Source organism: Bufo gargarizans, chromosome 3 (genome assembly GCF_014858855.1).
Source record: "Bufo gargarizans isolate SCDJY-AF-19 chromosome 3, ASM1485885v1, whole genome shotgun sequence".
NCBI classification, from domain to species: domain Eukaryota; kingdom Metazoa; phylum Chordata; class Amphibia; order Anura; family Bufonidae; genus Bufo; species Bufo gargarizans.
Genome location: NC_058082.1, coordinates 432360775 through 432649132, shown reverse-complemented (window position 1 = coordinate 432649132; position 288358 = coordinate 432360775). Strand labels below are relative to the sequence as shown.

Below are 288358 nucleotides of genomic sequence, written 5' to 3'. Positions count from 1 at the left end.
ATCAAAAACCACCCACAGGATGATTGATATGCACCTCCCCCATCATGTCTATAAGTGTAAAACTAACTCGCGCACATACAAAAAAGGAGATGTAGACAGAACACCAGAATTCACAAATATGGAATCCAGTGGAATAAGTACATACCCCAATGAAGTGACATGTGCAAGTTTATATCCAAGATATACAAAATAAATAAATACATTAAAAAAATGCCCTTAATAGGTGCAAAAGATCCTTGGGGGGATGTAGTCAAACCACCGAAACCCACCGAGTGGAATCCGGTGGGATAAGTACATCCCCCACTACCGTTGATAGTGGTTGCACAAAAAAATGAACACACCATAGAAAATCATTCCTTAATACATGCTGGTGTCCTTAATAACCGTTTTTTCCTTTTTTTCCTTCTTCTTTGATCCTAATCTCCCTCTCACATATTCTGCTGACTCTAAAAAAAATGAAATACCAAAAACAATAAATACTATGATAAGATAACATAACACACACCCCACAGTTAAAATTCACGTTACAATTTAAAAAAAGGATTTGAAGCCATTGTGTTCATTCAGACCTTTCGGGGTCATAGTATCTAGCAGTACTATCCATTTGGTTTCTTTACTTAACAAGGCTCGTGTCATGGATGAGATTTGCAGTAAGCTGGAACCTATAAATAAATGAGCGACTGGCTTGATCCCAAACTAAGGAGCTTATAGGTGAGCCCTATAAAACCCTAAGAGCTCTCCCTGACTGCTATGCACATACAAGGCTCTCAATGGTAGACGATTGCATGCCCACTTACCTAAGCCTGTATGACACCTGAAAACCCTATAATAGTGAGGGGACACGACCACTGGCTCCCTGCACTTAATACGGAGGGAGTCAGGGTCACCCAGCAAGCAAACACAATAAAGTAAAAGGACTCATCTGAGCAAACAGCAGACGCAGCCTCCAGCAGTGAACACTTCATCCAGGAAGTAGTATAAACCGCAAAGTGAGGAGGTATGGGAGGGAATATAAAGGAAGACGATTATGTCTAAATAAGTGACGCCTGGCAGAAGGAAAGGAGATGAGAAAGTGAAACCAAAACAAAGAACATCATACAAGAGGTAGAGAAGAACGTTTGCCAGAGCTTCTCGCAGAACTGGCGGTGACAGTACCCCTCCCTCTACGGGTGGACTCCAGACACTCAGAGCCCACCTTCTCAGCATGAGACCTATGGAAAGCCCTTATGAGACAAGTGGCCTTAATGTCCGCCACTGGGACCCACATCCATTCCTCAGAACCATAACCCTCCCAGTGAACGAGGTACTGAAGAGAACCACGGATAATGCGAGAATCCACAATCCTAGAGACCTGAAATTCAAGATTACCATCAACAATAATCGAAGGAGGAGGCAAAGAGGAGGGTACAGTGGGTTGGACATAAGGTTTTAAAAACATTATGGATCTTCCAAGTCTGAGGAAGATCAAGACAGAAGGCAACGGAATTCATGACGGTCAAGATCTTGTAAGGCCCAATAAACTTAGGACCCAACTTCCAGGAGGGAACCTTCAGTTTGATATTCTTTGTTGACAACCACACCAGATCACCCACATTCAGGTCCGGACCAGGCACATGTCTCTTATCCGCCACACGCTTATATCTCTCACTCATCCTCTTCAGATTACCCTGAATTTTTTGCCAAATAAATGACAAATACGAGGAAAATCTCTCCTCATCAGGTAAACCAGAAGACCCCTCTCCAGAGAATGTCCCAAAATGCTGATGAAAGCCATATGCACCAAAAAATGGTGACTTATCAGAGGACTCCTGGCAACGGTTATTTAAAGCAAACTCAGCAAGGGACAAAAAAGAATACCAATCCTCCTGATTCCCCACCACAAAACAGCGCAGATATGTCTCCAGATTCTGATTGACATGTTCGGTCTGACCATTTGAGACTGCAGGTGAAAACCAGAAGAGAACGACAACCGAACCCCCAAGTGAGAACAGAAGGCCTTCCAGAATCTGGAAACAAATTGCATGCCCCTATCAGAAACGATGTCTGAAGGGATGCCATGCAATTTAACAATATGATCAACAAACGCTTGCACCAGCGTCTCAGCATTGGGTAACCAAGGAAAGGGAATGAAATGTGCCATTTTGCTAAAACGGTCCACTACCACCAGAATCACAGTCTTACTCGAGGAACGAGGCAGGTCCGTAATGAAGTCCATGGACAGATACGTCCAAGGACGGGAAGGAATGGGTAACGGGAGGAGAGAACCCGATGGCCGTGAATGAGGGACCTTGGCACGAGCGCAGGTCTCGCAGGCTGCCACAAAACCCTCAACCGTCTTACGAAGTGCTGGCCACCAGAATCTCCGAGCAATGAGATCCACTGTGGCTCTACTCCCCCGGTGCCCAGCAAGGACAGTATCGTTGTGCTCCTTAAAAACCTTGTGTCGTAAAGCATGAGGCACAAACAACCTCCCAGGAAAACAAAGATCAGAAGCTTCTGCCTGGTCTGCCTGCACCTCTGCCTCCAAATCAGGATAAAGAGCAGAGACTACCACCTCTTCAGCCAAAATGGGACCCGGGTCTTCAAAGTTCCCCCCTCCCGGAAAACAACGTGACAAGGCATCCGCCTTCACATTTTTAACCCCAGGGCGGAACGTAACCACACAATTAAACCTAGAAAAGAACAAAGACCATCTGGCCTGTCTCGAGTTCAGACGCTTGGCCGATTCCAAGTAGGCCAGATTCTTATGGTCGGTAAACACGGTAATAGGGTGTCTGACTCCCTCTAACCAATGGCGCCATTCTTCAAAAGCTAATTTGATGGCCAACAACTCCCTATCTCCCACATCATAATTTCTCTCTGCAGATGATAGTTTCCTTGAGAAAAAGGCACACGGTCGCCATTTGGCAGGAGAGGGACCCTGAGACAAGACCGCACCCACATCCACCTCAACAATAAAAGGTAGAGAGAAATCAGGTTGTACTAAAATGGTAGCGAAAGAAAAACTCTCTTTATTACTAGAAAAGGCTTTAAGCGCATCTACCGACCACGAGAAAAAATCCACCCCATTTTTAGTCATATCAGTGAGTGGCTTAACAACAGAGGAATAATTCAAAATGAACTTTCTGTAATAATTGGCAAAACCCAAAAACCGCATCAGCGCCTTCTGATTCTCAGGAAGCTCCCAATCAAGCACAGTGGAGACCTTCTCAGGGTCCATCCGAAAACCAGAAGTGGAGAGAAGAAAAACAAGAAATTGAATCTCCAGAACAGCAAACACGTGACATAGGTGGTCCCGATGAGTCTTGAAATCAGGAGAAAAAATCTAAATGTCATCTAGATACACCAGTACAAATTTCCCCATTAAATGATAAAAAATGCTGTTCACAAAATGTTGGAAGACGGCCGGAGCATTCATCAAACTAAAGGGCATAACCAAATTTTTTAAATGACCCTCAGGGGTATTGAAGGCCATCTTCCATTCGTCCCCTTGCCTGACCCTGACTAGGTTGTATGCCCCTCTTAAATCCAACTTAGAAAAAACTTTAGCCCCAACAATCTGGTTAAACAGGTCCGGGATCAAAGGCAGCGGATATGGGTCACAAATCGTGATACGGTTCAGCTCCCTGAAATCCAGACAAGGTCTTAAAAAACCATCTTTTTTCTTAACAAAAAAAACAACCAGCGGCAACAGGTGACTTCGATGGTCGGGTGTGTCCCTTTCTCAGGCTCTCAGAGATATAAGTATAGACGTGATTTTGGCAGCTTGGCGCCTGGGATGAGATTAATAGGGCAGTTGTACTCCCGGTGAGGGGGCAACTCCTGGACACCACTCTCGGAAAACACATCCGAAAATTCAAAGAGAAAAGATGGCACAGTCTAGGTAGAAACCTCTGAAAGAGATGCAGTGAGGCAATTCTCTCTGCAAAACTCACTGCAATCATTTATTTGCCTTGCTTGCCAAACAATGGTGGAATTATGTTTAGTGACCCAGGGTAGCCCCAACACTAGAGGAGTAGGTAATCCGTTTAAGATGAAACATGACATATCCTCAACATGAGCGTATATTGTGAAGGGCATAGTTCACACCTTCTTGCAGACCCTGAGAAGGTCTGCAAGAAGGTGTGAACTATGCCCATTAACGATATTTGAGAAAGTGGAGCGAAATCGATAGCAAAAACAGGTATATCCTTTTCCAAAGTGCATACCTTGAAACCATGCGTTGTTGCAAATTGATTATCAACGAGATTGACAGCGGCTCCACTATCTACAAAAATCTCACAATGTTCTTGCTGTCTAGCGCCACCCTGGCAGCTAGTTTTACATCTCTTCCCTGGATTCTAATCTAACCCTGTCTATTCCCCTTACTTTTAGGCGTCTTGCGTTACAGGCATAATGTATACAAAAGTGATGGGGAAAGGAAGGTAGGCTCTCCACTTCATCTACAGCGACCTCCGATGCAGCTTGGCTCTTATTCGCATGTTCCAAAGTTTGTTTTTTTAGGGCCCTTGTGGTCATACCAATATATATCAATTTGCAGGGACACGTAATCATATATATCACTGCATCTGTGTTACAGGTGATGTTATGTACAATCTTCTATTCTTTCACCCCATAGGAGTCCCAAAAGGTGGTGGAGCGAATCATAAATTTGCACGCCATACATGTGCTACACAAAGTCGATCCCCATTTTGGGCCTTTACTTCCAAAAATTCCTTTTCGTACATTTGCTACATAATGACTATTTGTTAAAGTGTCACATAAATTTACGAGAGCGCTTCCATTTGATCTGTGGAAGTGTTGGCAAGAGCATAGCTAAATCCTTATCAGTCTGGAGCACTGCCCAGTTTCTCCTTAGGATACTCTGGAATGTGTGCCAATCATTATTGAATGGAGTTATAAATCTTACCACAGAGACCTCTGTTTTTCTCTTGTTTTTATTTGCCAACAACATCTCCGGAGATTACTTTTTAGCTCTGACTCCACCACGCCTCAGGGATGCCATATCGTCTCGGGGATTGATGGACTCTGTATGAACGTTGGGAAGTTCATTAATTATTCTCTAAAGAAATGTGTAGGAACACTCTTCTCATTCATAAAAGATACTACAGATATGTTGAGGCGTTTAGATGGGATTCATCTGGAAGAGGAGTTTTCTTTATTTTCATGACTATGAAAATTGTACAGGGTGGGCCATTTATATGGATACACCTTAATAAAATGGGAATGGTTGGTGATATTAACTTCCTGTTTGTGGCACATTAGTATATGTGAGGGCTGAAACTTTTCAAGATGGGTGGTGACCATGGCGGCCATTTTGAAGTTGGCCATTTTGAATCCAACTTTTGTTTCTTCAATAGGAAGAGGCTCATGTGAAACATCAAACTTATTGGGAATTTCACAAGAAAAACAATGGTGTGCTTCGTTTTAACGTAACTTTATTCTTTCATGAGTTATTTACAAGTTTCTGACCACTTATAAAATGTGTTCAATGTGCTGCCCATTGTGTTGGATTGTCAATGCAACCCTCTTTTCCCACTCCTCACACACTGATAGCAACACCGCAGGAGAACACATTTTATAAGTGGTCAGAAACTTGTAAATAACTCATGAAAGAATAAAGTACTTTTCTGTAGTACTATTCTCATCAGTTTAATCCCTGCTACGTCCCATATCAGGGATTGCCTTTTGTGAAAAATAATTTAGGCCGTGTACCTTCGACTGCCTTCACAGTGACAGACCAAACTCTGATACACCAAACTGAATTGATTTTAGGAACCGGGAGATGGAAAAAGCAGCTTGATCAGTCCTCTTACTCCCAAGTTGGGGCACTGCGCATGCACGGAGCAATGTGCTGTGTCACCCTATATGAGTGGTGTCTTAACTAGTACTATTCCTATCAGTTTAATCCCTGTTACGTCCCCTATCCGGGGACGTGTGTCGAATTGATTAATCATTTTTCGAATTAACGACATCCTGAAATAATTTTGTTCTGAGCTCTGTACTTTATTATGATTTTTTTAATTTTATGTATTAAAAATCCATACAACTTAATAAAATATAAAAATATAAAAAAATTATGTTTTTTCTATGAAAAATTATCCAGCCGATCACTTTTAGTCTGATCATAATGAAGCAACGGCCTTATCTGGGGTGTGGCAAGATTGGCAACACACTCATAACACCCACGATCACGAAGGGGAATTGACACATGTAGGTGCCTTTTTTTTTTTGCAGCCACAGTGCAGCACCAGAGGCCAGAAAAATTAGGCATGTACACATGCCTGATAAATTAGGTATTGTTGCAGCCGCTGCGGCCAGAAAAATTTATGTTTTCCAGGCAGAAAGGTGACTAAAACATTGCAGCTTGAACCCTAGTTGGTGGTGGAGAATTCACGAAAGTCATCCGGTATGCAGACATTAAATACAGCAGCGTGGGGACCATTTTGAGGCCAAGGCATGTCATCAGGCTCTTTGTTAGTCAAAAGTATCCCCCACTGTCAGTCTCTTTGGGATCCATGCCTCATTCATCTTAATGAAGGTGAGCTAATCAACGCTTTTTTGACCGAGGCAACTTCTTTTGTCAGTGACAATGCCTCCTGCTGCACTGAAGGTCCTTTCTGACAGGACACTTGAAGCAGGGCAGGCCAGAAGTTCTATCGCAAACTGGGATAGTTCAGGCCACAGGTCAAGCCTGCACACCCAGTAGTCAAGGGGTTCATCGCTCATCAGAGTGTCGATATCTGCAGTTAAGGCGAGGTAGTCTGCTACCTGTCGGTTGATTCGTTCTCTAAGGCTGGATCCCGAAGGGCTGTGGCGATGTGTAAGACTGAAAAAGCTCTGCATGTCCTCCATCAACAACACATCTGTAAAGCGTCCTGTCCGTGGTCGTGGTAGGAGGAGGATTACTTTCACCTCTTCCCCTGTTAGATTCCTGTTGTGCTGTGACATCCCCCTTATAAGCTGTGTAAAGCATATTTTTTAGTTTGGTTTTGAACTGCTGCATCCTTTCTGACTTTTGGTAATTTTGTAACATTTCCGTCACTTTCTGCTTATACCGGGGGTCTAGTAGCGTGGCCACCCAGTACAGGTCGTTCTCCTTCATCCTTTTTATTCGAGGGTCCCTCAACAGACATGACAGCATTAAAGACCCCATTTGCACAAGGTTGGATGCCGAGCTACTCATTTCCCGTTCCTCGTCCTCACTGATGTCATTGATGGTCTGTTCTTACCCCCAGCCACGTACAACACCACGGGTCCCAGATAGGTGACAACAACGAGCACCCTGGGATGCCTGCTGTGGTTGGTCTTCCTCCTTCTCAAAGCCACATTCCTCCTCTGACTCCTCTTCCTCATACTCCTCTTCCAGCGTTGCCGCAGGTCCGGCAAGCGATGATGACAAGGCTGTTTCTGGTGGTGATGGTGACTACAACTCTTCCTCTTCACGCTCATCTACAGCCTGATCCAGAACTCTTTGCAGGGCACGCTCCAGGAAGAAAACAAATGGGATGAGGTCGCTGATGGTGCCTTCGGTGCGACTGACTAGGTTTGTCACCTCCTCAAAAGGATGCATGAGCCTACAGGCATTGCGCATGAGCGTCCAGTAACGTGGCAAAAAAATTCCCAGCTCCGCAGAGGCTGTCCTAGCACCCCAGTCATACAAATACTCGTTGGCGCTTTTTCTTGTTGGAGCAGGCGGTCGAACATTAGGAGTGTTGAATTCCAACGTGTCAGGCTGTCGCAAATCAAGCGCCTCACTGGCATGTTGTTTCGGCACTGAATGTCTGAAAAGTGCGCCATGGCCGTGTAGGAATGCCTGAAATGGTCACACACCTTCCTGGCCTGCTTGAGGACGTCCTGTAAGCCTGGGTACTTAGACACAAAGTGTTGTACGATGAGATTCAACACATGTGCCATGCACGGCACATGTGACAACTTGCCCAAATTCAATGCCGCCAACAAATTGCTTCCATTGTCGCACACCACTTTGCCGATCTCCAGTTGGTGCGGGGTCAGCCACTGATCCACCTGTGCGTTCAGGGCGGACAGAAGTGCTGGTCCGGTGTGGCTCTCTGCTTTCAGGCAAGTCAACCCCAAGACAGCGTGACACTGTCGTATCCGGGATGTGGAATAGCCCCTGGGGAGCTGGGGGGATTCAGTGTATGTGCAGCCAGACGCCGCAGCAGAAGAGGACTCAGCCGAGGAGGTTATGGAAGAGGATGGAGTAGGAGGAGTAGAGGAGGTGGCAGTAGGCCTGCCTGCAAGTCGTGGCGGTGTCACCAACTCCGCTGCAGAGCCACGCATTCCATGCTTGGCAGCCGTCAGCAGGTTGACCCAATGCGCAGTGTAGGTGATATACCTGCCCTGACCGTGCTTTGCAGACCAGGTATCAGTGGTCGGATGGACCCTTGCCCCAACACTGTATGCCAGACAGAGATGCCATGACTTCCTTTATAATCACTGAGTAGAGGTTTGGGATTGCCTTTTTTGAAAAAAAATTTGTCCGGGTACCTTCCACTGTGGTGTCCCAATAGCGACAAATTTTTTGAAGGCCTCAGACTCCACCAGCTGGTATGGTAAAAGCTGGCGGGCTAAGAGTTCCGTCAAGCCAGCTGTCAGATGCCGGGCAAGGGGGTGACTCTGTGACATTGGCTTCTTACGCTCAAACATTTCCTTTACAGACACCTGACTGCGGGCAGGTGAGCTGGAACTGCTGAAGGTGAGAGGCGGAGTGGCGGGTGGTTGAGAGGGAGCAAAGAGGACAGCAGTAGTTGACGTGGCTGAAGATGCTGGACCAGGAGGAGGATGGTGGCTTTGAGTTTGTGTGCTGCTTGTACTCATGTGTTGATCCCATAGGCGTTTGTGATGTGAGATCATGTGCCTTCGCAAAGCAGTTGTACCGAGGTGGGTGTTGGACTTCCCACGACTCAGTTTCTTTTGGCACAGGTTGCAAATGGCATCGCTGTTATCAGAGGCAGACACCCAAAAAAAATGCCACACTGCTGAGCTTTGCAATGACGGCATTCTGGTGGTGGCAACAGCATGCGTTGATTGGCGTGCTGTCTGGCTGACCCGGGTGCCGATACATGCTGTCTGACTGTGCCACTAGCTCCTTGCGACGACCTCCCCCTGCTTCCAACTCGTCTCCTCCTTCTCTCTGTCTCCCCTACTGAACTTTCCCCCTCTTCTTCTTTTCTTCGAGCAGGCACCCACGTGGCATCCACAGACACATCGTCATCATCAACCACTTCACTTGTATCTGAGACCTCAGCAAAGGAAGCAGCAGTGGGTACAACATCATCATCATCATCACACTGTACGTCCATGTGTGTAATGCTGCCTGACTGAGACATATCCCTGTTATCTACATCCTCTGGCAATAATGGTTGCGCATCACTAATTTCATCCAACTGATGTGTAAATAACTCCTCTTAGGGATCAAGTGAAGTGGCTGTGGCGGCTGTGGTGCTAGTGGTGGCGGCGGGCGGGAGAGTGGTAACTTGAGAGCAGGTGACCAAAGCTGAGCTGGAGGAGGATGGTGCGTCAAGGTTCTTAGCGGAAGCTGTTGAAGATTGGGTGTCCTGTGTAAGCCAGTCAACTATTTACGAATTTTTTGGGTTCAGGGTACGTGGCCTCTGAACACTGGGCATTATTCCAGGGCCAGTGGAAATCACAGCACCACGACCAAGACGGCCCCTGCGGGGTGGCTTGCCTCTGTCTGTCATTTTTTTTTTTAGATAAGTGGTACTATGTGTGCAAGGTACAGTGCCACCCTATATAAGTGGTGGGCAGTGGGCACAGTACAGTCTGTGTGGGCCTGACACACACGGGCTTGCAACTGTGAATGTATTACAGAAAAATATTAAATATAATTTTTTTTATTTGCAAGGTATTTGAGTGAGTGACACCCTGTAATGGTATGAGTAGAGGCCTAGCCACTAGCCAGTGGCCACAATACAGTCTGTGTGGGCCTGACACACACGGGCTTGCAAATGTGATTATATCACAGAAAAATATTAAATAGAATTTTTTTTATCTGCAAGGTATTTGAGTGAGTGACACCCTGTAATGGTATGAGTGGAGGCCTAGCCACTAGCTAGTGGCCACAATACAGTCTGTGTGGGCCTGACACACACAGGCTTGCAAATGTGATTATATCACAGAAAAATATTAAATAGATTTTTTTTTATCTGCAAGGTATTTTCTGTCACACCCTGTATGAATGGTGTGCACACAGTGCTGTCTGTGACTGAGCCTGCAGCCTCTCACACACGGGCAGCCAGGCAACTGCAATATAAATATATATATATATATATAAAAATAAAAAAGCAGACTGATGTACCAGCCCTGAAAAGGGCTTTTTGGGGTGCTGTCAGGACACTGTCCTTACAGCAGATGAGTCTGTGGACACAGAACACTTCCCTAGCTAACACTTTCCCTATTGAATCAGCATCAGCACTGTCCCTCCTCTCACTGAGAATGCAGCTTCCGGATGAATCTAAAATGGATGCTGTCCAGGAGGTGGGAGGGTCTGCTGCTGATTGGCTGGAATGTGTCTGCTGACTGTGAGGTACAGGGTCAAAGTTTACTCAATGATGATGTATAGGGGACATATGTTCGACCGCCGCGGCGAACGCGAACAAGCTATGTTCGCCGAGAACTGTTCGCCGGCGAATAGTTCAGGACATCACCACTGTTAAGAGGAGACTGTGTGAATCAGGCCTTCATGGTAGAATATCTGCTAGGAAACCACTGCTAAGGACAGGCAACACGCAAAAGAGACTTGTTTGGGCTAAAGAACACAAGGAATGGACATTAGACCAGTGGAAATCTGTGCTTTGGTCTAATGAGTCCAAATTTGAGATCTTTGGTTCCAACCACCGTGTCTTTGTGCGACGAAGAAAAGGTGAATGGATGGACTCTACATGCCTGGTTCTCACTGTGAAGCATGGAGGAGGAGGTGTGATGGTGTGGGGGTGCTTTGCTGGTGAGACTGTTGGGGATTTATTCAAAATTGAAGGCATACTGAACCAGCATGGCTACCACAGCATCTTGCAGCGGCATGCTATTCCATTTGGTTTGCGTTTAGTTGGACCATCATTTATTTTTCAACAGGACAATGACCCCAGACACACCTCCAGGCTGTGTAAGGGCTATTTGACCATGAAGGAGAGTGATGGGGTGCTGCGCCAGATGCCTGGCCTCCACAGTCACCGGACCTGAACCCAATCGAGATGTTTGGGGTGAGCTGGACCGCAGAGTGAAGGCAAAAGGGCCAACAAGTGCTAAGCATCTCTGGGAACTCCTTCAAGACTGTTGGAAGACCATTTCAGGTGACTACCTCTTGAAGCTCATAAAGAGAATGCCAAGAGTGTGCAAAGCAGTAATCAAAGCAAAAGGTGGCTACTTTGAAGAACCTAGACTATTACATATTTTCAGTTGTTTCACACTTTTTTGTTATGTATATAATTCCACATGTGTTAATTCATAGTTTTAATGCCTTCAGTGTGAATCTACAATTTTCATAGTCATGAAAATAAAGAAAACTGTTTGAATGAGAAGGTGTGTCCAAACTTTTGGTCTGTACTGTACCTGGTTGCCTGTGAAGTAGAATCACTTTACACGTCCATCCGTCATGACCAGGGAGTACGGGCATCAAGATATTTTCTATCAATGACAGATATTGATAATGCCTTGATGGAATTCATTTTAACCACTTCACATCTGGCCATTTGCCCCCTTTCTGACTAGGCCTAATTTTGAAAATCTGACATATCTCACTTCATGTGGTAATAACTTTGGAACACTTTTACTTATCCAGGCCATTCACAGATTGTTTTCTCGTGACACATTGTACTTCATGACAGTCATAAATTTGAGTCAATATATTTCACCAATAGTTCTGAAAAAATCCCAAATTTACCAAAAATTTTGAAAAAATCAAAATTTTCATAATTTCAATTTCTCTGCTTTTTTTTTTTTATTTTTTATTTTAAATATGTTTTATTTTCCAATAAAGAAATAGGTATCAACAATCTTCCATTTCAATATCACCCAACAACAAAATAAAAATACAATAATGAAATCATCTTATTTTATACTTAAGTTTCCCCCCCCCCCCTATCCCTCCCACCACCCCCCGTTTCTTTCCGCGGAGTCACTGTATCTACCCCAGCTGTCATTGTTTCCAGTTGCCCCAGATCCGCAGCCAAGCTGCCTTTTTTCCCGCAGTTTGAGCTAAAATATATTCATACTGCCTAACCCTATTCATCCGTTCCATCCACTCCTGAAAATTGGGGTGTTTTATGGCGCCCCAGTATTTAACGATTATTATTTTGGCCAGTGCAGTGCCCCGAAGCCAAAGTGTCTGCTCAGTTTTATTTATAACTGTCTCTGGGAATGTGCCCAGGATGGCATAATCAATGCAGGCTTGGTACTTCATAGGGGAGCTGTCCTGCAATTTCCGAAATATTCGGATCCAATATTCATTTATCCCTGGGCATTTCCACAGCAGGTGTTTATAATCTCCTCTATCTTTATTACATTTGTAGCAGTTCTGATTCCTGTCTTTATAAATGGTGTGCAGTAGTGCAGGTGTATAATAGAGACGGTGTATGATTTTCAGAAGGATCCATGCATGGGCGGGTGACACAGTCGATTTTTTTATATTTCTGTACACTATGTTCCACGGGATGGGTTCCCCCTTTTGTAAATCTCTTTCCCATTTAGCCTCTCCCCCAAATGTGATCCTGTTTGTGTATTCATATTTTAACTTAGCATAAATGTGCGATATAGAGGTATTAACAGTCATATCTTGACAGAAATCTAAAAAAGTGTTCTTTACAATACTCAAATAATTCTTATTCTCCGTGTAGTGTATAGCGTGACGAAGTTGTTCATATCGAAATTTATCGATAAATCCTAATTCAATGTCTGGTAAAATTTCATTTAAGGGCTTAATCTGTCCCTTGTAAAAAAACTTGTGCAATTAAATATATCCCATATTTTTCCCAGTATTCAACATCACCCAGTTGCATAACTTGTGGTAAGTTTACATTCCCCCACAGTGGGGTATAGTGGACTGCTTCAGAAACACCCACCATATCTCTAACTTGTTGCCAAATATATCCAAGCATTCTACTGAACGGGTTTATTATTGTTTTCTTCTTAAAAATACCAGTTTCGAGAATGTGGAATAGATCCTCCCGGGGTCTGCCTTGCTCCCCATATAGAGACCGAATGCATTTATTCCTTCGATTCCTCGCACACCATCTCAATTGGGCAGCCAGATAATACCTTTTTAGAAAAGGGATGGATATTCCACCCTCCTCTTTATACAAATATTGTATCTTAATTCTAACTCGTTTGCGGCCCCATATCAATTCATTGAAGAGGGTCTCTAATTTATTGAAGAATTTATCTTCTATCGTAATTGGGCTAGCATTAAATACATATAGTAGCATTGGTAGCAGTGTCATTTTTATGAGTGCCATACGGTTAATTTGTGATAGAGGAAGTTTTAGCCATATTCTAATTTTTTCCTTAACTCTGTCTATTATTGGAAGTATATTCAATTTCGTGTAATGTTCCAGTTTGGTCCCCATCTGAATGCCCAGATAAAGTAGGGAGTCTGCTGGGGTCAATATGCTAACCCGAAAATTATGGCCCAGTGGGACCGGACGTCTTAATGGAAGGAATTTTGATTTCTCCCAGTTTATCTCGTATCCAGATAGGTATCCAAACTCGTCCAGATTTTCCATGACCCTTGGCAAGTTCTTGTACCCCCTCCCCAGAAAAAGCAGCATATCATCTGCGTATAGACTTATTTTGTCGGCTTCTCCCTCACACCCAAAGCCCGATATTTCCCCGTCTGCTCTAATTTTGCATGCAATTGGCTCCAGAAACAACGAGAAGAGCAAGGGGGAGAGGGGACAACCCTGGCGTGTTCCACGGGTCAAGGGGAAGGGGACAGAGTATTCACCATTGATTCGGACCCTGGATACCGGATTTTGATACAGAATGCGGACCCATTTGGAGAAATATTCCTCTAATTTCACCCGCGACATCACCCTCCAGAGGAAGGGCCACTCCACCCTGTCGAAAGCCTTAGCGGCGTCCAAACACAGGATGGAGCAGTCCCCCCCATCCCCCATCTGGATATTCAAAAAAGCCCTCCTTACGTTATCCTGTATATTTCTTTTGGGGATGAACCCAGTTTGATCTGCATGAACGACTTTGTGGATAACTGTTTTTAATCTATTGGCTAACAATTTGGCTAGGATTTTATAGTCTGTATTCAGCAGAGAGATGGGGCGATAGGATGTAACTGACAGCGGGTCTTTTCCTCTTTTGGGGATTAATGTGATGGTTGCTTCCATCCATGATGGTGGTAGGGACCCCATTATCCAGGATTGATTTAATACCTCCAACATTTGGGGAAGGATAGTTCCCTCATGTTTCCGGTATAGTTCAAATGGGAAACCGTCCACCCCTGGAGATGTATTACCCTTGATTGATTGCAGCGTGGTCTGTAGCTCAGTCAGTTGAATCGGCCTGTTCAGCCAATCAATGTCTGGTTGGTCGAATTCGGGGATCTTAATATTATCTAAATATTGGTCCATTTTCTCTCCTTGGTTTTTGGGCCCGGCTTGATATAGCGTCGAGAAGTATCAGGTGAATTCCTTTAAAATATCATCTGGGTCTCGTAGGATATTTCCTGCCTCTGTCCTGATTCTAATGATGTTATTACTCCCTCTTTGGTTTTGTACTATCATGGATAACAGTCTACTAGGTTTGCCGGACTCGCTGAAGCTTCTCAGCCCTGAAAAGAACATTTTATTCTGTGCTTTATTATATAAATATTGTTTATATTCATCTTGTACTTTTTTAAGTTGAAGTTGTTTCTCTGGAGTGTTTACGTTAATACTCTCGTTCATTATCTGATTGAGCTTCCCTTCTATTTATTTTTGAGTTTGGGCAAAGGCATTTTTCTGTTTCCTGATTTCATGTGAATATATACCCCGAAGGTATGCCTTAAGCGAGTCCCAGACCATATGGATGTTTGTTGATTGAACATTATTGCTCCAAAAGAGCTTTATTTCTTCATTAATCTTGTCCAGATCCCTTATTAATGTCATCCAGTGGGGGTTAAGTTTAAAAATTCTATTTAGATTTGGTTTATTAGGACTATCCAGTGTTACCGTAACCGGGCTATGGTCAGAGACCCCGTGACACTCATAATTCATTTTTTTAATCTTATTAATAAGCCCGGGGCTGGCGAGGGCCAGATCAACTCGAGACATGGACCTATATGTGTTGCTGAAGCATGAGAAAACTTGCTTATCTCCATAGAGAGATCGCCATATGTCAACCCATGCCATCTCTTTACATATTCTGGATAGTACAGTGCTTGGACCCAAATCAAATTCATAATTAGTTATAGTAGAGATCCTATCTTTTTTTATGTCCATGACCGAGTTGAAGTCGCCCATCACCAGCACCGGGCACTCCTCTCGTGCTGCGATATATTCCATCAATTTACGTAATACAATTGTTGTAAAAGGGGGTGGAATGTATATAAAAGCAATAATTCTCCTCTGCCCCTGCCAATTACAGTGCAGAAAAATATACCGGCCCTCTTGATCAATTAACTGTTCTATTGGATCATAGTCTACCTGTCTATGAATATAGACACTGATTCCCCTAGAGTATGTGGAGTAACAGGAATGATATTCGTGAGATGCCCATCTCCTTCCACCCAGTGCCGCCACTTTTTCACTTGTAAGGTGGGTTTCTAACAGAGCCACCACTGCTGGTAGATGTCTAGAGACAAGATCAAACACTACACATCTCTTAGTTTTATCCGTGAAACTGCGGATATTCCAAGTCAATATTCTAGACATTTTTTAGTAGTGGGACAACACTGGGTGGAGGAGCAAAGGCCCCCCCAACTATGTACACTCAAGACCTTTTCTTTGCTCTGCTTTTAATACAGAAAGTGATACCTCATAAAATATTTATTACTTAACATTCCCCATATGTCTACTTTATGTTGGCATCATTTTGGAAATGTCATTTTATTTTTTTAGGACGTTAGAAGGCTTAGAATTTTAGAAGCAATTCTTAAAATGCTTAAGAAAATTGCCAAAACCCACTTTTTAAGGACCAGTTCAGGTCTGAGGTCACTTTGTAGGGCTTACATTGTGGATACCCCCATAAATGACCCAATTGTAGAAACTACACCCCTCAAGTTACTTAAAACTGATTTTACAAACTTTTTTTTAACCTTTTAGGCGTTCCACAAGAATTAAAGGAAAATGGAGATCAGATTTTCCATTTTAATCCATTTTTTTCTTTAATACATCGAGGGTTAACAGCCAAACAAAATTCTATATTTATTACCCTGATTCTGCAGTTTACAGAAACACCCCACATGTGGTCATAAACTGCTGTATGGGCAGGGCGCAGAAGAAAAGGAGCGCCACATGGTTTTTGGAAGGCAGATTTTGCCGAACTGGTTTTTAGATACCATGTCCCATTTGAGGCCACCCTGATGCACCCTTACAGTAGAAACTCCCCAAAAATGACCCAATTTTGGAAACTAGGGGATAAGGTGCCAGTTTTATTGGTACTATTTTTGAATACATATCATTTTTTGATCATTCATTAAAACATTTTATGGGGCAAGGTGACCCCAAAAATAGTTGTTTTAGCATAGTTTTTTTTTTTTTTTTTACAGCTTTTATCTGAGGGGTTAGGTCATGTGACATTTTTATAGAGCAGATTTTTATGGACGTGGCGATACCTAATATGTATACTTTTTCTTATTTATTAAAGTTTTACACAATAATAGCATTTTTGAAACAAAAAAAATGATGTTTTAATGTGTCCATGTTCTGAGAGCTATAGTTTTTTTTATTTTGTGAGCGATTTTCTTATGATGGGGAAAATTTTTGGCGGAATGAGGTGACTGTTTTATTGGTACCATTTTGTGGGACATACGCCTTATTTCAGTACAACAAAAAAATATATATATGCACTGCTGCAGTCATTTCTGGTGAAAGCTTATAGGGGAGTATTTCAATACAAGAAAAATTCTAAATGCACTGCACTGTTGCAGTTATTTCTGGTTAAAGCGTATAGGGGCCTATTTCAGTAAAGAAAAAAGAAAAATATATACGTACTGAACTGTTGCAGTTATTTCTGGTGAAAGCGTATAGGGGCGTATTTCAGTACAACGAGAAAAATAAATTCTCAGTTCACTTCTGCAGTTATTTCTGTTTTCAAGAGTATAAGGGCGTATTTCAGTAAAAAAAGAAAAATATATACTCACAACACTGTTGCAGTTATTTCTGTTTAAAGCATATAGGGGCGTAGTACAGTCAAAAAAGAAAAATATATACTCACTGAACTGTTGCAGTAATTTAAGGTGAAAGAGTATAGGGGCATAGTTTAGTACAACAAAAAAAAATATTCTCAGTTCACTTCTGCAGTTATTTCCGTTGAAAGTATATAGGGGAGTATTTCAGTACAACAAGAAAAATATATATGCACTGCGCTGTTGCAGTTATTTCTGGTGAAAGTGTATAGGAACGTATAAAAAAAAAAAAAGAGAAATATATATACGCACTGCACTGTAGCAGTTATTACTGGTGAAAGCGTATAGGGGAATAGTTCAGTACAACAAGAAAAATATATATCTGCAGTGCACTGTTACAGTTATTTCTATTGAAAGCGTATAGGAGAGTATTTCAGTACAACAACAAAAAATATATACACACTGCTGCAGTTGTTTCTGGTGAAAGCGTATAGGGGCGTTTTTCAGTACAACAAGAAAAATATATACACACTGCACTGTTGCAGTTATTTCTGGTAAAAGCGTATAGGGGTGTAGTTCAATACAACACAAAAAATATAGACGCACTGCACTGTTGCAGTTATTTCTGGTGAAAGTGTATAGGGGCGTAGTTCAGTACAACAACAAAAATAAATTCTCAGTTCACTTCTGCAGTTATTTCCATTGAAAGCATATAGGAGAGTATTTCAGTACAACAAGAAAAATAAATATGCACTGCACTGCTTCAGTTATGTCTGGTGAAAGCAAATAGGAATGCATTTCAGTACAACAAGAAAAATATAAACGTACTGCAGTTATTTCTGTTTATAGCATATAGGGGCGTATATCAGAACTACGAGATAGTTTACTACAACAAAAAATATATTCTCAGTTTACTTCTGCACTTATTTTCGTTGAAAGAATATAGGAAAGTATTTCAGTACAAGAAAAAGATATATGCACTGCGCTGTTTCAGTTATTTCTGGTGAGAGCGTATAGGAACGTATTTCAATAAAACAAGAAAAATATATACACACTGCACTGTAGCAGTTATTTTTGGTGAAAGTGTATAGGGGCATATTTAAGTACAACAAGAAAAATTAATTCTCAGTTCACTTCTGCAGTTATTTATGTTAAAAAAATATAGGGGTGTATTTCATTACAACAAGAAAAATATATACGCACTGCTGCAGTTATTTCTGGTGAAAGCGTATAGGGGCGTAGTTCAGTACAACAAGAAAAATAAATTCTCAGTTCACTTCTGCAGTTATTTCTGTTGAAAGCGTATAGGGGCATAGTTCAGTACAACAAAAAATATATTCTCAGTTCACTTCTGCAGTTATTTCTGTTGATAGCGAATAGGGGCGTATTTAAGTACAAGAAAATATATACGAAACTGCACTGCTGCAGTTATTTCTGGTGAAAGAATTTAGGGGCATAGGTTAGTACAACAAAAAAAAATATTCTCAGTTCACTTGTGCAGTTATTTCTGTTGAACACATATAGGGCGTATTTCAGTACAACAAGAAAAATATATACGCACTGCTACAGTTATTTCTGGTGAAAGCGTATAGGAGCATAGTTCAGTACAACAAGAAAAATACCTACGCAGTGCACTGTTGCAGTTATTTATGGTAAAACTGTATAGGGGCGTAGTTCAATACAAGAAAAAAATATACGCACTGCACTGTTGCAGTTATTTCTGAATAAAGTGTATAGGGCCGTAGTTCAGTACAACAAAAAAATTTATTCTCAGATCACTTCTGCAGTTATTTCCATTGAAAGCATATAGAGGAATATTTCAGTACAACAAAAAAATTATATACGCACTGCTGAAGTTATTTCTGGTGAAAGCGAATAGTGGCATATTTCAGTACAACAAGAAAAATACAAACGCACTGCACTGTTGCAGTTACTTCTGTTTATAGCCTATAGGGGCATATTTCAGAACTACAAGAATAATATATTCAAAACTGCACTGTTGCAGTTATTTCTGGTGAAAGCATTTTGGGGCATAGGTTAGTACAACAACAAAAAATATTCTCAGTTCACTTGTCCAGTTATTTATGTTGAACACATATAGGGGCGTATTTCAGTACAACAAGAAAAATATATACGCACTGCTACAGTTATTTCTGGTGAAAGTGTATAGGGGCATAGTTCGGTACAACAAGAAAAATACCTACGCAGTGCACTGTTGCAGTTATTTATGGTAAAAGCTTATAGGGGCGTAGTTCAATACAAGAAAAAAACATACGCACTGCACTGTTGCAGTTATTTCTGAATAAAGTGTATAGGGGCGTGGTTCAGTACAACAAAAAAATTAATTCTCAGATCACTTCTGCAGTTATTTCCATTGAAAGCATATAGAGGAATATTTCAGTACAACAAGAAAAATATATACGCACTGCTGAAGTTATTTCTGGTGAAAGCGAATAGTGGCATATTTCAGTACAACAAGAAAAATACATACGCACTGCACTGTTGCAGTTACTTCTGTTTATAGCCTATAGGGGCATATTTCAGAACTACAAGAAAAATATATACGCACTGCACTGTTGCCGTTATTTCTGGTGAAAGCGTATAGGAGAATTTTTCAGTATAACAAGAAAAATTAATTCTCAGTAAACTTCTGCAGTTATTTCTGTTGATAGCATATAGGGTCATGTTTCAGTACACAGTACACAAAGAAAAATACATACGCACTGCACTGTTGCAGTTACTTCTGTTTATAGCGTATAGGGGCGTATTTCAGAACTACAAGAAAAATATATATGCACTGTTGTAGTTATTTCTGGTAAAAAAGTGTATAGGAGAGTATTTTAATACAAGAAAAATAAATTCTCAGTTCACTTCTGCAGTTATTTCTGCTGATAGCATATAGGGGAGTATTTCAGTACAACAAGAAATATATATATGCACCGTTCCAGTTATTTGTGGTGAAAGCGTATAGGAATGTATTTCAATAAAACAAGAAAAATATATATGCCCTGCACTGTAGCAGTTATTTCTGGTGAAAGCGTGTAGTTTAGTACAAGAAGAAAAATGTATTCTCAGTTCACTTCTGCAGTTATTTCTGTTAAAAGCATATAGGGGCATATTTCAGTACAATAAGAAAAATATATACACACTGCACTGTTGCAGTCATTTCTGGTAAAAGCTTATAGGGGCGTATTTCAGTACAACAAGAAAAATATATACGTACTGTACTGTTGCAGTTATTTTTTTTAAAGCATATAGGGGCGTATTACAAAAAACAATATCGTGTGGAGGGGCACTCAAATATAGGGAGCCCCAGACAACAAAGTGAATGTAAAATTGTCGACAAAATAGTCATTTAATGAACAACAATAAAACCTAACTAGAGCACATATACATAAAAAGAAAAAGAAAATATATAGATAAAAACATATTGGCTAAAAGCATGCGCATTGGTGCACCATACATAAAGTTCTGTTCGTTAGCCAGAAATAGTAACTGAGGGGCTAGTAGGTCCCTATAGACCAGCAAAGGTGACGCAACCCCTACTATGGGGACACAATGCACAGGAATCCCTTATGTGGATGGATCCACTACTGAGGAAGGGGAGGCACCCAGAAGCGCGTATAGTTTGGTCGGAGTAGCAAGCAATTTACCGTCATGGACTGTACCGCATTTGGTTCATAACAAGGTCTCTCATTGTGCATTCATCGATGACCCAGAAACAACAAACACACTCTTGCACATTTATCCACCTTGTAATGCGGAATTAAGTTTCCAATTCCTCCCAGCTATGCTCTTCTGAATACGGGAGCGTAATCACGTGAGCGCATACAGTCATGTGAACCACCAGTAAGTCACGTGGGACGCCAGGATAGCGAGACCACATGGGATGCCATAGTGGGTCCGGACGATAGAGAGAGAGGAGACACCCGGCAATTATCCTCCTACCTGGCGGTAACGTATAACATTCCAGTGTCAGCCAGGCACTTGCCCATTGACAAATCACCAAGTGGTAATGTATAACATCTTTACCATATAACTTTGCTAAGAGATGGTCGCACCCAATTGACCTGGACACATCCACTTTACAAGAGAGACTGGTTGGATGACACGACCACAAGTGGCATGGTTTTATTCTACCAATTTCAATATGCACATTGTATAAGTCATTCACCAGGTCTTATCTTAGGTGCTACGGATTAAAGTGACATTTCTGGATCCATCCACATATGGAATTCCTGTGCATTGTGTCCCCATAGTAGGGGTTACGTCACCTATCCTGGTCTATAGGGACCTACTAGCCACTCAGTTACTATTTCTGGCTAACGAACAGAACTTTATGTATGGTGCACCAATGCGCATGCTTTTAGCCAATATGTTTTTATCTCTATATTTTCTTTTTATGTACATGTGCTCTATTTAGGTTTTATTGTTTCTAAACTGGTCCATGGATTGCAGGATAAAACTTACCAGGAAAGGTTAAAAGACCTTAATATGTATAGCTTGGAAGAAAGAAGAGACCGAGGGGATATGATAGAAACTTTTAAATACATAAAGGGAATCAACTCGGTAAAGGAGGAGAGCATATTTAAAAGAAGAAAAACTACCACAAGAGGACACAGTTTTAAATTAGAGGGGCAAAGGTTTAAAAGTAATATAAGGAAGTATTACTTTACTGAGAGGGTAGTGGATGCATGGAATAGCCTTCCTGCAGAAGTGGTAGCTGCAAATACAGTGAAGGAGTTTAAGCATGCATGGGATAGGCATAAGGCCATCCTTCATATAAGATAGGGCCGGGGCTATTCATAGGATTCAGATATATTGGGCAGACTAGATGGGCCAAATGGTTCTTATCTGCCGACATATTCTATGTTTCTATGTTTCTATGTTTCATTAAATGACTATTTTGTCGACAATTTCACATTCACTTTGTTGTCTGGGGCCCCCCGATATTTGAGTGCCTCTCCACACGATATTTTTTTTATATACCTCCTAGACCTGGGTGATCTTTGAGGAGTGCACCGATCCATACTGGTCTGCTAGGTGAGCTGCCATTTTCAAGTCTCTATAGGAGCGTATTACAGTAAAAAAAAAAAAAAATTATATATATATATATATATACGCACTGCACTGTTGTAGTTATTTCTGCTGAAAGCATATAGAGGCGTATTTCAGTACAACAAGAAAAATACATTCTCAGTTCACTTCTGCGGTTATTTCTGTTGAAAGCATATAGGGGAGTATTTCAGTACAACAAGAAAAATATATACTCGATGCACTGTTGCAGTTATTATTGGTGAAAGCATATAGGGGCATAGTTCAGTACAACAAGAAAAATAAATTCTCAGTTCACTTCTGCAATTATTTCAGTTGAAAGCATATAGGGGAGTATTTCAGTACAACAAGAAAAATATATACGCACTGTACTGTTGCAGTTATTTCTGGTGAAAGTGTATAGGGGAATATTTCAGTACAGCAAGAAAAATATATATGCACTGTTGCAGTTATTTATAATGAAAGCGTATACGGAGGTAGTTCAATACCACAAAAAAAAAATTCTCAGTTCACTTATGCAGTTATTTCTGTTGAAAGCGTATAGGGGCATATTTCAGTACAAGAAAAATATATACGCGCTGCACTGTTGAAGTTATTTCTGGTGAAAGCGTATAAGCGTATTACAGTAAAAAAATGAAAAATATATACGCACTGCACTGTTGGAGTTATTTCTGGTGAAAGCGTTTAGGGGTGTAGTTCAGTACAACAAGAGTAATACAGTCTCAGATCACTTTTGCAATTATTTCCGTTGAAAGCATATAGGGGCGTATTTCAGTACAACAAGAAAAATATATACACACTGCACTGTAGCAGTTATTTCTTGTGAAAGTGTATAGGGGCATATTTCAGCAAAACAAGAAAAATATATACGCACTGTACTGTTGCAGTTATTTCTGTTTAACGCATATAGGGGCGTATTACAGTAAAATAAAAAATATATAAAAATATATTCGCACTGGACTGTTGCAATTATTATTGTTTAAAGCGTATATAGGGATGTATTTCAGTACAGCAAGAAAAATACATATGCAATGCAGTGTTGCAGTTATTTCTGGTGAAAACGTATAGGGGCATATTACAGTAAAAAAAAAAAAATATATATATGCACTGCACTGTTGCAGTTATTTCTGTTGGAAGCGTATAGGGGAATATTTCAGTACAAGAAAAATATATATGCACTGCTGCAGTTATTTCTAGTGAAAGTGTATAGGGGCGTATTTCAGTAAAAAATAAAAATATATACACACTGCACTGTTGCAGTTATTTCTATTTAAAGCGTATAGGGGAGTATTACAGTAAAAAAAAGAAAAATATATACGCACTGCACTGTTGCAGTTTTTTCTGTTTATAGCGTATAGGGGCGTATTTCAGAACTACAAGAAAAATATATATTCACTTCACTCTGATTATTTTCTGGTCAAAGCGTATAGTGACCTATTTCAGTCCAACAAGAAAAATATATACGCACTCCACTGTTGCAGTTATTTCTGGTAAAAGGGTATAGGGGTGTATTACAGTAAAAAAAAAAAAAAAGAAAATATATACTCACTTCACTGTTGCAGTTAATTCTGGTGAAAGCGAATAGAGGCATATTTTAGTACAACAAGAAATATATATTCTCAGTGCATTTCTGCAGTTAATTGTGGTCAAAGCGTTTAGTGGACTATTTTAGTACAAAAAGAAAAATATATTCGTAGTTTTTAGGGGTGTTTTAATTTCCGTTTAATTTGTGTAGTTCAACTACAAGTATGTCAGGCAGAGATTTGCCAGGCCATGCACAGAGGAGTGGCAGAGGCCTGAATGTATTAGGTGCACACAGAGGTCGCAGCAGAGTAAGGGGGCATGGCAGCAGGAGTCACAGCGAGAGGCCTGAGCTCCCGGTGTCATCTAATGGTTGTGTCTTGACCAGCAACCCATCGGTTCTTGATTGGTTAACTCGGTCATCCATGTCATCCTAAGTGACATCAAACACCCTCAGGCAACAGTCGGTGGTTTGTCAGACACAACTGTTAGTTGGCATGGCCTGGAGCAGGCTCTGTGCCCGCACCTGTCCTTTGCTGTTCCCTCAGCCACAGAAGTATTGTATGCTGTGGGCTCAGCTCCACTATACATCAAAGACGAGCTGCTAGAGGACAGTCAGCAGCTACTGCCCAGCCAAGATCTGGAGGAGACACCTGCTACTTCCTCCGCTAGGTGGGCAAGTAGTGATGAGAAGAGTGGCACAGGAGCCTGTGTTGCGAGCGGTCAGGCTCCTGACCCAGAGACCGTTGAGGAGGACATCAGTAATGTGCAGACACTACTTGATGATGATGAAGCAGATCGCACTTGTGAGCCAAGTGCAGAAGGGGCTTCATCATCACCAGGAGAAGAGAGTGGCAGCTTGCCTGTGAGGCAGTGGCTGAGGCAGCTACATGGTAGCATGGCTGGGAGTCAGCAGGGTGGTTGCACTTGCAGTTGAGAGCTCAGGGTAGACCACCTGCTTCGCAGCAGTTTACCTGCCTGGGGAGTAGTGGTGCAGGGGTTCACGAAGGCAGCAACGGTAGCAGTCAGTCAGTTCGGACTGTTGGGGAGAAAATCACCTACTCAGCGGTGTGGTAGTTTTTTTATTAAGCTGCCAGAGGAGGTTAACGTGGCCAAATGTAGAATATGTGGGCACAAGGTAAAGTGTGGCCAGGGTGCCAATGTTGGCACTACGGCCCTGCGTCAACATATGCAGCGTCGCCATGGGAGAACCGTGGCTCCGATGTGGTTGTCCAGCCTGCCGTAGCTACCGCTGCATCACCCAGTGGCACGCACCCAGTTTCAGCCAGTCAAGGCTCCACCACCTCAGCCGAAGGGAGCTGTCTGTCATTCCTATCTTTTGTTGGCCCAGATGCTCCTGCTCCTACTCCTCATCAGTCATTCCATCAGCAATTGATCACCGAAGCAATTGCCAAGAGACAGCAGTATGCGTCCACACATCCAACGGCATAGAAGCAGAATGTGCTCCTGTCGAAGTTGCTGGTGCTGCAGTCCCTCCCTTTCCAAATGGTGGAATCTGCACCTTTCAGAGAACTGATGGCTTGTGCCGAACCGAGGTGGAGAGTCCCAAGCTGTAATTTCTTCGTGTAAAAGGCAGTAACAGCCCTGTCAAACAGAAGGTGGGCAAGGTCTTGAGCCTGTCGGTGTCTGGAGCTGTAACTACGGACAGGGACAGTTTATGTCTTTTACGGCCCACTGGGTGAATGTGGTTCCTGCACAGATACACCAGAAACTTGGCCAGGTCACGCCGCTTCCGCCTCCACGTTGTCACGCCCTTGGTTCTGCGACAATGTCCGCTCTGCCTCCTCATCCTCCAGCTTGTCCTCAGCCTCCACTGCAGGGACAAGTCACAGTGCCCCTCCAGTATACCACATGCAGGGCTCGGCGGCGTCACGCTGTTCTGCACTTGGTTTGCCTTGACGAATTGAGTCACACAGGGGAGTAACTCCTCCATGTGATGCATCAGGAAATCTAATCCTAGCTTTCTCTGCATCAACTGAAAATCAGAACCATGCTGACTGACAACGGGAAGAACATGGTGTCGGCGCTGCGTCAAGGAAGGCTGAGCCATGCACCCTGCATGGCACACGTGTTCAATCTGGTTGTCAAACGGTTCCTGAAGTCTTCTGCCCATCTGCAAGACATCCTAAAAATGGGCAGGAGACTTTGCATGCACTTCAGCCACTCGTACACCGCAAAGCACACCTTCTTTGAGCTGCAGCGGCAGAACGGCATCCCCCAACATAGGCTGATATGCAACGTTTCCACCTTCCATATATTGAACCGACTATACGAACAGAGAAAGGCCATTAACGATTTATTGCAAGCAGATAGGAGTACTCCACTGTATAACTTCGATGTGAGCCAGGGGCAGCTTATGCGTGACACAAGCCGTTTGCTCAGGCCCTTTGAGGAGGCCACGTTATTTGTAAGTCGCCAGGACTACAGAATGAACAACGTCATTCCAATGCTTAATGTCCTGGAACAGATGCTGGTAACTATGGCTGGTCAGGGGACAGGAGACAAGGCACCTCGATCTCAAGGCCACATGATCCCTGTGGTAGCTGAACTGGAGGAGGAGGAGGGAGTTGGAGGACATTGGAGCACAGGCAACGTGTAGCCAAATGGGTGGTTTTTCTACTCAGCTGACAGGAGAGGAGAGCAGGAGCGGCCAGAGGAGCTACAGGGCGATGAAGAAGACGAAATAGAAGACCTGGACACACCGTGGCAGTATGCAGTGGAGATGAAGGCAGGGAGTCTCTCCGAGTCACTTGCACAAATTGCACGATGCATGCTCGCTTGCGTAGTGACAACCGAATTGTCACCATTCGGCAGAGGGATGACTTCTGGCTCTCCACCATGTTGGACCCTTGCTACCGGTCCAGAATGGGGGCCTTTTTTACACCCACTAGAGGGAGGACAAATTGCTATGTAGTCAGTTGGCTGCTGCCTATCTGCGCCATCATCCATTCTCTCGCAGGTTTGACTGGGGGGTTCTCCATCAGCAGCAACCTGAGTCTTCAGTCGCTGATGAGTAGCTTTCTTCACCTGCATAGTTAAGAAACTACTCACCAGCAGCAGCAGGTAGACTTAGAGCAGCACCCTGCCACCCAACATTGAGGATCCGCTGAACTACTGGGTATCCAAACTGGATTTGTGGTCGCAATTAGCAGAGTTTGCCCTGGAAAAGCTGTCCTGCGTGGCCAGTAGTAACAGCAGCTACTGCCAACTCCACATTATGTCACCTTGCCACTCTGTGGTCTCCTCATGCTGCTGCATCTCCAAACTATGTCACCTTACCGCTCTGTGGTATCCTGCTGCTGCCAACTCCACATTATGTCACCTTGCCACTCTGTGGTATCCTCCTGATGCTGCTGCTGCTACTGCCATATACACATTATGTCATCTTACCACTCTGTGGCCTCCTCATGCTGCTGCCATCTCCACACTATGTCACCTTGCCACCCTGTGGTCTCCTCATGCTGCTGCCATATCAACACTATATCACCTTGCCACTCTGTGGTATTGTGATGCTGCTGCTGTTACTGCCATCTCCACACTATGTCACCTTGCCACTCTGTGGTCTCTTGATACTGCTGCTACTGCCATATCCACACTATGTCACCTTGCCACTCTGTGGAATCCTGATTCTTTTTCTGCTACTGCCAACTCCACACTATGTCACCTTGACATTCTGTGGTATCCTGCTGCTGCAACTGCCATATCCACACTATGTCACCTTGCCATTCTGTGGTCTCCTCATGCTGCTGCCATCTCCACACTATCTCACCTTGCCGCTGTGGTATCCTGATTCTTCTGCTTCTACTGCCATCTCCACACTATGTCACCTTGCCACTCTGTGATCTTCTCATGCTGCTGCCATATCCACACTATGTCACCTTGCTGCTCTGTGGTATCCTGCTGCTGCTACTGCCATCTATGTCACCTTGCCACTCTGTGTTCTCCTGATGCTGCTGCTACTGCCATCTCCACACTATGTCAACTTGCCACTCTGTGATCTCCTTATGCTGCTGCCATATCCATGATGCTGCTGCTGCTGCTGCTACTGACATTTACACAGTATATCATCTTGCCACTCTGTGGTATCCTACTGCTGCCATCTCCACATTATGTCACTTTGCCACTCTGTGGTCTCCTCATGCTGCTGCCATCTCCACACTATGTCATCTTGCCACTATGTGGCCTCCTAATGCTGCCGCCACCTCCACACTACAGTCAGGTCCATAAATATTGGGACATAGACACAATTCTAACATTTTGGCTCTATACACCACCACAATGGATTTGAAATGAAACGAACAAGATGTGTTTTAACTGCAGACTGTCAGCTTTAATTTGAAGGTATTTACATCCAAATCAGGTGAACGGTGTAGGAATTACAACAGTTTGCTTATGTGCCTCCCACTTGTTGAGGGACCAAAAGTAATGGGACAATTGGCTTCTCAGCTGTTTAATGGCCAGGTGTGCATTATTCCCTCATTATCCCAATTACAATGAGCAGATAAAAGATCCAGAGTTAATTTCAAGTGTGCTATTTGCATTTGGAATCTGTTGCTGTCAACTCTCTAGATGAGATCCAAAGAGCTGTCACCATCAGTGAAGCAAGCCATCATTAGGCTGAAAAAACAAAACAAACCAATCAGAGAGATAGCAAAAACATTAGGCTTGGACAAAACAACTGTTTAGAACATTCTTAAAAAGAAGACCACGGAAAACAACTGTGGTGGATGACCGAATAATTCTTTCCCTGGTGAAGAAAACACCATTCACAACAGTTGGCCAGATCAAGAACACTCTCCAGGAGGTAGGTGTATGTGTGTCAAAGTCAACAATCAAGAGAAGACTTCACCAGAGTGAATACACAGGGTTCACCACAAGATGCGAACCATTGGTGAGCCTCAAAAACAGGAAGGCCAGATTAGTTTGCCAAACGACATTTAAAAAAGCCTTCACAGTTCTGGAACTACATTCTATGGACAGATGAGACCAAGATCAACTTGTACCAGAGTGATGAGAAGAGAAGAGTATGGAGAAGCAAAGGAACTGCTCATGATCCTAAGCATACCACCTCATTAGTGAAGCATGGTGGTGGTGGTGGTAGCGTCATGGCGTGGGCATGTATGGCTGCCAATGGAACTAGTTCTCTTGTATTTATTGATGATGTGACTGCTGACAAAAGCAGCAGGATGAATTCTGAAGTGTTTCGGGAAATATTATCTGCTCATATTCAGCCAAATGCTTCAGAACTCATTGGACGGCGCTTCACATGCAGATGGACAATGACCCAAAGCACACTGCAAAAGCAACGAGAGAGTTTTTTAAGGGAAAGAAGTGGAATGTTATGCAATGGCCAAGTGAATCACCTGACCTGAATACGATTGAGCATGCATTTCATTTGCTGAAGACAAAACTGAAGGGAAAATGCCCCAAGAACAAGCAGGAACTGAAGACAGTTGCAGTAGAGGCCTGGCAGAGCATCAGCAGGGATGAAACCCAGCATCTGGTGATGTCTATGCGTTCCAGACTTCAGGCTGTAATTGACTGCAAAGGATTTGCAACCAAGTATTAAAAAGTGTAAGTTTGATTTATGATTATTATTCTGTCCCATTACTTTTGGTCTCTTAACAAGTGGGAGGCACATATGCAAACTGTTGTAATTCCTACACAGTTAACCTGATTTGGATGTAAATACCCTCAAACTAAAGCTGGTAGTTTGCAGTTAAAGCACATCTTGTTTGTTTCATTTCAAATTCATTGTGGTGGTATATAGAGCCAAAAATGTTAGAATTGTGTCGATGTCCCAATATTTATCGACCTAACTATATGTCACCTTGCCACTCTGTGGTATCCTCCTGATGCTTCTGGTGCTACTGCCATCTACACATTATGTGATCTTACCACTCTGCGGCCTCCACATGCTGCTGCCATCTCCACACTGTCACCTTGCCACTCTGTGGTATCCTGATGCTGCTGCCACCTCCAAACTATGTCACCTTGCCATTCTGTGTCTCCTCATGCTTCTGCTGCTACTACCATCTCCACACTATGTCACCTTGCCACTCTGTGGTCTCCTGATGCTGCCGCCACCTCCAAACTATGTCACCTTGCCATTCTGTGGTCTCCTCATGCTTCTGCTGCCATCTCTACACTATGTCACCTTGCCACTCTGTGGTCTCTTCATGCTGCTGCCATATCCACACTATGTCACCTTGCCGCTCTTTGGTACCCTGCTGCTGCTGCCATCTCCATATTATGTCACCTTCCCACTCTGTGGTCTCCTCATGCTGCTGCCAACTCCACACTACCTCACCTTGCCATTCTGTGGTATCATCCTAATGCTGCTGCTATCTCCCCATTATGTCATCTTGCCACTATGTGGCTCCTGATGCGGCTTCTGCCATCTCCACACTATGTCACCTTGCCACTCTGTGGTCTCCTCAGGCTGCTGCCATATCCACACTATGACACCTTGCCACTCTGTGGTATCCTGCTGCCTCCATCTCCACATTATGTCATAGGGCCACTCTGTGGACTTCTCACGCTGCTTCCACCTGACCAGTATGTCATAGGGCAACTCTGTGGACTTCTCATGCTGCTTCCACCTTACCAGTATGTCATAAGTCAACTCTGTGGACTTCTCATGCTGTTCCCACCCTCCCCACTTCATGACAGGGCCACTATTTTGCCTTTCGGCCTGGCTGGCAAAATTATTTATTTGACCTTTCTTCTGATCTGTCAGAAGGAAGGAAAAATGAGACGCGCAACGGAACCTGCTTGTGTAGCAGCTGTAAGGCCTGTATGGTCCTATCAGAATTGGCTTATGATTTGGTAGTCAAAAGCAGGAGTGGGTACAAAACACAGAAGAAATGCAAACATTCCATTCACATGTCATCTCTGTTTTACATCCATTCCTGTTTTTTTTGTGGCATTAGCAATACTGATGAATTATTGAGCAAATGCTGACCGAGTGAAGGCATATGCTCCACAGGATCCATTTTTTGTGGGTTATTGTTCTGATGGATCAGAGGAACGGCTAATCAATTAGTGACATCAACACGATTCGCCACGAACCGGCAGAATCACATTTTTCAAAAATTCACTCATCTCTAATATATATGTATATATACACACCCACCCCCCCAATCCCAATCACCACACCGGGTAACAACATGGAGGGACTGCTTTAGGAGGAGGGCAGGTGATAGCAACAGACGCCCACAAGAATAGGTCTGAAGCATGGTGTGGAGGAGCAGGCAATGTGGTAGAAACCACAGATTCGCAACCCTGTGCAAATACATCATGTAAAGAAGGAAACAACAGGGGTGCCATGTCAGCTCTAAGGGTAAATGCAAGCACTGCATCCGAGAAGGGGACCCTACAGCCATAGAATCTACAGCTAACAAAAATACTCCACCTGTGAAGATGGCCACAGCATCCAGTGCTCGTGCAACACTCCACCTGAAAGGGAGACATACAGTAAAAAAACAAACAAAACACAGCCCCTAGTGTACGTGCAATACTCCACTCGAAAAGGAGGCCATACAGTAGTAGCCAGTGGCTGGGGCCAGCACAATACTTGACCTGCGAAGGAGGCCATATCGTAGACACCATATGTAGTGCTAGTGTAAACCCTCCATGAGGAGGCGCCACAGGAAACTTCATGGAAATGTAGTGCAATACAGTAGTAGCCATGGTATGTAATGTTAGCGATAATACTCCACCTGAGGAGGAGGAGAGCTGGCAGTGGATACAGTATGCAGAAACTGTGAAAAACTCAACCGGCTGAAGGTGGAAGAAACCACCATATTCTGTTCCAGGGCGGATGCTCCATTTATTGGCGGTGACAATGACTCACATGGTAGAGTGGATTTCAACCGGGACTAAAAAAAAAAAAAAAAAAAAAAAAAAAAAAAAAAAAAAAAAAAAAACACGACGTGGTGTTGTAAGGCGACACCCTGGGCAGGCAGTAGCCATCATGTAGGCACTCAACACCAAAATCTATCTGATAAAGGGGATAATGTGGTGTCAGGAGCGCATTATCCAGTGGTAGCACCCATATTCCAACTACTGCAGAGGATAAGGCAACAGTAGGAACCACCTCTTGTAACTATTTCACCTTTGGAAGGGGAGGAAGATCACTGGACATACCAAAACTTGAGGTAGGACCAATACCCCACGGTGGCATAGCAGTCACAGCATCGAATGTTGGTGAAGTCATTCTACTTGACACTGACTACTCTACCTGTAGTAGGTAATGGGAGAGGCTATACTGTATGCAGAGGTAGTGTCATCTGTCCACCTGTGGAAGGGGAGGAATATGATAAGATGTACCCAAACCAGAATCCCCTATGGAAAAGTAGTCACAGTATGCCATGGTGGTGCAAATACTTCACCTGTAGGAGGAGGTACTATACTGTATCCAGTAGAAGTAATTATTCTGCAACAAAACCTACCATGTCCAATGATAGAGATTATGTCACCTGTGGAGGGAGTTAATGTGAGTGGCTGTACATCCAATGGTAGAGCAAGTACTCCACCTAAGGAGGAGAGTAATGCGACAGGGTGTACAGTATCGAATCATAGTGCAATTACTTCGCCTACGAAAGGAGGATAATGCTACAAGACGTACCATATTCAGTGTTAGTTAAGGAGGGAAATGTGACCACATGTACCGGACTCAGCAGTAGTGTAATTACTCTGCCTATGGAAGGAGGGCAATAGGACCAGATATACGGTATCCAAAGGTAGGCAATTACTCTGCAATGCTACAGCATGTACAGTCTCCAGTCGCAAGGAAGTTATGCTGTGGAAGGGGATAAAGCACCAGTATGTCCAATATCCAGTGCCTTGCAAAAGTATTTCTCCCCCCCCCACCCCTTGACTTTTTGCAGTTTGCGACATTACAGCCTTAAATTCAATGTTTGGTTAATCAGAATTTTATGTGAAGAAAGCCATTACTGTCAGCTAAAAACAAAAAGGCACATTGTGAGTTTGCAAAAAGGCATGTGGGAGACTCCCAAAATGTATGGAGGACATTCACATGTCCTCCAGTGTATTGCAAATCCACAATACACCGGGCCAGCACCCCTATAGAAATGCCTATTCTTGTCCACTATTGCAGACAAGAATAGGATATGTTCTATTTTTTTTTTTCAGGAGCCACGGACCGGAAATGCGGATGCAGACAGTACAATGTTTGCTGTCCGCATCCTTTCCGTCCCCATTGAGAATGAATGGGTCTGCACCCGTTCCGCGGAATTGCAGACGTCTGAACGGACTCTTGAATTGAACTTTTTGGCAAAGAAAATGCTATGTCTGGAGCAAACCCAACACATCACCAAAAGAACACCATCCCCACAGTGAAACATGGTGGTGGCAGCGTCATGCTGTGGGGATGTTTTTCAGCAGCAGGGACTGGGAAACTTGTCCGTGTTAAGGGAAAGATGGATGGAGCTAAATACAGGGATATTCTTGAGCAAAACCTGTACCACTCTGTGCTTGATTTGAGGCTAGGACGGAGGTTCACCTTCCAGCAGGACAATGACCCCAAACACACTTCTAAAGCAATACTTAAGTGGTTTAAAGGGTTTCTGTCACCTGAAAAATGAGTATTAAGCTGGCTGACATTAGCACATCAATAATGTCAGCTGGACATAACTATTAGTGCCATCCCACTGCCTGAAGCCTTTATTGAGAAAAACAAACATTTATAATATGCTAATTAGCCTTTAGGAGTGTGGGGGGCATTGCACCTGCTCCTAGAGGCTCCGTTTGCCCACATCTTTTCACGCCCTTCTTATCCTGATTGACAGGGCCAGGGCAGCACTGCTCTCCTCCCGCCAGCCGTGTCTAAGAAAATCTTGCGCCCGCGCCATCCCGTTCAGTATTCGGCGCAGTGAGGGAAGGATGTTCTCCGGCAGCCTCATTGATGTATTCAGCGCAGGTTCAGTGAGGAAGACAGCAGCCGCCGAGCGTCCTTCCCTAACTGCGCCGAATACTGAACGGGGCGGCACAGGGACATCTTAGTAGACACGGCCGACGGGAGGAGAGTAGTGCTGCCCTGGCCCTGTCAATCAGGATAAGAAAGGTGTAAAAAGAGGCGGGCAAACGGAGCAGGTCCTAGAGACTAATTAGCATATTATAAAAAAAAGTTAGTTTTTCTCAATAAAGGCTTCAGACAGTGAGATGGCACTAATAGTTATGCTCAGCTGACATTAGCACATCGCTTAAGGTGACAGAAACCCTTTAAAGGAGAAACATGTAAATGTGTTGGAATGGCTAGTCAAAGCCCAGATCTTCATCCAATAGAAAATCTGTGGTCAGACTTAAAGATTGCTGTTCACAAGCGCAAACCATCTAACTTGAAGGAGCTGGAGCAGTTTTGTAAGAAGGAATGGGCAAAAATCCCAGTGGTAAGATGTGGCAAGCTCCTAGAGACTTATCCAAAGCGACTTGGAGCTGTGATTACTGCAAAAAGTGGCCCGACAGAGTATTGACTTTAGTTATGCACATTGACTTTTTCAGTTATTTTGTCCTATTTGTTGTTTGCTTCACAAAAAAATAAACCTCTTCAAAAGTTGTGGGCATGTTCTGTAAATTAAATGATGCAAATCCTCAAACAATCCATGTTAATTCCAGGTTGTGAGACACCAATATACGAAAAAAAGTCAAGGGGGCATGAATACTTTTGCAAGGCACTGTATGGAAGTGAATCAAGACCATGCCAGTGGACTTGGTAAGGGGGAAGTGAGGAAAAACTACGCCTCTGCTGGTGCATATGGGAGCATCGCCACAGTCAAACCACTATGCCACAAAGCTATAGCAATATAGCAAGCATAACACTGGGGGCGGAGCTTCAGAAGGACATCAAGGCGCATGGAAAGTGCGGCCTAGTAGGTCGCAAAGCCAGGGATACACGATGCCCAGAGGCTAGATGCATGGCCGCCAATGGAGGGGATGCCAGCGCTGTGGAAACAGCAGCGCCGGGCCACAGAGGGAAGGAGTGGGCAGCAAGGCGAGGTCGGTTAAATTAAAAGATTAATCCAGACTAAAGACTGAGGATGGATGGGGAGGAAGGGGGGGGGGGGGAGGGGGGATTATACTTACCCTGTGATTACCATACTCCCCTCATCTTGATCCTCTTCACACACGTGAAAACGCAAGTACAATAGCAATAGAAGTTCCCTGCGTCAAACTTACTGCACTCCTCCAAGGGTACCTACAAAAATCATGAGCTCGGACAAGCGGAGAATTTACAATAATCCATTTAATTCTAAATTAAAATAAAGCTCATTTAAGAACCATATGCTCAAAATCTATTTGGCTTTATCTTTTATACAATCATAAAATCAATTTTTGCTACTGCCACGGTGATAACTATTTTTAAAAAAAAGTTTTTTTTTTTGTTTGTTTTTTAAATCATACAACAGAAAGTGGCTCACTTGACCTGCATTGTATTGCAACACATTACTGAAGTGTATGCTTATAACCCTGAAGGCTAACATCAGAATTCGTTTATTCAAACTTTAGATTTGTCATACTGTATATAAAGTTCCTACACAGCTGGTTATATTTCAAGAGACAAAAACAGCGCCACCCACTTGATTTTTTTTTTTTATACATAGTTATTAAAAAATACATACAAGGCTCTTATAGAAATGCCAACAGGGTGCATGAGGCATTTTAGTGGTTCACAATTGTGGAGCTGGTGCGGAAATATCTGTATAAGAACAGCAATGTGGAGTTTGCTACCTTCGATCTCCACCAGTACTGGACTCAGAGTTCATTGTTCCAAGTGTGCTACTGATTGCCAGAGACCCATGGAAGGTGCGTTTTAACAAAATCAGGAGCCAGGTAACAAGCCATAAATAAGATATTACTTAACATGGAAGAACAAGATGCTCAAACAATTCAACTAGAAGCCATCATCGGTGAGAAAAAAAAAAAAAGGACACCGGTACCTGGAGACTTTGAAACTGTAAACTGCATCCAATCCTACATACAGTAGTACAATAATGGCACCACAATGCCATTCCAGGCAATGTCTTTACACAGTTAACCTCCTAGTAATCCAGGATTGGTGTGAACATTGCTTACAGCATGATTATTCTTAGTAAGTCACTGCATTAAAAAGCTTAGCATTAAAGTCCAGAAACCCTTTTATTCTGCTAAAGTCTCTAATACCAATGAAATAACCAAACTTTACAACAGTATAGTGTAAAAAATAAGAATATTGCAGCCAATATTAGAACACTAGTTGCTTTAATGGACCAATCCACTAACCCTTTTAACAAGTAGCTAGGCTAAGAAAATCGGGACCCATAGACCCCACCGCTATTTAAAATTCTATTCCATTCGTTTTGTTTAAATGGAATTTTAAAATATGAAAATACCAAATGGTAAGTGCTGGAATCTGACGAGTATGTCCTCGATCAAAAAAAAAAAAAAAATTATAAAAAGTCAGAAAGCATATAATAAAAATAAATAAATATAGAAATAAAGAAAACCCAAATTAAAAGAGGAGAATAAATATAGAAAATAAAATCCTTCTGAGATCATTTTTGTAAAAATAAAAATCTGAAATATTAAAAAATAAAGAAGTCAGACCAGTTGTTATATTAACTGGTATATGACCGAATTATCCAGCTAATATTTAGCCTGGTCATAATTTTAGGAAACAAAAAAAGTAAAAAAACTACAAATGCGGTTTATTTCATAATGTCAACCAACCACATTAACAAACATTACTAAAAGTGCTCATTTATCCCAAGCTTTAAAAAAAAAAAAAAAAAAAAAAAAAAATAAAAGTTTGTGAGACTCCTATCCCTGCCACACAAAAGGTATATTGAAACGACATCAAAATGTAGAAAGTTCTTTTTGTACGCATAAACACACTTTTTTGCCAGCAGTGTTCCTTAAGTGACATATTCTGTTGTCCCGGGCTGGCCATGTCAGCGAATAGAAACCTAGATAAAAGGTTTATGAAACCAGTATTGGAGTTATTTGGAAATTACAGGAATAAAGTCAGTCTGTTATAAAACTATACCTTCACATCAAAAGTTTTAAAAAATAGGTTTAAGAAACACAATAAAAGAAAAAGAAAAAAAAAGAATAAATCTTCAGAATAATTTATCTACAAATCTGAGCGATATGCATTAGGAGTTTGTGTTGGTGACGGCTGGATGTCCAGCCTCTGTGATGGAAGGAGTGGTGCTACAAAAGGTCCTTGTGTTGGTGCAGAGAGAGGAGTTTCCTCCGCTTCCCTTTTGACAGCGGTCAGAATATCCTCTGGAGGTTTAACTTCAGAGCTGTCGTCCGTTCCTACAGGTCCTGTTTTTTCTTTGTTGGAGCTGTATTGCTTCAAGCGTATGTGCCAGGCCAGGCTGCACACTGCTGACACAGTCTTAAATTGGTGAATGACATTGCGGGGGATGAAATAAATGTCATTATCACACAACTGGATCCGAGCATAACGGATGCCTTCTCGACGCATCTGATTGAGCTTCGCTTCATCGACCCACTGAACACACTGTAGGTAAAAAAAAAAAATTATAATTAAAAAGACATTCAGAATCTAGACTGAAAAGGCAGGGCCATTCACATGTTTTACTGCTGACAGCTGTCCCGGCATTTTGCCAAAATACCGCTGCAGCGTTTCTGCATCCTGTTCCTTATAAATTATAGGCAGCGCTGAGGATCACAGAGTGGTAGCTTAAAGCCGCGGCAAGAATGGTTATGTCGCCACTCGGCACAGCCATGGATTTAAGCCGTTGCTACATGATCCTCAGAGCTGGCTCCCATTTAAAGAAATGAGGCAAAAACCACATGGCTACCAGCGAAATTTCAGCGCCATAGTTCCATGGCAAAAAAAGCAATGTGAACATACCAAGAGGGTAAAAACTAGGGATCGACAATTATCAGAAATACTGATATATCGGCCGATATTCAGGATTTTGTACATTATTGGTATGGGCATCTAACCTTGCCGATATACCGATAAAGTGAATACTAGGGAGTGCTTCCATTATGGAAGCTCGCACTAGTATGCATTGGGTGGCGGGAGCAGGGAAGAAGCGCAGCAGGCCCTTCCGATACTCACTCTCCCTGGTCTTCTTTTATGGGGCCCACGCTGCACTGTCCTGACCCCGTACAGCGTCAGGACGTAGTGCACATATTCATCTGAGGTCTGATAGGGGTTAATAAAGTCAGTGAGGAGGGGGGCGGGGAATAGGGGTGATGGTGTGGAAATTGGCATTCGTATATTAAAAATGTAAATGATAAATTGACCACCAACTAAGGGCTTTATTAATTTATCATTTACATTTATAATGTACTAGTGCTAAATGCAAATTTTCCCTACCTCAGGGACTACAAACTAAACTAAAATATAATATAATATATATATATATATATATATATATATATATATATATATATTCCCTAGTAAAAACTAAAACATTAAAAGGATTAATTAAACAGGTCATCGATAGACTCCACACATGCCCATGCTGTATACTGTAATACAGCTGTGCTTTGTACTGCAGCTCAATTCCATTCACTTGAACTGGACTGAGCTACACAAAGGTCTTGTTTTCATCATGTCCATCAAACAGCTGATCGGTGGGGTTCGATCAAATATTCATGACATCTTGAGGTTAAGCCATCAATTTTTAAGTTGTGGAAAGCCCTTTTTAGGAAGTTGGACCCATGGTGAACAGCTGGTCACAGGCCAGATTCTACTTAAAAATATGAAAATCTCAGTAAAACACCTTTATATGTTTTTCAGCTGTTTGAGAAAGCAGTGGCACTCCTTTGAGCGCCACCGCCTTCTCTCTGCTTTTCCTTGGCCGAGTGATGACACATTCATGTGTCACGTGGCCTAGGAGCAGCTCAGCCCCATTCAAGTGAATGGAGATGAGCAGAATACCAAGCACAGCCACTATACCATGTACGGCGATGTGCTTGGTAAGCTGCGAGAAGGCTGCAGCATTCACAGGAGCGCCGCTGCCTTCTCAAAACAGCTGATCGACTGCAGTGGTGATGTGCCTGGAATAGGCAAGTGACTGCTGCAGATGTTCACTGTTGTCAGCAGGTCAGTGTCTGACATGCACAGTGACTGGCCTGGATTTGACACGTCACTGCTGCAGCCAATTACTGTCCTCAGCTTTAGACTGCACCACTGCTGAGGACAGTGATTAGCTGCAGCAAGTTACATGCTGTATCCAAGCACGTCACCACTGCGGTTTGTAAGCCGACAGTCCAGATCAGTGCTGCACAGAATGGTGCTGGACAAACGGGGAGTAGATCATGTTTTTTTATTCCAAGACTTTGTAGGGGGATTTAGGAGATTTTTAAAATACAGGGTGTCTTTGTGAGAAGAATACATGTCTGGGCTTCCATACCAGAACAGCCAAGGAAACGTAAAATGGTATAAAAGAATTACCTGGGAGACAGGAGGCTCATGGAGATCTAGCTGTAACCTCTGCACAACGTGGGAGAAGTCCTCTGCGTGGAAGCAGACCACATCTTTGGTTATGCGAGGCTGATCACTCCTAAGGATGGGACAATGATACATTAAGAACTGCTTTCCACTGTAGAGTAACTTTATAGCCATTTACAATATTTTATACTGAAACTTGTACTATTCTTGGCTTTTTCAAATACTTTTCCCCAAAAAAACACTGTCCCTATTTTATGAAACATAAGTAGCATGGTATTCCTGTATAACAATGTGAGCCTACCATTCTCCAAACTGCACGGCCTTCAGAACCCCTACTGCAGCCGTACTTTCCCAGTCGAAACCTTGACCAACATGATCGGCATGAGCTCTTGTTCGGTCCTCGAAAAGAACTTCCCTGGGCTCACTAGTGCGTGGCAAGTACGATAGATTCTTTATCTCATTCATAGTCCTGCAATTATACAAAGTGAGAAAAATATTAACCCCTTAAATAGTAAGTGACCACATACCGTACATATTTATTTATTTTTTGGCTGAAAAATATTCCCAAAAGCAAATTTAAAAGAATTCACCTTAATTGCACAGAAATAAATGACTATTATAGGAATGTCTTTTGAGGGAATGTAAAGATAAGGTTGCAAAGGAGAGCAGACAAAAAAAAAAATTATGTACAGGGGGGGTGACAAACAGACCTCCAATGAAAATAACCAGAAAATGAGATTGGCATTTATTACTCAATTTAGCAATAGGTTTGATTAAAAAAAATGCAGTTGGAAAAAACTGGGCTGTTTTGAAGAGTTATCCGGTTCTTGGAGGATTAATCCCAGATAAGCCAATTGTAGTGTATAAAAAGGCACCAAGCAGTAAGGACGAATTGGTCCATAGTTGTTTGCCTATACATCAACAGAAAAGCAAAAAACATTGATTTACATGGTGCGGCATGCAAGATGCGCACAAGAGAAAATAGACAACTGCGGACTGGGGAGGCGACTTCAAACAGCAAGGTGAATTAACCTGTGAATGCATGGGGGTCATTTACATGCTGGAGTGCCCATGTGGCCTCCAGTATGTTGGACGGACATTTAAGAAATAAAAAACCTGTTTACAAGAACACATAACAAATATATAAAAAAAAAAAAAAAAAAAAAAAAAAAAAAAATCGATACACAGTGTGTCTCGACTTATTTCAAGTAAGCACACCATAAAAACCCACAGGGTCTAAAGTTCGTGGCTTTAGAGAAGGTACAGATGAAATGGAGAGGGGAGGATCCGACTATAAAAATTAAACAGAAAAGAAGTAGAATAGATTTATAGTTTGGGTAAATTGCAACCTGATGGGTTAAATATAGAATTTGATATTAAGACCTGTCTGAAGGGGGTGATAGGAAATTTCTAAAAAAGTTATGTATTAATATGGTTGGGAAGAATGTGCGTTTCTGTATGTGAATACCGCTAGATAAGAGGAATGCGGTTTTTCATTTGTATTGCCTATATGAAAGCTGTGATAGGGGAAACATGTTTTACCTGTGAAATGTCATCTTATTGGAATATATGCTGACTGGGGATTTTATGTATGGATGCTATGTTTTTGTTGCCGATTTTTTAATAGAGCGTTTTGGAGTTTCACTTTCAGGAGTGTATAAATGGCCTAATTAATTAACGCCCACCTGAGTATATAAGGGTGGGCAAGACAACTGAATTCTGAACACATTTGTCTATTGAAGAGTTGCGGTACCTCACTATGTTCAGTTCTCTGCTATAACACTCAGGAGATGAAAAATCTGAACGTGAAGGGAACATAAAACTTTAAATCCAGTGATCGATTGCACCTTAAAGACACTATCAACGTACCCTAATTACCAACATCCCTATGGAAGAAGTTTGAGCTGCAGTCTTTTTTTGGATAGTGAATTTTTTTCCGTTTATGTTAGCATTTTTTTTTTTTACTTAACTAGCCATTTAACGGAGGAGTTAATCTTTTAATGGCTCCATTTTGGGTGCACATATGCTGTTTGCATAGCTCCCATTCCCAGGTATGGGAGTTATGGAAATGGCGGAGTGATGGATGCTCGGAAGCTTCTGAACGTCTGGCCGCCACTTATTAAAACACATTGTGCCTTGGATATCCATGGGGTATTTTCAACCTTTCAACGACACAATTTGCTGGTCCGATCTACATTGGGTTGTGTTCCACATTCTCCTATCCCTGGAACTGACTGTTATCAGGCAATTTGCCAAGTATTAAGAACCTTGTCTAGTGCAGTCAATCTAAAGGCAGGGGGCGTGAACTACTTCGGAGGGGCGTCATTATGGAGCACCAGAGGCGTCGCTGGAGCGGTGCTCAAACCGCATGAGCCCACTTCCTAGAGCTCGAATACTTCTTGCGCATATTTTAAAAAGTTCATTTTTCTCCACCACCAGGCCATTGACAGAAGAAAGAAGGCATTGTTCTTGTCAGTGTCATCACAACGTAATTTTGATCCGTGTGACAAAGCGTTTGTACATTTTTAGTACATTAAAGCATATCTTAATGGTTTTGCCTTGTGCCCGGAACAAGCACAGTAACCTCCATCTTTAAGTGTATAAGTGCAGTTTACGTTACCGTGTATTTGCCATTAGTGTGGCTTGCGAGTTAGGCACTGTGGGGTTTTCTTTGAACCCCTAATTAATTGGCCTTTTAAATACAGATGGTAGTAGCGTGATGGGGTGAGATCTATGTTCAATCTAGGGGCACGCGAGACCGAATGCATGAAATAGATCAGGCATGCTTAACCTGCAGCCCTCCAGCTGTTGCAAAACTACAACTCCCAGCATGCCCTAACAGCCTACAGCTATCAGCAGGGCATTGTGGGAGTTGTAGTTTTACAAAAGCTGGAGGGACGCAGGTTGAGCAGGTCTGAAATAGATCAATCATCTGAAGTGCAACCCGTGTCATGGGACAGAGCGGTCCACATCTGTGACACTCATGACAGGGGAAGCCCCCTCCATCTGTCTCAGAGCTCTGTGTGCTTCTATTGTGTTAAAAAAAAAAAAAAAAAAAGATTTTATACATATGCAATTTAACCTGAGATGAGTCCATCTTGCAACCAATGTCCTCAGCTCTATACCCAAAATCCCGGAGACAGGTTCCCTATAAGGGCTGCATTACACCAACAGATCACTGGACCAATTTCGGTCCAATCAGTTCAATAGTTGTGTATAACAAAAGATCTGTGTGTGTAAACGGCCATCTGACCAATGATTGAATCTGTCAGTGTAATAAATAGCCCTTAGCCACATTCGTATCAATAAGATAGGAATTGAGCTATAATGTGTATAAGGTCAGAGCTCCCTGAAGGAACAGAGTGAAAATTAAGATCCTGTATTAGAGAGACGCAAGACCAGGGGACGAGTGGAGGGGGAACGCGTGGGAACGGCGTTCCTGCACTTTTTTCATGGCAGGAACGCCGTTCCCTTTCAGCCTCAAGCCAGGAAGCCAGGAGAACGCGGCTTCAGAATCAGATTCACAGGGGGAGACGGAGCGCACTGTGCAGGGCAGGCTAAGGGAGGAGGAGCGGCTTCAGTTGAGAGGAAGCTGCCTGTGCGGTGCTGCTGCCTGCGACTGCCTCACCGTGACTCCTCTCATGGCGCCCCGCCCCCTACTGACATCATCTCCTTCACTTCTTCTGTCGGCCAGATACGCTGCGAGTATGTTCAGTCACTTCGGGCAGAGCGTTCGCAGCTGACACATAGCTACGAGATCATTTAGAATGTCTTTCAGAAAAGTTTGTCCTGGGATTCGAACTCACGACCTCTACACATCAGAGGAAGGCATTTACCCTCACAGCCATGAAAGCTGTCTAGGTAGTTGCTTAAAAAAAAAATAAAAATATAAGACTTCTACTTATACCTAGTGTACTGATACCTAGTGTACAACCATACACATGACAGCTGTCCACTGTGTATGGATGTAGCAGAGCTGGGTGTGTTGGGGCAGCTGTTATGTGTATGGTTGCACACTAGGTATCAGCACACTAGGTATAAGTAGAACTCTTTTTTTTTAAGCAACTAGCTAGACAGCTTTTATGTCTGTGAGGGTAAATGCCTTGCCTCTGATGTGTAGAGGTCATGAGTTCGAATCCCAGGACAAACTTTTCTAAAAGTGTTTTTTTTTTTTTTTGTCCGCAGCGACACAAATTACAGCATGCTAGATTTTCTGTGCTTTTTTTATTTTTTGGAGAGGGGGGGGGGGGGGGTTTGCAGTGGATCTTGGGTGAGTTCCCACACTTTTTTTCCCAGGCCTTGACCCCTGCGCAAGACTGCAGAGACATGGATTCAAAAGGGGGTCATTTATTAACCTGAAATATGTCTATATTAGGCGTACTTCAGGTGCAGATTGCAGCGCAACAGGCGCTGAAATCTGCGGCTCTTCCACACACGCGCTAGGTCTTAAAAAAAAAAAAAAAAAAAAAAAAAAAAAGAGGGTGTGGTGGACAGGCCCATCTTATTCATTTTCTACACCTGTTTTAGGAGTAGAAAATGGTCCAAATGTAAGACGGCAAAGAAGCAGTCTTACATTTAGACCGACGGTGGAGTTATGAAGGGGCCGGCTCCTGTACATAATTTTGGCCACCCTCCGCCAGCACAGAGGCCTTATTAAGACAGGCGTTTAAAACACCTCTCTTCATAAATGGCCCCCAAAATTTAAAATATTATTACAATGCAATAAAAATAAATTGCCCCCAAAGGTGTACAAGGTTTAAAGGGGTTAAAATAGTAAGCTACTGAACAAAAACAAAACCAAAATTATTAATGGAACAATTCCACAATATCTCTATACCCCAGACTTGTACCTTCTCCTTTTGAAAGGGGACTTTGGCATGTCTGCTGTAGGGATCATTTGCTCTCCTGGTCTCACCCACATGATTGGGCCATCATCACTTTGCGATCTGCACTGGAGCTTAAGTGTAGACATTGTCCCCCAGGGCAAAGTCATCTGCAAAAACATTGGGAATAAATGATACTCCATCATCTTCAGGATGTTCATATTCAACAGATTGTTAACAACCTGAGAAATACCAATACAATAATGAATCAAAACCAATATAAAAAAAAAAAAAAAAAAAAAAAAAAAACCACATAGAAGCATTATACATTTAGAGTTTTTATTTATTTAACAAACCTTTAGAAAAGGAGATTCCTCCAACATGTCCAAGAACTCTGGAAAAAAGTCTCCAACCTCTTCATCAACTGCTCCCACCAAGCTGATCTGCCTCATTGGACCAGCTCTATAAGTGCCACAACAATACGTCCTGCTGACCTGCAACAAATGATGGGGACCAAGTAAAGAAACAGCAAGCAATCTAAGAGTACTTTCACACTTGCATTGTACGATTCCGGCAGGCAGATCCATTGCCTGAACTGACAAGGCAAACTGTATGCAAACGCATGTCATTTTTCTGACTGATCAGGATCCTAATCAGTCAGAAAAATGCATTGCAATACCGGATCCGTTTTTCCGGTGTCAGGCAAAACGTATCCGGGATTTATTTTTTTCTCATTTTTAAAGGTCTGCACATGCGCAGATTGGAAGGACGGATCCTGCATTTTGAATGCCGGATCCAGCACTAATACATTCCTATGGAAAAAAATGCCGGATCCGGCATTCAGGCAAGTCTTTAGTTTTTTTCGCCGGAGATAAAACCGTAGCATGCTGTGGTTTTCTCTTTTGCCTGATCAGTCAAAATGACTGAACTGAAGACATCCTGAACGGATTGCTCTCCATTCAGAATGCATGGGGATAAAACTGATCAGTTCTTTTCTGGTGTAGAGCCCCTGTGATGGAACTATATGCCGGAAAAGAAAAACGCAAGTGTGAAAGTACCCTAAAGCATAAAAAGGCACTTAGAGAATGAATGGAATGACACATGCTCGACCTGTAGCTCCATTCTGATGGAGGAATGTGATCCTCTGCATTGGTGGGAGTCCCAGCAGCCCAACAATTAGTTTGTTATCCCCCAATTCTGTGGCTAGGGCTTTAGCAACTAGTTGCATTTCCCATATAGTAACAATTCAGGGGCATTTAGTCTGAAGACTCTGTATTGTACCATTCTTCTATCATTCCTACTAGAAGTTTATAGGCGAATTGCCAGCAGACTGCAATAAAGGACCACTTGGGTGTTACCAGTTGGGGATGTGTTCCTGCACAATTTGACACTATCCAATCTGTGCTGCCAGTTCCATATTGTGCAGGGACATCCCACTCCCCAACTGGTAAAACCCCCCAGCCTGTAAACTTCAGAGGGGGTCATGGGCACCGCTACAGGCATGCACTGGCCTCAGCAGTAATGTGCTCTAAAGCAGCAAATGACTCAGCAGTGACATGCTGCTTGAGGACACTTCATTGCTGAGGCCAGTGAATGGCTGCAGCGGCGCACCTCACCCCATCAAGACGACTAAAGCCAAGAAGTGGTGCACATCAGGGCCTCGGCGCCAAAAAGTAGCAGGGTGGAGCAGGCGAGTACATTCTATTTTTTTTGATCCAGCACAATCCTGGCCAAATTTTAAAAGGGGTATAAAGCTGAAAAAACCCTGCAAGTGTCTTTCCTCTTACGTGGCTCTGTTTTTTTATTAAACCAGGTTAAGATAAGATTTGTCAGACATTTCTTATGGAATTCTAAACCCAATAACCACAAGGCTTGCGGACTATTTTCATCACATGCACAAATCCAAAAAGTAGAAATGTGAACTCAAATGGAATTTCTTTGACATCCTCTAAAATGTGGAAATTTATTTAAAGGGCAGCTGTCAGCAGATTTGTACCTATGAAACTGGTTGACCTGTTACATGTGCGCTTGGCAGCCGATGGCATCTGTGTTGGTCCCATGTTCATATGTGCCCGCATTGCTGGGAAAAATGAGGTTTTAATCTACGCAAATGAGCCTCTAGGAGCAATGGGGGCGTTACTGTTACGCCTAGAGGCTCCACGCTCTCTGCAACTGACGCACCCTCTGCATTTGGAGAGACGGGACCAGGCAGGCATGATGAGGTTTTCACTGCCTGGTCCTGTCAATCAAGGTGCAGAGGGTGCGTCAGTTGCAGAGAGCGCGGAGCCTCTAGGTGTAACAGCAACGCCCCCGTTGCTCCTAGAGGCTCATTTGCATTTATTAAAACCACATTTTTCTCAGCAATGTGGGCACATATGAACATGGGACACAACACAGATGCCTTCAGCTGCCAAGTGCACATGTAGGATCAGCCAGTTTCATAGCTACAAATCTGCTGACAGAAGGCCTTTAAGAAAGAGACAAGATAGCTAACCTGCGCGTGGAAGTTTGCAATCGTAGTCGTCGCAATATCCTTCTTGCCAAGGATTTCCATTTTCACGGGGGTGTTCGGGAAGTTGAAAGCAAAGTAGTCCAGAAAATCTGGCAAGTACGCAGCTGCACCATGTACTATGGCCAGGGCATAGTAGGCTGCATTCTTATCATTTTCCGAAAATGTCCGGTCCAGGAATTCCTCTGCAAATTTCTCCATCTCCACAGGAGACAAGAAGGAAAGTTCATCCATGTAGGCATGCAAAACTGGGGCTCCACCATTCGACTGGTTCTCCTCGTGCATCAACCTGCTGAACTTGGAACCTGCGTTTAACGTACTGGTGCGAATGCAGTGCTCCTGGTGAGATGCAAAGGGCATCTGAACCTCCTGGGGGACTCTGTATTCCTCGGTGCCCAAGTCAGAGCGACACAGCTGCTCATCCTTCAGATATCTACTGGACTCTTTGTTCACCTCCACTTCGGACTGATCCACGACTTCTTGGCTGATGCGTGTGAGTCCGGCACAAAGGGTCTGTACCTCTTTGTTGTACATTTTCAACCTCCTGCCTCTTAAGTCATCCCTATGTTTCTTCTTCTTCTTGAGCTTTTTAAGGAGGAGAGCATCATCTTCCTCATCCTTTATCAATCTCTGAAATTTACCATTTTCATCTGTAATTTCTGTGAAACAACAAGTTAGATATAAATAACTTAGCAAATAGCACTATATGTAAGTGTGTGACAAAACAGCCTTAAACACCAAAAGATGGAGCTTGTTTGCAATGGTTTCTTCACCACCACCACCCCAGCCTACTGTAAAGGGGCTGCATGGGGTAAAATAATCTGTTGCCTGAAGTCAGTAACTGACTTCTCCCCTAAGTCAGTTACTGGTTGCGGTGGTGCCATATGGTAGCCAGAGACCAGAGGAGACTGGGCAAGTGTTGGGAAGGGCAGCAGTGAGGAAAACATGGTGCTACTAAGCTGCCAATTACTGCTTCCTTGGTCATCGAGCAGTGGATCAAAACTGCCCATAACTAACTAATTTTTAGAATGATCTAGCCAGTAATCTCCAGAAACATAATATAATGTAGATTTCAGGGTTATTTGGACATTTTTTTTTTTTTTTTTTCGGTTGTGGAAAAAATGTCCAACACACCACTAAGGCAAGATCCCCGTTACAGTTGTTGAAGGGAATTACCTACATGGATCCCAGGATTTGCTCAGCTGAGATAATGTCCTAAAATATGTGACCCTTTGAATCAGTAGGAACAGCCATCATACTCTTTAAACCAGATTAGCATACAGACCACTGAAACACTGATTATACTGGTCCCTTTATTTTTATAGGTCACCAAGCATCTAAATCTGCACCATTAGACCCCATTCACATTTTGCAGCAGTTAGGTGCCCCCCCTTCCCATCCCATCTTCTCTGTATAAGGGTGCATTCACACAACTGTATTTATTCATCTGCTCCGCAATTTTTCGGAACAGATGCGAACCCTCTCAGTTCAATGGGGCTGCAAGAGATGCGGACAGCACACGGTGTACTGTCCACATCCGTATTTCTGTTCAGCGGCCCCACAAAACAAATAGGACATACTCTATTTCTATCATAGGGTTGGCCATATGCGCTCTGCAAAATGCGGAACGCACACAGCCAGTATCTGTGTTCTGCGGTCCGCAAGTTGCAGATCTGCAAAACACATACGGCCGTGTGAATGTATCCTAAGGGACAATTTATAACAGAGCCATGAACGATGTCACAAATCCAAACAGATCCTGATGATCCCTTCTGAGCTCTGCATTTTACTATTCTGTCAACAATACCAGCTTGACTGAAACTACGACACCAGCAATGAAGTGTGAACAGGTCTGTAAACCCTTACCCAAGAGCAGGAAATAGGGTATAAAACAAAGCACCATTACCCATGAAACCAACATGACTGCTGCAGCCAATAACTGGTCTCAGCCATAACACTAACTTATGGCCACATGACCACTGGGAGACAGTGATGTAATTGCTGCACAAATGACAGGGCCCAGCAGGAGGAGTTTAAAGTTAAATTTATTATTATTTTTATTTTATTTATTTTTTACACAACATTTCCTGTTCTTAAGACATTTTCTTAAAGGGGTTAACCCATAATTAATGCAAATAACTGAAAATCTGATATACAGAACACGGAAGTCTTTCTAACAAACTGAATTCACTGCTCCAATTGTTCTGCAAAAAGGATTTTAAGCTGGCAGTTTGAGGGGGGGGTCCTTTCTGCTGCAGTTGAAGGGTGGAATCGAGCATGTGCTTCCATCTCCGTGAGCTGGACAGAGAATTTAGAAAAAGAGCAAACAGCAGGTGGCGCTATACAGAGATATCAGTGAATAACTCAGCTACTATAATTCATTTTGAATTGCATGCCATCACAAAGTGTTCAGATTCAGGCGCTGGTTTGAAGATGGATTACAATATAGACCAGCTTACCTCAAGTCACATACTATTCTCAGTACTAGAGGATACCAGGTAATCATGATTTTTACCCAGAACTTCATTACCGGCAGGCATATATGAACAATCTCCATGTGATTACCAGGGATTTGTCTGACTACAGTAGGTGAGTGCACCATTACGACATCGTCCTTGGCTTGCACGTCTCCATGTTGCCATGGTTCTGACCTACATATAATATTCCATTCGTTCCTATGATGCCGTTACCGGTGTAGCCACAGATAAACTGCTCAGGAATAGAGAAGCTGAACACCAACCGCATCACAGCGCAGGTATCTGACAGCGCAAGCAACCGGTTGAATGGGGAGTCAACAAAACTAAGATCACAGAGGAGAAGACTGAGAACGCAGGAGCAGGGAACATGGCTAAAATATGCCACCGATCCAGAGGCGGAAAACAGGGGCACCGGTTTTCAGTCCGTGCCTCCGCACTGTAGAAAAGTAGTGCATGCACTACTTTTTTGTGGTGTGAACTAGGGATCGACCGATATTGATTTTTTAGGGCCGATACCGATAATTTGTGAACTTTCAGGCCGATAGCCGATAATTTATACCTATATTCTGGGAATTTTCATTTTTGAAAAAATTCCCACAAATCTGCTGAAAATTAATGTTTATTGTTAATGTGTATTTTTTTTGTAAATCTTTCTTTTTCATTTATATTTAATATTTTGGCGTTTTTTTTTTTTTAACTAACTTTTAGCCCCCTTAGGGACTAGAACCCTTGTCCTATTCACCCTGATAGAGATCTATCAGGGTGAATAGGAGCTCACACTGTCCCTGCTGCTGTGTGCTTTGTGCACACAGCAGCATGGAGCTTATCATGGCAGCCAGGGCTTCAATAGCGTCCTGGCTGCCATGGTAACCGATCGGAGCCCCAGCATTACACTGCTGGGGCTCCGATCGGAGGAGCAAGGGAGAGGGGATCCTGTGGGGGGGGGGGGGCGCACTGCGACTGGGGTGGGGGGGCGCACTGCGCCACCAATGTCTGATACTGGGGGGCACACTGCGCCACCAATGAAGCTTAATCCCACATTTATTCATATACAGGAGGCGGGAGCTGGCTGCAGGATCACATAGCCGGCTCCCGACCTCTATGAGCAGTAGCTGCGATCCGCGGCACCTGAGGAGTTAACTACCGCAGATCGCAGCTACAGCTCATTGAGGCCGGGAGCCGGCAATGTGATTCTGCAGCTCCCGCCTCCTGTATATGAATGAATGATAGATTAATCTTCATTGGTGGAGCAGTGGCCATAGCTCCTCCCCTCCTCCTGTCCCCTGTCCTTACATTGGCGGCAGCAGCAGCAGCACAGAGGGGGAGGAGACACTGCTCCTTCTCCCCTGTGCTGCTAAGGGGAACACGGAGAGCGCTGTCAGCAGCGCGATCTGTGTTCCCCATACACTATCGGAATATCGGCAAAATAGATGCCGATAGTGTTCAAAATCCTGAATATCGGCCGATAATATCGGTAAATCCGATAATCGGTCAGTCCCTAGTCCGAACCGTTTGATGCGGATCACAGACCCGATTGAAGTGAATGGGTCTGCATCTGAAGATGGCGGACACACTGTCAGTGCCTGTGCTTTGCAGTCCGCAGTGCGGGCATGGCCGGCACACACAGTTGTGTGCATAAGGCCTAAGGCCAGTTTCACACCTGCAGCTGCCTCTCCAGCGGGCTGTTCTGGCATAGAACAGCCTGCTGGATACTGCCCTCCGCCTGCCAGACCACGTTCACTATAATGGGGTCCAGCAGAGATCCGGCCGCTACCCAGCAAATAGATCGGAATTCAGTCGAGCAAAATCCACTGCCTGGAACGTTTTTTTTTGGTCTGGCCGATGTCCAGCATTTTCTGCTGGAATAGCCTGAAGCAGGTGTGAAAACTAGCCTAAAATGGTAGAGGTTTTTTCCAGTAGCCAATTTAAAAAACGCTTGAGAAGTGATGTTATTTCTTTGAAGAAGATTTGATTGTGGATTCCTTAAAAGTCAAAGCAAGCAAGCAAGCAAGCAAGAAACCCTCAACCAAATGCCCTTTCAAAAACGCCACCTCCACCAAATGACAAATTTGCCAAAAACAACCAGTTTTCAGCTACTGCTTTTTCTGCCGTGGATTTTAGCATGATGAACATACCCTCGAAGAGGACCTGTCCCTTCCCCTGGCATGTCTGATTTATTAACTACTTGCATTCTCAATAAAACAGCAATTCTGAAGTATCTTCCATACAACTATGATGTGTCATTCCTATGAATAAATTGCCAGCAGGCAGCAAAAAAACATGGGTGTTACCAGTGGAGGGCGTGTCCCTGCACAGTGGCAATATTCAGTCGGTGCTGCCGCAGGCTGCCTGTGCTGGGGCACATCACCAGTTAGTAACACCCTTTTGGACCTTTATTATTGACTGCTGGCAAATCATTCATTAACTTATAGAAGGAATAATAGAGGAATGGCACAAGACAGGGATGTAAGAATAGATGCACTAGAATTATTGTATAGGGAGTGCAAGCAGTTACTCAGACATATCAGGAGAGGTGACACGCATTATTTAAAGGGGTTTCCTGGGCTCCTATCCTTAGATCATCAGTACCTGACTGGTGGGCAGCACATCTCTGAAGTTTTTCCACCATAATTCTGTGCACATTACTTAAAATCCACACTGCAGGTCAGTTTCCACAGCACAGATGAGATTTTGGAAAATCTCATCTACTTTGATGGTACTGTAATATGCTGTGGACATTCTGCAGCGCATGTGCCACATGTCAGCGCGCCATAATACAGTGGTCCCCAACGTTACAATATTCATTGGTTCCGGGACAATCATTGGAACTTGAGACCATAGCTTAATGGAAAACTACTCAGGCCTGGTTCACATCAGCGCTGTGAACTGCAGCACTCTGTACCAGCAGAGGAACACGCTGCTGGAGTCCACTATATCCGGTGTATATACAGGCTTTCTCCCAGACAAAAAGGTACTACATGCAGCATATATCACCCGGCTGAAAGCTGGCATAGATGCTGGAAAGTGGCTGGATCCCATGGGGATCTGGTGGTGCGCCGTGTTATCCAGGTCCTCCAGACTGTAGGAGTTCACACCGCAGATGTGAACGCAGCCTAACTCACTCCAAAGTCACAAAAGGTCATTCCAAGATAAGAGAAAATAAAAAATTACTCTTACCGGTAATTAGATTTTCCTGAACCCACAACAGAGGGGATTCTCCCCCTCTTTTTTTGCTACAACACCTGTGATTAATCACCCCATCACCAAAGAAAAGGGAAGGGAAATATGGGAGCTGTTGTGGGTAAGAGTAATTTTCATTTTTCCCCCCTCACTCACGACATCACCACGAGAGTGAAAACCAAGAAACTCCTAGGGTGGGATAATAGCTGAAAACACCTTAGAACCAAAAGATAAGATCAGAAGGTGAATTGCACTGCACACGATAGTGATTGAAAAAAGGTAGAAGGTGAAGACCAGACCGCTGCTTTACAGATATCCTCGATAGAGACAGCAGCTTTTTCTGCCTAAGAGGTAGAGATTGCCCTAGTAGAATGAGAGTGAAGGCCTTTTGGAGGTTCATTTCCAGAAGATGAATAGGCCAGGGATACTGCAGAAAAGTAATCCATCTTACCAAGGTTTTTTTTTTTAGATGCTTGCTGACCCTTATTCTATCCCTGAAAAAGAATAAACAGAGGAGGACTTCCTCCAATCTTTAATCTTAGATAAGTAATGATTTAAACATCTCCTAACATCTAGACCATGGAAAGCCTTATCCTCCGAGGTTGGATTCTCAAAGAAAGATGGAAGGTGTCTACAACAAAGGATAATCTCCTATGAAACCCAGTGGCCACTTTTGGAACAAATGCAGGGTCAGGTCTGATAACTATCATATAAAATGGTAGTGTAAGGTGCATTAATAGAGATCGCCTGAAGCTCACTAGTTCTACGAGCTGAGGTAAGAGCAACTAAGACAATTTAAAGGGAACCTGTCACCGGGATTGTGTGTATAGAGCAGAGGACATGGGTTGCTAGATGGCCACTAGCACATCCGCAATACCCATTCCTCATAGCTGTGTGTGCTTTTATTGTGAAAAAAATAAAATAAAAATGATTTGATACATATGCATATTAAAGGGAACCTGTCACCCAAAAATCGCCTATTAAGCTGTTTACAGTACCTTATAGTGCTGTATAGTCGTTTCCTGATGCACTTTTTGTTAGTTTTGCAGCATGTATGCTCAGTCAGAAATCGATGTTATATTCAGCTGCTGCCCCGTGCTTCAAGTCAGGCTTGAAGTCACGGGGGCAGCGGCCTCGGCGTCTTACATGGCCCTCTCCCCGCCCCCTGCCTCTGTGACTGACAGCCGAAATCCGATTCCGGGACCGCGCTCAACGGCCGCATGCGCAGTAAAGGGCGGCAGGAGCGCGGTCCCGGCTGCCGCGCGTACTACGCGCCGTCTTACTTTCGCCGCACTGCGCATGCGCCCGACATCCTGTATCAAACGCGCCCGCGCCCAGATGCCGGGCGCGTTTGATACAGGATGTCGGGCGCATGCGCAGTGCGGCGAAAGTAAGACGGCGCGTAGTACGCGCGGCAGCCGGGACCGCGCTCCTGCCGCCCTTTACTGCGCATGCGGCCGTTGAGCGCGGTCCCGGAATCGGATTTCGGCTGTCAGTCACAGAGGCAGGGGGCGGGGAGAGGGCCATGTAAGACGCCGAGGCCGCTGCCCCCGTGACTTCAAGCCTGACTTGAAGCACGGGGCAGCAGCTGAATATAACATCGATTTCTGACTGAGCATACATGCTGCAAAACTAACAAAAAGTGCATCAGGAAACGACTATACAGCACTATAAGGTACTGTAAACAGCTTAATAGGCGATTTTTGGGTGACAGGTTCCCTTTAACATGAGATGAGTCAGGGGCAGGACTCATCTTAAGTTAATTTGCATATGTATTAAATTGGGTTTTTTAAACAATAAAAGCATACAGAGCTATGGGGACTGGGCATTGCGGATGTGCTAGCAGCCATCTAGCAACCCATGTCCTCTGCTCTATACACACAATCCTGGTGACAGGTTCCCTTTAAGAGACAATATCTTAATTGGAATTTGCTCAATCGGTTCAAAAGGTGGTTTAGCAAGAGCATTCAGAACAAGATTCAAAGTCCCAATTAGATACTTTTGGTGACAATTTAAAAAGAATAAAAAATAAATCGTACAACCCATGCATTTTCTGCAATCTGTTCATTTAAAAGGGCCGATAATGCTGAAACCAATTTTAAAGGTGTTGGGGAACAACCCTAACTGTAGCCCTTTCTGAAGAAACTCTAAGATCTTAGTAACTGGAGCCAGACATGGGAGGTCTGTAAAGTGTAACCCTGCAAATGACAAAAAAAAAATCCAGACTCTAGCATAGATTGAAACGGTGACTTTCTTCATACTTTTAAAGAGAGTACTGTATTTATTAATGCATCAGAAAAACCTCTTCTAGCTAAAAGCAGCCTTTCAGGTTTTAGGCCATCAGATGGAGACTGTCTACCTGAGAGTGAAACACTGGCCCGGGAGAAAGAAGCTTGTGGGTTGCTGGGAGAACCCATGGATCCGTCACTGACACCTTCCTTAACCAAGTGAACCATGGTCTCTTGGGCCAAAATGGAGCTATTAGAATGACCCTCACTTATTTTTTTTAAAACCCTGGGAATCAAGGAGAAGGGAGGGAAGGCATAAGCTAGTGGAAAATTCCACCTGTGGAGAAAAGCATCTAGACCAGGTCCCCAGTCCTGGGGAGAGGAAAAATAAAAATATAATTATTCACTTTTTTTGTTCTGAATCATAGCAAAAAGGCCTACACACTGAAGACCCCAACTGTCTGCTATCTTTCTGAATATTTTCAGATTCAGGCTCCATTCTCCTTGAGAAATTAAATGAGCTTAAAAAAAAAAAAAAAAAAAAAGTCTGCCTGTACATTCTCCATCCCTTTTATGTGGACTGCCGAGATAGCAGAACAAAACTGCATGTCTATCTGAAGAATGTCGCTGAGCATTGACATCAGACTTCAGCATCTGGTACCTCCACTGTTCTGTTGTCTGACATTATTCTCAAGTTTCTGCCTGAAATTAACGGAAGAACCTCCAGAATTGCAAACTTCACTGCCATCAACTCCTTCATATTTAAGGAGGCTGATTTCAGATGCCCCTTCCATGATCCCTGTAAGGATAGATTTTGAATATGGGTGCCCCAGCCCAAGCGCTTGCATCAGTCGTCAAGCATAGTAAATCGTTCATTATTCATGATGTTCCCTGACTCAAATTGTTTGCATTCAACCATTCTAGGTTGACTAACTTCTGGCCTAACGTCCATTTTTAATTCTATGGGTTGTTTTCCCCCCTGCCAAGCTGTCAATATCTTCCATTGAAGGTCCCTTGAATAAAATTGGGCCCACGTGACCGCAGGAATACATGAAGTTAGGCTTTCTAGAATCAACATACCCTTCTTCAATTACATTTTCAGACATCCGATCAAGGTCTCCATCTTCATTCTTAGGGTTAAGATATTTTTTTTTTAAACCACAAGAAAAAAAGGGGGGGGGGGGGGGGGAGCGTTCAGACATTCACTGCGCCTGCGCCGAATACAGACGCGCACTGCGCAGGAGCGAGAATTTGTCCGCTGGCTCAGAAGGAGGGATCGCATTTCAGAGGAGATGGGTGGGCTGGACGGACGAGATGGGCGGCATAGAGTGTGAGTAGACCAAGCCACTAGGTGCTGAAAAGACACCCCCATAGCACCTAGAGGCTCATTCGCATATCAATAAAATTCGTTTTTTAGGGAAACGGATCTGAGAATAGCATTGTTAGGTAGATCAGACACTAGCAGATTGCTAGTGTCTGAGAGCTAATTAGGTCAAAATGAGGTGATAGAAACCCTTTAAACCTCTCATCCCCTCTGGGATCTAGGTTTAAAGTCCTTGTCTCTTCTCTATGGGTTTGAAAGGAACGAAAAGACAGACATTTTGTACAGGAAATTTCTTCTTTTTTTGTCTGCTGCTTTCTCTAACAACTCATCCAATGACGAACCAAAAAGATATTCTCCTTCACACTGCACAAAGCCTCTTTTTTGACTGCAGAGACCCACTCCAGTTTTTCAGCCATAAGGCCCTGCATGCAGAATTGGTCAGAGCAGAGGAACGAGCCGCTAACTAAGGCTACTTTCACACTAGCGTTCGGGCGGATCCGTTTTGAACGGATCCGCTCATATTAATACAGACGGAGGCTCCGTTCAGTACGGATCCGTCTGCATTAATAACTTTAAAAAAATTCGCAAGTGCGCAAGTAGCCTGAGCGGATCCGTTCAGACTTTCAATGTAAAGTCAATGGGGGACGGATCCGCTTGAAGATTGAGTCAATTGGTGACATCTTCAAGCGGATCCGTTCCCATTGACTTACATTGTAAGTCTGAACGGATCCGCACGCCTCCGCACGGCCAGGCGGACACCCGAACGCTGCAAGCAGCGTTCAGCTGTCCGCCTGTCCGTGCGGAGGCGAGCGGAGGCTGAACGCCGCCAGACTGATGCAGTCTGAGCGGATCCGCTCCATTCAGACTGCATCAGGGCTGGACGGCTGCGTTCGGGTCCGCTCGTGAGCTCCTTCAAACGGAGCTCACGAGCGGACCAACGAACGCTAGTGTGAAAGTAGCCTTAGTTGCATCTGCTGCTTTTTTCGATAGTTGGATGTCCTGCTAAAATTTCCTCCCTAGGACATTTATTTTTTTATTGATCTAGATCAAACAACCAGATTAAGGAACGAGAAGTACAGGTTGAGGCAACAGAAGGTCTGAATAAAGAAGTAGACGCTTCCCAGGCCCCCCCCCCCCAAAAAAAAAAAAAAAAAAAAAAAAAATAAGTCAGCTTTTTTTATCCAAGGGATCTTTTAATGATCCAGGTCTTCAAAGGGTAAGGATGTCTTTTTAGCAATTTTGGAAATAGCTACATCTATTTTTTGGTGCTTTATTCCAGGGAGCTGCAACCTCTTCAGAAAAAGGATAATTTTCCCTTTATATTTTTTGAAATATAAACCCTCATTAGGTCTTTTCCATTCCCCTTTAATCAATGCAGACACATTTTTACGAACCGGGAAAGATCTTAGACGTTTTGTTTCAAGGCTGCCGAACATTACATCCTGCACTAATTTTAGTTAATTTAACCGCTTTTAACCACCTCCGGACCGCCTAACGCACATGTGCGTTCCGGAGGTGGCAGTGCCGCGCAGTCACGCATATACGCGTCATCTCGCAAGACGCGAGATGACACGACTATGCGCGCGCATGCGCAGTTCGCGCCGGCATTTCGCACAGAAGTATTTCGTCAGCAACCTGCCAGCCAATGATCGTGGCTGGCAGGTTGCTGATTTTAAAAAAATCCAATCAAAGTGCCAGATAGCAGATCATATTTGTAAATATGATCTGTTATATGGCTGCCTGCTCCTCTGCTGGTTCTTTTCGTCGGTTGGATCCAGCAGAGGAGCAGGCTTCACAGTGAGTACACCAAACACTACACTATAGCCCCTGATCACCCCCCTGAACCCCAATTAACCCTTTGATCACCCCTTTGATCACCCCTGTCAATCACAAGTGAAAAGAAAAAAGTGATCAGTGCAAACTGTCACTTTTTTTTTTCACTGTTATTGACCGTTAGGTTTTAGGTATAGTTTAGGTCCCTTGGTTAGGTAGTTAGCGATCAGTTAGCGCCCAGCCCACCGCAGTCCGTTATTCGCTGATTAGCGTATCGCTAATCAGCATTTGTACTTTCATAGTATCTGGAAGTGATCAAAACTGATCACGGTCAGATCTATAATTGTATTAGTGTCACTTTAGTTCGCCCTCCACCCAAAACGCAGTGTTTGCCCGATCAGGCCTACAGGCTTCTGACCCAGTCGGATGAGGAGTGGGAACCCTCATCTGATGAATCCAGCGGGTCAGAATACGAACCTGTAGAAAGCAGTGGCTCTCTGACCCAAAGTTCGGACGAGGACGCTGAGGTCCCTGATACCACCAGGCGTACCCGGCCCCGTGTCGCTAGACCGCAGGTTGCGCAGGATCCGCTTCAAGAGCAGCAGAGTGGGGCTGGTGCTGTCGGATTACGTGGCGAGGCATACACCAGCAGCCCAGCCCTCCCTGGACCTAGTACCAGCACTGCCGTACAACCTGGTGAAGTAGCGAGCACCAGAAGGGCAGTTGAAGCTGGTACGGTGGCACGTGCAGTAGTGACCCCGTCGCAGCCACCGCAAAGACGTGCCCGTAGAGCCCCTAGAATCCCAGAGGTGCTGGCAAACCCTGATTGGCAGTCCCCAACTTCAGCCGCACCTGTAGTTTTCCCTTTCACTGCCCAGTCTGGAGTTCGGGTTGAGACGGCTCAGATCGGTTCGGCCCTGGGATTTTTTGAGCTGTTCTTGACTGCGGAGCTTTTAGACATAGTTGTGGCCGAAACAAACAGGTATGCCACACAATTTATCACCGCTAACCCGGGAAGCTTTTATGCCCAGCCTTTCCGGTGGAAACCAGTCCAAGTTTCCGAAATTAAAACTTTTCTGGGCCTCCTCCTCAACATGGGCCTGACAAAAAAGCATGAATTGCGGTCATATTGGTCCACGAACCCGATGCATCACATGCCCATGTTCTCTGCTGCCATGTCCAGGGCACGTTTTGAGGCCATCCTGCGGTTCCGGCACTTTAGTGACAACACCGCCTCCCGTCCCAGGGGCCACCCTGCTTTTGACCGGCTCCACAAAATTCGGCCCCTCAGACCATTTCAACCAGAAATTTGCAGATATTTATACCCCAGAGCAAAACATCTGCATAGACGAGTCCCTGATACATTTTACCGGGCGCCTTGGCTTCAAACAATACATCCCAAGCAAGCGCGCCCGGTATGGGGTCAAATTGTATAAGCTCTGTGAAAGGGCCACAGGCTATACCCACAAATTTCGGGTCTATGAGGGAAAAGATCAGACCCTGGAGCCGGTCGGTTGCCCTGACTACCTGGGGAGCAGTGGGAAGACAGTTTGGGACTTGGTGTCACCCTTATTCGGCAAGGGGTACCATCTTTATGTGGACAATTTTTACACAAGTGTGGCCCTCTTTAGGCATTTGTTTCTAGAACGGATTGGCGCCTGTGGTACCGCGCGAACTAGTCGCGCGGGCTTCCCCCAACGGCTCGTTACCACCCGTCTTGCAAGGGGGGCAGAGGGCCGCACTGTGTAACAAAGAACTGCTCGCGGTGAAATGGAGAGACAAGCGTGACGTTTACATGCTCTCCTCCATTCACGCAGACACGACAATACAAATTGAGCGAGCAACCCGTGTCATTGAAAAGCCCCTCTCAGTCCACGACTATAACCTCCACATGGGAGGGGTCGACTTCAATGACCAGATGTTGTCTCCGTATTTAGTTTCCCGACGCACCAGACGCTGGTATAAGAAGGTGTCTGTATATTTAATTTAATTGGCTCTGTACAATAGTTTTTTTCTCTACAGTAAGGCTGGGAGAACTGGATCCTTCCTCAAATTTCAGGAAGAGATCATCGAGAACCTCCTGTATCCAGGAGGTTCCGTGGCCCCAACCACCAGTGTAGTTAGCCGTCTACACGAGCGACATTTCCCCAATGTCGTTCCTGGTACCTCAACCCAACAGTCACCCCGAAAAAGATGTCGTGTCTGTAGCAGGAGTGGAATAAGGCGTGACACCCGCTATTTCTGTCCTGACTGTCCGGACCACCCTGCCCTATGCTTTGGAGAGTGTTTCCGGAAGTACCACTCACAGGTACACTATTAGCATAGGGATCATCTCACCAGGACAGGCACACAGGGCTATTAGGGCCCATTCACTCACTGCTGCTGCAAACGTCTCCTTTCACATGGGACAAAGTGCATAACGCACTTCGCCACATCTTTGGGCGATTTGCACATTGACCCATGGGGAAGGAGAGGTTTGTTCTATAAAGGTAAAAAAACAAAAAAACAAAAAAAAACAAACACACACCAGTAAGCAAACACGTTAATGTTCAGTTAAAAAAGTTAAAGTTTATATGTTCTGTTGCAAAGTTAATAAAATTATTGCGTTGCGGCCTGGTTTTTTCTTTTTTTACCTTCCAGGTGGACCAACCGATTGACTAGCTGCAGCACCGATGTGCATTCTGACAGAAGCATTGCGCTGCTGTCAGATTACACGCAAGTCGGTGTATGCCGCGCTGCAAGACGGGATTTTCTCCTCTGCAGTGACAGATACGTTTGCTGAGGCATACGAGCTGAGGAGGAGGCGGCGTTCCTATGCTTTGGCAAGCACTTTGTATATACAGACGTGGACAAAATTGTTGGTACCCTTTGGTCAATGAAAGAAAAAGTCACAATGGTCACAGAAATAACTTTAATCTGACAAAAGTAATAATAAATTAAAATTCTATAAATGTTAACCAATGAAAGTCAGACATTGTTTTTCAACCATGCTTCAACAGAATTATGTAAAAAAATAAACTCATGAAACAGGCATGGACAAAAATGATGGTACCCCTAGAAAACACAGAACATAATGTGACCAAAGGGACATGTTAATTCAAGGTGTGTCCACTAATTAGCATCACAGGTGTCTACAACCTTGTAATCAGCCATTGGGCCTATATATATGGCTCCAGGTAATCACTGTGTTGTTTGGTGATATGGTGTGTACCACACTCGACATGGACCAGAGGAAGCAAAGGAAAGAGCTGTCTCAAGAGATCAGAAAGAAAATTATAGACAAGCATGTTAAAGGTAAAGGCTATAAGACCATCTCCAAGCAACTAGATGTTCCTGTGAGTACAGTTGCACATATTATTCATAAGTTTAAGATCCATGGGACTGTAGCCAACCTCCCTGGACGTGGCCGCAGGAGGAAAATTGATGACAAATCTAAGAGACGGATAATCCGAATGGTAACAAAAGAGCCTAGAAAGACTTCTAAAGAGATTCAAGGTGAACTTCATGCTCAAGGAACATCAGTGTCAGATCGCACCATCCGTCGTTGTTTGAGCCAAAGTGGACTACATGGGAGACGACCAAGGAGGACACCATTGTTGAAAACGAATCATAAAAAAGCAAGACTGGAATATGCCAAACTACATGTTGACAAGCCACAAAGCTTCTGGGAGAATGTCCTGTGGACAGATGAGACAAAAATCGAAGTTTTTGCCAAGGCACATCAGCTGTATGTTCACAGACGAAAAAATGAAGCATATCAAGAAAAGAACACTGTCCCTACTGTGAAACATGGAGGAGGCTCTGTTATGTTCTGGGGCTGCTTTGCTGCGTCTGGCACAGGGTGTCTTGAATCTGTGCAGGGTACAATGAAATCTCAAGACTATCAAGGAATTCTAGAGAGAAATGTACTAGCCAGTGTCAGAAAGCTTGGTCTCAGTCGCAGGTCATGGGTCTTGCAACAGGACAATGACCCAAAACACACCGCTAAAAACACCCAAGAATGGCTAAGAGGAAAAAATTGGACTATTCTAAAGTGGCCTTCTATGAGCCCTGACCTCAATCCTATTGAGCATCTTTGGAAGGAGCTGAAACATGCAGTCTGGAAAAGGCACCCTTCAAACCGGACACAACTGGAGCAGTTTGCTCATGAGGAGTGGGCCAAAATACCTGCTGAGAGGTGCAGATGTCTCATTGACAGTTACAGGAAGCGTTTGATTGCAGTGATTGCCTCAAAAGGTTGCGCAACAAAATATTAAGTTAGGGGTACCATCATTTTTGTCCATGCCTGTTTCATGAGTTTATTTTTTTACATAATTCTGTTGAAGCATGGTTGAAAAACAATGTCTGACTTTCATTGGTTAACATTTATAGAATTTTAATTTATTATTACTTTTGTCAGATTAAAGTTATTTCTGTGACCATTGTGACTTTTTCTTTCATTGACCAAAGGGTACCAACAATTTTGTCCACGTCTGTGTATATATATATATATATATATATATATATATATATATATATATATATATATATATATATATATATATATATATATATATAAAAAAAATCCCGGCAATGATTTATTCATCCACATTGATCGATGCGAATGAAATCTGTGCCGTTCATTTTTTTCTTTCAGCCCAGAGGCTGAACGGAAAAAAAAAATCTCATTACCTGTATGCTCAATATAAGGAGAATAGCAGAAACTCCTAATGCTGGCCATACATGTAATGATTGCGGAGACCCTCAAATGCCAGGGCAGTACAAACACCCCACAACTGACCCCATTTTGGAAAGAAGACACCCCAAGGTATTTGCTGAGGGGCATATTGAGTCCATGAAAGATTTAAATTTTTGTCCTAAGTTAGCGGAAAGTGAGACTTTGTGAGAAAAAAAAAAAATTAATCAATTTCCGCTAACTTATGCAAAAAAATAAAATAATTCTATGAACTTGCCAGGCCCCTCATTGGATACCTTGGGGTGTCTTCTTTCCAAAGTGGGGTCACATGTGGGGTATTTATACTGCCCTGGCTATTTAGGGGCCCTAAAGCGTGAGAAGAAGTCTGGGATCCAAATGTCTAAAAATGCCCTCCTAAAAGGAATTTGGGCCCCTTTGCGCATCTAGGCTGCAAAAAAGTGTCACACATCTGGTATCGCTGTACTCAGGAGAAGTTGGGGAATGTGTTTTGGGGTGTCATTTTACATATACCCATGCTGGGTGAGAAAAATATCTTGGTCAAATGCCAACTTTGTATAAAAAAAAAAAAAAATGGGAAAAGTTGTCTTTTGCCAAGATATTTCTCTCACCCAGCATGGGTATATGTAAAATGACACCCCAAAACACATTCCCCAACTTCTCCTGAGTACGGCGATACCAGATGTGTCACACTTTTTTGCTGCCAAGGTGGGCAAAGGGGCACATATTCCAAAGTGCACCTTTCGGATTTCACCGGTCATTTTTAACAGATTTTGATTGCAAAGTACTTCTCACACATATGGGCCCCTAAATTGCCAGGGCAGTATAACTACGCCACAAGTGACCCCATTTTGGAAAGAAGACACCTCAAGGTATTCCGTGAGGGGCATGGCGAGTTCCTAGAATTTGTTATTTTTTGTCGCAAGTTAGTGGAATATGAGACTTTGTAAGAAAAAATAAAAAAAATAAAATCATCATCATTTTCCGCTAACTTGTGACAAAAAATAAAAAGTTCTATGAACTCACTATGCCCATCAGCGAATACCTTAGGGTGTCTACTTTCCGAAATGGGGTCATTTGTGGGGGTTTTCTACTGTCTGGGCATTGTAGAACCTCAGGAATCATGACAGGTGCTCAGAAAGTCAGAGCTGTTTCAAAAAGCGGAAATTCACATTTTTGTACCATAGTTTGTAAATGCTATAACTTTTACCCAAACCATTTATTTTTTTTGCCCAAACATTTTTTTTTTATCAAAGACATGTAGAACAATAAATTTGGCGAAAAATTTATATATGGATGTCGTTTTTTTTGCAAAATTTTACAGCTGAAAGTGAAAAGTCATTTTTTTGCAAAAAAATCGTTACATTTTGATTAATAACAAAAAAAGTAAAAATGTCAGCAGCAATGAAATACCACCAAATGAAAGCTCTATTAGTGAGAAGAAAAGGAGGTAAAATTCATTTGTATGGTAAGTTGCATGACCGAGCGATAAACGGTGAAAGTAGTGTAGTGCCGAAGTGTAAAAAGTGCTCTGGTCATGAAGGGGGTTTCACCTAGCGGGGCTGAAGTGGTTAATAAACGATCTACATCCTCAATTGGAAAGACAAAGGGCCTTCCTATCATTCCCAGAAGAGTAAGAGGAGTTGTCCGAATAAAGATTCTTCAAGGATTGGAAATTTTCCCCCTCTTCTGAATCTGAGGAAACATTACTCAAAGCCTGCGTTTTCCTAGGCCCAGGGACGAGTCAATTTTGGATTTGACCAGCAACTGAAGACATTTATAAAATGACGGCGACTCCTCCGCCACTGTTTTATCAATGCAGGTCTAGCATAGCATAGAGTATACATAGCCATGGGCCTCTCACCCGCCCTATAGGTACCAACGCTTGAGTGGACATTAGATCTTCAGCTATGTCCTTCCTTTCTTCAAAACGGACACGCTCTGTCAGGAACGCTGCTGCAACACTTAATTCAGTGAAATGTACCGCTGGCAGCTCACTTCCAGGTTCCATGCTCTAATCTGCACCTCCCCAGACGTCACGTGATGCGTCACAATGCATACGTGCGCTCCAGGCCTCATTCTGGATTAGACCTTCCTCCAATATAGAGCGGAGCAGGCGCTCCTCCTCCCAGGCCAAGTGATCTTCACTCTTAACTTAATTTTCCATATGCGCCCGCGATGCTTACTAGTGTCTTTTAATAGCACGGAAGCATCATGTCTGTCAGCGCTCAGGAGCCTCCAGCCATCGCGCCTCTGCTGGCCCTACAGTGCACCACTGTGCCGTGTGTCAAGTTCGGGGACCGCAGGTAACTAAGGGCAACTACGGTGAGAGAAGAATGTACTACAGGCTTCCCCTCCAAAGACAGGAAACCATACAGAAGTTTGAGGGGATTCTCCGCCTTTTTGTACTTCAGGTTTCCTCGCTTTGGGGGTGGATCCCCCCCTCTCTCGTGGATGAGGGGAAAAATGAAGATTTAAAAAATAATAAAGCAGATATCGAAGACAAAACAAGTCCTTCCATAAAACAATCAGGAAAGGATGCTGGAAGCTGAAGTCACTTTCTGTGAGGAGGACCGTGCACCAGAAATACACCATGGAGCCACCCTCACCTGACCTCCAGAAGAGCAGCTCATCCTAGTACAGACAGAGGGCAGTACAGGACATGTAATACCGCACTGTAAAGAGGACATACCAGACACCAGTACGGGTGTTTTACCAGAGAAATGGCCATGGTGATTGGTTAGGTCTGAAGGTGGATTAACACAGGCAGATGAGCAGCAGGTTGTCAGGAAGAAAGCGTACCTTCCTGACAGTCAGCTGCTCGTTCAGCTATCTATTCCTCCTGACGAAGCCGCTGAGGTGAAACGCGCGTCGAGGTCTCGCGCTTAGGGTCCGACATCCTTCCAGTCACCATGTCTTCAGGTACGTCCTGTGTTTAGCCTAGCTCGGCATCCCCCCGGCACTTCCATTACATCCATAGTGGGTCCTAGATTCCTCAGGCCTACCACTGTGATTATTATTTTTTAGGATAGTGATGAGATTCTGGGATTTTCCTTTTATCATTATTAGTCGTGCCGCATATGTTTTGTGGGATGTGAGAGATGGCCCATGGTATGATATTTTGCATTTGACAGCATACAACCCTATTGTGGTGGATATTTTTATGCTATGCAGTATCAGTTGTCCCTGTGCTTATATCCCTCGTTCCTTGAGTGCTACACTGTCCTGTGTCTGATTGATACATGGGTTGATAGGGTGTCTCTGACCCTTTGCTTTTCTGTATACTGTATACCATCCTGTCTTTTCCCCCATACTATACAGGGAGTGCAGAATTATTAGGCAAGTTGTATTTTTGAGGATTAATTTTATTATTGAACAACCATGTTCTCAATGAACCCAAAAAACTCATTAATATCAAAGCTGAATATTTTTGGAAGTAGTTTTTAGTTTTAGCTATTTTAGGGGGATATCCGTGTGTGCAGGTGACTATTACTGTGCATAATTATTAGGCAACTTAACAAAAAACAAATATATACCCATTTCAATTATTTATTTTTACCAGTGAAACCAATATAACATCTCAACATTCACAAATATACATTTCTGACATTCAAAAACAAATCAGTGACCAACATAGCCACCTTTCTTTGCAAGGACACTCAAAAGCCTGCCATCCATGGATTCTGTCAGTGTTTTGATCTGTTCACCATCAACATTGCGTGCAGCAGCAACCACAGCCTCCCAGACACTGTTCAGAGAGGTGTACTGTTTTCCCTCCTTATAAATCTCACATTTGATGATGGACCACAGGTTCTCAATGGGGTTCTGATCAGGTGAACAAGGAGGCCATGTCATTAGATTTTCTTCTTTTATACCCTTTCTTGCCAGCCACGCTGTGGAGTACTTGGACGCGTGTGATGGAGCATTGTCCTGCATGAAAATCATGTTTTTTTTGAAGGATGCAGACTTCTTCCTGTACCACTGCTTGAAGAAGGTGTCTTCCAGAAACTGTCAGTAGGACTGGGAGTTGAGCTTGACTCCATCCTCAACCCGAAAAGGCCCCACAAGCTCATCTTTGATGATACCAGCCCAAACCAGTACTCCACCTCCACCTTGCTGGCGTCTGAGTCGGACTGGAGCTCTCTGCCCTATACCAATCCAGCCACGGGCCCATCCATCTGGCCCATCAAGACTCTCATTTCATCAGTCCATAAAACCTTAGAAAAATCAGTCTTGAGATATTTCTTGGCCCAGTCTTGACGTTTCAGCTTGTGTGTCTTGTTCAGTGGTGGTCGTCTTTCAGCCTTTCTTACCTTGGCCATGTCTCTGAGTATTGCACACCTTGTGCTTTTGGGCACACCAGTGATGTTGCCAAACTGGTGGCAAGTGGCATCTTGGCAGCTGCACGCTTGACTTTTCTCAGTTCATGGGCAGTTATTTTGCGCCTTGGTTTTTCCACACGCTTTTTGCGACCCTGTTGACTATTTTGAATGAAACGCTTGATTGTTCGATGATCACGCTTCAGAAGCTTTGCAATTTTAAGAGTGCTGCATCCCTCTGTAAGATATCTCACTATTTTTGACTTTTCTGAGCCTGTCAAGTCCTTCTTTTGACCCATTTTGCCAAAGGAAAGGAAGTTGCCTAATAATTATGCACACCTGATATAGGGTGTTGATGTCATTAGACCACACCCCTTCTCATTACAGAGATGCACATCACCTAATATGCTTAATTGGTAGTAGGCTTTCGAGCCTATACAGCTTGGAGTAAGACAACATGCATAAAGAGGATGATGTGGTCAAAATACTCATTTGCCTAATAATTCTGCACTCCCTGTATATTTTATAATAAATTGATATTTTGATACATTATTTCCACTTGTTTGTTTTAATCTATTCCACAGTGCAAGGACGAGCAGTCGCTATTGTGATCGCTCGTCCACAAACAGCAGCAGTATTTCTGGGCCGCAGATCGCTGTTTAGACCGCACGATCTGCTGCCCAGGAACGATAATTTACTTGCCTGCACGAACAGGATCACCCCGATGTACAGGAGTTTTGCTGGTTCATCCGGTATCTGCTGCACCTTCACACAGGCAGATTGTATGGCGTAAGTATCTCAAGGGAACACTGTACAACTTGCTATGTAGCAGGCCTTCCCCCAGTTGTTACATTGCACCAATCTATATTTCACCAATCTCTGGTTTAGTAATATAATCGACTCCTTTGTACCCATTTCAATATTGGCAGACAGCTTGTGGACTATAGACGTCTGGGCGGTCCACACTTATCTCTGCAAGGACTTCCGTGAACTCAGCTAGCTGCTGCTTTTCACTGCCCCTGCTGTATACACACTGCTCAATGAACGCCGTTTCCTTCTCCGGTCCTAACAATCAGGTGATCACCAGGGATCGGGAAATTCCACAAACTGCTGGGTCTTAGCAGGATCAGCTCTGTGACTTTACAGCCTTCTACAACTTCTGTATGACCTTAGGTGGGGCACAAAGTATAAAAAATAAAATGGCAGAAAATGTATTTACAAATCTAAAAAGTTATGAGTTCAAATAGAGCTAAAAAGGCGGCACTCACCCATGCAGTATTGTAAAACAAATCCTTTATTTATCCGGGATGCGAGTACAAGCTTCAGCAGAGATAGCGGGGGCGTGTGTGTACTCCATGCCAAGAGACGACGGCCGTACGTATACCATACGGCACAGGTAGATTTAGTTAGGACCTGAGCTACTTGAGAAACCTTGGCGCGGTGCTCGGGCTCAGACATGTCCTCCACAGTACGATATGTTGGCTAATCTCTCAATTTTACATCAATATGGAGGGTTTAGTAAGACCATAAAGTGCACCTGTCTTTGTAAAATATATTATTTTGGTATAAATCTAGCAGAGCAATTCTGGACCCAAATCTGGACCCATGTGAGGTACACAGCTGGTTCTGTTAGAAAGACTAATGTGCCATGTAATTTCAGGTTTTCATTTTTACATTATTCATGTTTTTCTATGTAGTGTCTCAGTTTTCCCGGAGAGATTGTACAGAGGTTATACATTTCTACAATAGCTCCTGTGGTACGGCATGTAATATGACCTGTCATCGTATATGTGAAGCTTTCATCAGATCCCCGCTTTTCAGGATGCAGAAGGCCATGCATTTCCTGCAGGGGAAGAACCCATCGGCTGAGAAGAGATCCCCGCTCCAGGTCTATTGTCTTGCTATACCGTAGATGCAATTAAATTCCCCACAAATCTCAAGGTGAAATAACAGAGGAACGGCACAAGAGTTCTAACAAAGGCCATGGGGAATTATTGAGGAAAACGATAGGCCTGGAGCGATGACAGATCCTCCTCATCCAGCTCACAAGCAGGGTCATTTCAGTCCTCAGGACCAGGGATGGTCTAGCAGTTTCAGCATGCGTCAGTCTAAGGGCTCATTCAGACAGCCGTATGTTTTGTTCCGCATTTTTGCGGAACGGGTGCCGACCCATTTATTTCACTGTGTGCTGTCCGCATCTGTTGTTGTGTTCTGCGGCCCCGCAAAAAATAGAGCATGCAATTGTGAACAAGAATAGGCATTTCCTATGAGAGTGATGGACCGCAAAACACGATCGATATAGATATATATATATATATATATATATATATATATATATATATATATATATATATATATTTATTTATTTTTTGGGGGGGGGGGGGGGGGAGATTTTAAGCTTTCTTTTCACATGTTATACTAAGAAATTTTAGTCTTTTAAATTGAAAGAAAGTGTCAATCCAGATTCCAGGCGAGTAAGCTTTCCTTTACATGTCTGGCCAGGGATGGGGGCTGTTAGGCTTTGCCCAAACCCCCTCCATTCTTGCACAACCCCTTTAAGGAGGACCCAGGACAACCCTCTGGGTGTGCCTGACAGACCATTACCTGGTAGATCCTGCACCACCACTCCAGCTTTCCTGGCCAGGCTCTGCGTGAACCGGCTGCAGAGGTGATGTCACAGCAACAACATGTGACCAATGCAACCAATCACTCAGCAGTGCACTGCTTGAGGCCAATGATTGGCTGCTGCAGCAGTCACATGTTGTTCATGTGAGATCACCTCGGCAGCCAGGTGAACAGAGCCTAGCTGGGAGAACCATAGCAACAGACCTGCTAGGTAAGTAAGGGCCTATTCTTTATTGCAGGTAGACCCCGAGAGCTGTGAGGCTCTCTAATGAAAATCGGACAACCCCTTTAATGTTGGCATGAAGAACCACCTCGTTCTAGTAAAAAATATATTATATTATATATAATAGATTGAGACTCTTTGGTTTAGACCAGGGATGAGCAAGCTTTGGCACTCCAGCTGCTGTGAAACTACAACTCTCAGCATGCACACTTACTCAGCTGTTCTTGTTACACCCATAGAAGTAAATGGAGACCTCTGGGAGTTGTAGTTTCAGAACAGCTGGCGTGCCGGAGGTTACAGATCCCTGGTATAGACTATACATGGCAGTTGGGAGATGTGCCGTATAGTGTATAGATCTCCCCTTTACCTCACATCCAAGAAGAATACAGTCGCTGAACTAGATATAGAAAGCATATTAATATTTCATACTAGAGCGCAGATATTCACAGCAGCACAACATGTCTGACGGCAACCAGAACAGGGACTCTTCAGTAAAGCTTATGTATAGCACTGAAGTCCGCCATTATTATCAGACTTCCTAACATAGAATTCCCACAAATGTGCTTGCGGGAAGAGTGTGTTTTGGTGACAACCAGGCAATAAATACCAGCAGCAGGTGTCAGCAGTTCCCTCCACCACTACACATGTATTTTACAGGTAAAGGACAACTACTCGTGTATGTGCAGTACAAGGTCATTTTTTTTACCAGAGACCAGTCATATAAAAATAGGGGAAAGGTTGTGTCAGTGCGGATATCAGCTACCACCACAGCTTTCTTAATTCCTATATATTTTATAAAACGGTCATTGCGGCCTGACTGGTTACTACCATCACCCCCTCTTCTTCATGTCACTGAGTGGTTAGACACCCGTGACAGGAACATAAGGATGTGAGGCGCATTCCACAAACCACAGTGAACGGCGGCGATAGTACGATCCAGGGGAATGTCTCGCACACCAGGGAAACATAGCTTCATTCACAACCCACAGCCGCTTCAGCCATGTTCACATCCAGGAATAGCTGCTGCACTGTCTTGTAATGGACTCTAATCAGAAGTCACAGATCTGACCAGTCAAGTAAATTAGTGGTGTCACAGCAGAAAAAAAAAAAAATTACCTCATAAAACGTAAGCTTTCATAGTATTCATAAAAATGAAAAATTAACCCCAGTAAAAAAAAATAAAAAAATAAAAAAAAATCTTGCCCTGCCTGTGAGCGGAACAGCCGCCCTGATAAGGGCTATCTTCTTAGCTTTCCCTCTAATACCTTGACACCACTGGGGTCTCTAGATACAGGTTTGAAAAATTGGCACGAATGTCCCACCAGTCGTGTCGCAACAGTGATATATACGTACTGTATTTTAGACATTTAGTCACTAGTACGTTGGCACATAATATTAATAGGGCATTGTAAAGAAAAGGTTTATGCATAGTCTAGCACCCGGTGTGCTGTCTGAATCGTTTGCGGCCCTATTGAAATAAACGGGTCCACACCCGTTCCACAAAATTGTGGAATGGATGCAGACCCATCTAAATGAGCCCTTAATCAATATTTGTAGTTCTAGCGCCGGTATGTAGTGTTAAATAGCCGCCAGGGTGCATCATTTTGATATTACACTCACTTCAGCAAATAACATTTATCACGTAGAAAAAAATAATACAAGGCCCTTACTAATGTATTGTTATTGTCCATATTGCTTCCTTTGCTGGCTTGATTCATTTTTCCATCACATTATACGCTTCTCGTTTCCATGGTTAAGACCACCCTGTAATCCATCAGCGGTGGTCGTGCTTGCACACTGTAGGAAAAAGCGCCAGTCTATGCGCACTCCCAAAGTCCCGGCCACCAGACAGGTTGATGCCATTTCCTATAGTGTGCAAACCTGGCCACTGCTGATGGATTACCATGGAAATGAAGTGTATAATGTGATGGAAAAAATTAATCCCGCCAGCAAGGAGGCAATATGGATAACACCACATTAGTAAGTGCCTGGTATTAACTTTCTCTACATGATAAATGCCACTTGTTGAAGTGAGACCACTCCTTTAAGGATTATATGATATTAGCCAGTGGTGAAGATGTCACATCCTAGGTGACTATATACTATAACCCAGCAGGATAGTCAGGACAAATTACTAGATACACAGATCGGGAAACCCCTCCGGTAATGAGATAACAGTGTAGCTGCCGCTAGCGAGTGGCCTCCATGATTAAACATCACTGGACTCTAGGCTTCCAGACCTAGACAGAACAGGCGGTCCGTGGGGTTAGGCACTTATCTTGGCCTTGTCAGGGCAGCAGTTCCGCTCTCCGACAGGAGTAGGGACCTTGTAGGGTTTTGTTTACTGGGATTAACCCTTTAAGGACCCATGACGTAGGTGTACGTCATGGGCTCGCACGTGCAGCGGGCGCCTTAGCTGCAGGGTTTCTGCCATTTTAAATAGCAGAGACCCGCGGTACATGTATGTGATCAGCCATTAGGCTGATCGCATACATCTTACCCTTCAGATGCCGTGGTCAAATGTGACCACAGAATCTGCACAGACCGGAACCGGAACTCGCACACTTCCGGTCTGGTAACAGCTTTTCCCAGCTGAGATCGGGGGAATCTGTTCCCTTGTGCTAATTGACCGAAGCCTCAAGCAGGCTTCAGAGTCAATTAGATGTATATATCAATACAGGCCACTAGGTGGCAGCCTTGTATTGATATAGTGTAAATGAAGTCTTCAATGATAGCTATTTAGCCATCACGGTATACTATGGGCAATTCGATTGCCAGTTATTGTCACCCAAGGTGACAAAGTAAAATTAAAATAAAAGTTCAAATCACCCCCCTTTCCTTAAAAAAAATACCAATAAAATAAACAAACATCATGGGCATAACTGCATGCAAAAATGCCCATACTATTAAAATATAACAATATTAACGGCAAATGGCGTAGCGGGAAAGAAATAAAAACAGTCAATTTGCCATTTTTTGTCACTTCAACTACCCAATCATTATTTTATAAAAAGTGATCAAGAAGTCTCACACACTTAAAAACTTGTTATCACTGAAAAGAACAGATCCTCCGGCAAAAAATGAGTTCTCACACAGCCTCCTACACATAACTAGGAGGGTCAGAATATGGTTTTCAGGAAAAATTATAGATTTTTTATTTATTTTTTTAATACTGAAAACAAAAATTAAGACCTTTTTGAGGAAAAATTATTGATTTTTTTTTCACAATGGTCTTAATTTTTGTTTTCAGTATAAAAAAAAAAAAAAAATTTTTTATACAAGTGTGGTATCGTTGGAACCGTACTGACCTGGAGAATGAAGATAAGGCCTTATGCACACGGCCGTTGTTTTGGTCCGCATCCGTTGTGGACCCATTCACTTCAATGGGGCCGCAAAAGATTCGGACAGCACTCCATGTGCTGTCCGCATCCGTTGCCCCGCAAAAAATAAATAGTGTCCCATTCTTGTCCGCGCTTTGTGGACAAGAATAGGCAGTTATATAAAAGGCTGTCCGTGCCGTTCTGCAAATTGTTTATGTAGCCCAACAGGGCAATTTTACCGCATAGAGTTTTTTCCCGCTCCCTACTACATGGTATGCAACCGTAAATGGTGCCATTAGAAAGTACAACTTGTCCCGCAAAAAAAAAAAAAAAGCCCTCTTGGTGCACGCCAAGAATCTGTCACTAAATACCCCTCAATAAAACCTAATATGGGAGATGTTAGCCCTTGTCAGCAGAATCTAATGGCGTTAGTCCCTTCTCGCTTTGTGGCCTCTTTGCAGAGAAAACAGAATATCTATAATATGCAAACCAGTCCCTGGGTGCAACAAGAGAATTGCCATTGCACTTAAAGGCTCAGCTCACTCTTCTACAGGCCCACGCACCACCACTTTGAATGCCAGGGGCAGGCAGTGAAAACGTAATCACGCTGGGCCCAAAGTCTCTCACCGGCGCCTTCACTTCAGTGTTTGAAGTGCCCCGACCGATGGATTCTGTAATGCGCCAAATATCGGTCAGAGTAGACTTGTCACCTCAGAAAATACTTTCAAGCTATAATGGTCAGTGAAAAACAGGCCAAACAGATGTTATCCATGTTGTGTCAGTGGTTTTTTCACGGACCCATAGACTGTTGATGGTTCACATCAGAGACGCAAGTAGCGCATTTCCCATGGTCAGTAAAAAAATACTGATGTGTGAACAAACATTAAAATCAATGGGTGCAGAAAATGTGGACAGCACACACCAGTAAAGAACAGAAATGAGAACCAGGCCTTAGGACGGACACAAATGAGCGTGTTCAACGCGAGAAACTAACAGCACGTGTCAGTGTGATTTGTGCGCTGTCCGCCTCAGTATGTCCATTCCATAGCCCCGTAAAAAATAAAACACGTCCTATTCTTGTCTGTTTTAGGCATTGTTACAATGGATCCGCAAAAAAAAAAAAAAAAAAAAAAAAAAAAAAAAAACCACACACACACCACAAGGATGGCATGCGTATGTCTTTTTTTGGGCGGATCACAAAACACAGACACCGGCAATGTGCGTTCCGCATTTTGCAGCCCGCACATTGCCGGCACTCTTATAGAAAATGCCTTTTCTTGTCCTATTCTTGTCTGCAATTGTGGACATGTTTTTTTTTTGCGGAACGGAAGTGCGGATCCGGAAGTGAAAATGAATGGGTCTGCACCTGGTCCGCAAAATTGCAGAACGGATGCGGACCCATTTTGCAGAAGTGTGAATGAACTCATAGGCCTCTTTAGTATTTTGTGGTCCGCAAAAAAATACAGATGACGTCCATGTGTGTTCCGTTTTTTGTGGAACGGAACAGCTGGCCCCAATTTAGAACAGTACTATCCTTGTCAGTTATGCGGACAATAATAGGACATGTAATATCTTTGAACGGAAAAACTGAAACGGAAGGCATACGGATTACCTTCCGGTTCTTTTTGCGGATCTATTGAAATCAATGGTTCTGCATACGGAACGCAAAAAACAGAACAAAAAAAACACACACACGGATGCCATACGGAACGTCATCTTCCCCCTCGTGTGTCTCGCCTCAAGGAACTCATTTTTACATTTTCGACTGAGGTCCCTAATCAAACAGCGAGGAGACTGGAGCATCGCCTTGGAGGACATTACATGTACAGCCGGCTGAGTTCCCTCACAGTTCACAGATGATGGGTGCAGAGGGATACAGTGAGGTCAGTGTATTGTCTGGAAAAAGAATCTGTGATCAACTGATCATGGGGATCCCAGCTAATGACCCCCTTTCCCAACGATACCAGTTGATCACCAGGAAAGCCACTAGTGAATAGACACATGGGTAATACCTGGTCACAACAAGTCACCAGAGCTATGAAGATATCCATTTCTATGTATTACCCAGGTCAGTGAGGAAAACGGATTGTACAGAAACACTGCAACGACCCTTCTGCTCTTGCCATACACAACAGGCATCACTGATCCCAAATGACAGGGAACCCAATGAATAGCTCAAGGTGTTCCTTAGAGGACCTGTGACCTATCCTGACCTAACTGCATCCAACAATAAATGGAGAATCTATTCTATGTAGTGCTATCCCTCTATTATTCCTACTAGAAGCTTATAAATGAATTGACAACTGGGTGTTACCAGTAGGCATGTCGCTGAGCAGTCTGATACCGCAGGGACACCCTCCTACCTGTAATGGTCAGTTATCAATTCATTCATAAGCTTTTAGTAGGAATATTTAAGGAATGGCACATCATACAGTGAAAAGAAGAGATACTCAAGGGGGCGCTAGAGACACGTCAGGAGAGGCGATAGGGGAAACCACGTCTCCTGGAAGAAGGATCACACAGGACAACCACGTCCATATCACTAATGGACCCGGGACCTTGTATGCCACCCTGCCACTTTACCATGTATATCGGGATGATCATGTCACCAGCCATCTATAAAGATCAGGACATCCTTCGGAGGCCACCATACATGTTCTGTAAGCCCCATCAGGTGACACCAGCCCACCAGCCATACTGGTAGATCCATTCTCTCCAGAACACATGTGGTGCCCACTACAGGTGCCATGCTCCGAGCACTACCCTACATAGGGACAGTGCAGTCCTCACCACACCCCCCTGCACCCACCTTTCTTGACAGATTTCAGGGGGCTGTCTCCCTCCCCATTCTCCTTCTTGATGCGGTGCTTCTTCTTCCCCTTGTCCCTAGGCCGCTCCAGCTGAGACAGGGTGAATAGGGCCTGGTTGATGGGGGCCACAGGGGGGGCAGCGCTGGGCAGGGGCGGCGGAGGAGGCCGCAGGAGCAGCTCCTCTTTGGCATGGTGGTTGTGATGATGGTGCTTGTGGTGGTGATGATGGTGGTGATGGTGACAGCTGTGATGGGTGTCATTGCCCAGCTTCCTCCTCTTCGCTTCCTTTTCGGTCAGATCTCCTTTGGTGACCCCCTCTTCTTTCTTTTTCCTCTTCTTCTCCGACGAAGGTGAACTGTCCCTCCGCTTCTTTTTACGCCCTACCTTGGCTTTGTCTTTCTCCTCAGAGAACGTACCTAGCTGCGCGGCCATTTCCCCTAACGACGACTTTTAAATGGCCCAATGTACAGTAGAGCGCATGAGCACGCCGCAATGGCATGTGGGATGTGTAGTCTTTTCATCCGCCTATCAAAACAAAGAGGGAGTCTCGAGTGCGCAGGCGCTTCGCCTACTTCCTCACGGTCGTTGTAGTTTTGCACAGTGAAGAGCTGTAGTCCGCTGGAGGGGTTCGTGCCTGGGCGCACGGAGTCCCTGACGTCACTACTGGTCCCTGTTAACCCTTCCGTGGCTAGTTGTTGACATTCTTCCAAAGGTGGAGGCAGTGTGGTTGTACCTGCCTTCGCTCTCACGCTCCAGGAATGGCGTCCTAGTTGCGGGTCACAAATAATGGCTTGCTGGCTTCTAAGAACCTCATTCAGACGAGCACATGCAGCAATGATGACTTTTCAGATTATTGGTTACCCTCTTAAAGGGGTCGTCTGAACTGTTACTGGCCCCCTGCCCGTTCTGTTCTGACACTTCCCAGGCCCCCAACAGCCTGTACATCCTGGTCCCTCTTGACTCATAGGAAAATGACCACTCAGCCAATCACTGGCTCAGGTTGGTCACCACCGTGGCCAGGGTAGTGTCTAAAGTCCATGAGCCATAAGGACCTTGTGACGTCACGGCATCGTGTGACATTGTACCAAAGTGACCATGCTCCTGGCTGTTAACACCCTCATTAGGGTTAATTATTATTAATAGTATCTTATGTTGCTAATCCTTATTACCAGAGCACATGGGATATAGGTATCACCCTGCTGGTACATCCCGCATCTGCTCCAAGCCAACGTAGATTTAGCTTGTCATGTCATGTAGAAATGCCTAATCTTGTCTGCAAAACGGACAAGCATAGGACATGTTCTATTTTTTTTGCGGGGTCACGGAACGGAGCAACGGATGTGGACAGCACACGGAGTGCTGTCCGAATCTTTTGCCGCCTCATTGAGGTGAATAAGTCCGGACCTGAGCCGCAAAAACTGCAGCTCGGATGCGGACCCGAACAACGGCTGTGTGCATGAGGCCTTACAAATATGCAGTGTGCAACTTGCCCTAGTTTCAGATTTGGTTCATGTGGACACAGGGGCGGACTGGGAACTTAAAGTGGCCGTAGTAAAAATAAATAAAAGTGGCCCCGTTTTGTAGTTAGGTCCAAATTGATGGAAGGCAGGGCTAACAATACCATATTGTGGCACATTATACTACCCCAACAGAGCCAAATACCACAGTCCATCACAAAATACTGCCAGCAGCACATAATACATCCCCAAAAACTTCCACTGGCCGGCCTTGAGGAGCGCCCAGACGGCCCCCTGGGCATTGGCCCACTGGGAAATAAGCCTATAAGGGTCTATGGCCAATCTGCCCCTGTGTGGACATATTACATGCTCGATGTGAGATCAGTGCATCCAAGATGATGCTTCCATCACTAGCTCTCCTGGATCAGCACAACTGATGGCTGTTCAGCTAACCAGTGGGTGCAATGTTGTTTGCTGTGCGCCTGTAATCTTGTGCACAGCTAGTGACGCTCTCCACCATCATGTGGGGACTGTGTACAACGCTATGCTGGGGCGCTGCCTCCGTATGCAATGTCACTGGCTGTGCGTGGAGGCTGCGCCTGGTGCTACCTGCACCACAGTATCTTAAAGGGACACTAAACTAAAATACAAACTGATAAAAAGAAAAACAGAGAAATTGTAACATCATCTCGTTATTCTTCTTGCTCCTCTTCTGTCCTATATCACAATTGCAGACCATAAAAAAAATATAATATAAAATCAGTGTATTCTTCTCTGTGGCTGCCATCGTGTCTTCTCCCCCGTGATGCTAGTGCACGTGAGCCAGGGAGTTTAGGAGGAGGAGCCGGGTTAGGGCTCCATACTTGGCCATTTTGTTGGAAGGAATCTTTTAGTTACTAACAGTATGAAATAAATACCATCGTGCACACATATAGCATGAGGACAGCAGGGTTCACACTGCCAGATGCAGCCTCCATTACAGTTCTGCATGTGGAGGTGTGTGGACACCAAACTGGGCATGAGGCATACTCATTGATACCCTGGCACTATACATATACTAAGTATTGGAGCATGGTGTACATACTACTAGTTATACCAAGTGGGACCTCTCTCACCGTTGTTACCCTGCTTTCCCAGACTGCTGGATTCCAAATGAGCTTAGTTATTTAGTGCTAAAATCACTGTACAAACCGACCATTGTTTGGGGGTGATGGGAAAGCTGGGAAACAACACTCAGGAGCTGCATTGCTGACCACAAGCTCCGTGCATCATCCTGATACTATGTACGATAGATTGCAGCATTGTCTGTATTTTATATAACCATAATGCCCTCCATCACAGCCCAGAATGGCAGACTATTATACATTGGTAAAGCCCTAATTATCATATAGTAGCAGTGGCGTGCCCGTGGAAGGGGGGGGGGGGGGGGGGCACCCCGGGTGCCGGCTCTCAGGTGGGTGCCAGAACAGAAGCAATGAGCGCTTCCATCAATACAGTGCATCTTATAAAGGGAATACTAGTGAGCGCTCACTAGTCTGCAGGTGGAGGAGGAGAAAAGTGCTGTGAGCGCTGTACAGTACTTACCCCTCCTCCTGCTCGCTCTTCTCAGGGTCCGCGAGCAGCGTTAGGACGTACAGAGCGCACTCTGACCTGAGGCTGCAGGAGGTCAGGTGACTGCAGGGCAGCGCAGGCCCTGAGAAGACAGCCAGGACAGGGAGAGTGGTGACAGGAGAGGTAAGTTACTTTATTGTTTTACAGTCTGATATGGAGGTCTAATGGGGGGTCTAGAGGTCTGACTGGGGGGCGTCAGGACGTCTCACTGCAGGGATCTGGAGGTCTGACTGGGGGTGTGAAGTGGTCTAATGGGGGTCTGGAGGTCTAATGAGGGTCTGATTGGAGGTCTGAAGGGGGTCTGGAGGTCTGACTGGGCGGTTTGGGAGTCTGGAGGTCTGACTGGCAGTCAGATATGGAGGTCTAATGGTTGTCTGGAGGTCTAATGGGGTTCTTGAGGTCTAGTGGGAGTCTGGAGGTCTAATGGGGGTCTGGAGGTCTAATGGGGGTCTGGAGGTCTGATATGGGGGTCTGGTCTGAGGTCTGATATGTGGGTATGGAGGTCTGATATGGGGTATGGAGGTCTAATGGGGGTCTGGAGGTCTGATATGGGGGTCTGGTCTGAGGTCTGATATGTGGGTATGGAGGTCTGATATGGGGTATGGAGGTCTAATGGGGTCTTTTCTGAGGTCTGATATTGGGTCGGGGTCTGACATAGAGGTCTATAGGGGGTTTGGTCTGAGATGGGGGGGATCTCATTTAGGGTTTTATATGGGGGTCACATCTGAAAGGAAGGAGGATTTTTTTTTTGTATATCGCAAATTAGAATATTGCCCCTTCCGCTCATCATTAATTACTACTATTAAGGGGGCACAATGGGTATTATTACTATGAAGGGGGCACAGTGGGCATTATTACTATGAAGGGGACACAGTGGGCATTATTACTATGAAGGGGACACAATGGGGATTATTACTGTTAAGGGGGCACAATGGAGATTATTCCTGTGAAGGGGGCACAAAGAGGGCATTACAACTGTGAAAGGGGCACAGAGAGGGCATAACTACTGTGAGAGGGCACAATGTGGCATAACTACAGTGAGGGGGCACACATCTGTACAAAACTACTGCAAAGGATGTACAATGAGGGCAATACTACTGTGAGGGGGTACAATTTTTTAAACGTTTCGGGGCAGTGCCAGAGAAAGGACCCGCCTGGGGTACCAAACACCGTAGGCACACCACTGTATAGTAGGCCTGTGTTAGCTAACTTACGGCACTCCAGCTGTGGTAAAACTACAACTCCCAAGGTGCACACTTGCTTGGCTGTTCTCAGAACTCCACAGAAATGAATGGAGCATACTGAGAGTCGTAGTTTCACTACAGCTGAAGGGCCGGAGGTTAGCCATCACTGTAGTATGCTAACTAGCCTGAGGCTACTTAGGCTACTATTACATTAGCGTTGTGCCGTCTGGTTTTGAGATCCGGCACACGCTTCAGTTTGGTCCCTATTCATTGTCAATGGAGACAAAACTGAACAAACCGGTACGGAGTGCACCAGAAAGCATTATGTTCCAGTTTGTTACAATTCTATGCCGGACACAAATTTGCTGTAAGCAGCGTTTCTGTGTCTGGCATGGGAAACTGAAAAACCATATAAATGGTGCCAGATCCGTTTTTTTCGTACATGAAAAAAACTGATTCCTCGTCCATTGATTTACAATGGTTTTAGTGCCAGATCTGGTTTCTTCATTTTCGATATAATACAACTGGATCCATTCTGAACAGATGCGACCTGTTGTATTATTAGAATGGAAACGTTTTGCTGTGGCTTTGAGATCCCTTGCCGGAATAAAACTACAGCATGCTGCGGTGTTTGACCGGCTGCCTCTTGGCATGATTGCTGCAGAGTTTGACCGGCTGCCTCTCGGCATGATTGCTGCAGAGTTTGACCGGCTGCCTCTCGGCATGATTGCTGCAGAGTTTGACCGGCTGCCTCTCGGCATGATTGCTGCAGTGTTTGACTGGCTGCCTCTCGGCATGATTGCTGCGGTGTTTGACCGGCTGCCCCTCGGCATGATTGCTGCAGTGTTTGACCGGCTGCCTCTCGGCATGATTGCTGCGGTGTTTGACCGGCTGCCCCTCGGCATGATTGCTGCAGAGTTTGACCGGCTGCCTCTCGGCATGATTGCTGCAGAGTTTGACCGGCTGCCTCTCGGCATGATTGCTGCAGAGTTTGACCGGCTGCCTCTCGGCATGATTGCTGCAGTGTTTGACTGGCTGCCTCTCGGCATGATTGCTGCAGAGTTTGACCGGCTGCCTCTCGGCATGATTGCTGCAGAGTTTGACCGGCTGCCTCTCGGCATGATTGCTGCAGAGTTTGACCGGCTGCCTCTCGGCATGATTGCTGCAGTGTTTGACCGGCTGCCTCTCGGCATGATTGCTGCAGTGTTTGACTGGCTGCCTCTCGGTATGATTGCTGCGGTGTTTGACCGGCTGCCCCTCGGCATGATTGCTGCAGAGTTTGACCGGCTGCCTCTCGGCATGATTGCTGCAGTGTTTGACCGGCTGCCTCTCGGCATGATTGCAGTGCTGCGGCCGGACCTCCAGCCCGCCCCCATTATAGTGAATGGGGCCGGAGCGGACTTCCGCCAGCACGGTGGACTTGCAGTAGCACTGATCCGGCAGGCTGTTCCTCCGCCTGAACAGCCTGACAGAAAAGGCTACCGTCAGTGTGAAAGTAGCCTAAGTACTTGAAAAAACCGAGTATAAATCTCTTTGGAACTACAGTGGATTAATGCAATGACCATTCCTCAATATTGTAGCATAGCTAGGCAGAATTTCCTTTCAGAGTCCCGGGTAAGCTGGGTGACCTAGCATGTAGAGCTGTAACAGAGACTGCTGAATACTAAATCTACCTATATAAATCTCAAATTGTGCCATTATTTGTTATATTTGCCTTTCAGGGTCCTGGGAAAGCAGGATAATGTTACGGATCAATGAGTATGGACCCAGTGTGCCAACTAACTGGTTTAACTTGGCCTAAACCCTGAGTTTGTTATTCTGTCATTTTCCTGGTTTTCTCCCTTTCACCGCGTTACAGGAATCTAGACTTTGCTGTAGGGTAGCAACCAGACTGCTACCTCTTTGGATAGTCCCAAATGTACCTAACTAAATCTCCATTGTTGCTCTCAAATTATGCAATGTTTGCCTTTCAGGAACCTAGGTAAGCTGGGTAACAAAGCATATGGAGCTGTAAAGGGACTGCTGAATACTACATGTACCTAAATGAATCCCCCTTCTAGCTGTCAAAATGTGCCATAGCTCGTCATATTCTCAGGAAAGCTGTGGAGTTTGCACAAAGTAAAAGTAATACTAAGGCCCCTTTCACACGGGCGAGTTTTCCGCGCGGGTACAATGCGTGACATGAACGCATAGCACCAGCACTGAATCCTGACCTATTCATTTCAATAGGTCTGTGTAATGAGTGTAAACGTTTTTTTAATGCATCACTTGTGCATTGTGTGAAAAATGCAGCATGTTCTATATTCTGCGTTTTTCATGCAGCCCTGGACTGGGGCTTCAGTGAAAAATGCATTGCCTCTGGAAGCAAGTGTGGATGAGATGCGTTTTTCACTGGTGGTTGCTAGGAGAGGTTGTTTGTAAACCTTCCGTTTTTTATCTTATGCGGGAAAAACGCATCAAAATGCATTGCACCCGTGCAGAAAAAACTGAACGCAATCGCAGACAAAACTGACTGAACTTGCAAAATGGTGCGAGTTTCCCTGAACGCACACTGAACGCATCCGGACCTAATCCGTATAGTTTGTGTAAAAGAGGCCTATGGCTCCATTCACACGTCCGCAATTCTGTTCCGCATTTTTAGGAATGGAATTGCGGACCCATTCATTTCTATGGGGGCACACTATGTGCTGCCCAGATCCGGAAATGCGGGTCCACAATTCCGTTCCCGAAAAAATCGAGCATGTCCTATTCTTGTCCGCAAATGCAAACAAGATTAGGCATTTTCTATTATAGTACCGGGGATGTGCAGCCCGCAAAATGCAGAACACACATTGCCGTTGGATCCGCAAAACACATATGGATGTGTAAATGGACCCCTAAGAGTGGTGTTTTCTCAGAAACTTCACTGCAGATTTTTTAAAATTATTTTCCTTAAATTTTTACACTAAATTGCTAAAAGATGTGACAACAAAGTAAATGCAAAAGACATCAATGTTCACCTATGTCTGTTGTCATTGTTGCCACTGGTTTCCATTCTGCAGATCCTTTAGGTTATGGACTGGATTATAGGCCATGTGGACTAAGCCCCACCCCTTTCCCTGGACTCCCGATTTTGTCATCTCTGCTTGTGTACCCAATCCGTCTCCAGCTAAAGATGGTGGAGACGGAGAAAAGATTTCAGCAAAACTGCTTGCTGTTGCAGCTTACTGACAGTCTTGTAGGCATATCTAAGGCCTCATGCACACGACCGTTCAGTTTTTTGCGGTCCGCAAACCGCGGATCCGCAAAAAACGGAAGCCGCCCGTGTGCCTTCCACAATTTGCGGAACGGAACGAGCGGCCCATTGTAGAAATGCCTATTCTTGTCCGCAAAATGGACAAGAATAGGACATGCTATATTTTTTTGGCGGAGCCACGGAATGGAGCTAAGGATATGGACAGCACACAGAGTGCTGTCCGCATCTTTTGAGGCCCCATTGAAGTAAATGGGTCCGCGGACCCGAAAAACGGTCGTGTGCATGAGGCCTAAGAGGGGCATTTTTATACAGGCATTTAATAAAGTTAATATGTTGAGAGGTTAAGGCCCCTTTCACACAAGCAAGTTTTCCATGCGGGGGCAATGCATGTTTTTACTAACTCCTATCAACCATCAGTGAAAAACACATTGCATCCAAAATGCATCTAGGTTACATCTGGATGCAATGCGTTCTTCACTGAAGCCCCAGTCACTTCTATGGGGCCAGGGCTGCGTGGAAAACGCAGAATATAGAACATGCTGCGGTTCTCACACAACCCAGAAATGATGTACAATGATAGACCCACGGAAATGAATGGGTCAGGATTCAGTCCGGATGCATCTCAACTGCGCTGAAAACTTGCTTGTGTGAAAGGGGCCTTAGTGTCCCCTTAAAGGGGTATTCCCATCACATACAATGGGGGCATACCCTAGCGATATGCCCCCATTGTCTGCTCGGTGCATGTCCCAGACCCGCACCTACAAGGAGGACGGAGCGGGGAGAGCTGTGACTGGGGGACCCGGGGTCCGTCCACCAAGTGCTGCTCCCCGCTGCTCCCATACAAGTGAATGGCAGCGCACCGCACATGCGCAGCCCCTGCTCTCATTTATTTCTATAGGGCAGATGGAAATAGCCGAGCAAGGGCTTGGCTATTTTTGGTGGCCCCATTGAAATGAATAGAGGGCGGCTGCACATGCGTAGTGCGCTGCCATCTACTTTCCCACTCCGTTCTTGTTGTAGGTGCGGGTCCCAGAGGTGAGACCCACACGTATTAGACAATGGGGGCATATCCTAGCAATATCCCCCATTGCATGTGATGGTAAAACCCCTTTAAGTGATAGACATCCGTTAGGCAGGATTTCTGGACCTACTGTTTATGTATCTGAGTTCCTCTTGCTCTTATAATTGTTTTTCACCTACTACCTGAGGGAAAGATTTTTACATGGAATTTTTTCTATATTTTTTCCCATAGATAAGTCTATGCAGCTTTGAAAATGGATGGCCTATGCTACAAGAGCCTATTATCTTATGAATGTCTCAGTCTTAATTTACCTTCTTGATTTGGACATCACTGTGTCAGTGGACTCTATCTGGACTGTTATGTTGATGTCATTAATCCTTTCATAACCAGGCCTGAAAAGACCTTAAAGGGATTGTCCCATGAATAATATTCTAGAATTTTCAAACCATCACCTGGATCTCAATACTTTTGTAATTTAAAATTTATTATAGCTACTGAGTTATTCCAGGGAATCTATGTGTATAGCGCCACCTGCTGTTTGCTCTTTTAATTTCTCTGTCCAGCACACTGCGAAGGAAGCACATGCTCAGTTCCATCCTTCAACTGTCACTTGCTGCAGCAGACAGGACGCATCCTCTGAGAAAGGACCCCCCCCCCCAAACTGCCAACTTAAAGAGGACCTTTCATGGGTCCAGACTTTATAAACGAAGTATCAGGATATGTAGGGCATACAGCGTGGATATAATAGCGCTTACAATTTTTTATGGGGCGCCGCTCCGTTAGCCCACTGTGGCCCCCGTTAAATTCTCCCACCCTGTATGCTAATTTTCGCATCGGTGCAATGAGGAGGAGACGCAGTCTTTCTCTGTGGGCGTCTTCTTCTCCCTGGCTGTAGCGCTGTCCAATCGCAGCAGCGTTTTTTTTCTCCCTGGCTGTGACGCTCTACGATGCGATTGGACAGCGCTACAGCCAGGGAGAAGAAGACGCCCACAGAGAAATACTGCGTCTCCTCCTCATTGCACCGATGCGAAAATTAGCATACAGGGCGGGAGAATTTAACGGGTGCCACAGCATGTGCGGACTGCAAAAAACTGAACGGTCGTGTACACGAAGCCTTACAGGGCTGGTTCTAGCTTTGTTAGAAAGAGGTTGTCATGTACTAGATTATGTATGATTTTGTTTTACATTAATCATGGGACAACTTTAACCCTTTCACCCCTGGAGGTTTTTTTTTTTTTTAAAGAGCGCTTCAGCATCATGCACAGATCTGAGAAAAATTAATACCTTCCATGTGCACTCTATTTAGGGCTCATTCACACGGCCGTATGAACGGATCCACACCTGTTCCGTGTGCTGTCCGCATCCGTTATTCCATACTGTGGCTCCCCAGAAAAGATGGAACATGTCCGCGGACAAGAATAGGCATTTTCTATTATGGTTGCGGCCATGTGCGGTCCTTAAATTGCAGAACGCACATGGCCGGTATCCGTGTTTTGCCGATCCGCAAATTGCGGATCCGCAAAGCACTACGGCCATCTGAATGGGCCCTAATTTTCACTCCCATCATCCCATTAAAAGAAAGGGCAATTCCCATTTGCAAATATGGACAGGAATAGGACCTGCACTGAGAATTGTGAATCGGATGTGTGCATGAACCCACAGAAATGAAGGGGGTCAGTGTGCTATCCATGAAAAATAACACAGCACACTGAAGAAAAATGTACATTTGTACAAGAGCCCTTATACCCATTGAAATGACATAAAATACACACAAATACAACCAATATAAATATTTATTAACTCGACCTTCCAAATATTCATACAATAAAAAAATGTAAAAAAGGGAAACCTCTTTTTCAAATAACCTTGTATAATTAGGCATCTCCAATTACATGCCCATCACCATTTAAAATAAAATGTAAAACATTAAACTGAAAGAAAATGCTTCTAGAATCCCTGTTTTTATACTTAGGAATGTAATATATTTCATTTCAATGAAAGGGGTTGTCAGGATTTAAAAACACTATTGCCGTATTAAGGAATTTATACAAAGCATCCTCCTTCAGGATCATTTCAGATTTTTTTTCAAAATGCATGGATTTTAAGACTACGGCTTTACGGTGACTTCTGTTTGCACATTCGTCATGGTAGAATCATGGGTTACTCCAGGGGCATACACAAACCTTACAAGGCCCCCAGATTTCGGAAGAAATCAGAAAAATATTTACATGAAAAAATTCCTCCTCCGCCTTACCCACTTTATCCGATGTCTATGTTGAATAAAATGAAACAAGTGCTTTATAAATATGTTGTTCACCTTGAACTACATTGATACATTTCCTTGCACATATCTACGTATGTCTGTAGCTTTATATTATAAAGCTGTCTGCCTGAAGCCACCACTAGGGGGCGCCCAGTGTGAAGGAATGTATACATTTACAATACATTGCCATGGAAGCCATGAAAATATATTTGCACTGTGCACCACTTAGTGCCGTCTTCATGATTTTATGTGTCTTTTCCCCCATAGGATAATGTACTATGGTCATAGTAACCTGCAATCTTTAGGCTGTGGAGCCCTAAATTTGTGTGGTATTGTGTGTGCATTTCTAGTCTGTGCCATGTGTATGCTTTCGGCTCAATAATATCTATTATACACTATTTATGACAGATGAGCATAGCTGACACAATAACATTTGGAATGTACTAAGATTTCTTTCTGACTGCAGTTCTCGCTGTGTAGTTGCATGAAACTTTTTCTTATGAACAGATGCATGTTACCGTCCTGTACTGTTCCTATAATGTATATGCTTAAAGGGATTCTGTCATCAGTTGCCTTGATATAAATTTATTTGTCATAGAAGATGTGGGCTGCTAACCAACGGGCATTGCACCCCATTGCACCCAGAGGCTCCGCTCACTTGTCTTGATGTCCACGCCTCCACCACTTTGACTGACAAAGCCAGGAGGTGAAGACATATTCACGTCTGGCCCTGAAGTCTCAAGGCATTACATTCGACACATGAGCAGTACAGGGTTGGCGAATGTGCCTTGAATATGCTACCACAAAACTTCCGGCCCCTGTCAGTCAAAGTGGTGAGGGTGTGAACATCAAGGTAAGTGAGCATAGTCTCTGGGTGCAACGAGGAGCAATGACCATGCCTTCGTTGTACCCAGGGGCTAATCTGCATAAAAATCAAAGACTGATTTCTCCACATTGGGGGCACATTTGGAGATTGTACTGTAGTTAGCAGCGCACATCTCCCACAGAAGATGGATTTATAGTCAATGTATCTGATGACAGATTCCCGTTAACATGGTTTATTGTATTATTCATTCAACAATTTTTTTTCATCTTCTTTATTTTTGATTTTCATTTTTTACATTAATGGCAACTTCTTTAAAGCGACTGTCACCCAGAGGCATATAGCCTGGTAGGGTTGATGACGCAGATTAAAATGGTTCCTGTCTTAGGTCTGTTGGTGGTGTAGTTGCTGAGAAAAATGAATTAAAAATCATGCAAATAAACTATTTGAGCACCGGGAGGTGGACTTTTGCGGTTCGAGCACCACTCCAGTGACGCCCCTGGTGCTCCATAATGATGCCCCTTTGACTTTAGACTAGACCGTGGTCATGTCTAAAACGGCGCATGCGCACAACATCTTCAGCTTCATCCTGACGAGTAAAGATACTGTGCGCATATTCTGGACATGAGTGCAGTCTAGCGCCGTCAATCTAAAGGAAGGGGGGCATGATGAAAAGCAGATGCGCGTCATTATGGAGCACCAAGGGCGTCTCTGGAGCAGTGCTCAAACCATATAAGCCTGTCTCCTGGTGCTCGAATAGTTTGGATAATTTTGAATGTAAATGTTTCTCTGCAACGATACCACCGACAGATATAAGACAGGTATCGTTTTAATGAGCGTCATCAACTCTACTAGGTTATATGCCTCTGGGTGACAGAGCTGCTTTAAGTTAAAACAACTTACAATCCGGTGTCCACATTTGGCAATACAGTTCATGGGTAAAAAGTACTTGAAGGTTTCATCCTCAATACCAAGTAGCATAAAGTTGTGAACATTTTTGTCACGTTTAATGTGTAACATAACATGTCTCCGTTGGACAAAATGTATGACATGGCACACAACAGTTCTAAGGGATGAAGGTGAGATGTCAGGAATAATGTCACAGGATCATAATAAATAGGGTCAACAATATCTTTTTAAACTATTATTATACTGTAAATGTGCAGATGGTTTTATATGTTCCAAGTTGCTGGCGGTTTCCTAGGCCCCTTTGGCTTTGCAAATCGTTTCCCAAAACCTGAAATTAGTCAAAAATATAATTATAAGGACCGGGATTTAATTTACAGCTAATAAGTCCAGTTTCCTGCATCACAGCGGTTCTGAGAGCTGAGATACAGGGAGTTATGTGCAAGGTCCTCACATTAAAAGGGTTGTCCAATTAGGGCAACTTATCACCCTATCCCAAGGATGGGCAAACTCGGCCTTCCAGCTGTTTTAAAACTACAAATCCCATCATATGGCTCTATGAAAATTGCATCTACCCCATCAAGTGAACGGTGTAAAAAAATAAATAAATAGAAAAATGACACCAAACAGCTTTTTTGTGACTTCACCTCCCAAAAATGAGATAAAAAGCAACCAGGAAGCCAAATGTACCCCAAAAAGATGAAAAAACAAAACAATAAAAACTACAGCTTGTTTCGCACAAAATAAGCCCTCATGTAGCTCATTCAACAAAAAATAAAAAAAGTTATTGCTCTTAAAAACCATGACAGAAAATGTCCTTGTTAAAAAAAAAACTGATGCTGCTCCCTCCCTTCTGACGTATCCACAAATTACAGTTTATGACCACAATTGGAGTGTTACTGTATTCAGGAGAAAGTGGGTAGCAAATTGGGGGGCTATTCTCCTTTTATCTTTTGTGAAAAAGAAAGTTTGGGCCTAAAGCGGCATTTTCTTGTGAAAAAAGTGTAATTTTTCATTTTCACACAATTCTATGAAACAGCTGTTGAGTGAAGTGCTCGCTACACCCCTTAAAAATTTCTTGGGTGGTGTAGTTTACTAAATGTGGTCACTTTTTGGGGGTTTTCACTGTGGGGTTACCTCAGGGCCTCTTCAATGGCCCAAAGACCATTCCAGCAAAATCTGCCCTCTAAAAACCATATGGCGCTCCTTGCCTTCTGTGCCCTGTTGTGTGCCCAAACAGCAGTATACAACCACATATGGGGTGTTTCTGCAAACTGTAGAATCAAGGTAATAAGTATTGATGTTTGTTTTGTTGTTAACCCTTGTGTTCCAGGAAAAAAATGATTAAAATGGAAAATCTGCAAAAAAGTGACATTAAAAATTTTCACCTCTATTTTGCTTTAATTCCCGTGGAATACCTAAAGGGTTAACAACATTTCTAAAACCAGTTTTGAATAGTTTGAGGGGTGTCATTTCTAAAATGGGGTCATTTAGGGGTTAGTTCTATTATGTAAGCCCCACAAAGTGACTTCAGGACTGAACTGGTCTGAAGTTGACTTTGGAAATTCTAAACCTTCTAATGTCCTAAAAAAAAAAATTACATTACTAAAATGATGCCAACACAAAGTAGACATATGGTGAATGTTAATTAATGAGTATTTTATGAGGTATCACTAATCTGTCTTAGAAGCAGAGAGATAAAAAATGTATAAAACATTGAATTTTTTCAAATTTTTGTTAACGTTTTGATTTTTTTAAAATAAATAAAAGGTAAAACATATTGACTCAAATTTACCATTAACATGCAGTACAACGTGTCGCGAGAAAACAGTCTCAGAATGGCTTGGATAAATAAAAGCGTTCCAAAGTTATTACCACATAAAGTGACACATGTCAGATTTGCAAAATTAGGCCTGGTCAGAAAGGGCATAAATGGCCCGGTCTGGAAGTGGTTAATAAATGCTATTTTGTAGCACTATGCAATAGAAATTGAGAAGCACATTAGCATGTCCAATAGAAGGAGAATAAAACTGAATGCAATGTGTATTTGTTTTGTTGTTAAGCTGTGAATATGATTTGTTTTTGCACCCAATTTACGATGTAGAGAGTTTTTACATAGCTATAAATATGACAAAGTGGTTACCAATGTTGGCTTGCACTACTGGGACCCTAGGTTCAAATCTGACCAAGGGCACCATCTGCATGGCGTTACAAAATTTACTTTGTTTCTGTGCGTTTCCTCCCAAATTCCGAGAACATACTGATAGATTAGTTGCTGTTCTATGAAACTGTTCCCAGTGTGTGTCTGAAAGTAGATTATAGACCAGGCATCTCAAACTGCGGCCCTCCAGCTGTTGTAAAACTACAACTCCCACAATGCCCTGCTGTAGGCTGATACCTGTAGGCTGCCCGGGCATGCTGGGAGTTGTAGTTTTGCAACAGCTGGATGGCCGCAGTTTGAGATGCCTGTTATAGACAATATCTGTACAGAACATGTTGGTGCTATATACATGAAAATAAATAGTAAGATGATTTAAAAAAAATTACCAAAGTGTAAAAATGAAAGAGGACTACTTGATCCAGAAGATGCAGATTCAGTTTTAGCCACACTGCAAACATCTGTTAAAAGAAAAAAATATTTTAATTTTATTTCCAACCTAGAGAGACGTGAAGGCTGGTTTCATAGACTGATGTTTCACACCACTTTACACCAGTTTATTATATCCCCTGAGCTGCCGGAGGACTACCTTAATTGCACTTTTTTATTTTTCTGTCGACTGTATAAGGGCTTATTTTATGCAGAGCAAGTTTCATTTTTTAACATAATCATTTTTGATGAAATGTATAACCTTTTTGGAAAAAAACAACACAATTCCCCCATTGTTTTTAAGATTTTGCTTTTATGGTGTTCACTGCTCGTTAATATTGACATTTTAAAGGGGTTATCCAAGAGTAAGATAGACCTCCAGGAGTGGCCGACCCATGGTGGAGATCATACTTATCTGGTTCCTGCCGCTGGTTTTGGTGTCTGAGGCTTCCGTGCTGGCTCTTTCCCTCCCTGCTGCGATAAGATGATAAACATCTGTTGATGGGGGGAGAGGTGACCACTGCAGCAAATCACGGGCCACACAGCAGCAACATGCATCATGTGACCAATCGTCATGATGCTAGGGGAGCTTGCAACTTTTAAAAGATTAAATAACACTTTAAAAAAAAAGATTGCTTGTGTCACCATATTCTTACACCCATAACTTTTTTTTCTGTGAACAGAGCTGTGTAAGGGTTCATTTTTTGTGTAGGGAGCTATATCTTGTATTACCATTTTGGGATACATGGGACCTTTAGATCATTTTTTTATTTCATTTTTTGGGTGAGACGAGGTTATCAAAAAACCACAATTCTGATATTGGGGATTTCTGATGGAGGTCAACATGTGAGTTAAATAATGGATACCAATTATGTTTTTTATGTATATATTGTAGGGATCTGTGTATTTGTGATGGGGTTGGCAATGACAGACATCGGGGGTTAAAAGTCCAAATGATGCTTTATTTTTCATCCATCCTAACACTATACTGGGCTTTTAAGTGACTTGGGGTGAAGCCAATCACATAATGCATAACACAAAACATGAAATAAACACCTGCACATCTGGGCACCACCTATACAAAGAACATTTCTCTCCTTTATGCTTTCAGTAGTTTTTTTTACATTTTTATAAACTTAGTTCAACTTTTTTTCCGATTAGATTTCATAGTGATTCTGACAGGAGGCAAAAGGCATAATGTCATAGTGAACAGGACATGGCAGGGCTGGCGCCCTTAACCCCTTGAGGACCTCCACTGTACATTTACAGCGGAAGTCTGGTGTTTAAACTTGGCGCCCGCTCGCACGTGCAGAGGGTACCATAGCCGCCTGGTTTCTGCTATTTTAAATATCAGAGACCCGCGGCACATGTATGCGATCAGCCATTTTCCCTTTCAGATGCCGTGGTCAAATATGACCACGGCATCTGATCAGTCTGGAAGCCGCTCACTTCCATTCCGGTAACAGCGTTCCCCGGCTGAGATCGGGGAGCCTGTTATATTGATTTAATAGACCGAAGCCTCAAGCAGGCTTCAGAGTCTATTAGATTAATATACTACTATAGGCCACTGTATTATTATATTGAAAATTAAGTGTTCTATGTTGGCTATATAGCCATCAATGAACACAATGGGCAATTTAATGCTTGCTAGTTATAGTCACCCAGGGTGACTTAAAAAAAGTAAAAAAAGTTTTTACAAATATAAAAAAATATATAAAATTTCAACTTAACCAATAAAAAAAAATAAAAAAAAAACATCATGGGCATCTCCAAATGCGAACATGCCTATACAATTGAAATGTAACAATATAAATGGCATACGGAAAATGGCGTAATGGGAAAAAAATTAAAACAGCCAATTTGCCATTTTTTGGCACTTCAACTCCCCAATAATTTTTTTATAAAGAGTGATCAAAAAGTTGCACACACTTCAAATTGGTATCACTAAAAATTACAGATCACCCAGCAAAAAATGAGTCCACAGACTCCACACAGCCCCGTACACATAACTACAAAAAAGTTGTAGGTGTCAGAATATGGTGATAACATTTTTTTTTTCCCCCAAAGGTTTTAATTATTTTTTCTCTATTAAAACGCAATAAAAATTATACAAGTTTTGTATTGTTGTAACCGTACTGACCTGGATAATGAACAAAACAGGTCAATTTTACAACATAGTGTATGGTGTAAAAAAGAAATAATTAAATAAAAAGCTTTGTCACAATTGCGTTTTTTTTCCAATTCTACCCCATTTGGAATTTTTTTACTGCTTCCCACTACATGGTATGCAACCGTAAATGGCGCCATTAGAAATTACAGCTTGTCCTGCAAAAAATAAGCCCTCATAAGGCTATGTGAATGGAAAAATAAAAAAGTTAGGACTATGGGAAGGCGTTGAGTGAAAAACGCAAAAATTGATAATCTCAAGGTCCTCTAAGGGTTAAGGTAGGTAATAAATATTAAATTGGTGGGGCTCCAACCACTGAGCTACGATCTCTCCCTCTACATCAGTATATTTGTAGAGTAGCAGAACTGTATGGAGATATATAGATATAGAAACTAAGGGAGATATAGAAATAGCCAAAAAGTCTAAACTAGGGATGTATGTTAAAGGATAGAAAAACCCTTAGGCCCCTTTCACACGAGCGAGTATTCCGCGCGGGTGCGATGCGTGAGTTGAATGCATTGCACCCGCACTGAATCCTGACCCATTCATTTCTATGGGGCTGTTCACATGAGCGGTGATTTTCACGCATCACTTATGCGTTGCGTGAAAATCGCAGCATGCTCTATTTTGTGCGTTTTTCACGCAACGCAGGCCCCATAGAAGTGAATGGGGCTGCGTGAAATTCGCAAGCATCCGCAAGCAAGTGCGGATGCGGTGCGATTTTCACGCATGGGTTCTAGGTGACAGTCTATTCACTGTATTATTTTCCCTTATATCATGGTTATAAGGGAAAATAATAGCATTCTGACTACAGAATACATAGTATAATAGTGCTGGAAGGGTTAAAAAAATAAAAAACTTAACTCACCTTATCCTCTTGTTCGCGTAGTTCGTTCCCGGTCTGTTCTTTGCTAGCTGTGGGCTTGGGCTAAAGGACCTTTGATGATGTCAGATCACATGCTCCATCACCATGGTGATGGACCATGTGATTGGAGCATGTGATCTGACGTCACCACAGGTCATTCAGCCCAAGCCCACAGCTAGCAAAGAACAGACTGGGAACGAACTACGCGAACAAGAGGATAAGGTGAGTTAACTTTTTTATTTTTTTTAACCCTTCCAGCACTATTATACTATGTATTCTGTAGTCAGAATGCTATTATTTTCCTTTATAACCATGTTATAAGGGAAAATAATACAATCTTCAGAACATCAATCCCAAGCCCGAACTTCTGTGAAGAAGTTCGGGTTTGGGTACCAAACATGCGCGATTTTTCTCACGCGAGTGCAAATCGCATGACAATGTTTTGCACTCGCACGGGAAAACTGCGCATTTTCCCGCAAACGCACCCGGCTCTTATCCGGGCAAAAAACATGACGCCCGTGTGAAAGAGGCCTTAGGCCCCTTTCACACGAGCGTGATTTCCGCGCGGGTGCAATGCGTGACGTGAACGCATAGCACCCGCACTGAATCCTGACCAATTAATTTTCATGGGTCTGTGTACATGAGCGTTGTTTTTCACGCATCACTTCTGCGTTGCGTGAAAATCGCAGCATGTTCTATTTTCTGTGTTTTTCAAGCAGCCCTGGCCCCATAGAAGTGAATGGGGCTGCGTGAAAAACGCATTGCATCCGCAAGCAAGTGCGGGTGCGATGCGTTTTTCACTGATGGCTGCTAAGAGATGTTGTTTGTAAACCTTCCGTTTTTTATCACGCGCGTGAAAAACGGATCAAAACGCATTGCACCCGCGCGGATAAAAACTGAACAACTAAACGCAATCGCAGGCAAAACTGACTGAACTTGCTTGCAAAATAGTGCGAGTTTCACTGAACGCACTCTGAACGCATCCGGCCCCAATCTGCAACGCCCGTGTGAAACCAGGGGCATATCGCCTAAACGGATTTTAACCCCTTGTCTGCTGAAACGGGTCCGTTACACCAGCCTTAATATTTATTGGTAGTAATGTGACTAAATCATGAGAATCCTTGTAAAGCCGTCTTCCGAATAGGCTGAAATATTATTATTTATCTTTACAGTCTACACATAGGCCCAGATTTGTTAAACCTATAGATGGCATAAACTTAGACAGTCTAGATTTGTCACAGGGGCTCAGGCTACATGATAAATTTGGTGCTTGGCTATACACATTTGTCAAACTCTATAACAATTATTGTTTGAAACAAATTTTTTTGCCAGAATTGTGACACATTTTTGGTGCAAAATGGTGCATCTTAGGCCACACCCTCTCCTATTTTTTACAATATAGAAAGCACATTCCCCCCCCCCCCCCCAAAGTGGGGGAAAAATGTTGGTGCGTCTTATGAGGAATACTTATTAGTGCTTCCATTATGAAAGCGCTTATTAGTACTGGAGGAGTGGGGAGAGGTTAATGCAGCGCGCCCTGTGTGGGCTTTGTACTCATTACTTCCTGGGCCGCACGCTGTGCTGTGACCTGTGAACAGCATGAGGATATCAGCACACTCTGTGACCACTCTTTGTGTGACGTCTAGTCACAGGACAGTGCAGCAGAAAGAGCAGGAGCTGGATCTCAGGAGCGGCTGTGGTGATGTCCGGAGTAGGAAAGGTAAGTTGATTTCTGATTAAAATGGGGGTCTGATCTGAGGTCTGATTGGGGATCTTAGAAAACATTGGAGATCTGATCTGAGGTCTGATTGGTGGTCTTATAAACATAGGGGGTCTGTTCTGAGGTCTGATAAACATTGGGGGTCTGATTGGGGCTCTGAGTTGAGGTCTGATGAAAAATAATCTATTTCTTATTTTCCTCCTCTAAAACATAGTAGCGTCTTATCGGCAGGTGCATCTTATAGGGTGAAAAATATGGGGTATATATATATATATATATATATATGCACATCAAAAGGATAAGGCAGCACTCCAGGTAAAGTGAAAAAAGGTGGATCTTTATTCCCTCTGCAACGTTTCAACCGTCTCGATGCGGTCTTTCTCAAGCATATCACACAGTGTCATACAAGGGTATATATACCCACAATCCATAGCAGGAAATTTAGAGTGGCAATTAATCAATATAAAACATGATTAATTCATAAAAAGTATACAAAACATAATAAAGTGCTTCGTGCATAATAAAGTGAATCTGACTAATACAATTACATGCTGATTCATATATCATAATACATTCACAGTGTATACAGCTTTGTTATCAATCTCTACTGTGATTAAATTGTTGGTTCACAACTCATCCATGTATTTGAAATCACCTGTGTATCATATAAAGTGCAATCATAACAATAAAAGTTAAAAACAACTCACACCGAAGCACCTGTGCAGGGGCGCCAAGATCCGCGTCCTCACTGTCAAACCGCGCATGCCCAAGAGGTCAACCGCGTCACGGTAAGCGACTCCATTAGGACCGAAGCCAGCAGCCGTCACCAAGGAAACGTGACGTCAGAGGCACGCGACCCGGGAGGCGGCTCCATGACCAGACCAGAGGCGTCGCCGGGAAACACCCATGATGCAGGGGCCGCGTCACCAGGTCAGACACGCCTACAATAGTGGCGTCGCTGCCATAGCGACAACCGGCCCAGCAACATGCTAAGTGTCTCCACAGGATCCAGCGGAAGGCATAGGGCAGGCGCGGGTCCACAAAGGAACGGCGTAGGGAGAGCAAAAGGCCAAATAAGGATCCATAAGAGCATATATAACTGAGGCTTAGTAAATACCTCACTAGGTCAACCTGCATTAAAGTATTAAAGTATTAACAGAACGGAGTGAACGTGGTCCGAGTATATCGGCAACAGGGATTGCCCCTAAATTTTATCTGCCATACTCATATTATTTCACACTGGGACGGGGACCAAAAGAGGCCACGTCGTTCTCACGACCATCGCCCCTGGTCCATATCGGACAAGGGTCCATAGCACATCAATGCCACGGTGCCCAGTTCCAGAAACCGACCCTCATGTTTTAGACCATAAAGAAGACCACCACTCCACAGTAGTATAATTACGGTAGACCCATTAAGTATCTTGTATTTCATATGGCCCAAAAGATCTCCCCCAATGCCATAAATCAACAAGGAGACACAGAAATAGACGCCCACTGTCCACGAACCAACACGGTGGAGTCCCAATAACTGGAGAAAGAGAAAAGAAAGAAGAAAATTAGAAAAAGATAAAACGATCATATAAAATACATGATCAATTTTCATAATAGATGACAAATGACACTAATACATATTCACATACACCAGGGCGCAGCGAGCAAAGGGCCAAAATGGACTAGCACAGAAACCCCCTTACACCACACTCCACCTGAAATCGACATTAAGACCATACGGTCTCAGGGTGTTGAGGCGATGGATCCACCTCAATTCCCTCTGTTTAAGGGCCAGCGTCCTATCACCTCCCCTTCTGGACAAGGTGATATGGTCCACCAACATAAACCTCAAATCTTTTTCTTTGTGTTTGGCCTCCACAAAATGTTTGGGAACCGGCAGATCTTTTCTTTTTTGTCTGATGGAAAACCGGTGATTGTTGAGACGTGCCTTCATGTCACAAGTGGTCTCCCCAACATAGAGGAGACCACAAGGACAGGAAAGCACGTAGATCACAAACGAACTGTTACATGTTAAAAAGTGGCTAATATCATACTGGGTCCCGGTGACGGGGTGCGAAGTTCACGCACCCCGTCACCGGAACCCAGTATGATATTAGCCACTTTTTAACATGTAACAGTTCGATTGTTGAGACGTGCCTTCATGTCACAAGTGGTCTCCCCAACATAGAGGAGACCACAAGGACAGGAAAGCACGTAGATCACAAACGAACTGTTACATGTTAAAAAGTGGCTAATATCATACTGGGTCCCGGTGACGGGGTGAGAAGTTCACGCACCCCGTCACCGGGACCCAGTATGATATTAGCCACTTTTTAACATGTAACAGTTCGTTTGTGATCTACGTGCTTTCCTGTCCTTGTGGTCTCCTCTATGTTGGGGAGACCACTTGTGACATAAAGGCACGTCTCAACAATCACCGGTTTTCCATCAGACAAAAAAGAAAAGATCTGCCGGTTCCCAAACATTTTGTGGAGGCCAAACACAAAGAAAAAGATTTGAGGTTTATGTTGGTGGACCATATCACCTTGTCCAGAAGGGGAGGTGATAGGACGCTGGCCCTTAAACAGAGGGAATTGAGGTGGATCCATCGCCTCAACACCCTCAGACCGTATGGTCTTAATGTCGATTTCAGGTGGAGTGTGGTGTAAGGGGGTTTCTGTGCTAGTCCCTTTTGGCCCTTTGCTCGCTGCGCCCTGGTGTATGTGAATATGTATTAGTGTCATTTGTCATCTATTATGAAAATTGATCATGTATTTTATATGATCGTTTTATCTTTTTCTAATTTTCTTCTTTCTTTTCTCTTTCTCCAGTTATTGGGACTCCACCGTGTTGGTTCGTGGACAGTGGGCGTCTATTTCTGTGTCTCCTTGTTGATTTATGGCGTTGGGGGAGATCTTTTGGGCCATATGAAATACAAGATACTTAATGGGTCTACCGTAATTATACTACTGTGGAGTGGTGGTCTTCTTTATGGTCTAAAACATGAGGGTCGGTTTCTGGAACTGGGCACCGTGGCATTGATGTGCTATGGACCCTTGTCCGATATGGACCAGGGGCGATGGTCGTGAGAACGACGTGGCCTCTTTTGGTCCCCGTCCCAGTGTGAAATAATATGAGTATGGCAGATATAATTTAGGGGCAATCCCTGTTGCCGATATACTCGGACCACGTTCACTCCGTTCTGTTAATACTTTAATGCAGGTTGACCTAGTGAGGTATTTACTAAGCCTCAGTTATATATGCTCTTATGGATCCTTATTTGGCCTTTTGCTCTCCCTACGCCGTTCCTTTGTGGACCCGCGCCTGCCCTATGCCTTCCACTGGATCCTGTGGAGACACTTAGCATGTTGCTGGGCCGGTTGTCGCTATGGCAGCGACGCCACTATTGTAGGCGTGTCTGACCTGGTGATGCGGCCCCTGCATCATGGGTGTTTCCCGGCGACGCCTCTGGTCTGGTCATGGAGCCGCCTCCCGGGTCGCGTGCCTCTGACGTCACGTTTCCTTGGTGACGGCTGCTGGCTTCGGTCCTAATGGAGTCGCTTACCGTGACGCGGTTGACCTCTTGGGCATGCGCGGTTTGACAGTGAGGACGCGGATCTTGGCGCCCCTGCACAGGTGCTTCGGTGTGAGTTGTTTTTAACTTTTATTGTTATGATTGCACTTTATATGATACACAGGTGATTTCAAATACATGGATGAGTTGTGAACCAACAATTTAATCACAGTAGAGATTGATAACAAAGCTGTATACACTGTGAATGTATTATGATATATGAATCAGCATGTAATTGTATTAGTCAGATTCACTTTATTATGCACGAAGCACTTTATTATGTTTTGTATACTTTTTATGAATTAATCATGTTTTATATTGATTAATTGCCACTCTAAATTTCCTGCTATGGATTGTGGGTATATATACCCTTGTATGACACTGTGTGATATGCTTGAGAAAGACCGCATCGAGACGGTTGAAACGTTGCAGAGGGAATAAAGATCCACCTTTTTTCACTTTACCTGGAGTGCTGCCTTATCCTTTTGATGCTTATCTATATATAGCCGCCTGAGCCCACGGCTGTGAGGACGTGCACCGGTTTTTTGTCTTGTGCTGCTGAGACCCGCATTTTGTTTCTATATATATATATATATATATATATATATTTATTACAGAAAAATGAAATTAGATATTCTCAGACTTACTTTTTTTCATGTTTCTCAATATTTTCATACTCTGTAATTTGAAAGAAAGGTAAAAAAAACTAACAAAAATATTCATGTAATCATTACAGATAGAATACCTTATTTTGCTTTTATTTTTTTAAGACAAATTTACTGAATGTTGGGTCATAACCACATTAGTCTAAAGGCCTCATTTATCAAAGATGTCTAAATAAGAACATCTTGTTGCCCAAAGCAACTAATCAGAGCTCATCTTTCATTTCCTAAACCACCCTAAAAAATGAAAGCTGTACTCTGGTTGCTATAGTCAACAAATACAGACTTTTAGACAGTTTTGATACTTGAGGCCATAAGTCTCTGCTTATATTTGAAACTGCGTGAAAAATTTCAAATATGGGCACAATAATAATTAAAGTGGTTCTACAGGTTTAGCAAAATACAGCAGTATCCTTCCAGAAACAGGGCCACACCTGATCATGTGTTGTGGTAGTGCAGCTCAGCTCCTCTGAAATAATTAGGGCTGAGCTGCAATACCACATGCACCCTGTGGAGCGGTAGGGCATTAGAAGAACAGCCATGTTTTTCTAAACCTACATAGCCCTCTTTAAGTTACTCTATATATAACTAATGAATCCAGATATTAACAGACAGGTAGTGAATTTGGTGGAAAGTCTGCTTTAACACTCTGTTAATACAAACCGGATTCCCAAAAAGTTGGGACACTATACAAATCGTGAATAAAAACTGAATGCAATGATGTGGAGGTGCCAACTTCTAATATTTTATTCAGAATAGAACATAAATCACGGAACAAAAGTTTAAACTGAGAAAATGTACCATTTTAAGGGAAAAATATGTTGAATCAGAATTTCATGGAGTCAACAAATCCCCAAAAAGTTGGGACAAGGCCATTTTCACCACTGTGTGGCATCTCCCCTTCTTCTTACAACACTCAACAGACGTCTGGGGACCGAGGAGACCAGTTTCTCAAGTTTAGAAATAGGAATGCTCTCCCATTCTTGTCTAATACAGGCCTCTAACTGTTCAATCGTCTTGGGCCTTCTTTGTTGCACCTTCTTCTTTATGATGCGCCAAATGTTCTCTATAGGTAAAAGAGCTGGACTGCAGACTGGCCATTTCAGTACCCGGATCCTTCTCCTACGCAGCCATGATGTTGTGATTGATGCAGAATGTGGTCTGGCATTATCTTGTTGAAAAATGCAGGGTCTTTGCTGAAAGAGATGACGTCTGGATGGGAGCATATGTTGTTCTAGAACCTGAATATATTTTTCTGCATTGATGGTGCCTTTCCAGACATGCAAGCTGCCCATGCCACACGCACTCATGAAACCCCATACCATCAGAGATGCAGGCTTCTGAACTGAGCGTTGATAACAACTTGGGTTGTCCTTGTCCTCTTTGGTCCGGATGACATGGCGTCCCAGATTTCCAAAAAGAACTTCGAATCATGACTCTTCTCACCACAGAACAGTCTTCCATTTTGCCACACTCCATTTTAAATGATCCCTGGCCCAGTGAAAACGCCTGAGCTTGTGGATCTTGCTTAGAAATGGCTTCTTCTTTGCACTGTAGAGTTTCAGCTGGCAACGGCGGATGGCACGGTGGATTGTGTTCACTGACAATGGTTTCTGGAAGTATTCCTGAGCCCATTCTGTGATTTCCTTTACAGTAGCATTCCTGTTTGTGGTGCAGTGTCGTTTAAGGGCCCGGAGATCACGGGCATCCAGTATGGTTTTACGGCCTTGACTCTTACGCACAGAGATTGTTCCAGATTCTCAGAATCTTCGGATGATGTTATGCACAGTTGATGGTGATAGATGCAAAGTCTTTGCAATTTTTCGCTGGGTAACACCTTTCTGATATTGCTCCACTATCTTTCTGCGCAACATTGTGGGAATTGGTGATCCTCTACCCATCTTGGCTTCTGAGAGACACTGCCACTCTGAGAAGCTCTTTTTATACCCAATCATGTTGCCAATTGACCTAATTAATGTTAATTGGTCTTCCAGCTCTTCGTTATGCTCAAATTTACTTTTTACAGCCTCTTATTGCTACTTGTCCCAACTTTTTGGGGATTTGTTGACACCGTGAAAATTTGAATCAACGTATTTTTCCTTTAAAATGATACATTTACTTGGATTAAACGTTTGATCTGTCATCTACGTTCTATTACAAATAAAATATTGACATTTGCCATCTCCACATCATTGCATTCCGTTTTTATTCACAATTTGTTTAGTGTCCCAACTTTTTGGGAATTCCAGTTTGTAAATAAATCTGCATAATTTGTAAATAATGCACAAATGCTTCCAATAGTGTTACTGGGAGATTTGTAAAAATAGTTTTTTTAATATTTTTGCAATGGCTTTATTGTACTACCTATAGCTATTACTGGTTGGACACCTTATATCTTTTTGTATAAATCAACCATGTATTCCAACACAAAGTACAAAGTCGTAACCATAGTATTGCATCCATTTCTAAATTTAGTAGGCACGCAAAACAAAGGGTGAAACTGAGGGACCATTTAAATTATTAGATCCTGTTCTCCATACAGCAAGCCTGGATGGGTCTGAAGAGTAACATTGGCTTTGTGTGCTTGGCTTTGGGAAGTCCACTGTTTCTGTGGGAAAGTCCTGTGTTTCTGTTGGAAAAAGCATCTGGGTTTGAGAACCACTGTTGGGGTCAAGCAGTGCTGTTTTTAAACCCAGGGGAATCTGTAGACAATTTTGGGGTAGGAACAAACAGGATCCCTGTGATGGACTGGTGAGACAACTTCTGAGGAGACTAGTTGTCCTGCAGGCCTGAGACTTGGTTTAGTGATGCACTCCTGAGATAGGATGGACTATATGGACTTGACATTGAAAGGGGTAGTATTACAGGGACCCTGGGACAGAGACTGCCTTGCCACCTGTGAATGAGCAGAGTGAAGACGATGAGATGTGGTCAGAGTGTCTGGTGATGATAGGATTTCTTGAGATACAAGGAACTGTTACCAGAAGAGGAAGGCCTTAGAAATCTGGGTCAAGATTTGGGAAGTTGTTAACCTCTAAAATGTGGTGTGTGTGTGTGGCAAGCTTGAAGTAAAATTTTGTGCGATCTCTGTGGCACAAACAGAACATTTTTGTTCGTACATTTTATTTGCAGTGTTTAAAACTGTGCCACCTTGTGTGTTGAAACTAATAAGCATTATTGCACCTTTTAAAGATTCAGAAACCAAAAAGCCTGTGTGCTTGTACTTACAACTGTATTTAGTAATGTTTAACCACTGGATGTTTTTCACCTGCTTAAGGGGGAACTTAACAAGTAGGACATCATTCAGTTAACCCTCATTATGTGCTCTTTAACTGTAGACTGTATATTGCAGAATAAAATATTTTTAATGACATTATGAAAATCATTGTTTAGACAGATTCATGATATGCAAATGATTATATGTAGGGGTGGACTGGCAACTTAAAGGGGCCCTGGAGAAACCTAAAAGTGTCCCATCCAAATTTACAGAAAGTAAGGCAACACAAGTAGACAGGGCAAATGCAAGTAGGTTGGGTTAGCCATACTATCTGCAGTGCAGACCACAGATCTCTTCCAGCCCGAGGCCTGAGATATCTGCATCCCTGTGCCGTCTGTATAGGCTTCATGCCTAGTGTTCTGTTTCCTATGAGGATGAACACTGGGGCAGGAAGTCATGGGCTCCTATGCCTGCTGCAGTATTTACCTGTAACTGTATCACCGTCTTTGATGATAGTGATAAAGTTGAATTGAGGAGGGCACTTGTTGAACTCAGTTGGGTACATAAGTACCTGGTGTTCCCATCATTAATTAATGCTGAGATCATCAGATCATTATGTACTCGGCTGCTTCAGAAAAGGCTCAGGTGGCCCCCTGGGAAATGGCCCACCGGGAAATTTTCCTTTAAGGTCTATGGCCAGTCCGTCCCTGATCCCTGACCCCTCATTTGTTGATTTTATGTGTGCTTGTAGAAGAACTATTTGCAGGTTTAGTACTATTACCTCATTTCAGTGGGTTATTACACTTAATGGTTAATTACCATATAAATGTGAAAATGCATGTTCTTGAAATGTAAGGATTTTGTAGATGAGAGCCCTTTGGACACTCCTTTCTGCTGCTTCCAAGCATTCATTACCTTTTTTCTGGTGATCTCTTGTTCAGGTGCTGAAGGTGGCACACAGCCACTGATTTCTCTTTCGGTGAGATGCAAGGGCCCAGGGATTTCAGGAACAATGCTTTCTGCATCTGAAAGAGAAGAGCCTATGTGTAATGTAATGTAAATTTGTTTCATTCACCTAATGGAGCTTGCAGAAATCCATGTGCTTGCTGCCCCATTCCAATGAATGAAACTGATTAAAGGGGTTACACGATCCTTTACAAGAGATGGCCTATCTTCAGGATGGGCCATCGTTTTCTGATCTACCCCACGTTATCACGCTGTCAGCGCTGAAAGCTGTATTGATTGAAATACATAGTTAGGACTGCTGTGTGCACACACAGGAGTCCTCTCTAGTATATTAGCACAGCAGTCCGGACTGTGTATTTCTGCTCAGCTTTGGTTGCTGACAGTGGGGAACAAGTTGTAGTAGATTGTGCTGAAAGATTAAAGGGGTTAGCCACTGTTTGGCTTCTGTAGATCAGTGTGTTTGTAAGATGACTTTATGGCACTTACTAATATAATCTTTGTTGATATTTTGCACCGATTCCTATATTTCCGAGAGTATTCTCCCTTTTTGGCCAAGTCTTTTGTGTTGTCCTGTCCATAAAGTGGCTGCTGATGGAGGGTCATGTGACCAGACATATCTCTCAGTCTCCTTTGTTAAAATGCAATAAACCTGCATTAAACTCTCAATGTTACAAGTGCAGATGGCAGATGTGGTGTATTTCTGTGGAGAAGGCTGAGTGATGTGTCTGGAGTTATTTTTGCCTGGTCACATGACCCTCCATCAGTGGTCATCTTATGGACAGGTGTCCGGTGTGGACAGAACAGAATATTTGCCCAATAAGGGACATAAAGCAAACGGCAAGGAAAATCAACATTTCAACATATTAGTAATTGTCTTATAGACAACTTACATACACATTGGAAAAAGCAGCTTAGAAAGTGGGAAACCCCTTTAACTTTTAATATTTGCTGTCATTCTAGTAGTTTTAATTCCAGTTTATAGAAACTTTTTAGAGAAGTTGCTTAAGCGGTATAGAAGAATCTAAAATGCTGCATGTCTGGTACATCTGTCAGTTTAGTCATATCAGATATTTGAATATTTATTTTTGCCCGGCTTGGTGTTCCTGCAAGCAGTTAATCCCAAGCATCTACTGCTAGGAATGCCTGCAAATACCTATATATATATATATATATATATATATATATATCTATCCATAACAAAGGTCAGGCAGCACTCCTTAATATGCAGCTGAAGCTGTAGCGGTGCCCGCAGTGATCCCTCGATCCAGGACCAGTAATGTAACACAGAAAAATCTGCGGCACTCCTTAAAGTAGAAAAATGTGCAATTTATTCACACATGTCAGCAAAGACAACGTTTCGGTTCTCTCACAGAACCTTTTTCAACTCATATATATATAGACGTGTTTCGTTTTACTTTTGAAAAAAACAAGGCATTACAGAAGGCCCGTGGAAATCAGTAGCCGACCATCGTTTTTCACTTTATTCCTGTAGTTCTGCCTATTTAAACTCTGAGCTTATAGCTTTGGCCATAAGAAAGGATTACCAATCAGAAGACCCTGCACTGTTACCGACTCATGCTCTGATCTCTCTTAAAAATAGAAGTTTTTAAAAAATGCTCTTCTATATTATCCTTAAGAACAATTACCCCAATATACTTAAATTCTTCAAATTCAATACAATCAATACATTCTCATGTCTAATATTTAAAAAGTTTTTCCAACACCCGCCCAGTGCCCCGAAATGTGTTAAACTATTGAAAGAACAAACACAGTCATGGAACAGATCTCAACCAGAGGACAATAACACTTTTACACTCCTTATCTATGAATCTGTTCTACATCACTTGTCTCATTTACCACACTGTTCCTATGTAATATCTGTAGAAATATGTGATTCTCCAGATATTGTCTTTTCCCATGCCTAATAAAGACTTTTATCATCTATTTAGTTAGCCATTAAACGGTATCAACGATTCAGAATTGTTATCAACTCATACACAATTTATCCTCTGTTTCCAATGCTGTCACTCTGGTCCTCACCTCCAGTCTGTGTTAGCCGGAGGTGAGGACCAGGGGCGTCACTCTTGCAGGAAGGAGCCCTGGCACGCCTCCTGCTAGTGCCCAAGCCCACCCTTATGCTGGGAGCAGGGAAAAGGGGGGCAGAGTTTTGGCTTGAATGTGATGTAGCAGGGGTGGGTGGACACATTGTGGCAGGAGGCGTGCCTGGGCTCCTTCCTGCACGAATGACGCCCCTCTGGGCACCTTACTGGATCATTTGCATACCAAATAAACTGGATTTTCAGAGGATAAAAAACATCTATTGCTGGAACAAAGGCACATCTGGAAATAAGGTACTAAGTGCTATTAGGCTATGGCTTTACTTCAATAGCAATTATCCTGGTGACAAATTTCCTTTAATAAATAATGTTGTCCCTCTTTCATATTTATACTCACAGCAAGCTTCATCTGCAATAATATAGGACTCCTCAGTTCTTTCTGGTAGGGGAGGCGGAGAAGGTGATCTATTCTGGATTTTTTCTAAGACATAGAAAGTATTTTATGTTTTGATATACAAAACTGTGAAAAGCAATAGAAATTTTATACTGTGGTATAAATGTTTGTGGGAATGGGCAGGGAAATTATAATTAAATCCCAGGAACTTCTGGAGAAACCAAAGGCTTTCTAATGCTTTGTCTACACTAGAGTTTGTGACACAAGCTACCGTGTGCCTCATTTTACCAGCAGGCGGTGTGTTGGCCTGTCCGCTGCTGTGGTCTCACCATGATGATGGGATGATACAACTTTCTTACCGCAAACAGATATACAGACTGCAACACTATCCTTGGCTTCCCAAATACCAGAATCCCAAATGGCTAGTGACAGTTCGGAATGGCCAAATGTACCTCAAATGGAGAGTCACATCAAAAGTTTAAACAGGGTTTTATTCACTTTGTATCCACTGGCTAATCTTTACCCAACTGTATATATTTTTTTCTACTAGGCCAAAGTTGAAAATAGTACCTGGCACTGCTTCTGTATCTTATCTCAGGAGGTTCCAAGCAAGCCAAACCAGTACCGTGAAGTCACATGACCACACTGCTGACTTTCTACTAGCTACATTGAGGAGGCACCATGTCCACAATGGTAAGCAAACAAAACAGCCAGTACCATGCAGTGAAAAAAATAGAGTGACATAACATCATATTTCTGTGTCATCTATTGGTTTTAGACCACAATGATATTTAGTCTGTAGTCACATAACATTCAGTGTATGCCACTGGATGTGCAGTGACCAAGTGGATCACAGCAAAGTGTCAATTTAATGCTAAAGAGTTAACCTTATGCTAAAGATTTAAATGTTGTGATTTAATGTTAAAGTCCTATATTCTATGCACTATGTGTCCTTAGTAGTTATGTATGGGCAGTTTATTGTTAACACTGGCAATCCTATTATACTTGGCTAGAGATAGACTGGACCTGCCCCACCTGGCTTGTAGAGTGGAGGGAGTGATTAGCCAGCAGAGCTAGAGGCAAGATGTGCTTGTGTGAGCTCCTTAAAAGTAGACACTGAGAGAAGCCTGGTCCAGGAATTCTTCATCCCTGAGGCTGAAAGCTGCCAGAGATCAGTTTAAGGCCTCTTTCACATGGGCGTCAGTTTTTTTGCCCGGATAAGAGCCGGGTGCGTTGCGGGAAAATGCGCGATTTTCCCGCGCGAGTGCAAAACATTGTCATGCGTTGCACTCGCGTGAGAAAAATCGCGCATGTTTGGTACCCAAACCCGAACTTCTTCATAGAAGTTCGGGCTTGGGATTGATGTTCTGAAGATTGTATTATTTTCCCTTATAACAAGGTTATAAGGGAAAATAATAGCATTCTGAATACAGAATGCATAGTAAAACAGCGCTAGAGGGGTTAAAAAAAATAAAATAAAATTTTTTACTCACCTTAGTCCACTTGATCGCGAAGCCCGGCATCTCCTTGTGTCTCCTCTGCGCTGAACAGGACCTGGGGTGAGCTGCTCCATTAAATTCTGGTTAAGGACCTTCGATGACGTCACTCCGGTCATCACATGGTACGTCACATGATCTTTTACCATGGTGATTCACCATGGTAAAAGACCATGTGATGACCGGAGTGACGTCATCGAAGGTCCTTAACCGGTATTTAATGGAGCAGCTCACCCCAGGTCCTGTTCAGCGCAGAGGAGACACAAGGAGATGCCGGGCTTCGCGATCAAGTGGACTAAGGTGAGTTACATTTTTATTTATTTTTTTTAACCCCTCTAGCGCTGTTTTAATATGCATTCTGTATTCAGAATGCTATTATTTTCCCTTATAACCATGTTCATTTAGGCCCCTTTCACACGGGCGAGTTTTCCGTGCGGGTGCGATCTGTGCAGCGAACGTATGGCACCTTCACTAAATCCTGACCCATTCATTTCTATGGGGCTGTGCAAATGAGCTTTGTTTTTAACGCATCACTTGTGCGTTCAGTGGAAATCGCAGCATGCTCTATATTGTCCGATTTTGACGTGACGCAGGCCCCATAGAAGTGAATGGGGTGCGTGAAAATCGGATGGCATCCGCAAGCAAGTACGGATGCGGTGCGATTTGCACGCACGGTTGCTAGGAGACGATCGGGATGGAGACCCGATCATTATTATTTTCCCTTATAACATGGTTATAAGGGAAAATAATAGCATTCTGAATACAGAATGCATAGTAAAACAGCGCTAGAGGGGTTAAAAAAAAAAAATAAAAAATTTAACTCACCTTAGTCCACTTAATCGCGAAGCCCGGCATCTCCTTGTGTCTCCTCTGCTGATGAACAGGACCTGGGGTGAGCTGCTGCATTAAATAGAGGTTAAGGACCTGTGATGACGTCACTCCGGTCATCACATGGTCTTTTACCATGGTGAATCACCATGGTAAAAGATCATGTGACGTACCATGTGATGACCGGAGTGACGTCATCACAGGTCCTTAACCTCTATTTAATGCAGCAGCTCACCCCAGGTCCTGTTCATCAGCAGAGGAGACACAAGGAGATGCCGGGCTTCGCGATCAAGTGGACTAAGGTGAGTTAAATTTTTATTTATTTTTTTAACCCCTCTAGCGCTGTTTACTATGCATTCTGTATTCAGAATGCTATTATTTTCCTTTATAACCATGATATAAGGGAAAATAACACAATCTTCAGAACATCAATCCCAAGCCCGAACTTCTATGAAGAAGTTCGGGTTTGGGTACCAAACATGCGCGATTTTTCTCACGCGAGTGCAACGCATGACAATGTTTTGCACTCGCGCGGGAAAATCGCGCATTTTCCCGCAACGCACCCGGCTCTTATCCGGGCAAAAAAACTGACGCCCGTGTGAAAGAGGCCTTAGAGAAAGAGAGAGGACAGTTTTCTGATGGTTGAGAACTTTTTCAAAGTCTGTGCCTGGAAAGACAGTAATGTACCGCATGTTTATGCCAATAAGACTTTACTGCTTGTGGATAGGGTATATTGCTTTGTTGCCCAACACATTTTGAGATAGACTGGCCATCCACCGGCCATACTACCATCATTAGTGCTGCCTATAAATAGCTATTTGGAAAAGCCTACTCTGTAATGTACCTGGGTACTGTGGCTGTTTCTGCTATATGTACTACAACTCCCAACCATCTATTTAGTAAAAAGAGACTATATATTGCAACCAAATGGACCTGGTCATTGACTCCACTATTCATCCGCTAGCCCCTACTGTACATTTGCCCTCGTGCCTTGCACCTATCTTTCTAACATTAAGGGTACCCCACCTAACATAAGGCAGGAGCCCCCTAAAAGGTCCAGGGTGTGCCTTGAGGGAAGAAAGGGTGCGCCTACTATTCACTGCTTGGCCCTAGGCCCAAGGAGCGTTGGAGTGAAGACAGTCACCGTGAACCAACACCATCATTGTGCAACTACCACTCCCCGCTTCCGAGCACTGACCCTGTGGCACTCCGCATATGGTTAGGAGATATTCAAACCACGCTAGACATTTTTCATTTTATTTTTATAGGTTCCTAGGAGTTTTTATACAACCTGATTCCTTGACTTTATTCCGTTTAAATAGTTTTTCAACCATAGTGTTTTATAGAATCGGCTTTCCACCATGTTTGTGGGGGCCAAACTGCTGGGACCATCACCATTCCTGAGAACAGGTTAAGTTTTAGCTTGGACAAAGCTAAAAACAAAAACATACAATTGCAAGAAAAAGTATGTGAACCCTTTGGAATGATATGGATTTCTGCACAAATTGGTCATAAAATGTGATCTGACCTTCATCTAAGTCACAACAATAGACAATCAGTCTGCTTAAACTAATAACACACAAATAATTACATGTTACCATGTTTTCATTGAACACACCATGTAAACATTCACAGTGCAGGTGGAAAAAGTATGTAAACCCCTAGACAAATGACATCTCCAAGAGCTAATTGGAGTGAGGTGTCAGCCAACTGGAGTCCAATCAATGGGATGAGATTGGAGGTGTTGGTTACAGTTGCCCTGCCCTATAAAAACACACCAGTTCTGGGTTTGCTTTTCACAAGAAGCATTGCCTGATGTGAATGATGCCTTGCTCAAAAGAGCTCTCAGAAGACCTACTATTAAGAATTGTTGACTTGCATAAAGCTGGAAGAGTTATAAAAGTATCTCCAAAAGCCTTGCTGTTCACCAGTCCACGGTAAGACAAATTGTCTATAAATGGAGAAAGTTCAGCACTAGTGCTATTCTCCCTAGGAGTGGCAGTTCTGTAGAAAGCAAAAGCACAGCGCAGACTGCTCAATGAGGTGAAGAAGAATCCTAGAGTGTCAGCTAAAGACTTACAAATGTCTCTGGCATATGCTAACATCCCTGTTAGCGAATCTACGATATGTAAAACACTAAACAAGAATGGATTTCATGGGAGGATACCACAGAGGAAACCACTGCTGTCCAAAAAAAACCATTGCTGCACGTTTACAGTTTGCACAAGAGCACCTAGATGTTCCACAGCAGTACTGGCAAAATATTCTGTGGACAGATGAAACCAAAGTTGAGTTGTTTGGAAGAAACACACAACACTATGTGTGGAGAAAAAGAGGCCCAGCACACCAACATCAAAACCTCATCCCAACTGTGAAGTATGGTGGTGGGCGCATCATGGTTTGGGGCTGCTTTGCTGCGTCAGGGCCTGGACGGATTGCTATCATCGAAGAAAAAAAGATGGGTGTTGCAACAGGACAACGACCCAAATCATAGAACAACAGAATGGCTTAAACAGAAGAAAATACGCCTTCTGGAGTGGCCCAGTCAGAGTCCTGACCTCAACCCGATTGAGATGCTGTGGCATGACCTCAAGAAAGCGATTCACACCAGACATCCCAAGAATATTGCTGAACTGAAACAGTTCTGTAAAGAGGAATGGTCAAGAATTACTCCTGACCGTTGTGCATGTCTGATCTGCAACTACAGGAAATGTTTGGTTGAAGTTATTGCTGCCAAAGGAGGTTCAACCAGTTATTAAATCCAAGGGTTCACATACTTTTTCCACCTGCACTGTGAATGTTTACATGGTGTGTTCAATAAAAACATGGTAACATTTAATTCTGTGTGTGTTATTAGTTTAAGCAGACTGATTGTCTATTGTGACTTAGATGAAGATCAGATCACATTTTATGACCAATTTGTGCAGAAATCCATATCATTCCAAAGGGTTCACATACTTTTTCTTGCAACTGTATTTTGGTGTCCTCAATCTGGCAACTCTTGCATTAAGGCATTGTTTGTTTTGATCTTGCAGTATGCACCTTATATAAAATATTTGTTGTAGTCCATCTATTATTATTTATATTACGTATATTAGACTGCTGAATGGGTACAACTTGGTATCTAGTGGGCGATATACTGCGCATATTTTTGGTGTAATTTGTGTTGTTACTTTATTTGGTTATTTTCTATGCTTTACCCTTTAAGAATTCTTATTATTTATTGTTACATGTAATTATTATATTTTTTTATGTAATATTAATTACATGTATAAATGGCCTACCTCCACATTCTCTCTCTTTTGAAATGATTTAGACATTGACTTAGGGCTAATGCACACGAACGTGTCGGTTACGTTTTTTTGCAGGCCGTATACAGAACCATTCATTTCAATGGGTCTGCAAAATAAATCTGAATTTACTCAGTGTGCATTCTGTTTCCGTATGTCAGTTCCGCAAAAAACAGAACATGTCCTATTATTGTCCGCCTTACGGATAAAGATAGTACTGTTCTATTAGGGGCCAGCTGTTCTGTTCCACAAAATACAGAATGCACACGGACGTCATCCGTGTTTTTTGCGGATCCGGTTTTGTGGACCGCAATATACATTTGGTTGTGTGCATGAGCCCTTAGACTGTCGAAAAATGTTAAAAAATTTAGTTATTTCTAGCTTTTTAAATAAAAAACTTACCCAACTTTGATCCCCTCACTTTTACACTCTGAAAAGATAAGGAATTAAAATAATAACAGACATTAAAAAGATTATAGGGAAAAATAATTGTTTGATATATTATATTATTATTAGAGTTAGAGAAAAAATCATGAATGATAATTATACAGGGTGGCCCACGAGAAAGTAGCCCACCTCCAATATCTCCATATTAGGCTACTTTCACACTTGCGTTCAGAGCGGATCCGTCTGGTGTCTGCACAGACGGATCCGCTCCTATAATGCAGACGATGGGATCCGTTCAGAAAGTTGCTCAGACGGATCCGTCCAGACTTTACATTGAAAGTCAATGGGGGACGGATCCGTTTGAAATTGACCCATATTGTGTCAACTTCAAACGGATCCGTCCCTATTGGGTGCCATACTGATGCATTCTGAGCGGATCCGCATCCACTCAGAATGCATTAGGGCAGTACGGATGCGTTCGGGGCCGCTTGTGAGAGCCTTCAAACGGAACTCACAAGCAGAGCTCCGAATGCTAGTGTGAAAGTAGCCTTAAACTGCCTAACAGTAAATCTGTTAGTACAGGGCTCTGAAAAAATTAAAGCCGAGCTCTGATCGGTTGCTATGAACAACTAAGACAGATTTATTATCAGGCAATTTGATTTGGTGATATTGGAGGTGGGCTACTTTCTCTTGGGCCACCCTATATTAATAATTCTGTTCATTTTACAACAATGCCAGTATTGTGTTTGCTTGCACATGTATACCCATACTGCAGTCTTTATGGACTTATGGAAAACGTGCCTGTGTGAAAGAAAAGAGTGGAAAATGAAAAGGAGTAATAAGGGAACAAGTGCCTTTTCTTACTCTTTCTTAGGCTACATGCACATGACCGTATGTGTTTTGCGGTCCGCAAATTACGTATACACAACAAAAAAATGGATGACATCCGTATGCCATCCGTTTTTATTTTGCGGATCCATTGTAACAATGCCTAAAACGGACAAGAATAGGACATGTTGTATTTTTTTTGCGGGGCTACAGAACCGACATACTGATGTGGACAGCACACGGTGTGCTGTACGCATTTTTTGAGGACCCATTGAAATGAATGGGTCCACATCCTATCCGCAAAAAAATACGGAACGGACACGGAAACAAACGTTCGTGTGCATGCAGCCTTATGCTCAGAAAAGGGGACTTCCCACTACCTCATAGCTGGGTTCTATAGATGTGTATGGCACTTCTACTGTACCTCCATATGTTTTGTGGCATTCAGTTAAATGCTATAGAATATATGTAGATATTTCCCTTAGAAGCATTACAGCATCACATGGAGGTTTTTGTACATTGGTACTGTAGAGCTATTGGGCTTATCCAGGGGTGGATTGGCCATAGACCTTACAGGAAAATTTCCTGGTGGGTTTTTAGGGATGTATTATGTGCTTCTGGCAGTATTTTGTGATGGGCTGGCATATCTACTGTGTAGGGGGCACATATCTTGGCATATCTACTGTGAGGGGGCACATATCTTGGCATATCTACTGTGAGGGGGCACATATTTTGGGATATCTACTGTGAAGGGGGCACATATCTTGGCATATCTACTGTGAGGGGGGCACAAATCTTGACATATCTACTATGAAGGGGGCATATAGCTATGAGTAGACCTGAGGGACTGAAACACTAAGTAGAAAATAAAAGTAGGCACATAAGGACTTATTAACATATATCCGCTCTGTAGCATGCTCTGTGTAAGGTATTTAATCTGTCATACATGCAACTACAAAACAGAGCCACTTTTAGTATCTTTTCCAGCTCCACTTTAAGTTCCCAGTCCGCCCCTGGGCTTCTCCATGCACTCCATGCACCAGGCTCTTTACATACGGTATGTCTCTACAGGGTGCATGAGACCCTAGGCTTACTTCAGGGCATACGTTTCCATACAGTTGGCAGTATATGTGCTGTTTCTTTCGAATTTAATTAATGCACTGTATTATTATATCTCCTTTTACTATGTTGTTTCTACGCATTGTTTCTCTGCTGCCATCTGCTGGCCGGAATTTGTATGCTGCACGCCTTGTTCCTTATCTATAAAGTTTTTCTCTGCTGGGCGTGGTTTTAGCAGCCTTGGTTCTTGTCACTTCCTGTAGCCATTTTAAGTGCTGCACTCCTTGTGACTAGAGACTGACACCTTGGCTTGTGAAGGCATCAGTTTTTGACCAGCAGTTGCCTCAGCAGTTAGCCTCAGGAAAGACACCCACATCACAGCATTCCTGTACTGCATCACTGTATGTCGCTGCTCTGGATCAAATAAACCCAGGTTTGATTGCATCCTCATGTCTACGTCTGGGTCCATCTAACCTGAGCATCTGCCGGTCCGGTCTGCTCCACTGCTTGGATACGAAGGTAGGACAGTCACAAGGTCATTATCAGTTACACCTTCATTCGCCTTCATGTGGGGACAGAACAGTCAAAAACTGCCTTAAAGCCTTATACCCCAGTAAATACCCGTCTCAAAGTCTAATGCCCGGCTACAGGTTCCCTCAGAGCCCAGTGCCACACTCAGGAACCTCCCCTGCAACAGGCCCACTCGCAGCAAATCTGCCCGGCAACAGTGCACGTCCCACAAGCCCAAGGGGAAGCACGGTGTGTCCGCAGTAGATATACTCTTGCCTGGAAGTCCTCCACTACTCGCCAAGCCACTTTCTACATCCTATATTAACCCTTGCTTGCAGGATATAAGAACTGTTCACGCACGCGGGGCCTCCCTCAAACCAAAACCCCGCAATTCACTCAAAACACTTTAGGAACCTTATCGGGGTGCCTTATCTGAGTTGCACAGCAATTTTCAGCCCCCAATTCTAAAGTTCATTTTCTTAAAGAGACAGCGCACCTTAAATCAAAATGGCCGAAAATGACCTCGTACAGTTCCCCAGTGATAAAACAAAGCAAATGCAACCTGATACTGATCATTATGAAGAGCTGGAGGTAGAACCCACACTTCCAGCAGACCAAGTCGCGCGACCAAGGCGCTCTCTCAAACCAACTATAAAGATCACAGAAAACTATCACACCAGGAAAGATGAGCTGTGCGACAACCTGGAAGAGCTATGGGAACGAGTTTCCTCCCTCATATTAGGACTTAAGTCCTCCTCAGGTGATGCCACCAGTTTACAAGTTGCCGTCGGGCGGCTGAACGCAGCCCACGAAAGATACAAGAGACTGTCCACAAGGTATATAACCTTTCTAAAAGACTCTAATATTGAAGAAGCCCTGTCAGAATTGTGCAAGGCAGAATCAATAGACAGACAAAGAGACGCCATGGTGATGGATGCTAAAGATAAAGTGGAACTCCGCATCTCTCATTTGCAAGAAACTAGATCACACAGATCGCATTCATCCAAACATTCCTCGCGGTCCTACAGATCATCATGCTCTAGAAGCTCCGCCCTGAGCGACAGATTACTAGAGGCTCGCATAAATGCAGAGCTATCCAAAGTGAGGCGTTCCTTCACCGAAAAAGAAGTCCTTGCAAGAACAGAAGCACAGACGGCGGTGGCCAAGAGGGCAGAAGCGGAGGCAGAAGCCAAGAGGGCAGAAGCGGAGGCAGAAGCCAAGAGGGCAGAAGCAGAGGCAGAAGCCAAGAGGGCAGAGGCAGAAGCCAAGAGGGCAGAAGCGGAGGCAGAAGCCAAGAGGGCAGAAGCAGAAGCAGAGGCTCGAATAAAGATCCTTGAATCAGAGAGGGAAGAGGAAATTGCATTAGCAAAAGTAAGACTACTTGAGCAAGCATTGAGCCAAGGCTTTGATTCAGTCTGCTTACCACCAGAGGAGAGAGACGATCCAGTTGATCGCACCAGCGACTATGTACTGAAACAGTTATCTGCACCACCCCCAGTGGGCAGTACTGTCCAAGCAAACAACACTGAAACCTCCAAGTCAGCTCTACCTGCAGTCCCAGCGATACCCACAGCACCCGAGCAACCCAATAACAGTTGCCCAGGCGCGCCCTCTCAAGGGCAGTTATTACAGCAAGATGGCTACCAGGTGTTCCCTGGCCTACCTCCACAGCTCAAGCGGCAGTCATCAGAATCTACAGAGGCTAGACCACAGCTCAACCCTGCAGCAACATCATTCTACCCGGAAGCATCTCACCCTTTCACGCCACACAGCCTATACGCCCCAGGGGCATCACAAGTTGTCATGGCAACAAGCAGTGAGAGATCAGATATGTCTGAGTTTGCCAGGTTTATGGTGAGCAGAGAGCTAATTAACACCAGTCTCTCAAAATTTGATGACCGTGCGGAGAGCTACAGAGCCTGGAAGGCAACCTTCAAAGCTGCCATCGCCAACCTCAACCTAACTGCAGAGCAGGAGCTCGACCTCTTGATCAACTGGCTGGGCCCAGGCTCCACAAATCGCATCAAGAGCCTTAGAACTGTCTATGTGGGACAAGCAGAAGCAGGTCTCGCTGCAGCCTGGCAAAGACTCGAACGCACCTTTGGCAGTGCAGAAGCAATAGAGAAGGCACTATTCAGGAGACTGCAGAACGTTCCCAAGATCAGTCTTAAGGATGTCCACAAGCTTCAGGATTTAAGTGATTTGCTCATGGAACTGGAGCTCGCCAAAAGAGATCCTCGTCTGTCCGGGCTGTGCTACCTGGATACTGCCCATGGGGTGAACCCAATTGTCGTGAAGCTACCATACAGCCTGCAAGAGAAGTGGGCGGCATCAGTCTCAAGGTACAAAAGAGTGCATGACGTCACCTTTCCCCCATTTATTCATTTCTGTAGGTTCATCGATGAACAGTCCCAGATGAGGAATGACCCCAGCCTCGACTTCCTGGAGTTTAATACTACAGCTTCAGTGATGCCATCATCAAGGTATGAAAGTATTGTGCATAAACACAGAGACTTTAAGAGCAGCGTGAATGTTAGAAAGACTAACCTACCATCATCTGCAGTACCCACTGGTAAACAGTACACTACCTCATCAGGAGACAAGGCCTTCAATCGTGAATGTCCCATTCATAAAAAACCACACTCACTGAACAAATGCAGAGGATTTAGATCCAAAACCATACAGGAGCGCAAGAAAGTCCTCACCGAGCTTGGGGTATGTTTCAGGTGCTGCGCTTCATTGGAGCACATGGCTAAGGACTGTAAATCCATTATCAAGTGTGAGGAGTGTCATAGTGAAAGACACGCCTCAGCTATGCACCCAACTCCACTCACAAGGGATTCACCGGCTGCTGTCACCACCAGTCCCGCTCCAAGTCATGGCGGGGAGCCCCAAAATAATGCCAACACAGCCACTGCTGTTTCCTGCTCATGCTTGGATGTATGTGGGGAGGGCCAGAGTGAGAAATGTTGTGCCTGCATATGCCTAATCAAGGTCTACCCGGAGGGGCTACCAGAAAAGGCAGTAAAAATGTATGCCATCATTGACGACCAAAGTAACCGCTCCCTAGCAGGACCTAAATTCTTTGAAGCCTTTGGAATAAAGGGACCGTCAGAACCCTACATCTTAAACACCTGCTCGGGTCGCATAGAGACTAGCGGCAGGAGGGCACAAGGATTCATTGCTTGTTCCGTCAGTGGGAATACAGAAATACCTCTACCGACGCTGATCGAATGTGATCAAATACCCAACCATAGGGATGAAATTCCTACCCCGGAAGCTTCATTTCACCATCCACACCTAAGGCACCTAGCCAACATTATCCCACCTATGGACAACAACGCCGAGATTCTACTCCTGCTTGGCAGAGACAATCTAAGGGTACACAAGGTGCGTCAACAGTGTAATGGTCCCGACTATGCACCATACGCCCAGAGACTGGACTTGGGATGGGTAGTCATAGGAAATGTATGCTTGGATCAACCTAGAATCCACTCTTTCAAAACGTACGTGCGTGGAGATGGACGCACAACTTGCATTAAGCCTTGTCCTCATCACTACGAGGTGAAAGAGAAGCCTCCAGACCTCATACAACCACCTGACGACATTCCTCCCTTCTTTGCCGACAACTTGGGAAGATTAGTCTTTCACACAAGCAAGGACGATGATAAAGTAGCTTTGTCAGTAGAAGACAGAGAATTTATCAAGATAATGGACAAGGAGTTCCTTAAAGACGAAACTAATCACTGGGTTTCTCCATTACCCTTCCGAGCTACCAGGGTGAGACTCCCGAACAATAGGGAACAAGCTCTGTCTAGATTTAACTCTCTTCAGCGTACCATGAACAGTAAGCCTGAGATGAGAGAACACATCGTTGCCTTTATCGACAAAATATTCCACAACAACCATGCAGAACCAGCTCCATCCTTAGGGAAGAACGACGAGTGCTGGTACTTACCTTCATTTGGAGTTTATCACCCACGGAAACCTAATCAAATTAGGGTTGTTTTCGACTCAAGCGCCAAACATCAAGGTGTATCTCTTAATGACGTCCTTCTCACAGGTCCTAATCTGACGAATAACCTAGTTGGAGTGCTGATGAGGTTCAGAAAAGAGCTCGTTGCCATCACCGCCGACATTGAACAGATGTTCCACTGTTTCGTAGTCAGAGAGGACCACCGGAATTTCCTCAGGTTTCTGTGGTACAAGAATAATGATACCAACGCAGAGATGGCAGAGTATCGAATGAGGGTACACGTATTTGGAAACAGCCCTTCACCTGCCGTGGCAACTTACGGCCTTCGGCGCACCGCAATAGAGGGAGAATCAGAGTACGGTAAAGACGTCAGAGGACCAGTAAAACAATTGAGGTCTGACCAGGGAAGCAACTTCATCGGAGCCTGTAGAGAACTTAACATCGACACCAAGTCCATTCAAGATCAGTTGGCGGAAAAAGGTTGCACCTGGATTTTCAACCCTCCTCACAGTTCCCACATGGGGGGCTCCTGGGAGAGAATGATCGGCATCTCACGCAACATCTTAAATTCTATGTTGATGGATGTAAACTCATCTAGACTCACACATGAGACTCTAGTTACTCTTCTCGCTGAAGTTTCAGCCATTATCAATTCAAGACCCCTTGTGCCAGTGTCTATGGATCCTGAGACACCAGCCATACTGACTCCGGCTATTCTACTTACCCAAAAAACTGAGAGTACGCTTATTCCTAGTGGAGAATTCACTCATGCGAACATCTATCAAAAACACTGGAAACGTGTACAATATCTAGCAGATTACTTCTGGAACAGGTGGCGAAAGGAGAACCTCAGTGTTCTTCAAGGAAGAAGAAAATGGCAACACCACAAACCAAACTTGAAGAAAGGAGACCTTGTATTGATGAAAGAGCAACAAACCGAAAGGATTGACTGGCCTGTTGGGCTAATTTCAAAGGTTTTCCCTAGCAAGGATGGCAAGGTCCGGAAGGTGGAGTTGAAGATCTTCAGGAAAGGCGAGCTTAAAACGTTCTCAAGACCAATCAATGAACTCATCTTAATACTACCCATCGAGAACGTCCCTGACGGGTGAACAGGACTGTATCTAGCTTCGCACATCTTCTCCATTCCAAGTTGAAAACAGGACTATCTATGTTTTGCATTCTAACATGTTTTTTTTACAGGTTGTTTATATTTTATGGACATTCGTCATAGTGAAATCCCCAAAGTGAATTTAAGACGGGGAGTGTGCTGTTTCTTTCGAATTTAATTAATGCACTGTATTATTATATCTCCTTTTACTATGTTGTTTCTACGCATTGTTTCTCTGCTGCCATCTGCTGGCCGGAATTTGTATGCTGCACGCCTTGTTCCTTATCTATAAAGTTTTTCTCTGCTGGGCGTGGTTTTAGCAGCCTTGGTTCTTGTCACTTCCTGTAGCCATTTTAAGTGCTGCACTCCTTGTGACTAGAGACTGACACCTTGGCTTGTGAAGGCATCAGTTTTTGACCAGCAGTTGCCTCAGCAGTTAGCCTCAGGAAAGACACCCACATCACAGCATTCCTGTACTGCATCATTGTATGTTGCTGCTCTGGATCAAATAAACCCACGTTTGATTGCACCCTCATGTCTACGTCTGGGTCCATCTAACCTGAGCATCTGCCGGTCCGGTCTGCTCCACTGCTTGGATACGAAGGTAGGACAGTCACAAGGTCATTATCAGTTACACCTTCATTCGCCTTCATGTGGGGACAGAACAGTATATGTTTTGAACAGAAAAAAAAACATATTCAGATGAATACTGAACAGTTTCCATAGATTTCTATGGAGCAGACATACTGTATGCCAAAAGCTGCCCATCTGTGGTGGCCATCAATAGCTGCCATTTTTTGTCCTCCAGTAGTCTCTGATTAAGATATGAAGCAGGGGGCTTAAGAGGTGAGATGTGGGCCATAGCAATTGAATTCAGGAGGGCATGTGTGGTCACTGGCTGGGTACATGAGTATCCGATTCTCAGTGTTAATTACCATTGAGAGCTCATTATGTACTCCTTTAGTGGCAGAAAGGAGGACTTGGGTGGCCACCTTGGCATCGGCCCACTGGGAAATTTCCCTGTAAGGTCTATGGCCAGTCAGCCCCCTGGCTGCACTGACATTCACACTACCACTCCATTCAGAGAGGGGACACAGGGAACCCTTGTACTGAGGATGGCGTAGGGTTCCAGCACTATCCTATATTTATCTGCTATCATTTGGATAGGTGATGAATACTGTTCATGGTATAATCCCTTCAATGTATGCATTTGCATAGGCACAGTACATGGTTGATCCATCTGAAGAAAAAACTCAAAATAATGTTTAATTCTTTGTGAAAAATAAAACACACATTTGTTGAATGTCAGTCCATAATTAGCCATTTACTTTTGGAGGTTTCTGGTGCGAACATAGCCTTGTATTAACTTGCTCTTTTGCTTAATTATAGGAATAAAAGCTGTATTCAGAACACGTTGATACTTCTATTGGGTATCACCAGTTCCGAAACTCTCATGCATACTTCTACTTCTAAATGTTACCGATAATGTGTACCTTGCTGCGTGCCATGTGCCTGAAGTCATCAATCTTACGTTGGGACACACCACCCCACTCCAGCGACATGCCAATTCTTGATTGCAGGACAGGCTGCAACTTAGAAGAGTCCTGTGATTGCTCAGTTCCTGAAAACAGTATGAAAGGTAGTACTAAGAAAATCACATATACATGAGCATGGAACACGGCCAAAAACACTATAAAAAGGACTATATTTGAAGCTGTGAAGTGTTACTGTTCTCTCTATCTTTTTGATTATTTTTTAGGTGGTGGAGGCAATGGTAATTGTCACTGCATTAAAAACTCATGCATATATTAACTCTATAACGTGTCCTTCTTTTTGGGGCACGTTGTTATATCTGGTCTGGTTTCCATATCAACTAATTATGATCTCACCATTCTAACATTAGTAGCAATGAAGGAACGGCACTCACTTCCAGATGTTCTCAACAATTGTGTTTATTGTCACATATGTTCCTGTGACGCGTTTCGACACTCGTGTCTTTCTCAAACAGTAAAAATCACATTACAAGTGACCTTTAAATAGCCCAAACCCAAACAAGGTGTAGGCAAGGTGATGCCTACACTTTGTTTGGCATCGGGCAATTTAAAGGTGGGATGCCGATCCTAGGACGCGAGCACCACGAGATTTTACCTGCACTGCCTATGGGACAAAATATTCTAACATTAATCTCAGCTATTTGTGGGTCACACTTTCTTTTTCCAATTTTATTGCTAGTCTCTCAATTTCAGTAGAATATTACTAAGTACATTACGTTAGGGCAATGCCAGAAAAGTGCCTCATTATCAATTATTCATTATTGTCCTAATACACACAAACACACAGAATAATTTATAATGGAATTGACTTGGACAAAAATGATGGTACCCATAATTTAATATTTTGTTGCACTTCCTTTTGAGGCAATCACAGCAATCTTTGAAGGGTGCCTTCTCCAGACTGCATGTTTCAGTGTAACAGCAGTTGCGAATTGCCTGTGCTCGCATACTCACTCGCCTGACCTGTATCTGTGCCGCCTGCCCTGACCCATCCTTCAGTCCTGCACTGTCGCTCCTGGTTATGACTCGGCCTGCTGACTACAACTGTACCTCTGGTACCTTGCACTGGTCCGCCTGGACCAGCTACCTCGTGTGCAAATCCTCCTCAAGAGGTAGCGACCTGGTGTTCCCCACCATCAGGGGTAGTGCGAAGAACGAGGGGAGGTTGGTCATGTGGCACAGTGAGTTCACACCCGCTGGTTCGTGACATTCAGCACCTTCCACAGATGTTCAATAGGATTTAAATCAGGGCCCAAAGGAGGCCACTTCACAATAGTCCAATGCTTTTCTGTTATCCATCCTTGTATGTTTTTAGCTATGTGTTTTGGATCATTTTCCTGCTGGATGACCCATGACCTGTGACTGAAACCAAGCTTTCTGACACTCGGCAGCACATTTTGGTCCAGTATACCTTGCTAGTCTTGAGATTTCATTGTACAGATTCAAGACCCCCTGTAAGAAGCAGCCCCAAAACATAACCAAGCATCCTCCATCATTCACAGTAGGTACAATGTTCTTTTCTTGGTATGCATCTGTGACCATAGAGCTGACGTGTTTTGCCAAAAAGCTCCAGTTTTCTCTCATCTGTACAAAGGACATTCTCCCAGAAGCTTTGTGGCTTGTGAATATGTATTTTGAGAACACTGGTTTCCTCCTTGGTCATCTTCCATTAATTCCACTTTGGCTAAAACAGCAACGGATAGTGCAATCTGACACTGATGTACCTTGACCTTGGAGTTTATCTTTTGGCTACGGCTACACGGCGACATTTGTTGCGCAACATTTTGTCACACCAATGTCGCGTGACGATTTTTATAATGATAGTCTATAGTGACGCACTGAGACATGCAACATGCTGCGACTGCGACACGACAGTCGCAAAAAAATATCCAAAATTGATTTTACTGCGACTGTCACGTCGCAGTCGCAGCGTGTCGCATGTTGCAGTGTGACACCATAGACTATCATTATAAAACTTGTCACACGGCATTTGTGGAACATCAATGTCGCGCGACACATGTTGCAGTGTAGTTGCGACATATTGTCGCGCGACACATGTCGTTGTGTAGTCCTAGCCTAAATCTCTTAGGAAGTTGCTTTGGGCTCTTTGGTTACCATTCTCATTATCCATTTCTTCAATTTGTCATCAATTTTTCCTCTTGCAGAAACATCCAGGGAAGTTGGCTACAGTCCCATAGACCTTAAACTTCTGAAAAATATGTGCAACTGTAGTAAAAGGAACATCAAGCTGTTTGGAGATTTACCTATAACCTTTACCTTTAACATGTCTGTCTATAATTTTCCTGAGACAACTCTCTCCTTAACTTTCGTTGGTCCATTTTCAGTGTGGTACCCACCATGATACCAAACAGCACAGTGACTACTTTTCACCCTTTAAATAGGCAGACTGACTGATTACAAGTTTAAAGACACCTGTGATGTTAATTACAGGACAGAAGAATAAAATTTTGTATATTTCACAGGTAGTTAAGGATAGAGATATTAAACCATTTATAGAGATGACACATAATATAGAAAACCTTTCATGGTTTAGGTATTTTCAATTGCGCTCAGTACTATCCAGTCTGGACGATAAACTGGTGTTGGATATAGATAATTCATCTTTTTTGAATGATTGGGTAGGGGGTACATTGTCTAGAATAAAGATTTCAAATATATATAAGTTACTACTTAAGGCACGGTTTAGTGATACACAGTCACCAGGACAAAGAGCGTGGGAGGTGGATTGTCCAAATTTACAATTAGAAGGGTGGGAGAATATTTTTGGGAACTTAGGCTCACTATCCCAGAACTTCAACCATGTTTTAGTACAATTTTATATTTGCCATAGATTATATATCACTCCTTTATGGATGAATAAATGTGGATTAAGAGACACGTCTAACTGCCCCAAATGTGACACTGTAGGAGCGGATTATCTTCATATGATATGGACTTGTCCAGAACTCATAAACTATTGGAATACTATAAATAATTGTATTATGTATAAACTAAAAATACGAATCCCTTTTGAACTACAAGTATTCGTGCTTAATGATCTTTCCAAAATAAATAATCATAAGTATCAAAAGTTCCTCCTGAGTAGGATACTGATGTTGGCCAGAGTGTTGGTCAGTCGGACCTGGTTCGCTCGATATACTCCAGATATAAATACATGAATAAATCTAATTGATAAGGTAAAAAATTATGAGAAAATCATGTATAAACAGAGGGAAGCTGAGGAGAAGTGGACTAAGATATGGGGTGGTTGGAGGACTTGATTAGTTGTGATAAATTTTTTCCTCTTTTTTTTTTTTCTCTTCTCTTTGACGCACCACAGGTAGGGGGAGAGGGGAGGGGTTAGGGAAAAGAAAATAAATAAATAAATAAAATAAAATAAAATTACAGGACACACCTTAATTTTACGTGTCTCTATAGTCAAATTATTTTCATCTCTTTCTAGGGGTTCCTTCTTTTTGTGCCGGCCAGTTTCATTAGTTTGTTTTTTTAAATTATTCTGTTGAACCACAACTGGAAAGCAGTGTTTGATTTTCATTAGCTGATTTTTAGTAATTTATTTATTTATTTATTATTACTTTCAAGTTATTTCAGTGACCATTGTAGGTTTTTCTTTCTTTAACGAAAGAGCACCAACCAGCACTTTTGTCCACGTGTGTGTGTAAACATAGATAAGCTACAACAGAACCATCAGGGAGTTTTATTGCCATAAATGTCTGATAGATTCAGGTACTACCTCTGGGACCCACACCAAAAGCTGTTCCCCTTCACACCTGGTGAGTTGGCTGCTGGCCATCACATCCAGGCAAAGAGTGAATGTGTAGAGGTATGTGTATGTACAGCTCTCTCCATTCTAGTACGGTATGTCTCCATTCACTCTCACCAGGTAGAATGGGAGTGAGAGGACCTGTGGATATACCATAAATGTCTGAGTTGGGAATACCCCTTTAAAAGTAGCATTTTATGTTTTAATGGCATCATATCCTAAACTAGGAAAGAGGCATACAACTATGTGTATGTGAGAAGAAGAAATGTACATATAGTCGTAATTTCCTGTTGCCTTATATGACATGATATAGGTAATTTATAAAAATTGGTGGAAAAATAGTAGAAGATTTTCATTTACAGATATTTTTTAAGTTTTTAAATAATGAATAGTACCTATGCATTGCTCACTTTGCTCATCAGGAACTATGAAGGACTCCGGTGTACGTTCTGGCAGTGGAGGAGGACTATCATCACCTGTAGTGGGAATAGTGGAAATAGGGTGCAGCTTAATATAATTCCTCCTGTACACAATGATCGTCCCTTAAACGGGCTGTCCGCTTTTTGCTATTGGTGAGCTATCCTCAGGATAGGTCATGAATATCAGAGTGGTGGGGGCCTGACTACCAGCACCCCTACCAATCAGCTATTTGAAGAGAAGGCAGTGCTCATATGAACGCTGCCTTCTCTGTTTACCTGCTCGCCGCAGCAATCCCAGTGGTGAGCAGTGTAATTACAAGTATGGCGTCCCCATTCACTTCTAAGGGACGGCTCTGTAGTATTCACTTGAACAGACAGACCCGTCCCATAGAAGTGAAAGGGAACACCATACTTGTAGTTACACCTGCTCACCACTGCAATTGCTGCAGCGAGCAGGTAAACAAAGGAAAGAAGGCAGCACTCATATGAGCGCTGCCTTCTCTTCAAACAGCTGATCTGCGGGGATGCCGGGAGTCAGACCCCCACTGATCTGATATTGATGACCTCTCCTGATAGCTTATCAATAGTAAAAAGTGGACAACCCCTTCAAGTTTCATACTATGTAGATATAGGCACTCCATGTGGTAATATATGATGCCTTCTGTACCCAGACGAGAATATATTTCTGTAATACAGAACATTACATCTTTTTTTCCGCTGGATTCAACATCACATTAAGGCTACATGCACACGAACGTTGTTTGTTTCCGTGTCTGTTCCGTTTTTTCAATGGGTCCGCAAAAAATGTGGACAGCACACCGTGTGCTGTCTGCATCAGTATGTCTGTTCCATAGCCCCTCCAAAAAAATAGAACATGTCCTATTCTTGTTCATTTTAGGCATTGTTACAATGGATCCGCCCAAAAAAAAAAAACGGATGGCATATGGATGTCATCAGTTTTTCTGGGGGCGGATCTGCAATTTGCGGACCGCAAAACACATACGGTCGTGTGCATGTAGCCTAACAGAAATATTGTGGGTCTGTTCACTTTTATGGGTGCTGCATTAGCCATGAGACTGAACTAAAGGTCACTAGACCACAGACAGCACTCGTGTGTTGTAGAATATCTGGGTATGCTCCTCTGCTTGTCTCCACTGAAGAGAGAAGTTTGATGAAGACATTTGTAGGAGAACAGGGTTCTATCGAAATCCCACTTTTTATTTTTTCCTTTATTTCTACTTATTTTCTATTTGTGATACTGCAAAACATATAAAGCAAATAAAACAATTACGGTTCCAGCAAAGTGCATACAGTTTAACAAAATCTCATCTTCACGCTGAGGAGAAAAAAAATCTTAGGGTACTTTCACACTTGCGGCAGGACGGATCCGGCAGGCTGTTCACCCTGTCGGATCCGTCCTTCCGCTGTTTCACCGTGCCGCCGGACCGCCGCTCTGTCCCCATTGACTATAATGGGGACGGGACGGCGCTCCGGCGCAGTACGGCAGTTCGCGATCGGAGGCCGTCGTACAAAAAATTCGGACATGCAGGACTTTTAGTCCGGCGGCCTTTCGCCGTGCACTGCTGTACTGCGCCGGAGCGCCGCCCCGTCCCCATTATAATCAATGGGGACGGAGCGGCGGTCCGGCAGCACGGCGAAACAGCGGAAGGGCGGATCCGACAGGGTGAACAGCCTGCCGGATCCGTCCTGCCGCAAGTGTGAAAGTACCCTAACAGAATCCTCATATAACTTTAATAATATTAGAAGAACTTATAATTTTAAATCTGCAGCATGTCAACTTATTCTGCAGATTTCACCCTTTGCAATGCAGAGAGATTAATCTGCTCCAAACCTGCCACATTTACGCTATCAATCTGCAGCATTGTGTCACTTACGTTTTTAGTTCTGATACAGCCACATGGTCAGGTTTCCTTATGCAGTTTTGAAAACCAAAACTAGGAGTGAATTCAAGACAGAGGAGAAGTCGTATCTGCCCTTTAAACTTTTTTCCTTTTATGGTTCACTTCTGATTTGGGCTTCCAAAACTGCATTAAACCCTTAACGCCCAGCGCAGTACGACGCTGGCCGGGTCTTTAAAGATGGCGCCCGCTTCTGAGCGCTGCGGCGCCATAGCCGCGGGTGGCCACCTGCTTCTTATAGCAGACACCTACGGCTCATGTCCGCAACCAGTAGTAATGCCGATTGCGGACATTTAACCCTTCAGATGCCTGACCACGGCATCTGAGCGAGCTGAAAACCAAAAGCGCGCGCTTCCGGTTATGCTCCCCCGTGCGGCGATCAGAGGAGCCAAAGCGTGTGTGCAGCAGCCCCTGTCTTTGTGAATGACAGGAGGCTGCTGCATAGAATTTCCTATGGAGCCCTTGCCTGTAATAGGGCTCCATAGGAAAGTAGTAAAATCATCATAGATTCCGATGCAAGTGCATTGGAGTCTATGATAATAGAATCTAATGATTGCATATAATGTCTGCAGCATTGTGTCACTTATGTTTTTAGTTCTGATACAGCCACATGGTCAGGTTTTCTTATGCAGTTTTGAAAACCAAAACCGCCGCTCCGTCCCCATTGATTATAATGACAATATAATCATGATTCCCTATGGGAACTATGAAAAAGTGTAAAAAAAATAAATACATTTTAAAATAAAAAAACATGAAAATTCAAAAAAAAATTAAAAAATACACATAATGGGTGTCACGATGAGCGAAAACGCCCATAGTCTAAAAATATATTCCACGTACGGCAAACAGCAAAATTGAAAAATGCGTCCAAATGGTGATTCGCCTTTTTAAATAGAAAGTGATCAAAAAGTCATACACACCCCAGAATGGTATCAATGAAAAGTTCATATCGCCCCTCAAAAAATTAGCCCCCCATACAGCTCCATACACATAATTACAAATAAGTTATAGGGGTCAAAATATGGCGACAAAAAATAAAACAGATTTTTTTCCCCCACTAATTTTTTGATCACTATCAAAACGCAAGGAAAATTATACATGTAAGGTATCGCCGGATTCGTACTAACCTGTAGAATAAAAGTAACCAGTCAGTGTTATCGTACATCGAACGTCGTAAATAAAAAGAAACTCGTAAAACTGTGGTGGAATTGCTTTTTTTTTTTGGGCAATTTCTCCCATTTGGAATTTTTTTCCTGCTTTCCACTACATCATATGCAATATGAAATGGTGGTGTTGGAAAGTACAACCTGTCCCACTAAAAACAAGCCCTCATATGGCTATGTGAACAGACAAATAAAGAAGTTATGGCTCTGGGAAGGCAGGGAGCGCAAAACGAAAACGCAAAAAAAAAAAAAATTGTCCGGGCCTGAAAGGGCTAAGAAACCTGACTGTGTGGCTATACCCTTACAGTAGTTTTCATAAAATCTCTACTGGGAACTGAGCCCTGGAGTCCTCTTATCAAATGTGCACACTTAGTATTCTCTGCTATTCATGAGCTGCCAACTCCCCTGTCCAATAGCCACTGATTGAAAGCTTTAGGCCCCTTTCACACGGGCGAGTTTTCCGTGCGGGTGCGATGCGTGCGGTGAACGCATTGCACCCGCACTGAATCCTGACCCATTCATTTCTATGGGGCTGTGGACACGAGCGGTGATTTTCACTCATCACTTATGCGTTGCGTGAAAATCGCAGCATGCTCCTCTTTGTGCGTTTTTCACGTAACGCAGGCCCTATAGAAATGAATGGGGTTGCGTGAAAATCGCATGCATCCGCAAGCAAGTGCGGATGCGGTGCGATTTTCACGCATGGGTTCTAGGTGACAGTCTATTCACTGTATTATTTTCCCTTATAACATGGTTATAAGGGAAAATAATAGCATTCTGAATACAGAATGCTTAGTATAATAGTGCTGGAAGGGTTAAAAATAATAAAAAAGTTAACTCACCTTCTCCTCTTGTTCGCGTAGAGGCCGGTCTGTTCTTTAGCTGTGGCTGAAGGACCTTTGATGACGTCAGATCACATGCTCCATCACCATGGTGATGGACCATGTGATTGGAGCATGTGATCTGACATCACCTCAGGTCATTCAGCCACAGCTAAAGAACAGACCGGCATCTACGCTAACAAGAGGAGAAGGTGAGTTAACTTTTTTATTATTTTTAACCCTTCCAGCACTATTATACTAAGCAGTCTGTATTCAGAATGCTATTATTTTCCCTTATAACCATGTTATAAGGGAAAATAATACAATCTTCAGAACATCAATCCCAGACCCGAACTTCTGTGAAGAAGTTCGGGTCTGGGTACCAAACATGCGTGATTTTTCTCACGCGAGTGCAAAACGCATGACAATGTTTTGCACTCGCGCGGAAAAATCGCGCATTTTCCCGCAACGCACCCGCCTCTTATCCGGGCAAAAAACATGACGCCCGTGTGAAAGAGGCCTTAGGCCTCCTGCACACGACCGTTGTGTGCACCCGTGGCCGTTGTCCCGTTTAACGTGTTTTTCTGCGGTCCCATTGACTTTCAATGGGTCTGTGGAAAAATCGGAAACTGCACCGTTTGGCAGCCGCGTCCGTGATCCGTGTTTCCTGGCCGTGAAAAAAATATGACCTGTCCTATTTTTTTCACGGCCAACGGTTCACGGACCCATTCAAGTCAATGGGTCCGTGAAAATCACGGATGCACACAAGATTGGCATCCGTGTCCGTGATCCGTGTCCGTTTTTTCCTATCATTTCAATGGCAAACTTGACTTAGATTTTTTTTTCATTTTTCATGTCCGTGGATCCTCCAAAAATCACGGCAGAGCCACAGAAGAAAAAACGGGCACGGATCACGGTACAACGGAACCACGTTTTGCGGGACGTTAAAAAATACTGTCGTGTGCAGGAGGCCTTAGGCCTCGTTCACATTTCCGTTTTTCACTGATGTGTGCTGATGTGAAATGTGATGTGTTCACATTTCAGTAATTTTTTACTGTCCGTGGGTCAGTAAAAAAAAATCACGGGGACATGCACTACTTTGATCCGTGATGCAGACCAAGCACGCCCATTGAAGTCTATGGATCCGTGAAAATCATTGAGACACATCCGTATTGTGTCCGTGTTGCGTCCGTTTTTTACTAAAGACAAATAGAAGATTCTTTGGAAATCTTGTATTTTCAGCTGAGCAATTACGGAGTGAATTATGGATAACGTACGGATGGTAAAAACCGACACACAGACCAACCACTGATCCTTCACAGACAGCTTCACGGATGAAACAAGTACGGATTTTTTTCACGGACGTGACACTGAAATGTGAACGAGGCCTCAGTGTGGGTCAGCGATTTTCATCTGTGATTTTAAGCCAAAGCCAGGTGCAGCTCTGAAGAAAAAACAGGTGCAGGCATAAGGAGGAAGCTGTGAATCAGCGACATAATGGCGATGGGGCAGGCCACTCATGAATATAAGAACTCTGCGGCTGTTAAGCAGTTTAAGGGCTCATGCCCACGAGCGTGAGCACTCAGTGCCAGTGGGGCAGCCGCATGTGGATCTTGGACCCATTCACTTGAATAGGGTCCGCATACGTGATATGGAAGTCACACGGCCGTGCCCCGAGTATTGCGGACCCTCCGTATGCGGGCCACAATACGGCCACGGCGGGGCAATGGCCGTGGGCATGAGCCCTAAGAAAGCTACTGCTGCAAAACAGTATGTGACGTAGAGCTGTTGGTACTTTGTGTCTGGTAACTGATTCTTTTGCGGATCAGATGTGGACCCATTCATCTCAATGGGGCCACAATAAATGCGGACAGCACACCGATGTGCTGTCTGCATCCGTAAGTCCGTTCTGTGGCCCCGCAATAAAATAGAACATGTCCTATTCTTGATTGTTTTGCAGACAAGGTTAGGAATTCTCAGCTGAAGAAAAAAAATGGTGAGACTCTCGGCCGGTATCTATGTTTTGCAGATTCGCAATTTGCAAACCACAAGAACGGATATGGTCATGTGCAGGAACCCTGAATAATATGAAAACTGCAACTGTAGTGTTTTGGCAACGATGTGCATGAAATTATTTTTGAAAAAGGACTATTAGAATTGTATAGAGACATTCCTCAAGAAAACTTTTTTTTATTTAATATGCAAATGAGCCTCCAAGAGCAACTGGGGCTGTACCCTGACCACTTTAATTGACAGAGCTAGGCAGTGAAAAAATAACTCCTGTCAATCAAAGTGCAGAGGGCTCAGCAGTTGCAGAGAGAGCTGAGCCAGGTATAATAGCAACACCCCTATTGCTCCTAGAGGCTCATTTGCATATGTTAAAACATAATTTTTCCTAGTAATGTGGGTATCTATAAACATGGGACTAACACAGATGCCATCAGCTGCCAAGCACACATGCAACATTGTAGCCAGTTTCATAGGTACAAATCTGTTGACATATGCCCTTTAAGTGGCACAATATTTACCGTATTTTTTGCTTTATAAGACGCACTTTATGTTCACTGGTATGAATTAGGGCACCTAATTCATACCAGTGAACATAAAGTGCATCTTATAAAGCAAAAAATACGGTAAATATTGTGCCACTTAAAGGGCATCTGTCAACAGACTTGTATCTATGAAAGTGGCTCATTTGCATATGGGTAAGAAGCCCTGCAAGTGCTTCTTGCTATGGCCTGTGTTCCACTGTCACACTATGACCTGACGCTGCACGCAATCAGGTGAAAGTGCAGTGCAGGCCAGAGAAGACAGGGGAGCACTATGCCGGAGCCGTAGTGGAGCCGCGGTGCAGGAGAGGTAAGGACGTTTTTTATTTTAGTCTGATGGGGGTCTGAAAGAAAAGGGCTGATCTGAGGTCTGATGGGGGTCTAAAAGAAAAGGGCTGATCTGAGGTCTGATGGAGGTCTAAAAGAACAGGGCTGATCTGAGGTCTGATGGAGGTCTAAAAGAAAAGGGCTGATCTGAGATCTGATGGGGGTCTGAAAGAAAAGGGCTGTTCTGAGGTTTGTTGGGGGTCGGACATGGAGGGCTGATGGGGTTCTGACATGGAGGGCTGATATGGGGGTCTGATGTGATGTCCTGATAGTTATGGGGGTCTGATCTGAGGATCTGATGTGAGGTCTGATGAAAAATATTTTTTCTTATTTTCCTCCTCTAAAATATGTATTGCGTCTTATCATCGGGTGCGTCTTATAAAGAGAAAAATATGTTATAATTTTCGCCTGCAACCCTGTGAATGCAGTTTTGGTCATAATATAGGTTTAGGATAAGTAAAAGATAAGGACGTGTTCACATCTAAATTGGAAGCTCTATAAAAAGCCACTGTTTGAGAATCAGTTAAAAATTCTATACAAAGTAATGAAGTCAAAGGGGTTTGTCTGGTGCTGTTGGTGTCCATTTTGTCAGGATACAGAACTTTCATTATGTTAGTTATTCTACTCAGTGTCGGACTGGGTTTCCTTGGGCCCACCAAAGAAAATTATTCTCATGGCTCAACCCCAATAGTATCAATAAAGTCTAATAGGTTTTGATTAAAAGAAAGTGACCCTAGTAGCAAGTGCTTAGTTCCAATTGCAGCTCTAAATGGGATTCTTTTTGTATTGGACCTTTGGGGCCCACTGCGGTATCAAAGCCTGGGTCTACAAGAGGATCCTCTGGTACTCTGGTTGGTCAGTCCGACACTGGTTCTGCTCCTATGACAAAGCAGAACAAAAGAAAGAACCAACGCAAATATGAACAGAGCATAGGAAATGAAATTTTATGTAGACTATTTCTATAAACATAATTTCATATGGTGTTTAATACTAATCAAAAGTAAGCATAAGCTTTCTGACCTGTCGATACTTACTCTTGCCATTTAGGTTGCTGAACCGAGGAACATCAGCCCCTTCCAGTGGTCTTTGTATGTCAGGTTCATTCATGTGGCCCAAATGATGTGATTCAGACATTAGTGAGCCAGCATTCTGCTTACCGCTGACTTGTGAATTAGTAATTTCAGGACAAATAGCCTCTAAACAAAAATCTGCAAATTTGGGTGAGCCAGGGTCAGAAGATAGAGTTGGTGAAAAATAAGGGTCTTCTGTCAAACGAATATATATATGACTGCTATGAACAGTATTTAAGTTGCCTAAGGAGCTTGTCAAATTGGGTCCCTGCTTCATAAGAGATAAAACATCGAATTCATCCTGGTACATATCTGTCTCTTTTGAAGTATTTGCCAGTATACAGGACTGTCTACGTTGGTGCAGTTCAAAGGGAGTAGATTTGGTTCGTGTTAATGGTGTATGTCCACTATTCATCTTTCTTTCTGCGGCAGAACGTTTGGCATTTAAGTTATCATCACATGTTACATTTTGGGAATGCTTGCCATAGTGTGTCCTTGGTAAAGGGTGGGGTACATCAAAACATTGATCAATTCTGTTCTGTGTTTGGCTTTTGAGGATGTTTTCCTCTGTATTGCCACGATTTTTATACATCTTTGATGGTGTTAATGGTTCAAATATTGTAAAATCTGTCCCAGAATTACAGGCTGCTGCAGATGAGCCTCCAGTCCATTGGTGAATATCTTCTCTTATCTGTCCTGTAAAACTTAACAAGGGACAGTGATAATAGTACTCTCATTCGTTCTGTATATGCAAGGTCATTAACTTAAAAGGGGTTATCCCACAAAACATAATGAGAAAGGCAATATAAATGATATATAATGAAAATATTAAGCTTTTTTATGTTAATTACATTTTCCTCTCTGGTAGCGCCCCTCGATTGTTTCTCCTGTGGCTGAAATTCTGGTCCACCTTCTTCTACATTCAGTGGTGGACAGATATGCTCAGTAGCTTCCCTCCTTCCTTCCACCTTTCAGTACCAGAAGACTGACCTTATTGTGAAGCGGCCCAGACACTTTTCATTCATTCATACATTCATTCATTCATCCATACTATATCTCTCTCTGTTTAGACCGTCAAAGAAATTAGGGGCATTGTATACCACAGTAATATTTTAGTAGACTCGCTGGAGCTGTGTGTGAGAAACAGTTTTCTGTGCAGAAGAGGAAGATAAACACAGTTTTGGCCACTGAGGGCAAGGGTTAACAAGTTCAAAAAGAAAATAAGTATGATATATTTGATAGTCACCACGTCTTTAGTTTTAAGCGTACCTAGAAAATTATAACGTGCTCTTAAAAACAATACCTTTATTGTACCTAATTGGGTAAATGGAGCAGAATGCTGCTCATATAGTGATCGAGACTCAATACTATTTGGTTTTGAGTCTTTTTTACACAAACTCCTACTTAGATTAGGATGCCACAACACGATTAAAAAAAATACCTGATAAAGAGGGAAAATCTACAGTCAACTAGGTAATAAATCCAAAGACAGGGATTGTGGGGTATCAGGCGGGAGGAATTCACTCTCCCTAGATGTCCCTGACAGACTAGGCCCTCAGCCCAGGGATATCCCCATATGGTAGAGATACCCTGTCCCCGTGCCTATGACTGTAGTTAACCTAATAAAGCCCTACCTATATAGATGATAGCAGGTTGGAAAAATAATAGTGAAACGAACCCCGACGCGTTTCATCTGCGCCCGGCAGATCATCAGGGGGTGATAGACAACCCTATTTTGTAGGGAAAAGAATTTAATATATATAATGATGTAACGGATATGAATATCTGATACTTAGCTCCTATTGTTGATCAGTGGGGGTATAGAGATACTAGGTCCTGTCAGTAAGTAGGTAGCTGCGCAGGGCAATCCCACTGTCATGTTTAGATACTCATCATAGGAGAGCCGATGTGGCCACATCGGCTCTCCTATGATGAGTATCTAAACATGACAGTGGGATTGCCCTGCGCAGCTACCTACTTACTGACAGGACCTAGTATCTCTATACCCCCACTGATCAACAATAGGAGCTAAGTATCAGATATTCATATCCGTTACATCATTATATATATTAAATTCTTTTCCCTACAAAATAGGGTTGTCTATCACCCCCTGATGATCTGCCGGGCGCAGATGAAACGCGTCGGGGTTCGTTTCACTATTATTTTTCCAACCTGCTATCATCTATATAGGTAGGGCTTTATTAGGTTAACTACAGTCATAGGCACGGGGACAGGGTATCTCTACCATATGGGGATATCCCTGGGCTGAGGGCCTAGTCTGTCAGGGACATCTAGGGAGAGTGAATTCCTCCCGCCTGATACCCCACAATCCCTGTCTTTGGATTTATTACCTAGTTGACTGTAGATTTTCCCTCTTTATCAGGTATTTTTTTTAATCGTGTTGTGGCATCCTAATCTAAGTAGGAGTTTGTGTAAAAAAGACTCAAAACCAAATAGTATTGAGTCTCGATCACTATATGAGCAGCATTCTGCTCCATTTACCCAATTAGGTACAATAAAGGTATTGTTTTTAAGAGCAAGGGTTAACAAGAGCTGATTGTGCTGCAGTCTTGGGAGATGCAGGTGTCCGATTTTCACATGGGATAAGCAGCTGCCTACCCACAGAAAGTGACAAGACCAGAGCTGCAGAGGGGTGAGTAAAGAAGGAAAAACATGATGAAAATAACACTAATGAGAATCTTTTTTTTGCATTGATGTAGTTAAAGAGGTTCTTCAAGATTTACACATTAATGACCTACCCTCAGAATTGGTTATCAGTATGAGATTGTCAGGGGTATGACTTCTGGAACCTCCACTGATTAGCTGTTTGAGGAAGCCACAGTGGTCACCAGAGCTCTGGTCACCACTGCGGCCTCCTCGCAGATTGCCAAGCACATTTGATAGTGGCTGTGCTTGATATCGCAGCTCAGCCCCATTCACTTGAATGGGGCTGAGCTGCGCCTAGGTTATGCGACCGATGAACGCGACGTCACATTGCCTAGGAAGAGGCCTAGGCGTTCATGGAGTGCCGCAGCCTCTTCGTACAGCTGTTCGCTGGGGATCCTGGATGTCGTACCCCCACCAAGCTCATACTAATGTTGTATTTTGAGGATAACCCCTTGTGTGCATTATTGCAGATATTGTATTTTACTTATTTTTAGTTCATGAGATAACTCATTTAAGACACCATGTCTTCTTTTTTTTTTTTTTGCCTGAGCAGAGTGGAATAAAGCTGCTTTGAAGCATTGGAAAGGTTGAGGGCCACATGCTTTGTTACTTGGATTGTGCTTGTTTTGTTTGAGTTTGAACATGCAGTTTATTTTACACTTGTGATGTCAGAAAAGTTCAACGTCCTTGACCTGAATGGTGTACTGCATACCACATGCAAAGGAAAAAAATATCATGAAAGAGGACTGAGCAAAAAGTAGCAGTAGCAGATGAAGTTGTAAGACAGATGTAAGATAAACAAATACTTCTTAAAAAAAAAAAAGGAATAAAACAGGATAGTTGAGCTCAGGAAAAGAATGAAAGAGGTACAGTTTTATTTTGGCAAAATGTTTTTTGTGACACAAGAGCCATGTTCACAGAGTATTATGGTGGCACACCGAGTCCCTACAGATCCATAGAGCAATGCTGAAGGCACTCCACATGCTAAATGATGCTGCATCTGTATGGCACTATATTATGCCTCATTCAGTCGGCTACATTTTTGTCCTTGTCCACAGCAGACTGCACATGGACAGCACACCGACCCATAGAAGTCAGTGGTGCAATTCACACCTTTTGGTCCATGTCTCAGGCAACACAGCCCTAGAGACCTTTGGAGACAACTGCCTCCAGCGGTAATCAGGTCCATGCCCTAGATCAGTGTATCCCAACCAGTGTGCCTCCAGCTGTTGCAAAACTACAACTCCCAGCATGCCCAGACAGCCTTTTTGCTGTGCAGGCATGCTGGGAGTTGTAGTTTTGCAACAGCTGGAGGCACACTGGTTGCGAAACACTGCCCTAGATAACCATATGGATTTTAATGTGTTTTTTAAATTCTTTTTGTTTGTTGCTTGTATCAAATTGGAGGCACATAGATGCCCCGACAGACTTCTGTGAGTGTTCTGTAATGGCTCCATATACTGTATGTCTAATAAGCTCGTTTGGAGCCATATTATGGCAATGTGCAGGGGGCCCTGAAAATATTTTCATTCTACTTAGTATTTTAGTATGCTCTAAATAATAGCGTGACAAAATAATAGACAATATTATTATAAATATAGATGATATTTAACATTCACTGCTAGTAAATACAGACTATACAAAATGTTATATTTACCCTCTGGGAAGATTTATTAATCCTCTGTCAGCGCCTTGTGGATGTGGTGCATTCTTGAATGTCTATAAGGTACACAAAAAATTATTTAAATAGTTGAATTATAAAAAAAATATTCATGAATGTTCATAAATGTCATGTGTACACCTAATAAACAGACCAGTCACTGAAGTAAGAGTGTAAGGAGGCATGCCTGGATGAGGAGACAGGAGTGCATTTTTAGATATCTTCCCCCACAACCTTTCTACAGTTTTTAAATTTCATCTATACATTTCTACATTTGGTCTCTTTCACACTATCGTTCTTGATTTCCATTGCTCTGCTCCATTACAGGAGCAGAACAACGAAAATAATGGAAGGGCCAGATTTGGCACATAACTAAGGCCTCATGCACACGGCCGTTGTTTGGGTCCGCATCCGATCCGCCGTTTTGGCGGCTCGGATCCAGACCCATTCACTTCAATGGGGCCGCAAAAGATGCGGACAGCACTATGTGTGCTGCGCGCATCCGTTGCTCTTTCCGCGGCCCCGCAAAAAAATATAACATGTCCTATATCTATGTCCTATAAAATATGTTATATTGACAGCCGCCTGTTCCATTCCGCAAATTGCGGAAGGCACACGGGCAGCTTCCGTTTTTTGTGGATCTGCGGTTTGCGGACCGCAAAAAACAGAACGATCGTGTGCATGAGGCCTAAGAGCTCTGAGCTCAACTGACTCCATTGACTATAATAGAGTCCGTTCAGTTTCCGTTCGGGATCTTGATCACACCATCAGATAGCCCGACTGACAGATTTTACAGTGAATCTGAATGTATGAGAAAAACAGGTCCATATCCAAAAATGTATTATAAATGTATTTTCATACCAATATACATGCAATAAAATACAAAATTGCCCCAATGTTGGCTTTAATGTAATTATATTTTTTTTCATAAATTTTATTATGTGCTGACTAAATTATTAAACTGATTTTCTAGGACTTACTTATTGACAACCTGTCCTCAGGATAGGTCATCAATATAAGATCAGTGACAGCAGAACTACACAGCTCCGAACAAGTCAGACCTTATGACTGACTTAATAGATAACATGCTGGTTACATTCAGTGGCAACTGGAGAGAACCTTTGTAACTAGGATATAAGAAGTATCAACATTCGTACAACCAAACAATGCTCAGCCTGATAACTCATCTCATACGTAGATTGCTCTATATTTCCTCCATCTATTGTTTGCTTCACTGAAAAGAGGTGCAGGTGCACAAATATACGAACATAACCATCAGAGGAGGCACTTGTTTCCAGGTTTTAAATGACCTTTCCAGAGCTAGCACAGTGAGACATGTTCTACTTGCGAGGCATGCCCACCCTTTCATGCCTCTGAAGTACCATGTAATGCCCTTCTCATAATATAACAAAACAGCTCATCTCATTAAGAACCATTAGAAGGACAAGATGAAATAGATTGAATGCCTTGATGTTTCAAGGACACATATACAAATACAGGTCTGTGGGACATCAAGGGATTCAACTGAGCAGAGGGAATAAGAGTGTAGTATTATTCTGAAAAAGAGAAACACTCAAGAGGCCATTACAGGGGAAATCCAGTCCAAGTCATTATCTGACATGTAATTCATTTATATGGCGCTTTACTTCAAACACCATATTGAAGATTATCAGTAAAAAAAAAATATATTCACGCAGAATCAAAGCACCATGGCCTTTTAATTTCGAGAATCATTATTAGGCTATGCTCATGCACTGATACCAATGTCACCTTTCCATAACTCCATATAACTCTTTAGGAAATCATTTAAAATGAATGTCCACCCTTGGTCTTTTTTATCGAGATGAGATCTAAATTCTGTGTTAATTTGTTAATAAATATACTGTCATCAGGGGTGCACCACCAGTGCCTCAGGCAGCACCAGGTAGGGGCAAGAGGGGGGGGCGACAGAAGGGCCATGGCCAATGATCGCTTTCATTGTGGTAAAGGGGTTAGGTTAAGAAATTGGCATTGGGGGTGGCGCCGTTTCAGTTTTTGCCTCATGCAGCAGAAAGGCTAGGCGCACCCCTGACTGTCATTAACACCAAAAAAATAATACACCAAGAAGGAGTTGTTGGAATGGAATGAAACTTTCTATTTGCGAATGCAATGATGATATATGTAAGTGGTTACAATACTAGAGTGAAGAGATACATTTATTGGGTAAAGCTAGAAAACAATTCTAAGGAGGCTCTAGTACACTCTATGGTCATCTCTAGCCTTGATACAATATGAGATCTGGTTAGAGATGGAGGCATACAGGTTCTGTATGATATCCTGTGGCACATTTGCCCACAGATGTTACAGCTGGGCTTGTAGATCCTGCACATTCATAAGTTGCCAAAGCTGGCATCCCAGCTCGATTGGGTGATAAATCTGGTGACCAGGCTGGCCAAGGAACTGTTACAATCTGGCGGAGACATTCCTGAGAAACCCTTGCTCTGTGTGGGTGTAAGAGGCAGCCCTGATCATCCAGCAACATTTCCAACACATATATATATATAGCAGACTGTCATGTTTCCCTCCAGCCACCAGAGGCCACTGTGGCTGAGTAGGACAGTGTGAGGAGTTGTTTCCAGAGGACAAGGAGTTAAGTGTTTTTCCCGGGCTGAGCAGAGAGCCTGGGGTGCAGGTGTCTGAGTACACAGGAAGAAGGACGCTGTGCACTGAGAGGGAGATCCACAGGGAAGATTAGAGTGATTTCTCCCTGCCAACCTGCTGTGACATGGTATCTGGGACATTAGAGTGTGTTTGCTCTCTGACTGAGCTGATGTGTCCTGGTGTAGAAGAGAGACTGCTGTAGTGTGAGGCACCTACCAGAGGAACTGTGAGTGAATTCCAGGCCCTGCCTGATTACACGTCCAGAGCTGCTGATTATCTCTAACCAGAGTTACAGAGACTACAAAGAGAGGCCAGAGCTGAGCCACGCTGAAGCAAGCAAGCAAGCAACCAGATCGGGACCCAGACTGTATCTGCCTGCATGTGCCGGACACCGAACTGTGAGTGCACTGATGCTAACCGGAGCTAGGACATAGTGGAATAGGATTTAGTTTAGTGCACCGTAGAGGTGCACCCCGGGTAGCGGGGACAGATAGGACTACCTAGAAGAGAGTAGCCTGCTATTGTCTGTACCCGTGTTTGTGATTCATTTGTGTTCTTTATGCAAATTTCCATTATCTTTGTTGTGAATTCTCAAGCTGTTCATATTGTAAATCTGCTTCTCCGGCAGTTAGAGTTCTCCTTTAATAAAGCCGGTTTCTACTTCAGCCTCCTTGTCTGCTGCACTGTACTTGAGTCCTGCTCTACGGTCTCTTCCTCTGCTGACCGTTACAAGTGGCGCTGCGAGCAGGGTACAGTCACAGAGATGGAGGCGGCTGAAGGCAATGTGCATGATGTTAATGTGAGTACCTCAGGCAATGGTGGAACCCTTGCAAGGGCCCTTCCTATTGGCACGTTGTTCAATTTGCTACCCAAATTTGATGGCCAGAACATGACACTGTCAGACTGGGTGACAAGGTTACAGAGTGCTGTTAGGATTTACAATGTCAGCCCAGAACTACAAGTAGAAATTGCTTTGGCCGCTCTCGAGGGTGAGGCCCGAAGAAATGTTCTCCTACAACCAGAAGCCACGCGCAATACATTGCAAGAGATGGTGAGATTCCTGGAAGAAATATATGGGGAAACAGCCAGTGCAGGGCACCTCCGGGCGAAGTTTTTTTACCGGATTCAACGGGAAGACGAAGGTGTCTCTCAGTACGCTACAGCCCTACAGGAAGTGTTGGCCGAGGTACAAAAAAAAGAGGCAGATGGGGTTACTGGCATGGGACCCATAGACCGGATACTGCGGGAACAATTTATTCTGGGGCTCTACAGCAATCCCCTGAAACAGGCTCTGCGGGAACGAGTCAGAGTAGACCCTACCCTAACCTTTCGACAAATTTTGGCAGAGGCCGTGACGCGAAACAAAGAAGACGGCTATGCTTCTGGAGTAATACGGACCCAGACCGTTACACCCCCCGGGGTTACAAGAAATGAGGAAGCCCTGGTCAGAGTGGTACAAGACTTGCAGAGCTCCCTGAGTGCCATGCACGAAAAGTTGACACACCTGGAGAAACGGATAGAGTCGCGCCATACTACTGAGGCTGCCTATCCAGCCCGACAACAAACCTATCAGGCGACTCCGTGGGTTCCTACACCCGAATGCCCTTATGCTAGTTTACCATACCATCAAGCCCCTCATTACCCTTCAGTGGGGCCATCCAGCCAAGCTCTGAGGGCACCTCCCACTCGCAGGCAAAAAGTGGGCCGTCAAGGGGCACAGTGTTGGCGGTGTGGAGATCTAGGACATTTCGCCAGAGAGTGTCGGAATAATCCAGCTGGACGCCAAGAGCCGCCGTTAAACTACCGACCCCTGCAGTAGTGGGGCGTACTGCAGGGGAGGTGGAGAGCCAAGTTACCCAGCAAAGCTCCGAACACCTGGTCGCAGGGTGCCCCACTATACGAGCTGAGTTCGAAGGTGTTCCTGTCGACTGCTTAGTGGATACTGGGTCTCAAGTGACAACTATGCCCGAGTCATTCTTCTACCGTTACTTTCAAGCGCTGGCCAAGCCAGAACGAGAGACACTGGTCCGGGTTACAGCGGCTAACCAACAACAGATTCCTGTCACAGGGGTCGTGTGGATGAATGTACGGCTATGTGGACAGGAAGTGGGGCGGAAAGGTATCTTGTTGGTCCCCGAAACGTTCAAAGAAGATGTGCCGGTGATAATGGGCATGAATATCCTGCGAGAATTGGATCAGATCATGTTCACCAAACGGGGGCCGGGTTACTGGAAACAAGCCACCCCGCACAAACCTACCCAGAAAGCATTTCAACGGCTAATCCGTTTTTGTGGAACACAGAAAAGTGTACCAGCACACCAGGCGGTGGGAACGATCCGAGCGCCAGGAAAGGCTACCTTCACCCTTCCCCCTGGTCGGGAGACCGTGCTGACGTTACCCGTGGGAACTTTCCGTAATCTTGAAGGCATGGAGGTGTTCGTTGAACCAACAGGCCTAGGAGAGCTGGGTCAGGACGTCCTGGTGGCCCGGACACTGGGAGTGGTCCAGAATGGACGAGTACCCATAAGAGCTGTGAATGTGGGATATCTAGAAGTTCCCTTGACGCCAGGGGTGGAACTGGCTCGTGTGTACCTACATCAGGGAGAAATCCTGAGTCAGAGAGAAGTGACTCTAGCTCCGGTAGGGGATGCTGGTTGGACCCTGGCAGTTACTGCCAGTGCAGAAGAGGCACTGACCCCAGAATGGAATGGGGGAACCATCTTGGATCAAATGGAGATAGATGTTAAGGCTCTCAGTTTAGACCAACAGCGAGCAGTTGAAACCATGCTGTGGGAGAATCAGGCTGCGTTTGCCCGCCACGCCGATGACTTTGGCTGCACGAATGCTATCACACATGATATACCGACGGGGGACACTCCACCAATTCGGGAGAGATATCGACAGATTCCGCCCAAGTTGTACCAGGAAGTGAAGACGCTATTGAAACAGATGATAGATTCCGGAGTGGTGCGGGGAAGCCAGAGCCCTTGGGCAGCCCCAGTGGTGCTTGTCAAGAAGAAGGACGGCACTATTCGATTTTGTGTGGATTACCGGCGGTTGAATGCTTGCACTGCGCGAGACTCATATCCTCTGCCACGCATCGAGGAGTCTCTGACGGCTCTAGGACGAGCCAAATACTTCTCCACCCTGGATCTAGCAAGTGGGTACTGGCAAGTACCAGTGGCTGAGCAGGACAAGGCAAAGACAGCATTCATACTCCCCATGGGGTTATTTGAATTCAACAGGATGCCATTCGAACTGACTAATGCCCCTGGAACCTTCCAGCGGCTGATGGAGAGGTGCCTGGGAGACCTGAATTTTGAAGCCACTCTGATATACCTAGACGATATCATCGTATACTCTGCTACTTTTCAAGAACACTTGAATCGGCTAGGGCAGGTACTCGAGCGACTGCGATCCCATGGCCTGAAGGTAAAGCCAAAGAAGTGTCATCTCTTCAAGAGGGAGATCGCGTACCTGGGCCATAGGGTGTCCCAAGACGGAGTGCTACCGTCCCAAGACAAAGTGGCTGCAATACGACAATGGCTAGTGCCGAGAACACTGCGTGAGTTGAAGGCCTTCCTGGGACTGACTGGGTACTACCGGCGGTTCATCAAAGACTACGCAAAAATAGTGGGCCCTCTGAATGAGTTGTTGAGAGGAACGGCTGGGCAACCCAAGGGTCAAAGTATCCCCTGGGGACAGAAACAGGAAGAGGCCTTCCAGGCCCTGAAAGAAGCCCTGACATCGGCCCCCATCTTGGCTTATGCCGATTTTGATAAACCATTCATCTTAGCTACTGATGGCAGCCTCTACGGACTTGGGGCAGTCCTGTCGCAGGTACAAGATGGACATGAGAGAGTGATCGCTTATGCCAGTAGATCCTTGCGAGATACGGAGCGAAACCCCCATAACTACAGTTCCTTCCGACTGGAACTCCTTGCCCTGGTGTGGGCTATGACGGAGAAATTAGCAGGATATCTGACAGGAGCTAAGATCTTCGTACGGACGGATAACAATCCCCTGGCCCATCTGGGTACTGCCAAGTTGGGAGCCCTGGAGCAACGCTGGGCGGCTCGCCTCGCAAAGTATGACTTCTCAATTCGCTACCGCTCCGCTACAGAGAACACTAATGCTGATGGTCTCTCGAGGGTTACTTTTGAAACTCCAGTAGGGGATATGGATGAACAAAAGGAAGAAGATGAAACTCCTGACTTCCGCAAGTTCGCTCCCCCAACAGTCGCGGCCCAGACAAGTGGGGAGGCCCGTAAGCTACCCAAAGCATTGGGGAGAACTAATGAAGAATGGGGCAGATTGCAAGATGAAGACATTGGACTGCAGCAAATGAAAAGCTGGGTAACCCAGTGCAGGAAACCCAACAAAGAAGAAAGGGCTGATCTGGATGCCGAGATGAAGTCCGTTCTACATCAATGGGACAGACTGGAAGTGCATGGAGCTGTTTTGTTCCGCAAGTGGCAACAGCCTGCCGACCTAGAGGCGAGGTGGCAGGTAGTGATACCCAGAAGAATGGCACGGGAGATAGCCAAAGAGGCTCATGAGTTTGGAGCTCACTTCGGGCCAGTCAAGACATACCAGTGGCTGCAGCGTTATGTGTATTGTCCGCGACTGGAGGCCACAGTTGAAGAAGTTTGCCGACAGTGTCGAGTGTGTGAACTCACGAAGAGTACAGAACAGAGAGCACCCCTACAGTCCATCCAGACCACAGAACCGCTGGAAGTGTTGATGATAGACTATCTTCTTGTGGGACAATCGTCAAGAGGTCCACAGTATTGCCTGGTCATGATCGACCACTTCTCCAAGTTTGCAGTAGTCACCCCAACTCGGGACCAGACGGCCAAGTCCGCGGCACGAGCCATTTGTCAAGACTTCATTCGGGTCTATGGGTGTCCAAAGCGGATCCATTCAGATCAAGGGGCGTGCTTTCAAGGAAAAGTGATGGAAGAGCTACATCGACTGTACGGCATTGAAAAATCCAGGACAACTCCTTATCATCCCCAAGGAAACGGAGCCTGTGAGCGCTTTAACCGCACATTGCTGCAAATGCTGAGGACGCTAGAGGAAGACAAGAGGGCACACTGGCCTGACTACCTGCCAGAATTAGTCTGGGCTTACAATAATCGTGTCCACACCACCACCGGTTACACCCCATACATGTTACTGTTCGGTAGGGCTGGTCGAGAGATCGTGGAATTAAACCTAGAACAGCCAGAAGACCTAATAGAGCGATCAACCACCTCATGGGTGAAAGAACACCGTCGGCGTCTCCAGACCATTCGCAGGTTGGCAGGTCAGCGGTTACAGGAGAGAGCTCATACAGACCGTCCTCCAGTTCAGGAGGTTCCATTGCAGCCTGGGGATCGGGTACTGGTACGAGAGAAACGTCCCAGAGGCAAGTTGAGTGAGCGTTGGGAAGTACAGCCGTATAAAGTGATCAAGAGAGTGTACCCTAATGGTTCGGTCTACGAAGTGCAGGTTGAGAATGAGGAATTTGCTTCACGGACTCTACATAGGAATATGTTACGGCCATGCCGGTCCAAAGATCCCGCACCTGTTCAGAGGACACCTCCTCCTGCCCCATACTCAGAACTTGTTATCTCTGATGGAGATTATGGTGAAGACTGGTGGACTGCTCCCAACACTGAAGGAGCCTCCCAGGTTACAGGTGATGAAGGCACTGTCACAGAACCATTGCCAGCCCGTAATGGAGAGGGGCCCTCGGACACACCCGAACCTCCTATTGTGGTGGATGAATCCAGACTGGCAGTTCCTAGTGGAGAGAGTCAGGTCGTAACAGATAGCCAGGACCTCCTGAGATCCAGTAGGCTTACTGCAGGGGTTCCACCAAACAGGTACGCTGCTGATGAGTTCATTTGGTCCACCTGTATGTATTGTGGACAATGTTGTACTGCTGTATAAAAAGTTACATTAACCATTATTTCTATGGACTATATAGCAAGGCCGAGGACGGCCACCTTTAAGTTGGGAGGCATGTAAGAGGCAGCCCTGATCATCCAGCAACATTTCCAACACATATATATATAGCAGACTGTCATGTTTCCCTCCAGCCACCAGAGGCCACTGTGGCTGAGTAGGACAGTGTGAGGAGTTGTTTCCAGAGGACAAGGAGTTAAGTGTTTTTCCCGGGCTGAGCAGAGAGCCTGGGGTGCAGGTGTCTGAGTACACAGGAAGAAGGACGCTGTGCACTGAGAGGGAGATCCACAGGGAAGATTAGAGTGATTTCTCCCTGCCAACCTGCTGTGACATGGTATCTGGGACATTAGAGTGTGTTTGCTCTCTGACTGAGCTGATGTGTCCTGGTGTAGAAGAGAGACTGCTGTAGTGTGAGGCACCTACCAGAGGAACTGTGAGTGAATTCCAGGCCCTGCCTGATTACACGTCCAGAGCTGCTGATTATCTCTAACCAGAGTTACAGAGACTACAAAGAGAGGCCAGAGCTGAGCCACGCTGAAGCAAGCAAGCAAGCAACCAGATCGGGACCCAGACTGTATCTGCCTGCATGTGCCGGACACCGAACTGTGAGTGCACTGATGCTAACCGGAGCTAGGACATAGTGGAATAGGATTTAGTTTAGTGCACCGTAGAGGTGCACCCCGGGTAGCGGGGACAGATAGGACTACCTAGAAGAGAGTAGCCTGCTATTGTCTGTACCCGTGTTTGTGATTCATTTGTGTTCTTTATGCAAATTTCCATTATCTTTGTTGTGAATTCTCAAGCTGTTCATATTGTAAATCTGCTTCTCCGGCAGTTAGAGTTCTCCTTTAATAAAGCCGGTTTCTACTTCAGCCTCCTTGTCTGCTGCACTGTACTTGAGTCCTGCTCTACGGTCTCTTCCTCTGCTGACCGTTACATGGGAAAGCATTATCCTGCTGAAAAATGCTAGTTAGAAGTCCTGTTGTGAGAAGCAACACACGTGACATCGAGATGGATTGGATTGAAGGACTCACCATGAGGACTCCATATTCGAACCCAAGATTCGTCAGATCCCAAACAGAAACTAGATTTGTCAGACAAAGCACCACTGCAAATAAAGGCAATGATGGCTGGCTGTCAATAGCAGGGCAGTTAATGGGCATCATGACACCAAATTTCTTTATGCTAAGTGCCTGGAAATTGTTCAGTCAGAGACAGGGGTGTGTAATGAAGATGGTGCCGGTGCCTGGATGGTGGACAAAAAAACTAGGAGCTTCTCATGCTTGGGGGTGGATCAAACTGTCCTCTATACAGATGGTATGTCTTGGCCATCAGGAGCCCGTCAGGAGCATGTGTGTGTGCCTTCATGTAACCACTACTCTCAACATCCTCTAACAGCTAGGTCAGAACAGCCTAGATTTCGGGTAATTTGGTCCTGCTGGGCAAAATGTCTTTAAGTGGGCATAGAGTCAATGATCTCTTACCAAGAGGTACACTACCCAAAATAAGCCTCTGGGGGTCTTTTTATAGGGCAGTGGAGGAAGCACTTTTGCACCCAATGTCTAATAAGACCACTCCTGTATTTATTTACTTATTTGACTGAGACATAACTGTATGAGTTTTGCAATTTCTATATTTTTTGACGAGTGTATATTTGTTTTTCTGATATTTATGATATTTATTAAAACTGTTTTTTTTTTTTTTTTACACCAGTCTCAACAAAAGTGGTAGTTGGAGTAATTTGTGGCAGAGATATTACAAGCACATGCTTTTTAATAATTTGGTGTCATTTTTAAGGTCTGACAGGGAGTAATTTGTGGCAGAGATATTACAAGCACATGCTTTTTAATAATTTGGTGTCATTTTTAAGGTCTGACAGAAATAAAATTAAAATTATGCCTTGTAGTAATTAGCATTTTGAACTATTCCACCATTATATCCTGTTCCATTAAATTAAAGTGGTCATTGCTTGCCAAACTGATAAGTGCAATGTACCATGCAAAACATTATCACTTGCTATACTGTAATTTAGGAGTCATGCACACAAACCTATTTTTGGTCCGCATACATTCCACATTTTTTGCAGGTCGGATGCTGACCCATTTATTTCAATGTCCGTTCCACGGCCCTGTAAAACAAATGGAACACGTCCTATTTTTGTCCATTTTATGGACAAGGATAGGACAGTTCTATAGAGGGCAGTACATTCTGTACCGCAAAATGCGGAAGACATCCGGCCGGTATTGGTGTTTTGTGGATCCGCAATTTGTGGACCGCAAAAACGGCAAAAGCCATGTTCACAAGCTCTTAAAGCAGGCGTGGCACCCTGCCAGAGTATATAGTGAAAATGCTTATGACCGCTTCCATTATGGAAGCAGTCATTAGCATGCGGGATGCATGAGAGGTGAGAACAGCACTGCACTAGCTGTCCTCACCTTCACCGGTCTACTTCCAGCCCCGCTCTGTGTCCTGACACGTACAGTGTCAGGACGTAGTACACGTAGACGTGCACTACGACCTGACGCTGTGCGCTGTCAGGTCACAGTACAGCGCGGCGGGAAGAAGACCAGGGAGAGTAAGTGAATCTGCCAAGTGGTAGCGCCGTCTGGAGCTAGAGAGGTAAGTTTATTTTATTTTTTTAATCGTCTGATCTGAGGTCTGATTGGATGCTGGGGGGTCTGATAGGGGCTGGTCTGAGGCTAATTGAGGGTGGGGAAGGTCTGATCTGAGGCTGGGGAGTCTGATCTGAGGCTTAGGGATCTTATGGGGGCTGATCTGATGCTGGGGAGGGTCTGATCTGAGGGTGGGGGTCTGATGGGGCTGATCTAAGGCTAGGGAGGGTCTGATCTGAGGCTGAGAGGTCTGATCAGAGTCTGATCTGAAGGTGATGTAGGTTGGGGGGTCTGATAGGAGGCTGAGGGAGGTGGGGGCAGATCTGAGACTGAGAAAGGGACAAAGGCAGGGACAGTTACGAAGGAAGAGGCGGGGACAGTGGCAGGGAGAGTAAAAGTTGGGTGAACCCCTCTCTGGACCCCCCTGGGATGAGCTTGGCTGCCATTAATGGCAAAAAAATAACTAAATAAGTAACATTCTGAACTTCAAAATTAGACTGCTATGCATGGTCAAAATGTCGTCTGTACTATATGTAGTATATATATAGTGCATGCACCATTTTGTGCAGCAAAAAATACAGCGCTCTAGACTTTTTTTTATTGAAGTGCAATTTCTGTAACTTATCCCTAAGTCAATTATATGTTTGACCAAATATAGCAGTCAAGTTTTTAAGCTGAAAATTTTGTATGGCCCGTGAATGATGTTACAAATATCCAAATGGCCCTCTGGCAGCAAAAAGGTTCCCCACCCTTGCCGTAGAGGAACAGTTAATGCCAAAACCTGGATAAAACTAAATAATACATTTAAAACAAAGAATAAAAAAAATCAACATGCACAACTGGATGGCGCTTAAAATTCAATATATGCAGCTGGTGTATTTCAACCCCTTAATGAGTGGCCAAATGTTTTTTTTTATCATTTAATTCAGTGGTGTACAGAAATCTTACAGGACCCCATAATAAAATTTAGAATGGGTCCCCCTGCTCTACCACCTGAGGAAAAAAGCTAATTACAAGTAGGGTTGAGCGAACCCAAACTGTAAAGTTTTCAGTAAAAGTTCGGGTTCGGTGTTCGACGAGTTAATGGTGCTTTTAGGATGCTGCTTCTGTGAGGGAGAGAATAGGAAAGAATCTTTTATCAGAAGTGCTTGTTTAACACAGCGATCTACAGCAATTTTGTTTTGTGGGTGCAGTGAAAAATATTTTTACCCTGCCCTGAGCTCAGTGACACTGAAAAATAACTTTTATCCGTCTGTTAGTTAGGTGGGCGTCGGAGGCCATTTTATGCAAGTTCAGTGCACCGGCACAGCATATGTGCTTTTGTGACAGTCAAATACAAGCTTGAAATACTGCATTTATATTCTGGGTTTAAAAAAATCATCCATTTTTGGCAGTACCCTACATCTGGGGCCTTCGCTGCATTTTTCAGTGTGAAATACAAGCTTGAAATACTGCCATCTGCCATAATATTCTGGGTTAAAAAAAACACAAATTTTTGGCAATACCCTACATCTGGGGCTTTTGCTGCATTTGTCAGTGGGAAATACAAGCTTGAAATACTGCCATAATATTCTGGGTTTTAAAAAAATACACCCATTTTGGGCAATACCCTACATCTGGGGCCTTTGCTGCATTTGTCAGTGTGAAATACAAGCTTGAAATACTGCAATAATATTTTGTTATAAAAAATCACCAATTCTGGGCAAAATAAATAATTTGCAGCCTTTTCTGAATCTGTAAGTGTGAAATACAAGCTTAAAAAACTGCAATAATATTCTAGGTTTAAAAAAGCACCAATTTTGGGAAATACCCTACATCTAGGGCCTTTGCTACATTTGTCAGTGTGAAATACAATCTTGAAATACTGCAATAATATTCTGATATTAAAAAAACACCCATTTTGGCCAAAATACTACATTTGCGGCCTTTGCTGCATCTGTCAGTGTGAAATACAAGCTTGAAATACTGCAATAATATTCTGGGTTTAAAAAAGCACTAATTTTGGTCAATACCCTACATCTGGGGCATTTGCTGCATTTGTCAGTGTGAAATACAAGCTTTTGCAGGGAGAGGACGTGGTCTATCTGTACCAGTTACACGCACAAGTGAAACACCTTTGTCAGGTGCGAGGAGGCGACAGAACCGCGTTATTTGGTCAGGCCTAATGCGACTCTATGAATGGTGAGGCCAGAACAAGTACAGGCGATAGTAGATTTGGTTGCTGACAGTGCCTCTAGTTCCTTCACATGTCTCCCACCCAGTCACCTGCTGAAAGATCAGAGTTGGCACCTGCAGCCGATGTCAATCAGTCTTTCACCTCACCCCCATCCAAATCAGCCAAGCAGTCTGAGCCCCAAGTCATGCAGCAGTCTCTTCTGCTTTTTGATGACTCTGCTAGCAGGGTTTCCCCGGGCCATCCACATAGCCCTGCCCCAGAAGTGGAAGAGATGCCCAACCATATTTCAAGATGAGTACAGGGGAGGACCACCGCAGCATGTTTCAGACGATGACGAAACACAGGTGCTAACTGCTGTGTATTTCTGCAGTGTGCAGACCGACAAGGAGGGCAGGGATAAAGACTGGGTGGAAGATGATGTGAAGGACGATGAGGTCCTCGTCCCCACATGGAATCAAGGTCATGTGAGTGACCTGTGTAGTTCGGAGGAAGAGGCGGTGGTCGCACAGAGCCACCAGCACAGCAGAAGAGGGAGCAGATTGCAAAAGCGGAGCGGCCATCCCCTAGACAGTACGCCTGCTACTGCCCACTACACTAAGGGACCGAGCACACCAAAGCCAGCTCTAAGGGCTGTTTCACCCGAGCAGATGCCGAGTGTGACATCCGCTGCGTGAATGACAGCCAAGACCCGATGCAGACAGCAGAAGCACGTAGCATTAACATGATTGATAATGCTCCGTGCCACCATGCAAACAGAGGATCTGCCAGCAACACCACCACCTGGGTCACCTAGCATCTCCACAATGTCCCATGGAAGCGTTCAGCTCTCTATCTCCCAAACACTGAAGCGGAAGAGGAAGTACCCCCCCTACCCACCTGCGATCCCTGGCCCTGAATGTCAGCCTTTTAAAATTACTGGCCTTTGAAATGCTGTCATTCTGTCTGGTGGAGACGGAGAGTTTTAAAAGCCTTATAGCGTTGGCTGTCCCACAGTACATCGTGCCCAGCCGCCACTACTTTTCCAGGCGAGCCATCCCTTCCTTGCACAACCAAGTGGGGGACAAAACCAGGTGTGCACTGCGCAACGCCATCTGTGCAAGGTCCACCTAACTACGGATACGTGGACCAGTAAGCACGGTCATGGACATTATATCTCCATAACAGCACACTGGGTAAATGCAATGGCGGCTGGACCTGAGGCGGATAGCAGTTTGGCTCATGTCCTTCCACCACCATTGCAGGGCGCTTCAGTTTGCCTCCTGTTGCTTTCTCCTCCTACTCCGCTTCCTCATCCTCTACCGCCTCCTCATCCGGTCAGAGTAACAGCTTCACCACCAACTTCAGCACAGCCAGGGGTAAACGACAGCAGGCAGTTTTAAAACTTATCTGTTTGGGGTACAAACCCCACACCGCGCAGGAGCTTTGGACGGGCATGGAACAACAGACTGATGAGTGGTTGGTGCCAGTGAGCCTTAAGCCCGGCCTGGTGGTGTGCCTTAATGGGCGAAATCTCGTAGCAGCTCTGGGACTAGCCGGTTTGATGCACATCCCTTGCCTGGCGCATGTGCTGAATTTGGTGGTGCAGAGGTTCCTTAAAAATTACCCCGATATGTCAGAGCTGCTGCAGAAAGTGCTGGCCGTCTGTGCGCGCTTTCGGCATTCTCACCCTGCTGCTGCTCGCCTGTCAGCGCTGCAGCGTAACTTCGGCCTTCCCGCTCATCGCCTCATATGCAAAGTGCCCACAAGGTGGAACTCCACCTTGCACATGCTGGCCAGACTGTGCGAGCAGCAGCAGGCGATAGTGGAGTTTCAGCTGCAGCACACACGGGTGAGTCGCTCTGCGGAACAGCACCACTTCACCACCAATGAGTGGGTCTCCATGCGAGACCTGTGTGCCTTGTTGCGCTGTTTCGAGTACTCCACCAACATGGCCAGTGTCGATGACGCCGTTCTCAGCGTTACTATCCCACTTCTATGCCTCCTTGAAAAAACGCTTCGGGCGATGATGGAGGAGGAGGAGGAAGAGGGATCATTTCATAGGGTTTTAGGCCAGTCATTCACAAGTGGCTCCGAGGGTGGGTTCCTGCACCCACAAACGGCAGGTACACAATTGTCCAGCCAGGGCACAGTTCTGGAGGATGACGAGGTGGAGGATGAGGAGATGGAGGAGGAGGAACCATGTTCATAGCAGGGTGGCACCCAAACCAGTTCACGGCCATCACTGGTGCGTGGCTGGGGGAATCCAGAGAACAGCTTTTTGTTGTCTCTGGGCATCCTGGCACACATGAGCAATTACATGCTGCAGTGTCTCCGCAACGACCGCCGAGTTGTCCACATTCTAACTTGTGCCGATTACTGGGTGGCCACGCTGCTGGATCCCCGTTACAAGGACAACGTACCGTCCTTAATTTCGTCACAGGAGTGTGATCGTAAGATACGCAAGTACAAGCGCACGCTGGTAGACGCGCTGGCAGTGGAATTCCCACCTGACAGCAGGGGGAACAGTGGAAGCACAAGGCGAAAGCAGAGGAGGAGGAAGAGGTCGCCAACACAGCTGGGGCACCACCAGCACCTCAAAAGGCAGGGTTAGCATGGCCGAAATGTGGAAAAGCTTTGTCAGCACGCCACAACAACCAGCTGATATGGAACGTCTTAGCAGGAGGCAGCATTTCAGCAACATGGTGGAACAGTATGTGTGCACGCGCCTACACGTACTGAATGATGGGTCTGCCGTCTTCAACGTCTGGGTCTCCAAATTGGGCACATGGCCTGAGCTTGCCCTTTACGCCTTGGAGGTGCTGGCCTGCCCTGCAGCCAGTGTATTGTCTGAATGTGTGTTTAGCATGGCAGGGGGCGTTATCACAGACAAGCACAGCTGCCTGTCCACAGCCAATGTCTACAAGCTCACGTTCATTAAAATCAACCAGCCATGGATCCCACAGGACTTGTTCGTCTCGTGTGCAGAATAGACATGTATACCGGCCTTACCCAGCCATTGTTATACTACAGCGCTATTGCTCATTGTTGTATTTTGGATATTTCCCACTCTTTTGGGGTGTACCCTTATTTAAAAATAAATAAATAAATTAAAACTAAAAACCATTGTTGGCTACCTCGTCCTTCTCCACCGCTGCTTCCACCTACACCGCTACATCCACCGCCTCCTCAACCTCCTACTCCATATGGACCTCCACCTCATACATCAAGATTATTTTTTGTTAATTTTTACGTATTTTTATTTTATTTTAAGTCATTTCACTCATTTGTCTGATACATTGTTGGGTTACATATCCCAAATTTTTGGCTTTGATATACCCCTGCTCTACCTAGTGGACAGGTTAATAAATTTCACAAATTTTTCTGTTACATTGTTGGGTGAAATTCACCAATTTTTGGCTGTGATATACCCCTTCTCTACCTAGTGGACAGGTTAATAAATTTCACTAATTTGTCTGTTACATTGTTGGGTGAAATTCACCAATTTTTGACTGTGATATTACCCTGCTCTACCTAGTGGACAAGGAAATACATTTCACTAATTCGTCTGTTACATTCTTGGGTGACATTTTTACCATTTTTGTCGTGAATAAACCCCTGCTCTGCATAGATGACAGGGACATAAATTTCAAAAAATCGTCTGTTACATTGTCAGGTGACATTTTACCAATTTTGCCGTATACAAACCCCTGCTTTGCATAGGTGATAGGGACCTAATATTTGTAAAATCATCTGTTCAATTGGTGGGTGACATGAACCCAGTTTTGCTGTGAATAAACCCCTGCTCTGCATAGTTGACAGGGACCGAACTTTTCCAAAATCGTCTGTTCCATTGGTAGGTGACATTAACACATTTTTGGCGATGAAAAAACCATGCTCTGCATAGGTGACATAGAATTAAATTTCAAAAATTATGCGCCCCCTCCTTTTATTCGATGCTTCAACTTTAACAACTTGTCCCACATTTCCACTCGATCATATTGGAGCCATTGACCTCCCTTGAATGTGGTATCTCTTTCTCACGCTTCCTCTCCGGCGTGGAACCCTGATTCGCCGTTAACTGTAATCAACATGGTAGCCGCAGAAAAGAACATCGAAAGTTGCTAGAGCAGATATCCAATTGGATCGTAGACATCACGGAGATGTGCGACATGGTGGAGCAGTATGTGTGCACACGCCTACACATACTGACTGATGGGTCTGCCCCCTTCAACTTCTGGGTCTACAAATTGGGCACATGGCCTGAGCTTGCCCTTTAAGCCTTGGAGGTGCTGGTCTGCCCAGCAGCCAGTGTATTGTCTGAACGTTTGTTTAGCACGACGACTGGAGGGGGTTATCACAGATTATATTTCCCAATGTTTTGGGGTGTACCCTAATTTTAACTAAAAAATTAAATAAATAAAAAATAAAACCAAAAAGCAGTGTAGGTTACCTCCTCCTCCTCTACCGCCGCTTCCACCTACACCGCCTTTTCAACCTCCTACTCCATATGGAACTCGTCCTCCAAAATCAAGATTATTATTTTTTATTTTTACGTATTTTATGTCATTTTAAGTCATTTCCATATCCACATTTGTTTGCAGAGCACTTGCCATGCTCTTTGGCCTCATGCATACGACCGTTGTTTCATTCCGTGTCCGTTGTTCCGTTTTTCGTGATTTTCTGCAGACCCCCGTGACTTTCAATGGGTCCGTTGAAAACTCATGCAACTCATGCAATGCTTATGCAACGTTTGTCATCCGTGTCCGTGATCCGTGGTTCCAGTCCGTCAAAAAAATATAACCTGTCCTATTTTTTTTCATAGAAAACGGTTCGCGGACCAATTCAAGTCAATTGGACCGTGAAAAAAAACGCAGAGGCACACAAGATTGTCATCCGCGTCCGCGCGTCTTGCATGGCAAACTTGACTTTTTACTTTCCTTCATGTCTGGTGATCCTCCAAAAATAAAGGAAGACACACGGAAACAAAAACGTAAACGGATGACGGAACAACGGAACCCCATTTTGCGGAATGGAGAACAACAACGGTCATGTGCATGAGGCCTTACCCACATTTTGCTGCCCTCTAGCCCTTTCCATGACTTTTTTAGAGCCATTTTAGTGCTCCAAAGTCTTCAATGGGGGTTCGGGGTCAAGTTTGGGTCCCGAACTCGAACTTTTTTGTGAAGTTTGGCTAAACTCGTCGAACCCGAACATCCATTTTTTTTATTTTATTTTTTTATGGTGTAGTAGAAATATCATGATAAATGTATTCTCTAGATCAATACAATTACAGGATGCCAAATTTATATAGCGTTTTTTCAACTACATTTGCACAATAGACACACAAGCGTTTCAAGTCATACCATTTTTATTTTTCTAGCAGTGAAGCTATATGAGGGTTTGTTGTTTGAAGAACAAGTTGTAGTTTTTCTGTACTTAAGGATTTTTGATTGCTTTAATATACTGTACAACTTATGTAGTGCACTGCGTTATGCCTGTCACTTCTGCACTATTGGGGGGATTTTATATACAGGTTGGCACTGTGGGGGCCTTATATCTATATTAGGGCTACTATGGGGGGCATTATAGAAACTGAAGGCACCACAGGAGGCCATTATAGATACTGGGGGCACTGTGGAAGTGTACTGAAGGCACTGCAAGGGTTGGGATTCTAAAAAAAAACTATGAAAATCATCAATTTTTAATGGCCATTTAAAACTGATGCAAAACAACCATTAAAAACAGACAGAACATGGATGTACATATGGATGCAGAATGGCCATGAAAAACTGACAGTGAGTCTGTCCTGTGAATGTAGCCTTACCATATCCTCCTCAGAGCCTGATAACCCATTTATCTTTTTAAGTTCTTTCTTGAATAGATAGATCACTGCATTATAGACAAGTTCATACTGTTCCTGGAAAATATTATAAACCATATACAGTCAGAATATTGTTATTGTTATTATATTGTATAATATTCTTATTACTAGTACTACAATTAAAGAGATTGTCTGCTTTTTACTATCTCCAAGATAGCTCCCAATAATGTAAAACAACAAAGCTACATATATAATGAGCACCAATGCTCAAGGTATGCCTATGGTAAAATGTTAAACGCAATCCACTAAAGAACAACCAGACCGCATACTAAATAAATTCACTTATTAATGAATAGAATAACATAGAATGATGTATACAAAGAAAATAGTGTCGGGAAAGGCGGCATCCACAGGAGGAAGACACAGGGGAAATGGGTGTAAATTACAATGCCCACATATAATGCCCATGTACAGTATAAACAGTTGAAAGTGAAATTGCAAAGAATACATCACAATTACGGCAGAAAAAAACATTACCCATACTGTGCTTCCTCCGGGATGGCGCCAGCCCTGATGCGTGTTTTGGCGAACCTTTGCGCCAAAACGCGCATCAGGGCCAGTGCCATTTCGGAGGAAGCACAGTATTGGTAATGTTTTTTTCTGCCGTAATTGTGGTGTATTCTTTGCACTTTAAACTGTTTATACATGGGCATTATATGTGGGCATTGTAATTTACACCCATTTCCCCTGTGTCTTCCTCCTGTGGATGCCGCCTTTCCCGGCTCTTTTTCCTTTGTATGCATCATTCTATGTTATTCTATTTATTAATAAAGTGAATTTATTTAGTATGCGGTCTGGTAGTTCTTTATTGGATTGTATCTCCAAGATAGGTCATCAATATCAGATCGGCAGTGGTCCAACTCCCAGCACCCCCACTGTGCTCTGTTTACCTGCTCGCCACAGCAATTGTGGTGGTGAGCAGGTGTAATTACAAGTATGGCGTTCCCAATTACTTCCATGGGACGAATCTGTAGTATTCACTTAAACAGACGGAGCCATCCATAGAAGTGAATAGGGACACCATACTTGTAATTACACCTGCTCACCACTGCAATTGCTGTGGCCGGCAGGTAAATAGAGCATACCAGCGCTGCCTTCTCTTCAAACATCTGATCTGATATTGAGACCTATCCTGAGGATAGGTGATCAATAGTAAAAAGTGGACAACCCCTTTATAAGTGTCCTGTAAATGTAGGATAAAGAAAATTTTATTTGGAATCTAAACATGCCTGCAAACATACATACGCATTCAATTCCCCTCAGATCTTGCCAAGAATCAAGGTATCTGCCAGATGCATGTTTTATTCTCACTGGAAATCCTATTGTTTTTTTTCCCCTAGTACAAGTGTCACCAAAGATGTCTACCAGTCATTCCTTTTAGCCCTCCTGAAATTAATTGACATGTTGATTCATCTAATTATGTAAAAGTGGTTGACTTAAAGGGGTTATTCCATGAGTAGTGTAAACAATGAAGATCATATAGTATATGACACTCTCTTTCTAACAAAGCTAGAACCAGCCCTGCACCTCACATGGACCCAGAGATCTCCCCATTCATTTGTCTGCTACATTTATATCAAGCGAACAGCTCAAGGAAAGTGCCTTTTTTTGCTGCAGCTAAGGGGGCGTGTCTTCTGCTGGAGCTTTCTCCCTATTACAGCTCAGGAGGCAGTTGAAGCATGAAACTGAGCATGTACGGCCTTCTCAGTGAGCAGGACAAAGAAATAAGAAAAAAAAAAAACAGCAGGTGGCGCTATACAGATACATTTTTATTGAATAACTCTGTTACTATGCTAAATTTATAATTACATGCAATTACTAAAGTATTCAGATCCAGGTGCTGGTTTGATAACTGTACAATATTTTTAATGAGACAACCCCTTTAAAGGAAACTTACAGGGGTTGTCCAGGTATGCCATTGAATATAACAACATATTCTTGCTAATGATACATACCTTGGTCTGGACCAGTGAAGATCTTTGTGTTCTCATTTCTTGGATAATGGAATAAATGCTAAAATTAACTGGGATAATCTAATTAGAGAGAGAGAGAGAGAGAGAGAGAGAGAGAAACAAAACTGCCATAAGTCAATGTGGCTTAACAGCCAGCAATCTTTATATCTAATATCCTACAGTTGTAAGTCCAAAAAAGCACAATTTACTGTGTGTCAAGTTGTGATCAGTGAAGTGAGTAATGCTTATTTTTATTTTTAACTCATCCTTTCCTGTGCCTTTATTTAAAAAAATATATATCTATAATCCCTCCCCCAGGACAACCTCTGTAATATTTTAAGGAAATGAATGAATATCAGTTTCTTAATATAATCTTCTTTTTATAATGATTCCATTTGTAAGAAGTAGTCTTCTGATAACAGAAAGGTAAGACTCTCAGTATTTCCCTGTAAGCCAGTCAGCAATTTTACTGCACAACTGAAACTCAGGGCTGCACCTGCCATGAGGCTAGATGAGTGTCTCACTTAAGGCAGCGGCTGACCTGCCTCTGAGGGGACAGGAATTTACAGCCTATGTGTCAGGGACATTCCCGTTGCAGGTACCAGGAGATTGGAGAGACAGGCAACTCATGGGTTAAATTGACAAGTTCCCTGTGGATCTTATTGTGTCTGTGTTTTGGTGAATGCCACACCCCTTGCTTCAGGTGTTGCTTGTTGGTAAACTACCTTTCCCATAAGTAGCCACTTCCCACTCTTGCTGGTGCGGTTTATAGATTTTCTTTCTGCCTTCTAACTATCTGGTTGGTTGTACTCTGTGGTGCTTCTGGAGTTGCTAGTTTTCTACTTTCAGATAAGTCTTGTCTGTTCTTATTGTTTTGTGTTTGTTATATTCCCTGTTGTTTGTATCTGGGCCTGAGGCAGAGACTTCCATTCGTCCATCTGGGGAGGAATGGGTTGTCTCTGGTCCTAACCTCATTCCAGGGCCATATAGATATATTCGGGCCTAGGTATACAGCATATGAATATCCCTACCTTCAAGGTCTATTCATATTGATAGGTAGTTAGGGCCCGGATTAGGGTTGTTTACAAGGTGACCTGTTCCTTCCCTAGTTTCTAGGCCCAGTTACTGTACCCCTTCCCTCCTGTGTTTAGTGTGGAGTTTTCCCCCACACTGATCGTGACACTATGGCTCCTGTCCACATCATTCAGTCTTATAGGCCACAGACCACTAGGCCTGAAGGTTATGAGTCAGTAGAATTGTACATAAAGTCCTGATGACATAATCTGGACCACCTGCGCTGGGTCTCAGACAGCACAATGACATGGTCATGAAACCTGTGTCCTGGAGAAGGCGTCCATGATCATGTCGTTGTGCCCCCTTAGACCTGGTGCAGTAGGTTGCAGTGATGTCTTTGCAACCACTTGTGACGGGACGTGGCAACTCAGGCTGCAGGCCAGAAGAGGCCTGCTTCTCAGGTGGCGGTATGGAGCAGTATTTAGGTGAGTTTTTTCTATATGTCTGCACTACCATACATGCTGGCACTACGGGAGAATTATAATGCAAGGGGCATGACAAAGTTATTAAAATAGCAGGGGGCATTATAGACAAAAAGGGTACTGTAGGGAGGCATTATAACTCTGAGGCATTACGGGAAGAACATTATAGATACTCGTGAAACTACAGGAGGCATTATAACTACAGGGGCTACTTCAGGGATTATTATAACTATTGGGACCAATACCGGGCCATTATAAATATTGGTGGCGCTATAGGGGACATTATAATTGCTGGGGATACTATAAGGAGCCTTATTACTACTGGGGATCTAAAGGGGTGCCTTATAGAGGGGGCATTATAACTACTAGGGTTTCTACAGAGGGCATTATAAATACTAGGGGCATTATAATTAATGGGGACACTATGGGGTGCCTTATAGATCTGCTCTATTACTATTGGGGGCTCTGAAGTGGTACTTTAGAAATGGGCCTTGTTACCACTGGGGACACTATATTGGGACCTTATTTCTACTAGGGGCAATATGGGGGCATAACTTCTGAGGGTATTGTAACATAGTATATAAGGTCGAAAAAATACATTTGTCCATCCAGTTTGGCCTGTTATCCTGCAAGTTGATCCAGAGGAAGGCAAAAAAAACAAAAAACTGTGAGATAGAAGCCAATTTTCCCCACTTAAGGGGAAAAAAATTCCTTCCCGACTCCAATCAGACAATCAAAATAACTCCCTGGATCAACGATCCATCTCTAGTAGCTATAGACTGTAATATTATTACACTCCAGAAATACATCCAGGCCCCTCTTGAACTCTTTTAGTGAACTGACCATCACCACCTCCTCAGGCAGAGAGTTCCATAGTCTCACTGCTCTTACCGTAAAGAATCTTCTTTTATGTTTGTGTACAAACCTTCTTTCCTCCAGACGCAGAGGATGTCCCCTCGTCACAGTCACAGTCCTGGGGATAAATAGATCTCTGTACTGACCCCTGATATATTTATACATAGTAATTAGATCTCCCCTCAGTCGTCTTTTAACCCTAATGTTGAAATTCTTTCAGGGTACTGTAGTCCCACCATTCCAGTTATTACTTTAGTTGCCCTCCTCTGTATCCTCTCCAGCTCTGCTATGTCTGCCTTGTTCACAGGAGCCCAGAACTGTACACAGTACTCCATGTGTGGTCTGACTAATGATTTGTAAAGTGGTAGGACTATGTTCTTATCACGGGCATCTATGCCCCTTTTGATGCAACCCATTATCTTATTGGCCTTGGCAGCAGCTGCCTGACACTGGTTTTTACAGCTTAGTTTGCTGTTCACTAAAATTCCTAGGTCCTTTTCCATGTCAGTGTTACCCAGTGTTTTACCTTTTAGTATGTACGGATGACTTGCATTATTCCTTCCCATGTGCATAACCTTACATTTGTCAGTGTTAAACCTCATCTGCCACTTATCTGCCCATGCCTCCAATCTATCCAGATCCATCTGTAGCAGTATACTGTCCTCTTCTGTGTCAATTACTTTACACAATTTAGTGTCATCTGCAAAAATTGATATTTTACTGTGCAAGCCTTCTACAAGATCATTAATAAATATATTGAAGAGAATAGGGCCCAATACTGACCCCTGAGGTACTCCACTATTGACAGTGACCCAATCTGAGGGTGTACCATTAATAACCACCCTCTGTTTTCTATCACTGAGCCAGTTACTTACACACATACAGACATTTTTTCCCAGTCCAAGCATTCTCATTTTATATATTAACCTTTTATGCAGTACAGTGTCAAATGCTTTGGAGAAGTCCAGATATACGACATCCATTGATTCGCCGCTGTCAAGTCTAGAACTTACCTCCTCATAGAAACTGATTAAATTAGTTTGACATGACCGATCCCTCACTGAGAAGCATTGACAATTTGGAAAAGAGTTTGCTGCTCACTGAGCAAGCACTCTATGGGGTAGATGTGGGGGAGGGTGGTAGCGAGGAGGCTCAGGAAAGTGAGGTAGCTAGCCGGGTAACAGTTAGAAAGCAGGGTAGAGGGAAGAGTGCCAGGGAGGCTAGCCCTGATCTGACACACCCCAACAAGTTTGAACGGTTGGCAGATGAGGGGGATGTTAGTTCAGGGAGAGCACTGCTGAAGCCAGACACTCCTCTACCATTCAGGGGAATGTCAGCTCCAGTAAGCAGGGGACCAGGAGAGCAGGGCAGGCCAGACAGGTGCTGGTAGTGGGAGACTCCATTATTAGGGGTACAGATAGGGCAATCTGTCACAAAGACAGAGATTGTCGAACAGTGTGTTGTCTTCCTGGCGCTCGAGTTTGACACATCGCGGATCGGGTTGACAGATTACTGGGAGGGGCAGCAGTCATGGTCCATATCGGAACCAATGACAAAGTTAGAGGTAGGTGGAGCTTCCTTAAAAATGATTTTAGGGATTTAGGTCAAAAGCTTAGGGCAAGGACCTCAAAAGGTAGTATTTTCCAAAATATTACTGGTACCATGAGCCACACAAGATAAGCAGCAGGAGATTAGGGAGGTTAACAAGTGGCTCAAGAACTGGTGTAGGAAGGAGGGGTTTGGGTTCCTGGAGAACTGGGCTGACGTCTGTTGGCTACAGGCTCTATAGTAAGAATGGGCTGCACCTCAATGGGGAACAATGGGAGGGGCAGTTGTGTTGGGGGAGAAGATGGATAGAAGGCTGGAGGAGTGTTTGAACTAGGGACTGGGGGAGGGTAATTACGTTATAGGATGGGAAGATAGTGCAGATAGAGACCGGGGGCAAGGTAATGGGACTGGGGGAGAAATGGAAGGAGGGACTAGAACAGCTCAGAAGGAAAAGTGTAGTGTACAAAATATCCATAAACCTCTTAAGTGTATGTATTCTAATGCCAGAACCTGACTAATAAAACTGGGGAACTGGAATTAGTGATGTGTGAGGAGGACTATGACATAGTGGGAATAACTAAGACATGGCTGGATGATAGCTATGACTGGGCGGTTAATGTACAGGGTTACAGTCTGTTTAAAAATAATCGCCGAAACCGGAGAGGGGGAGGGGTCTGCCTTTATGTAAAGTCCTGTCTAAAGCCTACACACCGGCAAGATATATGTGAGGGACATGAACATGTGGAGTCACTGTGGGTAGAAATACATGGAGGCAAAAACAATAATAAATTACTAATAGGAGTTTATTATAAACCACCTAATATACCAGAGTCCACAGAAAATCTGCTACTAAACGAGATAGACGAGGCGGCACATCATAATGAGGTGATTATTTTGGGGGACTTCAACTACCCAGATATAGACTGGGAAACTGAAACTTGTATATCTAATAAAGGAAACGGGTTCTTGGCAATAACCAAAGACAATTACCTTTCCCAACTGGTTCAGGACCCGACTAGAGGTACGGCCATACTGGAGTTAGTATTAACCAATAGACCTGACGGAACAAAAGATGTGCAGGTCGGGGGACACCTGTGAAATAGTGACCATAAAGTAATAACCTTCCAATTATCATTCAAAAGAGTGTTTCTTCAGGGAGGAACAAAAATACCAAACTTCAAAAAAGCAAAATTTAGCCAACTAAGGCTCCTTTCACACTTGCGTTCAGGTGTCCGCTAGTGAGCTCCGTTTGAAGGGGTTCACGAGCGGCCCTGAACGCAGCCGTCTGGCCCTAATGCATTCTCAGTGGAGGCGGATCCACTGAGAATGCATCCGCCTGCCAGCGCTCAGCCTCCGCTCCGCTCAGTGAGCGGACACCTGAACGTTCGGGTGTCCGCCTGGCCGTGCGGAGGCGAGCGGATCCGTTCCGACTTACAATATAAGTCAATGGGGACGGATCCGCTTGAAGATGACACCATATGGCTCAATCTTCAAGCGGATCCGTCCCCCATTGACTTTCAATGTAAAGTCGGAACGGATCCGCTCAGGCTACTTTCAGACTTAGAAAATTTTTCTAAGTTCTAATGCAGACGGATCCGTTCTGAACGGAGCCTCCGTCTGCATTAATATGAGCGGATCCGTTCAAAACGGATCCGATCGAACGCAGGTGTGAAAGTAGCCTAAGAGAGGCCGTAGGCCTAACTAACTGGGACAAAGTCCTTAAAAAAAAAAAAAAACACAGCCACACAATGGGATATTTTTAAAAGCATCCTAAAATCTAATTGTGAGTGGTATATACCTTATGGAAATAAAAGGTTAAAGGGAACCTGTCTTCAACTTTATGCTGACCTGTACTGAGGGCAGTATAAAGTAGTGACAGAAATGCTGATTTCAGCGGTGTGTAACACATTAGCTAAACGTAAGTGGTTGCCGAAAACCAGCATCATAATCATTGCAGCCCAGGTCTTGAAAAGAGTCAAATCTACCTGAGAAGAGTCCTGGTTATTCATCATCTCCTGCTCTCTCACCCATCTGCTGATGATTGGCAGTTCTCTCCTAAAGAGAAAACTAGGTATAAGCCTGTCAGTCATCAGCAGATGGGCAGGAGAAACAGGTGATTAGGAATAACCATGACTCTTCTCTTCTCAGGTAGATTTGACTCTTTTCAAGGCCTGGGCTGCAATGACTATGATGCTGGTTATCGGCAACCACTTACTTTTAGTTGATGTGTGTCACTCCTCTGAAATCAGCATTTCTATCACTACTTTATACTGCCCTCAGTACGGTCAGCATAAAGTTGATGACAGGTTCCCTTTAAGGCTTCATGCACACGACCATGCCGTTTTTTGCGGTCCGCAAACCGCAGATCCGCAAAAAAAAACAGAAGCCACCCGTGTTGCCTTCTGCAATTTGCGGAACAGAATGGGCGCCGGCAATATAAATGCTTATTCTTGTCCACAAAGCATGGACAAGAATAGTACATGTTATATTTTTTTAGCGGGGCCACGGAACGGAGCCACGGATGCAGACAGCACACGGAGTGCTGTCCGCATCTTTTGCGGTCCCATTGAAGTGAATGGGTCCGCATCCGAGCCGCTAAAACGGCGACTCGGATGCGGACCCAAACAATGGTCGTGTGCATGAGGCCTAAGGAACAAGAAAAAAACAATGCGGATAAATAGAACTGTAAAGAAAGCAATAAATGACAAAAAGAAAGCATTTAAATCACTAAAATGGGAGTGTAGCGAAGAAACACTGAAAAACTATAAAAGGTTATATAAATGGTAAAAAGTATAAATCTGAAGGTGTCGGCCCTCTACAGAGTAATGAGGGGGGAGTTGCAGAGAGCGATGAGGAGAAATCAGAGCTATTAAATATTTTTTTCTCCGCTGTATGCACTGAAGAAAATAAACTGTCTGATGAAATGCAGAATGTAAAAGTTAATTCTTCATTAAAGTGCCCTGTCTGACCCTGGAAGAAGTACAGCAGTGTTTTACAAAGATTAAAATATACAAATCGCCATGACCAGATGGCATACACCCCCGTATCCTAAGAGAATTAATGTCATAGCCAGACTCTTATTTCTGATATTTAAGGACTCTATACTGACAGGGAATGTTCCACAGGATTGGCGCATGGCAAATGTGGTGCCAATATTCAAAAAGGGGCCAAAAGCAGAGCCTGAAAAACTATAGGCCGGTAAGTTTAACATCTGTCGTGGGTAAACAGTTTGAAGGTTTTCTAATAGATGCTATCTTGGAGTACCTTAATGAAAATAAGCAAATAACGCCAAATCAGCATGGGTCGGTCATGTCAAACTAATATAATCAGTTTCTATGAGGAGGTAAGTTCTAGACTTGACAGCGCCAAATCAATTGATGTCGTATATCTGGACTTCTCCAAAGCATTTGACACTGTATAGCATAAAAGGCGAGAAAATGTCTGTATGTCTGTAAGTAAGTGTTTCAGTGATAGAAAACAGAGGGTGGGTATTAACGGTACACACTCAGATTGGGTCACTGTCACTAGCGGAGTACCTCAGGGGTCAGTATTGGGCCCTATTCTCTTCAATATACAGGTCCTTCTAAAAAAATTAGCATATTGTGATAAAGTTCATTATTTTCTGTAATGTACTGATAAACATTAGACTTTCATATATTTTAGATTCATTACACACCAACTGAAGTAGTTCAAGCCTTTTATTGTTTTAATATTGATGATTTTGGCATACAGCTAAAAAAATTAGCATATTTCATCCGACCAATAAAAGAAAAGTGTTTTTAATACAAAAAAAGTCAACCTTCAAATAATTATTAATAGTAAACTTCGCTGAATGAGTATACAAAATCCTATAGAATTTTTAAAATTTTTTAACATGATCTTTATTGAACAATCGTAATTGTGAACATAATTATACCAAAATAACATTACATTATACAGATAATAATGAGCCTTTGTGATAAAGGAGTCTAATAACTAACGCACTTATCACTTGTGTGAGACTATTAACATAGGAGGAACTATCAATGGTGTACATCAGCAGAAAGGTGAAATCTACCAAACCATGAAGCTGGGGTGCACTAGCATTATTATTCTAGATGCAATCACCCATATATAGGAGTGTGGAAGCTGTTACACTTCCTAAACCAAAAAACATGTACTGCTGAATGAAGTGACTGATGTCAAAAAGCTAGCCATTGATAGCAAATGAACCTACCTATGAAGGACGCAGCACGGCGAAACGTACGTCGGGGAGATTCAGCGCTTATTATTGACCTTCATAGGTAGGTTCATTTGCTATCAATGGCACCCTAGACCATCACTGACTATGGGTACTTGACACTGGACTTCAGGCATTTTGGCATTTCCCTCTCCCCAGTCTTCCTCCAGACTCTGGCACCTTGATTTCCGATGACATGCAACAGTCCAGTGCTGCTTCTCTGTAGCCCAGGTCAGGCGCTTTTGCCGCTGTTTCTGGTTCAAAAGTGGCTTGACCTGGGGAATGCGGCACCTGTAGCCCATTTCCTGCACACGCCTGAACACGGTGGCTCTGGATGTTTCTACTCCAGACTCAGTCCACTGCTTCCGCAGGTCCCCCAAGGTCTGGAATCGTTCTCCACAATCTTCCTCAGGGTCCGGTCACCTCTTCTCGTTGTGCAGCGTTTTCTGCCACACTTTTTCCTTCCCACAGACTTCCCACTGAGGTGCCTTGATACAGCACTCTGGGAACAGCCTATTCTTTCTGAAATTTCTTTCTGTGTCTTACCCTCTTGCTTGAGGGTGTCAATGATGGCCTTCTGGACAGCAGTCAGGTCGGCAGTCTTACCCATGATTGCGGTTTTGAGTAATGAACCAGGCTGGGAGTTTTTAAAAGCCTCAGGAATCTTTTGCAGGTGTTTAGAGTTAATTAGTTGATTCAGATGATTAGGTTAATAGCTCGTTTAGAGAACCTTTTCATGATATGCTAATTTTTTTAGATAGGAATTTGGGGTTTTCATGAGCTGTATGCCAAAATCATCAATATTAAAACAATAAAAGGCTTGAACTACTTCAGTTGGTGTGTAATGAATCTAAAATATATGAAAGTCTAATGTTTATCAGTACATTACAGAAAATAATGAACTTTATCACAATATGCTAATTTTTTTAGAAGGACCTGTATTTATTAATTATCTTGTAGAAGGCTTGCACAGTAAAATATAATTTTTTGCAGATGACACTAAACTGTGTAAAGTAATTGACACGGAAGAGGACAATATACTGCTACTGATGGATCTGGATAGATTGAATGCTTGGGCAGATAAGTGGCAGATGAGGTTTAAAGGGGTTGTCCGGGTTCAGAGCTGAACCCGGACATCCCTCCATTTTCACCCCGGCAGCCTCCCTGACATGAGCATCGGAGCAGTTCATGCTCCGATGCTCTCCTTTGCCCTGCGCTAAATTGCACAGGGCAAAGGCATTTTTAGTAGTTCCGGTGACGTACCGGGGCTCTCCATGGGGCTGACAGGAATCCCGGTGATGTCACCAGCACTGATGGGCGGGATTTAGCTCTGCCCTAGCCAGTAAAACGGCTAGGGCAGAGCTAAAGCCCGCCCCTCAGAGCTGGTGACGTCACCGAACACACTGCTGGGCGGAAGTTACCGCCCGGCAGTGTGTTATTGTAAACAAAAGAGCCCGTGCCCTGCGCGATTTAACGCAGGGCACGGGAGCGCATCGGAGCATGAGATGCTCCGATGCTAGGCTCAGGGATGCTGCCGGTGTGAAAATAAGGGTATGTTCGGGTTCAGCTCTGAACCCGGACAACCCCTTTAACACTGACAAATGTAAGGTTATACACATGGGAAGAAATAATGCAAGTCACCCGTACATACTAAAAGGTAAAACACTGGGTAACACTGACATGGAAAAGTACCTAGGAATTTTAGTGAACAGCAAACTAAGGCCTCGTTCACATCAGCGTTCAGCCTTTCCGTTCTCCTGCTCCGTTATAGGAGCAGGAGAACGGAAAGGACAGATTGGACAGGACTTTTGTCTCCGCTCCAAAATCATTTTCTGAGCGTAAACCTAACAGACCCCATTATAGTCTATGGGGTCCGTAGGCTCCGCTCGTCTCAGTTATGTGCCCAATCTGTCCTTTCCGTTCTCCTGCTCCTATAACGGAGCAGGAGAACGGAAAGGCTGAACGCTGGTGTGAACTCAGCCTAAGCTGTAAAAACCAGTGTCAGGCAGCTGCTGGCAAGGTCAATAAGATAATGGGTTGCATCAAAAGGGGCATAGATGCCCGTGATGAGAACATACCGTAGTCCTACCACTTTACAAATCACTAGTCAGACCATACATGGAGTACTGTGTACAGTTCTGGGCTCCAGTGAACAAGGCAGACATAGCAGAGCTGGAGAGGGTACAGAGGAGGGCAACTAAAGTAATAACTGGAATGGGTAGACTACAGTACCCTGAAAGATTATCAACATTGGGGTTATTCACTTTAGAAAAAGGACGACTGAGGGGAGACCTAATTACTATGTATAAATATATCAGGGGCCAGTACAGAGATCTCGCCCATCATCTATTTATCCCCAGGACTGTGACTGTGACGAGGGGACACCCTCTGCGCCTCGAGTGAAGAAGGCTTGTACACAAACATAAAAGGATTCTTTATGGTAAGAGCAGTGAGACTATGGAAATCCCTTCCTGAGGAGGTGGTGATGGTGAGTTCACTAAAAGAGTTCAACAGTGGCCTGGATGCATTTCTGGAGCATAATAATATTACAGGCTATAGCTACTAGAGAGGGGTCGTTGATCCAGGGAGTTATTCTGACTGCCTGATTGGAGTCAGAGAGGAATTTTTTCCCCTTAAGTGGGGAAAATTGGCTTGTACCTCAGTTTTTTTTTTTTGCCTTCCTCTGGATCAACTTGCAGGATATTAGGCTGAACTGGATGGACAAATTAATTTTTTCGGTCTTATGCACTATGTTACTATGAAGCCATGCTGATTTTTAGGGGCATTATTTTTACTGGGCATAATGTGGAGGGCATTGCTCCTGGGGCGACACTCCTGGGGAGCATTATCACTATTAGTGGTACTGTAGGCGCACTATTATTAATGAGGGCACTTTGGGAGAGAATTATTAGTATTGGTCAGACTTTAGGGATCACTATTACTATGGAGGGACTATCTGTATGGCACTATTATTTATGGTGTTTGCAGGCATTGGGGAGCACAGAGGGCAAAGTATTGGGGTAGCAGCAGAATAACATTGTTGGGGCACCAGGAGGAGGTGGATGATAGTAAAGCAAGGAACCTAAGATATCTGTGTGGCAAACTCTGCAGATACGAGACACGGCTTTAATAATTTCTCATGGCGTTTGGTTGGAATGGAGGAGATGAGGGAAGAGAACTTTTACATCGGAAGATATGTCACTGGATGTAAGACATATGTAGTGCTATATTCTCCTTTATATTTCATAGTGCTGTATGTAATGTCTATCCAAATATGTCTTCGTTTGTTTGGCTAGGGAGGAGGGATTGGATTGAGAATTTGGAACACGGTGGTGCCACATTTCAGTTTTCACCTTAAAGGGCTTCTGTCAGCCCACTAAACCGTTTTTTTTTTGGGTTAATAATAATCCCTACACTACGAGCTCCCTATACATAAGCTAAATATTCATTTTGGTTCTGTAGATTTTGTTAAGCAGCAGAGAAGCTACAATCAGCCAAGTCTAAAACTTGTAAGCAAATCCAATTTATATATTGCATTTTTCTGACTATTAGGCACTCTTTTTCAGCTGGAAGCAGTGGTACCATCTTCTTGTGCGTCCAGTAGTCCTAATGCATGCCTTAGAAGTAGTGTTGGACGCAAATATTTGAATATTAATTGCGAATATCGGCACTTCGAGTATTCGCGAATATTTAGAATATAGTGATATATATTCGTATTTTTGAATATTCATGTTTTTTTTTTTCATCTGAACCCATGATCCCTCCCTGCTTCTTGCTCGTTGGCCAATGAGAAGGCTGCAATGCCTTTGTCTGAGCTTAGCAACATCCCTAGCAACCAATAGGAAAGTTGCCTACCCCTTACTATATAAGAACCTCCCCAGCAGCCATTTTCTACAGTTTCTTAAAGTTCTGAGAGAGACAGCTGTGTTATTGCTGTGCTCTGTGCTTTTCACTAATTATATTAGATAGATAGTTAGATAGCATATATATATATATATATATATATATATATATATATATAGTACAGTTAGTCAGTGTAGGTTATATCCTAGCATAGTGTAGCTGTTTTAGGTAGTGTGTCTATACATACATGCTGTAGACATAGTGCTGTGATGTCACGACAATACATAGTGCACCAATCAGTAATATGTAGTCAGACCTGCTAAAATGTGAACTTTCACATATTGCACCAAAATATTCAAATCATTAGTGCCGATTAGCCCAATCGCGAATATATTGGAGCACTCTATCTGCATATAAAGCCATTAATGTCCTGCCGTGCCAACCATTGTCTCCAGTCTCAGAAAACTTCTAGCAGCTTGAAAAATGTAGCAAAAGTGACCCACACCTATATTGCGTGCACATTACTCGAATATTACATTGCTGATTTTTGCAATCAAGAAAATAATTGTAAATATTCGACAAAATATTTGAGAAATATCGCAAATTCGAATATTGCCCCTGCCGCTCATCACTACTTAGGAGCTGGAGACTCTGAACTCCATTAGTCTACGTTCACATCTACGTCATAAACCACTGTATCCAGCATAGCCAGACACTGCCATGCACCACCGGATCCCCATTGAAGGGCATCCTTCAGCAGATTTGTACCTATGAAACCGGCTGACCTGTTGCATATCCGCTTGACAGCTGAAGGCATCTGTGTTGGTCCCATGTTCACATGTGCCTGCATTGCTGAGTAAAATGAAGTTTTAATATATGCAAATGAGCCTCTAGGAGCAACTGCGGCATTACCATTTTCCTTAGAGGTTCTGCAACTGCCAAGCCCTCTGCACTTTTTCAGGGCTCAGGCAGTGTAAACATCAATGATAGGGCTCTGTGGCTGTGAAAGTCTGGTGGCACTCTGGAAGACATAGTCAAGGAGCACTATAGCTGGCAGTGTGATGAGGCACCATGGCTAACATAGTCAGGACATACTATGGCTGGTAATGTGATGAGGCACTGTGGCTGACATAGTCATGGAGCACTGTGGCTGGTAATGTGATGGGCCACTGCAGCTGGCAATGTGTTGGGGGTACTGTGGCTGGCATAGTAAGGGGCACTATGGATGGTAATGTGGATGAGGCACTGTAGCTGGCATAGTCAGGAGGCACTGTGGCTGGCAATGTGATGGGGCACTGTGGCTGGCAATGTTATGAAGCATTGGCTATTGTACTGTGTCTGTACCATATTAACTTTATATCACAGTAATTTTTTTCTATTTTTTAAGATTCTGATTATTGGTGCATCTCATAGACAGAAAAATATGTCTTTATTGTATAACTGTACTGTAAATATAACTGTCTATAAACCTCTTTATTTGTGTCATCTATCTTTCTATCTGTTGTGACACAGTGAGTGGTTGTGTCTGGCAAGGCAGGTATTTTCCTCCCAGCATGTGTGGCTGGGCTGGTTTCCAGCCAGGTGAGGTCAAATACCGTACAAGAGTTTGAGGGCCGGTCTGGGTTTTGGCAGCACCTGGCTGTCCTTAAATAGGCAGCTGGGCTCAGCAGAGATGTCTCTGTTTTTGGGACCTGAGGCTTTGTGCCCTGCTGGAGGGCTGAGAGCTGCATGCTGAGGAAACAGCCCCCTTAAAGCCTGCTGTGGACTACTGGAGGCAGAACTGCCAGCAAGGTGACTTGCGTTATATGAACTTTCCATTGTGTGTGACCTAACACCAAGACTACAAAGTTACCTGCTGTTTTGTGCAATTGCCTCAAGTGTGAATAAACACTGACGTTTTGAGTTAAGAACTTGTATTTTGCCTCTGTACTGCGCCCGCTTACCCTATCTACCAGAGCAAAACCCCACACTATCTATCTATCTATGCCATTTATTAATTAGTGGCATCAGCAACCTTACCTGATCTTTTAGAAGTCTCCATACATAATCAATTGCACAAATGACGCCAGTCCGCCCACAGCCAGCACTAAATTTAACAAATAAACATAAAAAATGGATGAAAATAATGTTTTTGTCATATTGATTAATGTTAAATGAGATGCAAGTACAGACTGATTGATGTTTCAGTCTGCAGTTCTAGTAATATGAATCTAGATGGCATTGCAGCTCCAATATAATTCATCGGCTTGCCTGGTCATATGCATTTTCAAATTATTTGTGGTAAAATGCTGAACACAGCAAGGCATTCACATAGTTCACTTTAATTATATAGCCAATGATAATGGAGATATAAATAGTAATATAATGATATACTTGTAAGAGGGGAAATATTCACTGTTAAACCAATCACAATGCCTTGTAGGACTAGCTCATCTGAATGTAATGATAGCTTTCACTTCGTAATCTGTCACTTAATTCTGGAGAAAAAATATTCCTTATTGGGAGAGCGCCTTAATCAGCATAACAAGGCTTATAGGCCATACATGCTCCTCTGGAATTCTGGGATAAAGGGGATGCAAATGAGCTCTTAACAAGCTCTGCCTCTAATGCCACCAGATGAAGGCAGCTATCCTATAAGTCAATGTTCAACACTTTAAATAGTTTTGAGACATGACTTGGATATTAAATAAGCCAGCACCTCATCTGCAGACAGCTGTATCGGGGTGATTGCCCCTCATCAGTGCAGAGCAGAGAGTACTGGCTTAACTGGGGGAGAGGTCTAGGTCAGAATTTAGGGATACTATATCTCCTTTCAAAGAGCTCCTTAATCAGCGTAGTTATAATCCATATGGAAATGAGCAGTTAACTGCACTGAGGGTGAGTCCAAACCCCTCTGTGCACCCTTGCTCCTCCTGCTTCCTCTGTTATCCCCTCTCCTTCTTGATTGACAGGGCGACACGAAATAGCTTGCCACGGGCTTGGGCCCAGTACACTTAGATGATCATTTGCATATGGAAACAAGCAGTGTATAATGTGAGTATAATGGAAAGTGAGACAACCCCTTTAAGTGAAAGTATTATTACAGTATTTTTTGCGGATCTGAAAAAGCCATACGGTCGTGTGCAAGAGGCCTTACAGAAGAGCCCGTTTAAACTTTTAATGATCTCATTGAGTTTTTGCCACTAAGAAGCAGTAGAAACCTGACTGAAAGTAACTACTGTAACTAAATTTGTGATTCTCAGGGAATAACTCTAAAGCTGTCAGCTGAATGAGGGACTAACAGGTATTTCTCCTGAACTTGGGATGGACATAGATATAGGACCTCTGCTACCCAATGTCTTATCATAAAGCCCCCCATTATGTCTCTTCAACAATTCACCAGTAATTCATTAGCTCAGTTCCTTACATTCAGTCTAATAGATAGTGGGGCACTGCTAATTGCTTATAAGAAGCCCCCCTTACCTACTGGGCCCCTTTGCAGCTACACAGGACACACATATCATGTGTCTGCCCTTGTCCTGACTTCTCCATACACATGTGCACAGTTTAGCTGAGCATGCATGTATTTCAGGAGAGGAAAATAAGCATTGACCAGAAACCTCTGGCAGCTTATCTTCTGTGACAACAAAGGAACAGCACGTAGAAATTCCACATAGTTGGCACAACCTGAGTCACAATAGATGGTCAAATTAGCCGGTTTAGACAACTTTGCCTTTTATGTATATGGACATTTTAAATACCTTGAATAATGTCAACCAGTGTCTTTATATAGAGCACTAAATACACTCCACACAACTACTTTAATTAACTTTGTATTTCCAGAAGCTGAAACCTCATACAATTCCATATAGAAATGAAATCACACTTTTCTTACCTGCAGTGGATACATAATGGTGGAGTATCATCTCTCTGGAGAAGACGAATGTCTTGTATCATTTCTAAAATGTACTTTACAGAAGAGGGGACATCATGATCCGGCCAGTTCTTGTAATGAATCTGATGAACTATTCGTATTTCCTGCATCAAAGGAGTAAGGAGGCACAGTTATAGCGTACGTTACTGACCAGTATCTGGTCCCTGGGCCTACCAGAGGAGAAGATTCTGAAGGGTCACCTTCTGTCAGTAGGCAACATAACCATTTTAACTGCATTTTAAAGTTTAGCATTATCGCTGGCTATACTGCCACTGAGTTTTTTTCTTTTATAAATTTTGAAGCATTAATTTTTCAACATAAATAACATGATGACTTCATTCTCTGGGTCAGTACAATTAAAGGGATACCAAATACAGTTGTGCTCATAAGTTTACATACCCTTGCAGAATTTAGGATTTCTTAACCATTGTTCAGAGAATATGAATGATAACACAAAAACGTTTCTTTTACTCATGGTTAGTGGTTGGCTGAAGCCATTTATTGTCAAACAATTGTGTTTACTCTTTTTAAATCATAATCACAACACAAACTCCCCAAATGACCCTGATCAAAAGTTTACATACCCCTGTTCTTAATACCGTGTATTGCCCCCTTTAGCATCAATGACAGCTTGAAGTCTTTTGTGGTAGTTGTGGACGAGGCTCTTTATCTTCTCAGATGGTAAAGCTGCCCATTCTTCCTGGCAAAAAGACTCCAGTTCCCCTAAATTCTTGGGCTCAATGATATTGAGGTCTGGAGACTGAGATGGCTACTCCAGAACCTTCACTTTATTTTTCTGTAGCCAATGACAAGTCGACTTGGCCTTGTGTTTTGGATCATTGTCATGTTGGAATGTCCAAGTATGTCCCATGCGCAGCTTCCGAGATGATGAGTGCAAATTTTCCTCCAGTATTTGTTGATACATTACTGCATTCATATTGCCATCAATTCTGACCAAATTTCCTGTACATCTCCAAAACATCAGTGATCCACCACCATGTTTCACAGTAGGCATGATGTACCTTTCATCATAGGCCTTGCTGACTCCTCTCCAAATGTAGTGTTTATGGTTGTGTCAACAGTTCAACTTTAGTCTCATCACTCCAAATGACTTTGTGCCAGAAGGTTTGAGGCTTGTCTCTTTGCTGTTATTCACAGGTCCTGTTGGCAATCTACGCATTTCGAACACGTGGGTTCTTATTCATGACTAGGCATTTTCTATTATAGTGCTGGCAATGTGCAGTCCGTGAAATGTGGAACGCACATTGCCAGTGTCTGTGTTTTGCGGATCCACAATTTGCGGACCGCAAAACACCTACGGACGTGTGAATGGACCCTTATAGAGTGCAACTACCTTTTCACGCAGATCCTTTGACAATTCTTTTACTTTCCCCCATGACTTAGAATCCAAACAACATCAGTGCAGCAGTGGATGAAAGATGCAAGGGTCTGTCAGGAGTCAAGAAAGTCATTGAACTTTTATACACAACCACTAATTAAAAGCAAACAGATCACAGGCGAAGATGGTTACCTTTAATAGCCATTGTAACCCTTTTGTATCAAGTGTGCATGTTATCAGGCCAAATCACCAGGGTATGTAAACTTTTGATCAGGGTCATTTGGGTAGTTTGTGTTGTGATTATGATTTAAAAAGAAAAAAAACACAGCTATTTGACAAAGCGAAAGAAAAGTTTTTGTGTTATCATTCATATTGGATCTAGGAATTTTAATAAACAGCAAACTAAGCTGCAAAAACCAGTGTCAGGCAGCTGCTGCCAAGGCCAATAAGATAATGGGTTGCATCAAAAGGGGCATAGATGCTCGTGATGAGAACATAGTCCTACCACTTTACAAATCACTAGTCAGACCACACATGGAGTACTGTGTACAGTTCTGGGCTCCTGTGAACAAGGCAGACATAACAGAGCTGGAGAGGGTCCAGAGGAGGGCAACTAAAGTAATCACTGGAATGGGGCAACTACAGTACCCTGAAAGATTATCAAAATTAGGGTTATTCACTTTAGAAAAAAGACGACTGAGGGGAGATCTAATTACTATGTATAAATATATCAGGGGTCAGTACAGAGATCTATGCCATCATCTATTCATTCCCAGGACTGTGACTGTGACGAGGGGACATCCTCTGCGTCTGGAGGAAAGAAGGTTTGTACACAAACATAGAAGAGGATTATTTACGGTAAGAGCAGTGAGACTATGGAACTCTCTGCCTGAGGAGGTGGTGATGGTGAGTACAATAAAGGAATTCAAGAGGGGCCTGGATGTATTTCTGGAGCGTAATAATATTACAGGCTATAGCTACTAGAGAGGGGTCGTTGATCCAGGGAGTTATTCTGATTGCCTTATTGGAGTCGGGAAGGAATTTTTATTCCCCTAAAGTGAGGAAAATTGGCTTCTACCTCACAGGGGATGACAACTTGCAGGATGACAGGCCGAACTGGATGGACAAATGTCTTTTTTCGGCCTTATGTACTATGTTACTATGTTACTACTATATTCTCTGAACAATGGTTAAAAAATCACAAATTCTGCAAGGGTATGTAAACTTATGAGCACAACGTGTACATATATTTTTTTTTTGAGTTTTGCAACTTTTGCACAATAAAACCCCCTTTTTTAAAGAAAAAAAACTAATGTTTTTGCATCACTGCATGTCAAGACCCATAACTTTTTTTATATATATATATATATATATATATATATATATATTTTTTTTTTAAAAGAGCTGTGTAAGGGCTTTATTTTTGCTGGTTAACTTGTACTTTTTGTTGGTATCATTTTGGGGTATGTAACAGTTTTTTATTATAATTAGTCTTTTGTGGCAAATAATAAAATAACAGCAATTCTTGCATTGTTTTGTATATATATATATATATATATATATATATATATTTACATCGTTCACTGTGCAAGATAAAGTACACGATAATTGTGTAGTTTAGGTTGTTATGGAAGCAATACCAACTATGTAGAGTTTTTTTTTGTTTTGCAATTTTTCCATTGAAAAGCATTTTTTTCAATAGAATTTATTTTTATTTTTAACTATTATTTTATTTATTTTTATTTTTAACTATTATTTTTATTTAATAAAACTTTATTCAACTTTAATTTTTACAATTTACTGGTCCCATTAGGGGACTTTTACTTACGATCTTCTGATTGCTTCTATAATACACTACTTATGGAGTACAGTGTATTATACTATCAGGGCTGCTCCTCTCAGCACCGTGCATTCTCAGTTGCAGCTGTGCCGACGCCTGAGAGGGAGTCTCTTTCCTCTAAACCACTTTTGGTTTGCTATTCACCACGGCATCTAAAGGGTTAAAAAGCCTGGATCAGCTCTTTTGCCAATCTGGGCCATTAGAGCAGGAGCCTGGCTTTCGTGTGAGTCGGGCTACTGCTATCCACCGCATGTTAGACCAGTGCAGCGCATAGACTGAGCTGCCATAAAAATGCAGTGGCCTAGCCTGAGGCCCATTAGTGCCCAGCATAAAAAGGGGTATTGGTGGTCACTAACGGATTAAATCTTTAAAGGATATCATCATTTTGTGCCCTAAGGATGCAATGATTTTTCTATTTTTTCATCTCTGCATTCTGATTTTAAAGAGGACCTTTCACTGGATTTTATTAATTGAGATAAGTACCTGTACTTGTGCGGTACCCCCCGCTGATGCTGCCACCTTGCCTGTCTTGTTAAAATAGCACTCGCACTCCGCGCTGTGCCCCCCCAGTATTTTCCCCACTCAGTTTGCAAATACTGAGCATCGGAGCAATGGAGAGGAGACGCAGTCTTTCTCTGTGGGCGTCTCCTTCTCACCTGGCTGTAGCGCTGTCCAATCGTATTGGAGAGCGTCACAGCTAGGGAGGTTTATTCTCCCTGTTTGTGACACTCTGCGCTGCTATTGGACAGTGCCACAGCTAGGGAAGAAGGAGACGCCCACAGAGAAAGACTGCGTCTCCTCTCCATTGCTTCGATGCTCAGTATTTGCATTCTGAGTGGGGAAAATACCGGGTGGCACAGCGCAGCATAGGAGCGCTATTTTAACAAAACAGGCAGGGTGGCAGCATCAGTGGGGGGTACCCAGCAAGTGCAGGTACTTAATTAATAAAATCCGGTGAAAGATCCTCTTAAATTTTTTCTTCTTCAACTTAGCCATATGCAGGTTGGTTTTGTGGAATGAAGTGCAACTGTCATGGTCCCTCTGGTGACTGATGTCAGGAGATCAAGGAGACTGGCTGAGCGTGGAGGAATCTAACAGCCTCCTTGATTTCTCTTGATTCAGTGTTAATGACCACTTTCCTTGTCTCAGCTGTTGCTCAGTGGTCATCACTTCTACCTTTATAGTCTGACCCCACTCTTCTGACTATGCGGTAGATTGCTTCATTTGGTTTTGGAAAGAGCTGGAGTGTGGTTCTCCCTGAGCTCCTGCTCATCCTTCTACAACAGAAGCTAAGTGTCTTGCTTGTTTGTATTTTGTCTTTTCCCCTTGATTGTGGTTACTAGGCCTCAGGGAGACGCTTGTTCCTTCATCTTGGAAGGAACGGATTGTCTCAGCCCTGCCATTATCTTTAGGGCTCCTCAGGGTCTCCACGGCTTCCAGGTTCCTGAGTATGGGATTTTCTACCTTCAAGTGGTGTCCAAATGGTTAGGAGTCATGGCCAGGAGTAGGGTTCTTTAGGTGGTGACCCTTTCCCTTCCCTACCGTTGAGGCCTAGTGGCTTTTCCCCTCTGGTTATCAGGTGTGGTGTTTACTCCTTTACCTCATCCGTGACAGCAACATACGACTGACACCCATTACTGATGGCTGGCCCGGGTGCTACTCCTGTGTTAGGCCAGTTCCCCACTGGCATTTATCTTTACCAGCAGGCTGTTCGCCTGCCAGATCCGTACTACACTGTGCACACGTGTGCTGCCGGAAGTCCACCTGGCCCCATTCACTTAAATCGGGAGCAGCAAAGATCCAGCCGCAGCATGGCAGATATCCCGAGAGGCGGCCAGAAAAAAAACACTATGTGAAGTATGGAAAAAGATAAATGCCAGTGTGAAAATGGCCTTAGGTGCCATCCCTGTGCTTAACATTTACAGTGCTGTGTGGGGAGCATATACTGTCTGCACTGTAAATGTAAGGCGCAATGCACTGAAGGCTTAGACAGCTGCTTGAAGGTCAACCCATAAACAGTAGACTGTTTAGCTGTTTCAGGCAACTACCAGAAACTAATCAGTGGTTGTGCTGGGTTTTGGACCCAGGATAGTTTATCAATATCTAAATCGAGGAAAAACCCATTTAATTATTTACAAAAATCCAAAGAATGAGAAAAACCTGGATCACACATTCACATGCCATGCACTGATCTATAACTGCGAATGCCTCATGTACAGCACACATATCAGGGGGCTGTATACTATTTATTACGCTGAGAGGCAAGTTACTGTAATTGAGCTGAGAAGCAGTTATATATCAATGCATAGCATGTGGACGTGTGATCCATGTTTTTCTGTTTTTGATTATTTACAAAAGTGTCAATGCAATAAAATCAGATATAGTACATCATATTTATGCCTTTATTAAAATGCAAACAAAAAATATAAAAGCCTTACATTCCCATAAGTGACTGCCAACAGCCTGATAACATAGTCTGTCTTCTTCTCTTCCTTAGTCTAAAGAACAAGAAAGGATAATTAAAGGGATAAACAATTACAGATTGCTGCTTGTGCTAAATAGTCATACTTACACATGTAATAGAAAATGGTCCACACGGTAACACTTCACACCCTACTTCTGCCCAGTATCGCTCACACTTTTTCTAATAATACAGAACAGAGGTTTTTTATGTTTTTTAATGTTTGCAAAGAAATTCTATTTCATCCTTACGACATAATATGTCATCATGAGCCAGAATATAACACTAGTTTATTGGCTTCTAATCTTACCTTCCCCATTTCAAACTCCATACAGGCCATAACAATAATCTGGAAGACAAAATATGTATTATGTTAAAGGAGTCTCCTGGTTTCAGGAGATAAATGTTATTTGTTGTATAAAAAAAAGAAAACATTTCCTAATGTACTCTGTAGATCTGTGCTTGCTGTCAGTCTAGATTCTCTTGATTTTATATGCAGTGGGGAAAAAATCTGGATATAAGAAAGGAAGAATTTTATCCTTTTGATCTACATTTTTAAATGTTCCTATTAAATTAATGAATAGAGAAAATATATATGAAATTTATAACCTTTCATTACACCAAAACCTTATTTTTTTTTTTATTTTTTTTGCTGAAACCAGAAATACCTCTCTATTATTAGCGCATTTATTGGATCACTTTCCTTATCAACAATTTCAGTGGATCCATTCTTCCATCTGCCAGCAGTATATCGATCTCCTGAGTAATGCCTGCGGACAGATGGCAAAATATTCCACGGCAGCACTATAGAGTGCGGCCTGCTTGCTGTTGACAGATGCGTGAAATTCCATTATTGACCAGAACGCTCTTCTGGACAAACATACGAACGCTGCATCAAGAGTGGTGAGCGATCCATATATTGTCCTGAATGCAGCTACTAAGGGGCATAGTTACCATGGAAGCAGCTGCTACGGGACGTGAACTCAGGAAGGGACAAATAGATTTATTTTCAGGGCCCAGGGAGAGGCGAGTATAGTGCTCCTAGTCCTAGCACTGGTATTACTCACCACTCCCTGTTCTTTTTCTCTGGGTACCTGCACTGTACAGTTTCAGGAAAGAACATGGGTACATAGGAGGCCACATCTGAAGCTGTGCGACGTTAGGTCACAGTGCAGCACGTGCCTAGACAGTGCTACACGAAGAATGGAGGCACCCGCAGGAGGAGAAGAGAGGTGAGTATTATTTTTTTGGTCTAGTCTGAGGTCTGCAATAAGGGGACTGAGGGGGGGGGGGGGGGGACCATTCAAAAATATGCTGTGGGGCCCAGTCAGTTTTAGTTATGTCACAGTAGCCACTGATACAACAACTAAGACATATTTCAGCATAGGTGGGATCCTCATAGACTGACATTTGCTGTAATTTGTTTGGATCAGGAGCACTCATATAATGGAGAGAATTAAAGTTTAACACTAAGTGCTGAATACATATTTTATTCCCTTTGAGAGATTGTACTTGGTGACTGACATTAACAAGAGGATTGTAAGTTCATTTACAGATGTATAAATGGACACTTTGGCTGTTTTATGTTGAATCCATTATAATTATTACCATTTTAGCTGCTGTTCCTTTCTGGATGGGAGTTTCGCATTCTGTATTATGCATTTTTTTACTTCCCGCATTTTGAGAGTCATATCTCACTTGTGTGACCAGAGAAGAGTCAAGCTCCTGAGCTCCGCCTAAGAAACGCCCCTACAGATAAAATCTCTTGTGCGCTTCCTTGCTTTGAGTCAAGGTAAGCACGCCCCCTAACTGTCCCCTCTTTTGTTAGATGGACAGCCTGCAGTGTGGCCGTCATCACCTAAGTCTCGCGGTGCACTCCTTGGTAAGACTCGATCCAGTCTCCGGATGCCGCTCTTAGCCGGGTTTCAGCGGTGCACTGCACTGCGCATGCACTGCGCATGCGCGAAAAGGGGCGTGCTTACCTAGACTCGAAGCAAGGAAGCCTCATTTGCATACAACCTGCGGGGGAATAAAAGTTGTTTTACAGCGATCATGCGCCTCAGACATGTTACACAAGAACATCATTAGAAGCCGGATGTTAACAGCTTTAAGGTACTGCTGGCGGTTTATGATGCATTTTGGTGCCGACAGGTTCCCTTTAAGACATGATACACTTTGGATAGATCATCACCATCTGGTGGGGGCACCCGGTACCCCCACCAATCAGCTGTTAGGGAAGGCGTTGGAAGTAGCGTGGTGACCTTTTTGCTGTTTCCTACAGGCCAGTGACGTCACAACTACTATCACTGGCCTTGGAGCGGCTAAGCCCCGTTCACTTCAATGGCACTGAGCCGCGCCCAGACCAGTAATAGCAGTTGTGACGTCACTGGCCTGTGGGAAACAGCGAGACGGCAGTAGTGCCAAACATCCGATCAGATGCTGTAATAAAAAGCTACAAAACCCCTTTATTTTTAGGTTGCTTTGTACTATACTTCATTAGTAATAACTTGCAGTAGACATGTTCTGTCTCCTAGACTTCTGTTCCCACTAGAAGACTCTGCTAGGTGCCTAGGTGACAGACCCACTAATTGCAGGCAACAAAAGGATCAGGTTATTATGGATGTTTTATTTTGGTTGTTTAAAATAATTTACTTGTGTGATGAAGTGTTGTAAGTGAAACTTTCACATGCTTTACCGTCTATATTTTTCTTACCCCAATATTGTATTCCCAAATCATTCTCCAGAAATCTACAACAGTGTTTGCCAGGGGGCCTTGAGTGGCAATATATGCCCTGGGACCATATACACCCTGTAATAAAGATATACATGAATTAGTTAAAAATAAAAATAAAATGACAGGTATACTATGAAGAAAGGTTCCAGCACTTTATTCCAATGATACAAAAAATATAACATTTAGATTAATAGGAGAAAACTGATTGCTTATTCCTTTCAGGTTACCCACCCTTGAGGTCATCACTTGATCTTCTCAACATGGAAATAGCTGTAAATGACCACTTTCCAACCACAGATAGATAGGCTAACAATTGTAAGAGCTGTAGTGTAGACCTATACTGGTTGTCCACTCTTTTCTACAGACCCACAGAGTGGGTGGACCTGTGGTGGTAATCACACTTACCTGAACCCAGCTGCTGGTTTCCGTCTCCATCGCTAACCTGACGGCTCTGCAGGTCTCGGGTCTCCCTGCATCAACATCTGCTGTGACGCGTATCACGTGACTGCTGCAGACAATGACTGGTGTACACGCCTTGTGCCACATTTATTTATAGTTTTACACACTTTTTTGCCTTATCCATTAACGGGCATGGCTAAGTGAACATGGGGCTTGGCTTAAAATTTGACACTGTGCACCAAAAATGTGGCTAACAAACAGGTGATGTAAAGTTAGACTAAACAACTCCGCCACTGAGATAGATCTGGCTCAGTTTTTGCCTGTCTCAGCTAAGTTTACACTGTCTAATATTAGATAACTTTAGTAAATGTGTCCCTATGTCTTTTCCTAGCTCAAAGGGCCTCAACAAAAATATGTGAATATCTTTTAATACACAGTTGTAGATCTTCCATCGCTTGGCAACTGGTTGTTTGTTTTTTAGTTAGACTTATGAAGGGAGCATAACTAACTTGGAGTTACTTGGGCATATTCCTCCTGTGCTGGGTGAAATGTGGGTGCCAACAAGCCACTTTTCCATGACTGTTATTTAAACAAAGGGATGAACCTGTAACTACCGTACCTTTTTCCCTGAGTGAAGAAAACTTACCTATTACCTACTGTACATGGTTAGGCTTCATGCACATGATCGAATTTTCATCCATGTACTATCCACAATTTTTGTGGCTAGCACACTGACCCATTCTTTTCTATGGGGCCATACATACATCAGTGTTCTTTTTTCTGTTCCGCAAACCGTACATGTCCGTATTGCGGATGAGAATAGCCCTTTCTAATGATGGCGGTGGAAAAAAATGTGAATGCACCCAGAAGATATCCATATCTTGCAGATCCGTTTTTTTGGGGACCGAAGTATGGACACGGCCACGTGCATGAAGCCTTAGAGTAAGATGCCTAATTTTTCTTTGCAGACAACAAGATTATTAAATTATCTACCTTAATAAAACTGGCATTGATATAATCAGTTTCTTCATCTGAGGTGATCAGAGACAGTTCAACGCGACTGTGGTCAACTGCAACACAGGAAAACATGGTGAAGTAGCACTGAAAACCTTTTCTGCTCACCAATCCATGTAGTGCACAGCAACGCTTTGTGCACTACATTACTTTTATAGTATACATACTTTTATGCATGTTGTATTTTACCACAAACCCACTAAAAAGTTTCCATACCACCCATTTATTGTCCGCCCACCCACAGTTGTTAGTTTTTTCCACCTACCCTTAACCTGTATAAGTAGATAGAGTAAAAAAAACTCAAAACTGATCTGGGTATCTGTTATTTGGGTTGGAAATTACTTTATTAGGCAGATAACTAGTTATCAGGGTTCCCCATACTAAACCTTTGAATTATTTCCTTAAAGTGAATGTGCATCCTTGAAGACCATTTGATATTTTTTTAGAATTTTTTAGCATTACTGTAAGGCCCCTTTTACACGGGCGTTGCGGATTGGGGCCGGATGCGTTCAGGGAAAATGGTGCAATTTTGACACTAAAACAAGTCAGTTTTCACTGCGATTGTGTTCCATATTTGCGTTTTTTCTGCGGGGGTGCAAAACATTGTAATGCGTTCTGCACGCGCGTGAGAAAAATCGGCATGTTTGGTACCCAGACCTGAACCCGGACTTCTTCACAGAAGTTCGGGTTTGGGTTAGGTGTTGTGTAGATTTTATTATTTTCCCTTATAACATGGTTATAAGGGAAAATAATAGCATTCTTAATACAGAATGCATAGTACAATAGAGCTGGAGGGGTTAAAAAAATAAAAAAGAATTAAACTCACCTTAATCCACTTGATCGTGCAGCCGGCATCTCTTCTGTCTTCTTCTTTGAGGAATTGGACCTTTGATGACATCACTGCGCTCATCACATGGTCCATCACATGATCTTTTACCATGGTGATGGGTCATGTGACTGACCATGTGATGAGCGCAGTGACATCATCAAAGGTCCTTTTCCTGTGCACAGCAAATATGAAGACAGAAGAGCAGCCAGGCTGCACGATCAAGTGGATTAAGGTGAGTTATATTATTTTTTATTTATTTTTAACTCCTCCAGCCCTATTGTACTATGCATTCTGTATTCAGAATGCTATTATTTTCCCTTATAACCATGTTATAAGGGAAAATAAGAATGATCGGGTTCCCATCCCGATTGTCTCCTAGCAACCGTGCGTCAAAATCGCACCGCATCCGCACTTGCTTGCGGATGCTTGCGAATTTCACGCAGCCTCATTCACTTTCATGGGGCCTGCGCGTGAAAAACGCAGAATATAGAACATGCTGCGATTTTCACGCAACAAACAAGTGATGTGTGAAAATCACTGCTCATGTACACAGCCCCATAGAAATGAATGGGTCCGGATTCAGTGCGGGTGGAATCCGTTCACCTCACGCATTGCACCCGTGTGGAAACCTCGCTCGTGTGAAAGGGGCCTAAGTCCCAAAATCTAGGATGAGTAATATAACTTTCGTGGTCAGAGCTTTATCTTTTCTGATACAAAGCTTCATATTCCCTGCAAACGTATTGAGCTAAAACATAAAATATTTGCTGCCTGCTGTCACCGCCCAGGGAGAGTGAAGAAAAGTGTAGGTTGCTCTTTTATGCCTTTGGTGGATATACAGGTCCTTCTAAAAAAATTAGCATATTGTGATAAAGTTCATTATTTTCTGTAATGTACTGATAAACATTAGACTTTCATATTTTTTAGATTCATTACACACCAACTGAAGTAGTTCAAGCCTTTTATTGTTTTAATATTGATGATTTTGGCATACAGCTCATGAAAACCCAAAATTCCTATCTCAAAAAATTTGCATATCATGAAAAGGTTCTCTAAACGAGCTATTAACCTAATCATCTGAATCAACTAATTAACTATAAGCACCTGCAAAAGATTCCTGAGGCTTTTAAAAACTCCCAGCCTGGTTCATTACTCAAAACCGCAATCATGGGTAAGACTGCCGACCTGACTGCTGTCCAGAAGGCCATCATTGACACCCTCAAGCAAGAGGGTAAGACACAGAAAGAAATGTCTGAACGAATAGGCTGTTCCCAGAGGGCTGTATCAAGGCACCTCAGTGGGAAGTCTGTGGGAAGGAAAAAGTGTGGCAGGAAACGCTGCACAACGAGAAGAGGTGACCGGACCCTGAGGAAGATTGTGGAGAAGGACCGATTCCAGCGTGTACAGGCGTGTGCAGGAAATGGGCAGCAGGTGCCGCATTCCCCAGGTCAAGCCACTTTTGAACCAGAAACCGCGGCAGAAGCGCCTGACCTGGGCTACAGAGAAGCAGCACTGGACTGTTGCTCAGTGGTCCAAAGTACTTTTTTCGGATGAAAGCAAATTTTGCATGTCATTCGGAAATCAAGGTGCCCGAGTCTGGAGGAAGACTGGGGAGAGGGAATTCCTGAAATGCCTGAAGTCCAGTGTCAAGTACCCACAGTCAGTGATGGTCTGGGGTGCCATGTCAGCTGCTGGTGTTGGTCCACTGTGTTTTATCAAGGGCAGGGTCAATGCAGCTAGCTATCAGGAGATTTTGGAGCACTTCATGCTTCCATCTGCTGAAAAGCTTTATGGAGATGAAGATTTCATTTTTCAGCACGACTTGGCACCTGCTCACAGTGCCAAAACCACTGGTAAATGGTTTACTGACCATGGTATTACTGTGCTCAATTGGCCTGCCAACTCTCCTGACCTGAACCCCATAGAGAATCTGTGGGATATTGGGAAGAGAAAGTTGAGAGACGCAAGACCCAACACTCTGGATGAGCTTAAGGCCGCTATCGAAGCATCCTGGGCCTCCATAACACCTCAGCAGTGCCACAGGCTGATTGCCTCCATGCCACGCCGCATTGAAGCAGTCATTTCTGCAAAAGGATTCCCGACCAAGTATTGAGTGCATAACTGAACATAATTATTTGAAGGTTGACTTTTTTTGTATTAAAAACACTTTTCTTTTATTGGTCGGATGAAATATGCTAATTTTTTTTGATAGGAAATTTGGGTTTTCATGAGCTGTATGCCAAAATCATTAATATTAAAACAATAAAAGGCTTGAACTACTTCAGTTGGTGTGTAATGAATCTAAAAAATATGAAAGTCTAATGTTTATCAGTACATTACAGAAAATAATGAACTTTATCATAATATGCTAATTTTTTTAGAAGGACCTGTACATCCAGAACCTGGAGCTTTCCTTCAGGGGTTTTCCCGCTAACAATACTTATCTTCTGTCTATAGGATAGGGGACAAAGGTCTCATTGCTGGGAATCTCGCTGCACATGACTTCTATGGAATTGCAAAAATAGCATGCACACTCAACTGTGGAAGCGGATAAGTATTGTTAGTGAAGGAAATCTCTAATTACCAGGAAATTCTGCGTTAAATCGGTAGGGCTAGCTCAGCTGAATGTAATGATACCCTTCACTTAGGGATCCATTGCTTCATTCTCCAGAAAAAATAGTTTTAAGGGCTCATTCAGACCTCTGTATGAATAAGTTCCCATCCGTCCTGCAATTTCTATGAGGCCACAAAAGATGCGGACAGCACACTGTGTGCTGTCTGCATTCGTGGTTCCGTTCCGCGGCTCCGTAAAAAAGATAGAGCATGTCCTATTCTTATCCGCAATCGCGGACAAGAATAGGCATTTTCTATTATGGTTGCGGCCATGTGCGGTCCGCAAATTGCAATTTGCAATTTGCGAAACACTACAGTCGACTGAATGCGCCCTAATCCATATGCAGAGGAGCAGTTAAGTGCACCAAGGGCAGACCCAAACCACTCTGTGCACCCTTTTTCCCACTGCTTATTCTGCCAGCCCCTCTCTCTCCTTCTTGATTGACCGGGCTAGGTTCCTGCCTAGTCATCGTCCCTGTCAATAAGGAGAAGGAGTTGGAGATGGAATGGCAGAGATGGTCCCTGGAATTTCATGGTGACAGATTTTAGGGTACGATTTGCTATCACAAATTTGTGGTGAATCCACCGTGTTTTATAACACTAGCAAAGTTTTGATCTTATTGATAGTATATTTGATTACATTACAATACAAAATAATATAAAAAAATGAACCGTTGTGGTGTATTACTTACACGGGAAGATGTCTTTGTATCGATTCTTCTTGAAGTTCTCTGGTCTTTCTGCTGCCACTGTAGTGTAGTTGTTATCAGTCTTATACTTTGCAGATTGTCGTTTCAGATTCTATTGTGTGATTAAAAGGATACCATTATTTGATTTGACTATTACCAAGATCATTTATTGTAGTATTAACTAATTTAGAAGAAGGAACAATTATTGCTTTATCCTTTCTTATTCCAGACAGAGAAAAAGAAAGTGAATTTAAAAAAATGTAAAAGTAAATACTAATTGTTTGCTTTAGACGCACCAAAAGTGGGGGGAAAATGTCTGTGTGTCTTATAAAACAAATACTAGTGAGCGCTTCCATTATGGAAGTGTGACTCTTTTTCAACCCTGTCTGTTATTTATATAAGTAAACCCTTTTAATGACCCGCTTGTTTTGGGCCTTACTGACCAAGTGGTTTTTTTTTGTTTTTTTCGTCGCCTTCCAAAAGGTATACGTTTTTTTTTATTTTCCATCTTTGTAGCCGTATTAGAGCTTGTGTTTTGAGGAGAAAATTTAAGTTTTTAATGGCACCATTTAGGGCTACACATTACATAATGATTAACCTTTATTAACTTTTTCTAGGAGGGAGATGGGAAAAAAAGAGCAATACTGCCACTGAGTTTTTACATTATAAATTTTGCGGGTGTTCATTTTTCGGCATAAATAACATGATAACTTTATTTTCTGGGTCAGTACAATTACAGCAATGCAAAATACATTTACTAGTTTACTTTTGCACAATAAAAACCCCTTTTTTTAAAAGAAGAAAATTGCCGCATCCATAGAGCCATAACTTTTTAAATTGTGTTTCTACTGAGCTATGTGGGGGCTTTATTTTTGCAGGATGATTTGTAATTTTCATTAGTATCATCCTGAAGTAAATAACCCTTCTTAAAGATCTTAATTTATTTTTATTAATTTTTTTGGGTGGAACTAAGCAAAAAGTAGCAATTCTGGGATGTTTTTTTTTTTTTTTTTTTTTTTTACAGTGTTCACCATAAAGGATAATTTACATAATATTTGTATATTTTGGACGTGGTGATACCAAACATGTGGGGGAGGTTTTATTTTTGCAATTTTTCCCATTGAAAACCATTGAAACACCTTTACGGTAATTGGATTTTCTTTTAACCTTTTTAACCATTTAATAGTCCCACAAGGGAACTATAACAGGCGATCAATTCTGATCGCTTCTAAAATACAGTGCACAATTTCTATAGTGCATTGCATTTTAATGTCAGTGCTATACTGACATTGTCCAGCAGGCGCTGAACAATCAAGGCAGATTTTTTTAATGTTTTTATTTTATATTAATGGCTTCCAGTGCTGGAATCGAGGAAGCCATCCGTTTGCTGTGGCAAATCATTGCAGTCTGTGATACAAGCAATCTAACAATTGCTTGTTAAAGTCCCCTAAGAGGACTTAAAAAAAGTAAAAAAAAAAAAGAAAAGAAAAAAGATTTTAAAAATATAACAAAAAATATAAAAAAATGAAAATATAAAAATTCAAATCACCAGTTTTCTCCATAATTAAAATAAAAGTAAAGAATAAAAAAATAAACATCATAGAGATTGTTGCATCCCAAAATGCCCGAATTATTAAAATCTAATTGTTTTTATCATGTACGATAAATGGCGTAATGTAAAAAAGTCTAAATGGCCAATTTGCCATTTTTTTGTTGCTTTAACTCCCCAAAAAATTAATAAAAAGTGATGAAACAGTGGTACACACCCCAAAATAAAATCAATATAAATACAGATTGCCACGCAAAAAAATAAAGAACCCTTACCCAGCTCTGTAGGTGGACCTATAAGAAGTTATGGGAGTCAGAATATGGTGAGAAAATGTTTTCTTTTCCAAAGTTTTTATTTTTTCCAGTATTCCAGTAAAAAAAAAAAAACGATGTAAATGTGGTATTGCTCTAATCGTACTAACCCAGAGAATGAAATGAACAGGTCAGTTTTACCACATAGGGAACACTGTAAAAGCAAAACCAGTAAAACTGTGGTGGAATGGCATTTTTTTTCCAATTCCACCCATTAGTAATGTTTTCCATCTTCATACTACATTGCATGCAATATTAAATGGAGCCATTAGAAAGTACAACTTGCCCCACAAAAATCAACAGCTATGTGAATGGAAAAATACAAAAGTTATGGCTCTGGTAAGAAAAGGAGTGAAAAATGAAAAACGCCAAAAATTGGGCTGAAGGGTTTAATTGTTTATCAAATTTATAGAAATCGTGGAATTTCTTCAATTAAACAATGAGGGTTAGTCTTAATTATCCCTTCTTGCAAGTTTAACAGAAAATCCTCAAAACCATATCTCATAACATTTTATGCACCACTGAACAGCCTTACAAAAGACCATGGTTCATTTAATGCTTGATCACCCTGATGGAAACAGAAGTGATACCAGTTTTACTGTAACTGTGGAACTTGTCACCTAGAGATGGTTGCTTTGATAACAGAAGGTTCTCAGTTCAGTTTTAGACACTGAGGTTTAGAAAACCACTGCTACATCTCGGTAGTACTACCTCTAGTTAATTCACAATGTCTAAGGACTCAACTTTTAAATACATAAAGGGAATCAAAAAGGTAAAAGAGGAAAGAATATTGGGCATTGGCAGTAGTGGGAGAAACCCAAGGAGTTTCATCGCAGCATGATGTCATGGAGTTTGGAGGAGGGCAATTTCTACCAAGAAACAGAGCGTGGTCTCTTCCCAGTAGCTGTTGGGTGGGCAGCATGGCATGGTAATTGGGAAGGGATACCAGTGACCTTGAGAAATGGTCCCTCATAATATTGGGTCCAAAGGAAGGAAACAGAGAGGTTAGACATAAAAATGAAGTCTGTAGCAGCCTTTTTGAGCATGTTAGTCCTAATATACAAAGGATAGCCAGCGAGAGCAAAGGCTAGTTTTATACATGATCTGAAGGGGTAAGGCAATTTAAAAAAAGAACGTATCACCTTATTTCCATCTCTAATTAAAACCAGGTAACAAAACAGTTTAACATTTTCATTCTGCTTTATAGTATGATATATTTTATATGCTGTACATGATTATGGGGGCAGCCATCTTGCCTAATTTTTCTACATTAACAGCAGTTCAGTGTTTTGCTTTACAGACATCCCATGGATATAAGAATCTGGTGTCTTGAGATGGCTCTTTAAGGCATAGAGGAGACCCCTATGGAGATTGTTGGGTCTGCATTAATTTGGTTGTATGTCTTATACTGATAATGTGTCTTGATAAACACAAACTCCATTGGTGAGTCGTCTTCACATTGCAAGTCCAAATCAGAAGACCAGTTGCTGCTGCTAAAGATGGTGTCTTACACTATGCCCTTTAATAATGTTGTTTAAGCACTGTAATATGCTTTATTATAATAGTGATTATTATGTATAGTGGTCATTTCCTAATTGTGTTCTGATATTGGCTACGCCCTTTCCAGTATACTGCTGGGGTAAAATAAGATCCCAGATGTCATGATTTATGTGGAATTATATAGTAGTGGCCCCCTAGCATGGTAAGTCATGTGGGTCAGTGGTTAGATTACCAAGGGGCTGTCTATCTTGCCTTGGGGAGTTATTGTTATGTACCCATGTGCATTACTGTGCCTCTGCATCAAGACAATTTTTGGTCGAGACCACAGCTGGAAGGAGACCACGTGGGTGCTGGCAGCTGTTCTTATGGCCACTTAGAACACCACAGCAATTTGCCACCGTAATACATGTGCGTTGGGCTATTGTTAATGATAAAGAACTGTGCCTTTCATCTGAGAAGATGTTGCCTATTTTTAAGTGGTCAGAACACCGCTCCTGAGATGGCTGCCCTGTTATCCTGCTGTTCTGCACAGTGAAGTTGACTGTTGTTGCCACTGTTGTTACAACTACTGCCTCTGCAACACTTATTTGTGACCTGCTTGCAGCCACCCTGCCCTGGGACATTTTCGGACCTGCACATATCTAGCCACAAGTGCACAGAAGCAGTCCTGAGGATTCACAACTCATTGACTTCTGTGGGAGACTGTTCTAGGCATACTCTGCGACCTGTGCAGAAGTCTTTGTGCAGGAAGAGTGCCTGCAGCTTATCGTGAAGCTTAGAGGTTGGAATGAATTTCAGGATAATTTTTTAATGTAGATAATGACATAGAAAATAAAAAACACCATGTTTTATAAATGGTTAATGTAAAAAACTTGATTTATATAATAAGTAATTTTATGATACATTAGCTTCAGTAATTTTAGCTAGCTGTCCCACAGCAGCAATGAAGTAGCAGAAGGTGAATTCACTGATTTCAGTGTACAGAACCTAGCAAAGCTGTTAAACCTAGGTTAACGACACAGCCCAAAAGAAATAAAGAAACAGGAAATTAACAACCTCAGCTCCCCTAGCTTAAACCCCCTTAATGACCAGACGACTTTTTACAATTCTGCACTACACTACTTTCACGGTCATGCAACTTACCACCCAAATGAATTTTACCTCCTTTTCTTCTCACTAATAGAGCTTTCATTTGTTGGTATTTCATTGCTGCTGACATTTTTACTTTTTTTGATATTAATCGAAATTGACCGAAATTTTGCAAAAAAAGTCATTTTTCACTTTCTGTTGTAATTTTTTTAAAAATAAAACTACATTTATATATAAATTTTTCTCTAAATTTATTGTTCTAGATGTCTTTGATAAAAAAAAAATGCAATAAGTGTATATTTATTGGTTTGGGTAAAAGTTATAGTGTTTACAAACTATGTACCAACTATAGTGCAAAAAATTTTATTTACGCACTTTGACTTTCTGAGAACCTGTCATGTTTCCTGAGGTTCTACAATGCCCAGACAGTAGAAACACCCCACAAATGACCCCATTTCGGAAAGTAGACACCCTGTCACGGCTGAGGATGGGGGAAATCCTCAGCCGTGCGATGATGGTGGATGTCCGGTCGCTACTTGACCAGGACCACAGAATTAGGGAGCAGGTCACCTCCTATTGCGTCCCTAACGATGACCCTGTCTCCTGTCAGTATGAGCCGACCTTGATGGTAGGAGGGCTCATACGCTGGAACCTTATAGTCCCTACAAGCCCTCAAGTCGGCCCTGAACTAGAGAACAGAGTAAGACAACCCACTCCTCCTAGACACGGAGGAGCAGGAGTCTCACTGGCCAAGCAGCATGAAGAAGGGAACATCAACAGGCCTATTGATATGGCATGTGCTGCACTAGTTCCAGCCACCTGCCACAGCCTTGCTGACTGGGTCTGTGTGCAGGCAAGCTGGAGTCCACAAACAATACAAATATAACTCAGCACACACACATCCACACACAGGAACCCAGATCCATAGCTGCACAGAATAGTAAAGGAAAACATAAACTGAACATCACACAAACTTAAACCTATGACCGGAAGGGTGGCCCTTACAAGAAGAAGGAAATAACAGGAGGCTGCTACAGCAAAGCATGACTGAAGCAACCTCCTGAGCCATAGTAAAGTGAAAGGCTTTATAGGCCTAAGAGGCCACACCCAGTGCCTCACACACAGACTGGGAAGGGAGTTAACCCTTCCAGCACCAGAGAAGGGAAACATCACTTAAAGGAAAAGTGTCCAACAGTACCAACACACTGTGGTTGTTGCTGCTGGCAACGACATGGGTGGCAACCGTGTCCTGGGAGATAGCCCGGAGGCCGGGACACTGCCACCACATGTACAGACAGCCAAACGTTGCCACGGGCAACCACAGTGCAGGAAAAGTGTCAGTGCACACAACACACTACACAGAGTGCACACAGACAAACAACACAGTGAACACAATACACGCACACCTAACATAGAGGTTGCTAGGTGCAACCGCATGCACAGCAGGAAAGCTGCCACATACATAGCGTTGTCAGCGGCAACCACAGGTGAGGCAAATACCACTGCCCTCGCCTGTGATTGACAACAAAACAAAACCGCTGACAATCGCATGCGGTTGAAGAGTCACGGTCATAACCATGGCCGTGACACACCCTAAGGTATTCGCTGATGGGCATGGAAGTTTTTACCTGAGTTCATGGAAGTTTTTATTTTTTGTCACAAGTTAGCGGAAAATAATATATATATATTTTTTTTCTTATAAAGTCTCATATTCCACTAACTTGTGACAAAAAATAAAATTTTACATGAACTCGCCATGCCCCTCACGAAATACCTTGGGGTGTCTTCTTTCAAAAATGGGGTCACATGTGGGGTACTTATACTGCCCTGGCATTTTAGGGGACCTAAAGCGTGAGAAGAAGTCTGGAATATAAATGTCTAAAAAAATTTACGCATTGGGATTCTGTGAGGGGTATGGTGAGTTCATGTGAGATTTTAATTTTTTGTTACAAGTTAGTGGAATATGAGACTTTGTAAGAAAAAACTAAAAAAATAATCAATTTTCGCTATCTTGTGCCAAATTTTTTTTTTTCTATGAACTCACCATGCCCCTCAAAAGTGATCTTTATAGTGCCGCAGAGATTTAACTGTGTTTTTGCAGTGATCAGAAAGAAAAAGAATTCTGTCACTGCGGTGGGGCGGATTGAACGCAAGTGTGCGCACAAGATCAGGCTTGATCGGGTGAACACTGCGTTTTTTGTAGAGCCTATAGAACATGTCCTATTCTTGTCCTCAATTGCGGACAAGAAAAGGCATTTTCTATATAGCTCTGGCAATGTGCGGATCCGCAAAATGCGGAAAGCACATTGCCGGTGTCCATGTTTTGCGGATCCGCGGATCCGCAAAACACATACGGCTGTCTGAATGGAGCCTTATAGGGTGTGATCAATGACAGGGGGGTGATCAGGAAGTCTATATGGGGTGATCAGGGGTTAATAAGGGGTTAATAAGTGACAGGGGGGTGTAGTGTAGTGTGGTGATTGGTGCTACTTACAGAGCTGCCTGTGTCCTCTGATGGTCGATCCAAGAAAAAGGGACCACCAGAGGACCAGGTAGCAGGTATATTAGACGCTGTTAACAAAACAGCGTCTAATATACCTTTTTGGGGTTTAAAAAAAAATCGCATTTACAGCCTGCCAGCGAATGATCGCTGCTGGCATGCTGTAGATCAACTCGTTTACCTTGTGATCCTGTGAACGCGCGCTCCTGTGAGCGTGCGTTTACAGGAAGTCTCGCGAGCTCACTTTAGTAAATGGCATTTATCATGTAGACAAAGTTAATACAAGGCACTTATTATTGTATTATGATTGTCCATATTGCTTCATTTGCTGGCTGGATTCATTTTTCCATGACATTATACACTGCTCATTTCCAGGGATTACAACCACCCTGCAATCCATCAGCAACGGTCATACATGCACACTATAGGAAAAAGAGCCAGCCTATGAGGTTTCCCGTGGTCCTGGCCACCAGAGAGGCCAGCCCTGTCCAAACACTGACCTCTTCACCACACCAGTCCACTTACTTTACAAGACTGGAACAAAGAGGCTACTCCTCAGTAGCCAGTTTTAAAACTTCCACTGGAAGCTCATGACTGAACCCTCACACAGCTGCCACTGATTCAGCTATGTCTCCTCTCAGGCTTAGGCCCCATGCACACGGCCGTGTTTCACAGCCGTGTGCGGGCCGTGGAACCGCGGCCTGGATCCCTCCTGAGAGCAGGAGCGCACGGCGTCACTGGTTGCTATGACGCCGTGCGCTCCCTGCTGCCGCCGCAATACAGTAATACACTGGTATGATCTATACCAGTGTATTACTGTACTGTGCGGGCAGCAGGGAGCGCACGGCGTCATAGCAACCAGTGACGCCGTGCGCTCCTGCTCTCAGGAGGGATCCAGGCCGCGGTTCCACGGCCCGCACACGGCTGTGAAACACGGCCGTGTGCATGGGGCCTTAAACAGCACACACCAACTTGGATCTGGCTTTGCCTCAGGGTCGAAATCACAAACAGCCCATAAAGTCTCACAGACACAATGGCCCAGATTTATCATTAGCTCAGGTCAGAATAATGGAGTGAAAAAGTCCCCCAAAAAGTCCCAAAAGCTAAAACTGCGCACAAATTTGAGACTTTTTTCTGCTCTGCACTATGTTCGCCAGTTTTCTGAAAGTGGGCGTGTTTTCTTATGTAACAGAATCTCTAGACACATTTACTATTGGGACTATTTAAAAAGTCGCAAAAAAGTCACAAAAAAGTCACAATTTCACTCCAGTGAGGACCACGCTTATCTTATGAGACTTTTTAATAGAACATGCAACTTTTTCATAAAAACGTGCGACTTTTGTAAAGCTGCTTACTGATGGATAAACTGCTACCGTCAAACCACATTTATTACAGTCTTAAAGGGCCGATCATAAATCTGACTTGGCTAAAACTGACTTTAGCCATATGTTAAAGTGGAGTGAGCTGTCAGAGCAATGATAAATCTGGCCCAATGTCTTTCTCAGTTCTTAAAGGCAACCTGTCATGTGGATATTTGATTACAATGTAACTAATTATATACACTCATTAACTACTAAAAAGTACCTTAGATGTATTCACTTACTGATGTGTTAGATGGTTACCTCATAATATACACACAAAGATGCCACATGCCGCATGCTAATGAGCTGATTTGAGTCCAGCGTGATGTCATTGAGTCCAGCGTTTATTTAATTAACAGCTATAGCCACTCCCCTGCCCACCTGCTGCTGATTCATATGAAAAATAACTGTCAATCAGCAGCAGGTAGGCGGGGAGAGTCAGGAGCTCATAAATATTCATGACTCATCATTATCAGCTGGAGCTTTTCAATACAAGATGTTGGCAGATTGACTGGGTCAATTAACCGCTTTAAGTCCGCCCATAGGATATAAACGTCCTATGGGTGGACCTCTATTTCTGAAAGCACGTTTTAAAACGTCCTTTCAGAAACTGCAGCTGCACGCTAATCGTGCAGCTGCTGATCGGGTTGCCCGCTGTCAGTGACAGCAGGGCAACCCAGAGATAAGGCAGGGACAGTTCCCAGGTGTCCCTGCCTTCTAGATCGCTGCAGACACAGCGCTCACCGAGCGCTTTGTCTGCAGAGTAGGAAGCGCTGTGCGCTTCCTGTTCCGGCCCAGCGGTCATGTGACCGCCGGGACCGGAGCTGCAGGAGCTGTGTGAGGTCTCTCACAGACCTCGATCAGCCCTGCTCTGAGGCTGTACAGTGCAGAATCACGCTGTACAGCCTCTCTGGGGGGTGAAAAAGTGAAGCAAATGTCCCCCAGAGGTCTTGTATGACCTTATGGGGGACGAAAAGTGTAAAAAAAAATAAAAATAAAATAAAGGGTTGAAAAAAATAAAATAAAAAAAAGTTTCACATGTAAAAAAAAAAAGGTCCCCAAGTAAGGAATAAAAAAAAAAAAAAAAAATTTAAAAAATAAAATAAAATAGACATATTTGGTATTGCCACGTCCGTAAAAAACAGCTCTATAAAAATATCACACATGAGCTAACCCCTCGGGTGAACACCGTAAAACCCCCCCCAAAAAACGGTGTCAAAACAAGCAATTTTTGTCACCTTGCATCACAAAAGGTGCAACACTAAGTGATCAAAAATGCGTATGTCCCACAAAATGGTACCAATAAAACCGTCACCTCATCCCGCAAAAAATTAGCCCCTACATAAGAAAATCTTCCAAAAAATAAAAAAACTATAGCTATCAGAACATGGACACATTAAAACATAATTTTTTTGTTTCAAAAATGCTATTATTGTGTAAAACTTTAATAAATGAGAAAAAGTATACATATTAGGTATCGCCACGTCCGTAACAATCTGCTCTATAAAAATGTCACTTGACTGAACCCCTCAGGTGAATGCTGTAAAAATAAATAAATAAATAGAAACTGTGCTAAAACAACCAATTTTTTGGTCACCTTGCCCCATAAAGTGTTATAATGAATGATCAAAAAATCATATGTACCCAAAAATAGTACTAATAAAACTGGCACCTTATCCCCTAATTTCCAAAATGGGGTCACTTCTTGGGAGTTTCTACTGTAAGGGTGCATCAGGGGGCTTCAAATGGGACATGGCATCTGAAAACCATGTGGAGTTCCTTTTCTTCTGCGCCCTGCCGTGTGCCCATACAGCAGTTTACGACCACATGTGGGGTGTTTCTGTAAACCGCAGAATCTGGGTAATAAATATTGAGTTTTGTTTGGCTGTTAACCATCGATGTGTTAAAGAAAAAATTGGATTAAAATGGAAAATCTGCCCAAAAAGTGAAATTTAAAAATTTGATCTCCATTTTCCTTTAATTCTTGTGGAACGCATAAAGGGTTAACAAAGTTTGTAAAATCAGTTTTGAGTAACTTGAGGGGTGTAGTTTCTACAATGGGGTCATTTATGGGGGTATCCACTATGTAGGCCCCACAAAGTGACTTCAGACCTGAACTGGTCCTTATAAAGTGGGTTTTGGCAATTTTCTTAAAAGCCTTCTAACGTCCTAAAAAAATAAAATGACATTTCCAAAATGATGCCAACATAAAGTAGACATATGAGGAATGTTAACCCTTTCATGACCAAGGGTCATTGATGCCCCAGTGTCCAGGTCAAAATTTACAAATCTGACATGTGTCACTTTATGTGGTAATAGCTTTGGAACACTTTTACTTATCCACGCCATTCTGAGATTGTTTTCTCGTGACACATTGTACTTCATGATAGTCATATATTTGAGTCAATATATTTCACCTTTATTTATGAAAAAATCCCAAATTTACCCAAAATTTAGAAAAATTCACAATTTTCCAAATTTCAATTTCTCTGCTTCTAAAACAGAAAGTCATACCTAATAAAATATTTATTACTTAACATTCCCCATATGTCTACTTTATGTTGGCATCATTTTTGAAATGTAATTTTATTATTTTAGGACGTTAGAAGGCTTAGAAGTTTAGAAGCAATTCTTAAATTTTTTAAGAAAATTTCCAAAACCCACTTTTTAAGGACCAGTTCAGGTCTGAAGTCACTTTGTGGGGCTTACATAGTGGAAACCCCCCATAAATGACCCCATTGTAGAAACTACACCCCTCAGGTTACTCAAAACTGATTTTACAAACTTTGTTAACCCTTTAGGCGTTCCACAAGAATTAAAGGAAAATGGAGATGAAATTTCTAAATTTCACATTTTTGACAGATTTTCCATTTTCTAAAAAATTTTTCTTTAACACATTGAGGGTTAACAGCCAAACAAAACTCAATATTTATTACCCTGATTCCGCGGTTTACAGAAACACCCCACATGTGGTCGTAAACTGCTGTACGGGCACACGGCAGGGCGCAGAAGGAAAGGACTGCCGCACGGTTTTTGGAAGGCAGATTGTGCTGGATTGGTTTTCTGAACGCCATATGTTTTTTATTTTTCTGCCGATCGTCTTGTGCAGGGGCTCGTTTTTTGCAGAAAGTGTGGAGGTTTATATTGGTACCATTTTTGGGTACATAGGATTTTTTGATCATTCATTATTACACTTTATAGGGCAAGGTGACCCAAAAATTGGCTGTTTTGGAACAGTTTTCATTTATTTATTTTTACAGCGTTCATCTGAGGAGTTAGGTTATGTGATAGTTTTATAGAGAAGATCGTTACGGACGTGGCAATACCTAATATGTATACTTTTTCTTATTTATTTAAGTTTTACACAATAATAGCATTTCTGAAACCCAAAAAATGATGTTTTAGTGTCTCTATAGTCTGAGAGCGATAGCTTTTTTATTTTTTGGGCGATTGTCTTAAATAGGGTATCATTTTTTCCGGGACGAGGTGACGGTTTGATTGGTACTATTTTGGGGGTCATACGCCTTTTTGATCGCTTGCTGTTGCACTTTTTGTGATGTAAGGTGACAAAAATGGCTTTTTTTTTACACAGTTTTTATTTTTATTTTTTTATGGTGTTTATCGGACGGGGTCTATCATGTGATATCTTTATAGAGACGGTCGTTACGGACGCGGTGATACCTAATATGTGTAGTTTTTTAATTTTTAATTTTTTATAGGAACAGGCAATTTTTTTTTAATTTTACATTTTTATTTATTTATTTTTACTTTTATTTTTTTTCACATTTTTTTTTTTTTATCAAGTCCCTCTTGGATCATGAAGATCCAGTGGGGCTGATGGCTGTACTATACTTTGCAATTCTCTTGCATTGCAAAGTGTAATACATTCAGATGCCCTGTAGGTGGCAACAGCGGACGCTTTTGCAAAGCGTCCGGTTGCCAGGGCAACCATCGAGGCTGCCATCGCAGCGCAGCAGCCCCGATGGTGGAGAGAGGGAGCCCCCTCCCTCTATTAACCCCATGGATGCCACTGTCGCGGCATCTATAGGGTTACAGAATTTACAGCAGAGTGTCAGCATAGAGCTGACACTCTGATGATGGCGGCGGCTCAGGAATGGAGCCGCCACCATCAAACAGCAGGGGGGGCAGACGGGGGTCAGCGCTGGAATGGGAGGGGGGAGGTATGTCACGGCAGCAGGGGGCGGACTCAAGGAGGGGGCAGCGCCGCAGCACTAGGAACAGACGGAGGGGGCACAGATAGGCAAGCACAGATCGGAGCGGGGGGGGATTTGGTGTCTGCACGCACAGATCGGGGCGGGGGGGGCGTTGCACAGATGGGGGGGGGGGGGCTGCGAGGACACTGCTTTCAGGCTCTGATCTGCAGAGCGCAGATCAGAGCCTGAAACCGGCATTTTAACACTGCCGCGATCCGATTGGTTAGTCTGCACAGACTAACCAATCGGATTGATTGCCGGCAAGGGGCCACTCTGATTGGTCCCTTGCCGGCATTACTGCACTGTATGCTGTCCGTGACAGCATACAGGGCAGGGGCAGAAGCTTTAATCCAAGCATTTTGCAGCGCTTGGATTAAAGAGCTGCCAGAACGTTTATATACGTGGTAGCTGCACGGGGTATGTGCAGCTATCACGTATATATACAGATTGCGGTCGGGAAGGGGTTAAATAATAAATATTTTATGAGGTATCACTTTCTGTTTTAAAAGCAGAGAAATTGAAATTTAGAAAATTGCGAATTTTTCACATTTTTGGGTAAATTTGGGATGTTTTCATAAATAAAGGTGAAATATTTTGACTCAAATTTATGACGATCATGAAGTACAATGTGTCACGAGAAAACAATCTCTGAATGACTTGGATAAATAAAGGCGTTCCAAAGTTATTACCACATGAAGTGAGATATGTCAGTTTTGCAAAATTAGGCCTGGTCAGGAAGGGGGCAAATGGCCCAGATGGGAAGTGGTTAAAGAAAGTGACCCAGCATTTTGCTAAGAGAATCAATCACTTATTTATGTTGCCCTTAGTTATGACACCATAAAACTGGTGACAGGTTCCCTTTAAGCCTCTATCTGTGACAACACTCTGACCTTGAAACCAGGCCTACTCCACTCATTCGACTAGAGCAATCTCCCACTGCAATACACATGGCTTCAGCCACACACTGACTCACTTCCTATAATATACTCCCTTATAGCCTTCTGATCTCTGCCACAGCAAAGCTACTGAGCAGCAACAGACAACATTAAGGTATAAGCTCTTATACACTAGATTGCATTTCAGTGTTAGCAAAGGAGAAGCAATGTGAAAGAGTCTCGTTATTATGGGGAGGTAAGTCTAACCCTCCTTACAAGCTCCTGTTGAAAGCTCACAAGCTTATGATTAAAATCTATTTGTGATTCCTGTACCATGAGTAACTTAGCCTAGATTCTGTTATTCATATGGGAGTCACAAGTTTAGTTTGACGGCTGAGATTAGATACTGTCAAAACAAACAGAATGCTACTAGGAAGGGTAAGTGTTCATTTGTGCTAACCCAAATGGTACGTTGGTAGGATTCCGTTTGAGGGGGACCCATATGAATGGAATTTATATGTGTCAAAAGATATTCCACACAATGATGCAAAACATTGTTGTCATCAAACAGATACATAATATAAAGTTCTAGTGGAATAACTGAATCATCAGTGATCAATTGTGATATCAACTAGTGTCTTACCACAACTGTAGCATCTTTTCAACTCGTATAAACCCTGAAGTTTTGGGGTTTTCTTTATTTACCACATCATCCCACACATCAGGATACATTTCACATTCTCAGTAGGTTCCAAAGTACAAGAAATGGTGTGTACCGTATTTGTAGCTTTCCCTTTCTACACATAAACTGCATGTAGGTATCAGGCAGAGCAATGAATTTATCGTCCCACTGAATGTTAAAGGCTCATTGAGAGAATGAACTGTTATAGTCTAGTCATTTGGTCACTGTTGATCTTTCACACAGACCACAAGACTCAAGAGACACAGACTGCACATGGATGTTTATCATAAAGGGGGTTGTCCCACAAAAAATATTCTACAGTTTTCAAACCAGCACCTAATATGTAAATACTTTTGTAATTGCATGTAATTGAAAAATGTGTATAGCCATTTATATAGTTATTCAATAAAATGTATCTGTATAGCACCACCTGCTGTTTGTTCTTTTTTAAATTTCTTTGTCCATCTCACTGAGAAGACCGCACATGCTCAGTTTCATCCTTCAACTACCTCCTGATCTGTGATAGGTAGAGAGCTCAGCAGAAAAGACACGCCCCTTGAGCTTTCAGCTTCATGTATATGTAGCAGAGCAATACATTTGGAGGTCTCTGGATCCATGTGAGGTACAGGGCTGGTTCTCGCTTTTTAGAAAGAGATTGCCATGTACTAGGTGATGTCTGATTATTATTTTTACAATAATCATAGGATAACCCCTTTAAATAAGAATTGAAAGAGGATGCTCTTCAGATCAAAACCACAGAGGTCCCACAATGTGATGGTAACTAACCTCTTATTGAAGCTACTGTAATTATACTGGGAAATTGTGTAATCTCCTGATAAAATGGTATCAGAATTGGCTTCTTTACAAATGGCAATAATGAGGAGGCATATGCTTCCTCCCTTTCCCAGGAAAAACTGGCAGTCCATGGCATGAGACTTCCCCCATACTAGGCACTAATGGGGAAATGTATCAACCTTCTATGTCAGTAAACTTTTAAATACCAGTTCGTGAAAATGTTTTTTGCGCACATGGCAATTTTATGCTGCCCTTAACACTTTCCGAAAATGGGGCATGGTGTGGGTAGGATTTAAAGGGAGTCTTTCACCGAATATGACCATTAGAGACCACTCAGATCAGGTTCTCCATTACTTTCCCCAGATTACTATGGTACCTACCATATTGGAGTCCATCGCCGATTTGCTCCAAAAAACACTTTTATACCATATGGTAATTAGGTTCTGAAGGTGCCCAGGGGCGGCGTTCATGCGGCTGGTGCCCAGGCCCCTCGGCACTTTGCTTACCAAACCCCTCCTCTATCACCCCTCTGGCCTGCCCTTGTTTAATCTGATTACCTCCTCCTCTCTGTCTGAAATCCTGTGCCTCAGCCGGCTGGATTGGGTTGCGCAGGCTGGCGCATGCGCATTCAAAGTCCCTGTTCCTCTGCCTATAATGGGCAATGCAGTGCGCACGTGCCAGGAATGTGTGGAGCGGCGAGGACGCGGGATTTCAGGCAGAGAGGAGGAGGTAATCAGACTAAACAAGGGCGGGCCAGAGGGGTGAAAGAGGAGGGGTTTGGTAAGCAAAGCGCCGAGGGGCATGGGCACCAGCCGCATGAACGCCGCCCCTGGGCAACTTCAGAACCTAATTACCATATGGTATAAAAGTGTTTTTTGGAGCAAATCGGCGATGGACTCCAATATGAAAGGTACCATAGTAATCTTGGGAAAGTAATGGAGAACCTGATCTGAGTGGTCTGTAATGGTCATATTCGGTGAAAGACTCCCTTTAACATCATTTACGCCAGTTTTCTAACATACAGTAAATGATGAATGAAATCTATACCAGCTAAAAGCAAGGACTTTCTGAAGATGTGCACATCCAGAAAGTGCGGGCTTGATAAATTTCCTCCTATGTCTCCCTTCTCCTCGCCCTCAGCTTCAGCATTGTTTTACCAGGCATCTAGATGTACAGTAGTGCAGAACAAAAAAAAAAGTAAAGAGATAATTTGGTTTTCTAAATAAACTGCGTGCTCCCGAGTTAGATTTCGCCCACCCCTTTGTCCTGTGTAATAAGCCTGTGTCTGGTTTCACATGGCACTATGTTGCTTAGGAAAAAACGTCCGTGTCACGACTAGTGTTGACGGCGAATATTCGAATCACGAATTTTAATCGCGAATATGGCTACTTCGAGAATTCGCGAATATTTATAATATAGTGCTATATATTTGCATTCGCGAATAGTGTTGATCGCGAATATTATAATAGTGAATTTATCGCAAATTTATTGCAAATTTATCTTGAATATCGGCACTTAGCAACAGCCCTAGCAACCAATAGGAAAGCTGCCTACTCCTTTTTGTTGATCGCGAATATTCTAATTGCAAATTTTTATCGCAAATATATTACATTGCTGGTTTTCACAATCAAGAAAATAATGACTGGAGATCACAAATCCTCGAATTTGCGAATTTATGGCGAAAAATCGGGCAAAAATTTGCAAAATATCTCAAATTCAAATATTGCCTATGCCGCTGATTACTAGTCACAACCTCATCTCCCTGACGGACAGTGGCTGATATGAGACAAACTCAGTGCATCAGAGGGTCGCTGTATGATGCTGTGAGTTCCAGCTAACTGCAGATCTACAGTCCTCTACTCAAATGATGCAGTAAGTATGGAACGGTTGACCCACGTTCAGACTGTACTTTACCTGATGCATTGCAAAGAGTAAATGTATGGTGATATCCACAGCATTCATTTACATTCTGCAAATTTAAAATTAGCATAACGTTCATTGACACTGCAGATATTTTTTTTATTTTTTTGCCCTGAGTGAACGGAGTAACGGATGTGGACAGCACACGGAGTGCTGTCCGCATCTTTTGCGGCCCCATTGAAGTGAATGGGTCCGCACCCAAGCCGCAAAAACGGCGGCTCGGATGCGGACCAAAACAATGGCTGTGTGCATGAGGCCTAACAGTGACCTCCACAGTGCCCGCCCTTTTAACAGTGACCTCCACAGTGTCTGCCCCTTTAACAGTGACCTCCCCAGTGCCCGCCCCTTTAACAGTGACCTCCACAGTGCCCGCCCCTTTAACAGTGACCTCCACATTGCCCGCCCCTTTAACAGTGAGCTCAACAGTGCTCGCCCCTTTAACAGTGACCTACATGATGCCCGCCCCTTTAACAGTGACATCCACAGGGCCCTGCCCCTTTAAGGCTAGGACTTCAGGAGGACATGTGTTGTGCAACATTTTGTCTCAACAATTTTTATAATGATAGGCTATGGTGTCGCACTGCGACACGACAGTCACAAAAAAATCCATCCAAGATGGATGCATGTAGCAGCGTAGTTGTGCCCTATGTGTTGTGTGACTTGGGTTGGCTGGGTTGTTATGGAAACCTGGAGTAAAGCTGTGTGTATGTGGAGAGTAAGGGCTTGCGAGCTTCTATTGGCTGATAAGGGACATGTGACCATGTGTATGGCAGTTGGGATATGAAGAGAAAGACTTAGAGGCTTGTATTGGCTAATGCAGGTTATTTTTTGGGAATATATCAGGAACGGTACGTCGTAGAGAGCTGAGACCCCCCACAAGATTTCTTTCCTAGTAGCAAGGGATGTGTATACCAAGAGTCGTTGAAATGGATGGTTGCATTTTTTAGTTTTTGCGGAACATACACACATACATACATACACACATATATATGTCCTTTTTTATATACAGTACAGACCAAGTTTGGACACACCTTCTCATTCAAAGAGTTTTCTTTATTTTCATGACTATGAAAATTGTAGATTCACACTGAAGGCATCAAAACTATGAATTAACACATGTGGAATTATATACATAACAAAAAAGTGTGAAACAACTGAAAATATGTCATATTCTAGGTTCTTCAAAGTGGCCACCTTTTGCATTGATTACTGCTTTGCACACTCTTGGCATTTTCTTGATGAGCTTCAAGAGGTAGTCACCTGAAATGGTCTTCCAACAGTCTTGAAGGAGTTCCGAGAGATGCTTAGCACTTGTTGTCCCTTTTGCCTTCACTCTGTGGTCCAGCTCACCCCAAACCATCTCGATTGGGTTCATGTCCGGTGACTGTGGAGGCCAGGTCATCTGGCGCAGCACCCCATCACTCTCCTTCATGGTCAAATAGCCCTTACACAGCCTGGAGGTGTGTTTGGGTCATTGTCCTGTTGAAAAATAAATGATGGTCCAACTAAACGCAAACCGGATGGAATAGCATGCCACTGCAAGATGCTGTGGTAGCCATGCTGGTTCAGTATGCCTTCAATTTTTAATAAATCCCCAACAGTGTCACCAGCAAAGCACCCCCACACCATCGCACCTCCTCCTCCATGCTTCACGGTGGGAACCAGGCATGTAGAGTCCATCCGTTCACCTTTTCTGCATCGCACAAAGACACAGTGCTTGGAACCAAAGATCTCAAATTTGGACTCATCAGACCAAAGCACAGATTTCCACTGGTCTAATGTCCATTCTTTGTGTTCTTTAGCCCAAATAAGTCTCTTTTGCTTGTTGTCTGTCCTTAGCAGTGGTTTCCTAGCAGATATTCTACCATGAAGGCCTGATTCACACAGTCTCCTCTTAACAGTTATTCTAGAGATGTGTCTGCTGCTAGAACTCTGTGTGGCATTGACCTGGTCTCTAATCTGAGCTGCTGTTAACTTGCGATTTCTGAGGCTGGTGACTCGGATGAACTTATCCTCCGTAGCAGAGGTGACTCTTGGTCTTCCTTTCCTGGGGGGTCCACATGTGAGCCAGTTTCTTTGTAGCGCTTGATGGTTTTTGTGACTGCACTTGGGGACACTTTCAAAGTTTTCCCAATTTTTCGGACTGACTGACCTTCATTTCTTAAAGTAATGATGGCCACTCATTTTTCTTTACTTAGCTGCTTTTTTCTTGCCATAATACAAGTTCTAACAGTCTATTCAGTAGGACTATCAGCTGTGTATCCACCTGACTTCTCCACAACGTAACTGATGGTCCCAACCCCATTTATAAGGCAAGAAATCCCACTTATTAAACCTGACAGGGCACACCTGTGAAGTGAAAACCATTTCATGTGACTACCTCTTGAAGCTCATCAAGAGAATGCCAAGAGTGTGCAAAGCAGTAATCAAAGCAAAAGGTGGCTACTTTGAAGAACCTAGAATATGACATATTTTCAGTTGTTTCACACTTTTTTGTTATGTATATAATTCCACATGTGTTAATTCATAGTTTTGATGCCTTCAGTGTGAATCTACAATTTTCATAGTCATGAAAATAAGGAAAACTCTTTGAATGAGAAGGTGTGTCCAAACTTTTGGTCTGTACTGTATATAGATGAACAAAAAAATATTAACAATTAACTACTAAAAATACTAGTATGTTAGTATTTATCCCGATGCCATAAGGAGAAAAAAATCAATGTTCATCACCTCTCAAAAAAAAATAAGAATTTGAACAAAATTTGATCAAAAAGTCATGCATGCCCCAAAATGTAAAATGCACTATTCTCTAGTAGGATAGATGCAAATTCACATAAATGTGTCTTGTCTTGCTGGGACCTCTAGTTCTGGAAGAAGAGGAAAGTAAGAATTCCCCATGAATACTAGGAACAGCAAGCAAAATCACACAGCAGATATTAAAAAGAATTTGCTTATATTGCACTTACAGTAAAACAAGCTCATCAATCAAATGCCGCTGGTTTTATGATTGATGTGCTTGTTTTTGTTTTATGTCCATAAGTACAATAAAAGCAGATTCTTTATAATATCCGGCCAGTTTTGTGAAATTGCTTGCTGTTACTAGTATCTGTTGGAAGTTGTGGGGAATTCTTACTTTTATCTTCTTCTGGAATTACCCCAAAATCATGTTGTTATGCTTGGCATCACATCCTCCTATCACACAGGACCAGGCCCATACCAGAAAATAAAACAGCCATGGTTCTCTACACAAGTCCCCCCAGCAAAAACAAATAACTGTAGGTGGTCCTCCGTATTTCTCAGCCCTAATGGTGACCCTCCCCTTTCCTAGTTCAAGATAGCCCCATCATTTTGATCCCCAGCAAGGCACACCTTTTATTCCTAGTCACCTCTCATTTCCAGTCCTAAGCATGTCTACCCCTCTTTTTCCTGGTCCTCAACATGGCTCCCTTTCTCATTCTGGGTCCTCAGCCTGGCCCCACCTCTCATTCCTAGTCCCTAATATGGTTCCCCGTCTCATTCCTGGTCCCCAGTATGGCTCTCTCTCATTTCGAGTCCCCAGCATGGCTTCCCTTTCATTCTGGTCCCCAATAAGGCTTTTTTTTAAATCTGTCCTGGCCCCCACCATGGCTCCCCTCTCATTCCTAGTTACCAGCATGGCTTCCCCTCTTTTACCAATCCTCACCATGGCTCCAACTCTCATTCTTGGTCCCTTGCATGGCTTCCCTCTTATTCCTAGTCCCCAGCCATGGCTACACCTCTATTAATTAACTGTTCTCAAGTGCTTTAACAACATTACACATCATGGGGTAAAAGTTATTCAGCCAAGTGTTTGGACTTGGGGTCAGCTGCTCTAATTCTTTTGTGGTACTCTAGACCCTCCATAATTCTGACTAAATGGCATACTATAATGGTTCCCTCCACTGAACTTCCAAGTCTTCCCTGTCCCTCATTCTACCTCACCTCCTAAGGACATGCAGTGCAGATTCACAGTTTTGTATCACTTCCAGTGCGCTACCCCTTATCTACAGATACAACAGCTACACTTCACTACAGTTACTACCACTCTCATAATGGAGGGAGATGTTCCATTTTAATGGGTCCACGTACAGCTCCACCTTCTATGTCTCCACAAGCAGTTCATAGTCACTAGGAGTCTTCCCTTCTCTATGTACGAACTTCAATATGTGCTCAGTGAAGAACCGCCTTGATTTTTACATAAAAACATTGTCTGATTGTGCAGGGACCACGTCCGCCAACTGGCAATACCCATCTGGACCTTCACCGCAAACTGCTAGAAATGCATTCATACATTCTATCAGGATTAATAAAGCAATGGCTTATCATAAAGTCTGAAAAATAGACTCTTCAGAATTGTTATTACAAGAGTGATGGAAGTAGTTGATAAAACAGACATTTCAGGAGAGGTTACGGGTCCCCTTTAATCCTTCTGAATACAGTCTATCCTGTAATATACTGTACATAAAACAAGTCCCAACAATTTTACTTACATAGTAACATAGTACATAAGGCCGAAAAAAGACATTTGTCCATCCAGTTCGGCCTGTCATCCTGCAAGTTGATCCAGAGAAAGGCAAAAAACCCTGTGAGGTAGAAGCCAATTTTCCTCACTTTAGGAGAATAAAAATTCCTTCCCGACTCCAATCAGGCAATCAGAATAACTCCCTGGATCAACGATCTCTCTCTAGTAGCTATAGCCTGTAATATTATTACGCTCCAGAAATACATCCAGGCCCCTCTTGAATTCCTTTATTGTACTCACCATCACCACCTCCTCAGGCACAGAGTTCCATAGTCTCACTGCTCTTACCGTAAAGAATCCTCTTCTATGTTTGTGTACAAACCTTCTTTCCTCCAGACGCAGAGGATGTCCCCTCGTCACAGTCACCGTCCTGGGAATAAATAGATGATGGGATAGATCTCTGTACTGACCCCTGATATATTTATACATATTAATTAGATCTCCTCTCAGTTGTCTTTTTTCTAAAGTGAATAACCCTAATTTTGATAATCTTTCAGGGTACTGTAGTTGCCCCATTCCAGTTATTACTTTAGTTGCCCTCCTCTGGACCCTCTCCAGCTCTGCTATGTCTGCCTTGTTTACAGGAGCCCAGAACTGTACACAGTACTCCATAGGCGGATAAAACAATAAATTATTGGGTGCTGTCCACAGTGGCGATCTTATGTGGGGCCCCGTGATAGGCAAGTCAGACAGACCCAGTTGCCATTTACTCTCATAGGCCTCAAGCCTCTAGACAACCACCTGCAGCGAGATTTAGGCAGCACAATGACATTGTCATGTCCACCTTCATCCTGGAACAGGTGGACATGATGACATCATTGCGCAGCCTGCACCAGGACAAAGGCAACTCAGGCCTGTAAGGTAGGTGGCATGAAGCGCTAGTGATTTAAGTACTTTTTTTTTTCCCAATCCCCACTACTGGGGGCACTATAATAATGCAGCGGACACTTTTGGGGGGGCATAATAATACAATTTAAATATGGGCTTGGGGGGAGAGTTTGATTGAGAATTTGGCACGGTGGTGTGGGAGGCACCATTTAAATTTTCACCTCAGGTAGAAGAAGAGGTAGAATTATCCATGGCCACAACTTTCAACTGCATTTGTGTCCTAATCACGCAGATACAGTTGTGGACAGACAAAGAACCGCTGCTTGGAATAGTGATTCTTGGCTGGCTGTCCTAATTAGGGCCCACAGACAGGACTTTAATTGGGGCCCATGAAATGCCAAGCCTGCCCCTGGCTGTCCGTCAGCCCCCCCTTTTATGCAGGTTTCTTTGATTAGTAATTATGCAGAAGGAACAATACAGCACTCCTAGGCTGCACTCTCTCCTTCTCTGATAGCCTCCCCTGATGTCTCTTGCAAATGCCATGTTCCTTCTCACTGTAGTCCAGTGATACGGTGCAGCCCAGAGCCACATCCAGACAGTTCACAGAGTATATAAGTCCAATGCGTGGTGTTTTCAAAGGGGCTCCCACTGAAACATTTGCTCAAAAAGTGGTAGTTGTTTGAATAGGGAGGCAATCTGCTTATAAAGGATCTAGAAGGGGAGTCTTCTCAAAAGGATAGTCTTCTGGGGAAGTTTCACTGTATACTTTATGTTTTATTTCATATGTGGTGAAATACGAACACTTGCTCTTCACTATATATTTTACTTTCCTCAAAACTTTCCTCACAAGCACTTCCCCTACAGTGCATACAGAATACATAACGTAACCTCATACCTCACATATACAACCCACACAACAACTGCATTTCTTCAAGCTCCCACACAACACATCCTGCCCCCCTGAACATCACTTTACATGACTGACTTCCCTCATTTCAGTGCTGTCCGAAAATATTGTATATGTTTTTTAACAGTTGCAGGGATAAAGACTTAGCATTTTACTCATCATTTTATGAAATATTTTCATGCTATAATACAGAAGTGTCATCTTCCTCTTCCTTCTGCTTAAAATAACTCCAGTATGAGCTTTCATGGGCCATGCCCCAGTTAATTGCTACAGCAGACTTACAAAGGAGAAATGTAATTACATACTTGACAAGTTTCCCTGTCTGTGGACCACATTGGTCAAACCACAAGGCCATTTTGATTAATTCCTTACAAAACATGCATTTCAATTTTATATGTATGTATTAGCATGGGCATCAAGGAGTTTTTATTTTAAAGGGAATCTGTCACAGGAAAGTTACAGAAGGGGCCAGACAAGATGACTATGCAGGAACCTGAGGGGCAGGGACGGACTGGGAATTAAAGTGGCCCTAGAAAATGTACTAAAAGTGGCCCAGTTTTGTAGTTGAGCTGAATTGATGGAAGGCAGGATCAGAAATACCATATTGTGGCATATTATACCACACCAACACAGGCAAACACCACAGTCCATCACAAAATACTCCCAGCAGCACAAAATACATCCCCAAAAACTTCCACTGGCAGGTTGTGAAGAGGGCTCAGGCAGCCTCCTCGGCATCGGCCCACCGGTAAATTTCCCTCTAAGGTCAATGGCCAATACGCCCCTGCAGAGGGGCTGGTAGGGGAAGCGGTAGAAGCAACCGTGCACAGAGTGGCTTGGACTGCCATATCCTAAGGATAGGTTATCATCAATATCTAAAGCCTAGACAACCACTTTAATACTTTTTGTACAGGCCAATAAACTCTCAAACGAGCATTCTTAAACTCTTGAATGAGTCCTTGTGCTACAAGGAAATATATGAACCATATAAAATATAAACAATTGGATAGAATATAAACCAAATAACTTTCTCAATATGTGTTAATAAAAAGTCAATGCACCACTCATAGCCTATTGCGAAGATCTATAATATGGCGCCTTGATTATATAAAGTAATGTGAACTAATACAGAAACAATTGTACTATTCATGAGTAAAATGCAGGGAGAAAAAGTGAGTAAACCCTTGAATTTGATAACATATAGACCCCTCTTTAGCAGCAATCACCTCTACCAAATGTTTCATGTAGCTGCAAATAAGATTTTCACAAGATTCAGGAGGAATGTTGATCATTCTTCCCCACAATTGTGTTTTAGTTCAGTAATTTGGGGATGGTGTGTGTGCACAATCCTCTTCACATCATCAAGTTGGAGCCATTCCAAAACACAATTGTTTTTTAACCATTCTTTAATAGGCTCGAGTGCTTTGGGTCATTGTCTTGTTGTATTACCCAATGTCTTTTCAGCTTGAGGTCATGAATTGCATCCCTGTAAAATGTTTGATGTACCTTTTAGAATTCATTGTTCTCTTAATAAGGCCCCATGCACACGGCCGTTGTTCACGGCCGTGTGCGGGCCGTGGAACCGCGGCCTGGATCCCTCCTGAGAGCAGGAGCGCACGGCGTCACTGGTTGCTATGACGCCGTGCGCTCCCTGCTGCCGCCGCAATACAGTAATACACTGGTATGATCTATACCAGTGTATTACTGTACTGTGCCGGCAGCAGGGAGCGCACGGCGTCATAGCAACCAGTGACGCCGTGCGCTCCTGCTCTCAGGAGGGATCCAGGCCGTGGTTCCACGGCCCGCACACGGCCGTGAACAACGGCCGTGTGCATGGGGCCTAACTGTGAGGCCTCCAAGCCCTCAGGCAGTATAGCAGCCCCGAACCAACATGATTCACAGCTAGAATGAGGTTTAGATTTCTTCACATCCTCCCAAAATTTTTACAAAAAGTGGTCAAAAAGTCCTACGCACCCTAAAATGGTATCAGTAAAAACTACAGCTCACCCTGCAAAAAAGAGCCCTTACACAGTTTTGTAGACAAAAATATAAAAAGTTATAGGTGTCAGAATACGATTATGCAAATATCTTCTTCTTCTAAATGTAGCATTGTGTATTTGTGCTAAACAGTTTCACTTTTGTCTCATCTGTTCAGAGAACGTTTTCTAGAAAGCATTGTGGATGATCCAAGTGTCTTAAGCAAAAAGTGTTTCTGTTACAGCAGTGGCTTCCTTCATAGTGTCCTTCCATGACACGCTTTTCCCAGCACTTTGAAAATTTACCCAGTATGCTCAATAAAATACACAAACACTACAACTGGTTCTGTGTTATTAGATTAGTTGAAATGTATTTGTCCTTAAGGCTACATGCACACGATCATATGCATTTTTCAGTCAGCAAATGGTGGATCCGCAAAATACAGATACCGGCTGTGTGCATTCCGCACCTTCCTTGTAGAAATGTCTATTCTTCTCAAAATGGACAAAAATATGGCATGTTCCAGAAATTACAGAGCAGTCGCACAGATGCCATCCGTGTGCTGTCCACATTTTTGTGGCCCCATAGAAAAGAATGGGTCTGTAAGCAGTCTACAAAAAATATGGATTGGATGCATCCCGTAAATGCGGTCGTGTGCATGAGGCCTACCTGTGATTTTGATATAGTAACAATCAGACCACATTTTATTAGTGTTCAATGCAGAAATCCAGGCAATTCCAAAGGGTTCACTTACTTCGCCTTGCAACTGTAGATGTATTAATTTCCATGATTGCCCTCATCTATGTTAAGTATGTTCATTAATAGCATGGCACACACACAGCTCATGTTTTCCTACTCTTCAGGAAATGGAAATATAATGTCTCAAGGGGTGTAGAGACAGAAAAGCTTAGTAAACTCTTGAACTTTAAAGATATATTTATCATGCACATGTATATATTGCGAAACCCACAGGTGTCTACAGATGTAGTAGGGTTGAGTTTGTCATAAGGAGCTCCCACGATTGTTAAAATTCTTATTAACTGCTTTGTGCAATCCTTCGTGTGTATATATATATATATATATATATATATATAGGGTTTGAAACATGGTGTTAGTGTCTGTGATCAGAGATGACAGAATTGCTCCCCGTGCCTATATCACAAGAGACGTTTGGTTACTATGGCAGCTGGGAACCTTGTAAAGGAGACCACAGAGTGGCCCAGTGACACAGTGGTAAGGTGGCAGCAGCATGAGGAGACCACAGAGTGGCTCAGTGACAGAGTGGTGAGGTGGCAGCAGCATGAGGAAACCAAAGAGTGTCCCAGTGACAGAGTGATGAGGTGGCAGCAGCATGAGGAGACTACAGAGTGGGGAGGTGGGGGGCAGTACCAGCTGAAGATGGTGGGTGGCAGTAGGGGCACCTGTCAGCAGGTGTGTGGCATCAGGTGGGTGGCAGCATCAGAATAGTAGCTGAACCAGGTAGCCAAAAGAAACAGGTCTCTATTGACAAGGTTTGGGTGTGGCACTGACTGATCCACACCTGATTTATGTTCACAAAGGTCAGTTTCTCAACATTTTGGGTGGACAGGCGAGTTCTCCTTTGTGTAACTATGTGCAGTGTCCCACTACCCACGTGAGTACTGAAAAGTTGTAGTGTTATGCTTTGTATGCTTTATATAACCTGTTTTATGCTGCAGTGCATCTTTATGCATAATCCCTGCCTACAGGTGTGTTAGATTCCATTACACTGAGCCTACCACTAGGGGGAGACAACACATCCCATATATAGCCCAGCTCAGGCCTAGTTAGGGGTCTTCAGTCCACATCATGCTCAAAACTCTGCTAAGAGTTAGTGGCCATCAGCCAGAAGTTAAGCTTCAGAAAAGGATATTAATCCAGAAAACACTAAGGAAACAGAGACCCAAAGGGTTACGGCCATCGCTATACGCGCCTTAGGACCTTTGGAGTTAAAAGTGAAGGATTTACCAGCCTCTGGTAGCCTCACTAACCTCCACTCGGATAACAAGGACCAGCGCAAAAGTCCCCTACCAGTAAGCATAAAATCTATATCATTAATAGCCTGAGAGACAGACATCACACCTGTGAGCAGTGGACCTCTTGCAGCTTTACCTCTGTCCATCTTAAAAAGACTGTATATTTGATTATCTGGATGATAAATTGCTGCCCGGAGCCAACGTTCATTAAATGTTTTAAGCTGGATTGTACCATCCTTGTCTCAGTCTCCAACTCAGTCTCCATGTAGTTAACCCTACAGTAAATGGTTGGACCACCATAAAAGGTACTGGCGTCACGACTACAAGGGACCTTGCCATAGGCACATTAATACAGACCATCAAGGGCACCTCGAACCACCATCTGGCCTGTGTCCTTTACCAGAGTGTGCTCTAGAGAGTTCCTGTGCCGTTCTCCTCATCACTTGTGCAGGCCTGCCCAGGGACGACATAACCGTGAGTAACTAGAACTGTATTTACCTCGGCCCACCTAATGCTCACAACATGACCTCACATATAATTCCCCTGTTGGTGTAGCTCACTGCATATGGCCCCAGCTGCACTAAACACCCGCTCTGATGCCACACTTCTGGGCAGGAAAGCTTGTCCAGGGCAAACTTGGCCAGTTGCGGCCACAAATCAAGTTTGGCTCCCCAGTAGTCCAGGGCATCTTCGATGTGGGGTGGCAGGGTGCAGTCCAAGTATGCCACAACCTGCTGGTTTAGGTTCTACTCCATGTCTAACTGCTGATGCTGGTGAGTAGTTTCTTCACTAGGTGGGTGAAGAAAACTGCTCATCAGCGACTCTACACTTAAGTTGCTGTTGATAGAGCTGGTAATGCTTCTGCCCCCCCTCGCTCCCTTGGCAGCAATGGCAGTGGAATGTAAGCGCAGAGGACCCCCCTGAGAATGGGCGATGGCACACATAGGCAGTGGCCAACTGATTACATAGGATGTCTTGATAGTAGTTCAGTTTGTCCTCCCTCTCACCGGGTGGAAAAAAAGGCCCCCATTTTTGACTGGTAGCGAGGGTCTAACATGGTGGAGAGTCTGTAGTAATCCCTCTACTGAATGGTGACAATTCGACTGTTACTACGCAAGCAACTGAGCATGCATCGGGCCAATTACGCAAGTGACTTGGAGGAACTCCCTGCCTCCATCTCCACTGCATACTGCCACGGTGTGTCTGGGTCATCTGCCTAATCTTCCTCATCACCTTGTAGCTCCTCTGGCTGCTCCTGCTCCTCCTCTCCTGTCACCTGTGTAGAAAAACCACCCATTTCTCTACTCATTGCTTGTGTTCAAATGTCCTCCTCCTCCAGTTAAGCCCCCACAGGGCTCACGTAGCTGTGAGATATATTTGCCACGTCTCCTGTCCCCTCATCAGGCAGATTTAGCAGGATCTGTTCCAGGACATGAAGCAGTGGAATGCTGTTGTTCATCCCGTAGTCCTGGCGACTAACAAATAAAATGGCCTCTTCAAAGTGCCCGAGCAAATGGCAGGTGTCATGCATGAGCTGCCACTGGATAACATTGAAGTTACAATGGGGAGTACCTTTGTCAGCCTGTATCATCAAGAAATCGTTTATGGCCTTTCTCTGTTCATATAGTCGGTCCAACATATGGAGGGTGGAGTTCCAACGGGTGGAATCGTTGGCATATTAGCCAATGTTGGGGAACGCCATTCTGCCGCAGCTCAGGGAGTGTGTGCTTTGCAGTGTAAGAGTGGCTGAAGTACATGCACAATTTCCTGGCCATTTTCAGAATGTCTTGCAGATGGGTGGAAGACTTTAGGAACAGCTTTACAATCAGATTAAACACGTGCGCCATGCAGGGTGCATGGCTCAGCCCTCCTTCATGCAGCGCAGACATCATGTTCTTCCCACTGTTAGTTCCTATTTTGAGTTGTTGAAGAGAAAGCCAGGATTAGATTTCTTGATGAAGGACACAAAGCAGTTCCTCCCCTGAGTGACTCCGTTCACCCAGGCAAACTAGGTGCAGAAAAGCATGACACCGCCATGTTCTGCACACATAGTATGCTGGAGGAGCATGGTATGCTGAGGACACAGTGGAGGATAAGGAGACAGAGGCGGACATTGTCGCAGGACCAAAGGCATGAGAACGTGGAGGCGGCAGCGGCGTCACCTGGCCAAATTGCTTGTGTGGCTGGGCAGGAACCACATTTACCCAGTGGGCCATAAAGGACATATATTGTCCTTGACCGTAGTTACAACTCCACACGGCGCTGCTGTGCACTGGCCCACTTTCTGTTCAACATATGTGTGCAGGGCTGATACTGCCTTTTTAGCAAAGAAATGACGGCTTAGGACTCTCAACCTCAGCTCGGCACAAGCCATCAGTTATCTGAAAGGTGCAGAGTTCACCACTTGGAATGGGAGGGACTGCAGCACCTGCAACTTGGCCAGGAGCACGTTCAGCTTCTGTGCCGTTGGATGAGTGCACGCGTACTGTTGTCTCTTGGCAACCGCTTTGGTGATCGATTGCTGATGAAATAAGTGACAAGAAGTTGTAGGACGAGGAGCAGGAGAATCAGGACCAGTAGATAATGGGAAGAACAGGCAGCTCCCTTCGGCTGAGGTTGTGGAGCCTTGACTGCAGAAAAAGGGGTGCGGCCACTCGGTGATGCGGCAGGCTGGACGACTACATTAGCATTTCTCCCAGGCCACTTTAAGGTGATGCTGCATGTGTTGACGCAGGGCCGTGGTGCCAACATTGGCACCCTGGCCACCCTTCACCTTCTGCCCACAGATTCGGCAAATGGCCATGTTTAACTCCTATGGCGGCTTGACAAAAAACTGCAGTGTATGGAATTTTCCCTCCAAAACTCCGAGCTGACTGCCTGCTACTGCTGCTTCCGTGAACCCCTGCACCACTACTTTTCAGGCAGGTAGGCTCCTGCGAAGTGGGCGGTCAATCCCAGGCACGTTTGGCTCCCGAGCTCCCACTGCTGCCACCCTGCTGACTTATGGCCACACTACCCCCTTGCTGCCTCATGCTCAAGCTGACACCCTCTTCTCATGATGATGAAGCCCCTTCTTCACCCAGTTCCCAAGTGCGATCAGCTACATCATCATCCAATACTGTCTGCTTGTCACTGATGTCCAACTTAATTGGTTTCAGGGCCAGGAGTCTGACCGCTCGCAACACCAGCTCCCACGTGACTCTCATCATCACTACTTGCCCACCTACTGGAAGATGTCTCCTCCAGATCTTGGCTGGGCAGTAGCTGCTGACTGTCCTCTAGTAGCTCGTCCTCGCTGAAAAGTGGAGCTGAGCCTACGGCATATAATACTTCTCTTGCTGAGGGAACAGAAAATTACAGAGGCAGGCTGAGGACAGGTTAGGGCACAGGGCCTGCTCCTGGGTCATGCCAACTAAGCGTCATGTCAGAGGAACGCACTGACACTTGGCTGGGGGTGTCTGATGTCACTTGCGACAAAGTAGAAGACTGAGTCAACCATTTAAGCACGGCTGGGTTGCTGGTCAATACACGACCGCTAGATGACACTGGTAGCTCAGGCCTCTCGCTGTGACTCCTTCTGCCATCCCCCTTTTTCTGATGCTACTTGTGCCTGCGCCAGAAACATTTTGGCCACTGCCCATTCCCTTTGAAGGGCCTGTCACTTGTCGGTCTGACATACTGTAAAATAAAAGAATTAAATGTAGATTAATACACCCCAAAAATGTCTGTATAACAATGTCAGTTCACTGCAGAACGGCTGATAAGATCTATTTATTTTTCCTATTAACACACCCCAAAAATGTCTGTATGACAATGTAAGTTTACCGCAGAATGGCTAATATCACGTACTTATTTTTCCTATTAATACACATTGATTGTATCACATAGTACTTTCCCCCCAATAACAAGCAAGCTGGAATTACAGAGCTATCATATAGTGCAAACCTAAAAGAAGCAGTATAACAGCAATTTGGATCCCCATTTAGTGCAGCAAGGTGTAATAGAATTGCTCCTATTACCCAGGCTTTACACTCCCCTATTGGACCCTGTTCACTGCCTATAGTGTGGATAATGCTTCCCTACACTTTGATTTTTTCCCTGCACTTCTAAATATTTTTTATTTTTTTTGCTAAATAGTCTTTCCTAACACTGTCCCAGCACTATGTACACTGGAAAATGGCAGAAGCCAAGATGACTGAGGTTATTTATAGGGCTGTAACATCACAGGGGCTGTTGCTTGCTGCTGATTGGCTGCATGCATGGCATTGTGGGTGGTCCCTCGTTCCCGGAGTTATTTGCTCCATGTCCTAACATGTGAGCTGCCATTTTAGGAATCATATTTTTCCTGAAATTCGGATCAAATTCCACTTTGTCAAATTCGATTCAATCATCTCTAATTGTTAACTGTCTTGAAGGTTTTCTCTTGTGATGAGTTTCAAATTGTTTGGAAATGGCTTTCTAACCCTTCCCAGGCTGATGGGTAGCAACTATTGAATCTCTAAGATTATTGCTGATGTCTTTCCTCCTCTGCATTGTGAATGCTCCAGACCAGAAAACTGCCAAAACGTGTGCTTTTATAGAGGTGGCCACACTTGCTACAGAGCAATAAATCCAGCTAATTTGATTAGCAGCACCTCACCTTAATTCCTATGAAGCAGTAAGGGCATACTTCATTTTTCACACACAGTTTCTGCATTTTGGCCTAGTTTTTTGTTAGGTAATGACACAATTGAATTTATAAATCTGTTGTATTTGAGGTTGTATATTTACCTAATTTTAAGATCTTCTAAGGACCAGATGTTTTTTGGTACATAAAAACATAGATTTCAAAGAGGATACACTTTGTCTTTCCCATGAATGTATATAATCAAAGGAGTTATCGCCAAATATAACCACAGCATAAGGTTTAAGTATCTAATAGGTTGAGATTTCACCACTGTATCCCCACAGATCCTAAAAACAGGGGTCCAGAGTTCCCTGATATCTGAGCATAGTGCCCGACAATATCTGGCAGTCCAATAGAAAATGAATGGAGCTGTCTGACCTCCACTCCATTCAGGGAATTTGGGACCCTCCCTCTAGCGAACGGTGGTGGTTCCAGTGGCTGACTGGATTGGTGTGGGTTTGACCCCTGTATGAATTCAACAGTGGTCAAGCATGCACACTGCCACTATTCATTCTCTATGGGGCTGACAGAAATAGCTGAGCACAGTGCCTTGCAATCTTCGACAGTCCAATAAAAAATGAATAGAGCTGCCTGACCTCCATTCAGGGTATTCTGGACCCTCTTTCTAGTGAATGGGGTGGGTTCTAGTGGCCAACCCCCAGCAATGACGTATTCTCATGGTGGCCCATAGCCATCTCACTGCTGAGTAATGCTGTCAGATTTGAGAAACATTTAAATGATACAGTAAATCTATGTTCAGAGATTTGCTTTGCAGCAGCCATGTGGATATGAAAAACTAGTTGCAAATGTGAGGCTGGCTTAGCTATTTTTATGGATTTGCGACATAAGCCTGTTTAAAAGGCAGAAAGGCATTTCTGACAATCTGCTGTGTGAAAATAATGTAGTGCTCAATCCTGCTGTGTTCTCCTTACTGTTTATGTACTTGCTGCAATATGAGCACTGCATTATTTTTACACAGCACACCACTTATGTAGCAGAGCAAGACAAATAGCTAAATCGGCCTTACATATGTAAGTAGTTCTTTTAGGAGAAAAGCCTTCAATCAGAAAAAATCAGATGAGAACAACATTTAGAGTTGCAAGACCTTAGGGGGAACCCCTGGGTGGGTACTATTTCTATTATGGAGACAAGTTGATTCATGTGACAACTACTGAAGCTAGACAATGCTCCTGGAATAAATATATGCAATTTATGATGTCTAACATCTGCCATCATCAGATAGGTTTAGCAACCGAGAAGGGCATCATCTAACCTACAATCCTGCGCGCACGTGTAATACCCCAGAGTGGTATTACCATTCCTACACCCTGCTACTGTCTCTAATGGGCTAACCATAATGTAATCTGTGTATGTATTCCAGGTCCTCTTACACTGTGCCTTAATTGTTCTGCTATGTAACCGTTCTTTGTTGTATTACATGTTATATGCCTGGTTCACCAGCAGATAGCAGCATATATGTCAGATAAATATTTAGATAGAATAGAACTCTCCATTCTCCCCCTTTTGGGCAAAAGTGAGCCAGTCCCATTTCCTACCAAGGGAGGGGCTGCAGGAAGTTTTCAGTCAGTTTTAGTCTAGTCTAGAGTTGGATGGAGATGAGAATCACCACAGAGTATTGTGAGGGGGTCAACAGCCAAATGCACCCCACTCTGAACAGCCCTAAAGTCCAGCGACCAGACTAAAGCTAAGTTTAAGATAAAGAGAGATAAAGCAGAATATTTAAGTTTGCCTGACAGTTTATGCCAAAACCTGCTAGAAACACCACTTCTTGTATGGATGCAAGTTGATTCAAGTAAAGCTGTTGAACTTTATAAAAGTCTGGACTTGACTATTTTTCAACCTCCACCATTACTCTCCCCTTTATTGCTTCGGATCCTAACCCTGGGGACCGACGGTATCCAGGTAGAATTACCGTGGCACATACAGAAAACTATTGAGGCGCACCATACCACTTGGCATTCCTATAAACCTGGGACACGATCGGCCCTAGGCGGTGGCACATTGCACACGTACATACCAGTGGCATCACCTGCACTACAATACTGTGCACACATACTCGGCTACTTGGCATAGTAGGGTCATCGCCTGGTCTACAATACTGCTCACATGTACTCGGCGTACCATGGGCTCTCCATAGTGAAAAAGAGTACTTCTTAGACAACTCATATATATTATTGAGAAACACACATCCCTGTGATCGTATCTTGCTCTCTCTTTCTCTCTTTGTGCCTGAACTGAATTTTTTTTTAAATTAGCTGAACTTCAAACGAATCTTGTCTGGTTCGCTCATCTCTAATCACCTATAATTTTTTTCTGCCAGTTACAACTATTTAGTAACACATATCCTTTTTTTATCTTTTTTTTTTTATGATTGTAGATTTTTTTATTCTATTTCCTGAAGATGAATATAGTGGCAGCTATTGTTCCTGAGCATTTAGAGATACACTATATGAACATATTGGCACAGCACTTAATCATTGTATTCACCTGTTCCTTTAAGTCACATTGCCACAGCTGTATAAAATCCAGCCATGCAGCCTGCCTTTGCAAACACTTGTGAAATAATGAGTTATTCTAAAGAGCTCACTGTATACGTGCTTTGTACTGTAATAGGATGCCACTATTTCAAAAGTCCGTTTGTGAAATGTCTTCCCTTCTAGATATTCTACGATTAACTATAATTGGTATTATTGCAAAATAGAAGCATTTAGGAACCACAGAAACTCATACCATGTTATGTGACTGCGACTACCAAACCTTTTCTGGCGTTATCAGCTTTGTACAATTGAAGGGGGTCATTTTTTATGCGGTATCCGTTTTTCAAAAAGGAATCAGTTTACTGTTCATTAGTTCTCTTGTATTAATAAGTCAACCATTGATTACATTTGTAGCTAGGGTAGTGTAGAGCTGTGCCCTTCAGTGTCTTGACTTCATTAGGCCCCATGCACACAACCGTATCCATTTTGCGACCTGAAAATTGCTAATCTGCAAAATATGAATGCAGTCAGTGTTGCATCCGCATTTTTTTCAGACCCATTGATCTTTATAGGTCCGCGATACGCATTTTACAGACAAGTATAGGACATGTTCTATCTTTTTTCGGAATGGATATACGGATGCGGAAAGCACACAGATGATTCGTTCTGCAAAAAGATAGACTATGCCCACAAAATGTGGACAATAGACCCATTGAAAACAATGGCTCTGCAAATAAAATGCAGACAACACATGGACTGCATTTGTATTTTTCAGATCTGTAATTTGCGGACCGCAAATCGGATACGGTCGTGTATATGGGGCCTTATAGTGAGAGGATCTGTCTCTATCACCTTATCAGTCTACACCACAGACATTGAGTTATTGTTTGAATACACTTTGAGCTATGTTTTAAGTTTAGCACTGTATGGACATCTATGTATTATATGATACAATTTCTGAATTGTATTTATAATGAACTCTGTGACTCGGATTTATTACTTGGTCATATATTCCTTTTACACCTATATTCTGGATCATTATCTTGTCTCTATTTTAGGGATGCATATAGCCTGTAATTGTGGCCATGTGAACATTTATACTGTGTTATAGCAGTATTTGGGGTGTCTTGTGAGTCTGTGATCTATATTTCAGGATCTATGCGTGGACATTTATTTTGTATATATTTTTTTATAATTAATAAAATATTATGTATTATTGATATCTTTTTCCTTTAATGTGTTTTAGTGTGTGCCTATACCATAAACTGAAATAAAGAAATGTGGTACACTCACCAGAAATCCTGGACAATATGTATTGCCACCACATTTGGCAATTTTGCAGGAAGCAGACACACTTCTGAGTCAGATACAGGCACTCGATTAAAATCCATATTCTTTATTAATCCATCTTTAAAAACCTTCCATACGTCCACTAGAGTGGCTTACTCATCGAATATGTAACTACATCTTCCGAAACACGTAAAATTAATTAATAAAAAATATAGACTGTAATCAAGTATTGGAGATTTTCCTATTGCTACAAAACTGCAATATAGCGTAAACTGCCTGAAACCTAAAGGAATTTTAGAATTTAGAATTCAGACGTCCGTAGTGCATTGCGGATCCACAATACACCCGGCCGACATACCCATAGAAATACCTATTCTTGTCCGCAATTGCGGACAAGAATAGGACATGCTCTATTTTCTTGCGGAGCTGCGGACCAGAAGATCGGGGCCGCGCTCTGGAAATGTGGATGTGGATGCAGAGAGCACATTCACATGTCCGTAAGTGTTTTGCGGATCTGCAAAATACGGACACTGGCAATGTGCATTCCGCAATTTGCGGACTGCACATCGCCAGCACTATAATAGAAAAATGCCTAATCTTGCCGAACGGATGCAGACCTATTTTGCGGACGTGTGAATGGACCCTTATTAGGATTTTATGTGATAGACCAATAGCCCAGATTGTGAAAAATATTCCTTCTCTCTTATTGCCTCTCTTCTTTGAGAATACCTTTTTCTTAAGAGCTCATGCACACGTCCGTATGTATTTTGCGGTCTGCAAAAAACAGATCCACAAAAAATACGGATGACGTCCGTGTGCATTCCGTATTTTGCGGAACTGAACAGCTGGCCCCTAGGGGCTCATGCACACAAACGTATTTTCTTTCTGTGTTCGTTCTGTTTTTTTTTTGTGGACCATATGCAGAACCATTCATTTCAATGGGTCTGCAAATAAATCCGGAAATTACTATGTGCATTCCATTTCCGTATGTCCGTATTTCCGTTCCGCCGAAAAATAGAAAATGTCCTGTTATTGTCCGCATTACGGACATGTTCTATTTTTTTGCGTAACGGACATACGGAAACTAAGTAACTTCTTTTTTTTTTTATTTGAAGAATTTGAAGACCCATTGAAATAAATGGTTTCGTATATGGTCTACAAAAAAACATAGAATGGACACGGAAAGAAAATACGTTCGTGTGCATGAGAGTGGTATCACACATAAGATGGAGCATGTTTCCTGGTAGATTGTCATGCTTCTGTTCCCCATATAAACACAGTGGGCAGATGTTAGCTGTAAACCAGTATTGAACCATAAATAGAGTTGAGCGGATACCTGGATGTTCGGGTTCGAGAAGTTCAGCCGAACTTCCCGAAAATGTTCGGGTTCGGGATCCGAACCCGATCCGAACTTCGTCCCGAACCCGAACCCCATTGAAGTCAATGGGGACCCGAACTTTTCGGCACTAAAAAGGCTGTAAAACAGCCCAGGAAAGGGCTAGAGGGCTGCAAAAGGCAGCAACATGTAGGTAAATCCCCTGCAAACAAATGTGGATAGGGAAATAAATTAAAATAAAAATTAAATAAATAAAAATTAACCAAAATCAATTGGAGAGAGGTCCCATAGCAGAGAATCTGGCTTCACGTCACCCACCACTGGAATAGTCCATTCTCAGATATTTAGGCCCCGGCACCCAGGCAGAGGAGAGAGGTCCCGTAACAGAGAATCTGGCTTCATGTCAGCAGAGAATCAGTCTTCATGTCATAGCAGAGAATCAGGCTTCACGTCAGCCACCAATGCAACAGTCCATTGTCAGATATTTAGGCCCAGCACCCAGGCAGAGGAGAGAGGTCCCGTAACAGAGAATCTGGCTTCATGTCAGCAGAGAATCAGTCTTCATGTCATAGCAGAGAATCAGGCTTCACGTCAGCCACCAATGCAACAGTCCATTGTCAGATATTTAGGCCCAGCACCCAGGCAGAGGAGAGAGGTCCCGTAACAGAGAATCTGGCTTCATGTCAGCAGAGAATCAGTCTTCATGTCATAGCAGAGAATCAGGCTTCACGTCACCCACCACTGCAACAGTCCATTTTCATAAATTTAGGCCCAGCACCCAGGCAGAGGAGAGGGGTCCCGTAACAGACAATCTGGCTTCATGTCAGCAGAGAATCAGTCTTCATATCATAGCAGAGAATCAGGCTTCACGTCACCCACCACTGCAACAGTCCATTTTCATAAATTTAGGCCCAGCGCCCAGGCAGAGGAGAGAGGTCCCGTAACAGACAATCTGGCTTCATGTCAGCAGAGAATCAGTCTTCATGTCATAGCAGAGAATCAGGCTTCACGTCACCCACCACTGCAACAGTCCATTTTCATAAATTTAGGCCCAGCACCCAGGCAGAGGAGAGAGGTCCCGTAACAGACAATCTGGCTTCATGTCAGCAGAGAATCAGTCTTCATATCATAGCAGAGAATCAGGCTTCACGTCAGCCACCAATACAACAGTCCATTGTCAGATATTTAGGCCCAGCACCCAGGCAGAGGAGAGAGGTCCCGTAACAGACAATCTGGCTTCATGTCAGCAGAGAATCAGTCTTCATATCATAGCAGAGAATCAGGCTTCACGTCACCCACCACTGCAACAGTCCATTTTCATAAATTTAGGCCCAGCACCCAGGCAGAGGAGAGAGGTCCCGTAACAGACAATCTGGCTTCATGTCAGCAGAGAATCAGTCTTCATATCATAGCAGAGAATCAGGCTTCACGTCAGCCACCAATGCAACAGTCCATTGTCAGATATTTAGGCCCAGCACCCAGGCAGAGGAGAGAGGTCCCGTAACAGACAATCTGGCTTCATGTCAGCAGAGAATCAGTCTTCATATCATAGCAGAGAATCAGGCTTCACGTCAGCCACCAATGCAACAGTCCATTGTCAGATATTTAGGCCCAGCACCCAGGCAGAGGAGAGAGGTCCCGTAACAGACAATCTGGCTTCATGTCAGCAGAGAATCAGTCTTCATATCATAGCAGAGAATCAGGCTTCACGTCACCCACCAATGCAACAGTCCATTTTCATAAATTTAGGCCCAGCACCCAGGACAAGGAGAGAGGTCCCGTAACAGACAATCTGGCTTCATGTCAGCAGAGAATCAGTCTTCATATCATAGCAGAGAATCAGGCTTCACGTCAGCCACCAATGCAACAGTCCATTGTCAGATATTTAGGCCCAGCACCCAGGCAGAGGAGAGAGGTCCCGTAACAGACAATCTGGCTTCATGTCAGCAGAGAATCAGTCTTCATATCATAGCAGAGAATCAGGCTTCACGTCACCCACCACTGCAACAGTCCATTTTCATAAATTTAGGCCCAGCACCCAGGCAGAGGAGAGAGGTCCCGTAACAGACAATCTGGCTTCATGTCAGCAGAGAATCAGTCTTCATATCATAGCAGAGAATCAGGCTTCACGTCAGCCACCAATGCAACAGTCCATTGTCAGATATTTAGGCCCAGCACCCAGGCAGAGGAGAGAGGTCCCGTAACAGACAATCTGGCTTCATGTCAGCAGAGAATCAGTCTTCATATCAAAGCAGAGAATCAGGCTTCACGTCAGCCACCAATGCAACAGTCCATTTTCACAAATTTAGGCCCAGCACCCAGGCAGAGGAGAGAGGTCCCGTAACAGAGGATCTGGCTTCATGTCAGCAGAGAATTAGTCTGCATGTCATAGCAGAAAATCAGGCTTCACGTCAGCCACCACTGCAACAGTCCATTGTCAGATATTTAGGCCCAGTACCCAGGCAGAGGAGAGAGGTCCCGTAACAGAGGATCTGGCTTCATGTCAGCAAAGAATTAGTCTGCATGTCATAGCAGAGAATCAGGCTTCTTGTCAGCCAACATTGGAACAATCCATTGGCATATATTTAGGCCCCGGCACCCAGACAGAGGAGAGGTTCATTCAACTTTGGGTAGCCTCGCAATATAATGGTAAAATGAAAATAAAAATAGGATTGAATGAGGAAGTGCCCTGGAGTACAATAATATATGGTTAAGGGGAGGTAGTTAATGTCTAATCTGGACAAGGGACGGACAGGTCCTGTGGGATCCATGCCTGGTTCATTTTTATGAACGTCAGCTTGTCCACATTGGCTGTAGACAGGCGGCTGCGTTTGTCTGTAATGACGCCCCCTGCCGTGCTGAATACACGTTAAGACAAAACGCTGGCCGCCGGGCAGGCCAGCACCTCCAAGGCATAAAAGGCTAGCTCTGGCCACGTGGACAATTTAGAGACCCAGAAGTTGAATGGGGCCGAACCATCAGTCAGTACGTGGAGGGGTGTGCACACGTACTGTTCCACCATGTTAGTGAAATGTTGCCTCCTGCTAACACGTTGCGTATCAGGTGGTGGTGCAGTTAGCTGTGGCGTGTTGACAAAACTTTTCCACATCTCTGCCATGCTAACCCTGCCCTCAGAGGAGCTGGCCGTGACACAGCTGCCTTGGCGACCTCTTGCTCCTCCTCTGCCTTGGCCTTGGGCTTCCACTTGTTCCCCTGTGACATTTGGGAATGCTCTAAGTAGCGCGTCTACCAACGTGCGCTTGTACTCGCGCATCTTCCTATCACGCTCCAGTGCAGGAAGTAAGGTGGGCACATTGTCTTTGTAGCGTGGATCCAGAAGGGTGGCAACCCAGTAGTCCGCACACGTTAAAATGTGGGCAACTCTGCTGTCGTTGCGCAGGCACTGCAGCATGTAGTCGCTCATGTGTGCCAGGCTGCCCAGGGGTAAGGACAAGCTGTCCTCTGTGGGAGGCGTATCGTCATCGTCCTGCCTTTCCCCCCAGCCACGCACCAGTGATGGGCCCGAGCTGCGTTGGGTGCCACCCCGCTGTGACCATGCTTCATCCTCATCCTCCTCCACCTCCTCCTCATCCTCGTCCTCCTCGTCCTTCAGTAGTGGGCCCTGGCTGGCCACATTTGTACCTGGCCTCTGCTGTTGCAAAAAACCTCCCTCTGAGTCACTTCGAAGAGACTGGCCTGAAAGTGCTAAAAATGACCCCTCTTCCTCCTCCTCCTCCTCCTGGGCCACCTCCTCTTCCATCATCGCCCTAAGTGTTTTCTCAAGGAGACATAGAAGTGGTATTGTAATGCTGATAACGGCGTCATCGCCACTGGCCATGTTGGTGGAGTACTCGAAACAGCGCACCAGGGCACACAGGTCTCGCATGGAGGCCCAGTCATTGGTGGTGAAGTGGTGCTGTTCCGCAGTGCGACTGACCCGTGCGTGCTGCAGCTGAAACTCCACTATGGCCTGCTGCTGCTCGCACAGTCTGTCCAGCATGTGCAAGGTGGAGTTCCACCTGGTGGGCACGTCGCATATGAGGCGGTGAGCGGGAAGGCCAAAGTTACGCTGTAGCGCAGACAGGCGAGCAGCAGCAGGATGTGAACGCCGGAAGCGCGAACAGACGGCCCGCACTTTATGCAGCAGCTCTGACATGTCGGGGTAGTTGTGAATGAACTTCTGCACCACCAAATTCAGCACATGCGCCAGGCAAGGGATGTGCGTCAAACCGGCTAGTCCCAGAGCTGCAACGAGATTTCGCCCATTATCGCACACCACCAGGCCGGGCTTGAGGCTCACCGGCAGCAACCACTCGTCGGTCTGTTGTTCTATACCCCGCCACAACTCCTGTGCGGTGTGGGGCCTGTCCCCCAAACATATGAGTTTCAGAATGGCCTGCTGACGTTTACCCCGGGCTGTGCTGAAGTTGGTGGTGAAGGTGTGTGGCTGACTGGATGAGCAGGTGGAAGAAGAGGAGGAGGAAGCCGAGAAGGAGGAGGTGGCAACAGGAGGCAAAGAATGTTGCCCTGCGATCCTTGGCGGCGGAAGGACGTGCGCCAAACAGCTCTCCGCCTGGGGCCCAGCTGCCACTACATTTACCCAGTGTGCAGTTAGGGAGATATAGCGTCCCTGGCCGTGCTTACTGGTACACGTATTTGTGGTTAGGTGGACCTTGCTACAGATGGCGTTGCGCAGTGCACACTTGATTTTATCGGATACTTGGTTGTGCAGGGAAGGCACGGCTCTCTTGGAGAAGTAGTGGTGGCTGGGAACAACATACTGTGGGACAGCAAGCGACATGAGCTGTTTGAAGCTGTCTGTGTCCACCAGCCTAAATGACAGCATTTCATAGGCCAGTAGTTTAGAAATGCTGGCATTCAAGGCCAGGGATCGAGGGTGGCTAGGTGGGAATTTACGCTTTCTCTCAAATGTTTGTGAGATGGAGAGCTGAACGCTGCCGTGTGACATGGTTGAGACGCTTGGTGACGGAGGTGGTGGTGGTGTTGGTGGTACATCCCCTGTTTGCTGGGCGGCAGGTGCCAACGTTCCTCCAGAGGCGGAGGAAGAGGCCGAGGCGGCAGCAGCAGAAGAGGCCGAGGCGGCAGCAGCAGAAGAGGCCGAGGCGGCAGCAGCAGAAGAGGTAGCATGGGGGGGCCTGAGCGACTTCTTTGTTTTTAAGGTGTTTACTCCACTGCAGTTCATGCTTTGCATGCAGGTGCCCGGTCATGCAGGTTGTGCTAAGGTTCAGAACGTTAATGCCTCGCTTCAGGCTCTGATGGCACAGCGTGCAAACCACTCGGGTCTTGTCGTCAGCACATTGTTTGAAGAAGTGCCATGCCAGGGAACTCCTTGAAGCTGCCTTTGGGGTGCTCGGTCCAAGATGGCGGCGGTCAGTAGCAGGCAGAGTCTCTTGGCGGCGGGTGTTCTGCTTTTGCTCACTGCTCCCTCTTTTGCTACGCTGTTGGCTCGGTCTCACCACTGCCTCTTCCTCCGAACTGTGAATATCAGTGGCACGACCTTCATTCCATGTGGGGTCTAGGACCTCATCGTCCCCTGCATCGTCTTCCACCCAGTCTTGATCCCTGACCTCCTGTTCTGTCTGCACACTGCAGAAAGACGCAGCAGTTGGCACCTGTGTTTCGTCATCATCAGAGACATGCTGAGGTGGTATTCCCATGTCCTCATCATCAGGAAACATAAGTGGTTGTGCGTCAGTGCAGTCTATGTCTTCCACCGCTGGGGAAGGGCTAGGTGGATGCCCTTGGGAAACCCTGCCAGCGGAGTCTTCAAACAGCATAAGAGACTGCTGCATAACTTGAGGCTCAGACAGTTTCCCTGATATGCATGGGGGTGATGTGACAGACTGATGGGGTTGGTTTTCAGGCACCATCTGTGCGCTTTCTGCAGAAGACTGGGTGGGAGATAATGTGAACGTGCTGGATCCACTGTCGGCCACCCAATTGACTAATGCCTGTACCTGCTCAGGCCTTACCATCCTTAGAACGGCATTGGGCCCCACCATATATCGCTGTAAATTCTGGCGGCTACTGGGACCTGAGGTAGTTGGTACACTAGGACGTGTGGATGTGGCAGAACGGCCACGTCCTCTCCCAGCACCAGAGGGTCCACTAACACCACCACGACCATGTCCACGTCCGCGTCCCTTACTAGATGTTTTCCTCATTGTTATCGTTCACCACAACAACAAAAATATTATTTGGCCCAATGTATTGTATTCAAATTCAGCTGAATATAAATTTGAGGCCTAGTATTTAGGCGCTGGGTGACAGGTATAGATTTACTGACAGAATTAGACTTGGAAATGCACAGTAGCGTGTGTGTGAAGTTATTCTGAATGACCCTATGTGCACCTTGAATATTATATACCCTTTTAGGGATGTATTTAAAGTAGGCCTGATACAGCAGAAACCACTAAATTAGGAAATTGCTAAATTGGGAATTGTATTTCAACCTAGAACAAAAAATGTGCATTGACGGACACTAAATAACTTGCCCAGCCAGAACAGTACAGCAGTAATGACAGATTTAGCGGGATATAAATTTGAGGCCTAGTATTTAGGCGCTGGGTGACAGGTATAGATTTACTGACGGAATTAGACTTGGAAATGCACAGTAGCGTGTGTGTGAAGTTATTCTGAATGACCCTATGTGCACCTTGAATATTATATACCATTTTAGGGATAGATTTCAAATAGCTCTGATACAGCAGAAACCACTAAATTAGGAAATTGCTAAATTGGGAATTGTATTTCAACCCAGAACAAAAAATGTGCTTTGACGGACACTAAATAACTTGCTCAGCCAGAACAGTACAGCAGTAACGACAGATTTAGCGGGATATAAATTTGAGGCCTAGTATTTAGGCGCTGGGTGACAGGTATAGATTTACTGACGGAATTAGACTTGGAAATGCACAGTAGCGTGTGTGTGAAGTTATTCTGAATGACCCTATGTGCACCTTGAATATTATATACCCTTTTAGGGATAGATTTCAAATAGCTCTGATACAGCAGAAACCACAAAATTAGGAAATTGCTAAATTGGGAATTGTATTTCAACCCAGAACAAAAAATGTGCTTTGACGGACACTAAATAACTTGCCCAGCCAGAACAGTACAGCAGTAACGACAGATTCAGCGGGATATAAATTTGAGGCCTAGTATTTAGGCGCTGGGTGACAGTTATAGATTTACTGACAGAATTAGACTTGGAAATGCACAGTAGTGTGTGTGTGAAGTTATTCTGAATGACCCTATGTGCACCTTGAATATTATATACCCTTTTAGGGATAGATTTAAAATAGCTCTGATACAGCAGAAACCACTAAATTAGGAAATTGCTTAATTGGGAATTGTATTTCAACCCAGAACAAAAAATGTGCTTTGACGGACACTAAATAACTTGCCCAGCCAGAACAGTACAGCAGTAACGGGATATAAATTTGAGGCCTAGTATTTAGGCGCTGGGTGACAGGTATAGATTTACTGACAGAATTAGACTTGGAAATGCACAGTAGCGTGTGTGTGTGTCATGGAACCATGAACCAGACGTACAACAAGAGATAAGTGGAAATAAGAAGGCTTTATTGAAAATCAAGCTGTAAGGCAAAAGTCCAAACGGATGGCTAAACCGAAGCAGGGTCTTGCGAAGCCAGAGGTCAGGAACCAGAAGGGTAGTCAGACGAAGCCTGGATCAGGAACCAGCAGGGTAGTCAGACGAAGCCTGGATCAGGAACCAGCAGGGTAGTCAGACGAAGCCTGGATCAGGAACCAGCAGGGTAGTCAGACGAAGCCTGGATCAGGAACCAGCAGGGTAGTCAGACGAAGCCAGGATCAGGAACCAGAAGCAGCAGCAGTCTTAGAAGCATGTGAACACAGGAGGACCAAGCAAGGAACTGAAGCCACAGACCTCCTATATATATGAGCTAGGCATCCAGCTCCTCCCAGTGGGAAGGAGAAGCCGCAGGGTGGGAGGCTACAAGAAACCCAGAAACCAAGATGGCCGCCAGCACATGTCAAACGAAGGAGAACAGCAAGAAGGTAAGACCATGACAGTACCTCCCCCTCAAGGGCCCCTCCTCCGCGGAGTAAAGAACGGTTTCTGAGGGAAGCGTGCGTGGAAGGCTCGGAGCAAGGCAGGAGCATGGACATCTGCGGAGGGAACCCAGGAACGCTCCTCTGGACCATAACCACGCCAATGGACCAAAAACTGCACCCGACCGCGGACCAGGCGTGAGTCCAGGATATTGCTCACCTCATACTCCTCACGATTGCCCACTTGGACCGGACGAGGCCGAGGAACCGAGGAAGTAATACGATTACACACCAGTGGCTTCAACAGGGAGACATGAAACACGTTGGAGATCCGCATGCCAGGAGGAAGCGCAAGGGCATAGGCTACCGGGTTTACCCTGCGAAGCACTCGGAAGGGACCAACAAAGCGAGGCGCCAGCTTGGGAGTGGGCACTTGAAGGTTGAGGTTGCGGGTGGACAACCATACGCGGTCTCCGACCTGGTAGGAAGGAGCGGGCGCTCGTCTGCGATCAGCCTGGAGTCTCTGGCGCTGCGCAGAGACCTCAAGGGACCTCTGGATCTGTACCCAAGAAGCACGTAGGATGGAAAGGTGATCCTCCACAACCGGAATATCCTGGGGAGAGAATACCTCCGGTAACACGGCAGGTTGGAACCCATAATTGGCCATGAAGGGAGACGTCCCAGAGGAAGAGTTCACCGCCGTGTTCCTGGCAAACTCAGCCCAAGGCAGGAGGTCAACCCAATTGTCTTGGTGATCGGAGACATAGCAACGAAGGAATTGCTCCAAGGCCTGATTGGATCGTTCTGCGGCCCCATTGGACTGAGGGTGGTAGGCCGAGGAGAAAGAGAGATGAATCCCCAACTGGGAGCAAAAGGCGCGCCAGAACCTGGACACAAACTGACTCCCCCGATCCGACACAATCTCCTTGGGCAAACCGTGCAACCGGAAGACCTCCCTGGCAAAAATCGAGGCCAACTCTTGTGCAGAGGGTAACTTCTTGAGAGGAACACAGTGGCACATTTTGGAAAACCGATCCACAATCATGAGAATGACCGTATGGCCTCGGGATGCAGGGAGGTCCACAATGAAATCCATCCCCAGGTGTGACCATGGACGCTCCCCGGTGGCTATGGGTTGCAAAAGGCCCAACGGAAGGTGCCGAGGGGACTTACTCTGGGCACAAACGGAGCATGCCGCTACATATGCGGCGATGTCGGAGCGTAGAGAAGGCCACCAGAACAGACGTGAAACAGCCCAGGACAGCTGATTCTTTCCAGGATGCCCCGCGGCCTTGGAGTTATGGTAGGTTCGCAACAACCGAGTGCGCAACTCCTCAGGCACAAAACATCTGCCGTTGGGTCTCCCAGAGGGAGCACCAGATTGAGCCGCCAAAATCTGCTCACCCAGGGGAGAGGTCAGGCTGGTGCGAATAGCGGCCAGGATCTGATTCGGAGGTATGACCGAAGTCGGAATCGACTCCTCCCCGGACAGCTCGGAGTACTGCCGTGATAAGGCATCCGCTCTGATGTTCTTGGAACCGGGTAGGTAGGAGACCACGTAATTAAAACGTGACAAGAACAGAGCCCATCTGGCCTGACGTGGTGTCAATCTCTTGGCCTCAGAGAGGTAGGTCAGATTCTTGTGGTCCGTCAGGATGAGAACCGGAACCACCGAGCCCTCGAGCAAGTGCCTCCATTCTTTAAGGGCCTGCACGATGGCCAATAACTCCCTGTCACCAATCTGATAGTTGCACTCCGCGGAAGACAGTTTCCGGGAGTAAAACCCACAAGGAAGCAGAGGACCCTCTGGTGTTCTACGCTGAGACAGAAGGGCGCCTACTCTCGTCTCAGACGCGTCCACCTCGAGGACAAAAGGCAACCCAGGGTTGGGATGCGACAGAATCGGAGCCGACACAAAGGCGGACTTTAGAGCCTCAAAAGCTCGGATGGCCTCGAGCGGCCAGACCTGGGGATTACTGCCCTTCCTGGTCAGATCCGTGAGAGGCTTGGCTAGCATGGAAAAGTCCCTGATGAACTTCCGATAATAATTGGCAAAGCCCAAAAAGCGCTGCAGGGCACGAAGACCACTGGGCTGGGGCCACTGTAAGACAGCCGAAACCTTCTCAGGATCCATGGAGAACCCCTCAGCGGAAATGATGTAACCTAAGAAGGTTACCTGGGATCGGTGAAATTCGCATTTCTCAAGCTTACCGAACAGCTTGTTCTCTCGTAACCGTTGCAACACTCGTCTGACATCCAGAATGTGGGCCTCCATGGATTCAGAATATACCAAGATGTCATCCAAATAGACCACCACACACTGCTGCAACAGGTCACGGAAAACATCGTTGATGAATTCCTGGAAGACTGCGGGCGCATTGCACAACCCAAAGGGCATAACCAAGGATTCATAATGACCGATCCTGGTGTTAAACGTGGTCTTCCACTCATCGCCCGCCTTGATCCTTACCAGGTTATATGCCGCCCTCAGGTCGAGTTTGGTAAAGACCGTGGCCCCTTTGTGGCGATCGAACAGCTCGGAAATCAAGGGTATCGGGTAAGCGTTCTTGATCGTGATGCGATTGAGACCCCTGTAATCGATGCAAGGCCTCAACTCACCGCCCTTCTTTTTCACAAAGAAAAATCCAGCCCCTGCCGGGGACGAGGATTTGCGAATGTGTCCGCGTGAAAGCGCCTCCCTCACGTACTCCTCCATGGCCTCATTCTCCGCTACCGACAGTGGATAGACTTTGCCACGAGGAGGAACGGCACCAGATTGTAACTCTATGGCACAATCGTATGGGCGGTGCGGAGGTAGGGCAACCGCACGCACCTTATCGAATACATCCCGGTACTCCTCGTATTCAGGAGGCAACAGAGAGTCCGAGGAAGTACACAGCAACTTGACAGGCCCATGGATGCAACTAGCCCCACACTGCGGTGACCACGAGAGGATCTCGGCCGATCTCCAATCGAAAGTCGGATTATGCTTCTGGAGCCAGGGGTACCCCAAGACCACCGAGTAGTGTGGAGACGAAATAACCTGGAGACAGACCGACTCTCTGTGAACGGCACCAATGGCCATCCCCACTGGAAGGGTCTCCTGAGTCACGTGTGGCGGCAGAAGGGGTCTGGCGTCTATCGCCTCAAGAGCCAGTGGGGAACCTCGAGGCTGCAGAGGAATGGAATTGGCGGCAGCGAACACACTATCAATGAACAAACCACCAGCACCAGAGTCCACCAACGCCTGGGTCGTCACCGAGCCCCCGACCCAGGAGAGGACAACAGTAATCAGTGGTTTGTCAACACGGAAAACCGGGGACGAGGAGACTCCACCCAAGATCTGCCCCCGACAGGATCTCAGGTGCGAGCGTTTCCCGGGCGGTTCGGGCATGCCAACCGAAAATGCCCACCGAGACCACAGTACATGCATCGGCCCTCACGTCTCCGGAGTACCCTCTCCCCCTCGGACAGGCGAGCAAACCCCAGCTGCATGGGTTCACCCCCAGACAAGTCATCCCCAGGAGGCGTGGGAGGAGAGGGAGGCACGGGTGGGACAGCAAACGTAGGCGCCAATCTGTTAGAAGACCTCCGCAGGCTCTCCTTAAAGGAAGGTCTCTCCTTGAGTCTGGTGTCAATCAAAATCAGGAAAGAAATAAGGGACTCGAGCTCCACTGGTAGGTCCTTAGCTGCAACCTCATCCTTCAAGGCATCCGAGAGACCATGAGAGAAAGCAGCGACCAGAGCCTCATTATTCCAGCCCACCTCTGCTGCCAGGGTACAAAACTCAATGGCGTATTCAGCTACGGATCGTGAACCCTGTCTGATGGACATAAGGAGCTTCGCAGCAGAGGCAGCACGAGCCGGCACATCGAATACCTTCCGAAGAGAAGCAACAAAACCGGAAAACTCGGCAACCACCGGATTGTTGTTCTCCCATAAAGGGCTGGCCCAGGCCAAGGCCTTGTCCGAGAGCAGCGAGATCAAGAAGCCCACCTTTGATCTCTCAGTAGGAAAGGCATGTGGCAGCAACTCGAAATAAATGCCCACCTGGTTAAGGAAACCTCGGCACTGAGTTGGCTCTCCCCCAAAGCGCTGTGGAAGGGGGGCAGAACCGGTCATACCCCGAAACACCGCAGGCGCAGCAACAGGTGTCGGGGTAGACTCTGGCGCAACAACCGGAGCGGCAGTAGGAGCGGGCCCAGGAGCGACAACCGACCCATCGGCAACGGAAGCTAAATGAGCCGTGCGTTCAAGCAGGGTTTGCAACGCCACAGCGAACCGACCCAACAGGTGATCCTGCTGATCAAGTCTGGCAACCAGCGTAGGTAGCGAGGATGGCCCTGTACCGTCAGAATTCATGGCTTGGTCCTAATGTCATGGAACCATGAACCAGACGTACAACAAGAGATAAGTGGAAATAAGAAGGCTTTATTGAAAATCAAGCTGTAAGGCAAAAGTCCAAACGGATGGCTAAACCGAAGCAGGGTCTTGCGAAGCCAGAGGTCAGGAACCAGAAGGGTAGTCAGACGAAGCCTGGATCAGGAACCAGCAGGGTAGTCAGACGAAGCCTGGATCAGGAACCAGCAGGGTAGTCAGACGAAGCCTGGATCAGGAACCAGCAGGGTAGTCAGACGAAGCCTGGATCAGGAACCAGCAGGGTAGTCAGACGAAGCCAGGATCAGGAACCAGAAGCAGCAGCAGTCTTAGAACCATGTGAACACAGGAGGACCAAGCAAGGAACTGAAGCCACAGACCTCCTATATATATGAGCTAGGCATCCAGCTCCTCCCAGTGGGAAGGAGAAGCCGCAGGGTGGGAGGCTACAAGAAACCCAGAAACCAAGATGGCCGCCAGCACATGTCAAACGAAGGAGAACAGCAAGAAGGTAAGACCATGACAGTGTGAAGTTATTCTGAATGACCCTATGTGCACCTTGAATATTATATACCCTTTTAGGGATAGATTTCAAATAGCTCTGATACAGCAGAAACCACTAAATTAGGAAATTGCTAAATTGGGAATTGTATTTCAACCCAGAACAAAAAATGTGCTTTGACGGACACTAAATAACTTGCCCAGCCAGAACAGTACAGCAGTAACGACAGATTTAGCGGGATATAAATTTGAGGCCTAGTATTTAGGCGCTGGGTGACAGGTATAGATTTACTGACAGAATTAGACTTGGAAATGCACAGTAGCGTGTGTGTGAAGTTATTCTGAATGACCCTATGTGCACCTTGAATATTATATACCCTTTTAGGGATAGATTTCAAATAGCTCTGATACAGCAGAAACCACTAAATTAGGAAATTGCTAAATTGGGAATTGTATTTCAACCCAGAACAAAAAATGTGCTTTGACGGACACTAAATAACTTGCCCAGCCAGAACAGTACAGCAGTAACGACAGATTTAGCGGGATATAAATTTCAGGCCTAGTATTTAGGCGCTGGGTGACAGGTATAGATTTACTGACAGAATTAGACTGGGATATGGCCAAAAAATAACCACACTATTGCTGGTTAAATGCACTTGGTGTGACAGCTTGACCAACCACACTACTGAGGGTTAAATGCACTTGGTGACAGGCGCAGCTTGCCCCTGATGTAGTATATGGCCAAAAAATGAACAGACTATTGCTTGTTAAATGCACTTGGTGTGACAGCTTGACCAACCACACTACTGAGGGTTAAATGCACTTGGTGACGGGCGCAGCTTGCCCCTGATGTAGTATATGGCCAAAAAATAAACAGACTATTGCTGGTTAAATGCACTTGGTGTGACAGCTTCACCCTGATGTAGGCTTTAGCCAAAAAACAACCACACCATTGAGGGTTAAATGCACTTGGTGACAGGCGCAGCTTGCCCCTGATGTAGTATATGGCCAAAAAATAAACAGACTATTGCTGGTTAAATGCACTTGGTATGACAGCTTCACCCTGATGTAGGCTTTAGCCAAAAAACAACCACACCATTGAGGGTTAAATGCACTTGGTGACAGGCGCAGCTTGCCCCTGATGTAGTATATGGCCAAAAAATAAACAGACTATTGCTGGTTAAATGCACTTGGTGTGACAGCTTCACCCTGATGTAGGCTTTAGCCAAAAAACAACCACACCATTGAGGGTTAAATGCACTTGGTGACAGGCGCAGCTTGCCCCTGATGTAGTATATGGCCAAAAAATAAACAGACTATTGCTGGTTAAATGCACTTGGTGTGACAGCTTCACCCTGATGTAGGCTTTAGCCAAAAAACAACCACACCATTGAGGGTTAAATGCACTTGGTGACAGGCGCAGCTTGCCCCTGATGTAGTATATGGCCAAAAAATAAACAGACTATTGCTGGTTAAATGCACTTGGTGTGACAGCTTCACCCTGATGTAGGCTTTAGCCAAAAAACAACCACACCATTGAGGGTTAAATGCACTTGGTCGCAGCTTGTGCTGGCGCAACACAAGACACAAAATGGCCGCCGATCACCCCAGAAAAAAGTGACTGACAAACGGTCTGGGCAGCCTAAAAACAGTGAGCAATTGAGTATCAGCAGCTCAATGACCCACAGCTGCAGATCGATCAATAATCAAGTCCTTTGGAGGAGTTAATCTGCCTAATCTCGCCCTACTGTCGCAGCCGCAACCTCTCCCTACGCTAATCAGAGCAGAGTGACGGGCGGCGCTATGTGACTCCAGCTTAAATAGAGGCTGGGTCACATGGTGCTCTGGCCAATCACAGCCATGCCAATAGTAGGCATGGCTGTGATGGCCTCTTGGGGCAAGTAGTATGACGCTTGTTGATTGGCTGCTTTGCAGCCTTTCAAAAAGCGCCAAGAAAGCGTCACAAAAGCGCCAAGAAAGCGACGAACACCGAACCCGAACCCGGACTTTTACGAAAATGTCCGGGTTCGGATCCGTGTCACGGACACCCCAAAATTCGGTACGAACCCGAACTATACAGTTCGAGTTCGCTCATCCCTAACTATAAACTGCACTACTAGCAATGCTTTTTTTTGTTTGTAGTATTTATCTTTGGGACATCTTTAGGTCCTTGATGTTTTTTCTAAATATAGCATGCTGTAGGTATGATATTTTTTCTCATATTTTCCCAAAAGCTTCTATGTATGACATGAAAAAAAAAAATACCAGAAAAATGCTTTATTTTATAAAGTTATGGAATTTGTTACCAGTCAAAATAAAAGCATATAAATAAAACATACAGTATGTGGGAAGAAAGCCTAAGGAAACTTGTGTCCTGGAGAACACGCAGAAGATCCTCACGAATTTCAATGCGGATTTCTGTGCATTTCTGCACCGAAACCACAGCAAAAATGCAGTTTCTAATTGCGGATTTTGATGCTGTTTTGCTGCAGATTTCACTCTGCAATTGAAAAGAAGCAAAAACCACAAAAATAATTGATATTCTGCGGATTTGGAAATCCACATGGCAGGTCAATTTCCACGCAGAAAAAGTCTGCAAAGTGTGCATGAGATTTATTTAAGGCTGCTTTCACACTAGCGTTCGCTGGTCCGCTCGTGAGCTCCGTTTGAAGGAGCTCACGAGCGGACCCGAACGCAGCCGTCCAGCCCTGATGCAGTCTGAATGGAGGCGGATCCGCTCAGACTGCATCAGTCTGGCGGCGTTCAGCCTCCGCTCCGCTCGCCTCCGCACGGACAGGCGGACAGCTGAACGCTGCTTGCAGCGTTCGGGTGTCCGCCTGGCCGTTCAGAGGCGTGCGGATCCGTGCGGATCCGTCCAGACTTTCAATGTAAGTCAATGGGGACGGATCCGTTTGAAGATGCCACAATGTGGCTCAATCTTCAAGCGGATCCGTCCCCCATTGACTTTACATTGAAAGTCTGGACGGATCCGTACTAGGCTATTTTCACACTTAGCTGTTCTATGCTAAAAATAATGCAGACGGATCCGTTCTGAACGGAGCCTCCGTCTGCATTATTATGAGCGGATCCGTTCAGAACGGATCCGCCCGAACGCTAGTGTGAAAGTAGCCTAATACTTTTTGCTGATACTGTATTACTCTGCGGTGCACTGCGAGTATTCCGCAACGTGTGGAGATACCCTAAGAGTTTTTGAAAAAATGCAGCAACATTTTTTACGTAGTTAGGCCTCTTGCATACAAACGTTTTTTTTTTCAGTTTCCGTTCCGTTTTTGCAGATTCCGTTTGCGGTCAGTATGTGGAACCATTCATTTCAATGGGTCCACAAAAACAACGGAAGTTTCCGTATTTCCGTTCTGTTCAAAGATAGAACATGACCCAATTGCCCGCCGATTACGTTCCATGGCTCCATTCAAGTCAATGGTTCTGCAAAAGAACGGAATGCATAGGGAATGCATCCATATGTCTTTCGTATCTGTTCTGTTTTTGCAGAAGCATCTATTGAAAAAAAATGTATGTACTTACTGTTTGAACATAATTGCATGCTTCCGTTTGCAATCCACAAAAAAACGGATCACAAACGGAAACCAAACGGAAAAACGGAATGAAGCGGAACGAAAACGGAAACACTACTTTAAAAAAAAGGATACGTTTAAAGCAGACCGCAAAACCATATGGTCGTGTGCAGGAGGCCTTAGCCTGAGTTCACACAGGCGAGTGTGCATTGCACTCGCACTGAATCCTGACCCATTCATTTCTATGGGGCTGTGCACATGACCGGTGATTTTCACGCATCACTTATGCGTTGCGTGAAAATCGCAGCATGCTCTATATGGGGCTGCGTGAAAATCGCAAGCATCCGCAAGCAAGTGCGGATGCGGTGCGATTTTCATGCGCGGTTGCTAGGAGACGATCGGGATGGAGACCCGATCATTATTATTTTCCCTTATAACATGGTTATAAGGGAAAATAATATCATTCTGAATACAAAATGCATAGTACAATAGCGCTGGAGGGGTTAAAAAAAATAATTATTTAACTCACCTTAATCCACTTGCTCGCACAGCCTGCATCTCTTCTGTCTTCTTTTTTGCTGTGTGCAGGAAAAGGACCTGTGGTGACGTCACTCCGGTCATCACATGGTCCGTCACATGATCTTTTACCATGGTGATGGATCATGTGATGGACCATGTGATGACCGGAGTGACGTCACCACAGGTCCTTTTCCTGCACACAGCAAAAAAGAAGACAGAAGAGATGCCGGCTGCGCTAGCAAGTGGATTAAGGTGAGTTTTATTATTTGGTATCACCGCGTCCATAACGACACCTCTATGACTATATCAAATGATCCACCCCGTCCGATAAAGACTGTAAAAAAATAAAAACGGTGTCAAAAAAGCCGATTAAAGCGATTAAAAAGGCGTATGCCCCTCAGTAAAACCTTCACCTCATCCTGCAAGAAATGAGCTCCTACATAAGACACTCGCCCAAAAAAATAAAAAAAAATATAGCTCTCAGATTATGGAGCCACTAAAATATGATTTTTTTTTGTTTTAAAAATGCTATTATTGTGAATTAAATAAAAAAGTAGACATATTAGATATCGTCACATTCATAACAACCAGCTCCATAAAAATATCACATGAGCTAACACCTCAGGTGAACACCGTAAAAAGAAAAAAAACTGTGCCAAAAAAGCAATTTTTTTGTCACCTTACATTACTAAAAGTGAAACACCAAGCAATCAAAAAGGCATATGCCTCCCAAAATAGTACCTATTAAACCGTCACCTCATCCCGCAAAAAAATGAGAATCTACCTAAGACAATCGGACAAAATATAAAAAAGCTATGGCTCTCAATTGGAGACAATAAAACATTTTTATTTTTTTTCAAAAATGCTATTATTGTGTAAAACTTAAATAAATTAAGAAAAAGTATACATATGAGATATTGCCACGTCCATAACAAGCTGCTCTATAAAAATATCACATGACCTAACCCCTCAGGTGAATGCTGTAAAAATAAATAAATAAAAACTGTGGCAAAATAACCAATTTCTTGGTCACCTTGCACCATAAAGTGTAATAATGAATGATCAAAAAATCATATGTACCCAAAATGGTACCAATAAAAATGTGACCTCATCTCGTAGTTTCCAAAATGGGATCACTTTTTGTGAGTTTCGACTGTAGGGGTGCATCGGAGGGCTTCAAATGGGACATGGTGTCTAAAAACCAGTTCAGCAAAATCTGCCTTCCAAAAACTATATGGCGCTCCTTTCCTTCTGCTCCCTGCCGTGTGCCCTTACATCAGTTTACGACCACATAGTGGGGTGTTTCAGTAAACTGCAGAATCGGGGTAATAGATATTGAGTTTTGTTTGGCTGTTAACCTTCGATGTGTTAAAGAAAAAAATTTATTAAAATGGAAAATTTGCCAAAAAAGTTACATTTTTAAATCTCCATTTTCCTTTAATTCTTGTGGAACACCTAAAGGGTTAACAAAGTTTGTAATCAATTTTGAGTAACTTCAGGGGTGAAGTTTCTAAAATGGGGTCACTTATGGGTGGTTTCTACTATGTAAGCCCCACAAAGTGACTTCAGACCTGAACTGATCCTTCAAAAGTGAGTTTTGAATTTTTTTTAAAATTTTTTAAGAATTGCTTCTAAAATTCTAAGCCTTCTAATGTCCCAAAAAAATAAAATGGCATTTACAAAATGATGCCAACATAAACTAGACATATGGGGAAAGTTAAGTAATAAATACTTTATGAGGTATCGCTTTCTGCTTAAAAGCAGAGAAATAGAAATTTTTCAAATTGTGAATTTTTCTAATTCTTTGGTAAATTTGGGATATTTTCATAAATTAAGATGAAATATACTCAAATTTATGACTGTCATGAAGTACAATGTGTCACGAGTAGAGTTGAGCGAACACCTGGATGTTCGGGTTCGAGAAGTTCGGCCGAACATCCCGGAAATGTTCGGGTTCGGGATCCGAACCCGATCCGAACTTCGTCCCGAACCCGAACCCCATTGAAGTCAATGGGGACCCGAACTTTTCGGCACTAAAACGGCTGTAAAACAGCCCAGGAAAGGGCTAGAGGGCTGCAAAAGGCAGCAACATGTAGGTAAATCCCCTGCAAACAAATGTGGATAGGGAAATTAATTAAAATAAAAATTAAATAAATAAAAATTAACCAAAATCAATTGGAGAGAGGTTCCATAGCAGAGAATCTGGCTTCCCGTCACCCACCACTGGAACAGTCCATTCTCAGATATTTAGGCCCCGGCACCCAGGCAGAGGAGAGAGGTCCCGTAACAGACAATCTGGCTTCATGTCAGCAGAGAATCAGTCTTCATGTCATAGCAGAGAATCAGGCTTCACGTCACCCACCACTGTAATAGTCCATTTTCATAAATTTAGGCCCAGCACCCAGGCAGAGGAGAGAGGTCCCGTAACAGACAATCTGGCTTCATGTCAGCAGAGAATCAGTCTTCATATCATAGCAGAGAATCTGGCTTCCCGTTACCCACCACTGGAACAGTCCATTCTCAGATATTTAGGCCCCGGCACCCAGGCAGAGGAGAGAGGTCCCGTAACAGACAATCTGGCTTCATGTCAGCAGAGAATCAGTCTTCATATCATAGCAGAGAATCAGGCTTCACGTCAGCCACCACTGCAACAGTCCATTGTCATAAATTCAGGCCCAGCACCCAGGCAGAGGAGAGAGGTCCCGTAACAGACAATCTGGCTTCATGTCAGCAGAGAATCAGTCTGCATGTCATAGCAGAGAATGAGGCTTCACATCACCCACCACTGCAACAGTCCATTTTCATAAATTTAGGCCCAGCACCCAGGCAGAGGAGAGAGGTCCCGTAACAGAGGATCTGGCTTCATGTCACCAGAGAATCAGTCTGCATGTCATAGCAGAGAATCAGGCTTCACGTCACCCACCACTGCAACAGTCCATTTTCATAAATTTAGGCCCAGCACCCAGGCAGAGGAGAGAGGTCCCGTAACAGAGGATCTGGCTTCATGTCACCAGAGAATCAGTCTGCATGTCATAGCAGAGAATCAGGCTTCACGTCAGCCACCACTGCAACAATCCATTGGCATATATTTAGGCCTAGCACACAGGCAGAGGAGAGAGGTCCCGTAACAGACAATCTGGCTTCATGTCAGCAGAGAATCAGTCTTCATATCATAGCAGAGAATCAGGCTTCACGTCAGCCACCAATGCAACAGTCCATTGTCAGATATTTAGGCCCAGCACCCAGGCAGAGGAGAGAGGTCCCGTAACAGAGGATCTGGCTTCATGTCACCAGAGAATCAGTCTGCATGTCATAGCAGAGAATCAGGCTTCACGTCAGCCACCACTGCAACAATCCATTGGCATATATTTAGGCCTAGCACACAGGCAGAGGAGAGAGGTCCCGTAACAGACAATCTGGCTTCATGTCAGCAGAGAATCAGTCTGCATGTCATAGCAGAGAATCAGGCTTCACGTCACCCACCACTGCAACAGTCCATTTTCATAAATTTAGGCCCAGCACCCAGGCAGAGGAGAGAGGTCCCGTAACAGACAATCTGGCTTCATGTCAGCAGAGAATTAGTCTGCATGTCATAGCAGAGAATCAGGCTTCACGTCAGCCACCAATGCAACAGTCCATTGTCAGATATTTAGGCCCAGCACCCAGGCAGAGGAGAGAGGTCCCGTAACAGAGGATCTGGCTTCATGTCACCAGAGAATCAGTCTGCATGTCATAGCAGAGAATGAGGCTTCACGTCAGCCACCACTGCAACAATCCATTGGCATATATTTAGGCCTAGCACACAGGCAGAGGAGAGGTTCATTCAACTTTGGGTAGCCTTGCAATATAATGGTAAAATGAAAATAAAAATAGGATTGAATGAGGAAGTGCCCTGGAGTCCAATAATATATGGTTATGGGGAGGTAGTTAATGTCTAATCTGGACAAGGGACGGACAGGTCCTGTGGGATCCATGCCTGGTTCATTTTTATGAACGTCAGCTTGTCCACATTGGCTGTAGACAGGCGGCTGCGTTTGTCTGTAATGACGCCCCCTGCCGTGCTGAATACACGTTCAGACAAAACGCTGGCTGCCGGGCAGGCCAGCACCTCCAAGGCATAAAAGGCTAGCTCTGGCCACGTGGACAATTTAGAGACCCAGAAGTTGAATGGGGCCGAACCATCAGTCAGTACGTGGAGGGGTGTGCACACGTACTGTTCCACCATGTTAGTGAAATGTTGCCTCCTGCTAACACGTTGCGTATCAGGTGGTGGTGCAGTTAGCTGTGGCGTGTTGACAAAAGTTTTCCACATCTCTGCCATGCTAACCCTGCCCTCAGAGGAGCTGGCCGTGACACAGCTGCCTTGGCGACCTCTTGCTCCTCCTCTGCCTTGGCCTTGGGCTTCCACTTGTTCCCCTGTGACATTTGGGAATGCTCTCAGTAGCGCGTCTACCAACGTGCGCTTGTACTCGCGCATCTTCCTATCACGCTCCAGTGCAGGAAGTAAGGTGGGCACATTGTCTTTGTAGCGTGGATCCAGCAGGGTGGCAACCCAGTAGTCCGCACAGGTTAAAATGTGGGCAACTCTGCTGTCGTTGCGCAGGCACTGCAGCATGTAGTCGCTCATGTGTGCCAGGCTGCCCAGGGATAAGGACAAGCTGTCCTCTGTGGGAGGCGTATCGTCATCGTCCTGCCTTTCCCCCCAGCCACGCACCAGTGATGGACCCGAGCTGCGTTGGGTGCCACCCCGCTGTGACCATGCTTCATCCTCATCCTCCTCCACCTCCTCCTCATCCTCGTCCTCCTCGTCCTCCAGTAGTGGGCCCTGGCTGGCCACATTTGTACCTGGCCTCTGCTGTTGCCAAAAACCTCCCTCTGAGTCACTTCGAAGAGACTGGCCTGAAAGTGCTAAAAATGACCCCTCTTCCTCCTCCTCCTCCTCCTCCTCCTCCTGGGCCACCTCCTCTTCCATCATCGCCCTAAGTGTTTTCTCAAGGAGACATAGAAGTGGTATTGTAACGCTGATAACGGTGTCATCGCCACTGGCCATGTTGGTGGAGTACTCGAAACAGCGCAACAGGGCACACAGGTCTCGCATGGAGGCCCAGTCATTGGTGGTGAAGTGGTGCTGTTCTGTAGTGCGACTGACCCGTGCGTGCTGCAGCTGAAACTCCACTATGGCCTGCTGCTGCTCGCACAGTCTGTCCAGCATGTGCAAGGTGGAGTTCCACCTGGTGGGCATGTCGCATATGAGGCGGTGAGCGGGAAGGCCGAAGTTACGCTGTAGCGCAGACAGGCGAGCAGCAGCAGGATGTGAACGCCGGAAGCGCGAACAGACGGCCCGCACTTTATGCAGCAGCTCTGACATGTCGGGGTAGTTGTGAATGAACTTCTGCACCACCAAATTCAGCACATGCGCCAAGCAAGGGATGTGCGTCAAATTGGCTAGTCCCAGAGCTGCAACGAGATTTCGCCCATTATCACACACCACCAGGCCGGGCTTGAGGCTCACCGGCAGCAACCACTCGTCGGTCTGTTGTTCTATACCCCGCCACAACTCCTGTGCGGTGTGGGGCCTGTCCCCCAAACATATGAGTTTCAGAATGGCCTGCTGACGTTTACCCCGGGCTGTGCTGAAGTTGGTGGTGAAGGTGTGTGGCTGACTGGATGAGCAGGTGGAAGAAGAGGAGGAGGAAGCCGAGAAGGAGGAGGTGGCAACAGGAGGCAAAGAATGTTGCCCTGCGATCCTTGGCGGCGGAAGGACGTGCGCCAAACAGCTCTCTGCCTGGGGCCCAGCTGCCACTACATTTACCCAGTGTGCAGTTAGGGAGATATAGCGTCCCTGGCCGTGCTTACTGGTCCACGTATCTGTGGTTAGGTGGACCTTGCCACAGATGGCGTTGCGCAGTGCACACTTGATTTTATCGGATACTTGGTTGTGCAGGGAAGGCACGGCTCTCTTGGAGAAGTAGTGCCGGCTGGGAACAACATACTGTGGGACAGCAAGCGACATGAGCTGTTTGAAGCTGTCTGTGTCCACCAGCCTAAATGACAGCATTTCATAGGCCAGTAGTTTAGAAATGCTGGCATTCAGGGCCAGGGATCGAGGGTGGCTAGGTGGGAATTTACGCTTTCTATCAAATGTTTGTGAGATGGAGAGCTGAACGCTGGCGTGTGACATGGTTGAGACGCTTGGTGACGGAGGTGGTGGTGGTGGTGTTGGTGGTACATCCCCTGTTTGCTGGGCGGCAGGTGCCAACGTTCCTCCAGAGGCGGAGGAAGAGGCCGAGGCGGCAGCAGCAGAATAGGCCGAGGCGGCAGCAGCAGAAGAGGTAGCAGGGGGAGCCTGAGTGACTTCCTTGGTTTTAAGGTGTTTACTCCACTGCAGTTCATGCTTTGCATGCAGGTGCCTGGTCATGCAGGTTGTGCTCAGGTTCAGAACGTTAATGCCTCGCTTCAGGCTCTGATGGCACAGCGTGCAAACCACTCGGGTCTTGTCGTCAGCACATTGTTTGAAGAAGTGCCATGCCAGGGAACTCCTTGAAGCTGCCTTTGGGGTGCTCGGTCCCAGATGGCGGCGGTCAGTAGCAGGCGGAGTCTCTTGGCGGCGGGTGTTCTGCTTTTGCCCACTGCTCCCTCTTTTGCTACGCTGTTGGCTCGGTCTCACCACTGCCTCTTCCTCCGAACTGTGAAAGTCAGTGGCACGACCTTCATTCCATGTGGGGTCTAGGACCTCATCGTCCCCTGCATCGTCTTCCACCCAGTCTTGATCCCTGACCTCCTGTTCAGTCTGCACACTGCAGAAAGACGCAGCAGTTGGCACCTGTGTTTCGTCATCATCAGAGACATGCTGAGGTGGTATTCCCATGTCCTCATCATCAGGAAACATAAGTGGTTGTGCGTCAGTGCATTCTATGTCTTTCACCGCTGGGGAAGGGCTAGGTGGATGCCCTTGGGAAACCCTGCCAGCGGAGTCTTCAAACAGCATAAGAGACTGCTGCATAACTTGAGGCTGAGACAGTTTCCCTGGTATGCATGGGGGTGATGTGACAGACTGATGGGGTTGGTTTTCAGGCGCCATCTGTGCGCTTTCTGCAGAAGACTGGGTGGGAGATAATGTGAACGTGCTGGATCCACTGTCGGCCACCCAATTGACTAATGCCTGTACCTGCTCAGGCCTTACCATCCTTAGAACGGCATTGGGCCCCACCATATATCGCTGTAAATTCTGGCGGCTACTGGGACCTGAGGTAGTTGGTACACTAGGACGTGTGGATGTGGCAGAACGGCCACGTCCTCTCCCAGCACCAGAGGGTCCACTAACACCACCACGACCATGTCCACGTCCGCGTCCCTTACTAGATGTTTTTCTCATTGTTATGGTTCACCACAACAACAAATATATTATTTGGCCCAATGTATTGTATTCAAATTCAGCGGGATATAAATTTGAGGCCTAGTATTTAGGCGCTGGGTGACCGGTATGGATTTAGTGACAGAATTAGACTTGGAAATGCACAGAAGCGTGTGTGTGAAGTTATTCTGAATGACCCTATGTGCACCTTCAATATGATCTACCCTTTTAGGGATAGATTTCAAATAGCTCTGATATAGCAGAAACGACTAAATTATGAAATTGCTAAATTGGGAATTGTATTTCAACCCAGAACAAAAAATGTGCTTTGACGGACACTAAATAACTTTCCCAGCCACAACAGGACAGCGGTAACGAGAGATTTAGCGGGATATAAATTTGAGGCCTAGTATTTAGGCGCTGGGTGACAGGTATGGGTTTAGTGACAGAATTAGATTTGGAAATGCACAGTAGCGGGTGTGTGAAGTTATTCTGAATGACCCTATGTGCACCTTGAATATTATATACCCTTTTAGGGATAGATTTCAAATAGCTCTGATATAGCAGAAACCACTAAATTATGAAATTGCTAAATTGGGAATTGTATTTCAACCCAGAACAAGAAATGTGCTTGAACGGACACTAAATAACTCGCCCAGCTACAGCACTAGGGACAGATTTAGCGGGATATAAATTTGAGGCCTAGTATTTAGGCGCTGGGTGACAGGTATGGGTTTAGTGACAGAATTAGACTTGGAAATACACAGTAGCGGGTGTGTGTGAAGTTATTCTGAATGACCCAATGTGCACCTTGAATATTATATACCCTTTTAGGGATAGATTTCAAATAGCTCTGATATAGCAGAAACCACTAAATTATGAAATTGCTAAATTGGGAATTGTACTTCAACCCAGAACAAAAAATGTGCTTTGACGGACACTAAATATCTTTCCAAGCAACAACAGTACAGCGGTAACGAGAGATTTAGCAGGATATAAATTTGAGGCCTAGTATTTAGGCGCTGGGTGACAGGTATGGGTTTAGTGACAGAATTAGACTTGGAAATACACAGTAGCGGGTGTGTGTGAAGTTATTCTGAATGACCCTATGTGCACCTTCAATATGATCTACCCTTTTAGGGATAGATTTCAAATAGCTCTGATATAGCAGAAACCACTAAATTATGAAATTGCTAAATTGGGAATTGTATTTCAACCCAGAACAAAAAATGTGCTTTGACGGACACTAAATAACTTTCCCAGCTACAACAGGACAGCGGTAACGAGAGATTTAGCAGGATATAAATTTGAGGCCTAGTATTTAGGCGCTGGGTGACAGGTATGGGTTTAGTGACAGAATTAGACTTGAAAATACACAGTAGCGGGTGTGTGTGAAGTTATTCTGAATGACCCAATGTGCACCTTGAATATTATATACCCTTTTAGGGATAGATTTCAAATAGCTCTGATATAACAGAAACCACTAAATTATGAAATTGCTAAATTGGGAATTGTACTTCAACCCAGAACAAAAAATGTGCTTTGACGGACACTAAATAACTTTCCCAGCTACAACAGGACAGCGGTAACGAGAGATTTAGCGGGATATAAATTTGAGGCCTAGTATTTAGGCGCTGGGTGACCGGTATGGATTTAGTGACAGAATTAGACTGGGATATGGCCAAAAAATAACCACACTATTGCTGGTTAAATGCACTTGGTGACGGGCGCAGCTTGCCCCTGATGTAGTATATGGCCAAAAAATGAACAGACTATTGCTGGTTAAATGCACTTGGTGTCACAGCTTGACCAACCACACTACTGAGGGTTAAATGCACTTGGTGACGGGCGCAGCTTGCCCCTGATGTAGTATATGGCCAAAAAATAAACAGACTATTGCTGGTTAAATGCACTTGGTGTGACAGCTTCACCCTGATGTAGGCTTTAGCCAGAAAACAACCACACCATTGAGGGTTAAATGCACTTGGTGACAGGCGCAGCTTGCCCCTGATTTTGTATATGGCCAAAAAATGAACAGACTATTGCTGGTTAAATGCACTTGGTGTGACAGCTTCACCCTGATGTAGGCTTTAGCCAAAAAACAACCACACCATTGAGGGTTAAATGCACTTGGTGACAGGCGCAGCTTGCCCCTGATTTTGTATATGGCCAAAAAATGAACAGACTATTGCTGGTTAAATGCACTTGGTGTGACAGCTTCACCCTGATGTAGGCTTTAGCCAAAAAACAACCACACCATTGAGGGTTAAATGCACTTGGTGACAGGCGCAGCTTGCCCCTGATTTTGTATATGGCCAAAAAATGAACAGACTATTGCTGGTTAAATGCACTTGGTGTGACAGCTTCACCCTGATGTAGGCTTTAGCCAAAAAACAACCACACCATTGAGGGTTAAATGCACTTGGTGACAGGCGCAGCTTGCCCCTGATTTTGTATATGGCCAAAAAATGAACAGACTATTGCTGGTTAAATGCACTTGGTGTGACAGCTTCACCCTGATGTAGGCTTTAGCCAAAAAACAACCACACCATTGAGGGTTAAATGCACTTGGTCGCAGCTTGTGCTGGCGCACCACAAGACACAAAATGGCCGCCGATCACCCCAGAAAAATGTGACTGACAAACGGTCTGGGCAGCCTAAAAACAGTGAGCAATTGAGGATCAGCAGCTCAATGATCCACAGCTGCAGATCGATCAGTTAATCAAGTCCTTTGGAGGAGTTAATCTGCCTAATCTCGCCCTACTGTCGCAGCCGCAACCTCTCCCTACGCTAATCAGAGCAGAGTGACGGGCGGCGCTATGTGACTCCAGCTTAAATAGAGGCTGGGTCACATGGTGCTCTGGCCAATCACAGCCATGCCAATAGTAGGCATGGCTGTGATGGCCTCTTGGGGCAAGTAGTATGACGCTTGTTGATTGGCTGCTTTGCAGCCTTTCAAAAAGCGCCAAGAAAGCGTCACAAAAGCGCCAAGAAAGCGACGAACACCGAACCCGAACCCGGACTTTTACGAAAATGTCCGGGTTCGGGTCCGTGTCACGGACACCCCAAAATTCGGTACGAACCCGAACTATACAGTTCGAGTTCGCTCATCCCTAGTCACGAGACATGTCAGATTTGCAAAAAATGGCCAGTGCAGGAGGGTGAAAACCTGCCCGGGGAAGAAGGGATTAATTTGATTACAGTGATAACAAACTGACATCGTTTTATTACTTTTGAACAAAATAGAAAATTACTTTTTAAATGTTAATTCTTTTTTGTGTTTGTATATTATGAGTAATGTTGAGCGAACTGAAGTCCATGAAAGTGGACTTCGATCCGAATTTCCTCTTGCTTTGCGGTAGCAAATCGATTTTCCCTGAAATAGTGTAAAAAAATAAATTCATAATTACCCCCATCTTGACTGAAGATCTCACACAAAATCCCATGCGCGGTGACATATGATATCACTATGCTGGCTGACATGATGACGCAAACACGGGCTGTGCAAGATTTCACTCCAGATCTTCAATAAAGATGGCGGCAGCCAGCCCGTCGTGAGCAAATAGATGAGGTAAGTATGATTTAATTTATTTTTCTTCTAATGTTACACTCTGTTATGACTGTCAGATGCCGCGATCAGCTATGACCGCGGCATCTGGTGGTTACAATGATGGGGAGCAGCACAATTGCAGCTCCTTGTCATTGCACTCACTACTTACAAAGAAGTGCACTTCGTGACGAGTTAGGCTAAGTTCACATTACTGTTTAGCTTTCCATTCTTCTGATCTGAGAGAGAGAGAAAAAAAACAGGATCCTGTAAAAAAATTTATCCTGTTGCATCGGTTATGCATAGGATTACAGCGGATCAGTTTTTTTTTTACAGGATCTAGTAAAAAAACGGATACTGTTGCTTCATTTGTCATCTGTTTAAGCCATATCTGCCTGAGATCCGTTTTTTTAGACGGAAACAAAAGTAATGTCTTGACTACTGCAACGCGTTACTAATCGGTCTCCTTCTGACTAAACTCTCCCCCCTTCAGTCTGTCCTAAATGCTGCAGCCAGGCTCATCTATCTATCCAACCACGGCACTGATGCTACTAGTCTGTGCCAGTCACTTGACTGGTTGCCCATCCACCACAGAATACAGTTCAAACTTCTCACCCTCACCCACAAAGCTCTCTAGAGTGATACACCTCCATGCATCTCCTCCCTCATCTCAATCTACCACCCTACTCGTGCTCTTCGTTCTGTTAGCGACCTAAGATTAATAACCTCCATAATTCAGACCTCTCACTCCCGTCTTCAAGACTTTTCTCGAGCTGCACCTACTCTCTGGAATACTCTGCCCCGGAATATTAGGTCAATTCACAACTTCTCCACCTTCAAACGTGCCTTAAAAACACATCTTTTCAGGCAGGCTTATCAAGCTACCTAAACTGACTATTCCCAGACTAAACCTCCCCCCACCAACTCCTCTGGCCTAATCTCGATCCTCTAGTAGTCCCAAACCCGAAGCAGATTGGCCGCACCACTCCTGTCAGTTCAATAATGGCTTGAATCCTACTAATCACAATTAACTACCTTATGTGTCACCCCTAATTCCTCATAAATTGTAAGCTCTTGCGAGCAGGGCCCTGACTCCTAGTGTTTCAGTTGCATATTATCCAGTTATTTTTGTTTTGTGTATGAACCCTATGAACTTGTAAAGTGCTGCGGAATATGGTGGCGCTATATAAATAAATATTATTACTGGATGCAGGATTTTTTTTTTTCGTCTAAAAAGTGGATCTCAGATGGAAATGACTCAAACGGATGACAACTGACGCAACAGGATCCGTTTATTTTACAGGATCCTGTTTTTTTCCCTCTCTCTCTTCTTCTGATGGATCAGAAGAACGGAAAGCTAAATGGTGACGGTGAGCCTAAGTTCATCACAAAGTGAATTTCTTTTGTAAAAGTCAGCGAAGCAGCCTAGTCATAGCTTTTTTATATTTTTCTCACAATGGAGCTTTCTGATGGCTTGTTCTTTTGCAGGACGAGCTGTAATTTTTTGTCATTTTATGTAATTAGTACCATTTTGGGATACATAAATTATGACTGATTACTTTTTTGGGAGGAAGATGATTGAGCAAAAAAAAAAAAGATCTATTCAGGTGTGTTTTTTGATTATTCTTTTATTACAATTACCCTGCCGGATAAATGATATGTTAATTTTATGATAGGGGTTGTTGCACATGAAGACTCACAATATATAAGGGATAGGGAGGGGGGTTACCCCGCAATAAAATTGTTGTTGTGAAAATTGTGATTTTTTACATTTTAATTCAAATTTTAGCCATCTCCCTGAAATGCCTTAGATGCCACTGTCGCTATTGACAATGGACTTGGCTATATATTAGCCATTTGCAACATGATGTGGGAACGATCCTCTCACCATGATATACAGTAAATGTACACCGTGGTGCAGAATAGGTAAATATATAAATTTTAGATGATTTTTATAAAATTTCTGGCCAGCATTGATCTGGCCTGATTATTCATCTTCCCCTTTGTCTACTTCTTCTTGGAAACCATATTTCTTACACAAATCTGGGAATTGTAAAAGTTACAGGAAAAGTAACTAGGCTTGTTCCCCTTGTCTGTAGAGCGTGTTTCGACATAGTCGGACACTATCAGCACTCATTAGACAGTGTTAGGGTACAGCCGTGGTGAGTCTGCCGTGGATGTTCACTCGGGGAAAATTCACAGCAGCAAAATCATTGCGGATATGCTGCAAGTTTGTTCCAGATTTCATATTTTGCTTTGCAAAGGGGTAAACCTGTGACAGATATCCGCCATATGAATTGACATGCTGCAGATTTAAAATCCATACATGTCAAGTTATGACTCCGATGGAGACACTCTCTGCACTGTGTGGATGATGAATTTTAGCTGCTGCCGTAAACACTGCAGATTTTCTGAACGCAAGTTTTGGGAAATCAGCAGCGTTTAAGCTCTTTTTAGGGTCATGCACTAATAACAAGGGGATTCCTGACACATTTTACGGAAGAATAAAAGAGGAACAGAACAATACAGAGTTGTTTTAGTAGAATTTCTGTTTCATGGGAAATACAAGTTTTTACTATCTGACATCAGGAGAGATGACTTGATCTTCAATTTACAAAAATATGCTTTTTTTGTTTTACACAAAATGAAACAAGATGAATACAAAAGGCATTTGGTTAGATGACCCGTATTTAGGTAGAGGAATTGACATAAAAAAGGAGGCCAGTAAGGTTGATGAAACTCGTGCAGGAAACTTGGTTTACAACCCAATATACATTTTATTCATATTGAGGTGGACTTGAGCTGCACTACGCTACTTTGAGACCCTTGAAAAAGAGATGCAACTAGAAAAGTAGATGCTCGAGAATAAAGGAACTGAGCGAACAGCAAATACAGTACACAAGGTTGCAAATTAGTTCATAAAAAGTCAGTACAGTGTCAGCCCTGCTATCTCTCATCTGGGTTAGGGCTCATGTACACTAACGTATTTTCTTTCCGTGTCCATTCTGTTTTGTTTTTTTGCGGACCATATGCGGAACCATTCATTTCAATGAGTCTGCCAAAAAATAGAAGTTAGTGCTCATGCACACAAACGTATTTTTCTTTAGTTTCCGTTCCATTTTTTTACAGGACCGTATACGGAACTATTTATTTCAATGGGGCTTGAAAGAAAACTAATATGACTCCATGTGCATTCCGTTTCCGTATGTCCGCATGTCCGTTCCACAAAAAAAAATTAACATGTCCTATTCTTGTCCATTATGTGGACAAGTACAGGCATTGTTACAATGGATCTACAAAAAAAACTAATGCAATACTGACATCACACAGATGTCATCCGTTTTTTTTTGCGGATCAAGTCAAAGTTTACAGAAACCAATATACTGTATCATGTACTATAGGTGGATTTATAATATGCAAGCATATGAGCGCTCTTGTTTTGGGGAGTGAAATGATAAGTATTCTCTTAACAGGCACCATTTTTAATTCAATTTCAGTATTAAAAATTAGACTTTTTTGGGAACCCTTACTGAAAATGATAGATGTGGTAAGTTTTTAAATAGTAGAAAAAATATATATAGTATTATAACCTTATTTTTTTTATTTTAGTTTGGTCACTTAATACATTAATACCGTATTTATTTTTTGACCATGGTGGAGTTTAGTGGGAACATTTCTGTTTTAATCTGACAACTGACACCTTTTTTAGATGAGGAAATAAAATAAGGAAGTAGAGTCGGACATATTTGCTTTTGTAAGTGTTCAGATCCATGAGACGCAGTCATTATAACAATAGCGATAAAAAAAAGCAGCACATACTGTACAAACATCGAAAGCTATTTTCAAATTTTTACTTTTATCCCCCTCCGGCACATTGACGTACAGTTACTATCCAAAGAGCCTCAGGTGTTTTTGGTGTCTTGAAATAATAAGGGCACTGTACCGGAGTTGGAAAAGAGTGCCAGTTATTGCCTTCTGTGATGTGATCAAATGATCAAACCTGTACTGTAGAAATGGCTCTGGACTGTCTCTTGTAAATCCCTGGTATGCTCTGTCAGGTGCCTGAGCATATGCTATGGTGATCACTGCAGTCTCTTCAAAGCTTACCAAGCAAATCACCATACATTTATAGCGGCCGTGCTTGGTATTGCTCAGGCACATTCACTTAATGCGTACCAAAACAGTTGTATGCATAAGGCCTTAGACATGTGACCATGAATATAAAGACTTTAGTTATTATGAAGTGTGCAACTCTCCTAAAAAGGTAGTTTTCCCCTTCCTACCAGAAACGTGAACTTGATGACAGCCATGCATGGGCCTAGGAACTTCTCCTAATAGGCACTTAGTGACCCAGAGGGGCTATGTTAGATCCCACGGGATCCATAATTGTCTTGAACTGTTGCCTTCTATTTGAGCCTATCTCTGTTCTGTTTCTCAGGCGGGATCTCTCCATAAAGGATAAGAGTTGAATGTTTTCTAGCAGCCCCAGTGACAATCCCATCTGGAACCCCACATCACATATACATAGCCAGTCAGAGATGGCAGGTAGCAGAAAGTTACATCTTGCCTTTCTAATTTGCAACGTGCAATGTCACTTCACTTACCTGTTAAAGGTCCCTCTGTACAAGCTCTGTGGGTTCTGCGCTCCAAGGCTTCCGGTCCCAATCGAACCAGAAGTGATGAAGTGACATCAATCGTTCACATGATCACTAAGGCAATCACTGGCCTCAATGGTCACGTACCATTCACATGTTACCATAGAGGCCAGTTATTTGCTGAGCTGTCACATAAATTACAGACGTGACGTCATCACTTCCAATGCAATGGGGTCCAGATCCACAAAGTGAAACTTTTTTCTTTGTTTATAAGACCGTCTGCTCCGCTGAAGGTTTTCAACACTCTCGGACAACCCCATGGGGCAGGGGAGTAACAGAAGGGGCAGTGCCACATTTGGGGCAGGGGGGAGCAGGAGGGTCAGTGAGGCACTTTGGGCAGGGGGCTAGCAGATGGGGCAGTGAGGCACCTAAGGCAGGGGAGCAGGAGGGTCAGTGAGACACTTGGGGCAGGGGGGAGCAGTAGGGTCAGTGAGACACTTGGGGCAGGGGGAGCAGGAGGGTCAGTGAGACACTTGAGGCAGGGGAGCAGGAGGGTCAGTGAGACACTTGGGGCAGGGGGGAGCAGGAGGGTCAGTGAGGCACTTGGGGCAGGGGGCTAGCAGATGGGGCAGTGAGGCACCTGAGGCAGGGGAGCAGGAGGGTCAGTGAGACACTTGGGGCAGGGGGGAGCAGTAGGGTCAGTGAGACACTTGGGGCAGGGGGGAGCAGGAGGGTCAGTGAGACACTTGAGGCAGGGGAGCAGGAGGGTCAGTGAGAGACTTGGGGCAGGGGGGAGCAGGAGGGTCAGTGAGGCACTTGGGGCAGGGGGCTAGCAGATGGGGCAGTGAGGCACCTGAGGCAGGGGAGCAGGAGGGTCAGTGAGACACTTGGGGCAGGGGGGAGCAGTAGGGTCAGTGAGACACTTGGGGCAGGGGGAGCAGGAGGGTCAGTGAGACACTTGAGGCAGGGGAGCAGTAGGGTCAGTGAGACACTTGGGGCAGGGGGAGCAGGAGGGTCAGTGAGACACTTGAGGCAGGGGAGCAGGAGGGTCAGTGAGACACTTGGGGCAGGGGAGCAGGAGGGTCAGTGAGACACTTGGGGCAGGGGAGCAGGAGGGTCAGTGAGACACTTGGGGCAGGGGGGAGAAGGAGGGTCAGTGAGAAACTTGGGGCAGGGGGAGCAGGAGGGTCAGCGAGACACATGAGGCAGGGGAGCAGGAGGGTCAGTGAGACACTTGGGGCAGGGGAGCAGGAGGGTCAGTGAGACACTTGGGGCAGGGGAGCAGGAGGGTCAGTGAGACACTTGGGGCAGGGGGAGCAGGAGGGTCAGTGAGACACTTGGGGCAGGGGGAGCAGGAGGGTCAGTAAGACACTTGGGGCAGGAGGAGGTGTGAAGAACCACTAAGTAGAAGGGAGGATCAGTGCTACTCCCATTCAGCAGTGTAAAGGACATTTTCCCAAAGCAGCACACTAACCAATCAGTGCTTTTCTTACTATCCTGATGCTCATTGGTCAGTAAAACAACCAATGAGCACTTCTGTCACTCTCACAAGGTGAGTGCTCATCGTTTAGCCTGCTTCTTGGTAAAGGGGCAGCCCCTTCCACTGCTGAACCCTTCCCTGACCCGGTGTTGCGATTTCAGCCTCCAGGCTTCTGGAAGATTTAGGGTACATGCACACGTTCAGGATTCATTTGCGGAGAATCCGCACTGAAATCCGCAGGTGTTCGCAGGCAAATCCACGTGGTCAATCTGCTTCAATTGGTGTGGATTTGCATGTGGATTAACATGTGGATTCGGTGCGGTTTTTCCGCGTGTGGATTTTACTAAGTGAATGGAGAAAATCCGGTCAGGAAAAATTAAATAAATTGACATGCTGCGGATTTTAAAATCCTGATCATGTGCATTTAGCCGTATTCGTCATTGCTGAGACTGGGACGAGGGTGTCGCTCTGGTCGGCCAGGTATTAAACTGCTGCGCAACGCCCTTGTCTCTCTCAGCAATAGCAATTATATCTGCCAGAAGCACAGCAGGAGCTGTGAACGCTCCACACAAGGCATGGGGAGAGGAGGCAGCCTTATAAATTAAACTTACCAGTGCAGTGCTGTGAGGGACATTTTTCCCATTTTGCTCCCCCAGCAACTTGCTAGGCAGTCGCGTATCCCAGCTCACCCTTCGTCCCTAGCCCTGCACTGACAACAGGGAATAAACACGCACATGTGGGGTACCTAGCCTGAGATTCGGGAGCTTTGAGTACTAAGTATTCTGTATGTCATTGGTTGGGCTATCATTATGAACAAATACCTGTTTTAGCATTATATGGAGAGACAGTTGTACAGCACTAGAGCAATCCAGGTCCAATAGATTTATCACAGAACAGCATTTTGCAGCTTGAAACACAGAACCTGCCGAAGCCAAATCAATTAAAATCAATAAAATAAATCAGTTTAGCTGTCCCAAAAGGTGTCCATAGTGTTTAAATATTGATGGCCTAGCCAGAGCTTGATAGCTGATGGTTTCAGCCCGGTACTGCTGTGTCCTCCTTATTGCTTACACAGGCACAGTGCCATACATGTTACGGTGGTAGGTGAAAGTAGGTGAAAAATAAAATCTAATAAATTTGGGCCTTAACCTGATCATTAGTCACTTCTGGCAACCATTGATCTTATATTACTAAATGAGAACATAGTCTGAGCTCTCATCATATACCTACTATCCAACTACTCTTGGTTCTGATGTCAAGCTGAACTCTCCTGGAACTCTAGGGAGGAGCTATCACTGGGTTACATTGCTGGTGCCTTCCCCTGAGAAACCAACATTGATATCAGGCCCTGTACATCCACTCTCCATTGTGGCTAATAGAGTGAAGTCTTCAGCAGGAGAATTCCTAATAGGGCATATGGGCCGTGTTTACCCAGTGTTTTACCCAGTTTACCCAGCGTTTACCCCACTTTCACTTTTTTATTAAGTTCATTGTAAACCCTATTTTCTCTGCTTTCCATAGCAAATTTCTTAAAATCATTTTAATCCAAAATTCTCCCCACCAGGGCTCCATGCGCATTTTACAAGCTGCTATTATCACACCCTAGAAGCGCAGTAGGTTGTATTGCAATATCGCAGAATAGTGCTTCTAAGCATATGTTCTGGGAGCTGCATAAAATTAAATTTGTAATTTGGAAAATAAATAAAAATCCATCAATATCAGATTTTTTGTAATCATGTGCTTTCATGCCAGACCATTAATAGCGATAACATGCAATATCATGCAATATCAATATCATGATCTACCGCACCCAGAGCGCAATACTTGCAACAACCAAAGTCACTGTGGCTCCCTGGTCTCGGCCTGCATGGTCTGCGACATGAGAAGGTCAGTATCATGAGGACCTGCAACACAGTTCCATAAGATAAAGCTCTTCCTTTCACATTGGCTTTAAAGTCTGCGAATATATAACCTGATATCTACAGTGCTGCCCATAATTATTCATACCCCTGGCAAATTTAGACTTATAGTTACTTTTATTCAACCAGCAAGTATTTTTTTGACGGGAAATTACATAGGTGTCTCCCAAAAGATAATAAGACGATGTACAAGAGGCATTATTGTGAAAAAAAAACAAACATTTCTCAGCTTTTATTTACATTAGAGCAAAAAATACAAGATGTTCTGCACTGTGGAAAATCTCAGAGGACATGGTCGGAAGCCAAAAGTGACACCTGTGCTGGCCAGGAGGATAGTTAGAGAGGTGAAAAAGAATCCAAGGATCACCACTAAGGTCATCCTGGTGAATCTGGGCTCTGCTGGTGGCAATGTCTCAAGGCAGACAATCCAACGGACACTGCACAATGCAGACCAAGGAGGATGCCACTTCTCCAGATAAGGCACACAAAAGCTTGCTTGGCTTTTGCAAAAGCTCATCTGGACAAAGAAGAAGACTTCTGGTCTTCTGTGTTATGGTCAGATGAAACAAAAATTGAATTGTTTGGTCACAATGATGTTTCCTTCATTTGGCATAAAAAAGGAGAAGCCTTCAACCCAAAGAACACCATCCCCACTGTCAAACATGGTGGTGGGAACCTAATGCTTTGGATGTGTTTATCAGCCAATGGACCAGGGAACCTAATCACAGTAAACGGCACCATGAAAAAAGAGCAATACATGAGGATTCTCAACGACAATATCAGGCAGTCTGCGGAGAAACTTGGCCTTGGGCACCAGTGGACATTTCAGCATGACAATGACCCAAAACATAGCAAAAGTGGTGAAGAAATGGTTAGTAGACAACAATATTAACGTTTTGGAGTGGCCCAGCCAGAGTCCAGACTTGAATCCAATTGAGAATCTGTGGAGGGAGCTAAAGATCAGGGTGATGGCAAGAAGACCCTCCAACCTGAAAGATTTGGAGCTCATTGCTAAAGATGAATGGGCAAAAATAACTGTGGAGACATGCAAAAAGCTAGTCTGCAATTATAGGACGCATTTGATTGCTGTGATAGCCAATAAAGGCTTTTCTATTGATTATTAAGAAGGGTATGAATAATTTTGGACTGGACACTTTTTGCTCAAATGTAAAAAAAAGCCTCTTGTACAGGTCCTTCTAAAAAAATTAGCATATTGTGATAAAGTTCATTATTTTCTGTAATGTACTGATAAACATTAGACTTTCATATATTTTAGATTCATTACACACAACTGAAGTAGTTTTAAGCCTTTTATTGTTTTAATATTGATGATTTTGGCATACAGCTCATGAAAACCCAAAATTCCTATCTCAAAACATTTGCATATTTCATCCGACCAATAAAAGAAAAGTGTTTTTAATACAAAAAAAGTCAACCTTCAAATAATTATGTTCAGTTATGCACTCAATACTTGGTCGGGAATCCTTTTGCAGAAATGACTGATTCAATGCGGCGTGGCATGGAGGCAATCAGCCTGTGGCACTGCTGAGGTGTTATGGAGGCCCAGGATGCTTCGATAGCGGCCTTAAGCTCATCCAGAGTGTTGGGTCTTGCGTCTCTCAACTTTCTCTTCCCAATATCCCACAGATTCTCTATGGGGTTCAGGTCAGGAGAGTTGGCAGGCCAATTAAGCACAGTAATACCATGGTCAGTAAACCATTTACCAGTGGTTTTGGCACTGTGAGCAGGTGCCAGGTCGTGCTGAAAAATGAAATCTTCATCTCCATAAAGCTTTTCAGCAGATGGAAGCATGAAGTGCTCCAAAATCTCCTGATAGCTAGCTGCATTGACCCTGCCCTTGATAAAACACAGTGGACCAACATCAGCAGCTGACATGGCACCCCAGACCATCACTGACTGTGGGTACTTGACACTGGACTTCAGGCATTTTGGCATTTCCCTCTCCCCAGTCTTCCTCCAGACTCTGGCACCTTGATTTCCGAATGACATGCAAAATTTGCTTTCATCCGAAAAAAGTACTTTGGACCACTGAGCAACAGTCCAGTGCTGCTTCTCTGTAGCCAAGGTCAGGCGCTTCTGCCGCTGTTTCTGGTTCAAAAGTGGCTTGACCTGGGGAATGCGGAACCTGTAGACCATTTCCTGCACACGCCTGTACACGGTGGCTCTGGATGTTTCTACTCCAGACTCAGTCCACTGCTTCCGCAGGTCCCCCAAGGTCTGGAATCGGTCCTTCTCCATAATCTTCCTCAGGGTCCAGTCACCTCTTCTCGTTGTGCAGCGTTTTCTGCCACACTTTTTCCTTCCCACAGACTTCCCACTGAGGTGCCTTGATACAGCACTCTGGGAACAGCCTATTCGTTCAGAAATTTCTTTCTGTGTCTTACCCTCTTGCTTGAGGGTGTCAATTATGGCCTTCTGGACAGCAGTCTTACCCATGATTGCGGTTTTGAGTAATCAACCAGGCTGGGAGTTTTTAAAAGCCTCAGGAATCTTTTGCAGGTGTTTAGAATTAATTAGTTGATTCAGATGATTAGGTTAATAGCTCGTTTAGAGAACCTTTTCATGATATGCAAATTTTTTTAGATAGGAATTTGGGGTTTTCATGAGCTGTATGCCAAAATCATCAATATTAAAACAATAAAAGGCTTGAACTACTTCAGTTGTGTGTAATGAATCTAAAATATATGAAAGTCTAATGTTTATCAGTACATTACAGAAAATAATGAACTTTATCACAATGTGCTAATTTTTTTAGAAGGACCTGTACATTGTCTCATTATCTCTTGGGAGACACCTATGTCATTTCCAGGGGTATGAATAATTATGGGCAGCACTGTATGTAGAATACTGTATGTTTATTACATTTTTAGCAATTTTTGCTTAATTTGCAGTTTATGTTACGCTAGAAGAGCTGCTCTGTGAAAATCTCTTGTTACATGTAAACTGTCAAACAAGCAGTATATATCTATTAATTATAATTCAAATACATATTATTAGAAATATGCTGCTTTGTTATGTGAGATTCTCAGGTTGTAGCTTCTCGAGTTGGCTCTTAAAAGTGACTGGCCTCAAATGGACCAGGCTGTTGTAGCGGCTAGATTAGTTAAATAGCCAAAGACTAGAGAAGAGTCAGGGTGGCTCTGATAGTGAAAGTTGTCACAATATAAAGCTGTTTACCTAACTGGAGCAGCTTTAACAGGAAATATGTTGTGTAAGGCTCCATTTACATTTTCCAGTCCGCAAAATACATACGGTCGTGAGAATGCAGAAAACTCTAAAATAATAATGCTGCCCACCCCCTAAAAAAGCAAAAATAAAAACATAATGATAAAGTAAATTAGAACAAATACTAAAATCTAATTTTTTAATGATATTTTTTATCTAGATGCTGAGCTATTTAACGTTAAAGCTCCATCTTTCCTGTTCTGAAGCTTTAAAGTAAAAAGCATATCTGCACACTGCCTGTGAATATAATGGTTTCTTCATGTTTGGGTTGGTGCCCTGATTACTGTCATCTGACATATGAGTATGGGAGGGAATATCTGTACACAATTTTATATTGATGTCATGGGAAAAAATGTACTCCCAGCTTAACCTCTTACATGCTGGACCACAGAGTTAGATGTCCTGAAAATATGTAAGTTCATGTATCATTGTCATTCTTACCATCTCTGAAAAACAATGGACTTTAAAGTCACAATGTCATCTCCTGTCGTGAGGCCACTAATGTTATGTACCTTCTTTCAACCCCTTTTAACATATGGTGGTAGGAAACTGAATTATTAGAATTCTTTAGTATAACGCATAATCAGAATTCCCGCTATACAAGTGGCCATAATTTCAATAACTAGTCTGTAAAGCTTTGGGTGAAATGACATTTATTGCTGCTAGCTAGTACTGTAGGCCCTGTCATCTAAATACAGGTGACATGAACAAGTGATTCCTGCAATACATTGCCACAGTATCTGTGAGTGGCCAAGCAGGCCATGAACTGCACCTGTAATCTGCTGGTAGTGCTTGCAAGTCAGTCTTGGAGAAATGTATTTTCTCGCAGTTCTGTAGACTTGTTGTGTGTGAAGAGAACATAAAGTGGATGTCCATTTTAAAAGCACTATAGCTGTGTAATATACACTAGCTGCAGGTATAATGTATCTTCCTCTTTCAGATAGTTAAAGCTCCTTACACACTGGCGGCATCTGTGTGCATCAGTATTTGTCCGGTCGAATCCCAGCACATTTGGTGGGTAGTGGCCAAATCTCCACCAGACCCCATATAGTCAATCAGGCCAGCAGGTACCGTCTGGCAACTCTTGCCGGCAGTGTGAAACTGCCTAATAAGTTGCATTATGAGCATGTAATATTTTACCATAGACCATCTAGTTTAGCCTATAGTGTTAATCAAGAGCAAGGCAAAATTACCCCATGCGGCAATTGTCATGATGTGAAGCAAAGAAAATTCTTGAGCCTAAATATATCAATCAGGATAAATCTACTGTAGTGTCCATCTCAAGTAGTCTGTATTTTGCCAACAAGATCCTAGAGGCCTGTGGTGTCAACTTGCAACTAATGGTAACTACTGTACAAAAACAGGTAGGTATAACAGCCTGTGGGCAACATGCGGCCTTCGTGTGACTTTTGTCTCTTGAGGAAGACAAATTGACTTGGTGCAGCTGCCTTCCCCTAGATTATGAAACTCGATGAGTGCTCCCATGCACTGATCACTTTACCCAACTATAAAGAGAAGACCTGCTATGGTGAAAACTCCATCCACAGATACAGACCTTTCTGCATGTGATTTGAAGCCCTCTAGTAGAATCAAGGGCCACATTTGAGCCTCTCACTTAGGCCTCTTGCACACGAACGTTCCGCAATTTGAGGAACGGAACAGACGGCCCATTATAGAAATGCCTATTCTTGTCCACAAAACGGACAAGAATAGGACATGATCTATAATTTTTGTGGGACCATGGAACGGAGCGACAGATGCGGACAGCACACGGAGTGCTGTCCGCATCTTTTGCAGCCTCATTGAAGTGAATGTGGCTCGGATGCAGAACCAAACCACGGTCGTGTGCAAGAGGCTTTATTCAGATGTTACATTGTCCAAGTCAGACACAATGAATGATTGACGAGGATGATATATTTGAAACATATTTTTCCCTAAAATTAGATAAAATACAATATTACTAGTTATCTAGCACAATTAATTTAGTCCTAGGCCATGACAGTACACGAACCTGGCATGTTTCGGCTTTGGTCATCAATCTTTAATAAGTTCATATTATTGTTTCACAATAACATTTAAGTCATAATTTTTTGGTTTCATATCTCATCTCATCATTTATTTATTTGTAAAAGAAAAGCTAAATGTATAAAAGTAAAGCTATTAGTGCAATTTTACATAGCACTAGATTATAGCTCTACCCAAAGCATTACAGATAATATAGGCATTTCTCCATATCTGATTATATAAATATACATATAATAAATGTGATTAAATGTAGTAATGCTTGACATTTCCGGCTGGTTAATACATGTTCATGTGGGTCGCCAAGCAGAAATAAAAAATAACCATACTACATACGCAACACAACTACAGAATGACTATATTACGTTTTATCTTACCATGAAATCATTGGCAAACTCTTCCGACTTTGTTCTCTTCTTCTCATAACCATCAATATAACGCTGAATAATCTCCCTCTGCTCCATGTTGCGAGGCCAGCAGTGAATATGGTCACATCAAGTATACGTTTCTTGAGACCACCAGACAGAGGCAATGAGTGTGGTTAGCAAACATCACGAGAGCACAAAACAAGTATAAAGTTTTAAGCGGAAGCTATTACTGACAGCTACTTGTGGTCAAGATACAACCAGAAATGAACTGGGTCCTACTGCCTCCCAGTTTATATTTCATCTGCATGTTTGTTATTAATCAAGGCCTGAGTTTTTAGCTTTGTGGTAAAAAATGTTCAGTTTGATATTGCAGTAGATGTTTCACACGCAGCTGTGAGAACACACATCCCTCTGAGGGCTGTGCATATAGTCTACACGCTTGTGCTGTGACAATATCTGGTTACCTCTTCCTCTGTCTCATAAACAATGTGTTCTTTGTCGATACAGATCACCAGCCAGTTTCTCTTTTGGAAATCTACTTGTGCTATTTTAGGGCCACAGTACAGTAGAGTGTATGCAGATGATTTGGTTTGTTAGACATTTAGGTTCATACCATGTTTTTGTAATTTGGTATATCTTTTATAGCAATTTATATTGTTACCGTCTTACTTTTAATATAAATTTGGACTATTAAAGAACATTGGGACACACTTATTAAGATGGGCGCAGGCCTCTTCATAACTTCGGCCGATCCACCGCTGCTTCTAAATGTAAGACTGCTTCCTAGCTGTCTTACATTTAGACCATTTTCTACGCCTAAATGAGGTGTATAAAATGATGAATGAGATGGGCCTACCGGCCTGTCCCCTTCCCCGCCCATTTAACGCCCCCTTTTTTAGACCTGTCATTAGCGGGGAAAAGTCGCAGATTGCAGCAAAAATCTCCTTTGCACCGTATTGTTTAATAAATGACTCCCATTATCCTTAAAATGCTTAGGAGTTTAGTCCTGTCCAACATTTTTTATAGCTTTCTTCAGTTGAATGACTTGACTGAGCTACATTGCTAATATTAAATTGATGATGGTTGATGGCTGGTATTGCAGCTTATCACCATTCCTCCAAATTGGGCCCTGTGAAACAAGCATTAAATCCCCCACTATGTTTGACGTCTTTTCTCTTAATCTCAAAATCCTTGTTGGTCAAGGGTTGTGAAAGAGTTAACTGTAAATTCACTCGTAGTCTGTCACGGCCTTTGGTTTGCGCTGTGACACTGTTGCCACACTTGCGGATGCCCGTGGCAATGTGTTGGTGTGAGAGCATGCGGTGGCAGTGTCTCAGCCTTCTGTGTGATTGCCGTGATATGATTGCCACGCATGCTGTTTCCGGTGGTAACGTGTGGTTTGGTATGCTTGTGTGTGCACTTCCCCTTTAAGTGGTTTCCTCCCTTTGTCTGGTGTTAGAAGGGTTAACTCCCTTCCTAGTGTTTTGCGATCACTGGATTTATGTGGGTGTGCCTGCTTGGGCTATTTAGCCTCTGCTGGATGTCTGAAGCTCAGGGTTCCTCCAGCCTTGGTGTATGCTGGTGGTTCACTGTTCCTGGCTTTTACCATCTGTCCAGTGAGGGCCACCCTTGTCGTCATTGATGTTATGATGGTGTCTCTTTCCCTTCTCATCTTTTGGTTTGCGGGGGTTATGTTCGGGGTGTTGTATGTCTTGTGTTGTGTTACATGGCTGGTGATGTTTGGTGTCCAGCATGTTTGCTAGACATTCCCCTGTCTCACGTTTATTGCAGCTATGGATGTCCTGGGTTCCTGTGTGGTTGTAGTTTGTGCTATGTCCTTTAATGTTGGTGTGGACAGCAGCACTTGTGCACGGGTTCCAGTCAGAGTGTCTGTGGCAGGTAAGTGTGTTATGGGTTTCGCTTACCTGTCAACATCATATGCTGTATGTGTTCCCCTCTCCTTGCAGCCTTGCCTCAGATAGAGACTCCTGTTCCTCCATGACTGGGAGGAACAGGTCATCTCTTCCCGGCTCCTTGGTGAGGGCTTTCCAGGGCGACTCAGGGTCTCTAGGAATCCAGAGTATGAGCCGTCCTTCCATCGGGGTCCACTCATACCGTGAGGAGTCAGGGAGAGGATAAGGGATGCTGTAGGAGGTGACCTGCTCCCTTATTACTCCTTTTGGCCAGGCTGATCCCCTTTTACCCTTTGACACCGCACAGTGGGGGTTTTCCCCCACTCCCCACTGTGACAGTATGACCGCAAGGGTGGCCCTCACTGGAAAAATGGTAAAAGCCAGGAACAGTGAACCACCAGCATACACCAAGGCTGGAGGAACACTGAGCTTAAGACATCCAGCAGAGACTAAATAGACCAAGCAGCCACACACACACACACATAAACCCAGTTTTCACAAAACACTAGGAAGGAAGTTAACCCTTCCAACACCAGACAGAGGGAGGAAACCACTTAAAGGGGAAGTGCACACGCAAGCATACCAAACCACATATTACCACCGGCAACAGCATGCGTGGCAACCATATCACGGCAATCACCCAGAAGGCAGAGACACTGCCGCCACATGCTCTTCCAGCAACAAGTTGCTGTGGGCAACCGCAAGTGTGGCAACAGTGTCACAGCGCAAACCAAAGGCCGTGAAATAGTCTAAGACAGCAAAGGGGTTAATTTTACAGTACATTTTCCTGTTGGTCTAGGGTGGTGATGAAATCAATGGTAAACCCAAGTTGTTCCTTGAGGTCCATTCCTAGGGAGAAGGAGTGGAAATTGAGGCTCTGGACAAACGGAGCCCAGATTGACTCCCATGTAAAACTAACCCTGAACACAGTCCATGAAAAATAGTGGTGCTCATACTGATAAAAAAAAAAAATTACCCTTTTAGTAATCACATACAATTCCTTCTAATATTGACTGTGAAAATGTTACATCTGACTTATGTTGCATATATAGATTTGGAAATTATTGTATATTGCAATATTGTTGCTGTTTTTTCCATGATCATCATATCACATGACCATCTCTAAGGTTCTGAAGCCTCTACAAGACTCCATGGAGGAATGAAGAAGAAGTAGCAGCAGCCTGTAAGTAAATAAGTAATGTGTTTGTGCCAGTAGCTGCTGTTATTCTGTGTACAACTGCTTTTGTCCTGTATACTGGATGTAATTATCAATATCTGTATATATAGTCATGAGAAAAACAAAAGTACACTGTGACGATATCATCCGTGTCACCGCCTAGTATTCCCTTCTTCCCTTGAAATAGCACAGCCAAATAATCCACAGAGCAATAAATCACTATTATCGCTAGTATCGCCAGTTTCGCCAAATTAGTCCATACATGAGCCAAAGCTGAATGCTGGAACAAGACTTTACTGGAAGCAACACAAGCATTCAGAACTGCACTTTCTTTTATGCCCTGCTCCCATGCAAGGGAGACACCCACAACAAATATATATTAACCAATAACACAAAGGTACAACCCACATAGAATCCTCCCCTCTGCCTGTGATATAATTATGGCCCACAATAATTATTAACATAATTATCATAGGCAGGAACATACACAATGTCTTTTGTCCAGGAGACCATTGAGAAGTGATCCACTTACCTTCCAAGGACAGAGGCAAGACTCCATTAGCCACATGGTAGCAAAAGGCAGCAAAATACATGAACTTCTATAACTATGCAGCTATTACATAAAACAGGTACATTCAACATGGGACCGTAATCCCATGGTAAGAGGCTGGCAAGTAGTCCTCTGCAAGTACTCGTGGCAAACTCAAAAGAGGGGGATTTGTCACATAGTCACATACACCTTCTTTGAATTCTATGATTTTTCTGATTAGGACATAATAAAAACATCTTGTCAATAGAAGGCCTTAACATTAGGTAAATAAAACTTCAGATTAACAGGACATTCCACCATGCCATTATTTATTGAATAAAAATGAAGCCAAAACAGAAAAACCATGGTGAAAAACAAAGTACATCCCAAGAATCAATAGCTTGTAGAACCACCTTTACGAGCAATAACTTGAAGTAATCATTTTCTTTATGACTTTATTAGTCTCTCACATCATTAGAAATGGATTTTGGCCCACTCTTCTTTACAATTATGCTTCAGCTCATAGAGGTTTGTAGTCGTAGGTTATGTACAGCTCTCATAAGGTCCTGACAAGAGATAAACAAACTTTTCAGAAATTCGATTCTGATAGTTTGCCGAATTTCCCAAAAAGATTTGATTCGATCCAAATTTATTTGTGACGAATTGCATAAAAAAAACACTATTTTCTGGCTGAGCCTGTGAATTGGTGTAGAACACTGTGCATTGCAGAAACATGTATAGGGAGTCTGCTGTGGTAGTGAAACTGTACTGTGAGTCAGTATGATAGGCAGATGACAGACTGGCTGAGGCTTCTTATAGGGCTGTGACAATGGCTGGCTAGCTGCTGATTGGGTAGCTGGATGCAGGCATGGCATTGTGCGTGATCCCTCAATCCTGGGCTTCTTATTTCCTCATTCTTATATGTGCACCAGCCATTTTTGAAAAACTTTGATTTGTTACCACATAGCATGAGGAAATTCAACTTCGGGACAAATTGACTGTTTCATGAAATTCTAGTCCTGACACAACATATCAATTAGGGCGAGGTCTAGGCTTTGACTGGGATATTGCAAGTTGACTCTTATTTTTCAGCCATGCTGTTGTAGATTTGCTAGTGGGCTTGGACACATTCGCTTGTTGCCTGACAAGAACGCTTAAAATTAGTATTTATTCTGATAATGTTAAAATGTAGTGGCTACCCGCCAACAATACAATTCAGGCTAGGTGCAGTGGGGTAGTGGACTGTTGATATAATTATCCAGCCACTAACTCCACTCTGAGACCTAGTATTAGGCTCTATTGTGCATAATCCCTGCCTAATGCAGCATCCACTAGACGTGTTTCTATGCTGACCAGTAGGGGCAGTCATCAGGATCAGAGTGACTTGACTCCTATTGCGTCTCGCCAATATATACTTTAGCGTGACTGTATATGGGAGAAAACAGGGAATGGTGCTGCACGCTGGAGGAGCCACACGTGCAGCTTGGTAATCGCACAGCCTGCTGGCTCTATGATGGCCAAAATCGTGGCCGCCGAGAGCGCTCTTTACATAGATGGAGCCACTCCTACTAGGCGGAGCTACAGGCGGCAGGGATTGGACTAGGCAGAATAAGACCTCCCCTCATGCCGTCCTTCATATTATGCATGGCGCTGACGTGGGTAATAGTTGATTGGCTGTAATAGCTGCTTGTAATCCAAAGACATGGATCCTGTCTGTGGATTATGGGCTAAAGCAAGGAAAAAGATCTCAGTAATGGTATATTGATGAAAGGTAAAATCAGTCTCCCTAACAGGGAAACGATTAGTAGTGATACTGTATGTGATCTACTATTTTACACAGCACATAAATGTTACTGATGACATCAGGCTGAGGATGTTAAACATACATGCATCACATTGTTTTGGCATAGATTCATATATTATACCTGGCTGCCGCTAAAGAACAGCAGTATTTATATCTAATATTAGATGAAACTGGTATATAAAATAAAGTCATTCAAGCCGCTTGGTTTGAATGTCTGTAATGTGAAGGTCCACTGCGCTTCTTTGCGCAAAAGTAGATTGTCCACATCACCGGGGGATGGTCTCCCACCAGGTGACCTACTATTGGGTCTGATTTCAACAGTCCCCTATGTTCATTCAGTATGTTCATTCAGTAGGTCACAAATTTCCCTTTGTGCCACATCATAGGTCCCTATGATCCGGATTGTACCGTTGTTAGAATCTCGGTCTCTGGGAAGCAGGAGGTCATCTCTGTTACTCACTGAAGCGTGTGCATACGCCTTAGTGAGACATGACCTTGTATATCCTCTTTGAGGGAATCTTTTTTGCAAGTCATTTGCAGCCCTTTTAAAATCTACTCACTCAGAACAGTTGCGCCTAGCTCATAAATATTGGCCCTTAGGTATGCCAAGTTTGAGCCTATTTGGATGAGAGAGGCCGCAGGGTAAGGGGAGGCCGCTATGATAGGTTTTGGTAGGAAGGGCCTGGGTAGGAGTTAGTTAACTAGGGGAGGGGTGGCTAGGGTGATTAGAAAGGAGGAGTTTAGGTGCTAAATAGGGGTGACCGGCAGTTAGCCAGCGCCATTTTGTGTGGAGACGAACTAAGGAGCAACTTACCATGTCGCAGGTGGAGGCGAAGCTACAGCAGCTGAGAGTGGCGGCGGAGGCCAGAGGTCCTGAATGGCTGCAGGAACAGGTAGACAGCCTGTTGCAGGGGGGCGGTGGGTACAGCGAGCCCGCCGCCGAGCGCTACATGGCCGCGGCGGGTCCGGACGCCGGTGCGCCTGAGCCCAGAAGATACCCCCCAAGTCCGGCGCCGGGTCAGGAGCCCCTCCGGGGACCCTCTATGCCGGGGGGCCAGTGTGCTGACTCCCTCCAGGTCCTCCCAGCGTGGGAGGAATCCAGTTGTTCGCCGGGGCCCAGTGAGGGGTGGGGCGGCACGTGCTCCGTCTCCTGCAGCATGTGATTTGGATTCTGGGAGTGGTGTGTCTGGCGGGGGGCCTCTGCAGGCTTGGTGGATGGGGCCTGCGGGCGGCGTGGAGGCCAGGGGCTCGGGCGTCGCGGTGGCGGGTTCCGTATCAGTGTATACGCAAGTGGGTGGTGAGGATGACAGGCCGCGGGTGGATGATGCGGCCAGGGGGGAGGTATATGTGTGTTTTGAGGGCCCGCTGGGGGCGCACTTGAAGCAGGAGGTCAGGGATAGGATTTGGCAAGGGGAATACGTGGATATTTTTTCGCTGCTTCCCTTTGAGCGTTTCAATCTCGACTTGGCGAAGCGGGATGGGTCAAAGAGGGAGGAGGAGGAGAAGCAGCGTTATAGACTGATACCGCGCACGTTTGCGAATTGGCTACAGGCGTTTGCCGGACAGCTGTTCGGCGATTTTCTGTTATCTGGAAGGGGAAGGGGTTTACGGAGGGTTTCAGTATTCCGTCTCGCCCGGTGGAACAGGTGTTGGGGGTTAGGAAGAATTTGCGGTCGGCTTTGGAACATAGGGAGGTGGTGTCGGAGAAGCTTGCTAAGGAGGTGGCGTTGGGTAGGATGGATGGGCCGTTTGTTGACTTGCCGTTGGCGGGTTTGCGGGTTTCCTCTTTGGGGGTGGTGCCCAAGAAGGAGCCGAACAAGTTTCGGCTTAGGCTAGTTTCACACTAGCGTTTGGCTGTCCGCAATGTAAGTCAATGGGGACGGATCCGTTTGAAGATGCCACAATATGGCTCAATCTTCAAACGGATCCGTCCCCAATTGACTTTCAATGTAAAAGTCTGGACGGATCCGCTCAGGCTAATTTCACACTTAGCTTTTTTTTGCCAATATAATGCAGACGGATCCGTTCTGAACGGAGCCACCGTCTGCATTAATATGATCGGATCCGTTCAGAACGGATCCGATCGAACGCTAGTGTGAAAGTAGCCTTATTCATCACTTGTCTTTCCCAAAGGGGGCCTCGGTCAATGAAGGTATTGATCCTGAGCTTTGTTCGGTGGTCTATACCTCCTTTGACGCGGCGGTAGGTTGGGTGCGTAAGTTGGGGCCGGGGGCTTTATTGGCTAAAACGGACATTGAGGCGGCGTTCCGGTTATTGCCCGTTAACCCGGATAGTTTACACTTGTTAGGTTATTTCTGGGATGGTGTATATTTTGTGGATAGGTGTCTGCCAATGGGTTGTTCGGTGTCCTGTGCGTACTTTGAAATGTTCAGTTCGTTCTTGGAATGGGTGGTAAGGGATGTGTCAGGGTGTCTGTTGCTTATCCATTACCTTGACGATTTTTTATGCTTGGGTCCGGCGGATTCGCAAGTTTGTTCGTTGTTATTGTCCTTGTTGCAGTATGTTTTTGAGTTGTTTGGTGTGCCGTTAGCGGCAGGGAAGACGGTGGGGCCCACGACAGAGTTGAGTTTTTTGGGCATTGTTATTATTTTGGGCATGTATAATATCCTACACGGTTAGGATGGAGTGTCGGTTGCCGGAGGAGAAGGTCCAGAATCTGAGGGGGGCAGTTGGGAGTGCAGTGCGGTCGCATAAGATTCGTTTGCGGGATTTGCAGTCATTGTTGGGATAATTGGATTTTGCCAATGGATTTGTCGGATTACGCCGATGGGGCAAATTTTTTGTAGGAGGTTGGCGGCTGCTACTGGTGGGGTGGTTGCCCCGCATCATTTTATTCGTTTGGGGCGGGAGTTGAAAGGGGATTTGGTGGTTTGGGAAAGGTTTTTGAAGGATTGTAATGGCAGGGCTCTGGTGTTGGGGGAGTTGGTGGATAGTTTTGATTTTGATTTGTATTCGGATGCTGCGGGGGGGGGGGGGGGGGGGTTGGTTTTGGGGTATTCTGTGAGGGTCAGTGGTGTGTGGGTCAGTGGCCCGAGTCTTGGGTGTTAAGGGTTTGGGTTCGCAATGTTGCGTTGCTCGAGTTGTTTCTGATTTGTATTGGCGGTGGTGCTCTGGAGGGATAGGTTCCCTAATAGGAAGGTTCGTTTTCACTGCGACAACTTGGAGGTGGTGCAGGCGATTAATGGATTTACGGCCTCGTCTCCCCCTGTGGTTAAGTTATTGCAGCATTTCGTGTTATGTTGTTTGGAAATTAACGCTTGGATTGTGGCTGTGCATGTGCCAGGGGTTGATAATGGTGTGGCTGACTCTCTTTCTCGTTTGCAGTGGGAGCGTTTTCGGCAGCTTGCCCCGGAGGCGCAGGAGGTCGGGTTGGTGTGTCCGGAGTTCCTGTGGGAGCTCTTGGAGGTACAGTAGCGGGGCTGTTGAGTGAGTCTTTGAGCGCTGGCACTTGGGTGGCTTACGGTAAGGCTTGGAGTGAGTGGGAGCGGTGGTGTGTTGAGTTGGATGTGGGCGTCGATGAGGGGGAGGTTCCGTTGGTGTTGTTTTTGGGGTATCTAGCTGAGCTGGGGAGGTTGATAGCGCAGGTGAATCGGGTTATGGCGGGTTTGGCATTTGGTTTTAAGCTTAGGGGCTTACCTGATGTAACAAAGACCTTTTTGGTGAGGCAGGTATTGAAGGGGTGTAGGAGGGGGAAGCGAATGGCGGATCAGAGACGGCCGGTTTCGTTTGCGCTATTGTTGAAGATTAGTGAGCAGGTGGGTGTGATTTGTAGGTCGGTGGGTGAGGTACGGTTGTTTAGATTAGCTTTTTCATTAGCGTTTTTCGGGGCTTTTCGGATGGGTGAGTTGGTATGTCCTAGTGTTAATAGGGCAGGGAGTTTGTGTGGGGGGGATGTTGATCTGTATGGTGACAGGGTGGTAGTGCGGATCCGGGTTTCTAAGACGGATAGGCAGGGTAGAGGTTGTAGTGTGTCACTGTTCGAGGTGCCGGGGTGTGTGTTGTGTCTGGTTCGTTGCTTGAGGCAGTAACGGGAGGGCGTGAGTTTCGGGAACATGGGGCCCCTGCTGAGGCATGAGGACGGGTCGTTTCTGTCACGATTTCAGTTCGTTGCAGCGTTTAAGAAATGTTTAGGGGCATTAGGGATGGACTCTAGGCATTTTACGTGTCATTCCTTCAGGGTTGGGGCGGCTACAGAGGTGGCGAGGTTAGGTTTGAGTGAGGAGGTGATTAAGAAGATAGGGAGATGGGAATCTTCACGTTTTAAATCTTATGTTCGGTTGGGTGGTTGGTGAGTTGGGGTGTAGTCATTAATTTTCTTCTGTTTTGTGTTGCAGGTGCGGTTTTGGTGTGGATTCTAGGGCACTCGTTTGTTTTCCGGGGAGCGCTTCGGGCGGATGTGCGGCCGGAGGGGCGACAGCTTGGTTTCAGTAGGGAGGAAGCGGTGCTGCGGTGGCTGGGGAGTAGGGGTATGTTATGGGGGAGTGTGTTGAGGGAGGTGCACCGATTTGCTAGGTTGGATCGAGTCCCCGATATTTTAGTGCTGCATGTCGGGGGGAATTATTTGGGGGGTTAGGCCTTGCCGGGAACTGATTAAGGATATTAAGTTTGATCTTTTAAGGTTGTGGTCTATGTTTCCAGCTATGGTGACAGTTTGGTCCGACATAGTGGCTCGGAAGACATGGAGGGAGGCGCGTTCGGTTGAGTGGATTAACAAGGCCAGGGTGAAAGTGAATAGGGCTATTGGGCGGTTTATGGCATGGAATGGAGCAGTGGCGGTTAGGCATACCGACTTGGAAGCGGTGAGTGGAGGTTTTTGGAGAGCGGATGGTGTTCATCTGAATGCGGTGGGCATTGATCTTTGGGCTCTGGGTTTACAGAGTGGAATCGAACGTGCTTTGCGTTTGTGGAGAAACGCGCAGGCTTGAGGGTGGTTGTCAGGTTCAAGCTGCGCGTTGTTGGCAGTGGGAGATCATAGAAGCTGGTGGTATATGCCGGTAGTGGAAATGGGAGGGCCTCAATGGTGGGGCTGGACTCTCATAGTTTCAGGTACTTGGTTGATTGGAGAGGCGTCCATCAGTTGCTGTCCCCGAGCTGGTGCTTATGGAGTTGCCAGGTTGGCTTCTTGTGGATGGTAACATTTTGGCGCTTCTACGATCTCCCTCATCAGGGGTTAATGTTAATTTAAATGTTATTGTTATTTATGGATGTATTTATTTTTTTAATAAAACGGCTGCTGTGGCCGATTTAATCCAAGCAAAGTGTGTGGTGTCTTATTGGGATGGTATTTTTATGGGGGGAAAATAGGGAAGTTATGGGGAGGCCCTGAGTAAGTAACCAATAACCTATTAAGAGAGGCCGGACTAGAACGCAGGGTAAGGGGAGGCCGCTATGATAGGTTTTGGTAGGAAGGGCCTGGGTAGGAGTTAGTTAACTATGGTGGGGAGGGGTGGCTAGGGTGATTAGGAAGGAGGAGTTTAGGTACCAAATAGGGGTGACCGGCAGTTAGCCGGCGTCATTTTGTGTAGAGACGAACTCCCTCCCTCCCACCCTAAGGTTTTTGGGGTTGTGCAGAATATTTTGTGTCTGTGGTAACTGTTGCGGCACTCGTGGCGGTGGGAGATCATAGAAGCTGGTGGTATATGCCGGTAGTGGAAATGGGGGGGCCTCAATGGTGGGGCTGGATTCTCATAGTTTTAGGTACTTGGTTGATTGGAGAGGCGTCCATCAGTTGCTGTCTCCGAGCTGGTGCTTACGGCTGAAGGCAAGATGGAGTTGCCAGGTTGGCTTCTTGTGGATGGTAACATTTTGGGGCTTCTACGATCTCCCTCGTCAGGGGTTAATGTTAATTTTAATGTGATGATGTATTTATTTTATTAATAAAACGGCTGCTGTAGCCGATTTAATCCAAGCAAAGTGTGTGGTGTCTTATTGGGATGGTATTTTTATGGGGGGAAAATGGGGAAGTTATGGGGAGTAAGTAACCAATAACCTATCATGCGCTTTCCCATCCCATACATTTTGGTAACAATCTTTCTCGATTTGTCGAGAAATGTTCTAACTGCTTCACATCCCTTCCTGTTTGGTATAGAGCTGTAAAGTGCCTCTACGTCAAGGCTGGCTAGGTACGTTTCTGTGTCACAATAGATGTCATTTAGGTGTCTGAGGACGTCCACGGAGTCTCTTACGTATGACGAGGGTAACATTGTCATTTTGGATGTGTATAAATATGAAGACATGTGTACACTAATTCTAAATGACTTGAGAGACAAGCTGGTACATAGCCCATATAATCCTCCTTGAAGAGACATGGTTGAGCAACAAACCTATGGGCACCTTTAAGTGCGATAACTGTATAGCATGTATATACAGAAATTATCTCAATGCACCAGGTGCGTGTGCGCAGAGATATGTCACACCTCTTATAAACTTATTTACCACATGTGGACTGAGTATGTATAAAATTTAACTTTTACTATAATTTCACTTAAAAACGTTGGTGGTAGCAGTGAGACAAAGACGAAAAACATACATACAGTACAGACCAAAAGTTTGGACACACCTTCTCATTCAAAGAGTTTTCTTTATTTTTATGACTATGAAAATTGTAGATTCACACTGAAGGCATCAAAACTATGAATTAACACATGTGGAATTATATACATAACAAAAAAGTGTGAAACAACTGAAAATATGTTATATTCTAGGTTCTTCAAAGTAGCCACCTTTTGCTTTGATTACTGCTTTGCACACTCTTGGCATTCTCTTGATGAGCTTCAAGAGGTAGTCACCTGAAATGGTTTTCACTTCACAAGTGTGCCCTGTCAGGTTTATTAAGTGGGATTTCTTGCCTTATAAATGGGGTTGGGACCATCAGTTGCGTTGTGGAGAAGTCAGGTGGATACACAGCTGATAGTCCTACTGAATAGACTGTTAGAATTTGTATTATGGCAAGAAAAAAGCAGCTAAGTAAAGAAAAACGAGTGGCCATCATTACTTTAAGAAATGAAGGTCAGTCAGTCTGAAAAATTGGGAAAACTTTAAAAGTGTTCCCAAGTGCAGTCACAAAAACCATCAAGCACTACAAAGAAACTGGCTCACATGCGGACCGCCCGAGGAAAGGAAGACCAAGAGTCACCTCTGCTGCGGAGGATAAGTTCATCTGAGTCACCAGCCTGAGAAATCGCAGGTTAACAGCAGCTCAGATTAGAGACCAGGTCAATGCCACACAGAGTTCTAGCAGCAGACACATCTCTAGAACAACTGTTAAGAGGAGACTGTGTGAATCATAGCTACTTGCTTCTGAGGAAGGGGTAATGTGATACCCCGAAACGCGTCTAGCCTAGACAGGACCCCAGAAACTTGGACCACTTGGGAATCTGGAGAATCTACTGGATATCTGTTAAGAAGGAATAGTCTGTCACACGAATGGCTCACTTGGAATGTAACCTGTAAGGCCTGAGTCCATGTGGAAGGCCTTAACACATGTGCCAAACAATTGCCAGTGTGCAAAGCTATTGACGAACTATCGGTTCCCAGACCCAGAGGACCGTATTATTACCTTCGTTGAACTAACAAGGGAGACGGTAAGACCGTTTTATTTTATCCAGCGATTCCATCCATCACTTTTATTCATATGACTCTTAGTCCAGTGAGACGCTGCTGATGGATGTGATAAGCGGGACGCCGCTTAAAGTTGGTTCAGTGGACCACGTATTGGGACTGTAGTTTTGGATATACCTGTGATTCAATCGAATAGGACAATATTAGAGGACACCGTTTATTGTGACCAGTATCCGAGGTGACTTTTCCATATAAATATTCGGTTGAATATTTATACGATCATTTTACTATCGAGTATTCCATTTTATTCCTCGATTTTTATCATATTTTAGATTTCTATTTTCCAGTTGTTTTCCAAGATATTACTGCATGTTGTGTGTGTTTTTTTATATATTGTTATATAGTGTTTATTATTACCGCTAATATATACTGTTGTTCAGCGCTATTGTAATATATGCTAATAAATTTCAATTGGTGCAGATACCCTGAGAGTGCCTAGCCAATGTTATTCTATATTTAATAACATTTATGTGCTGTGTAAAATAGTAGATCACATACAGTATCACTACTAATCGTTTCCCTGTAAGGGAGACTGATTTTACCTTTCATCAATATACCATTACTGAGATCTTTTTCCTTGCTTTGGCCCATAATCCACAGACAGGATCTATGTTTCTGGTTTCTAAGCAGCCAATCAACTATTACCCACGTCAATGCCATGCATAATATGAATGACGGCATGAGGGGAGGTCTTATTCTGCCTCGTCCAATCCCTGCCGCCTGTAGCTCCGCCTAGTAGGAGTGGCCCCATCTATGTAAAGAGCGCTCTCAGCGGCGATTACGGCCGTCATAGAGGCGGCAGGTTGTGCGATTACCAAGCTGCACGTGTGGTTCCTCCAGCGTGCAGCTCCTGATGACAGACTGCCCCTACTGGTCAGCATAGAAACGCGTCGAGTGGACGCTGCATTAGGCAAGGATTATGCACAATAGAGCCTAATACTGAGATGCTATAGAGTACAATGCCTATGTCCACATAAAAAAACTAAGTAGTCTGGGTAGGTAGTATATGCATGTAGCCTTACAGTGGGACCTAAAATGTATTTTACTAGTGGGCCCTAGGTACCCCAGTCCAACACTGCCAGGTCCTGTGGCTTTAAAACAAGCCCAAATCATCACTCCTCCGGTAACATGTTTGACAGTTAGTATGAGGTGTTGATATGCTGTTTGTTTTTTGCTAAACGTGGTGCTGTGCATTATGGCCAAACATCTCCACTGTGGTCTCTTCTATCCAAAGAACATTGTCCCAGAAGGCTTGTGATTTGTTAGATACAACTTTGCTGTCATATTCTTTTTTAGGCCTCTTTCACACTTGCGTTGTCCGGATCCGGCTTGTACTCCACTTGCCGGAATTACACGCCGGATCCGGAAAAACGCAAGTGAACTGAAAGCATTTGAAGACGGATCCGTCTTCAAAATGCGTTCAGTGTTACTATGGCAGCCAGGACGCTATTAAAGTCCTGGTTGCCATAGTAGTAGTGGGGAGCGGGGAAGCGGTATACTTACAGTCCGCGCGGCTCCCGGGTCACTCCAGAATGACGTCAGAGCGCCCCATGCGCATGGATGACGTGCCATGTGATCACGTCATCCATGCGCGTGGGGCGCCCTGACGTCACTCTGGAGCGCCCCGGGAGCCGCACGGACGGTAAGTATGCTGCTCCCCCGCTCCCCACTACACTTTACCATGGCTGCCAGGCAGCCATGGTAACCATTCAGAAAAAGCTTAACGTCGGATCCGGTAATGCGCCGAAACGACGTTTAGCTTAAGGCCGGATCCGGATCAATGCCTTTCAATGGGCATTCATTCCGGATCCGGCCTTGCGGCAAGTGTTCAGGATTTTTGGCCGGAGCAAAAAGCGCAGCATGCTGCGGTATTTTCTCCGGCCAAAAACGCTCCGGTCCGGAACTGAAGACATCCTGATGCATCCTGAACGGATTTCTCTCCATTCAGAATGCATTAGGCTTACAGGGGGGTGATCAATGACAGGGGGTGATCAGGGTGATCACCCCCCTGTCACTGATCACCCCCCCCTGTAAGGCTCCATTCAGACGTCCGCATGTGTTTTGCGGATCCGATCCATGTATCCATGGATCTGTAAAAATCATACGGACGTCTGAATGGAGCCTTACAGGGGGGGGTGATCAGTGACAGGGGGGTGATCACCCTGATCACCCCCTGTCATTGATCACCCCCCTGTAAGGCTCCATTCAGACGTCCGCATGTGTTTTGCGGATCCGATCCATGTATCCATGGATCCGTAAAAATCATACGGACGTCTGAATGGAGCCTTACAGGGGGGGTGATCAGTGACAGGGGGGTGATCACCCTGATCACCCCCTGTCATTGATCACCCCCCTGTAAGGCTCCATTCAGACGTCCGCATGTGTTTTGCGTATCCGATCCATGGATCCGTAAAAATCATACGGACGTCTGAATAGAGCCTTACCAGGGGGGTGATCAATGACAGGGGGGTGATCAGGGAGTCTATATGGGTGATCACCCTCCTGTCATTGATCACCCCCCTGTCATTGATCACTCCCCTGTCATTGATCAACCCCTGTAAGGCTCCATTCAGACATTTTTTTGGCCCAAGTTAGCGGAAATTTTTTGTTTGTTTTTGTTTTTGTTTTTTCTTACAAAGTCTCATATTCCACTAACTTGTGTCAAAAAATAAAATCTCACATGAACTCACCATACCCCTCACGGAATCCAAATGCGTAAACATTTTTAGACATTTATATTCCAGACTTCTTCTCACGCTTTAGGGCCCCTAAAAAGCCAGGGCAGTATAAATACCCCACATGTGACCCCATTTCGGAAAGAAGAAACCCCGAGGTATTCAATGAGGGGCATATTGAGTCCATGAAAGATTGAAATTTTTGTCCTAAGTTAGCGGAAAGTGAGACTTTGTGAGAAAAAAACAAAAAAAATCAATTTCCGCTAACTTATGCAAAAAAATAATAATTTCTATGAACTCGCCAGGCCCCTCATTGAATACCTTGGGGTGTCTTCTTTCCAAAATGGGGTCACATGTGGGGTATTTATACTGCCCTGGCTTTTTAGGGGCCCGAAAGTGTGAGAAGAAGTCTTGGATCCAAATGTCTAAAAATGCCCTCCTAAAAGGAATTTGGGCCGCTTTGCGTATCTAGGCTGCAAAAAAGTGTCACACATGTGGTATCGCCGTACTCAGGAGAAGTTGGGCAATGTGTTTTGGGGTGTCATTTTACATATACCCATGCTGGGTGAGAAAAATATCTTGGTCAAATGCCAACTTTGTATAAAAAAATTGGAAAAGTTGTCTTTTGCCAAGATATTTCTCTCACCCAGCATGGGTATATGTAAAATGACACCACAAATCACATTCCCCAACTTCTCCTGAGTACGGCGATACCAGATGTGTGACACTTTTTTGCAGCCAAGGTGGGCAAAGGGGCACATATTCCAAAGTGCACCTTTCGGATTTCACCGGTCATTTTTTACACATTTTGATTGCAAAGTTCTTCTCACACATTTGGGCCCCTAAATTGCCAGGGCAGTATAACTACCCCACAAGTGACCCCATTTTGGAAAGAAGACACCCCAAGGTATTCCGTGAGGGGCATAGTGAGTTCCTAGAATTTTTTATTTTTTGTCGCAAGTTAGTGGAATATGAGATTTTGTAAGAAAAAAATAAAAAATCATCATCATTTTCCGCTAACTTGTGACAAAAAAAAAAAAGTTCTATGAACTCACTATGCCCATCAGCGAATACCTTAGGGTGTCTACTTTCCGAAATGGGGTCATTTGTGGGGTTTTTCTACTGTCTGGGCATTGTAGAACCTCAGGAAACATGACAGGTGCTCAGAAAGTCAGAGCTGCTTCAAAAAGCGGAAATTCACATTTTTGTACCATAGTTTGTAAACGCTATAACTTTTACCCAAACCATTTTTTTTTGCCCAAACATTTTTTTTTTATCAAAGACATGTAGAACTATAAATTTAGTGAAAAATTTATATATGGATGTCGTTTTTTTTGCAAAATTTTACAGCTGAAAGTGAAAAATGTCATTTTTTTGCAAAAAAATCGTTACATTTTGATTAATAACAAAAAAAGTAAAAATGTCAGCAGCAATGAAATACCACCAAATGAAAGCTCTATTAGTGAGAAGAAAAGGAGGTAAAATTCATTTGGGTGGTAAGTTGCATGACCGAGCGATAAACGGTGAAAGTAGTGTAGTGCAGAAGTGTAAAAAGTGCTCTGGTCATGAAGGGGGTTTCAGCTAGCGGGGCTGAAGTGGTTAATGAACTGGACTTGTGCATTGTTGTATTTTTGTGCACTGCAATAATTGAAATTGGCGCTGTGTGAGAACTGGACTTACAAAACCTTGCTTTATTGTGGATTGCCGATTGTGAATGAGCCCCATCTGTTTATTGCTTCTATTGGGCCAAAAACTGCTTAAAGACTGTCTGCATGTATTGCGCTATTCATCTACCACCAAACCGCATTGTTAAAACTGCAAAATTGGGGATATTTGAAAAGTCTGTAGCGCTGCTTGCTGTATTTGAATGGACTGTTTTTGTATTTAAAATGGCCACCGAAGGACTAGTAATTGTTTGCTGCGCCATCACTGAGCAGCTTGGCGGGAAAAACTAAAGACCTCTCAAAGCGGGGAAATTTGGCGCCACTGCATTTTGAAAGTGAACGGTAGAAATATTTCTGCTGCGCCACAGATCAAGCCTCATTAGCATCGATTACAATATGAGTACCGCCCCTATACTGGTCTACCTAGGGGGCGTGCCCGAACAGAGAGAAAGTCTGACCGAGCAATGGAGAGGTGGGCACCGGAGCAACTACCGAAACTTTAGCATCTGCCAATGCACAGCCCGGAGCCGCAGCATTTGAAATGGGTGAGCCACCAGCTTACTCTCCGGGACCAGAGAGGCCGTCCTGCCCCTGCTTAATTATGGACAAAGATTTCCCTAGGCCGAATCCTTTATGGCCTACTTCAATGCAAGAGATACGTGCCGCTGCTGCACGCAAAACGACACAAGCTAAAATCTACTTTGAAGAAGTTGCCAAAGCCATACATGAAGACCCAAGAGAATGTCAGCCCCGCCTGGAACGGAGGTCGGGCACCGTCAACACCTTTGATAAAGATCGTGAGTTCGGCTTCATAAAAGATCTTACCACTGGCCGTGATTTATTTGTAAACCGCAGATCGGTAAAGCGGAGCTACTTGCCGGGATACATGCACAATCTCCGAGAAGGTGAGCCCGTTGAATTTACCCCTGCGGAGGACCTGAGAGGTCTGTACGCCACTGCTGTGAAGCGCCTGCGGCCTAAACAAGAAAACTGGGAGGACGCTGATGAACTTTCTGAAACTACCCCAGAGGTTCCCAGTAAGCCAATCCATAACACCAACCAAGAGAAAGCCACCTTTATTGGACCTAATATTTTCTGGCAACCTACTGTGTTGGAGCGCCCTATCAGCCCATATCCATCACCGGAGCTGCCGTGCAAAGTCCAAAAGAGTAAGGACATTGTAAACCAAGAACAGTTCAGCGAATACTTAGACCAAATGCGTCAAGACAAAATGAAAACTGCTGCTGCAGAGCCTGACCCCAAAGTCCAAAACCTACAAGAAAGAATCGCCAGACTAGAGGTACATCTAGAAGATCTACGCCATATTGCAGCATTCCAGACAGACCAGATTCAACATGGTGAGTGTGAACAAATGTAAACACATGAGAAAAATCGCACTCCTATGGATTCTGCTACATCAGAGCCAATTGACACTGTACCTTTAAATACAAAAGCTGTCCCTGATAAGCCAATGATTTTAGCATCTGCAAGAAAATTATCCTATGCTACCAGCCGTGTCCATCTATCAAAAGCATCTGACCCACAACCTAAAGAATCAATGCAATGGGTAGGTCCTTTCCCAATTTACTTTACAGTAAATGCCATTACAAAGGTTAACCCTTTATTTGATCCAAATTACCGACTGCAGCTAAAAGCAGAGCCTGGATTCAACATCTTTGATGACCAAGGAGGAATGGATACTTATTTATGAATAGGCAGAAAATGAAAAACAAAAAAATTGTGGCAATTCTGGAGGAGCTGCTCAGCCCATGACACTGTGGCGTGTCTTTTATTAGGGGAGCAGCCCGACCGCATGTGGACCGCAGTAATCGACTAACCCCAGCAAAATATGCATACAATGGAGGATATCGGCGCGGTCCACATGCACCACAAGAGCAAACTACACAGAATGTAGCAATCATATGAAACACACAGAGAGAATGAACCAAAAAGATATAACACTGACTATGCTGGCAAGACATAAATGCAGGTATTGAAAGCTGAGACTTTTGCCAATATGTTCCAGTCATGGAGACATCGGAGCCCATCATGCACCACGTCACGGTTCTCAGCATGGCAAGGGGTCCTAACCACTGCTCTAACTATGGTGTGAACACGGTCTGGGGGTGATATAATTCAGCTCACAGCCAAGCTCCCCACAATTGCCCAGCATGAATACTGCGGTTGTACAATGTGGATGAAGCCAGGCCGTGAGCCACACCCACACCAGACCATGTGATGGAGGTTACCAGGTGCAAAAAAGTGTTGGAGTGCCAAGTAAAGGCAAACACACTCAAATCTAGCAAGGCAGAAAATGAAAAACACATTGTACAACCGCAGTATTCATGCTGGGCAATTGTGGGGAGCTTGGCTGTGAGCTGAATTATATCACCCCCAGACCGTGTTCACACCATAGTTAGAGCAGTGGTTAGGACCCCTTGCCATGCTGAGAACCGTGACGTGGTGCATGATGGGCTCCGATGTCTCCATGACTGGAACATATTGGCAAAAGTCTCAGCTTTCAATACCTGCATTTATGTCTTGCCAGCATAGTCAGTGTTATATCTGTTTGGTGCATTCTCTCTGTGTGTTTCATATGATTGCTACATTCTGTGTAGTTTGCTCTTGTGGTGCATGTGGACCGCGCCGATATCCTCCATTGTATGCATATTTTGCTGGGGTTAGTCGATTACTGCGGTCCACATGCGGTCGGGCTGCTCCCCTAATAAAAGACACGCCACAGTGTCATGGGCTGAGCAGCTCCTCCAGAATTGCCACAATTTTTTTGTTTTTCATTTTCTGCCTTGCTAGATTTGAGTGTGTTTGCCTTTACTTGGCACTCCAACACTCTTTTGCACCTGGTAACCTCCATCACATGGTCTGGTGTGGGTGTGGCTCACGGCCTGGCTTCATCCACATTGTACAACCGCAGTATTTATGCTGGGCAATTGTGGGGAGCTTGGCTGTGAGCTGAATTATATCACCCCCAGACCGTGTTCACACCATAGTTAGAGCAGTGGTTAGGACCCCTTGCCATGCTGAGAACCGTGACGTGGTGCATGATGGGCTCCGATGTCTCCATGACTGGAACATATTGGCAAAAGTCTCAGCTTTCAATACCTGCATTTATGTCTTGCCAGCATAGTCAGTGTTATATCTGTTTGGTGCATTCTCTCTGTGTGTTTCATATGATTGCTACATTCTGTGTAGTTTGCTCTTGTGGTGCATGTGGACCGCGCCGATATCCTCCATTGTATGCATATTTTGCTGGGGTCAGTCGATTACTGCGGTCCACATGCGGTCGGGCTGCTCCCCTAATAAAAGACACGCCACAGTGTCATGGGCTGAGCAGCTCCTCCAGAATTGCCACTAAATTTTTTTGTTTTTCATTTTCTGCCTTGCTAGATTTGAGTGTGTTTGCCTTTACTTGGCACTCCAACACTCTTTTGCACCTGGTAACCTCCATCACATGGTCTGGTGTGGGTGTGGCTCACGGCCTGGCTTCATCCACATTGTACAACCGCAGTATTCATGCTGGGCAATTGTGGGGAGCTTGGCTGTGAGCTGAATTATATCACCCCCAGACCGTATTCACACCATAGTTAGAGCAGTGGTTAGGACCCCTTGCCATGCTGAGAACCGTGACGTGGTGCATGATGGGCTCCGATGTCTCCATGACTGGAACATATTGGCAAAAGTCTCAGCTTTCAATACCTGCATTTATGTCTTGCCAGCATAGTCAGTGTTATATCTGTTTGGTGCATTCTCTCTGTGTGTTTTATTTATGAATAGGCCTGCTCACTTAATCCAATTTGCCATGACTTTTCCAGTTTGTGATTTCCATTGTTGCTAC

At 44.0% G+C, this 288358-nt stretch overlaps 2 protein-coding genes across 4 annotated transcripts; both read right to left on the bottom strand.

The window, feature by feature from the left end:
* Positions 1-35162: 35162 nt before the first annotated feature.
* On the bottom strand, positions 35163-76489 carry RSBN1 (round spermatid basic protein 1). The gene is made up of 7 exons (XM_044286391.1): positions 75657-76489; positions 46671-47344; positions 44533-44670; positions 44204-44346; positions 39655-39822; positions 39357-39465; positions 35163-37442 (listed from the first exon to the last, which is right to left on the bottom strand). The coding sequence occupies exons 1-7, from the start codon at positions 76087-76089 to the stop codon at positions 37047-37049; spliced, it is 2061 nt and encodes a 686-aa protein (XP_044142326.1). The 5' UTR covers positions 76090-76489; the 3' UTR covers positions 35163-37046.
* A 9451-nt stretch (positions 76490-85940) lies between these two features.
* On the bottom strand, positions 85941-267519 carry PTPN22 (protein tyrosine phosphatase non-receptor type 22). Of its 3 annotated transcripts, none has more exons than XM_044283477.1 (21): positions 267112-267519; positions 188758-188866; positions 184606-184682; positions 183193-183288; positions 180790-180828; positions 180591-180662; positions 180457-180516; positions 174801-174943; positions 172946-173012; positions 158969-159046; positions 156957-157049; positions 137771-137832; positions 133411-134150; positions 125574-125654; positions 121335-121486; positions 112376-112403; positions 106363-106446; positions 103858-103967; positions 99711-99741; positions 90705-90776; positions 85941-88488 (listed from the first exon to the last, which is right to left on the bottom strand). In XM_044283477.1, exons 1-21 carry the CDS (start codon positions 267196-267198, stop codon positions 88424-88426), a joined length of 2346 nt encoding a protein of 781 aa, XP_044139412.1. In that variant the 5' UTR covers positions 267199-267519; the 3' UTR covers positions 85941-88423. The 3 variants fall into 3 exon arrangements, with proteins under 3 accessions (XP_044139412.1, XP_044139414.1, XP_044139413.1); XM_044283479.1 differs by having other exon boundaries at positions 121335-121462; positions 125589-125654; XM_044283478.1 differs by having other exon boundaries at positions 121335-121462; positions 267112-267518.
* Positions 267520-288358: the final 20839 nt, after the last annotated feature.

Coding starts and splice junctions, on each gene's coding strand:
- RSBN1 (XM_044286391.1), bottom strand. CDS start 76,089: ATGGCCGCGCAGCTAGGTACGTTCTCTGAGGAGAAAGACAAAGCCAAG. Junction 44,671..46,670: donor TTGCAAACTTCCACGCGCAG/GTTAGCTATCTT, acceptor CATTTGTTGCAG/GTCAGCAGGACGTATTGTTG. Junction 39,823..44,203: donor TCCCCTTTCAAAAGGAGAAG/GTACAAGTCTGG, acceptor GTATAATTGCAG/GACTATGAATGAGATAAAGA.
- PTPN22 (XM_044283477.1), bottom strand. CDS start 267,198: ATGGAGCAGAGGGAGATTATTCAGCGTTATATTGATGGTTATGAGAAG. Junction 157,050..158,968: donor CTTCACTGGTCCAGACCAAG/GTATGTATCATT, acceptor AATATTTTCCAG/GAACAGTATGAACTTGTCTA. Junction 106,447..112,375: donor AGTGAGGGGATCAAAGTTGG/GTAAGTTTTTTA, acceptor TCTATGTCTTAG/AAAAAATCCAGAATAGATCA.